Source organism: Myotis nattereri (genome assembly GCF_964212035.1).
Source record: "Myotis nattereri genome assembly, chromosome: 5".
Lineage (NCBI taxonomy): Eukaryota > Metazoa > Chordata > Mammalia > Chiroptera > Vespertilionidae > Myotis > Myotis nattereri.
The window spans coordinates 15855722-16109971 of NC_138080.1; the positions used below are offsets into that span (position 1 = coordinate 15855722).

Genomic DNA, 254250 nt, shown 5'->3' on the forward strand with positions numbered 1-254250 from the left:
AGTCCCCATACCAAAGTCCTCCCTCTGATCTTCCAATCAAACCTTCACCCCTTCACCCACTTCGATGCCCAGTTCCCGGTCTGCTTCCCCTGGAATGCTTTGTCAAGTCAACCAAGACCAAATGACTGTACCCTTCTCCTCGGCCTCCACTACCCTTGCTCCTGCTAGAGTTCAGCCATCGTGTCTCCATTCCTTAGTGTCCTCAGCCTGGTCCTTGATAGTCAGCTCACTGCCTACTCATTTCCTGTTGACCTTTGCTATGTGTTTGGTCTCTCGCTGAACTGTCATATCTCAGGCGCTGGAGGGGGCAGTCATGTCAGATATCGATGAGCTCGCCTGTGCAGGGGAGCACTTAGGGCTTTGGTGGAGGATGGAGCAGCCTTTCCTCCTTGCTGGCTATCCTCTCAGGCTCTGGAGTATGTTTCTGCCTTTCCATCCACCGTCACCATCACACAGCCCCGAAGGGGAGGTGGCAGCTGGGAGCCTGCTGGACCAGGACCTGCTCTTATGGCCCAGGTTGGGAAGGACAGTGTGTGTGTCATTGCTCTATCTCCTCCAATCCTATATGCCCCCCATTTGAACCTTCACTCCCATGACTTTGCTCAGCCTGGCATCACCCGTCCCTCTCACCCGGACCTGGTGGCTCATAAAGAACAAGTAAATTTGGGGACCCAATGCAACCTTTTAATTCCAAGCAGAGTTCCCCTCCCCCAGTATCATCTCACACATACACACAGTGGAAAGGGATGCCAGGGTCTGGGCAGGAACAAAACCCATACCTGGGCAAAAAATATATATATATAATTATATACACATATGTATTTGTAGAGAAGAAAAGCTGGGAATGTGATTAGGTAGGGCAGAGAGTTGGGTGAGGAAGCAGCTGGGGTGCCCCAATAAATTACATTCTTTAGAGAGCATGGTGGGGGATGCATGGGTATGGGTGGGACCTGGTGGCCTGGCCTCTTGTTCCCATCCGAGGGAGCCTGAAGGCCTGGTCCTGCCTAGGATCCTGGTGTCGGAAGGTAGGAGTCTAGCTCACTGTGCCTGGAGGCTGATGGGGGCCTGGGGTTCGGTATAGGCGACATCTCCACTCTAAGCCAAGGCTTCTGGGGAAGCCACAGAGCTGAGCATGAGGCTTCAAAGCATAGGATGTGCAAGGAGGTCAGAGGGTAAACTGGAGGACAGGGCGGCCTCCCTGCTGGAGTCAGAGGCGGGAGGCCCAGGTGCAGGGGGAGCCTCCCGGTGAGGCGAGGAGGAGTGCTGGGCAGATGGGGTCCTGGAGCTGTGCCTGCTGCCTGCTGCTTCCTGCCTCACCTCCTCCGCAGGCTGAGGGCTCTACCCGCCCACTGATCCAGGCATCAACCGCCTGCACCACGTGCCATGTCCAGGTCGCCTCCCTCCCTCTTCTGGGACCTCTCTCCATGGGGTGGGGGCAGGGAGAGGGTGCAGACATTAACTCTGAGTGCTCGGGTCCAGCCTGGGTTTGCCCTGTGCAGTGAGGACTAGGGAGGAGGGGAGGCCCCTGGCTCATTATGGGAAGGTCCATGCCCCACAGCCCAGCACTGAGGGACGGCCGGGCTCCCCCTGACCTAGCGAATGCAGCCAACCCCACCTCTGCCCACCTCCGTGCCCCCCCCGAGAGATGATGCTTTAGGGTCCAGTGACCCAGCTCCAGAGAGCCGCAGGGGTGAGGGTCAGTCAGGAAGTGTGGGGCGGTCAGAAGAGGGAAGCCTTCTTCTTGAGCTCATTGCGCTTCCACAGAGCCAGCTTGCTAAACTCTTCCGGAGACATGGCGAACACCCTGGAGAAGTCCTCGGCTGACAGATGCCTCTGCAGGGGACAGACCAAGGTGGCTTAGGGAGAGGAGGGCGGGCTGGGCTGAGTGGCCAAGGGGGCAGGTCTTCCCCACCAGGAGGGGAGGCTGCCCGATAGAGCCCTGCACCCACCGGCGCCTCTCCCCTGCATACCTCCAGCCTCATCCGATCCACACCTGGAGGCAGCTTGGTTCGCCCCTTATTGGTCACCACCAGCATTTCGTAGGGATAGATCTGGGGGGCAGGGCAGGGGGCAGTCTTAGGCTCATAGTGTTCCCTGTTGCTGTCAACCCTCCACTCCCCAGGCCCCCTTATCAGCCTGCAGGGCCATTGGGTTCATGCCATGTTGCCATCCAGCGCCCCCAGCTTCCCCGTCAGCAACTCCAGGAGGATCCCATAGCGCATTCACTTGCCTGGCTTCTCCCCAAGCTGGCCACCCCACTGTAGAGGCTTCTGTCCCCTGCCCACCCCCCTGGCTCTGCCGCTGCCCCTCACCTTCTGCTCCAGCACACAGGGCAGGGAGTTCCCCCGGTCCATCCTCCCCCTCTGGCCCTCTCCGTTCTGGGGAGACCAAAGCCGCAGTGAGCCAGAGTGGGGCAGGGAGACCTCCCAGCCTGACCCGGGGCTTCTCATGTGCTCACCAGGCAACTGGGTGGCCCAACACCCCCTCCCCCAACACTGCCAGTTGCCTGTCCCAGGCTTCTGTGCTCCACGTCCTCCTCACCTGCAGGCCTGGGGAGAGAAGAGTCATTGTTCAGACCAGCCAGCTTAGCCTCCCAGCCCTGCAGCCACACAGCCCTGCCCGCATCCCAGATACAGCTGCCCCAGGGCCTGCTTAAGCCCTTTCTCCGCTGGCCTGACCCTGCCTCTCACCTGGGCTTCCAGCCTCACTCCCGGTTGGGCTGAAGTCTGTGGACTGCAGCTAGAAAGGACAGAAAGGATCAGAAGGAAGCTGAGTGTTCCTCATCAGTCCCTTCCCTTGAAGGTCTTCCCTTCCCCAAGTAGCTCAGCCCCTCAGAGGACCCCACGTGCACACTCCTCCCCTGCGGTCTGGGACCTGTGGTCAGGGACCTTACCCGGCTCAGGGTGGTCCTGCCGTAGGCCGGGAGGGAAGATGACTTTGATGTTCCACCGTGCAAGGCTAGGAGAGAGAGAGAGAGAGAGAGAGAGAGAGAGAGAGAGAGAGAGAGAGACCCCGTTCAGTCCCTCTGGCTTGACAGTCATTTTGAGCAGGATCCCTCTCTGGACCCCCAACCAGGGGCAGGGCAGTGAAGGGTAGACCTGGGGGAACCTGTGGTCTCTGTTGGCTTCCAGCTCCTGCCCATGACCTCCAGCGAGTGGCATCGTGCTGGTGCCTCTGAACTCTCTCGAATGCCTTCCCTCTAACAGAAGGGCATCAAACACTCATTTGGGCCAAATGGCCGAGTTAAAATCCAGAGTTAGCGAGCGATTGTCAGATGATGAAGCTCACCAGTGTAAAATGAACTTCTGGGGTAAAAAAAGGAATCTGACATCTCATAAAAAGAATCAAATTGTTACAATTATATTATTAGCAAGTTTAGTAACCACGTTTTAAACATTTGACCCTATAATACAGAAACAATACTGTCTTCAGCTCTGTCAGCTGCTAGATTGCACCCGCAGCCAAAACGTGGATTGCACGATTAGGTGTCACCTTAAACTTACACATTTAATAATATCACTAAGCTTTTAAGCACTGAGATTATAATTCAAGAAAATTGGTTTTCAGCAATAGGTTTTCCTAGGAAATCTTTGTACCTAAGATCTTTAGTTTGGGCAGATCTCAAAACTCCTTCATCTCCAGTTACTAGAAGTTGTTAGCATTCTATAGCAATCATCTTGACCAGACTTATTGTTTAAATGTTTAGCCTTGACAGACTCAAAACTATAAGGAACTGTCTTCTTAAAACATTCTTATAAAATCTATTACTTGGAAGTTTAATTGATGAGAACAAAATGTGTTGGGGGGGACCTTGGTTGTTTTTTTCCGTAATACTTAGTTTTAAAACCACTTACACACTTATTTTTGTGTAGAAAATCATCTGCTGTTGCGATATCATTCATTACTTATGTTTGAAAGTGACTATTCGATGTTACCATTAAGTCAGAATGACATGCCTATACATAATTTTAAATGTTTTTTGGTTAGTCCTCACTTGAGGATATTTTTTCCATTGATTTTTTAGAGATAGTGAAAAAAAAGGGGGGGGGAGAAATATTGATGTGAGAGAGACACATCGATTGGTTGCCTCCCGCACAAGTCCCGACGAGGGCTGGGCATCTAACCTGCAGCCCATGCCCTTGACTGGGAATCACACCCTTGACCCTGTGGTGCACAGGCCAATGCTCTAACCACAGAGCACACCAGCTAGGGCTACCTATAATTTTGGAATCGTTAAGGTTGATTAGCTGCGACTGTAACCCAGTGGTCAGCAAACTGTGGCCCCTTGAGTGTGGCTCTTCCACAAAATACCACGTGCGGGCGCGCACGTACAGTGCGATTGAAACTTCGTGGCCACACTCAAGGGGCCAAAGAGCCGCATGTGGCTCGCGAGCCGTAGTTTGCCAACCACTGCTGTAACCCATGCAATCCTATGATCTTTGATCACGTGCAAGTTCAGGGGTGCCAAAATGATGATGATGGAGACATTTTGCTATTCAGCTTTGCAAGGCCAAATGGAAGTTAAAGAGCTCATTTGGACTGAAAGCAAGTTCCAGTGGGACACGGAGACTGGATTCAACCTTCAGAGCATCTCTCTGTCTCATTCTCAGGCCTTAACTACTTAGTCCACATTCTCTGAAACTCTTCCCACCCCTTCTGAAATATCATCCTGGCCTTTTGGTGACCCTGTGGATGTCCTAGCCAGAGACCTACCTTAGGGTTCCTGAACCCCACCCCCCACCCCAGGGCCTTCATCTCCACGGCACAGCAGGCAGCCCCTGCAATGGTCGCCCCCGGACCTCGCTATCCACACTGCTTCACCCTGGCACTTGAAGCCCGGGGCCCCACTTTGTGACCACAGCGCCCTTCTTTGTTTGCAGCTTCCTTCAGCCTGGTTCCCAGCACACCTGTCAGTCAATCTCATGGGGACCTCTGGTGACCCGACCCACACTCCCTGTCCTTCAACCTGTGTTGGGTACAAAACTGCTTTCACCAGTACTAAGCAGCTCACCTGGCCCCACATCCCACAGACCTGCCTCAAAAAACTCTGCCTGGATCAGCCTTGGGCCCCGGCTCGCCTGCAGGCTGTGGAGGTGACGACCACGCCATGTAGATGGTCATTGCCGCAGATGGATGGCCTGGGCAGCTCCCTTCCCTGAGGTAGCTGTTCCAAACCTTCCCAAATCTCCACTTCTAATTGGCTGTCCCAGATCAAGTCCCCACCTTCAGAGAGAGAGGCCCCTGAGGCCAGCCCCACATCCTGACCAACCCTGAGCCAACCCTCAGCTGGATCTGAAGGTGTGTGCTCTCCAGGGTACAGCCTGCCCCCGTCCCTGCCCTCTCCTCTCTCTGCACAATCCCATCTTTCTTACAGCCTTACTACTACCTAAACCCTGAAGACGCTCCCTGAGGCCTGCCTTGCCCCTCAAGCTCCCGACTCAGTCAAACTCGCACTTCAAACCCAACATGCCCCAAACCAGTCTCTTCATCTTTCTCCCAACCCTGCCTCTTTCACGATCTCAGTTCTAGGCTTCTCATCACCAGCACCCAAGGCAAACCCCCACCTCGCCTGCCCCTCTCCTCCCACGGAGTCAGTTGCTTCAGTCTCCTAAGTATTTCTCAAACCCATGCATGCCCTCTGCTCTGCACTGTCTATGTTAGGCCTCACCCAAACCGCTGGGAAGTGTGGGAGGTTGTCTCGTGGCCCGAAACACCGTCTCCCAGCGCCTAAGTGCCATTCCTGTGTCAGGAAATGGAATCTCCCCCTTTCCGGAGTCTGGGCTGCTCTGACCAATAGGATGCAGTGGCCGTGAGGCTGTGTGGCTTCCGGGCTTTTAGAGGCCTGTAACTCCCAGTTCTGGGCACTCAGATCTCCCCTCTCCTCTCCAGCTGCCATGCTCTAAGGAAGTCCCGGCCAAACTCGTGGGATTGGAGGCATGGTGTCCAAAGCACTGGCTACCCCAGCTCTCTGGTGTCAATCCTGCCACCACATGGCACTCTCTGGGCACTGATTCCAGGCTCCTAGAGGCCCTCTCCACTGGCCAGGAGGCTCCTGTTCCTGCCTTTGCTTCCACCGTCCCCCGTCTCTGCGATGCCCTTCTTTCCCACTCAATTTGTCTCATTCTTCAAGACCCAGTGAGCACCCCCTGGCCCTCGGACTACAGGCCCTGTCACTGTGCACAGCTCATCCCAGTACCTGCTACACTGCACTGAAACCTGTTACCACGGCAATTTCCCCAGTGATTGGAAGCTACTGAAGGTCAGGACTGCATTTTTTCACTCTTTATAAGCCCCAGTGCCTCCCACATGGTAGACACTCAATAAATGTTTATTCAATTAAGCACAATTAGCTAATTCTGCTTTAGCTGATACTATTGTTTATCATCTCGTCTTGTTCCATGACTGGAATTCTTGCCCTACGGACAACGTGAGCGCCTTGAGCCAGTGAGCGAATGTTCCATCTCGTACACTCGCATAGCACAGTGCCGGGTACATGACAAACAGACTCAACAGCTGTTCAGCTCTGGCCTCAGGGTCTGGCCAGGCCTTCCAGCCCCCTTGGTGGCACTCACAGGCATGAAAGGGTGTCCGGTCGGGCAGGGAGCGGGTTTTCCTCCGGATCGGCAGTGACTTTTCCATCTCTTCTTTCAAGATCATCTTTCCCAAGTTGGAAGTGACCTGGGGACAAAGGGGATGGGTCCAAGACTATGATACTTGTTTCTCATCTCCAGAAGGTGCAGAGCTGGGCATGTTGCAGGCAGGAACGGGATGGATCTCCCCAGTGGCTGGGCCGGGAACCCCGGAAGCCTGGCACCCTGGTCTGAGGCCCTGCCATATGGGGGTGCATTCTCTCTTCCCACGACCAGCGCAGAGAGAGAGAACGTGGAGTTTGATGAATCTTGATTAGAACGCAACGAGGGTTAAGGAAAAATGAAAAAACACAAGACTGAGACAAAACTAGAGGGAAAGCTGGGCCTGGGTGTGGCGTCTGCCCTCTGATGGAGGGACAGACACAGAGAGCGTCAGCACCGCAAGCAGATTTAATAAATACTCAAATAACAGGGAGTTACATCACATCTGGGTGGGCCTTGAGTTCCTGGCGACATCATGAGATCCACCCCCTTAACACTGGGCAGGAATGTCAAACTGAGTGGCATCCCGGTCTGTTGACCAGGTCGGCCCCCAGGGCGTGGCTCTGCCTTCGCTCTGAGTTTCAGCCGACATATTTAAAGATGCTCGAGTGTTTTGCCAATGGCCCTCGACACTGCCACACTGGGTTTGGCCGCCCCCAAGAGCAAGGAGTCAGCGCCGCTCAGTGTGACTCTACCCCAGTGGCCTCCTAGCCCAGGTCACCAGGCCCAGAGCACAAGCCATGTCACCATCAGTGCCCTTTGCACGACTCCCAACACCCTCTCTCATCCTCTGGAGACCAGCAGCCTGCTCTCCCGCTTCTCCTCTTCCCAAGAGCTGCTCAGCCTGCTCAGCCTGGCACTGACGGGACCACCTTTCTGTGCCTTTGACCCTAATTTAACCAGTGTTTCCCCAAAGCAGCACGAAGTCCTGGGGTCCCTGCCAAAGCAGCAACTGAAATCCTGGGAAAGAAGAGGAAGTCCTCACATGCTCTGACCAGGGTGTGCTCCAGGCGTGAACCCTTTAGAATGAACAGCTCTGGAACCAGAGCGTCTGTCCCCAAGGAGACCCAGGAGGGGGAGCGGGGGCAGCGAGATGCTACCTTACTGAGTTCCTCTCTCTGGCGCTCCCTGAGGGCCTTCATCTCCTCCCCGGAGTCATCGTCGTCCTCCTCCTCCTCCTCCTCTGCGCCTCTCCGGGATGCTTTCCGCTTCCTCCATTCTGTTTCTGGGAAACACAGGCGGAAGCCCGCGTGTCAGCCATTGGCTCAACAAGCATTTATCAGGTGCGGCTGTGGGCATCACACCGCGCTGCACATTAAAGTGAGCGCTACAGCTGAAACTGGTTTGGCTCAGTGGATAGAGCGTCGGCCTGCGGACTGAAGGGTCCCAGGTTCGATTCCGGTCAAGGGCATGTACCTGGGTTGTGGGTACATCCCCAGTGGGGGGTGTGCAGGAGTGCCGGGAGCCGGTCCATCCTCGCTATTTCAAGGGAACTGGCATATATGGCATACTGTTCTTAATATGTTTGCTCACCTTCTCGGCACTATGTGTTTTAACCAAGGTCACCTCTCTGAGAAAGGTTGTTTCCCCAGGTAGGGATTTTCCCCTGAAGTTAGGGAGGGAATAAAACCCCTTAACTAAGTGCCAGGCAGGTAATTAATCACTTTAACTATGAACAATCATGCTTAAGCCACATAATCTTTACTCCCTGGAATGGAGATAAGAAACACCCTAACCTTTGGAATAGAGATTGATAGGATTGGAATCAACTGGTATAAATACAGATGTAACAAGACAACAGGACACAGAACCTAGACACAGAACTTACACAGAACCTAGAGACAGAAGAACTTCGCTGGAGAGAACATGGCAAAAGATCCTGGACAGAAACTGGAAACAGAACCTAGAGACAGAACCTAAAGACAGAACCTAGAGACAGAACATGGCAAAAGATCCTGGACAGAAACTGGCAACAGAACCTAGAGACAGAACCTAGCAAGAGAACCTAGCAAGAGAACCTGGCTGAAGAACCTAGAGACGGAACCTGGCTACAGAACCTGGATAGAACATGGCAAGAGAACCTGACTAGAACCTGGTGACTGAACCTGGCTGGAGAACCTGGACAGAACCTGGCTGGAGAACCTAGCGAGGGAACATGGCTACAGAACCTGGCTGGAGAACCTGGAGAACCTGGAGAACCTTGCAAGAGAACATGGACACAGAACCTGGCTGGAGATCCTGAACAGAACTTGGCTGGAGATCCAGACCAGAACTTGGCTGGAGATCCTGGCTAGGCTGCTGATCAACTGAACACTGTCTCCGTGTCATTCCTTCTTCGCCGACTCCGTCTACACTTTTGGGAACCCCTGGACCTGCTGGGGTTGGACCCCAGCACAGGAGGCAGCTGATCGATGTTTCTAACTCTCTATCTCTCTCCCTTCCTCTCTGTAAAAAATCAATAAAATATATTTTTTTAAAAAATAAAGTGAGCACTACAATTTTTTTTTATTTTATTTTTTTATTTTTTATTTTTTTTACAGAGAGGAAGAGTAGAGGGATAGAGTTAGAAACATCGATGAGAGAGAAACATCGAACAGCTGCCTCCTGCACACCCACTACTGGGGATGTGCCCACAACCAAGGTACATGCCCTTGACTGGAATCGAACCTGGGACCCTTCAGTCCGCAGGCTGATGCTCTATCCACTGAGCCAAACCGGTTAGGGCTAAATTTTTTTTTTAAAGAAAAGAAAAATAACAATTGCCTTACAGTGAGGCTGGGTGGACAATATACACTCACATAACTCAAATTCACTGGGACCAAGACTTGTCTCATTTCTCTTTCCCAGAGTTTCTACTACAGAGCCTGGGATGCGTAGAAGTGTGGCAAATGTCTGCTGAGTGGTCCAATAAATGAATGGGAAGTGACAAATGATTAACCAATAAGCTGTTGATACCAAAGCTCTAGGAGTGGGTGAGTGAAGAGCCTACAGGATTCACCAGAGGACACGGGGTGGGGTGGGGTGAGGGTGGGCCCATGGGGCATCCACAGGGACGATGGGCAGTGTCCTGCCTCCCTTCTCCCCTCAACAGTTTCTCTTACCCACAACAGCCAGCGATGGGGGGCATGGCCAGTAGTCAGTCTCGATCTTGGCTGGCTGGTTAGGGTCAGGGGGCTGGGCTGCAGGGAACTTCGATGACTCAATGATGAGGTCCTCAATCTGGTGCTTGCTCTGAGGGCTGCCTCCCATGGACTCTGCGGGTGGAGGTCAGGGTCAGCCTGTGCACACCCCAGCCCCGCACCTGCCCCCTTCACACCTGTGAGGTCGTGGGTGTCAAAACAGCGCATAAGGAAGCACAGGGCACGGTTGTGTGCTGATATGGACACTTACTCTCCTGCCCCCTCCCAGCCTTGGGCACAGCCTCCCAGCATGGGGATCAGGTGAGTCAGGAGCCTCACCTCTCTGCTTGTAGATGGGTGGCTTCTTGTAGATGTTGGAATCTGGGCGGGTGGTCTCTGTACAGAGCAAAGTGGAGGAGAAGGATGTGTTGATGATAGGGAGGCCAGGTCAGGGATGAGAAAAGAGACAAGGGGAGTAGGAGAAGGTAGGAAATTCATGGGCTTCTGTCAAGAGCCAAGACAGAACCAGAGTTCCTGGAACTGTCCCTGAGGGGTCTGGGACAGGGTCTACCATCGTTGGGAGCTCTGCCCGGGGTTCTGGCTTCGGGGGTCTGGCCAGTTCTGTGGGGAGCAGATACCCCAGCAAGGGGCTTGGGTTCCTGAAGGAGAAAAGAGGTCCTAGGAAAAGGGTGCAAGCAGACTGGCAGGGAAACCTACCAGGATGGTGGAAATGGGGCAGGCTGGTTCGGGGGGTCCCAGTGGTTCTTGGGGCTGAAGCCTGAGAGATGGTTCCAGGGGTCCGGCTATCCGCCCACACCTGCAGAGCACAAGTGAGGTTCACTGCGGCTCCCGGGTCCCCCTGCCCGGCCCCTCCAACCCATGTAGACGCAGCTGCACCTTACTCCACCATCTCTGTCTCCCACCCTCGCAGCCCCCAAGCTAGACAGACAGATGGACAGAGCTGGCCGGTGACAAAGGAGGGCCAGGGATCCCGGCATCCCTGGGGGCCGGGAGTTGGGCCTGTGGGAGCAGGGCTGGGCGACACTCACCTCTGGGGACGGTGGGGGGGATGTGGATTTGGGTGACAGCGAGCGCTGCGAAGGAGAGGAGCTGGTCAGAGCCACAGGGTAGGGTGAAACCCTCGTTCCTAGAGCCCCAGAGGGGCCACTTCATCCCTCACCCAAGTCTGCATCCTTACCTGGCCAACGTCTGGGCTATCTCTTCTCTCTTAACCCTCCCAGTTCCCAGCGCTGGCCCTCCCGCCTCCCTCCCAGTGCTCTCCTGGGCAGACTCCTAGGCCTGTCCCCAGGGTGCACCAGGAAGCCACCGGCCCTGGAGCAGTGTGCTTGTGCTCGGAGGGCCAGCTGAGGATGGCTGTGGCACCGTCCTCAGGGCCAGACCCACAGCATCGAGGATGGAGTCTGGGCTCTTGGCGGGTATTTAAGTCTCCCTCCAGCCTGGCCCCATCTCGCTGCTCAGCCATGACACTACCCCTTTCTCAAATACCATTTACAAAGCCCCTGGCATGCGTGCTTTATCTCGTGCACTTGACTCCCTGGTGAGATGGATGGGCAGAGGTGCCACCTCCATGTCACAGGAGGGGAAACTGGACCACACAGACACACAGGCACTCAGCTAGGACTTTCAGCCTCTGAGGTCAGTGTTTCTGGGTGCTTTCTACAAATCTGCTGTCTTTCTGCCTACTCCCCCTCCCCCACCCTCCTCCTCCTCCTCCCTGACCCCTAGGGGTCGCTGCCATTCAGACACAGCCTCCCCTGCTCTCCCACGGAGCCCTCCAGCCCGTCTCCCCTGCTCTCCACAGCACGCGATTATCACTGGGTGAGTCCTGTGCACAGTTCTCTCTCTCGTTTTGGAGTCTGGCCTCCAGGAAAGAAGGCAGGACAGGGATCCTGCCACCCACTCAGTGTGGCCTGGGGGAGACCTTCCCCCCAAGTCCTGCCCAAGGGGAAGCGTCCCCCCACTCACCTCCCGGCTTCTGGGCAGCTCCACGTGATCCAGGAGAGAATAGGTGAAGTGGGGCTCGTAGATCATGAGGTCAGGCCGCTCGATGTCCAGGATGGCCTTGTCCTTGGGGAGGGCAGCCAAGTCTTTGTAGCCCAGCACCTGGTTGTCCATCTTGGCCTGAAGGGAAATGGTGCCGATGGAACAGACATGCTCAAAAGCTCACCTGGGATCCTGGCCTTACAAGCGAAATTTGCAACTCAGTAGGAAGAAAATGGACAGCCGTTTTAGAGGTCAGCTCCACGCTAAGTTCCGTTATTCAGTTTTAAGGGTTTTAGGGAGTCGCCTTAAAAAACGTAGTCCTTCACCTAGCACTCTGGGTACAAGACAGGACCAGACCAGGAGGAGGACAGCGGGGGCACCTTCTCAGGCTTCTGGGGTTCTCTCTGTCCACCAGCCCTGGCAGAACACCATCAGGGAGGCGGAGCGAAGCGGCCCAGCGGGGAGTGGGTCCCGGCCCTGCTCCCTCCCAGCCGGAGGGTGCTGGCGGCCAAGAGGTACTCACCACAATGCTGGAGGGAGAGCCGGGAACACTGGAGTCTCGGGAGGAGCTGACGCTCCCGGGGGAGGTAAGTGGTTGCTGGGGAGAGTGAGAAGGCGGCGTGGGAATGTGCGTGTGGGCGAGGGCCAGGGCCAGGGCCAGGGCCAGGGCGGTCCAAAGGGTGGGCCAGGGCCGAGAGGGAGTCCTAGGCCGCTGGGACCCCAGGGTGCGGCGCTGCGGGCAACCACCAGGTGGCACCATCGACCCCGACCTGACCCTCTGCTGGAAGCCTGGCCGCACCCACCCGGAGCCCCAGGCCCTCACCGCCCCGCGTACCTTCTGCAGCCGCTCCATGCAGCCGGGAGGAGGTGGTCGGGCCACTCGCAGATCCCTGGGCGCGAGGGGAGGCGACGGGGCGTCAAGCTCGGCCCGGCTCCTGGGCGCTGTGCGCTTGGGGCCGCGCGGGCGGAAAGGGCGTCCCACTGGGCGGTAGCGTCCTCATCCCTCGGTGACTGTCCAGGCTGCTGGCCGATGCGGGGCCTGGAAGGGGAGGGAGACCGTGCCAGCCAGGCCGTGGGGCCGGGATCTCAGCGGGCCTGGGCTGGGGCTGGGCTCCGAGCGCCGGGCGGAAGGCGCCGGGCTCCGGCTTTCCATTCGCTCCGCCTGGGGAAGCCCGCCGTGGAGCGGGAGCGGGAAAGTGGAGGGCTGCCCTTGTTTTTGAGCCATTGTTCTCCGGCTAGAAAGGAAATGACGGCAGGGGTCAGCCATCCCTGGGCGGCCCTACATCCTTGCTTCGTCACACCTGCCCTGCCTGGGGCTGCGGCCAGTTTCGGACCCAGGTTCCCACGCCTCGCCTCGGTCTCTAGGGTGCCTCTTTCCCCGGCTCTGCGCTGGCCCCTCGCCCCACTCCACCTCCATCCCCTGTCCACTGTGCCAGCCAGCTCTCACCCCAGGAGGGCCGCAAGGGGTGAACACGCAGGGAGGAGAGGACTTGGGGTGAAGTGGTCAGGTCAGGGGCTGGGGGTGCCACTCTGACCCGGACTCTGCCCTGGTTTCAACCCCTGTGAAGAAGGGAGAGGCGGGTGGAGGCAGCCCACATCCCCGTGCAACTGCCTCTGTACAGCGGTCAAATTCACCTGCAGAGTGAAGCACCCTCTGGGCCAAGGCCCCATCCAGTGCCCACAGCCTTCTCTTGCCTGTGCTGAGGCTGCCCCTCAAGTGCTGCTTCCCTGCAGGGAGGCGGGGGTGGGGGTGGGGGGGCACTGCTCTCCCTTTGTTCCTAGGGGGTTAGGCCCCATCTTCTGCTGTAGCTTATGAGTTCCCTGCAGCCAGTCTTCTCCTTTAGTGACTCCCGTAGCCATGCTCCCATCCCCCACCCCCCACACACCGGCACTGGACTTACAATAACCATTCAGTGAATGCCTGGCTGAGTTTCCAGTGTGATGGTGGAGTGGGAGTGTCTTCCTATCTGCAGGCAATAAGCCAGAGTGAAGAGAACTGGTGGCTACAGAGGTTCAGGGAAGAGGCAGCATAATGTAGTGTTAAGAGCATGGACTCTGGACCCGAGAGAGCCTGGGGATGAGTATAAGACTCTGCTGCTTAGAAGCTGTGTGGCCTTGGGCAAGTTACTTACCCTCTCTGTGCCTCACATTTCTCATCTGTAGAATGGAGGATAATGTCATAGGGTTGCTCTGAGTATCAGATAAATTATGTGTGAAATGCTCAAAGCACTATAAATTCTAGGTAGTGTTAGCTAATATTATTTTTCTCTCCACAAGGGCTAATGGACTTCCATGGTTTTTCTGTAGCCCTTCTTTGCGACAGAGGGTCATGAAAGATTGCAGTCACTGGTGCTCCCAATCTTATCACCTATTACTTTGTATCAGGTCATTCTGCTCGCTGTCTCTCCACCACTAAAACCACCCGCTTGCTGCAAAGCAGCCTCACTCCCACTTCCCCGCTTTTGCACACGCCCTTTCGCTTTGTCTTTCAGATCCCACCTGTCCTTTGAGGTCAGTCCTCAACCCTCCTCCTGGGAGGCCTTCCCTACTATTCTAGTCCCCACCCATCTCTGAATTCCAGCGAGACTTGAAAAAAGAATTATGGCTTCGTCCTTGATTAAATGTTGCCTGATATGGAAACATGTTTTGTTTTTTGCCAACTAGAATGGCTGCTACCTTCTGGAGGGCACACAGCAATAATAATAGCTATCATGTTTTGCATGCTCATGCTGGGCACTTTGATAAGCACTCTACAAAGGTTATTTGGTCTATCCCCTCAGCAACCCTATGAGGTAGACCCATCTGGCACGCGAGGAAACGGAGGCTCAGAGAGGCTAAGGACTTGTCCAGAGCCGGGGAGCTGAGAGTGGCCGTGTCTCAGGCAATGGCCCGAGTCAGAGCGCCTACCTAGTACTGCTCAGGTGCATCGTGAACAGAGACCCGTATCGGCCACATTTCTCAAGTCTTTTTGGAATTCTGGAGCCAAGGCCGCAGAGCCACACGAGGTACTGGTGCCCATGGAAAGACCCCATTCCGCAGTTCCATCCTTTTCCTGACTTCTTAGCACTCACTTCGTAATGCTTTCAACTAGGGGTCTGAGGACCAGAATAAACTCTGGTACCTATTAAAGGAACTGTTAGCTCCCTCTCACTCCTCTCTAATCTTTACTTTATTAACAGCCATTGTCAAACTAGTGATATACTTTGCTTAGTCCTAGAGGCATACACTTATTCATCCATCAGCCCATCTATCTACCCACCCATCCATCCACCCATCCATCCATCCACCATCCATTCACCTATCCATCCATCCACCCATCCATCCATTCACCTATCCACCCATCCATCGTCCATCCATCCATCCATCCACCCATCCACCCATCCATCCATCAATCCGTCCATCCATCCATCCATCCATCCATCCACCCACCCATCCACCCATCCACCCATCCATCCATCCAGCATCCATTCACCTATCCATCCATCCACCCACCATCCATTCACCTATCCACCCATCCATCCATCTACCCACCCATCCATCTACCCATCCATCCATCCACCATCCATTCACCTATCCACCCATCCATCCATCCATCCATCAATCTGTCCATCCATCCATCCATCCATCCACCATCCATTCACCTATCCACCCACCCATCCATCCATCCATCCATCCATCCACCATCCATTCACCTATCCACCCACCCATCCATCAATCAGTCCATCCATCCATCCATCCATCCACCCACCCACCCATGCACCCATCCACCCATTCATCAGCCCACCTGCCCAGTCATGTATTGTTTTCTCCATCCATTCACCACGTACTCTCTCAGCACCTATTCTGCAAATGACCAGACAGCAGCACTCTGTGATGTCTTCTGGAGAACACAAAGATGAGTCAAAGGAGCTGGCTGTCCCTCCAGAAGTGAGGCATCTATATAGATAACTCCCATGCAAAGCAGAAAATTACACGTGTCAGATAAGATAGTCTAAGCGGCTGTGAGAGGTCCCAGGAGAGGATCACTCCTGCTGGGGCAGTGGTCGGCAAACTCATTAGTCAACAGGGCCAAATATCAACAGTACGATTGAAATTTCTTTTGAGAGCCAAATTTTTAAAACTTAAACTATATAGGCAGGTACATTGTGATTAACTTAATTAGGGTACGCCTAAGGCTTAGGAAGAGCCACACTCAGGGGGCCAAAGAGCTGCATGTGGCTCTCGAACCGCAGTTTGCCGACCACTGTGCTGGGGCATCAAGAGGGGGGAAATAAAGGTTTCTTACTGGAGGAGATAAGGGAGGTGGGCCTTGAAGGATGCCCACTTTGAAATCATGCAAACATTGGAAAAGGGATTCTTGAAAGAGGAAGCAGCATGAGTGGAAGTGGGCCCGGGAAGCCCTGGTCGGTCTGCGGAGCAGCACGCACGACCGAGCCGCAGGGCTCAGGAGGTGGGGGCATGCTTGGGCCAGGGGTTGGGGGCAAGATTGCGGAGGCCTTTGAACCAGACCAGTGGGTGTTAGATTGTATTCTGTGGGCAACTGGGGCCATGGAATGCTTAGAAACTTGTGTGAAAGAAAAAAGTGACAGATCCAAGCAGTGCTTTGGGAAAAGGAATCTGGCTGCCGCCTGGGAGATGGATTGGACAGAAACAGAGAGACAAGCCAGGAAGCCATGGCAGCAGTTGGGGGGAGGGGAGAGGCAGGACTGTGAGGGTCTAGGCTTGGGCATGGGGCCAAAGATGGAAAGGGGCAAATGGGAGATATCCTAGAGGCAGAATGTGCGAAACGACTTGCTCAGAGAGCCCCAGGGGAGAGGCAGCTGGCACGGCCGGGAGACAGGAGACGGGGAGCCATGAGGTCACTTTTGCCAGGTTGAGGGTGAGGTGGGTGTAGCAGGTGAACAGGTGGGAATGCCCAAGGAGAATACGTGGTTGAGGGTGGAGCAGGCTAGAAACAGCGATTTGGGAGCCATGTGAGCTAGCGGTGGTGGTCTGCACAGGAGGTTGCCAAGGGAGAAGGAAGGTCAAAAACAGTCCAGAGACAGCATGAAAGGGAGGAGGAAAATTCCATGGCCAGCTCCTAGAAGGCGGGGGGGAGAAGGGGGAAAGGGGTGTGTGCCTAGTGATACTTTTTTTTCTGCAAAGGGCCTGACAGGTAGTAAGTGTGCAGTACAAACTGAGAGAAAGGATGGGAGCGGGGAGGGAGGAGGGGCTGAGAAAGAATGTCAGGAAGCCGAGAGTCCATCACCCAGAGAAGGCCAGAGTGCTGAAGGGAGTGACAGCCCGTCCGGTGGGTGCCAAGGCCTGGTGGCCTCTGAGGGCACCTTCAGCGGAATAGTGAGGCCTCCTTGTTAGGGATCACAGGGCGGGAGGCCTGGCCGGGACCCCTGTAGGGGGTGCTTCCAGGACGTGCCCCAGAAGGGCAGGGCGGGGCTAGGAGGAGTAACTTTGGAGGAAGACTGGCTGGAGGCTTCTCAGGACAGGGGAGACTGGGCCCTGCCTGCAGGCAGAGGGAGCCAGTTCCAGCAGGTGGAGGGCTGGTCCACGCCCGGGTGGAGGGCCAGCTTTGGAAACGCTTGTTTCCCTGAAAGGAGAGGACGGGGTAAGAAGCAAGGTGACCACCCAGAGGGGCATTGAGAGGGGCCGATCCCAGTTCGGAGGCTTTTGTTAAAAGAGAGATAAGGTCCTATACGACTGTCCCAGGCCGCTAGGCAGAGGATACAGAGAGCAGAGGAGGTTTGCAAGGGTCACAGTGGGGAGTGTGGGTGGCCGGGCAGGTTGGGGAGGACAGAGAGCTTGTCTCCTGGAGGCGGAGGCTGCACCTGGGTGGCCCTGGCACCTCCCTTTGAACAGCTGTCTGAGGGGACACAGGAGGGGAATGGCTGTCTATCAGCGGTAGCTGCCCAGGGGGAGGGGAAGGGTCGGAGGGGGGCTGTGTCACAGCTGTGCATGGCCTTGCCGAGACCCACACTCACACACGCACACGTCCTACGGGCACGGCCCTTCAGAAACGGGGTTCCACAGAATGAGGTCTCTGCTCTGTGCACACCATGCCATCCCCGGGGCGGGCCGCCCTCTGCCTCTGGGTCTCCTCCCGCTGGTGCCCACCGGGATGTCAGAGAGCACGCTGGTAGCTGGTAACGTGTTAATGTCCTGCCCTTCCCGGGGCATTACTTGTCAATGTGGGCTAGTCTCACGGGGTGACATTTTAAGCCAGGAGGGAGAGTGTTTTGGAGTGGAGGAGTGAGGGTGGGGGTGGGGGTGGAGTTTTCTTGGCTTCTGTCAAATCATATTGCAAAGCAACTGCTTACTCCACCCACACATGCCCCCCTCCCCCAAAGCTACTTTCCTCCAAGTCCACACCCCCTCTCACTCAGCCGCCTCCGGCCCCCACCCTCCAGCACCTGCGCTGCACACCTCCTGCTCTGCACTGACTCCCTGGACGGGGCCACAGGGCAGGCTGCAGCAGGAAGGTAGGGCGGGATGGGAGGAAGGCAGGCCCAGGTGGCGGAAGGGACACTTCAGCTGCCCCAGCTCCGATCAGACACCGGCGGCTCCTCCTCCTTCCCCGTGCACCCCGCCCTCCCCAGCTGTGCTGCCCGCCTTATCTGAGCCGCCAGCCAGCCCCACCTCACACTGCCCACCCGCATCTCCAGGACAACCAGAGCCTCAGGCTCCGGGATGGGGCGATAAGACCCACCCACCCAACAGGCTGGCTCTTGCTCCAGGTAGGGGCTGACCTGACTGTGGCTGGTAGAAATAAAGGCTCACCCGGGCCCTAGCTGGTTTGCTCAGTGGATAGAGCGTCGGCCTGTGGACTGAAGGGTCCTGGGTTGGATTCCCATCAAGGGCACATGCCCGGGTTGTGGGCTCGACCCCCAGTAGGGGGCGTTCAGGAGGCAGCCGACCTAGAGATGAGGAACGAGTGGCCAGGAATTAACTTGCCAAAGGCCGCCCGGATAGAAGCCAGGCTAGAACCCCTACCCAGGCTACTAGAATCCTTCCTCAGGTCAAAGTCAAGGAATACTCTTTTCAGCGGGTCCCCAACGATCCCACTTAATCCGAACTTGGAACTGGGTCCTGTGTGCTTCCCTCACTGGCCCAGCCTGGGGACAGTAGCGGGAGGCTGGGGGTTGGGCTCTGGCCGCCAGGCAGGGCCAGCGAGGTGCTGACAGTAAAGGAGTTATGTGTGAGGCGAGCTGTCCAAGTGGGCCGGGGTCAGCGGGGCCAGGGACTGGTCTCCCCTTTCTCTCCAGTCTCGTCCGTGTGACTGACGTCCTTGCTCCCGCCTCCCTCTGCTTTCCTTTCCCTTTTTCTTTACTTTCTTCATCCTTCTCCGTTTGTTTCCCTTTCACCCTCTCCCACTCCCAGCCCCACCCCCGCAGTTACTGTGGCAACAACTCAATGCCAGGAATAAAGGCGGGATCCAGCTAGGTCACCAGTTCCCAAAACAGCATCCCAGCGCGGGAGGGGTAGGGCCTGCGGGCCCAGGCCTGCTCTGGGGGTGGGCTCTGTGGGGAGGGGCACCCACGCTCCCCCAAAAAGGACACTGCGTGAGCAGGCGAGCCTCCCTGCTCTGGGCCAGTTGCTCATCCGAGTATCCCTCACCTCCACCACGCCTGAGGCCGCGGCCTTTTCGAAGACTGGTGAAGCCCTCACTCTCTCCTCTCCTCTCATATTCTCCTTCATCGCATGCCCATGTTAACGCCCTGTTCCCTTTGCTGGGACTAGGATCGGGGTTCCTCTAGTGCCAACACTACAGCACCCTCTCACACTCTGAGAAGCATCCGGCAGGAGCAGGCGGGCCCCTATCCTCCCCCGCCTTTGCTCCTGATGACATCAGGACTGGGCCCCCCTTCCTCCCTCCTACCCCACAAACATGCATCTGCTCATCTGGGTTCGCTGAGATCTCTCACTCGGGTTTCTGTGTCCTCTCTCTCTATCCCGCTCTGAGGAGCCCCTCTTCCTGTGTCCCTCAGCCCCTCAGGCTTGCTTGGTCCCCAGCGTGTTCCTGCTCTGGCCTCTATTTATAGTGGGTCCTGTGGGTGGACTGTGATGTCACCTGTACAAGCTGGATCGACAGGGCTGGGGGTGATGCAAGGGTCTTGCATCCCAAATTCAGCTTTCTGAATGATGGGCCATCCCTATGCTTGCCTTCACACACACATGAGCTCCGAGGGAGGAACTGGTACAGACCTGCACCCCCAGGTGGACAGCCTGCCCCAGGTGACCACACCTGGCCATGGAGAGGCTGGCACGGCTGAGGCGAGACTCACGCGTGCGCACAGGCAGGAGAGCCCACGCTGAAACATCGTTACAGAACGCACCCACCTGCTTGCAAGATCACACACCCACTTCCCAGAGAGGGCCCCACACACTGACACACGGTGCCACGGACACCCACTGCCCCCCCCACCGACCCGCCCCTTCACAGTCAAGCACGCCACGTGCCGACACCCCCTCTCCAAGCTGAGCACGTGTGCAGCCACACACCCAGAGCCCCCACCTCTACCCTTCGAGCCACCCCTTCCCACAGCACCACTACCCCCATCTCCTAGACCCGCCCTCGCTCCCCCGACTCTGGCACCCTGGCGACACGGTCCCCTGGGAGGGAAACACCAGGTGCACCTCCCCAGGAAAGGGCGCCTCTGGTCCTGGGGGGCCTGCATGTCTGCTCAGCCCCAGCCCCTTCAAGCACATCAACAGCCAGCACCGGAGAGAGCTGGGGTCAGGCTGCCGCCACACCCTGCCGCCCAACCTCATCCTGCACTTGGCCCTCACCCAGCCTGGCCAGCCAAGGGCTAGCAGGGGCCTCCCAGACCCCTTGCCCCAGGAGCACACCCCACACCAACAACATGCGGCCTCTGTGTGAACTGCTCCCCCCAGAATACCTGTGGTGTGGTGGGAGGGAGGCTGCCACCCCTTTCTCTCCCTTCTCTGTCATTCAGCAGAGGGAACAGCCCCCCTGCTCTCCCTGGCCCCATCCCATCACAACTAGGTGAGGGGGGCGCTGGGGTGCCAGCATGGAACCCCCCAGGCCCTCTTCCTCAGATCCGAAGGCGGTCGGATCAGATCAAACCCAGCCAGTCTCAGGTCTGGCCACAGGGCCCATCTCCTACTGAACAACAACAGGCCACAGCTGGCCCTCCTAGGGGCTCCCTGCCACCCCCCAGAGCCTCACTCCCAGGCTGGTGTTGTGGCCCAAAGTGCCCACAGAGGGGAAGAGAGTGGGAGACCCTGCCACCTACCTGCTCCCAGACAGCGTGGCCCCGACACTAGGCCCCAAGGCCGGCAGGGACCGGCGCAGGCCAGGTCCCCGGCTGCCGCTTTCCTCTGAGCCTAGGTAGCCGGCATCTCTTCCCGCAGCTCAGATAACAGGAAAAGAGCTGGCTGGGGTGTGGTGGGAGCTGGAGGAAGAGACCTACCCTCCTGCCCCCACCTCCCTGGCTCCCACCCTGCTCCTCCACAAGCCTGGAGCTCGGATCCCAGCTGAGCTGGGGCGTCTGCGTGTGGCAGGCGTGGGCCACTGGCTCCCCGCACCCGCACCCTCCCCACCTCCACTGATAGCGTGTGGCCGGCCCAGGGTGTGTTTGTACGCGTCTGCTCTTCCACCTCGCTCGCTCGCTCGCTCGCTCATTCACTCGCTGTAGCTCAATCCATTTCAAACAAGAGGAGCATTAAGCCGACATCATGACGAAGCAGAATCGGAAGCAGACTGGGCCAGCCACCGGGCCGTTTTCCCCTTTCCCACACCCCTGCCCTGCGACACTCGCACATTCACTCAGCTCTAGAGCGTCCTCACCAACAGCCAGACCTTCGCAGCGGGACGGGGCCCTGCTGATAACCCAGGGGGACAACATCTGGTTCCTCCAAGCACCTGTATCTGCTGCCCGGCAGCTAACAGCAGCCACAGGGGCCTCTGGGGCCCTGGCCTCCCTGGGTGATAAAGGGCATGGAGCCGAGAGCGAGGGGTGTGGGCACAGCTGCCAGAACTGATCACCCCAGGATCAACCCGCTCCTGGGAGGACTGGGAAAAGCAGGTCTTCAGCCCAGGAGACTGGCTAGCCCTTCAGGAGCCCGAGTCCCCTCGGAAATGCACAGGGCACAGCGGTGGTGCTGGAGGGAGAGGAGCCCCATTTCCTGCCAGGGCGACTTCATCAACAGGGAACTTCCTGCCAGGTGGGGCCCAGGTCCCAGCACAGCGTTTCAGGATGTTCCCCCGCCTCTGGGAGGACCTCCAGGACCCTGTACCGCCTTTGGTTTGCTGTGGGCTCAGAGCAGAGCCCGGTTCACTTGTGACCCCAGGAGGCAGGCAGGGGAGGCAGCCCCGCCAGCTGACCCTGGCCCTGGCCCTGGCTCCTCTCTCCACCTCCGCCTGGAAGACCTGCCTACCTAGGCAGCTCTTGCCGTTGCCCTGGTAACCACTGCCCACAGCCGGTCAGCTGATGTATCAGCTGTCATTGGGGACATTGAGAGACTGGGGAGGGGGCCCTGGGATACCTGAATAGAAAAGTCACAGGGAAGGGTCTTGAAGGGGGCAAGTGAGAATGTTTCCTGGGACCTTCTTCCCTAAAAGAAGAGGACAGGAGGGGACAGGAGGGGACAGGTAGGGACAGGAAGGGAGGAGGTCTGTGTCTGGGTTACTGGAAGGCAGGAGAATGAAATCTGGAGGCTGGGCTCAGGAAAGCAAGGAGAAATGAAGGCAGGTTGCTGAGCGGCGAGGAGGAGTAGATACAGTCCAGCTGCTGTGTGTGGGGTGGGGAGAGGGCCTTGGAAAGAGATGAGAAAGCCAGGCGTGGGGGAGGGAACACAGGGCCCATCTGACAGTGGAGAACACAGGGAGGTGGGGGGGGGGGTGTACCTTAGATGTCACAGGAGGGGCCACATCCTTGAAGAGAGGGGCCAGGCTTCTCTGGGTACCCAGCCTGGCCACCGGGCCTCTCTGCTCTCTCCCTCCACCCGCCCCCCTTACTGCCCTGGCCCCACCCCAGGCCCGCACAGCCTCCCTCCACCCTCCCGAAGAGCAAGGGCTGGTGCTTTTCCGCCTCAGCCTTCAGCACCGCTGATCTTCCCTTCCCCTCGGGTCCCCCCTGCTCTCACTGCCCCTCACCAGACCCACCCAGGAGGCTTGTCTTCCCGTGCAGGGGTCCCAGAGGTAAGGCTGGAGCGAGCTGCTGCCGGCTCGGAAGCTGTGGGCAGGGGCCTGGAGCGAGGTAGCTCGTGAGGAATGGGTAACTGTCTCCGGCTGGGAGGAAGGGAGCATTCCCCTCAGGAAAACAGGCATGTTGAAGGGGGGGGGGTCAAGGGGAAGGATGGGGGGAGTAGGGAGGGTAATCGGTACCTTCAAGGGCCTGGGGCGTGAGGCAGGAGCACGGCAGCTTCCTCGGTGACATACACCTCCATCCCTGGGCGCATCTCCTCTCCGCCTCCCGTTGCCAAGACAACCTGCCGGCTGAGCCGAGGAGGAGGCGGCAGGGAGGGGGGAGGAGGTGGCTGTGGCTCCTACTGCTTGTTCTTCAGTGATGGAGGGAGGAGGCCAGAGGTGGGTCTCTCTGCTGGGGGTGGAAGCTTCAGGAGCCAGGGCGCCCACCCAGCCTGGCCACTCTCCCCTCCCCCTTCCACAAGGCTCTGGGATTGGCTCCTGGGGTGGCCTCAGGGGGACCCTAATTCAGGCCCAGAGAGCAGGCCCGCCTCGGAGAAGGAGGCAGTCAGCGCTGGGCAGCAGCCCCCATTCAGAAAGCTCAGCGTGGAGTTGGGAGAGCGCGATAGGTACGAGGGAGGGACAGGCTATACGGAAGGGTTAGAGGGTGGCTTCCAGCCAGAACGAGAGGGTCCGGGCAAGGCTGGGGCAGGCGCGTGGCTGTGGGCCCAGAAGCCTGACCCCATCTGACCTCTGCTTTCCCTGACGGCCGCCTCCTAGGCCCCACCCCTCTCCTTCCCCTGGACCCACAGGAGTCAGAGCCTGGGACACTGCTCTTCCAGGGCCACAAGGCCCAGCCCCGCCGCCCAGCTCCAGGGCCACGTCCCTTCCCCGGGCAGAGCCACCTGGGGCGGGAGCCTGTTCAGCCAGCCAGCCCTAAACCATGGGGACTGCAGAGTTAGGGCTCCCTCTGTCGACCCGAAGCGTGTAGCTGTCAAGGTCATTTCTTGCTGAGAGTGATCCTGGCATGTGTGGCGTTGGCTGGGGGTCCAGAGGCCACAGAGGGACGGAGAGCCTTCTCTAGCCCTGCTCCACCTTCACCTCACCTCTGGCCTCATCCCACAGAGAGCCTGCTCTGCTCCTGCCCCTCCTCCTCCTGGGAAGCCCCAGACGCCCCAAGGCCAGCTGCTCGGTCCCCCCCTCCCCCCAATTGCTTGCCTGCCTCCTCATCAGGGAGGGAGGAGAGATGAAGGAAACACCTCCCCCAGAAGCAGGCAACACTGAAGACCAGGTGCCTGTTAGCCCGGCCCCAGGGCGGGTTCCGGGCACCGCGTGGCCATCCCCCAAGGGCTGGTCGCAGCACTAGCGTACCTTTAAGCCCAGGAGTGCGTGAGGCCTTGAGGACGGGCGCTGGGGTTCACCACAGGGGTGCCCGGACAGGAGGTGCCAGGCCCAGCACACCCAGTTCTCGACTTCTTCCCCAGCAAGGTCACGGGTGCCACATGTCCCGGCTGAACAGGCCTCCCGGGGCCTGTAAAATAGGCCCGCTGTCCTGCCCGTCTCACTCCAGTGCCCCTTGCCCCGCCCCAAGCACGAGCCTGCCAGGGAGGGGGAGCACCAGGGATGCCCCCCTGTGCCTCTGCCGCCTAAACATTAACTCCTAAAGGCTGACTAGGGCCCCTCGGCCCAAGGAGAAGAGAACTGCGCCGAGGAATAGAGGGAGGATGAGGGCCTCGAAGACACTTTATCACCATGAGCCTGGAAACCTGTCCCCCTATATCCAGTCACCAGACCCTCTGTCTCCTGGGCCCTAGAGTTCCAGCCCCCAGCATGCTGCCTCAAATCTCAGCCCTGACCGCACAATTGCACCTGCTCACTCCCCTTCCTGCCAAAGCTCAAAGACCAAACTCCAAAATGTGACCACATCACTTCCTGCTGATGCTCTCTGCAAACTCACTTCTGGCCACACTGCTCACCTCCCCCTGAGCACACCCAGACCCACACTCACCTCCCCCTGAGCACACCTGACCCACACTCACCTCCCCCTGAGCACACCCAGACCCACACTCACCTCCCCCTGAGCACACCCAGACCCACACTCACCTCCCCCTGAGCACACTCAGATCCCCTGCTCACCTCCCCCTGAGTACACTCAGACCCACACTCACATTCCCCTGAGCACACTCAGATAGATACCCTACTCACCTCCCCCTGAGCACACCCAGACCCACACTCACCTCCCCCTGAGCTCACCCAGACCCACACTCACCTCCCCCTGAGCACACCTGACCCACACTCACCTCCCCCTGAGCACACCCAGACCCACACTCACCTCCCCCTGAGCACACCTGACCCACACTCACCTCCCCCTGAGCACACCTGACCCACACTCACCTCCCCCTGAGCACACCCAGACCCACACTCACCTCCCCCTGAGCACACCTGACCCACACTCACCTCCCCCTGAGCACACCCAGACCCACACTCACCTCCCCCTGAGCATACCCAGACCCACACTCACCTCCCCCTGAGCACACCCAGACCCACACTCACCTCCCCCTGAGCACACCTGACCCACACTCGCCTCCCCCTGAGCACACCCAGACCCACACTCACCTCCCCCTGAGCATACCCAGACCCACACTCACCTCCCCCTGAGCACACCTGACCCACACTCACCTTCCCCTGAGCACACTCAGATCACTGCTCACCTCCCCCTGAGCACACTCAGATCCCCTGCTCACCTCCCCCTGAGTACACTCAGACCCACACTCACATTCCCCTGAGCACACTCAGATAGATACCCTGCTCACCTCCCCCTGAACACACTCAGATCACTGCTCACCTTCCCCTGAGCACACTCAGATCACTGCTCACCTTCCCCTAAGCACACCCAGACCCACACTCACGTTCCCCTGAGCACACTCAGACCCACACTCACATTCCCCTGGGCACACTCAGATCACTGCTCACCTTCCCCTGAGCACACTCATATCACTGCTCACCCTCCCCTGAGCACACTCAGATCCACTCCCACCCCCCCCCAGCACACTCAGATACAATCTCACCTCCCCCTGAGCACACTCAGATCCACTCTCACCTCCCCCTGAGCACACTCAGATCCACTCTCACCTTCCCCTGAGCACACTCAGATCCACTCCCACCTTCCCCTGAGCACACTCAGATCCACTCCCACCTCCCGCTGAGCACACTCAGATCCACTCTCACCTCCCCCTGAGCAAACTCAGACCCACTCCCACCTTCCCCTGAGCACACTCAGATCCACTCTCACCTCCCCCTGAGCACACTCAGACCCACTCCCACCTTCCCCTGAGCACACTCAGATCCACTCTCACCTCCCGCTGAGCACACTCAGACCCACTCCCACTTTCCCCTGAGCACACTCAGATCCACTCTCACCTCCCGCTGAGCACACTCAGACCCACTCCCACCTTCCCCTGAGCACACTCAGATCCACTCTCACCTCCCGCTGAGCACACTCAGATCCACTCTCACCTCCCACTGAGCACACTCAGACCCACTCCCACCTTCCCCTGAGCACACTCAGATCCACTCTCACCTCCCGCTGAGCACACTCAGACCCACTCCCACCTTCCCCTGAGCACACTCAGACCCACTCCCACCTCCCGCTGAGCACACTCAGACCCACTCTCACCTCCCGCTGAGCACACTCAGATCCACTCTCACCTCCCGCTGAGCACACTCAGACCCACTCCCACCTTCCCCTGAGCACACTCAGACCCACTCTCACCTCCCGCTGAGCACACTCAGACCCACTCTCACCTCCCGCTGAGCACACTCAGATCCACTCCCACCTCCCGCTGAGCACACTCAGACCCACTCCCACCTTCCCCTGAGCACACTCAGACCCACTCTCACCTCCCGCTGAGCACACTCAGATCCACTCTCACCTCCCGCTGAGCACACTCAGACCCACTCCCACCTTCCCCTGAGCACACTCAGATCCACTCTCACCTCCCGCTGAGCACACCTCATATTTTCCCGCCTCAAGGCCGTCTTCTCATGCTGTTTTCGCTCAGTTTTCCCCGTGTGTGCCTTCTCTGCTGGCTGAAATCCTGCTTGTTCTGAAAGATCACGGCAAACCCCAGCACTTCCCACCTGCCTCACCCCATGCACTCTCCCCCTAAGAACCCATCGTGTGTGGGTGGGGAGTGGAGAACCTCCCAGTGAGCATACTCCTGCTCAGGGCAGGAGGATCTAGATGGTAGGGCTCACTGGCTGTGACCGTGGCTGATCTCACATGTCTGCGTTTTGCGCGTGCTCACTCATGACACGGGAATAATCTTATCCCCTAAAGCAGGGGCTCCATGGGAGCCAGCCTTGCATGCTGCCTGGCCATCGCCAGAGCACTGCACATCAGTGTCCTCACTTCCCACAGCTCCCATCTCCTCCTTCACTCTTTGGGGAGGTGCCAGATGCTGCTTTGCTATCTTAGCTGTAAGAGAGAGAGTTCCAGAAGCCCCAGGGGAGAACTGCCTCTTCACGGGTTTACCCCCCACCCCAACTGCTTGACTGGGGACGATGCAATCTTGTCCATCTTTTTAATTAACCGAGGGGCTAGCACAGTGCTTGTACAGTATAGGGAATGGATAAATCCTTGGATGAACTGCTTAGGGCCCGTCCCCACCCAACTACACCTAAGGGTGGAGGGTAAAGGCTGGATTCTGGCTTCTCATCCTGCCCCACTGTGAGGGACTACACTATGACGGACGCCTTTCGGCCTTCTGATGGTTTATTGCCTCAATAAATCCTTATTCTGCATCATGTCCTGTGCTGAGGACGGGGGAGGGGGCACAGACAGGCTATTTCCACATCTGCGGCACTTGCTATCCAGCAGATCCATGGCACAAGCATCAACAGTACAGTCTGGACCAGCTGTGAAATGTGCCAGAGGGCAAGGGCGGTGCGGCCGAGGAGGCCAGCACAGTGGACACTGCTGCTTCCCCCGGAGAGCGGGGAAGCCACGGGGCAGGCAAGGCGACTACGGTCCGGAGGGCACGCTAGGCCGCGGGAACCTCACGAACAGAGACGGACACGCGTGCTTGCTGAATGGCCAGGGCCGCAGTTTGCCAGCGTCTTGAAGAGAGCTATAGGGCTGGGGCTGGGAAGGGCCTTCTCAGGACTGAGCAGGAGCCTGGAAAGCCATGTGCTTGCTAGCGACCGACCGTGTGACAGGACCTGGGTGTGTGGTAGGGTGAGGCAGGCTGAAGAAACGCACATGGTGGAGCAGGGGTGGGTGGTGCGTCAGGAGGCAGAGAGACCGTTTAAAAGCTGTGCAGCGGTTGAGGCACCCGGTGAGGGCTGGCAATGGTGTTCCCGAGGAAGCAGTCGTGGCGAGGGGCTGAGAGTTGAGACCAGACGGCTCAGAGGGACAGCAGGAAGAGCAGGAGAGGATGCCCCTATGAAGAGGAGGCAGGAACGAGAAGGTCGGAGCAGGGGAGGCGGAGAGGGTGAAGGCAGGACAGCGCTGGCAGGCTGAGCGAGGAAAGAGCGTCACAAAGGGTGGTCCTCGCGGCGGCGGGCCCTTGAGGCTGAGGACACCGGGGTCCGAGGCAGGCTTTTTGGCTTGGTGACTGGGAAGCTGCCGCCATGGGGGTCCCAGGGACGGGGGCGGAACGGAATGACATGAGTAGAAGCCAGTTTGCAACCACTAACAAGCGTGGACTCCCCCTCTGACTTCCTGCTTCGGCCCCCCTCTGCCTCATCTGGCCTTTTGGAGGACAGGACAGGGAGGAGAGATCAATATAGAAGCTATTCTTAGCTCGAGTCTTGGTAATCCCAAACAGGCACAGGACCTGAGGCACGCCGCTGCCACCTCCCTCCGCCTGTCACCTCCTCCCTGACACGGACAGGTTCTTCTTGCCCTAAGTCCCCCCTCCCCCCATCCGCACACTTGCTGAGAATCTTCGGGCACACAGACGCAAGCAGGGTGCTGGAGCCAGCAGCGGGCTGGCTGAGGCCAGGGGAAGCCTCCCTCCTACCACACGTTCATGCTTTACACCCCTCACCCCTCCGAGGGCCCTTGATTAGAGACCCACTCTTCCCACCTCTTCCTGTGAGCACCTTGGAAATGGCCAGCTCAGCGGGAATGAGCTGAACAGACACCCCCCACCCCCACCCCCGCCGCCCCGTATGCAGAGGCACCCGGGAAAGAGCCGGTCTCTGCAGAGGCACTAAATGGCGCGGTGAGCCAGGGACCCAAGGCCACACGCAGGCCTGAGACCTGTCAGGCTTGGGCTTGGGGTGGGGCACGGGCACCCTGAGGTGGCACAAGCCTCCAAGCTGCCGTGCTCCCTCACCGTCCCCCAGTCTGTCCCTCTCGGCCAGGTCTCACCTCAAAAAGCAAGCAAGGAAACAGTGAGGGCTTTCTGGAGCGGGCCCCCAGAGGCCTGTCTGTGCTGGGGAGGTCAGAGAGGGAGGGAGGGAGGGCCGAGAAAGGCAGAGAAGAAAGCAGAGGCCAGACAAAGGGCCCGTCCACCTTTGAAGCCGTCTCTAACCCAAGCCAGGGAAGGTGGGGGTGGGTCTGGGAGCCTGGCAGGGGGAGGCGGTCTAGAGTTTTAAAGAATGTCTCAAATTCCTTCGGAAATCAGAGGGATTGTAAGACCTGCCCCTCCCCAACACACTTCCTTCCCAGGCCCCCCAAGTCCAGTCCTCCACACCTGGGGGCACCAACCCTTTGTCCTCAGGTAATTGCTGGGCGTTGCCCCCGAGTTTAAAATCCCATTGATCTTGCCAGTTATCAGCTGTGGCTCCAGACCACCCTCCCCTCACCCCCTCCCCACCCCCCGCTCACCCCCGCCTGAAAGTGCCCCCCGCCCCCCCAGTCTTCACCGGGATTAAGGCTCTTTGTGACTGGGGAGGTGGGGGAGAGGAAAAAAAAGCGACCTGGTACAAAGCAATTATGACAAACTGGAGGGAGAATGTCCTGGGGCCTGGGAACCTCCCTCTGGTCTCAACTGCCCAGAGTTGGGGGTGTGGGGCTCCAGTCCGCACGGAGAGGGGGGTGACCCCTCCCACCGCATCCGCTCACACTCCCCTCTGCTCCCAGTTGGGCTAAACCAGGCCCCTCCACTCCCCCACTGTCCGATGTTTAGGCCCTTCGGAGAAGCGGCGTCTTTCATCTTTTCCTTCTCTTTCCATACCCCGCTCCCCGATGTCTTCTCGGAAAGAGGAAACTGAGGCCGGGGTCCCCGCGCAGCGGAAGGACTGGGAGGGTGTTGCCCTCAGCGCGGACTGGGGCTGGGAGAGACCTGCAGGGGAGGGCCTCCGCCTGGACAAGACTAAAAGCCAGGGCGGAGGGGGCCAGAGCGGCTTTCATGGCCTCCGAGCTCCATCCCGAGGGCGCACCTGGGGCGTCGGGGAAAGCCCCCCCGGGCGCGGGGTCGGGAGGGCCGCCTCTCCCCTCCCCCTGGCCGGCGGCCCCTGGGTGTGCTCCCGCCCTCCGCCGCGGACCTGGGCGGCGAGGGGACACGTTCTGGTCCTCACTCCCCCTTCCGCCCGCCCGCCCGCCCGCGCCCTCCTCCCCCACCCGACCCTCCTCACCGGAAAAAAGCAATCCTGCTCGGCGGGCGGCTGCTGCGCCGGGGCGGGCCTGCTGCCCGGCTGGCCGCCCGCCCGGCCCCAGGCTCGGCCCCAGGGTGTGGGTTCCCTGCGCCCCAACAGGTAGCACGGGACGCGTCAGAAGAGCCAGGAAACCAGAGCCCGTGGCGGGAGGGGTGCCCTGGGCCCCCCCGCGGCGGAGGTCCGCGGGCCTCCGGGCCACCCAGGCCTGCGTGCGCCCCAGGACGCCCCGCCCCGCCCCGCCCCGCCCCGCGCCGCCTGCACCTGCCCGGCCTGGGCGCCGCGCGTCCCCGCGCCTGGGAGCGGCCCGCCGGTCACCAGTGCGGTTTGGGGGTTGGATCCGTCCACCCCTCGCCCCCTCAGATGAGCCGTTTGCAGGAAAATGGTTTTATTCTGGGGCTGGGAGCTGGGGCTAGGGGTGCAGGCCTGGGTAGTGGAATGTGAAGAACGGTCAGCCCTCTTTTTTCTCCCTTTTTCTTTTTTTCCTGAAACAAAAACGAAAGTCCCTTCCCAGGGGCTGGCCAGGAGGAGCTTGGAGGCGGGGGCGGACTGACACCCGGGAGCGGAGTTGAGAGGAGCCACCTCCCCACCGTCTGCCAGGCCTTGAACCTGCTGCCCGCCCCCTCGGCGCAGTGAGTCTGTGTCGTCGGGGCGGGGGTGGGGGACACTACAGCGCCTCTCCTGGGGCCCGCCACACCCCCGGGGCCCATGCCAGCGGCCCCGGAGCGGTCCAGGAGGCGGCCCGAGGCCCGTCCGGCTTGGGCAGCCTGGGCGCGGATGCTTGTTGGTCCTCGGGACCTCCTGGGGGCTCCGGCCGCCCTCCCTCCACCCCAGCCCCGTCTTTGGATCGGGAAGGGGAGGGGACGGGAAGGCTGAGGAGGGACAGCTGCCACCCCGGGGTCCCTGACTACGTCCGGGGCGGAGGCCTCCGCGTGCGCTTGGTCCGGCGGGTGGGGGCCGAGCCCACGAACTCGAACTGCTTCTGCCTCTCGACCTGGTTGGGGAAGGGCAGCTGGCCCTCGTACAGGCGCTTGATGAAGTGGGCCTCCCGCTGGTTCTGGCGGCTGCGGGAGGCCTGGCGCGGCCGGCCCTGCCGCGTGAAGGCCATGAACCAGCCCTCGCGCCGCGCGTTCTGGAAGGCGGTGTAGTTGTTCTCCAGCACGATCTCCGTGAACACGCAGTCTTTGCTTTTCCCGCTGGGCTGCCAGGGCAAGAAGGAGAGGGGGAAGTTTGTCCACCCACCCTTCCCGGCGGCTCTGCCTCCCGGGCCTCTTTTAAGGCCGCGGGGGGCGGGGCGCCCCAGGGTTTCTGCCTGGTGAGGTGGTGCCCTGGCTGGGGCGCTGCGCCGGGGGAGGGGCAGGCTGTGCTTGGAGTCAGACCTGCCCTTAAAGGCAGGCTTGTCGTTTGGAAGTTGTGCACCCGGAGCCAGGCATTCAGCCGGCGGAGCTTCAGTTTACCAGGATGAGACGTAAAGACCTAGGGCAGTGGTTCCCGACCTTCCTAATGCCGCGACCCTTTAATACAGTTCCTCATGTTGTGGTGACCCCCAATGTCATTGTTACAAATTGAACATAATGAAAGCATAGTGATTCATCACAAAAACAATATGTAATTATATATGTGTTTTCCGATGGTCTTAGGCGACCCCTGTGAAAGGGTCGTTCGACCCCCAAAGGGGTCGAGACCCACAGGTTGAGAACCGCTGATTTAGGGGATTGTGTGGTTTCCTGCTTAACCAGTGGGCACTCCTACACAAGAGCGGCCCTCGGTGGGGGGATGGCGTTGCTGGGTGGAGGGGAAGGAGGCACCATGCTCTGATGAAAAGAAGGGGCAAACATTTATGGACACCAACTGTGTTAGAGCCGTACAGGCAGCCCTTAGACCAGTGGTTCTCAACCTTGGCTGCACATTAGAATCACCTGGGAATCTTTAAAATCCCGATTTCTGGGCCTCATCCCCCGGAAATTCTGTTTCTTTGTTATGGGGTGGGGCCACATTAGTAACAAAGAAACAGAATTTCCGGAGGATGAGGCCCAGAAATCAGGATTTTAAAAAGATTCCCAGGTGATTCTAATGTACAGCCAAGGTTGAGAACCACTGCCTTAGACTTTACAGATAACCCTGATGCTATGCCCATTTTTATAGATGATAGCCCGAGGCTTGACAAAAATAAGTAAATATTTGGTGAGAACAGCCAAAACCAGAAGCCAGGATTGACCAATGCTAAAGAAATGGAGTTCTGCTCAACAGTGCTGGACCCACCACCGCGGCGTAGGTTATACTCGCACGCGGTCCCACTAGGTGCACGGTTACGCTAGCAGGTGGTCAGTGTGCATCTCGCTGGCTGGGTCCGTGGAGCCCACTGACCGTGGGGAGCTTCTGACCCTGTCTGAATGCACACTTTCTACCCCAGTTAGCCCTTAACCCGCAACACAGGGGCTGTAACATCATGTAGGTGCTGAAATTCTTACTCACTGAGCTGGGAAATGGCCCCAGGGATCTGAGCAAGGGCCCTGTGGCCCAGGCAGTGTTCTGAGTGCTTGTCAACCCAGCGGGACTCACTGACACGGAGAACAGAGTGACAGTGGTGGGTGAGAGCAGGAGAGTCATGTCCCCCGTCACCCTGCAATGGGGATGCTGCTGGCCCGGGGTTCCCCGCCCCAGGAGGATCCAGTCAAGGGTCTGCTCTCTCCTCCGGCCTCACCTTTCCGATGAGCTTGCCCCTCTTGTTCATGCAGATGTATTTCTCGCTCTCAGCCCCCTTGATGCGCACCCGGCTCCCAAAGGTGTCCGTCTCCACTATGAGCTTGGCTGTCATGAGGGAGAGACTTCTGTCTATGAGGGTTGCAAGCTGAGGGGGTGGAAGCCCCCCCCCCACAACCCACCTGACCTCCGACCTCAGGTGGGGAACACGGGGAGGCCCTGACACAAGACCCTGGACGAACCAGGGGAAGCCGGCCAGGGGTACGGGTGGCCTCAGGTGAGGGCTGGGCCTCACCGAACTTGTTGCCGTCTTCAGCGGTGGCGGAGATGCGACGCCCGGTCACCTGCACGTGCTTGCCGCTGGTCCGGCTGTAGAGCTGGTACTCACGGATCTGCCGCCGGCTCAGCTGGTCGGTCATGGCGCCCTGGTCCCTCACGTACTGGTTAAAATTAGGAGACGGGTGATTCTCCCCCTTTGCGGTTACCAAGGGAAAAATAGTGTCAATTTGCTTTGGGTGACACCACCGCTGGTCCATCCAGGGGTGAGGGGTACAGAGGTGAGTGTGGCAGGGTGGTCCATCCAGGGGTGAGGGGTACAGAGGTGAGTGTGGCAGGGCAGGCCATTTGTCCTGGGAGGTCGCGGTGCAGGGTGAAGGGGGCATATAGCCATGACTTTCTCCGGCCAGTGGGTGAGCCAATCATGGCCTTTCGGCTCCCTGTCCAGCCTGCAGCAGAGAAGTGCTGGCTGAGCAGGCTTGAGGACTCCTGGTGACAGAGTGCAGACTTGGAGTCGTGACTCTGGGAGCTGGAGGGAGCCTGCAGTTCTGTATCTGATCCCCGTATTCTATGGAGGAGGCGCACAGGCCACACGGCTAATTAGAGACAGAACCCTGTCCTGCCTCTTGCGTGGAGCTTGTCACCCCTCCAGAACTCCGGGTGTTGGCTCTGTTAGCCAGGACAGCCAGCTTTCCTCCATCCTCCCCGCTAGCCTTGAAGGACCCACCCCAGCACATGTGCACACACGCACACGCACACGCACACGCAGCGGCCGGTCTGTTCGGGTCACTGGCCAGCATTGCGGGGCTGTAAGACTCTTGTCTCTAGCTCTGCGGGCCCCTGGAAGCATTTCTTAGTAGCCTGTGGGGTCCTGAGCTGTGCCTGCTCCCCTGCCTCTCCCCTGGGTGCTCGGGGGCCCTCAGAGAAGCAGACCCCCTTCCAGTGTTCCTCCCTCCTGCCTGGGTGCGGCACCTCCTTAGTGGAGGGAGGCCAAGGAGTTTCGAAGGTGCTGTCAGCAGTGGTCCAAGGGCTGCTCCCGTGAGGCCATCTGCCTGTGGCACAATGTAACAGAGGCTGGTGGGCATTGTGGCAAGCCATGCTGCCACCCACCTGCTCCTCCAGGCGGGGGGAGGGGCTCTTCCGCCCACACCGCCTGCAAACAAAGGCAGGAGGGTACCTGGCTCTCCTGAGCCGAGGGACCCCTTCCCGCCTCTGCAGCCAGGTGCAGCCTGACTGCCTCCCAGCTGCTGCCACCGCCTCAGCCGGCACCGAAATGCTTCTCTCCAGCTGGACCCCTGGCCTTGCTGGGACAGCCTTTCCCGGGCCCAGTCCCTAAGGCCAACCCTCTGGGCAGAGCTAGACCTGGACGGGCATCTGTTAGGGCCCCGCTCTCCTGGAGGGAAAGGTGGGAGTGTTGGCTTTGAGGAAGGGGAGGCGAGGGAGCAGCCTGAGGCTGACAGTGTGACCTGCCGGGGGTTAACCCTTCGTGCGGCACTGCTCATTTCCAACCAGAGATGTCCGCAGGCCAGGACCCAGCCTAGGAGACCCCAGCCCGCCCCACGCGCCTCCCTCCAAACCCGAGGCCTGAGTCTGGGGCGGGAGACCTGCCTCCCTGCCAGGAGGAGGGGTCTGGCTGGCCCGGGACCCTCGGTGGGGTCCGCCTGCCCCCAGCCCCAGCCGCCTGGCCCAGGTTCAGGCCCTCCGCCCCTCTTGGCGGGCAGCCGCCTCCTGGCCGTCTGTTCCAGGTCAGGAGCAGAGAGGCCCCCCCAGAGCCCCCTCCTCTCCTCATCCCCCTTCAAGCCCTGCACAAAGGCAGCCCCACGCCCCCCCACAGCCCACAGCCCACAAGTCGCTCTCCCCGCGGGACCTTGCCTGTCCCTTTCATGTTCCCGCTGTGGGGAAACTCCCCTTCCAGTGCCGCAGACAGCTGCTTGTCAGCCGGCCCCTCAAGCATGGCTGTGGTCCGGCCTGCGGGGCCCCCTCCAGGGGGGTGCGGGGGCACTTCAAGGGGGAAAGGACAGCTTTGCCACCTTCCCCGAATCCTGAATGGGGCCTCAGCCAGGCCATAAACGCCAGGCCAGGCGCACCATTGTGCTAATTCCCCTTCCAGAACAGGTTGGGCCCACCCCCGCCCCCGCCCGGCCGGCTGGGGGCTTTCTTCTGGCTCTCCCTGGATGTGTGAAGCAAAAGGCCTGGAACGGGGGCTTGAGCAAAAGTGGGAAGGAAAAGGGGGGTGTCTCTCTCTCCCACCCCCCCACTGCTTCAAAGGCAGCCTCTTTCCCTCGCAGAGAAAAGGCCTTACCTTCAAAAAAAGTCCCCACTGGATACGAAGAGAAGCGGCCCCTGGCCTGGGAAAGCCAAGCCGTGTCCCCAGCGCGTTCTGGACCAGTGCATTTTAATAGCTGCACTTTTATGGAGGATCACAAAAAGGGACCAGCCTCGAGCTGCAGCTGGGCAGGGGGAGGTGGGCATGGGGGGCAGGCTTGGGTGGGGGAGCCTGGAGAAACGGACCCTGAATCTCGTCTCAGACAACCCCTTTTGGGTTTGACCCCATTGTGTCTGGAGTCACCTGCCCTGGCTGGGCACTCTGCTCCCATAACCCCCCAGGACAGCACCCCCAGGACACCTGTGTTGGTGGGAGTGCGGTCAGGAATGGAATACACAGGTGGTTTTGCATGGAAACCTGTCCTCTCACGTACAAGCCTCACTTGAGCCATCACCTCCACCCTCTTCCAGCCACTCCCGGCTCCATCCCTCAAGTCTGTGTGGCCTCTGCACCTCGCCTTGGGGTGACCCAGTGTGGAGGGATGCAGAGCGAGGCAGAGACCCCAGGGGGAGCAGGGAGGGTCATGGGAAAGAACACAGATAAAAACCTCAGCCGATCCCCAAATCTGCCGTAGCCCCTTTTCCTGCTCCCCTTCAGAGCTGGCCCCCCTCACACCCCAGAGAGAGGCCAGAACCGGCCTCTGTCCAAAGAAAGGAGGCTGCCCCTCCCCCTTCGGTGGGTGGGAGACATGGGGAGAAGCTGGAAGCTCCCGGGGCAGGTTGCCTACCTGAGTTTGACAGCAGAGAATCAGTAGCTGCAGGCACCTGTGTGGGGACAGGAGGCAGACCCAGATGTGGGTGCCAGCAGCCAGCCCAGGGCGCACCGGGCGCCGCCCCCGCCCCACCCGCCAGTCCGTGTGGGAGTCCCGGTGAGATTAGGGCTGCTGCAGGCTGGAGGTGGCAACAGAACTCCCGTTTGTCTGTCGTTTGTCGGTCAGAAAGGCCGGCACTTACAGAGTGAAGTTGGGCAGCAGGCGGGCGGCTTCCATCGCCGGAGGTTCCTTGGGGCAGTGACACCCCTGCCCCCAGAGTCGGGAGAAGATGTGGGCAGTCCCCAGGGTAGAGTCCCAGAGAAGCCAAGGTCTCTTCAAGGCACAGGTTTTCAGGGGGGAGAGGAGGAGAGTCAGGGGAAGAGGAGGAGAGAGAGAGGGAGGAGGAGGGGGAGGAGGGGGAGGAGGGCGTAATTGGGAGACTGAGGTGTGATGTGTCCACCTTCCTGGCCAGTGAGACTGCAAAGCGGCCACCGGCGGGGCTGCCAACCTCTCGGGGGCTCCCAGCGCAGGGGCTGGGCTGCCGGAGCCTTCTCAATAGGAGGCTGGCCTGTGGGCTCCGACCCCAGCGGGAGTGCCCCTCCTCCCCTCTGGGGGCCAGCTTCTCCCACCCGGGTTTGGTGCCCACTCCCCACGGGTGAGCAGCAGGTATCTGCCTGAGGTGGTGGGATGGGAATTCCCAGAAGCAGCCTCAGAAGGAGGAGCCTCCCTGCAGGGGAGGGGTGGGCTTGGCCAGGACTGCACCGCCACTGCCTGGCTCCCCTACCTGCTCTCTGGCCACTGGGAATGAGGGGGTGACTGTCCTGACTGACAGCCAACAGTGGGTGCCACAGCTTGGGACCAGGGGTGGGAGGAAGGGGCAGCGGGGGCTGGAAGACCCCCATGGAGTGCCGAGAGCTGGCCTGGGGCGGGGACAGAAGAGCTGGCTGCGGGCTGTGGCAGTTCCTCTGAGAGAAGGGGACAGTGGTGCCGGGTGTTGGAGGACCCACGCAGATCACTGGTGGGCGTCGGGGGGCCCATCACTCCTATCCTTCAGGGCAGCAGCCAGTCCTGGAGCCTCTGGGACCTGGGAGAGTGCCCGGCAGCCATGTCTCTGACCAGGGCCCCATCAGTGGGCCCCTATTGCCCCATCCTGCAGATGAGGAAACAGGCACGCTGTTGGTCACCAGCTCAGGGCGACCCAGACCCAGCCAGTGGATGGTGGAACCAGGTTCCCACAGTCCGCACGGGCTGTGTCTGCGTCTCTGCTCAGGGCCCGCCCAGCCCAGCGCGTCCCAACAGCCAGGTCTCCCCTGCTCCTTCCCCACGGAAGGTGGTGATGGCGGCTTCGGAGGGGGCTGGTCCTGGGGGACCTCTGAGGGAAACCCCTCCTTCACTCACACTCAGCTTGGCTCCCGGGGGTCCCCGTGCCCCGAGATGGGAAGAGGGGGAAAGGCTGGGTGTGGATTTATTTACCTGAGAGATGAGTGGGAGGGCAGAGCTCTCCCCTCCAGGCCTTCTCACCTTCCTGAGCCACATCAATCCACAAAGTCGTCTGCCATCCCTGCCCCCACAGACAAGGGGACCCTCCGCCCTGTCCCCCTCAGCACCTGGCTCCCGCCTGGCCCAGGGAGCCCACAGGCCTGAGCTGGCCTGGGGAGGGTGGTGGGAGCCCCACCCCTGCACAGCTGGGGAGTCCAGGCTTGGAATCAAATGGGAAGATGTCAAAACTAGAAAGGCTCTTAGAGCTTCCCCATTCACTGATGCGGCCTCACAGCCAGTCAGTGGTGCGCCGGCGGGGGTGGGGGGGCCAAGGGGGGGCGGCAGAGATGGGGGTGAGTATGGGTGTCCAGACTCAGAACACACCCAGCCTGCCCCCACTCTGCGTTCGCCCAGGCCCAGCCCCCTGAGCATTTCCATTTTCCACATTCCTCCCACCATTTGGGGCCCCATTTAAACTCTGTCTCTTCCATAGACACTTCCCCCATCGACCGCTCCACTTGGACTTGGTGCTGGCTCTGCCCTCGGGGTGCCAGTGCCCTGATGCCCACTCCCCACCAGCCCCAGCTCCCAGGTAGGGTATGAAATGCGCCCTCCTCCTACCTTCCTCCTGAGGAGAGACACAGGGGTTTGGTGTGGGGGGTCAGCAGGGGCACAGAAGTACATAAGGAAGGTGGGTGTGGGGCATCCCACCCAACACTATCTGGGCACAAGGCCTCTGAGCCTGAGCCCCGATTCCTATCAGTGGGGGAAGAGCCTGCTGTCACTGGCCAGCCCCTAGCCCAGCCCGGGTCCCCATGGTAACAGGGGCCAGCAGTCCAGCTTGGCCTTGGGGTTCAGCCAGGGCACTGGTGCCAGGGGGCTCTGGGGCATGGCTTGCTTCACGCTGTGACATCTTCTGCTCCTTGTCCCTTCCCATCCCACACCTGCAGGCTTGGCTTTTACGCAGCTTGCTCCTTTACCGCCACGGAGAGGCCAGTGGTGGCCCCAGCGGGGAGGCAGCATGGAGAGTGGTCCAGGCCTGGCCGCTCTAGGCTGTGGCTGTGTGACCTGTGGCCCGTCCTTCACTCCTCTGGCCTCAGCTTCCCAGTTTATAAAAAGGAAACAACTGCTATGGATGCTGTCAAATTGTCAGCTGGGATGAAGGACATCCCCTGGGAAGCATCAAATATCCTCACAAGAATGGGGGAGGGGAAGGAGACCCTCTTATGTGGTCCAGACTCAGTTTACCTAAATGTTGCCTGACTTTCTCCCTTGACCAGAGGGAGCTGGGAGGAGGGGAGAAGGGCAGGGTTCATTAACATTTATTGGGGGGGGCAGCAGGAGGTGATAGGGGAAGTGAGAAGTAGCCTGGGCTGCACAGTGGTTAATCCTCACTCCCGAGTGACAAGTTCGATCCCCCCAGCTGGGATGTCTCACACCTGTTTGTCCTAACAGCCCAGCTGGTGCAGACACAGCCCACCTGCCGACCTGCCCCTTGCCCTGCTGCTTTGCCCCCACCCACACTTTTCCTGTTGAGACCCAGAGGCGCTGGGGCTGAGGGTGGGGCCGGGGGAAGGGCCCTCAGCAGTGCAGGTAGACCCCATCTTTGCTCTGTGACCCCCACTGCCTGCCCCACAGGGAAGCCAAGCTGGCAACAGGGTAGCTGTTGAGTGCCTTTGTGCCCAGACCCACGGCTGAGCCGAGGACTGGGGAGAAGCCCTGCGAGACTGTGTGCTGCGCCTCCTAGGGCTGCAGTGTCGCAGGCATTTGGGCTCAGTTCTGGCTCCAGCGCCCAGTTTATGAAGCTTTCGAGCGCCGGGTGCTGCCTGCCCCTGCCTCGCACCCACAGGGTGGCTAAAAGCAAGGGCTCTGGGGCCAGACCACCTGGGAGTGGATTCTGGCTCCTCTGCCAGCTGTGTGACTCTCTACACCTGAGAAACAGGGCTAATTACACCCACCTCCAGGCACGGCTGCGAGGGTTACAGGAGCGAGTCCTGTAGGACAGAGCGGTGCCCAGCTCTCAGGGTCATCACTGCAATCGGATCAGTCTTCTTTCTGCCCGAACCTCCAAGCTCGTTCTGCCGCAGGCCCTTTGCACACTCTGTTCCTGCTCCTAGGACTGTCTGCCAGCTCCTCACTTGGCCGGCTGTGTCCTCACTGTCAACCGCTCCCTCTGAGAAACCTCAGATCTCCTTACGAAGTGCTCCTCCACCCTGGAAAGCAGCCCGTTTTACTTCCTCCAACGCACTTGAAAGTAATTGAAATTATGTTGTTGGCTTTTTTTAAATTTAAATTCTTTAAAGTATTACGTAAGTCTCCTTTCCCCCCAGTGACCTCTCCCCGGCCGTTCCCACCCCAGCACATGCCCTTACGGCCCTGCTGTCTGTGTCCATTGGTTATGCTCTGTTGTTGGCTTTCCTTTCCACTGGGCTGTAGGGTACTTGAAGGTGAGGACATTGTCTTGTCCGCCCTGCATCACTGGGGCAGGGAGCCATGGTCAACGCCAGCTGCCCGCCTGGAGCCGGACCTGAACTGTTGTGCCTTTTCATTGATTAATGTGAGGTCAGCGGCCCCGTTCTCATGTGTGGGCCCGTGCTCCCTTCATCCCGTGGGGTGTAGCATACAAGCAGCGGGAAGGCCAGCCCGCCCTCTGCCACCTCAAGAGAATGGCAGAGCCGAGTGGGAGGCCCAGGCCGGGTCGCTGACCTTCGGTGCGGGTGTCCATAGCCCTCCTCTGGGACCCAGATCTGCGGGTCCTGGGAGATGGCAGGGCCAGCTCCCCATCAGCTCACTGCAGGTCTGGCCAGCAGAGGTGCTGGGAGGGGCAGGGGGCAGCCCAGCAGCGGCCCTACAAGTATAACCCGAGTCGGGGGCCATCTGCCTGTCACCATGGATGAACTGGCTCCAAGGAGGCTCTGCAGGCCTGGGAGAGGGCAGGAGGCCAGAGCATGCAGGGCCATCACCCCTTTCCCATCCTCCGTCGGTCTCAGCTCCGAGAGCTGCCCGGGGAGCCTAGCATCGGAGCTGAAAGTGCTCACCTGTCCACCTCCCCTAGGAGACACTAAGCACCCTGGAGCCCAGTGGCTCTACCGGGGAGGGTTTCCGCGAAGGTGCAGGCCTCTGGGCTCCTGCCCAGCACAGACCTTCCCACAAGTGAGCAGGAGCTCGCCCTGAGCAGGACACACGCGTGGGAGAACAGCACTAGCTTGTGCCCGAGGCTCCCACAGATGCACCCCCTCCGGCCGGTCCCACAGGCTGGCCCTTCCTGAGCCGCCTCATGCCAGGAGCCGCGGGCAGTTCTGTCCCTAGAAAACAGGGCCTGCCCGAAGGGAGTGTGGGCGCAGGAGGACCCACAGCAGCACTGGCTCCCTCCCTCAGGCCAGGGGCAGAGGTCAGAGCTGGGTAAGGGGCTGCGACACTTGGTTCTTCCCCCAAAGACAGGCGGTGAGAGGTGCCAGGACTAGAGGGAGATGACCGAGCAGAGCTGGCAGGGCCTGGCGCCCAGGGCGGATGTGGTGGCACACGTCGCCCTCTGCTGGGCACAAGGGCTCACTGCAGCCGGCAACAAGTAGGGCTCCTTGGAAGAGATGCAGACACAGGTCTTGGCAAAGCAAACTTTATTGTGTCCCTGAGGTTGGGGTTCTTCCCTCCAGGTCCTGCTGAATCCAGTGAGTTGGGGTGAGGGGCTCTTGTGTTGCCCCCCAACAGCTCCATCACCTTCAGACTCAGGTTGAGGGCCGGGGGGGATATTCCCTGGGCCCACGGTGCATCCCAGGAAGGCCCGCGGTGCATGGTGGCCAGGCAGGCCCTCCCCCATCATGGAGGCCATGCACTCCTGGCTTCTCATTTCTTGGGTACCGGCTTCCTTACTTTGGGGGTGTATCTGGCCTACGGAGGGAAGGCAGGGCTCCAGGTCCTGGCACCTTCCCAGAGGCCACCACATCCCCGGGAGGACCAGCCCCTCATGCACTCACCTTGTTCACAGGGCTCTTGCCTTTGAGACTGGGTCTGAAATAGGGGTGGTGGGTGAGGAGCAGGAGGCGGGTGAGAGGGAGAGAGCGCTCAGCCGGGTGCCGCAGCCCGGCCCTCCCAGTGTCCACACTGCAGAGCAGGAAGCAGGGCTGTGCCCTGGAGTTCTCTCCACCTGTCACCCGCCAGGGGCCACTCTGATCCCCCCCGCTTTTTTTTTTTTTAAACAAAGATGCTTTTTCTTAGGCTTCCATCTGCTCTCTTTCTGTTACTTACCACAAACATGTCCCTTTCATTATAAAAGTAATGGCAACCATATTGCACAAAATAGCAAATAAAGAACAGAATAAACTACCTATGTTGTTTACCTCCCACCAACATTAACATTTTGGTGTATTTCCTCTCGGGGTTTTTTTTTTCTTCCTCCTAAACATATTAGTATGTGAAGTAAAATGAAAGCGACTTAATGTCCTGCCCTTGTGAATTCTATCAACACATCCCAGGCCGCTATCTTCCTCACAGGCACGTGCAGCCGCCGCTGGGAAAGGCTCCGCAGGGGAACCTGTGCTGTGGCAGCATTCAGAACGCTCCGCTCCCACTCGTGGTTCAATCACCAGCGAGGGGTTTCTCAGCGCACACAGTGCCCCCCTTATTCTGGACGGAGTCCTCGGAAAGGGATTGCCAAAAGGGGAATTAGGTCAGATGATAAGCACGGTTTCATGCTTCTCAAAAAGGTTGTGCCAACCTACTGCGGCAAGACGCCGTGTGCCCTCGTACTTATACAGACGCACACGTGTGCGCACACCGGGCACCAATGCCCTTTCTAGCACTGTATACTTCGCCCAAAGAGTTCGGCCAAGTTAAGAGATGGAAAGAATTACCTTGCCGCCTCCTCTTCTTTTTCCACTTTTTTTTTCTGGGAACCAAACACAGGCGTCATTGGGTGGTTAGGGTGAGGGCCTGAGCAGACCCCGCTGGGCCCCCACCTCCTGCACACTCAGCCCGGGGGCCTGGCCAGGGTCCCTTCCCTCACCTTGGCCACGCTCGTCTGCTTCTGGGACGCCAGCCTCTTGCCTTTTTTGACAGGGGTCTCCTCTAGGGACACCTCTTCATCATCATCGTCGTCATCGTCATCATCTTCTTCCTCTGACTGCTGCTCCTCCTCCTCCTCTTCCTCCCAGGAGAGGTCTGGAATTTCTGCGCAGGGGAGAGGAGAGGTGCCTGGGAGAGTCCCCGCAGGAGTGCAAGTGTCTGCCTGCCTCCCTGGGAAGCCCTCCTGGCCTCCCTGAGGAGGGAAGCGGCCTTGACAGCTCAGAGGGCCTGGCTGAGGGTGGTAGAAGGAGGCGGGGAGGGGCGAGCTGGGCTCTGCCTGGGGCAGGAGGGGCGGGGGGAGGACTCACCAGGGAAGGAGTGTGTGAGGGGAGGAAGGGGACGGTGGGGAGGAACTGGAGTAGCAGCTTAGGACTTCAGGCCTTATCCGCAGGGAAGTGGACGCTGCCGGGGTTTGGGGGCAGGAGAGCACCCCAAGGACAGAGGCCCAGCCGGACAGAGAAGAGGCCAGCGAGAGGATACGGAAGAGTCAGCAGCACAGCGACTGGCTGGGCCATGCGACTGCTACAGCTACGCACTTCGCTTTAAGTTAACGCTTAAAAAATATATATATTGTTATTGATTTCAGAGAAGAAGGGAGAGGGAGAGAGAGATTGAAACATCAACAATAAGAGAGAATCATTGATGGGCTGCCTCCTACACACCCCGCACTGGGGATCGACACCAACCTGGAATCGTGGGAATCTAATAGTGACCTCCTGGCAATAGGCTGACACTCCAACACTGAGCCACACTGGCCAGGCTAAGCTAACACGTTAAGTGCGTGCTTGTACTGGGTACCATGCGAACTGCTTTTCCTGAACATCCCATTTATTCCTCACAGCTAGTCTTTGAAGATGAAACCAAGTGCACCCCTACCCTCGTGTTCCAGGTGAGGGGCTGCGGCACAGGCCCGGTGCAGGGAGGTGAGGTGCAGAGAGGTGAGGTGCAGGGAGGTGAGGTGCAGGGAGGTGAGGTGCAGGGAGGTGAGGTGCAGGGAGGTGAAGGGGAACTGGGGGTAGAGCTGTGCCTGTGGCCTTCCAGCCCAGGCTACTGGCAACCGTGCTGCCTTTGGGATTTTCTCTAATCACTCAGGAGCCCTCCTCTGTTGGGGTGTTTATTATGTCCCAGGCCCTGTGCACCCTCAGACCTTCCCCAGGTCCAAGCTCAGACTTACCATAACGTTCCTGGCCACTGAGGAACACGGGTCCCCAGCCAGCCCGCAGCTGAAAAGTGACTGGAGGAGAGAGCTCCAGGCTCATCGTGACCTGCAGGCGGAGGGATGTGGGGGCAAGAGCAGAGAAGACAGGTTCGCTCGGGCACCCCCAGGCTGGGGGCCGGCCTCCTGCAGAAACACTCAGAGTTTACCCCCCAAGCCCCAGCTGCGGAGTCACTGCGCTCGGCCCCTCCCCCTTTCTACCGAGATGGACTCTGGCAGAGAAGATGCGAATCTGACCAACTCATTCTTGCTAAGATCTCAGGTGAGCTTCCAACCTCAGGGGCAGCTGTTAGTAGAGAACTCTCACTGCTACAGACTGAACTGTGTCCCAAAGTCTTACGTTGAAGCCCTAACCCTAATGTGGTGGCATCTGGAGATGAGGCCTTTGGGAGGTGATTAGGGTGAGATGAGGTCATGAGGGTCATCATGGGACTAGTGTTCCTTTAAGATAAGACTAGAGAGCCCCCTCCTGCCTCACACCCCCCTCCCCCCATGTGGGACAGAGGAGGCACCCTGTAGAAGCTGGGAAGAGGGCCCTTCCTAGGACCTGACCATGCTGGCACCCTGGTTCCACACAGACTACGCACGAATCAGATGAGCAAAGCAGATGCAAATCTGCATGTGCAGGGGGACTTCTGTCTTATAAGTTACATGGGAATATGCATATGAATAAAGGTTGGGAAAGATGAAGTGCTAACCATAATTTTCAGTGGGTAGTACAGAATTTTTAAAAAAAATATTTTCCCAGACATTCCACACGAAGCATTTTACCTGCTTTATCTCATTTACTCCACACCCATGGAGAAGGTGCCATTACTTTACAGAGGAAAATGAGGCTGAGAGGGATTCACTTAGAGTTTCTGGTTCAGACAGGGAGCAAATAAGCAAAAACAAACTCCGCAGCCCAAACACCTAGAAAGGCTGGATGAAATGTAACCCAATGGCTGAATAGTAAGAAGAAAGGAGAGTCCCCAGGCATCAGACGTGAGGCAGCCTGTGCGAGAGCCGCTCTGCAGCAGCTGAAGGAAATGCACTCGAGATAACACGCGTGCATGGACGGGGCCTTGTACGGAGGCCGGCACCCTTGAAGGGCTGCACCTCAGTAAAAAGCCCCAGCCTGAGGCTCGAGGGGAGGGGACTAAAGAACCCCAAACCAACAGGTAGGAGCTACACACCACCAGAAAAAGGTGAGGGGATTAAGGAGCACAAATTGGTTGTCACAAAATAGTGTGGGGATGTAAAGTACAGCACAGGGAATACAGTCAATAATCCTAAATAATAAAAGGCTAATATGCAAATTTACCAAATGGCAGAATGACCGGTTGCTATCACACGCACCGACCACCAGGACCCAGACGCTCAACGCAGGAGCTGCCCCCTGGTGGTTAGTACACTCCCACAGGGGAAACGCGGCTGAGCCAGAAGCCAGGCTCACAGCTGGTGAGCGCAGAGCGGTGGCCGGAGCCTCTCCTGCCTTCGCAGTAGCGCTAAGGATGTCCGACTGCCAGCAGTCAGACATCCCCTGAGGGCTCCCAGCCTGCGAGAGGGCGCAGGCCAGGCTGAGGGCCCCCCAAGTACACGAATTTTGTGCACCAGGCCTCCAGTGATGTAATAACTATGTATGGAATGTCAAGGGGACCACTTTGTAAAGTACATGATTGTCTAACCACTACACTATATAAATTGAAATGAAAAGAAAATATTAAATGTCAACTATAATTAAAAAATAAAACTTAAATTTGAAAAACGGTGTGGCTTGGGCCATTTTGGAGAGTTACTCAATTTTTCTGGGTCTCTCCCAGGTATGCAGGAGATATGCATGTTATTAAACTTCAGTTGTTAAAAAAAAAAAAAAAAAAAGAAAGAAACTACACACCACCACAGAAAGGCAACAAGGAAATGCTGGCTGGGATAGAGCTAACACCCCAGGAGGCACCTGTCGCTTGTCTGCAGTCTGGATTTGCCTGGTGCGGACAGCCAAGCTGAGAAACCCACCTCAAATCCAGGGCTTGTGATGTTCCCGGGGCAAAGGGCAGATGCAAACACAAAACCACTTTCCATTCTTTTTACATAAAATTTTTTTAGAGAAAACAAAACCCTGAAGACAATTTGCCGTTAAAATTACCAAACAGCCCTGGCCAGTCTGGCTCAGGTGGTTGAGCATCGTTCGCCCTCCTGAGCACCAAAACGTCTGTGGTTGGATTTCGGGTCAGGGCACAGGCCCGGGTTGCGGGTGGATCCCCAGTAGGGGGTGTGCAGGAAGCGGACTAGCAATGCTTCTCTTTCTCTCCGTCTCCATTCCTCACGAAAAAAAAAAAAATTAGTAAAACAAAACCCCTTTCTTTAAAAAAGTAAAATTGCAAGCCATACAAGAAGCAATCCTGCATCAGCAGAAGGAAACAAAATGAGTGTGCACAGGGGCCTGTGGTTGGAGAATAACAATCCGGACTTCCAGGAAGTAAGGCTGATGAAAACCAAATAAATATAAAAACAGGAATCAGAAACCTAAGGACAATATGTTGTGAAAAATAAAAAAAGAACCAAATGCAGTTTCTATACACGAATAAATATAAGTGTTGAAACAAACTAACAAATGTTTAAAAAGCAGAATAAACCAGCTGAAGCAAGAAGGTAGACTGGGAAACAGCTGTGAAGAAATTACCCAGAATGCATCACAGAGAGACAGACTAACAAAGTCTGAAAGAGAAGCCGGACGCGGAGGGCAGGATGAGAAGACCCAACCTGCATCTGATCAGACTAAAGGGCTGGAGAGAACGGAGTCAATATTTAAAGTGAAAACCACCAAGCCTGGCGGTGTGGCTCAGTGGATAGAGCGTCGGCCTGCGGACTGAAGGGTTCCGATTCTGGTTCAAGGACACATGCCTGGGTTGGGGGCTCGATCCCCAGTGTGGGGCGTGCAGGAGGCAGCCGATCAATTATTCTCTCATCATTGATGTTTTTGTCTCTCTCTCCCTCTCCCTTCCTCTCTGAAATCAATAAAAATATTTTTTTAAAATTTAAATAAAGGCCGAGACCGGTTTGGCTCAGTGGATAGAGCGTCGGCCTGCGGACTGAGGGGTCCCGGGTTCGATTCCGGTCAAGGGCATGTGCCTGGGTTGCGGGCATATCCCCGGTGGGGGATGTGCAGGAGGCAGCTGGTCGATGTTTCTCTCTCATCGATGTTTCTAGCTCTCTATCTCTCTCCCTTCCTCTCTGTAAAAAATCAATAAAATATATTAAAAAAAAAATTTAAATAAAGTGAAAACCATCAGGAGTTTTCCAGAAATGATCAAAGATACAGATCCTCTTATCCGGAGACCTAACAGCCAAGGACTTCAACATTAAAAGCCAAGAGAACAGAATAACATCTCTAAAGTTTTGAGGGAAACTACCTCTCTATCTAGAATTATACAGAGAATATCTGTCATGAAGAGATGAGAGGAAAATAAAGATATTTCCAGGCAAAGCCCAAGTAAGTTGACTACTCCCAGGACTACTAAAGATTGTTTCTAGAATATGGAAATTAGCCCTAGCCAGTGTTGCTCAGTGGATAGAGTGCCGGCCTGTGGACCGAAGGGTCCTGGGTTCAATTACTGGTCAAGGGCACATGCCTGGGGTGTGGGCTCGATCCCCAGTGGGAGGCGTGCAGGAGGCAGTTGATCCATGATTCTCTCTCATCACTGATGTTTCTCTCTCTGTCTCTCTCCCTCTCCCTTCCTCTCTGGAATCAATTTAAATAAATAAATAAAAATTTTAAAAAAAGAATATGGCAGTTAAATTGAGAAGGAAGAAATGGCTACAACAAGCAGTGGTGAGCGAGCTAATTGGTAAACAAAGAAAAAAATGTAAGTGAGCATTACCGTAAAATAAGTTAGTACTGGTAATGATCAGTGTTGAGTGGGTTTAAAACAAGTTGAAGCTAAAACACTACATGACAACAACATGTAAATGAAGAAGAAAGTAATGAGAAAAGCTTCCTGGATAGTTTGAGAGGAATAAAAACATAAATTTTATACTTTGATCATGCATGATTGCTAAAAAATTAAGGACAACCAATAAAAATCAGAATGGGTTCTGTAGTTTCCAAACCAGTAGAAAGAAAAATGGGAAAAGAAACTGTAGTCAGAGAAACCAAGATGGCGGCATAGGTTAACGCCGGAGATTGCTGCCTCGAACAACCACTTCAGAGATATAACTAAAGGACAGAACAGACATCATCCAGAACCACAGGAAGGCTGGCTGAGTGGAAATTCTACAACTAGGAGGAAAGAGAATATCATACCCAGACTCAGAGGAGACGCAGTGCTGAAGTGAAATACTCAGGTGCGGAGTGCGCGCGTGGAGCAGGCTGGCGGCGGAGGGCGCGGTTGTTGTTTTCAATCAGGAGGGAGTTTCAGACTCTGAGCTCCAGATCCCGGCGAGTCTCTAGGGACCCAGACTCAAACGGGAGAAGCGGGACTGTCTGGCTTTGGTCAGAACTCGAAAGCAGCTTTCTCTCCGAGGTTTGCAGCAGTTGCTGGAATTCTGAGAGGCAGAGACCCTAGGGACGGAACTGAGAGCAGCCATAACTGCTCACTCTGGCCCGCCCTGTAGATCCCCGGGGACCCGCCCCGCCCAAGCCCTGCGCAGCGCCATTTGCCCGATAGCCTCAGGCAAAGGCTAGATTAGCACCGCCCTAGAGATCTAGCACAGAAGCTCTCCCACTGCAGACACAGCGGACTCTCATAGCCAGTTAGCCTGGAGGTCAAATCACCCCTGGTATTACCGACAACAATCAAGGCTTAACTACAAGACTGCGCACAAAGACCACTAGGGGGTGCACCAAGAAAAGATAAAAAAATGCGGAGACAAAGAAACAGGACGCAAATGTCAGAAATGGAAGATATAGAGCTCAAAACCACACTTTTAAGGTCTCTCAAGAACTGTCTAGAAGCTGCCGATAAACTTAGTAAGGCCCTCGAAAAGACTGGTGAGACCGCCGATAAATGTAGTGAGAACCTCAAGAAATCTAATGAGACCCTCGATGTTATGATAAAGAACCAACTAGAAATTAAGCATACACTGACTGAAATAAAGAATATTATACAGACACCCAACAGCAGACCAGAGGAGCGCAAGAATCAAGTCAAAGATTCAAAACACAAAGAAGCAAAAAACACCCAACTGGAAAAGCAAAATGAAAAAAGAATCCGAAAATACGAAGATAGTGTAAGGAGCCTCTGGGACAGCTTCAAGCGTACCAACATCAGAATTATAGGGGTTCCAGAAGATGAGAGAGAGCAAGATATTGAAAACCTATTTGAAGAAATAATGACAGAAAACTTCCCCTACCTGGTGAAAGAAATAGACTTACAGGTCCAGGAAGCGCAGAGAACCCCAAACAAAAGGAATCCAAAGAGGACCACACCAAGACACATCATAATTAAAATGCCAAGAGCAAAAGACAAAGAGAGAATCTTAAAAGCAGCAAGAGAAAGAAACCCAGTTACCTACAAGGGAATACCCATACGACTGTCAGCTGATTTCTCAACAGAAACTTTGCAGGCCAGAAGGGAGTGGCAAGAAATATTCAAAGTGATGAATACCAAGAACCTACAACCAAGATTACTTTATCCAGCAAAGCTATCATTCAGAACGGAAGGTCAGATAAAGAGCTTCACAGATAAGGAAAAGCTAAAGGAGTTCATCACCACCAAACCAGTATTATATGAAATGCTGAAAGGTATCCTTTAAGAACAGGAAGAAGAAGAAAAAGGTAAAGATACAAATTATGAACAACAAATATGCATCTATCAACAAGTGAATCTAAGAATCAAGTGAATAAATAATCTGGTGATCATAATAGAATCAGGGACATAGAAAGGGAATGGACTGACTATTCTTGGGGGGGAAAGGGGTGTGGGAGATGCGGAAAGAGACTGGACAAAAATCGTGCACCTATGGAAGAGGACAGTGGGTGGGGAGTGAGGGCGGAGGGTGGGGTGGGAACTGGGAGGAGGGGAGTTATGGGGGGAAAGAAGAGGAACAAATGTAATAATCTGAACAATAAAGATTTAATTAAAAAAAAGAAAGAAACTGTAGTCAATCTAATAAAAGACAGAAAAAGGAGAAAAAATAAAATATGTAAGAGCAAGGAAAGTAGAAGCACAAAGTATGTTTTACAAATAAATCCAAGCATATTAGCAAACACAGTAAATATAAACAGATTCTACCAGCCAGATAGACTAAAACAAAATCTAGCCACATACTGATTGTAGGATATACACCTAAAACATAAGGTCAGAAATGTTAAAGCAAAGAGACGGAAGCATATATTTAGATGTGGGGGAGATTTTCACTTGCTTATCCAATATCCATTCTTCCTTTCTTGCATAACAACAATGCCCTGTTATTATTCAAATATTGTACCCAGCCGAAGACTGCATCCCCCAGCTTCCTCTGCAGCTATGAACGTGCTACTAATTTCTGGACCAGTGAGTTGTAAGCAGAATTTCATGGGTGGTACTTGTGCAAAGACTCCTTAAAAGTTGGACAGAGAACTGAGAAAGCCCCTTGGCCTTCCCTTGCTTCTCCTTTCCTATGACCTTAAATGCAGAGAAGTGAGGGCTGGAGCTATGGCAGCCTTCCTGGACTGTCAGGCGATCTTGAGGATGGGAACTCTGCACTAAGGATAGAAGAGAGATAAGAGGAGACTTGAGCTTTGGTGACCACGGAGCCATCTCACCAGCCCTAGACTGCCCATCTCTGGACTTCTATGCAAGACAGAAATAAATCTCAAATTTGTTTAAGCCCCCATGGTTGGGTCTTTGTTATCGCAGCCATACCTACTGAAAATGAAGCTAGTTGTACCACCTGGTGAGTGATATGGATAATGGGGGAGGCTATATATATGTAAGGAGTAGGTGATACAGGAGAAATCTTTGTACCTTCCTCTCAATCCTATCTAGTAAGAGAGAAACATGGTAATTAGCGTACGTCTGCTACCCTTCCCATTGGCTAATCAGGGCGATATGCAAATTAACTGCCAGCCAAGATGGCGGCCAGCAGCCAGGCAGCTTGAAGCGAACATGAGGCTGCTTGCTTCAGTGACAGAGGAAACCAATGTTCCCTGCCTGCCTTGCCGGCCTCTGAGCTTGCAGTCTGAAACATAGTTACAAATATAGAAGCTAAACAAAACCCCAGAAACCTGCTTTCAGCGAGCCGAGATCTCAGAGCTGGAGTTGATACAGTGTTTTGATTATAGAACACAAACAAACCAGATACCTGCTTTCAGCAGCAGAGGCCTCAGAGCTGGAGCCAGAGCTAAAGCTGGCCCAGAATAAAAAAGAAAAAAAAAAAAGGAGCAGTTGGGAGCTTCAGTCACCTGCCAGCCTGAAAACAGCCCTCAGCCCCTCACTCAGACTGGCCAGGCACCCCAGTGGGGACCCCCACCCTGAAGGGTGTGTGACCAGCTGCAAACAGCCATCATCCCCTCACCCAGGCTGGCCAGGCACCCCAGTGGGGACTCCCACCCTGATCCAGGACACCCTTCAGGGCAAACCAGCTGGCCCCCACTTGTGCACCAGGCCTCTATCCTATATAGTAAAAGGGTAATATGCCTCCCAGCACCGGGATCAGCGGAGCTGCGAGGCCTCCCGGCACCGGGATCAGCGTGACAGGGGGCAGCGCCCAAACCCCCTGATCACCCTGCGGCTCTGTGTGTGATAGGGGGCGGGGCCACAACCTCCCTATCCGCCCTGCTCTGTTCGTGTTCCCCAACCCCCTGATCAGCCCTGCTCTGTGCCTGACAGGGGGGAGCTCCCCAACCCCCTGATCGCCCTGCAGCTCTGTGTGTGACAGGGTGTGGCGCCCCAACCCCCTGATTGGCACTGCTCTGTGTGTGACAGGGTGCGGTGTCCCAACCCCCCTTCCACGGGCCCTGCTCTGTGTGTGACAGGGTAGAGCCATAACCTCCCCATCGGCCCTGCCCTGAGTGTGACAGTGGTGGCGCCCCAACCCCCTGATCGGCCCTGCTCTGTGGGTGATAGAGGATGGCGCCCCAACCCCCCCCTCCACAGGCCTTGCTCTGTGTGTGATGGGGTAGAGCCATAACCTCCCCATCGGCCCTGCCCTGAGTGTGATAGGGTGCGGCGCCCCAACCCCCCTGATGGGCCCTGCTCTGTGCGTGACAGGGGGCAGCGCCCCAACCCCCTGATTGGCCCTGCTCTGAGCCCGACCAGGGGCTGCACCTAGGGATTGGGCCTGCCCTCTGCCACCCGGAAGCAGGCCTAAGCCAGCAGGTCGTTATCTCCTGAGGGGTCCCAGACTGCGAGAGGGCACAGGCCAGGCTGAGGGGAACCCCCCCTCCCCCTGAGTACACAAATTTTTGTGCACCGGGCCTCTAGTTTTATTATAAAGCTGAAACTGCTCTAAAAATAAAAAATAAAGTGCTTTAAAATTGAGCTAGTTGTAGTTGTTAGCATTAGATTTGGTATCAAGTGACAGAAAACTCAATAACAGTAGCTTACACAACTAGAAGCTTGTTTCTTTGACATGTAAACTAAGTCCAGATATAAGCAGCTGTGGGCTTACTACTCCTCAATCACCAGGGACCCAGGCTCTCTGTACTGTGTAGCTTCACCAACCTCAACACGTGGCTTCTACCTCCTGGCCTAGATGGCTGCTCAGATTCTGGCCATCACGTCCCCATTCCGGCCGGCAGGAAGGAGAAAGAGACAAAAAACAGTCACATGATCTCTGTTTGAGGACACGGCAGATGCAGGAGATACCACTTCTGCTTACATTCCACTGGCCAGAACTTCATTGCCATGCCAAACTCAAATGCAATATAGTGTTTATTCTCAGTAGCCTTATGGCCAGCTAAAAGTCATGAATTCCACTACTAAAGAAAAGGGAGAGTGGATATTGAGGGACGACTGGGAAACAAATTAATATCATATGATTTAAGCTTTAATTCAATAAGTACTTTAGAGATAAAGAAGGTTACCACATATTGATTGATAAAATAAATAAATAAATAAATAAATAAATAAATAAATAAATATGCAAATTGTGCCCTCAGGAGTTCAACCAGGAGACCAGGAGTTCAATCACTCGTTATGAAGTGCTCTGACCACCAGGGGGCGGCGCGGAACATGGCGGGTGTCAGCGACACTGCGCTGGCAGTGGGCGGCAGTGGAGGCACTGCTGCCACGATGGGCCCCGATGAGAGCGGGACCATGGCGGGATGGTGGAGCAGGTGAGCAGGTGGCACCAGGCCAAGGCGGGGTGCCAGGTGGGGCTATGGGGCTGGGGGCGCGAGCCGGGGCTGCAAGGCTGGGGACATGAGCTGGGGCTGCTGTGGCAAGATGGGGCCAGACATGCCCTGAAGCCCTTCTGTGGTCCATTCCAGGCAGGCCAATCTCCCATGGTCCCACCCCGGCTGGCCAGCTGGCCCCAATTTTACCTCTGCAGCCAAAAGAAGCTGGCATCGTCAACAGAATATGTCTGAAAAACTGTCATAACAAGTACTCCCAATACCGGTAGGAACTGCCTTCACAGCAAAAACGAAGTAAATGAGGATGCAGTTATTGAACATAGCTGTGGTGGAATGACTGTTACATGTCAATTTTGCCTATCACTAAATTTCTCTGATGAAAAACCATCTGATGGAAAATTTACTCGATGTTGCAGCAAAGGTAAAGTTTGTCCAAATGATATAAATTTTCCAGAATACCTGGCATATTTAAAAAAATTAACGATAAGTGAAGATTCTGACAGTAAAAATTTTATGGAAAATATCTGTTCCATAAATAGTTCTTTTGCTTTTGCTTCAATGGGTGCAAATATTGCATCACCATCAGGATATGGGCCATACTGTTTTAGAATAAACGGTCAAGTTTATCACTGTACTGGAACTTTACATCCTTCAGATAGTGTTTCTCGGAAGTTTGCTCAACTCTACATTTTAGACACAGCTGAAGCGACGAGTAAAAGATTAGCAATGCCAGAAAACCAAGGTTGCTCAGAAAGACGCATGATCAACATCAACAACATCATGCATGAAAAAAACGAATTAACAAAATCATACAAGATGCTACATGAGGCAGAAAAGGAAGCCCAATCTGAAGCAGCAGCGAAAGGCATTGCTCCCACGGAAGTAACAATGGCAATCCTATATAATAAAAGGCTAAAATGCAAATCGACTGAATGACGAACAACCGGTCTCTATGACACGCACTGACCACCAGGGGGCAGACGTTCAATGCAGGAGCTTCCCCCTGGTATTCAGTGTGCTCCCACAGGGGAAGCACCGCTCAACCAGGAGCCAGGTTCACGGCTGCCAAGTGCAGTGGTGGTGGTGGGAGCCTCTCCCACCTCTGCAGCATCAGTTGGACCTCCCCTGAGGGCTCCCGGATTGCAAGAGGGTGCAGGCTGGGCTGAGGGTCCCCCCCGCCCTGAGGGCACAAATTTTGTGCACCAGGCCTCTAGTCTATCTATAATAATAAAAGCATAATATGCTAATTAGACTGGATAGCTGAACGACCTTCTGGACGTCATTCCAACAAAAGCCACGGCAGCGGGGGCCAAGGCAGAGGCGGTTAGGGGCGATCAGGCAGGCAGGCAGAGTGGTTACGGGAGATCAGGCAGGCAGGCAGAGGCAGTTTCTGCCAATTATACAAGCTATGTTTGGAGAAATCTAGCAATGTTTTTCAGGTGTTGAAAGCAAAAACACCCAACCTAGAGTTTTTTACCCAGTAAAAATACCTTTCAAAAGTCAAGTGAAGCCCTGGCTGGTTTGGCTCAGTGGATAGAGCATCGGCCTGCGGACTGAAGGGTCTTGGGTTCGATTCCAGTCAAGGGCACATGCCTGGGTTGTGGGCTCGATCCCCAGTAGGGGGCATGTAGGAGGCAGCCGATCAATGATTCTCTCTCATCATTGATGTTTCTATCTCTCTTTCCCTCTCCCTTCCTCTCTGAAATCAACAAAAATAAAATTCAACTGAGAGTTTAAAAAAAAAAAGGTAAAGTGAAATAAGGACTTTTCAGATATACAAAAGCTGAAAGAATTCATCACAAGCAGGCGTGCATTACAAGAGATGTTTAAGTCCTTCAAGCAGAAGAAAAATGATATCAAATGGAAACTTGAATTTACACAAAGGAACGAAGAATACCAGAAATGGTAAATATGTAAATGTTTTATTCTAATTCCTACTCACTTTAAAATATAGACTGTTTAAAGCAAAGATAATACATTATAATGAGGGATTTATAGCATATGTAGAATCAAGAGTTATTACAGCCCTGGCTAGTTTGGCTAAGTGGATAGAGCGTCGGCCTATGGATTGAAGGGTCCTGGGTTCGATTTCGGCCAACGGCACATGCCTGGGTTGTGGGCTCTATCCCCAGTGGGGCGCGTGCAGGAGGCAGCCAATCAATGATTCTCTCTCATCATTGATGTTTCTATCTCTCTTTCCCTCTCCCTTCCTCTCTAAAATCAATTTTTAAAAAAAGTTATTACAATAGTACAAAGAAAGAGAAGTGAGAAATAAAGTATGCTGTAGTAAGAGACTCATCATACATGAAGTGGTACAATAGTATTTTAATTAAGTAAAAAATGTATATTGTAAACTCTAAAGCAACCACTAAAAAATAACAAAGCAATGAGGTATAAGCCAATAGAAGAAATTAAAATGTAATAATAAAAAACAGCTAATCCAAAAGAAGGCCAGAAAAGAGGAAAAATGGAGCACAGGTGGAACAAATAGAAAAACAAATAGCAAGATGATAGATTTAAACCGAATCTTGTTGATAATTACAGTATATATTAATCATTTAAATACTCAAATTAAAAGGCAGAGTTATCAGTTTGGATAAAAAAGAATTACATGGTATCTAGAAGAAATCCATTTTATACATAAAGATACAGAGGTTAAAAGTAAAATGATAACAAAATAATAAAACAGGAAAAAAAGCCCTGGCCAGTGTGACTCAGTTGGTGAGTGTTGTCCCATGCACCAAAAGGTTGCTTGTTCAATCCCAGTCAGGATTCATGCCTGGGTTGTAGGCTCGATCCCCAGTAGGGGGTGTGCAAGAGGCAGCCGATCAGGTTGATTTTTTTCCCCTCCCTCTCCTTTCCCCTCTCTTTAAAATCAATAAAAACATACTTTTTTAAAAAACAGGAAAAAACACAGAAACATGAATGAAGAGAGAGCTAGATTGACTATATTAACCAGATTAAGTGGATGTCACAATATCTACTAGGGATAAAGAGGGGCATTTCATAATGATGAAGGTATCAATTAACCAAGAGGATAGAGCAACCTTAGAAGTGTATGTGCCTAATAAGAGCTTTAAAATACTTGAAGTAAAAACTAGTAACTGAAAGGAGGAATAGACAAACCACAATTATTGTTGAAGACTTCAGCATTCTCCTCTCAGTAATTAATAGATCAACTAGACAGATAATGAGACTATAGAAGACTCCAACAAAACAACCAACCAACTTGATATAATTGACATTTATAGAGCAACACACCCAACAAAATGAGAACACACCTTCTTCAAGTGTAAATGAAATATTCACCAAGATAACACATTCTGGGTCATAAAACAAGTCACAACACAGTTTAGACTGAATAGAGCATGTTCTCAGGCCATGATGGAATTAAACTAGAAATCAATTAAAGAGTCTTAGAAAATCCCTATTATTCAGAAAATTTAAAATATACATACTTCTAAATACTCTAGGGGCTGAAGAAGGAAAACTTTACAATAATTTCAACTGAATAAAAATGAAAACCATACTTGACAAAACTTGTGGGATGAATAAAGACTTGAATAGATAGTTCTCCAAAAAAGATAAACAAATGACCAATAAGCACATGAAGAGATGCGCAACATCATTAGTCATCAGGGAAATGCAAATTAAAACCATACCGACCTACCAGATCACACCCACTACGATGACTAATCAAAATTACAGACAATAACAAGTGCTGGGGAGGATGCTGGAGTCCTCCTCGTACATTGTTGGTAGGATTGTAAACAGTGTGACTACTTTGGGAAACAATCTGGTAGTTCCTCAAAATGTTATATACAAAACTACCACACAGGACCCAGCAATCGCATTCCAGGTAGATGCTCAAGAAATGAAAGCATGTGCTCCCTAACAACTCTGCACATGAATGTTCATAACAGCGTTCATAACAGCCAAAGGGTCGAAACAATCCAAGTGTCCCTCACCTGCTGGAAGGGTAAGTGAAAGGTGCCATATCCAGGCAATGAATATTCTTTGACAATAAAAAGAAGTGAAGCACAGATACATGCTACAACGTGGATGAGCCTTAAAAACAGTATGCCAGGTGAAAAGAGCTGGTCATAAAAGACCATACACATTATAATTTCATTTATATGAACTGTCCAGAACAGGCAGATCTATAGAGACACAAAGTAGATTAGTGTTTGGCTAGTGCTGCATGTGATTTTTAAAAGAAGTCCTATTCTGAAATTTATATGGAAATGCTAAGCACCTATAATTGTCAACACAATTTTGGAAAAGAATAAGAAAGTTGGAAGATTAATATAGTCAATTTACCTCATTTTAAGACTTACTATAAAACTACAATAAATTAAATCAGTCTATTATTGAAAACAGGGTAAACATATAAAACAATGAAACAGAACAGAGTATAGAAATATATGCAATCATATGTAGTCAATTGATTTTTGACAAAAATGCTAAAAATAATCTTTTCAAAATGGTGCTAGTGCACTGGATATCATTTTTTGGGGAAAAGTTCCTTTATCCTTACTTCATACTGTACAAAAAAAAATGATCTTGAAATGGATCATCGACTTAGATATAAGAGCTAAAACAATAGCACTTCTAGAGGAAAACATTTGTGACTTTAGGTAATGATTTCTTAGGACACCAAAAGGATGAACCGTAAGAGAAAAAAAAAAAAGTTAGATTGGACTATCAAAATTAAAAACGTGTGCTTTTCAAAATACACTATTATAGCCCAGCCAGTGTGGCTCAGTGGTTGAGCATCAACCTATGAACCAGGAGGTCATGGTTCGATTCCCAGTCAGGGCACATGCCCAGGGTTGCAGGCTCGATCCCCAGTGTGGGAGGCAGCCAATCAATTCTCTCTCATTATTGATGTTTCTATCTCTATCTCCCTCTCCCTTCCTCTCTGAAATCAATAAAAATATATTTAAAAAGCAAAACCAAAAACACTATTACAAAAATGAAAAGGCAAGCCATGCACTAGGAGAAAATATTTAAATAAATATTTTTGATAAATCAATGTCTCCAAAATACATAAAGAACTCCTACAACTCAAGAATAACTCAATTTAAACAGTGGCGAAACAATCAACAATTGAATCTAAAAATCAAAATAAATGAACAAGGAATCTAATGAACAAAATAAACTGATCAATAAAATAGAACCAGAGGCATGGGAACATGGAACAGACTGAAGAATCTCAGAGGGAAGCAGGCAAAGGGGGGCAGGAAGAGATTAACCAAAGAACTTATAAGCATACTAGAGGCATGGTGCACGAATTTCATGCATTTGGTGGGGTGGGAGGTCCCTCAGCCCGGCCTGCGCCCTCTTGCAGTCCGGGACCCCTTGGAGGATGTCTGACTGATGGCTTAGGCCCATGGCGGCATCAGTCAGACATCCTTAGTGCTGCTATGGAGGTGGGAGAGGCTGCCACCACTGCCGCTGCACTCGCCAGCTGTGAGCCCAGCTTCTGGTTGAGTGGTGCTCACCCGGTGGGAGTGCACTGACCACCAGGGGGCAGCTTCTGCATTGAGCACCTGTCCCCTGGTGGTCAGTACACATCACAGCGACTGGTTGTTCCGCCACCAGGCTGAAACTGACTCTCCGACATCCCCGAAGGGGGTCCTAGATTGCGAGAGGGTGCAGACCAGGCTGAGGGACCCCACTGGTGCATGAGCAGGGCTGGGGAGGGATGTGAGAGGTTGGCCAGCCTGGGAGGGACCACAGGAGGACTCCAGGGCGTGACCAGCCTTTCTTGCTCAGTCCCAATCTGCCAGACACCAGCAGCAAGCTAACCTACCAGTTGGAGCGTTTGCCTCCTGGTGGTCAGTGCACGTCATAGCGAGCAGTTGAGCGACCTTAGCATATCATTAGCATATTATGCTTTGATTTGTTAAACAGTCAACTGGATGACCAGACACTTAGCATATTAGGCTTTTATTATATAGGATATGCATTACCTATGGACACAACAATAGGGTGGTGAAGGCCTGGGGTGGGGCAGGAACTGGTGAAGGGGATAATGGGGAGGAGGGAAGGGGTGGACATCTGTAATAACCCTAACAATAAAGATTTTTTTAAAAAGAAAAAACAAAAATTGGCAAAACATCTAAACAGGCATTTGGAAAAAAGAAGATATACAAATGACCAAACAACAGATTTAAAAAATGATCAATATTGCCCTGGCTGCATGGCTCAGTTGGTTGGCCATCATACTGTGCACTGAAAGGTGGCTGGCTCGATTCCCAGTCAGGGCACAAACCCAGGTTGCAGGTTTCATCCCCAGCTGGTGTATGTGTGGGAGGCAGCCGATCAGTGTTTCTCTCTCACATCTCTCTCTTTCTCTCTCTCCCCTTTCCTCCCCCGCCCCCCGCCCCCCAAAAAAGAAAACACATTTTAAAAAATGATCAACATCACCAGTTATTAAGAAAATGTAAATCAAAATCACAATGAGATGCCACTATCTAGGTATTGAGTAGCTAACATTAAGGTTGACAGTGCATTGGTGGGGATGTAGAGCAACTGTAATTCTCCTACATTGCTGGTAGGGATGCAATTTGGAAAACAGTTTGGCACTTTTGTACAAAGTTTAACACACATTTGCTACACGATACAGCAATTCCACTCCTAGGTATTTACTCAAGAATGAAAAAATATGTCCATACAAATACCTACACTTAAATTCATAATAGTATAAAATTGAAAACTACCCAAATGTGCATTAATAAGTGAATGAATAAACAATTTATGTGTATATATGCATATTTTCATAGGATGGAATATTACTCAGATATAAAAAAGGAGCACACTGACCAACATGGGTAAATCTCAAAAGCATTATGTTAGGTGGGAAAAGCTGGGCACAAGAGACTATGTATCGCAAGCTTCCGTTTAAATGAAATTCTAGAAAAGGTAAAACTGTAGTGACAGAAAGTAGATCAATGGTTGCAGAGGCAGGTGGAAGGGATTGACTGCAAAGAGGCTTAAATGCGGTGGTGGTTACACAAGTATAAACATTTGTCAAACGCATCAAGCTGTACATTTACCATTGGTGAGTCTTGTTCTAAATCACATCTCAATAAAACTGGTAAAAAACGGACTCAAAGAAGTAACCCGGCTGATGTGGCTCAGAGGCTGAATGTTGACCTATGATCCAGGAGGTCACAGTTCAATTCCTGGTCAGGACACATGCCCGGATGGTAGGCTCAGTCCCCAGTAGGCATGCAGGAGGCAGCCAATCAATGTTTCTCTCTCATCACTGATGTTTCTATCTCTCTCGCCCTCTCTGAAATCAATAAAAATATATTAAAAATAAGAAATATGCCAAAACCGGTTTGGCTCAGTGGATGGAGCATCGGCTTGCGGACTGGGGGGTCCCGGGTTCGATTCCGGTCAAGGGCATGTACCTGGGTTGCAGGCACATCCCCAGTGGGAGATGTGCAGGAGGCAGCTGATCGATGTTTCTCTCTCATTGATGTTTCTAGCTCTCTGTCTCTCTCCCTTCCTCTCTGTAAAAAATCAATAAAATATATATATTAAAAAAATAAAGAAATAGAAACATTTGAGATCATAAACCTACATAAATCACAGTAACTTAAAAACAATCCAGTCCCACATAGTTCATTTACTTATTCACTCACTCCTTCACTACAGATCGAGTTCCTACAGTTTACCAGGCCCTGTTAGACAGACGTGTGGGTAAGGCAGCGGACAGAACAGGCCAAGTCCTTGCTCTCTTGGAGGTTATGGTTGTGAGGAGGCCCTAACAATGGTTAGGGAGGAAGAAGACACACACGATGCCAGTGGTGGGTCCTATGGGGGAAAGGGGAGCATGGGCTGGGGAGCTGAGGGGATGCTGCTGTGGTTACATTCGAAGAAAGACCAGATGGAAGTGGAGGACAGGCCTGTCCCGGGAACAATAAATGCAAGGACTCTGAGGAGGGGTATTTGGGAGTTTTCAAGGTATAGTCAGTGAACCAGTGTGGTTTCAGCAGGAGCAGGGAGGGGAGAGCAGCGAAGTGGAGGCCAGAGCGCATGCTGAGGGCCAGAACATAAAGGATCCTGGATCCCATTCTCAGTGAAATGGAAGCCATGGACCTAAGCAGAGAAGCAACACAGCCTGACTTTGTTTAAAAGAATCTTGCTGTGGGGGTAAGAGAGGGGGAGGGGAGGGAAGAGGGGGAGGGGAGAGGAGGGGGAAGCCAGGAGGGGGAGGGGAGGGGTCAAAGGCATAAAAAGGGACACCTGTAATACTCTCAACAATAAAAACAAAGCTTTTAAAAAAATAAAAAATAAAAATAAAAGAATCTTGCTGGCAGCTGTGCATAGAAGGTTGGGAAACTTCCAGAAAGGGCTAGATGGTAAATATTTTAGTTTGTAAACCCTATGGTCTGTGGAGAATACTCAACCCTGCTGTTACTGCATGAAAACAGCCATGAATAATATGTAAATGAAGGAGGATTAGCTGTGTTTCAACAAAACTTTACAAAAACAGGCAGTGGGCTGGATTTCACCTTGTAATTTGTCAACCCTTATCAGCCGTGGGCAAACTACGGCCCGCGGGCGGATCCGGCCCCTTTGAAATAAATAAAACTAAAAAAAAAAAGACCATACCCTTTTATGTAATGATGTTTACTTTGAATTTATATTAGTTCACACAAACACTCCATCCATGCTTTTGTCCCGGCCCTCCGGTCCAGTTTAAGAACCCATTGTGGACCTCAAGTCAAAAAGTTTGCCCACCCCTGCCTTAGACTATAGGGGACAAAGGGTTAAGGCAGGTAGGCCAGTGAGGAGTCCCTGCAATAAAACTGAGCAAGAAGGGATGGTCCCCTGGATCCGGTGTAGCAGGGTAGCAGGCGGGTGGGATGTGGTCAGACTGGGGAAGGTGGAGCCAACAGGCTTTGCAGGTGGATCAGACTTGGGGGATCGCAGAAGGACTGCATAGTTCCTGACGGCTGAGGAACTGTGCCCTGGGAGAGGATCCGGTTGGGGTAGGGAAAGAGATGATAGGTAAAAATCAGGAATTTGGATTTAGATTTGTTATGTTTGGGATATCTCTTGGATATCTCCTGAATATATTCAGAGGTTGGGTTTATAAAAATAAATTTCAGAGTATTCATTTTGAACAGATGGTCTTTAAAACCATGGGGACGAATGAGATCTTGGGAGCTCTCAGAGGGAGGGAAAAAAACGGTGTGAGGGCAGGTTTACAAGGACAGTCTCCCAGATTGTCAAAGACAGATAATCCTAGTCTTATACTCACTGTCCCACCACACACACTCCACTCTCAGCTCATGAGGCCAGCAGGCTTGGTACCCAGATAAGGAATTCATAGGCCAACCTCACTTATGAATATATACATTTTTTTTAAAAAAGTCTTACAAAGTAGATCTAGCCGTTTATAATATGATCAAATTGTATTTATCTCAGGCATGCAAAATTGGCTGAATATTATTCTATTAATATAACTTACCACTTAGCAGATTAGAGAAGAAAAGAACCCAAGATCATTTGAATAGAAAAGTGTTTGATAACCACTCTTGATTAAAAAGAAGAAAACCTCATTTTAAATGCAGAGCGGGAAGGGATGGGGACTTCCTGAAGCTGACAAAGGGTGTCTACCGGACCTGTCAGACCTAACGGAGAAACTTTAGAAGCATTTGTTTAGGAAGAAACCAAGAATGAAACAAGGGTGTCTACCACTATCATTTGATCTGATATGGTGCTGGAGGTCCTAGCCAGTGTAGCAGGATTTGAAGAAGGGACACAAAAACTGCCATCATTCACAATGACGATTTGCATAGAAAACACAAGATAAGTGATCAGAAATGAGAGCATTTCTGGATACACAATCAATAGGTAAGTCATCAACAGAGTCCTGACACCATCAGCAAGCAGTTAAAATATGTGATTTAGAAGAGAAGCTATTTAGCGACCATCCGCAGCTAGTAAAGGTGGGCTGGGGTGGAAGCAGGATGAGTTCAGGCTTTTGGTCATGGGCGCACCCCCTCTCTAGCATGGCGACGCTGTGGCAGGACGCCCAGCCCAGTGAGCTGAGCAGCAGTGTCCCCGCGCCTGCCGGCGAGACTCACCGTGGGCAGCACAGCGGCCTGCAGCGAGGCGACGATGATGGGCTTCGACCTCTTGTCCTCCTGGCTTGCTGGCGGCAGGATCTCCACGAGGTTCATCTCCTCCTTGACTTTCTCCCCCAGGCAAATCTGAGCGGGTGGACAACAGGCGGGCACCTCGTCACCCGAGGGCAGAGGGGGGAAACCTTGTTGCCTCGGTAGGGATCCGACTCCCCGCTCCTCTCTGGTGGTTTGAGTCCCTCCTCCTCGCCTTGGGGTCGGGGAGGGGGCACCCACCGTATTGAGCAACACCTTACAGTCCTGCTCGCCCTCCTTCTGCGGCTTGAAGGTCCAGGTCCGCTTCTCCTGGTTTAACTCACAGCCTGGAAGGGAGAGGCAGGGAGTTGGGGGCCGTGTCCTCCAGGCCGTCCTCCCCCGGCGGACGCAACAGCAGCCCGTGCGCACTCACCCCAAAGCTTGGCTGTCCCGGCCTTGTCGGGGGTGCTGGTGCGGCTGCGGTTCATGGCGCCGGGGGAGCCGGCGGTGCGCTGCGGTGGGGCCTGGGGAGGAGAGGCCCGCGCAGGGCGGCCCAGAGCGCGGCGAGGACCCGCCACCCGCTGCCCGCCCCGCACGCAGGGGAAGTGCGCGTCGTGCGCTCCGGGGCCCTGTCACCCGGGCCGGCTGGCCTCCCTGTGGCTGCTTGGCGGGCGCGGGTCTCCCGGGTCGGTCCTCGGAGCACTCCCTTCGGGCTCTCACCGCCTAATCGCGCCGCGCCGGCTGCCCCGCAGCTGTTATGAGGCTGCGGAGGGCACGGGTGGTGTCCAATCAGCCCTAAAGGGAGGCCCTTCTCCCGCCCGCCTGCCGTCCTGTGCCCTGAGTCTCGGGGCACCTGGACGGCCCGTCAAAACGCACGTGCTGCCGCCGCCGGCTCCCCATTGAGCAGGCCGCCCGGGCCCAGGCGTTTGCACTTGTGAGCGTCCCCAGGTGAGGCGGGTGCTGCGCTCCGGGACGCGCGGGATCACCGCGCCCGCCGCCCCGCTCGGAGAGGCTTGGCCACCGGGGGAAGCCCTGGCGCTCTCTGTGCTCACCGCTTTCTTCTTGTCCCCCCTTCCCGTGTGGGTCCCCGGAGAGGAGAGCCCTGTTCCCAGAAGGATGGCTTGTCCCGCGGCCAGGAGAGGGGGTGGCAGCTGGTGAGGAATCCGGAGAGAGCCCGTCATTTAACAAACAGCCCGCGCACAGCGGCCGGAGCCCCCAGGGAACTCTCCGCGCATCCTCATCCGTCCCGCCCGCCCGGGCTCCGCACCCTCCTGTAAGTTTCGCTGATTTTCAGCGGAGGCGCCAGCAATTCAACCGGGAAGGGATAGTCTTTCCCGGAGCGGTGCTGGAGGGCGTAGCTGGATACATCTCTCTCTGGAACCCTGGATGGAGCTTCTGTGCGGGAACCAGCTTTTTTCTTTTTTAAAATGTCAATTTTATTGAAAAAATAACTTACAGCCTAACCGGTTTGGATCAGTGGATAGAGCATCGGCCTGCGGACTGAAGGGTCCCGGGTTCGATTCCGGTCAAGGGCACGTACCTTGGTTGCGGGCACATCCCCAGTAGGTGGCGTGCAGGAGGCAGCTGATCGATGGATGTTTCTCTCTCATCGATGTTTCTAACTCTCTATCCCTCTCCCTTCCTCTCTGTAAAAAATCAATAAACTGTATTTAAAAAAAAATGAAGACAAGGTTGAGAAAAAGAAAAAATAACTTACATACAAAAATGTACTCATCTAAGGTGTCTGATTAGATGAATTTTAACAAATGTACTCACCTGTGTAGTCCTCACCGCAGCCCTCACTCCCATCACTCCCCCAGATTTTCTTGTTTCCCTTGCAGTCAGTCGCCTCCCCTTCATGCCTAATGGGTATTAGGCAAATGCCTGCTTTCTGACACTACAGATTAGCATCGACTCTTCTGGAATTTCATGCGTAAATAGAATCATAGGAACTGTTTGCCCTCTTTCGCTGAACAAAACGTGTTTGGGATTTACTTATCCACATGGCTGCTGGTATCAATAGTTGGTTTTTGTTGGGTAGTATTCAATCTGTATATCCAGTCACCTGCTGGTCAGCTGCCAACTTGGCGAGGCTACTGTATCCAGTTACTCAAGCAAACACTAATGTAGATGTGTCTGTAAAGGTGTTTTGTAGACATGCTTAACCTCTGCCATCAGTTGTCTTTACGTAAAGGTTACCCTCAGTAATGTGGGTGGGGGTGATTCAGTCAATTTAAAGGCCTTGAGGGCAGGACAGATTCCCCTGAAATTCTGTGGACTGCAGCGTCAGGTCCGCGAGAGCGCTCCAGCAGGCCCTGCCTGGAGACCCGCGCTCTGGGTGTCAGACGTGCCTAGTCAGCCCTCATAGTTGCCTAAACCAATTCCCTGTAATACATGCCTGACTGATACACCTGCTGATGGATATTTGTGTAGCCCAGGTTTAGGCTATTCTGAATACAAATGCTATGAACATTTGAGAGCAAGTCTTTGCTTGGACATATGTTTTTGTTTTCCTTGGATACATGCCTAGGAGTGGAATTGCTGGATCATTGGTAAGCATTTACCAGACTATGTAAAACTATAAAACTATTTTCTTGTACATTTTGCGTTCCTACCAGCAATGTATAAGAATTCCAGTTGCTCTACAACTCCGCCAACTCTTGGAATTGTCAGTCTTCCTAGTTGTAGCCATTGTAATGGATGTGTATAGTGACATTTCTTCTGGCTTTTATTTGTATTCATTTGATGATGAGTGATGTTGAGCATCTTTTCAAGTGTTTATTTGTCATTTGTGTATCATCTTTTGTAAAATACCTGTTCAGATATTTTGTCCATTTTTAACTTGGGTTATTCTTATTGAGTTGTAGGGGTTCTTTTATATATCTTGGATACCTGTTTTCTGTCAAATATATATGTATTCCATAGATTTTTTCACTCCTGTCTATAGCTTGTCTTTTCATTGTAAAAATTATATCTTTTAAAGAGCAAAATTTAAAAAAATTTTCTTTTATTATTTTTTTTGTCTTGTGCTTTTGATGTTTAAAGAAATCTTTGCTTAACCTAAGGTTGTGAGAGTTTTTTCTTAAGTTTTCTTTTAGAAGCCTTGTGGTTTTAGCTTTTACTTTTACATCAGTAATCCATTTGAAGTTAATTTTTGTGATGGTGTTAGGCGAGGGTCATGGTTATTCCCCCCACCCCCAAGTGGACATCCAGTTCTTCAAGCACCATTTTTAGAAAAAGACTACTCCCTCTTTACTGAATTACCTTGGCACTTTTGTAAAAAATCAACCATATATGTTAGTCTGTTCCTGGACTTTATACTGTTCCATTGATCTGTCTACCCTCATGTCAATACCACACTATCTTGATTACTGTAGCATTAGAGTAAATCTTGAAATCAGGTAGTTGAGTTCTCCTATTATTCTTTTAAAAAATGTTTTGGCTAGCCCTAGCCGGTTTGGGTTTGTGGATAGAGCGTCAGCCTGCGGACTGAACGGTCCCAGGTTCGATTCCGGTCAAGGGCATGTACCTTGGTTGCGGGAACATCCCCAGTACTGGGTGTGCAGGAGGTGACTGATAAATGTTTCTCTGTCATCGATGTTTCTAACTCTCTATCCCTCTCCCTTCCTCTCTGTAAGAAATCATAATGACGTCCAGAAGGTCGTTTGGTCTGATTAGATATTACACTTTTATTAGTATAGATATGGTGAACTGCATTTATTGATTTTTTGAATGTTAAACCAACCTTGAATTCCTAGGATCAAGCCCACTTTGTCATGATATCCTTGATACATATTTCTGAAAATGATTTGCCTGTATTTTATTAAGGAATTTTGCATATATGTTCATGAGGGATATTAATCGTTTTTTTTTTTTCTTTTAATGTCTTTCTCTATCAGTGTTTTGTTATCAGGGAAATATTTGTTTCATAAAATGTTTGGGAAAGTGTTTCCTCCTCTGTTATTGTCTGATTTTTGTGCAATTTCAGGTGCTCTGACCGCAAGAGCAGGGACGTCTCCTTGGTTCAGGGCACGCTGCCCTCGTCTCCTTACTGTCCCATAGGACTTGCTCTGCTCTCTCCTGGAACCTGGGAATCACACTAGAATCCTCTTCCCTTCACTCTCCACATCCAATTGGTCACCAAGTCCTGTTGACACCTTCTCCCCCAATATTTCCCAAACCCCCACAGCCCTTGTCTTGGTTCAAATCCTTTTACCCACTAGCTGATGGGCTAAACAAAGATTGGTCACTAGCCCGGCCATGGCTCAGTGGTTGAGCATCGACCTATGACCCAGGAGGTCAGGGTTCAATCCCCAGTCAGGGCACATGCCCAGGTTGTGGGCTGCACCCGTGTGGCGTGTGCAGGAGGCAGCTCATCAATGATTCTCTCTCATCATTGATGTTTCTCTCTCCCTCCCTCCTCTCTGAAATCAATAAAAAAAAATATAAAAAGATTGGTCACTAGACTGCTTCGCAAAGTGCCCTTGGTGGACATTTCTGGCTTTTAGGATGAAATCACAACTCTTGTACCCCGCCCCTCAGTCAGCGCTATTTCTGCGCCTCCTTGAAAGGCACCGCGTTTCATGCCGGGCTTCTGCCCTTCCCGGCCTCTGCCCACGGGCTCGTCTGGCGGGACTCAGCTGGGGGCTCCTCTTTCGCACCCGCAGAGCACGATGAGCCGCGCCATGACCACCCCTGCCGGCCGGCCGGTCCACTCCACTGGTTCGTCCCGGCCAGGGGCAAGTCCGGGAACAGCGCCCCAGGGAGCACCGCCGCGGGTCCGGCGTGAGGCCACGGTGCGGTGCGTGTGAAGGCGAACCTCTACCGCACAGGTTCGTGCGGTCCGACCTCGCAGGAGCCCAGGTCGGGTTTCCCCAAGAGCGCAGCCGTCCAGCTGTCAACCTCGCCCCCATCCCGGGCCGCCCCCCTCTGACCCCCCTAAGAAGCGACACTGCGGGGGCGGTCGGCGCCTCGAGGAGTCACAACTGCGCCTGCGCAGGGCGACGGCGGCGAGGCGAGCGGCGGCCGGAGGCAGACGCAGGTCGGAAGCGCGCCTGGATGCGCAGGGCCGCGGGGACGCTCGGACGCTGCGCGCAACCACTTCCGGGGCGTGGCGGCTGGAAGGGAAGTAGTGCCGGGGCGGGGATGGCCGCGTTCCCTCGGCCCTTCGCAGGGTCGGGGCCCGATGCCGGTGGTTGCTGCTCTTCCCTTTTGGTGGAGAGCTATGGCCACGGCGTGAGTTTAACGCGCCCAAGCCAGGCGGCCGGGGCTCCCTGCAAGGGCTGCCTCTAAATCAGATCCAGCCACTCTACCTTCCAGCTGCCATCTGCCGGCCCTGCCACCGTCCCAGACACACTTCCTTTCCATTCATCCTCATCCTATCCACCGCCCAGCTCGTAATGAGCGCGTGTTGACTGCAGAGACTGGAGAGGGAGTGGGGAAAGGGCTCCCTCAAATAGGCAGGGCGGCGAGGGAGGCTTCAGAGCGGGAAAGGGCAGGTGGGCAAAGGGCCTGCAGCTCTAGCCCGAGGAGGGTCTGCAGATGGTGACGGGCAGGGGCAGCTGTGTGGTTGGAGGGGAGAGCCCCAGACTGCAAGCTGCTGAAGGTGGGGAATCGGTGTTCTGAGAAATAGAAATGACAACAGCCTCTGTATTCTTAATTAAGAGGATGCTTTACCTCCATTGCACAGTATAATCAGTCCTTTAAGAGCCGAGGGGAGATGGCTTGGGTTTCCTCACTTCCGGACCCCTGGGTCAAATCCCTTGTCTGACTTATACTTCAGTGGGAATAGAGAACCCTTATTTTGGCAGAGCCAACAAAATAAATACAAACGTACACATACATGCTACAATAATCTTCAGTAAAGACTTCAGCTGTTTTGTCAAAGGTCTAATTGAGTAGGGAACAGTCGAAAGCACTTGACTTTATGACCATAGAGCCCAGGACAGCTTAGAAACGAACAAAGTAATGTTTAAAATTTTTTTAGATTAACCATTCTTTTTTCTTTTTGTTAATCCCCACGTGAGGATATTTTCCCATTGATGTTTTGAGGGTGGAAAGGAGGAGAGTCAGAGAAACACTGATGTGAGACATGATTAGTTGCCTCCCACACAAGCCCTGGCCAGGGCCGGGGATCGAGCCTGCAAACGAGGTACGTGCCCTTGACTGGAATCGAGCCTGTCCCTTCAGTCTGCAGGCCAACACTCTATCCACTGAGCCAAACCGGCTGGGGCCTAACTCGTGTTTTAACTGAATAGAACCTCCACATGATTTCTTGTGGGAATTAAAGTTTAAAGAGGTTGCTGGTTTGATTCCAAGTCAGGGCACATGCCTGGATTTCAGGCTTAATCCACAGTAAGGAGGCAACTAATCAATATTTCTCTTTCATTGATATTTCTTTCTCCCTCTCCCTCTAGAAAAATCAAAACATATTTTAAAAAAGAGAACTGGCTTTCACATTTATTAGGTTGAAAGAGGAAACTGCCTTCAGTCGTTTTGGACTTTACAAACCCTGGGTTTTTATATATTAGGATTATACCAGGCTTAGGGATAAACTTGACTATGATGAATTACTTCAATTTGTCTTCTAGCCATTAGGATACTCTTTTTTTTTTTTTTGCCTTTGAAATAACTTAGCACCAAGAAGTTACCCAGCAGACAGAGAGCAGACAATGGTACATCTGGATAAGGTGGACAAGAGCAGCACTCTAGAGTCTGTGATTTCTTGGATGTAAATCTGTATCAAGCATAATTCCTATCTGTACTTTAATGCTTTCCAATGTTCCGGCAATTATGTCCCCCTCAGACCGAGGTACTGCATCGTATGGGGACGAGAAGCGGTCCGTGTAACTACAGTGGCCTTCATTTGATAATTCTGGCCCAGGAGGTCTGCCAAGTATTTTAGGAGCTAACACTTCATCCTTGAACTTGTCAAGTCTAATCCACATTAGAGGAGATGTCACAACAGTCACAAACTGGGCTTTCTGAAATCATTTCTCTGCTGGTTGCCATGCTATCACCTGGAAACTAGTAAAGAGATAGAGTGGCTTCACTTTTATAGTTGTGGACAACAGCATGTATGTGTAAATATACACTTTTCCCTCACGCACATATGTAACCTCAGTCGCTTCAGCACTGGCACACCAGACTGGAAACATGTTTCAGTCACACTTTTTGTTTTTAACCTTGAGTCAATATAAACCGTGTTCAAAAAGTTATGAAAAAAATGTACATTCTTTACTGCAGATTGAATGGTATTATGTATGTATGTGTATGTGTGTGTATCAACCAAACCAATCATACTCTTAGAAGAAATTGAGTCAGACTTAGTGCAATGAGAAAGTAATTTCACAAAGTTGAGGGGTCCTGGCTTTTAAGAATGCAGGTTTCAAACCTCTTCATGTGTTGAGAGTGAGACGTTCCTGTAGAAACACTAGACTTGATTTCTGAAACCGGGTCAGTAGAAACCATTGAAGTTTATTGGCGGTCACAATGCTTACACTGTATGCAGCAAACACCCTTACAAGTCTATCCGCAACCTGATCACGCAAGAAAGGATTCACCAAACAGTCGCCAGAGGAGAAGGAAGAAAAAATTAATAGGTTTGTTTCTGGGGGTAGAGGAGAGAAATAAAAATAACACCTAATTGATGAGTGTCCCATGGGCAAGAGCTGAACTAGAGATGTGTACAACTAGCAGCAACAATTGTGGAAAAGTACAAGGCAAATAGCTTTCTCCATTCATTTCCTCTGTAGGTTAAATTTTTTTAAATATTCAAAACATTTATTATGGTTTTCATTTTATAAAAATGTATATTTTTAAGGGGATGGGAGAATGTTAAATACTTCATGCTAGACAGACCTTGTTATTAAGAACCCCTCCACGTAGTAACTCCCTCCAGTTCATACATTCACGAGTGCAGGGTACACATATAAATATCCACACGCACACACCCACACACACTGCCTCAAGGGCTGGGGAAGACCGAAAGTTGTTGGCCACACGCAGTTGGGTCTCTGGTGGACTCATCCAAATCGCGCCATAGGAGAGCAACCGGCTCAATCCCTTTTCTCCAGTCTCCGCCTTTACAGAGACCAAGAACCCTAATCATAGACTTATATCTGACTTATAGAAGCAAGAGGCATCTGTCCGAGGATGAGGGTAAGCAAAGTGGGAAACCGGATGAAGCTCAGAACACCAAACACTTTTAGCTGGAGTGGCAGCACTGCAAGAGACCGGGGACCTGGGGCAGCATCTGGGGTTGCGGGGGAGGGGTGGTGCTCCGCATGGCTTAGAGTTCCTAATAACAAGGGCGATACAGTAACAGGAAGTGATAATTGGGGGGGCAAGGAAAGGGCAATAAGAAAAAATATACATTTGGAATTTTTACCTTTTTTGCCTCTCTACACTGTGTCACTAAATATATCTCTGCATGTCCACACATCCTCTCAGTAAAGCTCCAGGCCACCAGAATACACATTTCCTCACTCGCATACACAACCCTCACATCAGCATTGGTGCACTAGACTCTGTAAAAATTTTTCAGTCACACTTTTTTTTTAAACTTGAGTCAATATAAACCTTGTTCAAAATGTTATGAAAAAATGTACATGTTTTTACAAGGCAGGTTGTGGCAGGACACTGGGGGTTCTTCGCCTTTGGGTGGCCCCAGGAGGGGGCTGGAGTCTCACATATTTGTGTCTCTATCTCCTCCCACCACCCTTCCCACCCCTTCCCCCAAGAACCAGCAGCGCCCTGCCCCCAGTGAGTGCACTCACACCCCTATTCCCTGGGGAAACAGCGAGCTGACCTTTGCCATTTTTCCCACACCCTTGGAGGAGGGAGCCGGGATCAGCCAGGCCCTCTCCCTTGTAATTGTTTGCCCCTTGGGGCCAGACCAAAAGGACGCTGCTCTGTGTAGGTAGAGTCCAAGGAAGTGTCAGCTCATCATATCATTGCTGTTCACGCCGTAAGTGGAATTCTTCATCGAGTCGTTCACTTCTCGACGGAATGCTGACAGGTTCTGGGTGAACCTAAGAGAGGATGCATGTTGGTGGGGGAGTAAGGTAAAAGGGAAAGGTCTTTGCCTAAAGGTTTCTAGCAGACAAGTGGCTACTGAGAGGCAGAGCGATGAACTGATGGGTTGTGTTTCTAAGGTCAGTAAATATCAGACTTAAGACTCAGGGAAAGGTGGGCTAGTTTGTGCCCCTTCTAATTGCAACTTCAGGGCAGGCCTCGAGATCTGCTCCTTACATGGGGCTGAGGGCCACCCTGGGTTCACGGTAGCCCAAAGGAACCTCCCTGACAGAGGCAGGGAGGATGAGGATGAAGCTATTTCATTTCTTAATGCCTAAGAGACCTATGGCATCAAGCTATGCTGTCCAATATGATAGTCACTAGCCACATGTGCCTGCTCAACACTTGCATTATGCCCAGGGCAACTGAGGACCTGATTCAAATGAAACGAAATGGAAATGCTATATTTTAAGTTAATTAAAGTAAAATAAACTTTAAAATTTAATTTAGAAAAATCTTCACTCAGTTATTGGGAGAATTTCTATATGCATTTGGAAAAACTTCAGTATGGGAAATCTATTTTGTCATCTGTAAATTTTATGAAATCTAAATCTAAATCTAAATCATATTTCTGATGAAAATTTAGCATCTGAATTGAGATGCCCTGATAAGTATAAAATACACAGGATCTTGAACTTAGTACAGTAAAAAGAATGTTAAAATTCTATTTTTAAATACTGATTACACCTTGACAACATTTTTGATACAATGGGTTAACTAAAGTATATTAAAATAAACTTTGTGTTTTTCTTTCTTTTTAATGTGGCTACTAGAAAATTTAAAACTACTTATGTGGGTCCAGCCAGTGTAGCTCAGTTGGTTGAGCGCTGACCCCATGCACTGAGAGGTCACCGGTTCAGTTCCCCGTTAGGGCACATGCCCTGGTTGTGGGCTCTCTTGTGGGCTCAATCCCAAGAGGGGGATTGCAGGAGGCAGCCGATCCATACTTCTCTCTGATTGATATTGCTCTCTCCGTTCCTTCCTGTCTCTCTAAAATCAGTACAAAGATACAAAAGAAACCCCAAAAAACAAACAAAATCCCCCCCAAAAAAACTACGCATGTGCCTTGCTTTCCTATTGGACAGCACTGTTTAAGTGGCCTGTAAAGACAAGGGATTTGAAACACAGTCGTCGAGGATTTCTTGGCAGGGCCCTCCACACTCAACTCACCTGTCTCTGTTTTTCGTTAGGAGGTTTCGCTCTATGCCTTCCATCAAGTTTTCGAAACACAGATGCATAGCCTGCTGCTTCTCTGGGGGCTGGCTGTTCACGATGCTGCTCCTCAGGTCAGAAAAATACTGGGGGCAGGAGTGGGACAGGGCAGGGTGAGGAGAGAAGATGGAAGAGCAGATCAGCCCTCCATCATCTGCAGGGTCGAAGGATGGAATAGCTACTAAAATTGGATACCTTTTTTTTTTTTTAATTTCAAGCACGCACTTGGAGGATAATATATCTTTATCTCACTTAATCGCCTGTTCCTTAATGGGACTCTTGACTTATGCTTGTTCATGGAAGAGCTGGTACTCTGATCTCCAAGTATGTTCTCCCCTTGTAACACTTGCTCATCCTTTACTTTTGTCTGACCTGCCACACGGGCTGACTTCAACCAGGTAGGTGATTATGTGTTGTTCAAAGCACGAGTTTCTCATTGTGGCATGTTTCTGTGCTGCTCACAGTGTCCTGAAAAATGTGCACCTACCCCTACCCCTGGCGCTGGGCGTCAGGGAGATGGCTCGCTTACCTTTTCATTAAGCAGTATCAAGCCAAGCAGGGGTCGGGACATAGACCACTGGTTCCTACAGTCTTCAAAGATGATGATGTTCAGCACCGTTGACAACATCTGGAAATGGAGAGTCTGAGGCAGTGACCTAGTGGTTGCTACCCAAACTAATTAGATTCCAAACAGAGGAGTTTATTAAGGTGGAAGCCTTTTCTGTCTAGGGCAGTGATGGCGAACCTTTTGAGCTCGGCGTGTCAGTATTTTGAAAAACCCTAACTTAACTCTGGTGCCGTGTCACATATAGAAATTTTTTGATATTTGCAACCATAGTAAAACAAAGACTTATATTTTTGATATTTATTTTATATATTTAAATGCCATTTAACAAAGAAAAATCAACCAAAAAAAATGAGTTTGCGTGTCACCTCTGACACGCGTGTCATAGGTTCGCCATCACTGGTCAAGGGTAAACCAGACAAATATTTTATGTAGCTTCATTTTAATCTTCTATTACAAGGTAAGTTTTTCTTCTAAGACATTTCCTTTCCTTTCCTGTCCTTTAAAGTGGTTTGCTAATTCATTTTAAAATGAACCTTCCCAGTTCACCCTGATTTGTGGAAAATGGGATCAGTCAAGAAAATGATTATGGTGCAAAATCACTTTGCACGATAGCTCCTTGCACTTATCTCAGAGGAGAACTTTATAACATTTTTGGAGATGTGATGGAATGTGCATTATTTTACTGCTTCCTTAGAGAATAATGTAGACAGAGACGAGGTATGGGAGAAAAAGGTATACAGGTGCATACTGCTAACTCATGCTCCATGCACAGTGACAGGGGGGGCAAGGCACTGTCATGGGACAGGCCCAAAGCACAGGGTTGTTGTGACACTAGAACTTCTATATCCAATGATTACTTTGCACACTCAAAACCCATCACAATTCTAAGATATAAACGTCACCGGGCAGCAGTAGTCTGGTGAGCTATCAGACTCATTATCTTGCTTGGCCTCCTGTCTTGAAGAGAGTTCTTCCCCTGTGGGACACCCCGCGCTGCCTGCGAACCCTCATGTCCTTACCTGCTGGATCATCTCTGGATGCTGCTGCATGATGTGCAGAAAGCGGTCACTCTCCTGGTTCAGGGGTGCTGTCCTCTTCTTGGTGCTACGCGACAGCTGCTTGAAGAGGTACGTCACAATGTGGTCCAGGCAGGAGCAGCAGCCTGTGCATACCATGGTGTCTAGAAGGAAGAGGGGCCAGGGTAGAATAGGGCAGGGATACTGAGCTGCTGATGGGACTTGGGCAAGCACAACTGCCCTTAGCTGAGACCCCAGGGGTATCCAGTCAGACCGGGAACTGTGACCCGTTCGGCCAAGACCATGGATTGGGATGCTTTTTGTTAACCTCTCATGCTTAACATAGGTCAAATTCTAAGTTTGAAAGTGAGTGTGTGATAATACTATAAATAAATATTATTGAAATTATTGGCTCAATGTAGTACAGATGCATGTTTTCTGCTTCATAAAAAATAAATGGTTCACACGTAGCAAGTACTTCTATTGTGCTAAGGACTCAATAGATAGTCTCTCTAATCAGTTCTCTTGAGAACTCCAGGAGATAGGCATTCTACTTGACAAATGAGTAAACGCAAGTTTGGAGATCACACTGCTAGTGATTAGAAGCCAAGAAGCTGGAGCTGTGAGCCCATACTCGGAGTGACCTGGGGGATGGCGTTAAACTCAGCTTAGCGCAGCCTATCAGCATCTGCAGTTTGCCAGTGGGCTGCAGACTCCGCTGTGCGTTTCACAAAGATGACACTGCAGCACAGCCTGTGGACCAAGCGCTGGCCTGGCTAGGATGAACCCTTACAAGAGCAAACCATTCTGTTTGTGTCTATGCAGAGGCCCCTCCATTTTTAAGACGCGATAAAGCAGCCTTCCAAAGCAGGGTGTGCTACCCTGGCTGGACTGCCCTAGCTATGGCTGTGCACCTGGCTGACAACCCAAAAGTCACTCTATGCACTTGCAATGTATCATGATTACTTTGCAGTTGATTTAATCTTCCATTTATTTGTGATCCCCAAGTGTGCCCCCGCCTGTCTCTCTCTGCAGCTTCATTCCTTTTCATTCTCTTCTGCACGGGTGTACAGACATCTGGACTTCTGGTTCTTTCTTGCCTCTACGTGCCAGTACTTGTGGTCCCTGCTGCTAGGAAGCCTCCCCCACTAACCTGGTAACACCTGTTTAGCTTTGAGGTTTATGCTTTGATACCAGTTCTTTGGTCAGCTTTCCTTGACCCCACTCCTGAACCCAGGAGTTCAGGGGTGCTTCCTGAGAGCTCCCATCGCGCTTCTACTTCCCGCTACTGTCCTGGGCAAGGGAATAGGTGGTTGTCTGTTTAATCCTCAGATAAACATCCCTAATGGACAGGGACCAAGTGTTATTAATCAATGTATCTGCAGTGCCTAGCAGGTGCCTGGTTCTTAGAAGGGGATCAGTAAGTATTTGCTGGATGAGAATGTACCCAGGAGTCATGTGCTCTGTTGATGGGCCAACTCCTGAAAGAGTAATCCTTTGGATACTGGGGCAAGATTCTCTCTTTCTGTTAAGCGGTAAAAACAAGACGACTACTCCAGGTGCTTACCAAGTGCAGTAAGTCCTTCAGATATGGAAGAGAGAATGTACATGATGACGTGAGGTTCCAGGCTTGCAATAAAGTTCATGTGGTCCTGCGTCAGGACTTCCAGTAGTGAGTAGTAAGACTGGCTGAGCTTGGGGTAATCCTGTGGAAGAAGAGGAAAACAAAAATCAGCCTAGGTGCTGTGCACAGCTCACGGGGAGCAAGATCTTAAATAAAAGGGCCCAGTCCCTTCAGATGGGAAAACGAAAGTTAGAGCTGGCTGAGAGTTCTGCAGAGAATGGTTCAATCATAGTCTGAGGCCAAGAGAAGACTGCCATGAGGGACTGGGCCTGCCTAGGAAGCTTAAGGCTTACCAGGAGATCACTGTGGGGAATGGAGAGGAGCAGCTTGATGAAGGTCTGGAGAGCATTGTCCAGAGCATCGTCTCCATAGAGACGAAAGACTCCAAAGTTGACATAACTCCCGCTGAGAGCAGCCTTCAGCATGGAGAAGCAGATGGAGATGCCCTTGAGCTTCAGTGCATAGACCTGGTCCTTTGGGACCTCTCCTAGCGTCAGGATGCGATTGCCTGAGTAGACATGTGATATATACTTATTTAACCACGTTACAACTGTAGTTTATATATCAACTCAATCCTCCTGCTCCAAAGGCCCCAGTGCCAGCTGGCACTGTGATACAAACACTGAGCGACACAGCTGCGTGGCAGTGCTGTCCTGGTTACGGCCAGAGCTGGCCCGAGACCCACAGGCAGCAGCTGGGCTGGGCTCCTCTAAAGCACGTACCATACATTGTGATCATCTTGCTAGTTTCTCTGAAGAGTAAGATGCCATTGGGGGAAGAGACATCAAACTGGAGCCGCTGGGATCTGGGCAGAGAACACAGAAGGAGAGACAGTCAGAGGTATGCTGCTGAAGGCTGGGTACCCCAGGCTCTCATCTGAGGACCTGGGGTGATTCTTTTCACACTGAGATGTGCAGATTCCCTATCCTTATGTGAAGTAACCAAGTTGCTAGTGATACAGCTTTTATCTTGAAGACCAACATGTTAGATTCAAGTTCTGCTGCTCAAATTGAAAACATTTAAAGGAAACAAAAAACGAGGCAGTAGATAAAATTACTCTTAAAATTGTTTTTTTTAAAAAATATATTTTATTGATTTTTTACAGAGAGGAAGGTAGAGGGATAGAGAGTTAGAAACATCGATCAGCTGCCTCCTGCACATCTCCTACTGGGGATGTGCCCGCAACCCAGGTACATGCCCTTGACCGGAATGGAACCTGGGACCCTTCAGTCCGCAGGCTGACGCTCTATCCACTGAGCCAAACCGGTTTCGGCAAAATTGTTTTGTTTGATGAAAGCAGAGCTTCTATCACCATCACTTCTTGGTTTTAGTACCTTATTTCTTTCCTAGCATTTCCACGGTCTGCAATGACTGTCCATGCTTGTTTTATTGTCTGTCTCCCCCCAGAATGTGTAACTCACAGCCTTTAGACATTAACCTATTTATCTTTACAGCTTTGGAGGAACTAAGGGAGGTCACACACATCGTTACACTTTTTAAGGAGAGAAATGCAAAGGGACTGGGACCGCTCTTACATAAATCAGGTAGGAAGGCAAACATTTAAAAAAAACCCTGAGCTTTGAGTTCCTGACTGTTCCCTAGACCAGAGCAACTCTTCACTGGTTTGCTCTACCTTTTAATGAGTTTCACTGACTCTAGTTGTGAGGTCTCACCCCCCAGGAGTTCTTCTTAATCCTTCTTCCCTCCCCTCCCACACTGATCCCATCAAGATCTCGCTCTACAATATGCCCTGAATCCTTCCACTTCTATGGCCCTCTACTGCCACTCTTGCCCGGACAGTTCATTCTTCATGTGGTAGTGAGAATGGAACCTTTGAGTAATGTAAACGAGATCACTTTAATTCCTTGCTTACAACTTCAGCAGCTTTCCACTGTAATGAGAATACATGCCCATTCTTCACTACTTCGGGACCAGGTCCTGTTAGATCAGCTTCTGCCCCTTGCTTGACTGTCTACCAGGGCTTCCCCATTCACATGCTCACTCCAGTGGCATTTTTCTGTCCAAGATCCGGCAAGCTTCCCCTTCTCAAGACTTCTGCAGTTATTTTCTGTTTCGAATGCTCTTGCCCCTCTCTGTGCAGGGCACCCAGAATTTTTCTTGTCATTTAGAACCCAACTTAAATATCACCTTCTCTGACCCCCTCTCCTTCCTTTGTTTTAGTACCTTATTTTTTCCCTAGCCCTTTCCACTGTTTGAAATGACTGTACATGCTTGTTTTACTGTCTGTCTCCCCCCCCAGAATGTAACACCTAAGGTTTGGCTGGCACAATAACTTAGGAAATTGCCTGACAAAGAGTAGATCCTCTCAAATATATAGTTTATAAGTGAATAACTCTTAACTATAAGCCCCATGGGAGGCGACATCCTCTTTGAATATTACAGGCTCCCTCACCAAGGAAGTTTTAAAAATTATTCTCTCAGGAGTGCTGCGAGAGGCAGATACACAGATCTGAAATTCTAGTTGAGTCAAAGTGCTGGATTTTTCTTTGTCTCTATCCCTAAATCATTGGGCAAATCTAACAATCTTGTATTTGGGAATTTGTTCTCACTTTCTTTTAAAGTAAATCTTTACTGATCTAGCTCTAATCTACCTAACAAATACCTTTCGTAAGAAAGTGTGTTCTGCATGGCTCAGTGGCTGAGTGCCGACCTATGAACCAGGAGGCAAGGATTTGATTCCTGGTCAGGGTACATGCCAGCGTTTCAGGCTCAATTCCCAGTAGGGGGCCTGTAGGAGATAGCTGATCAATGATTCTCTCTCATCATTGATATTTCTATCTCTCTCTCTCCCTCTGTGAAATCAATAAAAATATATACTTTTTTTTTTTTTTTTAAAGAAAGGATGTTCTAATGTGCACTGTATCATTCTTAACCGTTTCCATGAAACTTGATGGGCACGGCATCATTTCCAAATGTTAACTTGTATGTGTGGGCAGGGAAATGAGAATCCTGGTTGCCAAATTCACTTCTCATAAGAATGTGTACAGTGAGACTCTTTAAAGTGACTTATTTCCTGCAAGCAGCCATGGCTTTGTGTGGTTGGGACACCTTTCTTCTAAATAACAAAAACATATACCCATAAACTTTTAGAAGTTTTCAAATCCTAATAGCAGTGAACCATATCATCTTCCACAATCTGCTGAAAACACTAGAAAAAGCAAATTCTCTTAGGACTCTCCCAGATAAAAGGCAGTTGTGCCCTTTAAAAATCTTCTTCCTCCTTACCTGTTATGAACTAATTCAGCCATCAGCTTCAGCACAGGTGTGGTGCAGGCTGGATCATGGTACCACAGCTCAATTGCCCGCTGAAGGATTGGCATGTAGGAAGGGTATCTGTAAGTGAAAAGCTAAGGAAGAATTCCAAATTCAGAGAGGTACAGAATTTGAAATGATTTCTCAGCTCTGGCCAAGCATACACTGTCAGATTAAAGTTCTCTAACTTCCTGTCTCTTGCTGTGCTAATCTTCGTCTTTCTAAACAGAAGGTGCTAAAGTGAGTGTGTGTCCTTTAACTTGTAACAGGCATCTAATAATACACTGAAGTTTACATAATGCCTTTCTTCTGAAGAGCACAATGCATTTCATGTTGTTATTTATTCTCTTAGCACTTGTGGTATGATAGGGAATCAGCTGTTTCTGTTACATAACTTTGGAGAAACAGAGGCACTCAACTGAAATGATTTGTTCAAATTATCAAGTCAGCAAGATTAGGCTTTATCATCCCTAGTAAAGCTGTCCTTTTTTAGTAGATTGAAATGTCTCTCTTTCCTAAGTGTGGCAAAATTTATGCGCAAAAATTCCCCAGTGGGACAGTTCCACGGCCACTTATATCTGGGGCTTCGAGAAAGGCTGGGGAGCCGCCTCATTCATTTCCCGCCCTCAGTGACCAGAGCAGACAGTGTTCTGTCATAAACCACGCTGGGATGGCAGCTTGTAAGACAGCTACGGCAGGTCTTCTGGGCAACTCTTCACCTTCTTTGCCTCCTCACTCCTCCCCCCGCCTCCTTCCCCATAACCCCATCACTCCTTCAAACTTCAGTTAAGGCCCGCTGTGACACGAGTTAGGATACATCCATTCAAACAGCATCATGAAACTGGTCTTGGCATTGAAGGCAAAAGCTATCCCTCTCAGGTCTCTTACCAGGCCAACCAGAGTTCGCTGTAGAAGAAGGCAAAAATATGTTAAAAGCAATGAAAAAGCAAACCTATAACCACCTGATGGGGACTTCACATATCTGTAATCAAATTCTTCCTCCCATTTTTCAAAAATTACTCCTTCCCAGAAATCTTACCTTTTGTGACAGCATGGATGAACCTGGAGATTATGCTAAGTGAAGTAAGCCAGTCAGAGAAAGACATGATTTCACTCATACATGGAATCTAATGAACAAAAATAAACTGACAAACACAGAAACAGTGCATGGATACATGGAACAGAGTGACAGCTGTCAAGAGGGGAGGGGGATGGGGGACTGGATGAAAGAAGGTGAATGGATTAGCCAAGAGACATATATACATAAGGAAAGAGAGATGGAGGCTAGGTGGAGGTCAAAGGGGGGAAAATGGGGATGGAAAGCGACTTTGCTTGGGGTAGTGGGGGCACGATGTAGTGTGCAGATGATGCTTCACTGAGTTGTACACTTGAGACCTGTATGGTTTTGCGATCCAACATCACTCCAGTAAATTCAAACAAACAAACATACATTTCTTCCCAAATATTCGGAATCAATCTCTTCCATACTAAAATGGCATCCTTTCCCTGGGAAAGTTAGGTGTAGAACCTTGTTATATTATGAAAAAGGGATGGTCCCAGTCTCATCACAGCAAAATAGAGGCTGATGAAGTTTTAAGATATTAATGTGATCAATCATGTAAACACTGAAAAAGGAAAAACAGGCGGTAGAAGAGTCACATATCCTGAAGGTCTGGTACCACACCTAGTGACACAACAATGCCAGCAGTGCCTCTGCCCCTCAAATGCAGACCCTGCCAGGGGAAGACAAAGGAGGCCACACGGTTCCTGGAAATAAGACTCAGGTGTCAGGTCTTGGAGCCAAAAAGCACTACGCTGTGCTTTTTCTGAAAGAGACCGAGGCCCAGGGTCAAATAACTTGCCTGCAGCCACACTGCCATGTGGCAAGAGGGCCAGGATTAGGACTCATGGCACCAGACACCAAATCCAATGCTCCTTTCTCGATGGAGCCTTTACTGAACAGCAGTAAGACTGCTCTTACAAGCTAATCGTCACCAGCAGGCTCAAGGAGGTAGCACATTTGTGTATCCTGTCTCATTTGTTAAAAATGACGGTACTTCTGTTGACAGCTGCTTTCAGCAAGCAGTTCTATTCCTAAACTGATACTGTGAGCTCAATGTTCAAGTCTAAGACACGGACAATCTAAAAGACTTGTTACATTAGGCGTAACAACACTTATAGTTCAAGGCCAGATGGTTCTTTCATGAACTTTATTTGCTTTGTACAGAACTAGTGTGATGGGGAAAGGGCTGATGTTCCCTGATATCCCTCAGTTATATTTGGTGCTAGCAGGTTGTCGCTGTACATGACTACTATGTCCAACACTAACTTAGCTTTAAAAAAAATTTTTTTTTATTGATTTCAGAGAGGAAGGGAGAAGGAGAGAGTCAGAAACATCAATGATGAGAGAGAATCATTGATCAGCAGCCTCCTGCACACCCGCTTCTGGAGACGGAGCCTGCAACCCAGGCATGTGCCTTTGATCGGAATTGAACCCAGGACCCTTCAGTCTGCAGTTCGACGCTCTAGCCACTGAGCCAAACCGGCTGGGCTAACTTAGCTTTGAATGGTACCCATCTCAGGTCCTAAAACACTGACGTTCGAGAGATGGACCAAGTGGTGCTGCTCTGTGACATCCCTGCTGACTTGGAGATAGAAAATAAAGAGGCTTTCTAAAGATAAAAAGGAGAATTTTAGAATGTCAGGTAAAACCTGGCATTTTGGGGGGCAATACCCCTGGCCGTTTGGTAGCTCTAGAATTCAGCCTCAATGTCATGATGGACACTACAAAACGTCGTACACATATTAATAGCACAGTGTCTTCTGGTTTTGGTTCAGAAAGCTGTAAGTAAGGAGAGCTGATGTGCATGAAGTAAAAACACGAGGGAAGCAAAAATCTAAACATGACAATTTTGCCTTGGCTGGTGTGGTTCGGTTGGTTGGAGCGTTGTCCCATACACCAAAAGGTTTTGGGTTCAATCCCCGGTTGGGGTGTACTTCTCTCTCACATCATCGTTTTTCTCTCTCTCCCTTCCTTTCCTCTCTCTAAAAGTCAATGAACATATCCTTGGGTGAGGATTAAAAAAGAATACATTAAAAATAAATAAAAATGATAATTTTGAAAGCCAGGAATCAATAACTAAGGGTAACTTTAAAATTCCATATATATGGAAATTCATAAACCCTTCTAAATGACTCATGTACCAAAGAAATCTTAATGGGAATTAGAAAATACAAAAAACTTAACGATAATAAAAATGTTACATTTCGAAACTTGTGGATTCTGCAGACCTGTTTCACAATAGTATGAACATACTTAATACCACTGAAATTAATATGGTACACTTAAATATGGTTACACTGTAAATTTCATGTTATTATTTTTTTAAACAATTAAACAACTTCTGGCCCAGCTGGCGTGGCTCAGTAGTTGAGCATCGACCTATGAACCAGGAGGCCATGGTTTGATTCCTGGTCCGGGCACATGCCTGGGTTGTGGGCTTGATCCCAGTGTGAGATGTACAGGAGGCACAATGATTCTCTCTTATCATTGATATTTCTATCTCTCTCCCTCTCCCTTCCTCTCTGAAATCAATAAAAATATATTAAAAAAGCCCCCCAAAAACTTCTGGAGTAATATACCTAGAGGGGCACTTACAGTCTTAAATGGTTACATTATGAAAGAAGGGCTGAAAAGTTAAGAAGTTAGAATAGCATCACCCCAACAAAAATATACGAAAATAAAGATTAAAAGTAGAAATGAATGAAATACAAAACATGGGTAAAATAGAGCTAAAACAAAGTAAAAAAAAAAAAATACAAGGACTAATGAAACTAAGTTCTGGTAGGACTGATAGAAAAAAAGAGAAAGTACTAATTAGTATTAAAAATGAAAAAGAGACATAAACTAAAGATACAACAAAAATTAACAAGGCAATGCAAAAACAAAATAACTTCATGCGCATACATTGAAAAATTTAAGATAAAAAAACCCTAATTGCTGCTTAAGAACATGCTGTAATGTAAATATAGAGTTGATAAATCCATACTGGCTCTTCTATTTCAGGACCCCAGGAATTGAGGAGGTTAAATAAAAAGCTAACTCTGTGGAAAACTTATGGGTCAGCACTATTTTCTGTATTGCTAAGCCAGTGGTCGGCAAACTCATTAGTCAACAGATCCAAATATCCAACAGTACAACGATTGAAATTTCTTTTTTTTTTTTTAAATATATTTTATTGATTTTTTACAGAGAGGAAGGGAGAGGGATAGAGAGTTAGAAACATTGATGAGAGAGAAACATTGATCAGCTGCTTCCTGTACACCTCCCACTGGGGATGTGCTCACAACCAAGGTACATGCCCTTGACTGGAATCGAACCTGGGACCTTTCAGTCTGCAGGCCGACGCTCTAGCCACTGAGCCAAACCGGTTAGGTCTTGAAATTTCTTTTGAGAGCCAAATTTTTTAAACTTAAACTATATAGGTTAGTATACTGTTATTATCTTAATTAGGGTACTCCTAAGCTGGCCTTTGCTAAAAACGTCCTCAATCTGATTGAGGTACGTTCGCTGAGGTCGACCCCTTCCAACTCTCCCATCCACACTCGTCTTGTATACTTGTTTCGTCTATCTCCTTTCTGCGCATGGGCCATGAAGTTTCAATCGCACTGTACGTGCACGCCCGCCCGCATGTGGTATTTTGTGGAAGAGCCAAACTCAAGGGGCCAAAGAGCCGCATGTGGCTCTCGAGCTGTGGTTTGCCGACTACTGTGCTAAGCTAATTGAGTCTCTAACAGGGACTCCCTCAACCAGAAGCTGACCAGTCAGTGGGTGAAGGACTCACCTTTGCCTCTTGCTCATTGAAACTATTGGTGCTGAACATCTGGGCCACCGCCTCAAACGCTGCTGTGAGTGGCAGCATGAACTGCTCATACTGATCCTCATCCTCTCCTGTAAGGGAAACCAGCAGGATGTGACCCCAACATACACAACTCAAAGCTGGGTATGCATAGAGAATGAAAGACGAGCAGGTCCAAGGGAAATCAAGGGGCCCGTATTACCCTAATTAGTAGTAATTTCAGAATAAAATGTGAAATACACACACACACACACACACACACACAATTTTTAAGCTAGGAAATGGCTGAAATCATCCTGTCCAAATAGGTTCAACTTTTTTCCATACTGAGTTACAATATCAGAGATTCATATGTATGTGTATAAGGCACTCTGATATTTATCTGTTTTTCCTTAAGTGAGAACTATAGTCAGCTGAGAGAGAACTGAGTCTGGTGTGTGAGAACTAGACGAGACTCAAGCTTGAAACAGGTGTGTGTAGAGGCTTTATTCAGTTTTTTTTTTTTAGTAACCTGTCACAAACCTAAAAAAAATCTTTAATGTCATTGTAGTAGGATTAAATTTAAATAGCTCAAAATTATGATGATGCCATTCTGCTTTAGTTATTAGTTGATCCCAAACTGCTAATATCACAGCTAGAGCTAGAAAGGTGTGTAAGCCCTCTGGGTTCATATGTGCTAATGAATTGGGAAATAAAAGGTTTTGCTGCACCCCTATGTAGGGTGGATGGGGTTATATGACCCACAAGATGCATTTAGGAATCTCAATTCCCAATTCCTTATTTTACAGGCGAGAAATATGGACAGTACTTTAAAACCACTGCACATCAGCTGAAAATTTCAGACACATACTGCTACTCTTTCAGGTACAGGGGCCCGGCTAGTGCGATGTACTCTCAGACTGTTATTTCAGATAGTTTTGTTTCTGTTGAAACAACAGAAAAGACTGCCCCCACACCTAGTTTTCTATCCTCAAGTAAAAATCTAGAACAATGTCAGATTATTTTCATCAGTGTCTAAGATTTACTGCAGTACCTAAATCCACCATGAGGAGACGCCCAAGTGCTGTGTAGAAGGTAGTCCGACACCGCATGTCTGTCAGGTTGGACTGATTGTTAATGCCCAAAAATGAAAAGTGCTCGCTCTATTGAAAAAGAAAAAACAAGTTAAAATGATAAAAACATGGGTTAGAGGCAGAATGCAAGCCAGTAATTTTAGATCTACTGATCCCTTTCAAGCTAATGGCTACATCATCATTCCTTAAGGATATGACGGGTATTAAGAATTTATTTTTTGATTTGTTATTGTTACCTACAACTAATTTATCTTGGTATGAATAACAGCTGGCGATTTCACCATAACTCAGACCATCGGGAGCAAAGAGCAGCTGTGACGACAGTTCAGTGTAAGCTGGCAGTGTGCTGGGGGTCGGAAACAGTCTGGCAGGAGAGGAGCAGGAAAAGAGCCAAGACCACTCACCGTGTGATTGTTCAGCATGAACTGTACCGCGCTCAGCTTCACTAGTTTCCGTACACTACTGTATGTGCAGGCAAAAGAAGAAGGTCAAGGAAAGTGTGAGGCAAACCAAGAATCTTTAATGCAGAATGAAACTACTTTATCCTAAGTACAGTTCCATATCCAGATATTATTTTTCTTAGCCACTTGAGTATAACACTGTCAAAAGGGGAAAAAAATACGTACTCTTCTAAGCGGTGTTTAACTGAGCAATGAGAATACCCATACCAAACTCCTAACAGTAAGAAAATAGATAAAACCCAGCAGTTTCCCCCAAGAACCATGAACATCCTAGAGTAGCTTTTCTCCAGGAAGCTTAAGAGATAATTAAGCCCTCAGGCCCTGCCTAAGGGGTCCATTGTGTGTAGTGAATTACCTTTCTCTACTATGTGTTTAGGAGGGTACTAGCTACACATAATCTTTGGGAGAATTGAGAAAAGTCACTCAATATTTTTAAGGTTACTTTTCTTGCAGACTCCGGCTGTGAGAGGCTGTCTTAGAGCGGTTCCAACTTTGCAGCAGACCCAGACCAAGTGGAGAGGAAGCAGAGCCACTGCTTTACTGTGAAGCTTGTGATCAGGTTGCTTCTAGAGATAGCCAGGGAGAAAATCTGTAGTAAACTATCAGCTTGTGGGTTGCCTCATTTCTGGGGCCTGGAATTATTCCTGGATTCTGTGTGGGCACTGCTTTAGGCTCCTAGAATGGAAGACACTTAAATACCCATAAAGCTAAATTAAAGTGGAAACAGCAGGCAGCCATGATTTCCAAGACGGCGCACACCACAATTCCTGTGGTGCACAGACGCTGGCTTAGAAAAGGATATCCAATGGAGAGGTCATTGAGAAGCTGTAGTGTCTTGGAGGTGATTGGTTCACAGCGGCCCCAGTACTTGAGGTTGGTGATGCTGGAGGACAAACAGAAAAAACAACACAGGAGACATTTGGATTTGCCTGTTCTCCTGGAGGGCTGGGATTAGAAAGTCATCCGCCACGAATCACCACACATCTGCATCACCAATTCACAGACATCACAACCACAAAAAATGGGTATAAAATCTCCGTACTTACATTTGGTTGACTAGAAAAATTATCCTTCAGATAATCTTCACTACTTGGTTCCAAAGCTACACTGGCCCATACCCAGGCCCTTGGAATTCTGGGGCACTCCAGGGCTGATTTCTGCAGCAAGGGTAAGAGATTTCTGCGGCAGTGATAACATGCAGACGTATGCAATTCTGCACCTGCACCATCCACTGTCAGCTGCAGAATTCTAGTAGCCCTTGCTTCTGGATTCTTGGCTGGCAGAGTCCTGTAGACCCCCTTCGCCTTTTTCATCTTAAATTATCAACCAGCTCATGGATATGAGTGTTTAGGATTGGGATGGTTGGAAGGAGGCAAAATGGCACTTTGCACACAGCCCTGGGTAATTTGGCTCCAATGTGTGCTTTGAAAAATTAAGCTCCTAAAAAGGGGAAAATGCAAACAAAGGGCACAACTTAAAAAAACAACAACCACCAAAGGGCCAATTAGGAGCTTTCTTCCTTCCAACTTTGAAGACAAGTCAAACAATAGCACTAGATTTTGGAGATTCGAAACTCTCAAAGGGTGTGATGCTTGAGAGGAATAAGACTGTTTTAAAGTGGGGCTCTCCTCCCAGGGGGCCGCCTAGTGAAAATCAGCACCAGAAGGCGAGTGCCCACTCTGGGCACCCCTGGCAGCAGGGTGATGGAGTGAGAGGCTGAGCACCAATCACTGGGGAGGGAGGGCCATTTTGCTAATGCCACGACAGGGTTTGACCTGTGATTCCAGAGGCTTTGGATGAGATGCCACATGAACAAAATTAAATCCTTGCTTGTACAAGCCTGGAATGCTCTGGGGCCGGGCCATATCTCTAAGCACAGCTTGTCACACACTCAAAATGCACAGTTTTCTGACGCAAACCATCAATGCTGGAATACCAAGGCACTGGCAGCACAATGCCAAGATCACATTTTACAGTTGCAATAGGATTGCAAGGGACTCTTGCTGATGGCAAGCCAAAACACTTACATTTTTCCTATGAAGACGCTTAGGACCATGGTCTCATCATTCAAGCCCAGAACTTCTGAGAGGCGGCGGTACAGCTGGTGTTGTGTTGAGAAGAGAAAGTAACCAGAAAACATGGATTAGAAAAATCACACCTCAGTACTGTTATGTCCTCATTCAGGGGGTAAGATGTGGGAAGAAGAATGGACAACAATGTTGAAAAGGCCTTTACTGAAGTGAAAAGCTAGGCTCAAGTATTACTAAATACTGGGTGGGTGTTGGGCTCTTACAGTCCCTTCAAACGCGGAATTTACAAAAAGACCGTGAAACCTTCTGCTGTTCTAAACATCAATTCATGAACAGAGACAGAGCTGACAATTCTGGGAACACCAACAGGTATTTGTTAAGTATATGGAGCACTAGAGAAATGGGCCCATTCTTTGATGAGTCTCCCAAAATTCTATAAACTAAGAGGAGACAGTTGGACTATCCTGATACGTAAAACCTGGAGACTGTGGAACTGTTAGCAGCTGTTTCCTTCAACAGCAATTCCACAAACAGAAGGGAGAACCAATGGAGCCAACAGAGAGTCTGTTACCTTAGAGGATTTTTGCACCTGGTCCCCAATGTAGATCTTACGAAACTGTTCAAAAAAGCTCAGCATGGCCAGCTCTAGCTTCTCGTTGCCTGCCTGCGCCAAGCGAGAATCTGTCAGGTTCATCAGCTGGAGCACCCTAGGAGAAGAAGAGCAATGGTTCTCTCAACAGCAGGACATCTCAGTCACTCTGGAAAGAGTCGTACAAGTCTCCTCTCCTGCCCATACCATCTGAAAGGCACTCTCCGCAGGCTCTAAGTGCTGGGGAGGGACGAAGAAGTCTGCCCCACAGGAACCACAGCCAAGGAATAAATATGAATGACTAGTGAGATGTTTAAAAGTTCCAGTCTGCTGAGACTGTAGGTTGAGGCAGAACTTGTAATCAGCTTAACAACGGGGGGAAAAAGTCCATCTTGTACTACAGTAATGGTTTTCCTTGAAACTTCTGTGAGACCTTGAGTAAAGCAATTTATTTTGAGTCTCTGTTCCTCATTTATAAAAATGAGGGAGACTGGACAAAACCAATGGTTCTCAATCATTTTTCTCACAGAGCCAAGAAAAAAATGAAGACACATGAAGGACAATGGTCACAGGTGGCAACACTTCCAGGAACCAAAAGCAGAAATACTACCTGTGACTTCATCCCTTTTCCCTGGACCCATCCCCACCAAAGAAAGCATACTGGAATGCAATGCATGAATGTGAATGAATAAGAATAATGTTATTACAAGTGACTCATCTGACACTTTGATATTGTGAGAATAGGTAACAAACTATGTGTGACATTTCATGAGTGAATTAGATTCAGCCATTGTGCAGCAACACGCAACTAGAACTGGTATAGAAGAGACTGTATGAACTCAATTTACATTGTGGCACACACAGTATCACACCAGGCTGCAAACTCAAAGAGGTATTAGATGTCATCCTTAGTAAACCTTTGTTCGACTCATCAAAAAATGCCAGTGTGACAAGCTGTGATGTGGTCATCTGACAAACAAAATAGGGATAGAAAGAGACAAATGGGGATTTTCAGAATATGAATAAGGATTACAGATTAAAATATCTGGGGAGCAATAAATTCTAAGGCACCCTGTTAAAATGTATTTATCTCTAAGGAGACATCAGAAAGTTTAGAATTCTTTAGGGCAGCAGTTCTCTGAAAGGTCACAAAACCATTTTCATAAAAATACTACCACACTATTTGCCCTTTCACTCAAATTCTCATGGAAGGGTGCGGTGCGGTTTCCTAGGGGCTACAAGACCATGGGATCACAAGACTGAACGCCGAAGCAGGTCTGAGATTCCAGCTGACTTCTATGCCAGACATTAGAACAAAGCCACTCTTCTCATTAGTTTTTTTGGGAAAAAGTTATTAAAAATATTATTTATGTTGAGATGTAATTTGGCTTACTGCTACTTTAAAATGAATTATAAAATTTTTAGTTTTATTTCTAATACGATAAACACTGACAGATGTATCTCACATTAAACAAAGGATCTCTGAGGTCCTCAAGGTTTGAGAACCTCTGCTGTAGGGTATATTAAAATAGCCCACCATTTTATTTCTATGGTAAACTTTTAGAAATCACTAAATACTTATTTATTGGTTTTAGTAATATAAGAATCACACAGATACAAATAACTTGAAGTCCTGTAGGTGGAGAAGTATATGGTGAAGAGATCTGAAAGGCTGCAGAAACTATTTAATTCTATCTTTGGAGGATATTGGGAGAACCACAGTTCTCTATTAGACGTGCTCTGGTACGGCAAAAGCCGCCCACATTTTATTAACTTTCAGGGATTGTCCTTAAACAGAACTAAAAGCGACTCCTCAGTCTAATTTTCCTAATTCTGTATCCACCAATTCCTTGCCGAATTCAAGGAAGGTTGATAGTCAGAGTTCTTGCTATACGTATAAAAGGTTTGAAATTGGACCTGTAACAGTCCTTCATTCTCATGGGCAATCAGCTTCATGAGATTATATTCCATTAATAGGGAGAAAAGCATTAACAGAAGCATGTCAGGTTCCTGTGGTCTCAGAACCCAAAAGGGTTGCAGCCGTGAAACAGGAAGCCTCCGTGGAAGCACTTACCGACAGACAAGCTCACCATCCATAGCATCCTGCTCATCAGTGCTGGCAAAAGAGACCCGGCCACCAATCACTGCCCCAATGATGTAAACCAGCCATGTCAGCCTTCCTGCAACAGGAGAAAACCCATTAATGTCACCTCCAGTAATAATTTCATGAAGAAATCCCTCACTGGGAGGATCACTTCTTATCAGGAGCTTCCGTTATCTTAAGAACACCATGGAGAAGCCACAAAGCCTTACTTTGCTTATATATAGCTACTACTCTGCTCTGGTAAGGGTGATGGCAAGGGGAAAATTCATCAGATAACCAAGTTTCCCCTACCAGACAAGGTCATTATTTTTAGAGTGCAGAACTTACACATAACCACTGCAAATTATTTCAGTTACTCTCCCCTAGTCCCCTGTGGCATTTAACAAACGCTCTTTTGCATGCACAGAGGAAACTGATGATGGAAGAATCCTTCTGAAGGAAAGGGAGGATAGAGGTGGCAATGGGTGAAAGGGTACTGGCATCACCTCCGTACAGGCCTGGTCCACTGTCCACTCACCCTCCTGCACGGCAATGTCCATCGGGCTTGCGCTGGCACTCTGCAGCAGCTCCTGATAGGACTGGGCCGACTGGTCAAACAACTGCACCAGGAGCGCACACGTCTTCTCGTATTCACAGCGCCCAATTGTAGACAGCTGGTCCAATTGCTGCTGGACTAGACCTGTATCCTCCAGAGGATCTTCCAGTCCATCTCTACTCCCAAGGGAAGAAATATGCCTATTGATTTCCCCATCCGAGCAGCTCCTTCTTCATTTACCCACTGTTTCCAACAGTAGAGGCCCATATCTCAACACTACTTTTAATCAAGGAAGGGATATAAAAAAATTGGAAGGCAGACACCTTCAACCTAAGCACCAGTCTCTCTTAGGAATATTTTGCTTGTTGGTGTCCAATCTTTCAATCTGGATTTCCAGTTCTTAACATTGGTTGGCCCTGATCCTCTCATTCCTGTTTCTCCACCCCAGCCTCAGCCTCTCGTTTGTTCTCGACCATAGTCAACTTTGGGATGATAAGTATCCTGTCTCCTGAGTGAGGCCATTGTGACCAGATGTGTTTTGGAATTCAGAAATCTTGAGGTTTTAGGGAGACAATATGGTATTTCTGCCATGTAATATAAACCCTCAATGGGCTCTGTGGTGTGGCAAATACAATATTCCTATAACAGAATATTATGAATAGTCACACCAAGTAGAATTTAAAAAGACCATAAAGGGTCTTATATCAGTGCATGTCTCATTTTGCCACCAAATGAATTTTGGTGCCAAACTTATGAGAAAATTTAGTTTTCACATCTTGGATTTCAGAATTACAGATGGGGCTCTGTGGATTTATACCAGGTCTTACCTTCTCTACTAGTTCATAAATTTGAAAATCTTGTCATATTACAAGCTGTCTACTGTTACATCACAGAATGACAAGCCAGCAGCAGCACCACCACCACTACCACTAATAGCTGATAGTTGTGTGTTTACTGTGGTCCACACAGTGGGTCAGGAGACACAGTAAATTACTCCCTATAATAACCTCGCCCAAGAGTACACAGCCATTAACTAGCTCTCTGGGCCCAGGGCCCACCCATGTAACCACTCCCCGACATGGTCTCACTGACACCAGCTGACTCCTCAGAAACAGAAACTAAGCAGCTAATAAAATAACTTCTCCCTGTGGACTTCAAAAATAGTCAAATTCTGAAATGATTCAAAGTCATTAACAGTTAAGACAATGAACTGTTATGACAAGTAAATGCATTTGACTCTTAAGCAAATTAAAAATCCAACTTAAAAAACCCAGATCTTCAGAGTCCAAGTAAATTCTCCTGAGAAATAGCCAATGAAAGCCCTAGCTGGTTTGGCTCACTGGATAGGGCGTCGGCCTGAAGACTGAAGGGTCCCGGGTTCGATTCCAGCCAAGGGCACATGCCCAGGTTGCAGGCTCGATCCCCAGCAGGGGGTGGCAGCCAATCAATGATTCTCTCTCATCACTGATGTTTCTCTCTCTCTCTCTCCCTTTCCCTTCCTCTCTGAAATCAATAAACAATATATTTTAAAAAATTAAAAAATAAAAGATAGCCAATGAAAAAATATACAAGAATAGTCTTAAAAGTTCTCATCACAAGAAAAGAAAATGTTTTAACTATGTGATGGATGTTAACCAGACTTATTGTGATCATCTTGCAATATATACAAATACTGAAGCACTATGTTGTACACCTGAAAGTAACAGAATGCTTTATGTCAATTATACCTCCAAAAAAAATGGTTAAATGAGATCTTAAAGGTGGAAGTCTAGTCCAATAGGACTGGTGTCCTTATAACATACATATATGTGCGTGCACACGCACAGAAAAAACCCGGTGAAGACACAGAGAGAAGATGCTCATCTGCAGGCCAAGGAGAAAGGCATCACCAGAAACCAACCCTGCTGGCACCTGGATCTCAGACTTCTAGCCTCCAAAACTGTGAGGAAAAACAAACAGCAACCCAAACCACAAGCAAGAAAGGTACCTAAACCAAATAACTTAACTCCACACAGGTCATTTTTGCAGGGGTCTGACATTCCTTTAGCTATGTTTCTGGTACAGTTAACAGGGTAGACAGAAACCATGTGTTAATGTAATACAATCAGTGATCAGTTGCCTAGAATTCTTTTCTTCTAGTCAACTCTGAATTGTGTAATCCCTTTTATCTATTTAATATTTTAGGAGTTCACATTAAGCACCTATAACTTACACATTATAATTCTTATAATCTATAGTCTATAAATGTTTCTCTCCTATTTAAGGAAAATCAGTGGCAAGGACAAACATTATGTTTTGTATTCAAAGATATTGCTACCGATGGCAATAACAGGACACGAATAGGATGTTAAAGACTATTCTTTCAGATGTTATACTATTCTGCTGACATAAGAGAATGACCATTAACAGTATTAGCTCCAATAAGACTCCTATCAAATACTCCTATCAAAGACTCCTATCAAATTTTTTTGCCAATGGGGTGTCTGATCTCTGGCAAGTCTAACACCAGGCTACTGGGGAAGGTTGTGCCAATGTCCTTACCTCAGTATGATGTGCACAGACTCCAAACGGGATGTAATGTAGGCTTTGGTGACTTCAGGAGTATAAGTTTCCAGCATGTGGGGCTCTGTGGCTTTCACATATGGCACAGAGGCTGCCAGACGCTGCCATAGGCTCAGGAGATAGTGCACACTATTTGGAGCAAATTCCCAGTGCTAAGGAAAACCAAAAGAGCAGGAGGCATACTTCTTATTTTTGTACACAATACACTAGTCCCATGCCACTCGACACAAAGGATAAAGACTTATAAAAAAGATGAGAATCTTTTATGGGCTTTGTTCTGTGTATGGCAACTAGTCTAATATGTTTATGAGTATTTCAGAGACTATGCATCTAATGAGAAGAGCTGTTCTAGCTGGATGAGTAAACCTTGCCACAACAAAAACCTTGCATAAGTGGTTCTCAAACATTAGTATGCATGAGAATCACTTAGAGAGCATGTTAGAAATAGAGACACCAGGGCTCCACCCTGAACCTAGTGCACCTGCCTTTTTCATTAAGCTCCTCAGATGATTCTGATGCAAGCCATACCGTTTGAGAGCCAGAGCCCTATATTACATGAATAAGAAAGAGAGGGCATTGACTCACCCTTTACTCTTCTGTCTAGTTCCCTGTTCCACTCTTGCCTATTGGGTGTGTGCGTGTGTGATTCTGAGGGGTTCTCTTTGCCTTGCAATTCCCACATGTTCTTCTCCCAATACTCCTTGCACTTTTGTAATACACATGAGTAGACGACCACAGTAATTACTCTGCAAGGTTACCATACATGTATTTATAATTCACTTTTGCCAAGGGGAAAAAAAAGAATATTCTTAGAAGGCTAAACCCAGAGAGCAAGAGAAGCGGTTCCAATGTTTAGGAAGAAAGAGCCAAGCTACCAAAGACAAACCTGTAAGCTGGTCACCGTGAAGTTAGCTATCAATCTGATGACCTCAGGGTAGTTCTCCACCTTGACTAGTTCTCCCAGTTGATAGTTACTCTTCAGTCGGGCCAGCAGTCTGCAAAACTCGTGGTAGTTGTTCGGGTCTGACAAGCTCTGGGGGCAGCACAGGGGGAATAGAATGTGAAATGCGACTCACTCACTCTGAACGACAGGGATGGCTTCAGGGGAGGGGGAATCTACTTAAACTTGTAAGACGCGAGTCCTCATTCAGAAGGACATGTCTGTGTAATGTTCAAACATTCACCTGTGGCATTAGCCTCAACTGACAGAGTCTAAAACGGAAGCTGGAAGAATCCACTATAGCCCTAAGGTTGTAAAGCTGATAAATGGCAAAAAAGGGGGCGTGATCTAAGGTGTAACTAGTCTGCTTGCTTCTCATCAATTAAAAGAAAGATAAAAGGCCGAAACCGGTTTGGCTCAGTGGATAGAGCGTCGGCTTGCGGACTGAAAGGTCCCAGGTTCGATTCCGGTCAAGGGCATGCACCTGGGTTGTGGGCACATCCCCAGTGGGGAGTGTGCAGGAGGCAGCTGATCGATGTTTCTCTCTCATCGATGTTTCTAACTCTCTATCTCTCCCCTTTCCTCTCTGTAAAAAATCAATAAAATATATATATAAAAAAAGAAAGATAAAAGAAATTTTCATCCTCACATCTGTCAACTTTATCAAGTACAGTAAACCACAGCAGCAAAGTTATGCAAATATTTTATATATTTAAAGAGTTAATAATAAAAAATACATTTATCTATTCCTATGTTTATATAGTTTATACTTATATCAAACTTTTGATTTATTCGCATATAATACCAGCATATTTATTTTCCTTATATATGTCTTCCTCTATTGGCATAGGGGGACAGATCTTGTTTTGTTCACCACGGTATCCCTGGTACATGGTAGGTGTTTCATAAAATTTGTTGAATGAATGAACTATGAACTGACTTTATGGTATGTCCTAGTGTAGAGAAGTGATACTTTAAAAAAAATAGGTGTTTTCAAAATCTTTGGGACTGAAAAAGACAAAAAGGACTACTGAGTTATGGAACAAATATTTGAATGAGAAATCTCTCCCTTCCCACCTAAAAGCTATTCTATATCCTATATAATAAATGGTTAATATGTAAACCGACCAAACGTTGGAATGACCAGTCGCTGTGATGCGCACTGACCATCAGGGGGCAGACGCTCATTGCAGGAGCTGTCCCCTGGTGTGAAGATGGGTGCATGGCTGGTGAGCGCAGCTGCGGCAGCACTAAGGATGTCCAACCACCGGCTTAGGCCCGCTCCCCGTAGGCCTAAGTTGTCAGTAGGACATCCCCCAAGGGCTTCCTGATTGCGAGAGGGCACAGGCTAGGCTGAGGGACCACCCCCACTAAGTGCACGATTCTCATGCACCGGGCCTCTAGTAGTTAAATAAACAACATACATTCAAAAAAATGGAAACAAAAACAAATTTAAATTCTTAATTTCTTGGGGGGAGCCAAAACCGGTTTGGCTCAGTGGCTAGAGCGTCGGCCTGTGGACTGAAGTGTCCCGGGTTCGATTCCGGTCAAGGGCATGTATCTGGGTTGCGGGCACATCCACAGTGGGAGATGTGCAGGAGGCAGCTGATCGATGTTTCTCTCTCATCGATGTTTCTAACTCTCTATCTCTCTCCCTTCCTCTCTCTGTAAAAAGTCAATAAAATATATTAAAAATTCTTAATTTCTTGGGGGGAAATGACTCTAGCTCTAACCTTATTTTCCTGAGCAAAGGGATCCTTCTGACTTGTAACAGATAGGTGTGTGCACGCGTGCGCACGCACACACACACAGAATCATATATATCACATATACATATACAGATAGCAATCATATATTTATTCAAATAAAAACAAATCCTCAAATTTTACCTGTGGATTTTCCAGTATTCGTTTAACACCATCAACAAGGTGAGAGAGAAACTTGGCCCTCTCTGCATTGTTAAACAGGGATCTTCTAACGGAGGCGATCTGTACTAAGCAGGATAATACCTAAAAACAGGGCACAACCCAAACACAGCTCATATTAAAAAGATTGTCCAGCTATTTCATTATCTTTTCCACTCCTATAATATTCTTCTTTACATATGCCTCTAATTCTGTTCTTTCAACCCCTGCTACAATTATAATATAGAAAGATCAAAGAGGATACAGCTTACGATATCTAAAACAATTTTTTTAAAAGGAAAAAAAGAGCATTACATCCAATCTGATCATAACAACTACTTAAATTCACACTATGGAAATTCCTAAACTTAGGCATATTCTCTGACCACCCCAATGGCTTCCTTCATTCTTGTTAACATACATATTTAAGGCTTGAAAACACCAGGCAATTCATAGTTTAAATAAAGTTTTAGATTTCGTTTTTTCTGTTTTATTAAGACACTTTGGCTAATAAGGCTTTGTATGTAATGCTACAATGAAATATCTGGGCCATGAAAAAACCAGCGTTTATGCTGAAAGCATTTTACCCTTTCCCTACTGTGCGAGGTATTTTATACTCTCTGCCCAACCAGATCTATTTTCTACCCTTCACCACCCTGCTGTTCCCTGGGAGGCTGACCTCTGTGACTAACAGCAGCCCAGCTCCCTTGCCCTCTTGCTTCTAGTTGGCTTCAACCATTGGAAAGTACCAGCAAGGAGATCAGGGCAGGAGGAAATAAGTGCCACCTCCCGCTGGGCCATGGTTGGCAGTCTCAACCTCTGCTGTACAGCCTTGCCCTAGGCCACAGCTTCAGCTTCTCCTGAGCTCCTACCTTGGCCATGGAAGCTTCCCACAACTGCTCACCCCAGGGGGTACAGTCATCACCTCAGTCTTTTCATTAATTACCCTTATTGAGTATATTACCTTTTCCTAACTTGATACAAACAACACTGAATTCATATTTCGCTACAGCAAAGAAAGGTCTACATTAATTTGGAAAAGTACAATGACCAGGAAAGTAGTCCACTATAGAAACACTACACCAAACACCCATTACTATACTCTGTCTTCTTTATGTTTTGCACAATGGTATTTTACCCCAACCATCTGAAATACCAGGCCAACATCTTTTAGGACTTGAATGAGTTCTGTGATTTTTAGGACTTGAATGAATTCTGTGATTTGAGGAGTTTATTGTTTTAAAGGAGAAATGCATCATTCCCAAAAGCTTTCAAATGCTATTTAGAAATAAGTATGCAAATTTGCCTTCTTATGACAGTTTCTATTTATCACTTATGTTTGAGGGATTTTTAAAACTTCTCAGTCAGGACAACCTTCAGCTTGACAATTTGAGGTAAAAAGTCAAGATGAGACCCAAAGAGCTTGACATCTGCAGCAATTTGTCATTAAACAGGAATAATTTTAAAATAATTAAGACTTTATTGCAAGAACTTTTAAGCTATAAGCTTGACCTTGGCTAGATAACGAACCCTAGTATTTCCATGCGTTAGTTCTATGATTTTGTACAACAAAGTGAACATAAGGCTCATTCACCATTGCTATTTTCCAGAAATAGGTTTGCTTTAGAAACTGACTCACCAGAGGTGAAAATGAAGGAGGGATGGAATGATACAGGTCAAAAAACAGCTGCAGAGTTGAAGAATCTAAGAATGCTGAAAGAAAGACACAAAAGCACTTAACTGAGCGTCTGCACACTGCCACTGGCTGAGTGCTGGCACTACGTTTGGGAGCATATCTTCCCGCTTTCTTCACTTACATGGTGCTTATGTCCTTTGAAAGTGATAAGCTAATAAGGGCTTTTTGTTTTCCTTTTTAAGAAGTAGTTTTTAGCTCTTCTGAGAAATAGATTCATTCTTCTGATTCTCAGAAACTTAAGACAATAGGGCTCTGTTCATAGCAAGAATTTTTATCCTTAGGAACATACAAACATAAGCACATGTTCTTTTGCTTGATTTTGTTTTTAAAGCTAGACATTACCTCAAATGAATAACCTAACGGAAGTCTCTAGGTGGTTAATGTAAGAAGGTCAAAGTCACACTGGTCAGTAATTAAGAGTTCTTCCAGGCTGGGCGATCCATAAGGTCTCCAAGAACCTTCCCTCACTTTATAAAGACAGATGCTGAAATGATAAATGCTCTTGTACAATAAAAAGGGACTCCAGGGGTCCTGTAGACCATCCTACAGATACGGCGCAGAGCTGAGCAGCAGCCTGTTTCAGGTGGGGCGATGCTATTACCTGATCTCCAGCTGGTGGGAATCTGTACTGTGCACAGGTCATCTGAGGACTCATCAGTAGATGTGCCGATGAAATCAAAGTTTAGGCAGTTATGAGTGAGTTTGAGCAGTTGCATGAGCAAACCATGTTGACTTTCATCATTCAAGTTTAGATTCTTTCCAGAAGCCTGTAAAAATTACCATAATGAGCCCCAAGCAACCACTCCTCTTCCAAGCTTGCTACTAGACTCACAAGCAGGCTGTTGAGCCAGAAAGGGAGGACTACATTTCAACACAGAAAAGTGATGTTTCCCCTGCCACAAGATGCTGCACTTCTATTACCTTAATGCCACGATGAAAACCCTAGCTCCTCATTACTATTACAACACATTTACCATAAAACATGAAGCCGGTATTTAAAGAAATCCCCCCTTTGACACTTATTCTTTCCATGTAGACACGGTGGCCACAGGGAATCCTGAAGCAATATGTGTGGTTACTTCATTTGCATGTGAAATTCTAGCTATGTCTAGGCAGGGCTAGAATTAAATTCTGGGAGGGAGTTCTAGTAAGTTTTATATCCTGTCCTACCTTCCTTCCTCTTTTTAATATTACCATCATCAGAATCAACAAAATCTTTCAAACCAAACCTAAAACAAATCACCACTTAATTTTATTTATTCACTGACAGTTTACCTGCCTGTATGTAGCTCAATACTGGTCCACAGCTCCTGGGATTCTCATGTTCAAAGTTCATACCAGCTATGAATTTGGTGAGAGCTGGCTAATTGTTTTTATTTTTTTAATATATTTTTATTGATTTCAGAGAGGAAGGGAAAGGGAGAGAGACAGAAGCATCAATGATGAGAGAATCATTGATCGGCTGCCTCCTGCACGCCACACACTGGGGATCAAGCCTGCAATACAGGAATGTGCCCTGACTGGGAATTGAACCATGACCTCCTGGTTCACAGGTCCATGCTCAACCACTGAGCCACACTGGCAGGAAACTAGTTGTTTTTGATAGTATCAGTGAGGAGGATTCAAACCTTAGTTTTCTCAAAAGCTTTTCCCCTCCAGGGGTACAATAGTTTTTTCTGGGCAGCTCACTCAACCGGAGGACTGTCTGGGAATTCCGAGATAAGCGGTCAATTGAGGAAAAAGATGGACATCAAAACTTGGCCCTAGCCAGTTTGGCTCAGTGGATAGAGCATCAACCTGCAGACCAAAGGGTCCCGGGTTCAATTCCAGTTAATGGCACGTACCTCAGTTGCAGGCTCCTCCCTGGCCCGGGCCCTGGTTAGGGCTCGTGCAGGAAGCAACTAACCGATGTGTTTCTCTCACACTGATGTTTCTCTCTGTCTTTCCCTCTCTCTTCCATTCTCCCTAAAAATCAATCCTTGGGTGAGGATTAACAATAACAACAAATAATAATAAAACTAAAACTGGATGTACTGGAAAATGAGAATTAGAACAAAAAACCCCCAAGTCCCCCAAGTGAACAAAGAGCCAGAGACTAATCCCGTTTATCTTTCTAAAAGGTCAAAGCAGCCAAACATTGTTATAAATGTGTAGAACATGTAAGTTAACATTTCTTCGTTCAACTCTATCAATAAATGAATGGAAACACCAACTGTTCTATTTTAAAACAGGTAATTTCCTTATGTGATACTGTCTACCCCTTCAGGTTATGAAATCTAAATGGATGTTAAAATTCCAAAATCTGCTTTTCCGTACAGATGTTGCTTGTTTATTGGCTGCTTTTAGCTCAGCAGGGTACAGGGAGTCAGAGTTTCAGTGCGCTAACAATGTCGTCTGAGCCTGCTCTCTGAGCACTACAGTTAACATGCCTTTGCTCCACACAGGAAAATTTTATGTGGTATAAAAAGAACAAACAACAGAATCTCAAACTTTGTGGTAAACTTGATTCCTTTAAGATAGGAGCATAGGATAACATTCTCTCACTGCTCTTCCGTAGGGAATCATAATCCTTTCTCCAACACCAGTGCTCAGGCTAGCAAGTTTCTTCAGCATCTTGGAGAGGGGTATTATGAGAGAGGCGTTGATGGTGATTAAAGAGATGCATAAATGCTATGAGGTCACTCATCTGTCACCCTTTCAAAATAAACAGGGAAGCAGGATCCAGCCTACCATCTCACCTGTTTTAGTAAATTGCAGGAAAGCGTGAAGATGTCAAATAATGATGAATCTCGGAAAGAAGAGGCAATTTTTCTGTGCTTGGTTAAAGGATGGGTGGTGTCTGCCTGTGCAGAAAAATAAACAATGCAGGTTTTAGAATTAAATGGAAAGAAATTCTTTTTTCATGCAGACTTCAAATAAAGTAGAAAGATTTCCAATAAAAGCAACATAAATACAAAATACATTTTAAACACTTAAATTACTATAAAATCATATAAAGTGAGATGATGCAAAGGACAATAAGCTGCCAATAGCCAGAATATCATGTCTCCAAGGTTTACAGAGGGAAGACAGAAGGAGGAATGAATATCTCCACTGCAAAGTTTTAATTTCCTCTACAACTAGGTGAAATTTAACAAATTTTTGGCAGATACTGCTAAATATTACTATTATGTTATCCTGTGGTTTAGTTTCAAAAACACATAGTAGCATGGCTTGGGTTTTGGTAAACAACCCACTGAGCTGAAGTTACCGCAGAATTTCCAAACAGCCATTAACCAGCAGCCATGGACTTCAGATGAATGACAACAGCCTGCAAATACTTTCCTCCTTCTCTAACCTATTTGTTTCTACGTGGAGTCCAGATCACAAGAGTGAACGCTTTAATTAAATGGTTGTATTGTTCACTTATTCCTCTTTTTCATCTTTTCAGCCACATTTTAAAGGTTTTTGTGGTTAAGGATTAAATCTTTTACTTCTTTAGTATGTCCTCTATTCCTGCCGCTACTCAATAAGTAGATGGTACTCAATAAGAGAAATTAAAAAAATGTTAAGGTTGTCAGGGCATTTTTTCCACCAGAAAGCTTAAATCTTTCTATGCACTGACCAATTCATCCAAGAGGAAGCTCATTTTGCTTTTGGGACATGAAAGAATAATGAGGCAAGATTTCTGACAGACAGGCCAAGTTATGGGCCCTCCTGATTTTATTTCTAAGCTCAGATAGGAATGGTAACAGAAATACACTTCCTGATTTGAATCTGACAACCCCCTAACTAAAAAGCCCCACAGCAAATTAAGTTATATAGAGGTTCAAAATATTCCTCATTTCCAGCTCCAATGTCACTGTGTTAGTGTTAAGTGTCCTAGATAAATAAGCTACTGCTGGATTATACATTCTATAACACATATAACCTATTATGCTGATCCTAATACCAATAATAATTACATTAAGTATGTTACACACACTTCTATTGTTTTCTTAAGAAAGACAAGTAAAATTTAAGTGTTTTTTATACCAACACTGATGTATTTTGTGAGGCCAAGCTTCACAAGGAGAGAACACGAATCCCACAATCTCTGCACTTAATTAATGCTTGCTTTCCGACTACAAAGGTAACAGTAGTTAAACAAGTAGTTAGCCCTAGCTGGTTTGGCTCAGTGGATGGAGTGTTGACCTGCAGACTGAAGGGTCCCGCGTTCGATTCTGGTCAAGGGCACATGCCCAGGTTGTGGGCTCAGTCCCCAGTGGGGGGCGTGCAGGAGGCAGCCGATCAATGATACTCTCTTTCATCATTGATGTTTCTATCTCTCTCCCTTCCTCTCTGAAATCAATAAAAATACATATATTTTTAAAAGTTATTAAAGCACAGTCTTTGGAATAAGACTGTGGATTTGAATTCAGATACTGTTGCCTGCTAACTGTGTCACTTTAGACCAGCAGTTCTCAACCTGTGGGTAGCGACCTCTTTGGCGGTCGAAGGACCCTTTCACAGGGGTCGCCTAAGACCATCATGCATATCAGATATTTACATCACAATTCATAACAGTAGCAACATTACAGTTATGAAGTAGCAATGAAAATAATTTTATGGTTGGGTCACAACATGAGGAACTGTATTTAAAGGGCCAGAAGGTTGAGAACCACTGCCTTAGACAAATTATTTAGCCTCATTTTCCTTTTCTAGAAAATGGGATAACCACAGTACCTTTCTAGGACTAATGTGAGAATGAAATAAGTTAATACAAGTAAAGTGCTCAGAATAGTGCCTATCACACAGTAATCACTCAAAGGTATAAGCTATTATTATTTTGATAATTATCGACCACAATGAGGATTGTATGTGACAGAGAACACGTACAGCCTCCAGATTTTAATAGGCTAAGCAAGTGTATTTATAATAGTAACAATACAGTTAAAACTCTCATGTGTTAATAAAAATGTCTGTACAATTATGAGCAACAGCAAAAGTGATGCCAATGTAATTATTAGCTGACAACTGAAGGGTGAGATATTATAACTAATATTAATACTGGCCTGTTCAGTAATTATAAATTTTAGCTGGATACAAAAGTAAATGACTGAAAAGTAACAGCCAGAGCAAAAGAAGCCACTGGTGTTTCCTCTGTAATGATCTGTATCATCAATGACTGTTTAAAAGATTTGTTATTTAGTAGAATGTTTTATGAATTCTGAAAAGATTGCCAGTAAAATCTTTAATAATCGGACGTGGTAACTTATTTTTAAATGATTATAAACATGTATTAATGTATGCAGCAGAAGGGGCACACAAATGATGCTGGTTCCACTTTTGTGATTCCTTTTTTAAAACTCAGTCTTTTTCATTAATAAATAAACTATTTCTAAATAAATAAATAAATAAATAAATAAATAAATAAATAAATAATTTCATTAAGCTTTTGACTTAGGTAGGACCATTGCTCGTATCTCTAATAGTGAACATTAATACCAGTGAGGAAAGCTGAGATGGGGGTAAAATATTCTGGAAACAGAAGGGGACCACGACAAAAAGAGTGAGGTAGGTTGTACTTACAGAGGAAAACCCAATGCAATTATTTTGTTTCAAAAGGGCATTAATCACTTACCGCGAAAGCACACAACTGCCAAAACGATCATCCCACACAGAGCAGAAAACACCAATACTAAGAAAAATATGGCACTTACTTCAATGAGGAAGGCTGTAGCACTTACTTGATTAATTTCATTGGTTAGCTGAGATAAAATTGTGACGCCAATGATGCAGTATTCAACACTATCCTGGTTTTTTAAAAAAAAAAAAGAAGGAAGAGTTGGTGTGTGCAGCTTGATTTCAGCACTGGAAATGCAGTCATACTTTGGAAATGACAGAATCATGGGTTGCTATTAACATTGCCTAGACAAGGTAGCAAGGAACTGTAGTTCAAAACTGCTGCTTTGCAGGACATAAAACCTAACTGCCATAAGAAAGACTGCTGAATATGACTTCATCAAAATTGAAACCTTTCATAATTTAAAAATAACCGTAAGCATTATACCATGCTCATTATAAAGAGAAAGTGGCAAAGCACACTTAAGATAAATTACAAATGAATGTGTAACAATTTTCAAAGAAACTGTATACAACAAGAAAAAGGCAAAGAAGCCGACTTAAAAATGTACGTAAGATATAAGCAGGAAGTTCATAGAAAAACAAAAATTAAGCAGTAAATTAACCTATGAGAAATTGTTCTGTCCCATTCATAACTCAAATGCTGAGATACCAATTCTTTTTATCTATTAAGTTGGAAAAATACAATAGCTGAGCTCTCAGGGTGGAGGCACAGGGAAATAGGCACCTTCTAATTGTTGGAGGAAGAAACTATTTTGGGGGGCGATTTGGAAATATCTTTAAAAGCCAAAATACACATATCCTTTTGCTTGAATAATTCCAATAATCCCAATACACTTATTCAAAGTATGACAAGATAGATATATATGTAAATTGATCTACCTACCTACCTATTTGGATAGTCATTGAAGTGTTTATTTAACAGTCAAATATAGAAGCAAACTTAATGCCTACCCCTAAGAGATCAGTTAACTGAAGTATGGTATTTTAGATCAGAATAGCATGTAGGCATTAGAAAGAATGAAGGAGGGTTGGTTTGTGCTGATGTAAACATACAAAGCCAACACACATTAAAGGTAAAAAGACACAGACGGGAACATATCAAATAATTCTATTTTGTGTACTTTCTAGAGAGTAGAACTGTATATAAGTAAGTATATACATGTTGCTTCTCCCATTCTTATTACATTAAATATATACATCATACCTGTAAAAACCTTGTGACGTCTGTGATTGCATTTCTGAAGACATAGTCATCCTTCTGACAGTCAAACCAGCCCAGCTTTGTGATTCTGGCATACAACTGAATAAGTGCTTGTGTCACGAAAGTAGCCAACTTTGGCCGAGTGGCAAGGTAGTTGAGCACATAGTTCCCTATAAAGCAAAAACAATCCACATGACATAAGGCTCTGTCAGGGAAGGGCATACATCTTTAAATGTACTAAATGTGCAAGAAATGGCAAAATTATGCGATTTACTCTAAATTCCCTTACTTCTTCATGCTACTGAGAAATGGGACTTTGAGTGTAAGATGACAAGGCTTTCTAATTGAGAATGTTATACTTGTCAGAATGAAGAATCTGAAGTATGGCAGCCTTGAATCTACTCCTAGATGGTTAAATCACAGTCTGCACAGAATTCAAAATCCTTAACAACGATTTTCTTAGTTATTAGTGGCAGTAAAGATTGAATTAAAGAAACCTTCTGACAACAAAAGGGGTTACTTAGGCTTATTTAGAAATAATTATTCTGGGCCCTCTTCACTTTCATAAGCTCAAAATTCTGGGGGTGGGGGAAAACCTAGATTCCAGATATTCTGTATGCTTAGCAATTTCAGGACATTATCAAACAAGCAATATAAATTTAACTATTACCACCAGCACGTTACTAAGCAAACTAATTTAAGAGAGAATAGACAATTCTTTACTTACGAATATCTATTCGTTGCTCCAATGGCAGAGGGTTGTTTGTGCGTGATACAAGCTTTGTAAGGCATGTAGCTGCCAGTAACTGGGAGTACGATGACTGTGAAAAGAGGGGGGGCGGGAGGGGGTGGAGGGAAATGTAGAATTACATTTTATTGAGTTAGTCAGTCATAAGATTTTTTCATTTGGAGATATGTGCTCAGATTCAAGAAAAAATTGTTTTGCTATATTAAACCTTCTAGATTTTAGAGCATCTATCATTCTAAGAAAAAAAGGCCAATATAGCATGTGCTCAATTTGGCTGATTTCAGTCATGGGCAAGGGGCAAAATCAAGTAAATGGCCTGATCAAACTGAATCCAGTATTTCCATTACTTCAAGGGGGCACATGGGAGAAGGGATCTTTTCAGAAAGGTATTAAGGTTTTCAGAAGACAAATCTCTTTTCATTTAAACCAAGAACTCTCCTCCCATCAATAGCCTTGTTAAAGTGATGTCTCAAAAAGTTTCACCTCAACAATAGTCCAACGTCACCTCAAGATATTTATTTAGTATGGCAGAAAGAAAGACATAAGTAAATAAATAAATAAATAAAGAGAGAGAGAGAGAAGCAAGTAAAAGGCCCGATCAAACTGAATCCAGTATCTCCAATACTCCAATATCCATACTATGCTGTACGGTTAACCCCCAAATTACTAGTATGTCTTTTCACCAGCACAGCTATCAATCAGCTACAGCTTTGGAGAATATATGCTAGTTTTAAAATAAATTCATTACAATTATTTATGAGAAAGAGAAATTATGGCCACAGAAATGGAGTAGCATTATCATATTCTCAAGTGTGGATTTTAATGAATTTTAACCTTATACAGAATCAGAATTATTTATCTGATCATAATGTGCAAGAAGGAGCCATGTGCGAATTCCTCCATGTGACTATATTACCTAACGTCATAAACAGAGACAGACTCAGACCATTAAAATAATTTAATCAAGGATCAAGGAAAATTGTCTATAAAACTAAAAGTCCTTAAGACAGTAGGCTATCTACAGGCATTACATTATACCACCAGTTATAAAAAAAATTTAAACTTAAGGAAAAAATCTATAAAAGTGACTTTGACATGTGACTTTTATTCAACACCCCTGAACATGTTTTAAACTGATTAGAGTGGGTGTGTCAAATCACTAATAATGTAAGAGAGGCTACTGTAACATGGTGTATAACTATACACTACAAAACACGCAAATGGTCTCTATACATAATTCCAAAGTCACTAAGAAGTCAATATAGATGAACAGGGAAGAATCTACTATGAGGAAGTGTTTTTAGTACTGCAGAGGTCCTGTTCTACTGCAGCCTGCTCACTGTCAGTAGGAGCGTCTACAGTTAGCATAGTGTCAGAGAGGGAGTCAAGTGGAAAAGCTAGTTGTGCATCAGTACAAATCTAAGTGGGTCAATCCTAAGATCAAGTGACTGAAAGGAAATATATAAAACACTACATATGAAAACAGAACAGAGCACCATGCAATCTCTGACCATGAGTCTGTAACCTTCAGATACTTGCAAAAAGAGTTAGCTTCTCCAACTACTAAAGGATAATTTTTAGACTGTAATTTGTTCTGTTTACTGAATAATACTGTAACACTACTAATGAAAATGTAAAATGTTGTCACCCAGAATTCTACCTCTCAACAAATTAGTTTCTTTCATTCTCTTCACATTTCCTTCCGGTCTTAAGGATAGTACTAGCTGCTAAGTCTGGTTGGGATTCTGACTCTCTCAATGCCCTTTCATGATGGTTGGATTTTTACCCTTCCTCAAACCCCCTTCTTGCCAAAAATATTTATCAAACTATCTCATTAAAAGTATTATTTTGATCACTGCAATGCTATTTTTAGCTGGAAGAAGTTCTAATTCCATTTTTAAAACTATAACTTCCAATAATTTTCATTGTCAAGACCATTTCCCCTATATTTCTAAAGCAAGAAGCAGCAGCTATAGCACAGAGGAGGAAAACAAACTGGGGAACTTGTGAGGTGACATGGACTTTGTGGATAAGAAGTCATTTATATACAGTCCTTTCTTCTTTGCAAGGAGGTAGTACTTAAGAGTAAAAAACAGAAAAGGAGTCCCAAGAACTAGACAACATAAAAAATGACAGGACAAAATATATATGTTCAGTATGTTCAATGAAATTTTACTGAAGAGGCTAAATGGCCTTCCTTCTTTTTTTTTTTTTTTTTTAGCTAATCTGGCAGGTATGGTGCTTTTTAAAAGTAAAATTAAGGAGGCAAAGGCACCTAGAAGAATCCCAATCCACCCCTAAACAAGAATGTATTTTCTTAAACATGTTATCCTTTAGGATTTTTCAAATCTTACGTACACTTCCTCTTTCGAGGAGTAGCTGGCACTTGCTCAGGCAATCGGGGCTGTTGGTGAATTCAACCAAGGCTTTCTCTGCCTGGAGCCGAGTGGTTGTATCTGTGGTTTCATACAGCTGTTTGCACAGATTCTCTAACTGGGCCAGGCTCTGGAAAAGATCATCAAGAAAGAAATCAGTACAGCCTACTATATAAACAAGAAACCATACTTGAAATTGCTGGACAAAAAGAAATAATCAATGAAGAGAGACTTGCTTCTCAACTCTGAGGAGAAGCCAGGTGACCTTTATCTAATAATATATATATAATTTATAGCTCTTTATTTGATGCTTTAGAAGACAAAATGATAGAATGCCTAATCAATCTATATTTTTTTTCAGTTACTGTTAAAAATCAATCACAAATCGTACCTTTTTTCCTTGAAAATACCCATTCTCCTAAGCTTTACCTAAAAGCTTTCAAATAAAAATTTAGTATTTGTTTGCCAAAATTATGAATACTAGAGTCACTGCTGTGAAATGAGGCACATAAACACATACTCTAAATGTCACATATATCTTTACATAGTTTTACATTTTTCCCTTTGCCAAGTAGTTATTAGCTTACAGTTATGTGCATGCATACAGATACCAACCTCTCTAAGAAAACTTCAGAATGTATGTACATACGCACCTTCCTCCCTGGGTCCCTCATGGCTAAAGTTCCGCAGCCAGGAGTCTTTTCTGTTGTACTTTAAACTCTTGCTTTGGTTCCAAATTTAAATGGCAGGGTCAAAATAAATTCAACCCTCGCATATGCTCACACAGAGATAAGACAAGGGGAACGCCCCCAAATAAACCCTTCTCTCCAAATCTTGAACCAGTTCCAAACAAGCAGGAAGGGGATGGGCGTGTGCTTTGGTCAAACCCCAGAGGGACACAAATCTACTTCCACTTAATGCGGTGTTAAAAAGCAGAGGAAAGAACTAGTAAGAGTTGACTTAATATCACCCTGCCCTAACTAGAGAGAAGGCAAAAACATCTGTTAGTGTTTAAAGGAATGGTTTGGACTTTAAAAAGGAATCTATGCCTATTTTCTACAGTAGCAAGCAAGATGTGGTTTACACAGTTCGAAGAATTTCACTACTAGAATTGACAATTCTGATAAGAAAAAAAATATTTTAAAAAACCAACCTGGGTGAATAGCCTAAAATAATATTGCACAGCCACAGTCTGCCCAAGACTTATTACCACGTTATTTCACTAGGCTGTGACTATAAATCAGTTTTCCCACTAAGCAGGATACCTATTTTACTCAACATGATTAATAAATTTCAAACATTAACCTAAAGAAAACCAGAAAGACAAATACTGACACTCCAAGATCACCAGTTTCCCTTCAGAGTCCCCCGACCCCTAAGAACACAGCAAAACAATAAAACAAACCAATCACCCTTCACAACATCTCGGCTCTGACTAGGCCTGTGTTTAATTGGTTCCTCTCTAACTTACATTTAATACCTTTTTCAATTCAAAAGCACAGAGAAAAGTGTGCTTGCAAAGATCTCAAGGAATAAAGCTCTGTTAGTAGTATGTGGATTTTTTTCACATAGCTTATAAACACAAAGAATTGATTACAAATATTCCATAAAACACATATGAAAGGCAGTGATCTGCTTGCCAATATTGGTCCAAGACCCTACCGACAAATCAGTTTAATTATAAATTCCCACATCTAAGCAAGGGATTAAATCTCCCTTGCAAAGTTTTTGTTTCAACCTAGCAGACAAGCTTTTCCTCCCTCCACCTATAAAACGGTTCACTTAAAAGAAAGGAAACACATTATTTTAACTAAACGGGAAGAACTATTTTAACTAAATGGGAAGACAGCTGTAAAATCTGGTATTGGGTATTAGCAGCAGCCTCATAACCTCCACAGCCACCACACCCAGAGCAGATTCCCTGAACAGTCCTGCTGCTTAAGGTATAATGATATCCTTAAAGTCTGATCAATCAGTTCCTGGTAGCACCTCCAGTGCAACTCTTGTTTATGTTCATTACAACAAAGTTGTTCACACAATGGCTAAGCATCTGTCACCAGTAGTTCCTTACGGCTAACAACAGACATGCAGGTTATGGTGGGCATTTTGTTGTTGTTTTGCTTTAATTTAGCAGAGAAAAAACATACTGCAGGGTAAGTCTGGTAATGAGTTTTCAGCTCAGGAAACAAGAATGTTTAAAAAACAAAAGTAATTTGACTATTTACACAAACAGTTTGGAGAACTAGAGCTTTTACTTCTTTGTTTCCAGAAGTACAAATAGGGAACAATTTTGTTTTCCCAAACAATTAGTAGAAACATCTAAAATCCACAGGGTTGAGAGTCATTATATTTGCCCATACTCCCCATAGAAGGAGGGGCTGAGACATTTACATTATTTTGTTTTGGATCCTCATGTTCCCAAAGTAAACCCAATAGATTAATCTGAATCACCTTTTTCTGGTCACAGAATAAAATAATTTATCTTATTTGATTAGCTATTAAGACTAGTACCTTACATTTAGGGTAACAAGGATACAAACCCAGCATCTTCCCCTTTTGCTTGGTCACACCTGTATGAAACCTCCTCCCATTCACCATGTCTTATTAAGGATGGCTACCACATGATGCCAGTTCAGTCACACAGAAGCCCCCAGAGAAAAATGCCTATTTTCTATTCCTGAGATGGCCAAACCTATAATCCACAGAGAAGCTTCCATCTGGTCCCGCTGCAACAGAAAAGTCCGTTGGGTTGGGGTGAAATACTTCACAGAACTGGAAGGCAATCTTCAACTAACAAAGTATTGCTTTAGTAAAAAACGCAAGGCGATCAAACCCCTAAGCCTAGACCACACGATTCACCAGCAATAGTTACAATGAAGGTATTAAGAGAACATATCTTCTTGCCCTAGCTGGTTTGGCTCAGTGGATAGAGCATCAGCCTGTAGACTAAAGAGTCCCAGGTTCGATTCCAGTCAAGGGCACATGACTGGGTTGCAGGCTCAATCCCCAGTAGGGGGCTTTGCAGGAGGCAGCCAGTCAATGATTCTCTCTCATCATTGATGTTTCTATCTCTCTCTCTCCTTATTCCTTCCTCTCTGAAATAAATAAAAATATATTTTTTAAAAAAGAGAATATATCTTCCTCAATGTTTAGCAACATTATTTTTAATATAGTCTTTTAAACCCGGATAGAGAAAATGTAGCTCAATTATTCTCTTTTCAATATAAGGTGCTACCAGTTCAGACTATGAACCTCAGAATATAATGATTTATCTGAAGAGTTGCCTCTAGATTAGAAGAAAATGAAAATTTTGTTTGTACATTAGATGCTATATACTATCCCACAAAGTAGAATACCTTGGAATTTATTTTTATTAATTTGTAAAACATGCTTTCTAAAAAAGCCTAACAGTATATACTTTTAAATTAGTCTCACTGCTTTAAAAAATATCCACTTGGAGGTTTACAAGAGACGAGGCTACTTTCTTTGAAAAAGGATTTGATGACATTCCCACTAATGCCAACTACTGAACTAGAAAACAAGCACAACATAGCCATCATATGAAAGCTAAACATATGGATGGCTAGTGACTGTGCAGGTGCTCTGCAGGGCACATCTGCCGGAACCACCTGGAATGATCAGAAGCCACAAAATGTAAAGGCAGGCTCAACCCAGAGAAGTTTTCATGAAGAATATAGAGTAGAATTACCAACCTAACAGCTGAATTTTCATGATTAGGATGCCTTAAATATAAAAAGAATTGCTGGGAAATAAAATCAAGCCATTTTCAATCTGTTTATAAACTCCATCAATTTAGACCTTTAGTTGGAATTTTTCTGTGTTCTAGAGAACACTGTGTTAAACATATTAAAAGATGTATACTGAACCTGTCAGAAAACAAAGCATGTTAAAGATCTACAAGTAATGTTTAAAAGGTGATATACTAAAACTCCTAAAAATTCAGTAACAATAATTATTGAGAGGTTGAAAAAAAAGTGGCAAAACAGTATGTAGAGTATATCATGTGTGATATATGTTATCAAATTCATAGATGAAAATGTGGATGAATACAAACCAATTATCTCTGGAGGTGAGATTATGGGAGACTTAATTTCTATGTTATATATATTTCCGTAATTTCTTATCACAACCATATACTACTTATAAGCAGGAAAAAACACACCCAACAACTGTACAGATTGAGCAAATTTAAGTTACATTCTTCTTCTAAAGTAACTCTTCTAATTAGTAACATATTACCAATTAACAACTTATTCTGTTTCCAATCAGAATTCATAAAACCAAAAAGGCAAAAGGCTAAATTTTTAAAAAATATGTCTGTTTATTACCACTTTTATTTTGTTCTTTGTTACCATTAATAAATATTGACGGTTTAAAGGGCCTGAAAAGAACATTCCATGCAAAGTTTCCTCTTGTTTATCAAGTAATCTAGACAGCAATCTTGTAGGTCAAAGCTATTTTGGTTTTATACATATATTAGATCTCTAGGATGTCACTGCAGTGGGGCCAGTGGGAGAAAGTAGATGGCTCTCTGAATGAGAATGTTTACATATACAAACTGTTTATTTTTAAAAGTTAAAGAAAAAAGTTTACGAAGCCAGTGCACAAGATTTGAATCTCTACTTTGCAAGAGAATATCCGAATGGCCAACAACAAATGAAAGGTGCTTCAGCTCAACTATCATCATCAGGAAATGGAAACTCAAACCACAATGAGCTATCCATTAGAATGACTAAAATGAAAATGCCCAGATCAAGTGGCTAAGAAACTGGAACTCATACACTACTAGCGGAGTCTGAGTTGGTTCAAACACATTGGAAAACTGGCAGCCATCTATGAAACTAAACATATGGATACCCTATGACCTAACCATTCCACTCCCAGTTACACACCCGGTAGATGTATGTGCTAAATCCACCAAAAAAACATGTACAAGAATGTTCATGGCAGCACTAAATGTAATAGTTCCCAAACAGAAAGCCATCATAGTATTATGAATAAATATTTCATTTTTAAAAAATATATTTTTATTGATTTCAGAGAGGAAGGGAAAGGGAGAGAAATAGAAACATCAATGATGAGAGAGAATCATTGATCAGCTGCCTCCTGCACGCCTCCCCCCCTCGCCTCGTCCCCCAGAGATCCAGCCCATAACCCAGGCATGTGCCCTTGACCGAATTGAACCCAGGACCCTTCAGTCTCCAGGGTGATGCTCTATCCACTGAGCCAAACCAGCTAGGGCAATATTTCATTTCTTAATCTGCGTGCTGGTTTCACAATCCATTAATTGTACATTTATAATTAGTGTACTTTTCTGTATATTTTATTTCAATAAGAAGCTTTAAAAACAGATGGATGAATGAATGCCACCATTTTCCCCACATTCCCCAGGTATTTACTCTCATCTATTTCTTTCTGATACTTTGGAAAAGAAGTTCATCAATAACCAACAACTGCACTTTAGATTTAGAATGTTTAGAACCACAAGTCCCATTATTTTCTCAGTAAATAAATAAGGTAGGACTTTTGGATGCATTTAGGGACATTTTGTTTCTGAGAGTACTAAGAGGGTGAGTAAAACTTTTTGGTTGCAGATGCTGTGTAATGTGTATTGCTGTAAAACAAGATAAAACACATATTTTTGGCAAGTGATAATGCTATGCAAGGGCCTTGCATGCATTAGATAAGGATGGCAAGTCTGCGAACATATGAGACTGCAAAATTCACCTTTCAAACTACTAATCAATTCTAAGTTGTAATAAACACATGATTTTGCATTGTGGGTAATAGGCAACCAAGACACATGTAAACACATATATACTGCCAGACTAACTATGCCTGGCCACTTAGTGGTTTATTGACTTATAAATTTAATTCAACAGTTTCACTTAACATGTCCCTAGAAACTGGTTTTGGTCCCTTCTCATAGTCACTAGTGGTGCAGAGAAATACAAGCTGTAGTGAAAGCTGAATTTTCTGAAGCACTGGTGTCAAACTGGTGCCTCAAACTGGTCCATGTTTCTGTTTTTCATCTGGTTTAAAACTTTGGATTTAAAGTTTAACATAGTTACCAATATTTCATATTAATACCTGGTTTTCTAGCTTCCCATCAAAAATGAGAAGATCTTATAATACTGGACCTGCATGTTCGAGTGTCACTAATCAGATGACACTAAGGCAGTGCTCTGGGCAGGCTGCTCTAGGTCACCACAGTCCCTAAGCACCTGGACACTGCAGACATCTGAGTTTCTCGCTTGAATGGAATTTTATCTCAAACCAGTGGTTCACTCTGGGAAGTCAAAGTTAAACAGTGAGCATATGGCAGTACAACAGACTTTGGCTTAACTCTGGGTACTAACTTTGTGCCAAATGTGAACTTTCGAGTACAAGGGGCTACATAAAATTTAGGCAGAGAAAAGAATTAGATGGAGAATTAAGCAATTGGATACTGGTCTTAGTAATTAACTGGGTGACTTTGGGCAAGTTAATTTCCTTGAGCTTCAGTTCTATCATGTGTAAAATAAATGGGTATTATTATATTGTTTTTAAAAGACACCCCCAATTCTAAAATGCTGATTGCAATATACCGTTCTTCCTACTTTAATTGTATAAGTAAATCAGATTTAAAGACAAGCAAAATTAAAATAATCATGAAAACAATAGGGCAAATTTTTTAGAAGAGAGAATCACACTTAAAAAATAAATCAGGCAATGCTCACTGCAGCAGAGCAGCTTACTCACAGCTTTAGTGACCCAGCAGCAGGAACAGGAGTTCTTTGGAGTGGAGAGTCAGTACAGTGTCATAGTTAAGACCTCAGATGTCAGACAAGTCCCTACTCCTCTATTTACTAGCTGTGGAAATAGGATTACTCAAATCTTTCAACCTAGCATTAATTTCTTTTAAATAGAAATAACATCTACTTCACAAGGTTGGAAAAGTCAATGAGGCAACGTATGTAAAGTGTTAATTACTGACTTTATTACTGGCTGTTATCGATTACATTGGCTACTAAAAACTGGAGAACAACATAAATGCGTATAAGAATCCGCAGTTTCTTCTAGAGGGGTTATAAATGCCTTTCCCTGTAGGGCTAGAGGGTTGGGGATACAATATACAATTGATCCTTATTCTTCGAGAATTCCTTATCTGTAAATTTACCTACTTGCTAAAATTTATTTGTAACCCCAAAGTCAATACTTGCAGCAATATTGTGGTCATCTGTGGACATGCACAGAATGGTGAAAATCTTGAGGAGCCCGACACACACATTCCCAGCTGTGGTACAACAAGGCAAAGCTTTGCCTTTTCGTTTTAGGCCTCATACCATACTAGTCTAAGTATCCTTCTGTGTTTTATTTAATGCCATGCTTTTATGATTTTGTGCTTTTCGTTGCCAATTTCGCTGTTTAAAATGGCCTCCAACGTTGGCCTGTGGAATGAAGGGTCCCAGGTTCAATTCCGGTAAAGGGCACCTGCATGGGTTGTGGGCTCGATCCCCAGTAGGGGGCGTGCAGGAGGCAGCCAATCAATGATTCTCTCTCATCATTGATGTTTCTATCTTTCTCTCCCTCTCCTTTCCTCTCTGAAATCAATAAAAATATATATTAAATGGCCTCCAAGCATGGTGCTGAAGTGCTGTCTAGTGTTCCTAGAAACAAGAAGGCTGTGTGGAAATACATTAGATAAGCTTCATTCAGGAATATTAAATAAGGCAGGGCTGTAGTTTAGTTGATGAAAATGTTATGACCAGAGGTTGTCAGGAACCTAATCCTGTATAGCCTCTAGGCCAGCGGTTCTCAACCTGTGGGTCGTGGCCCCTTTGGCGGTCAAACGACCCTTTCACAGGGGTCGCCTAAGACCATCCTGCATATCAGATATTTACATTATGATTCACAACAGTAGCAACATTACAGTTATGAAGTAGCAACAAAAATAATTTTATGGTTGGGTCACAACATGAGGAACTGTATTTAAAGGGCCAGAAGGTTGAGAACTACTGCTCTAGGTAATGGTTCAGTATTTGCTAATTCAGTATTCCTTGACAACTTTATAGAACACAAACACCAAGAATAATGAGGATCAATTGTATTTCTGGCATCACTAGGTGGTATTTAGTACATATTTCCCCACAGAAATGGATTATATTGCCACTATTACAGGCATTGTTTAAACAGGTATTTGTTAACTTATATAATTTTCATATTAATGTCCATAATACTAAAATTCTTTGTTATTTTTGGTCAGTTCTTACCCAATAATATTATTTTCCATTGATTTTTTTTTTTTTTTTAGAAAGAAAGTGAAAGGGGGAGAGAGAGAGAGAGAGAGAGAGACAGAAACACAGATGTGAGAGACACATTGATCAGTTACCTCCCGCTCTTACCCCAACCAGGGCCAGAGACTGAACCTGCAACCCAGGTACCTGCCCCTGACCAGGAATCGAACGTTGACGCTCTAACCACTGAATTTATCAGTTAGGGCCATAATACTGGAATTCTTGCACAACTGACTCAAATGTCTGCTTAAATTGCCATTTATGTTGATTATGTATTTTGATTTTAGGTCGTAAGCACTAATGCACACATACATGTAAGGACAAAAGTGTGCTTTGGTGTCTGGCACACAGTAGGAGCTGCATTAAGATGTTTTGCAAAAATAGGTAAGTCTAAATAACTCTTAACAAGCTTCTAAAAGGACTTTGTGTTAAAATGACAAACTGACCACACATCTAATTTTGTTCCCTCCCAAACTTAACTGAGACAACACTAAAGGAATTTCTTTAAAAGTCATAAATCCACAAGGATTATGACAGGAGAGGGGTCAATAGCAACAAAATTTTAGAATCCAGAAAAATCAGTAGTAACTGACTTAACTGACTCAAGAAAGCCAAACCCCTTGTCAGTGGTGGGGAAAATCAACCTGACTTACACTCCATGCTCAGGTGTTAAGGTGAAGTGGGGTGACCAAAGCAAAGAAAAACAGGGTGAAAGTATTTTTGAGAAGCACATGCCCAGATATCTTCCCTTACTCTACGCCTCTGAATGGCTGTCCCACTTCCTCTGGCCTGGGATTCACCACAGCAGTCAAAAGCACACTTGAGGACGTGGACATCATATAAGCTAACAGGTTGATTAAGTGGCCACGTGAGCATCCCATATTGCCGAGTCTCTCCTTCCTCTGTTCCTTCCACCCAGAAATGCCCGGGTCTAGACTATTATCTAGACAGGAGTTTGGAAGATTTCCCCCTGAGAGTCTCATTAGTCATAAAGGAAACACCTAAAAAAGATGCACTAACATAGGGGTTACCCAATAGATGGCACAGTCCAATTACCCTACTTCTCTGCTTGATGCCTCAAACAGGCAAGCCTCACCCCCATACTTCAGAGTTTCCAATCAGCTCTGTAGTCTTTTAATCTTGATTTTAAGCAAATAATCAAGGATTACCAGGAATCTGAAGAAAGCCTTTAATATGCAAGATAGTGTTAAAAACAAGACAACAGACCCAAAATGAAATTGCCTATGCCAAGCCCCATGTCACCAAACTGAGACACTTAGTTTCAGCTCTCCCAGAAATGGAACCATAAACCAGTCAATCAGGAAAGTAACTTAACACTAACCAACCTTCCTTTTTGCCTAGTACAACTTCCTTGTTCCTGCTCTTCTGTCTGTCTTTCGTTTTACACAGCTCCGCAGAGCTTTCTATCTGCCAGACTGGATGCTGCCCAATTGAAATAGATATTTGCTAAAATAAACATCAAATTTTTTTTAATATGCTTCAGCTTATCTTTTAACAATCTGAATCTAAACAAACACACCAAAAGCAACCTACCAGGAGCAAAGAGAAACTGCAGGAAGAAGGAAACTTGAAAAAAATAAAAAAATAAACTGGGGGGAGGGGTAATATTAACCTCACCAAAAGATAAGAAAACATATTACAACAGTAGAATAACAAGAAACTCTGAAAAGAAAAAACAAAACAAAAAAGGAAACAACAATAACAACATACACATTTAAAAAACATAAAAGAGATCTCAGAAATTAAAAATACAATAGAGGAGACAAAATATCAGAAAGTTGTCTACCGAATGCTTTTAGCACAATAGATGAAAATCAAGTCACGCTCAGGCTCTTACTGTGAAACCTCAGAAACCTGAGGGACAAAAAGAAGATTCTATAAGCTGTACTGGGACAAAAATCAAAAATAAAATCCAAGCCAGGTAACACATAAATGATGAGAGATCAGATGGCTCTGGACAACACAAAAGCAACACTGAAAGTAAGCCAACATAACAATCAATGTCTGCAAGATTCTGAAGGAAAATGATCAACATAGAATGCTATACGCAGGCCAAGAACTAATCAAGCTATTTCAGGCATGGAAGGCCACAAGAATCTACACCCGTGCTTCACACCAAAATAGGAGCAATCTCATAAAAAGGTAAGCATGGGATGCAGGAAAGAACTACAAAACAGGAGAGGGACATCAGGGATCCCTGGGAGGGTGGTGAAGGGAGATGACAACTGTGTGCTATTCATCCAGAGGAGCCAGGCCCTGTCCAAGCAAAGTGGCCCTGAAAGGGCAAGGGCTATGCCCTCCATCTTGCCCTGGATCCTCCATTTTTTGGGCAGCAGCTATTAGCCATGTGCTCAGCAAGGAGCTTCTTCCCAGAAGCCCAAGCCTCTGCTAGCCACACCTAGGATTTCTTTAAACTAACCAATGACAATCAAGGGAAGTGCGCACCATAGACACAACCACATCCTGTGTAACAAGACCCAGACTTGCGCCTGGCCAATTGGGAGGGCCCACAGTCCTCTGTCCTCCCCTTACTCCAACCCGCTATAAAACCCCTCTTCCCACAGGGCTAGCTCTCTATGCCCCCAGCTGCTACATCGACGAGTGTGTGTGTGTGTGTGTGTGTGTGTGTGTGTGTGTGTGTGTGTGGAGCTCGAGCTAGCTCGAATAAAGACTCTTTTCGCTTTTGCATCGGACTCGGCTGGCTCCCTGGTGGTCTTTTGGGGATCCTGAAATCTGGGCATAACAGCCCGAGGGACAAGTCACGTGTGAAAGGCATCACCAAGATGCCTGATGCCATCCAGGGCAGAATACCTGGGTGAGAGTTCTTATGTTAAGAAGTTTTCACCTTAATCCATGTTGAAGTTCACAGAAAAGCTCTCAGCTAACTCACCTTAAACTTTGGAAAGTTTTTCTATAGATCTGCATAATTATTTAAAGCTAACATTCTAAAGATAAAGGCAGTTGTGCAACATTAAAGGATGACTTCGAAATTAATACTGCATTTAAAGGCTGTAATAAGCTTTAGGCATAACATTTTTGTACCCTATGGAGTTCCAACTAGAAAAAATAAAACAATAAAGTTGGTTTTTGTCACCTTTACTTTCTTGGTAAAAGAAGTTTGTCTCTGCAATGCCTTTTATGAAACTTGATTCTGTCATGCTGACAGTATTAAAAGACCAAGGCAAAATGGTAAGAGAGCAGTCCATGGAGGCCAAGCAGGAATTTTCATCTGTTTGTGTTAAGCATTCGGTAGACCCTTTCATTTTGACAACTGACGTTCTTTAGTTCTTAGGAACGGAAGCCAACACAGAGACACTTGGGAACACGAATTTGCAGTTTGAAACAATCATACGTGTAAATAAACTTCTCTGCTATATTACCATTGCCCTGAAACCTTGTTTTTAAAAGCACATCTGTACAATCCTATAATCGTTCAATACTCCTGTTAAAAGTGTTAAGCCACATCTCTAACAATTTAAATTGGAATATACTGTCTACTGCTATTCTCAGATTTTTTTCCTTACAAAGTTCATAATGATTTTAACCACACAGCAAGCATGATCAAACAATTGGCTTCTAAAGGTCAGAAAGTGATAGCCTATTGGTTAAGTATTAAAGGAGCCAAAATGTGCGAGTTGTATAAACTTTCACCTCATTTAGTCCTGGTTTCCAAGAACTATTTGCTTTTGAGTTATTATTAAAATAAAGTTACACTATAGAGAGATACTGTTGGGCCAGTATGTATTTATCAACTTAATTTTATGTTCTTAATATCAGTTTGGTACAAAATTCAAACTTTAGAGTATTGAGGGTATTTTGGGCAGAGTCATATTAAAATATTAAAAGTGACATTTGAAACTGATTTGTATATGAGAAAGCAAAGAAAGCTATCAAACACAATCACCAATTATCTGAGGCCAACAATCACTACACAAAGATCATATTGTGTTTTACAATGACTAAAAAAAGCACTTATACTTAGTTTTGTTAATAAGCTAGCCAAATAAGTGCAACTGGCCTGGTAAGTATTTAAGGAACTTTAGGAATCTTAGAGTTCCTCACCCCGCCTCATTATATGTTACTAGTTCTTAAAATTTTCACTGCTGATAGGAATTGCATGAACAAATAGAAACTAATTTTTTTAAAGAGACTATATGGACCAGCTACAGACTGGGAGAAAATCTTATAGAACATATATCTAAGAAAAGACTGGTATTCAAAATATACAAAGAACTCTTAAAACTTGACAACAACCCAATAAAAAAATTGGCAAAAGATCTGAACAGAAACCTCACCAAAGATGTACAGATGGCAGACAAGCATAAGGAAAGATGCCTAACAATATATATTATCAAAGAAATGCAAATTAAAACAATAGTAAGATATTATTACACACCTATTAGAATGGCTAAAACCCTAAACATTGAAAACACCAAATGCTGGCAAGGATGTGGAAAAACAGTAACTCTCATTCATTGCTGATGGGAATGCAAAATGGTACAGCCACTTTGGAAAACAGTTTGGCAGTTTCTTACAAAACTAAACATGCTCTTACTATATGATTCAGCAATTGTGTCCCTTGGTATTTACTCAAATGAGCTGAAAACACATCTACACAAAAGCCTGCATATGAGTGTTTACAGCAGGTTTACTCAGAATTGCCAACACTTGGAAGCAACCAAGGTGTCCTTCAGTAGGAGAATGGGTAAATAAACTATGGTACATACATTCAGACAATGGAATCTTGTTCAGTGATAAACAGAAATGAGCTACCAAGCCACAACAGACATAGAAGAACCTTAAATGCATATTACTAAGTGAAAAAAAAGTCAGTCTGAAAGGTTACATACTGTATGATTCCACCTACATGACATTCAGGAAAAGGCAAAACTACAGAAACCATAAAAACAGCAGTAGTTGTCAATTTTTGGGGGGTCGGGGTGGGAGTGGGAAGGAAGGGATGAAGAATAGGCTGAACCCAGGGGATGTTTAGGGCAGTGAAACTAGTCTGTATGATACTGTAATGATGGATACATGTCATTATACATTTGTCAAAACCCATACTGTAGACTGTATAACACTAACAGTGGACTTTAGTTAATATTTAATATTAATGTATCAATACTGCTCATCAATTGTAATATTACTACAATAATGCTAATAACAAATAATGCTAATAATATACTACAATAATGCTAATAACATGTTAATAACAAAGAAAACTGTGAACAAGGAGGTATGTGAGAACTCTACTTTCCACTCAATTTTTCTATAAACCCAAGACTGCTCTAAGAAGTATATTATAGCCCTGGCCCAGTGGCTCAATTGTTTGGAGTATCGTCCCGTACACCAAAAAGGTGTGGGTTTGATTTCCGGTCAGGACACATACCCTAGATTGTAGGTTCAATTTCCACTACGGGCACGTATGGGAGGCAACTGATTACTGTTTCTCTCTCACATCAATGTTCCTCTCTCTATATAAAATCAATTTTTAAAAAAGTATGTTAGAGATTAAAAATGGAGTGGAGTAAGTGGAAGCTACACTGACAGTCTCACAGGACCAAACTAGAAATACAACTAAAACACAGAAAAACCACTCTGAAGAATCAGCTGAAGACTAGCTGGAGAGAACCCTGATAATCAAGGACAGAAAGTGGAGATTGCACAGAGACTGGTAGGAAGTGCAGAGGTGTGCGAGGGGTGGCTGTGCTTGCACAGACAGTAGCTGAAGATCTGGGGATATCTCAGCTGTGGCGGGTTCCTACTGAGAACTCTGGGGTCTAAACCCCAAGTAGGGCTCCCCAGCCCAGAGCACCAGAACTGAGAAAGTTGCCCAGATAACACCTGGCTGTGAAAAGCAGCAGGGTTGCTGTCTGCCAGCCAGAGACTGCTGGAAATGCAGGCACCCTCTTAAAGAGCCAACACACAAAATTTCGTGTGCATCTTCACCTTGAGCTCTGGCAGAGGGAGGGCAGAATGGATTGGAGCTGTGTGAGGAGTGTCCAGGGTTGGAACTCAGAGGGCAGCCATCCCGGTTTCTTGTGCTGAGTCATTCCCTCATGCTGCGGAGGACATCTTTCTCTTATGGACCTTTGCCATTTAGGTGGTGTTGGCCTGGGGGGGAAGGCAGTTGCCCCACCCTGTGGTCACAGCCTGAGGCCAATCAGGATAATACCAATCACACTGCAGGCAAAGGTGATCTCTGGAGGCTTTGAGTCTTTGCCTGATCCATTTCTGGGCCCGGGGCTAGAAGAAGCAGACCCTCATGGACATCTTGGTCCTTTCTAACCATGCAGCCCCAGCAGAGAGAGGCAAAAGCTGTGGATTGCTGAGAGCCCCAGACAGGGTACTCAAGGTCAATCAGAAACAGCATCTGATATTGTCCTCCACTAGAGATTGGGAGTTGTAGTAGATCTACCTAATACATAGACACAAACCCAAACAGGCAGCCAAATTGGGGAGATAAAACAACAACCCCCAAATGAAAGAACAAGAGAATTCTCCAGAAGAAGAGATAAATAAAATAGAGATAAGAAACTTATCGGATATAGAGTTCAGAATAATGATGGCAAAGATGCTCAACAGCATGAGAAAAGATATAGTAACTATGAAAAATGAACAGTTGGAAATAAAGAATGACATAGCATTAATAAAGATGACACAGGAAGGAATACACAGCAGATTAGGGGAAGCTGAGGATCAGATCACTGAATAAAAGACAGGACAGTAAAAAAAAAAAAATTACTCAATCGGAGAACCAAAAAGAAAAAAACAATTAAAATACAAAAAGAGCCCTAACTGGTTTGGCTCAGTGGATAGAGCGTCGGCCGGCGGACTCAAGGGTCCCAGGTTCGATTCCGGTCAAGGGCATGTACCTTGGTTGCGGGCACATCTCTAGTTAGAGGGTGTGCAGGAGGCAGCTGGTCAATGTTTCTCTCTCATTGATGTTTCTAACTGTCTATCCCTCTCCCTTCCTCTCTGTAAAAAATCAATAAAATATATTTAAAAAAAAATACAAAAGGAAAGCTTAAGGGAGCTGTGGGACAACATGAAATGTAATAATATTCACAGAATTGAAGTACCAGGAGAAGAAAATGAGCAAGGGATAGAAGGTGTTTGAAGAAATAATGGCAGAAAACGTCCCTAACCTGGTGAAGGAAAAAGTCACACAAGTCCACAAGACAGAGTCCCAAGCAAGAAGAATCCAAACAGGCCCACACCCGGACACATCATAATGAAAATGCCAAAAATTAAAGACAAAGAGAGAATCTTAAAGGCAGTAAGAGAAAAGTAATTTGTTACCTACAAAGTAGCTCCCATAAGGCTGTCAGTTGATTTCTCATCAGAAACTCTGTAAGCCAGAAGGGAATGGCATGAAGTATTCAAGGTAATGAAAAACAAGGATCTGAAACCAAGATTACTATATCCAGCAAGGTATCATTGAAAATACATGGTGAAATTAAGAGCTTCCCAGACAAAAAAAAAAAAAAAAAAAAAAGGCTAAAGGAGTTTATCACCACCAAACCAGCACTGCAAGAAATTCTAAAGGGACTACTGTAATGAGAAGAAATAGAGAGAGAAACATAGGCATACAGAATTAAAATGATGATAAATAAGTACCTATCAATAATAACCTTAAATGTAAATGGACTAAATGCTCCAATTAAAAGCCACAGGGTATCTGAATGGATACAAAAACATGACCCAATTATATCCTGTCTACCCACCTCAGAACAAAAGACTCACACAGATCAGAGTGAAGGAATGGAACAATTCTTTCCAGGTAAATGGAAATGAAAAAAAAAAAAGAAGCAAAAAAAAGCTGGGATAGCAATACTCATATCTGACAAAATAGACTTCAAAAATGAAGGCAATCACAAGAGAAACAAAGGTCATTACATAATACTAAAGGCATCGATCCAACAAGAGGATATAACCCTGGTAAACATATATGCACCCAATATAGGAGCACCTAAGTATACATTAAAAAAACTTCTAGAGGACTTTAAGGGAGAGACAGATAGCAATAGTCAAAGTAGGGAACTGACTTCAATGGATAGATCTTCCAGACAAAAAATTAACAAGGAAACAATGACTCTAAATGACACACTGGATCAGATGGATTTAATTGACATTTATAGAACATTTCACCCCAAAGTTGTAGAATACACATTCTTCTCAAGTGCACATGGGTCATTCTCAAAGATAGCTCATATGTGAGCACACAAAATAGTCTCTACAAGTTCAAGAAGATTGAAATCATATCAAGCATCTTCTCAGGTCACAATGGAATGAAATCAGTAATCAACTACAGTAAAAACATTCAAATACATGGAGGCTAAATAGCATATTATTGAACAATGAATGGGTTACCAATGAGATTAAGAAATAAAAAACTTCCTGGAAAAAAATGAAAATGAACACACAACACAAAACCTCTGGGACAGAGTAAAAGAAGTCCTAAGAGTAAAGTTTATAGCACTACAGGCCTACCTAAAAAACAAGAAAAATGAACAATAAACTATTTAACCCTACAACTTAAAGAATTAGAAACTGAGAATAAGAAAAGCCCAGAATAAGTAGAAGTGAAGATTAGAGCAGGAAAAAAATGTATAGTATCCTAAGAAATTCGAAACACCTATCAGAAGAATGTATGCACCTCTATGTTAATAGCAGCACAATTTACAATAGCTAAGATCTGGAAACAGCCCATGTGCCTATCAGTAGCAGAATGAATAGAAAAGCTGTGGTACATTTACACCATGGAATACTAAGCAGCAGTAAAAAAGAAGGATCTCTTATCCTTTGAGACAGCATGGAGGGAACTGGAGAGTATTATGCTAAGCAAAAGAAGCCAGTCAGAGAAAGACAAGTATCACATGATCTCACTCATATGTGGATTCTAATGAACAAAATAAACTGATCAACAAAATAGATCCAGAGACATAGAAGTATAGAACAGACTGTGGAATCTCAGAGGGAAGGCGAGGGAGGATGCGTGGGTGGGAAGAGATGAACCAAAGAACTTGTATGCATATATGCATAACCCATGGACACAGACAATGGGGGGGTGAAGGCCTCGGGTGGGGGGGTGGAAGCGGGCTGGAAGGGGTCAATGGGGATAAAAGGTGGACATTTGTAATAATTTCAACAATTAAGATTTAATAAAAAAAAGTATATTACAAAGTCTATTAAAAGCAAATCTAATCTCCCATTTTAAAAAAGTCCTACTCTTCCTCTACAAATTTTATCTTACTGTTTTTTGATTTACTAACCAATGTTCTATAATAAAACATGACATTTTACATCCTAGTTTTCACGTCACTGGTCCACTTGGCAGAGCAATACAATGCTTAAAATTATCTAATTTAATACATAGACATTATAGTACTGTCATTCATATTCAATGATGAAAAATTTTCTTTGTTACCTTTTGAATTCCACTTTTCTCCCAAATATTAGTTACTACACATTCTAAATAAAATCCAAAGTTAGTCAATATTTAAAATCTCCCCTCTTGAATAATACAATGGCCTTAGAACATGAATATCATCAGTTACATGCTACTAGAGGCCCAGTGCACATTTGTGCACTGGGGGAAGGGGATACCCTCAGCCCGGCCTGCACCCTCACGCAGTCCAGGACCCCTTGGGGGTCCTTAGTGCTGCCACAGAAGCAGGAGAGGTTCCCGCCACCACAGCTGCACTCGCCAGCCGCGAGCCCGGCTTCTGGCTGAGTGGCGCTCCACCTGTGGGGAGCGCACTATCAGGGGGCAGCTCCTGCGTTGAGCATCTGCCCCCTGCTGGTCAGTGTGTGTCATAGCGACCGGTCATTCTGCCATTCGGTCGATTTGCATATTAGGGTTTTATTATATAGGATTATAGTCCATTATTTTGGTTTTGTCTTTTTAGGACTAAGAATTACACATTACTATTATTTCATACAATGTTTGTTTAGATTTACTTATGTTTAGCAATTTTATTGCTCACCTTTACTTCTCTCATAATCAAATCTTTTTAGAGTATTTTCCTTCTTCTTTAAGTATATCTTTTATAGAAGTTCTGTAAGTAAAAAACTGTTGGTGGTAAACTCAGTTTTTGTTGATTCTTAGCAGATTATTTTGTTGGGTACAAATTTTAAGTTGACATTCATTTCTATCTGTACTATCTTTTGGCTCCCAGATTGCTGCTGTCTCTATAAAACTGTTCTTTTTATTTGCAAGTGATATTTTTCTTTCTAATTTTAAGTCCTCTTTATCTTTCTAGTTTGTAGTTTTACTACAAAATATGTCAAGATGATTTTAAAAAATTTATCTCATTTTATAAATGTAGCCAACTTTAACTTACATTCACATTTTTTCAGTTCTAGAATATTCTTCAAATATTTGTCTCTCTTCCATTCTTTCTAAGTAACCTCCATGTCTCGATAACCTTTCATACTTTTCCTGTCCTTATCTCCCTGTGCTGTATTCTGAACAATAACTTCAGACCTTCTAGTACTCTCTCTTCCTCACTGTGTCCAATATGCTAATCTATTTATTGGGTTTAAAATCTCAATGATTATATTTTTAACATTCTATTTCATTTTTGCATATGTGATTTGTCATTTTTGACAATCACTTTTTGCATGTTCATTGTTTTCTTAAAAATTCATTATTTTGTTAAGTATTTCATACATAGTTTAATTAACTTTTTAATTCTGTTAGCCAACAATGTTCCTGTATCTGAAGTATTGTGTGTGTGTGGGGGGGGGGGGGGGCGGCGGGGGGGGTCTGAAGTAATTTATACCTGCTGCTTACATTTTCTGCTCAATCTCATTTATAGGTGCCTTTTTCTTTGTGGGATAATATAAACTCATAATTGGTTGGTATAAATCTATGGAAATTGGAATATCCATTTTCTGTTTCTGCTAAGAACTACAGGGTTGCCTGGCCAGTGTGGCTCAGTTGGTTGAGCGTCGTCTCATGCACCAAGAGGTCTCGGGTTCGATTACTGGTCAGGGCACATGCCCAGGTTGCTGGCTTGATCCCAGTAGGGGGTGTGCAGGAGGCAGCATATTGTTGTTTCTCTCTCTCTGTCCCATCCTCTCTCTGAAATCAATTAAAAAAACACTGCACATACTGGGGGAAAAGAGAACTACAGCGCTTTCCAGGATCTTGGGTTAATGTGAAGTTTCAGTTTCGGTTTCCTCGCTTTGCAGCACGAGTGTTCAGTTTTAGCACTTGACCCTAGAATGATTTTCGTTCACAATTCACTCCCCACACTCCAGTTTGAGAGGGTTCATTTATATTAATTAATGGGGGTGAGGACTTGGAAGGTTTCCCTCATTTCTTACAAGCTTCTCAATGCTTATTCACATTCTAACAGGATCTACCTATAGTGACAGGGCACTTCAGAAAAATAGTTTGCTATACAGTAGGAAAATGAACTTTATTTTCCTACTCACTTTTGCTCCTAAGAGATTTTCCTTACTTTTTTGGGGTAAGGTCAGCTATGTTTTAAAGGGAATTATTTTAACACTTTACTAAGCATTTCTGAGTGTTGTATAGAAGAAATTTCAAGTAGTGTATTCTGCCATACTGCTAGAAACGTTGTAAGTCTTCTTTTTTTTTCAAACGCTGCTGTTAAACTAGATCTCTCCCATCATATACCTCTGAAGTTTCTCTATACCTACAGGTGGGATCTGTGATATTTATCAGTATCATCTTTTATCTTGTCAGATTTAGAGAGCTATTCTAATCTATTAAGATCTTTTTAACTCCTATTATCAAACAACCCTCCCCTTGCCTTGTTTATGAGCAGCATATTGAATTTATATTTTAGCAGTTATTTGTTTATATAATTGTTTCTCTTATTATCCTTTGAAATTAAAGATAGGATATATCTTAGTTACTCTTGATTTTTGAGGCCATGTAGGAATATATAACTCATAGGAAGTATTGAATAAATGCATGCTAATTGAATGTCCTTATCTAAGTTGCTGATAAAAATACTGAATAGCATAATAAGCCAATTGCCAGAGCCCTGAGACCCATAATAGAGACCCTGCTCCTAGCCATCAATGACCCATGGATAGTACTCTTGGGGTATGACCATTCAACTATGCAATGATTCAACAAATAGCTGAGACTGTATGAAATCTTACATTTCAGCCAATTACCTATTGACTATGAGGAAATTCTAAGAAATTTTATCAAATGCTTTGCTGAAATCCAGATATATTCTGTCTACAGCATCTCCCTTTTTCTTCTAGCCTTACTGACTCACCTTAAATCCTTCCAAATCATATTGATCTCTTTAGCACAATTTTGAACTCAGCAACAGACATTTTTACACTTTACATGCTGCCTTACTGAATGAGTTCAACTTATCTTCTCATGATATTTAACATAGTGCTGAACATACAGTAAGCCATCAATAAATAACTACTTTATTATAGGAGAGTATCTTTTAAATGTGTGGTAACTGGGGAGAAAATGAGAACGCTCATCTCTAGTCCCACCCTCACTAGAAGGAAAGGGGAGAAGAAATAGGATTCTGTATTTTATTCCAAGGAAAGGGAATAAAGAATGCTGTGTTTGCCCGGCTGGATTGGCTCAGTGGTTGAGTGTCAACCTATGAACCAGGAGGTCACAGTTTGATTCCTGGTCAGGGCACTCCAGTAGGGGGCATGCAGGATCAATGATTCTCTTTCATCATTGATGTTTCTATTTCTCCCTTTCCCTTCTTCTCTGAAATCAATAAAAAATATATTTTAAAAAAAGAATGTTGTGTTTAATAAAATTACCCTTTAATACTACCAAAATCTGCTTTCATTTTGTTAAATGTCATTTTTTTCAAATACTTGTGAGAGTAATGTATTCAGTTACCAATCCAAAGAGGAAAGGGACCTGTACATTTCTCAGATGATGTGAAATAGAATATTTTAAAACATACTATCAATCACCGTAGATACTAACGATACAGCCCTAAATATTTTAATTGATGACATTCAAAAGGAGCTTCCATATAATCCATCAAGTTCTAACTCATTTTTAATTTTATTTTAGAGAGGGAGAGAGGGAAACACACACACAAATACTGTACACACACCCATCAATCAATCAGCCACCTCCTGTACCCCCCAACTGGGGATCGAAACTGCAACCCACGTACGTGCCATGACCGGGGAATGAAACCCAAGACTTTCTGTTGCATGGAACAATGCTCCAACCAACCAGGCCAGGACAAGTTCTAATTCATGACAAGCCTGGGAAAACCACATTGTGCGGCAATTCCTTAAAAACCCAAGAAATTATTTACATATCTTTCTAAAAAAGGAACCAAGATAAGTGCTGAATATAACAGCCAGTGAGACTCCACAGAGTTCTCTAGTTCAATGGTTGTCAAAGTGTGGCCCACGGACCCCTGGGGGTGACTGAGACTCATGCAGGAGGTCTATAAAATCCAAGCTATGTTCATAATAATACGACGACATTACTTACCCTTTTCACTGTATTGACATTTGCATAAAAGGTGCACCAGTGGCACAAATGCAATGGTGGATAAAACTGCTGGCGCCTTAGCACAACCCAGTGGCATCAAGAGTGTAATAGCAGTCATTGTATTTTTCACTGCCACACACTTATTTAAAAAAAGAAACAGAAAAAAAAATCTAGTTTCATTTAAGAATGTCTTTGATGAAAGAATTGAAAAATTATTATCCTTAAACCTCAATCTTGAGGACACATCTTTTTAATATTCAATGTGACAAAGGGAAAGTATACATAAAACGTTTCTGCTGCATACCAATGGGTTTTCATGTAGCAGAATAAAAAGTTCAGATGTGGTTTCAGATTTTATGTTGCAACTAGCCTTCACAAAACTATTACTTGCCAAAGAAGTATTGAAGAAGAATATCCACAATTACTTGAAAAGGCTATTAAAATATTACCGTTTTTCCAATTATATATCTGTGTGCCGATGAATTTTATTCATACATTTCAATCAGAATAACACATGGTAATGGATTGAATACAGAAGTATAGCCCAGCCCCCAAATCCTCGGGTTTTGAATTAGCAGATTCAACCAACCAATTCAACCAACCATGGACTGAAAATATTCAGAAAAATATGTTACATTGTTACTAACACATACTATGTAGTAAGGCTTACAATGGCTGTCTCTATACTGAACATATACAGACTTTTTACTTATCATTATTCCCTAAAGAATACAGTATAACAACTGTTATTTAGCATTTACATTGCACTAGGTATCATAAGTAATCTAGAGATCAGAAAGTATACAGTAGGATGTGCACAGATTATATACAAACACTATGTATGCCATTTTATATAGGGACTTGAGCATCTGCTGATTTTAGTATGCATGGGGGTGGAGGATGTGTACTATAACCAATCCCCCATGGATACTGAGGGGCAACTGTATGAGAATCCAGCAGTACTCCAGGAAGCCAGATATTAGAGATGTACCCCCCAAAATGCTACTTCAGTAAATTTTTGTTTTGTCTTGGAATGTTTTTTAATAAAAAATGTTTATAATGTTTAAAATGTTTATAATGACTTATTTTAAATGAATTTAAACACATTCTAAAAATTATACTTTAATTTCTTTTAAAAAGTTTTCATTGATTTTTAATTAATTAATTAATTAATTTCAGAAAGAAAGAAAGAGGGAGAGAGATAGAAACATCAATGCTGAGAGAGAATCATTAATAGACTGCCTCCTGCATGCCCCCTACCGGGGATAGAGCCTGAAAGCCGTGCACGTGCCCTTGACGGGAATTGAACCCAGGACCCTTCAGTCCGCAGGCCCAACACTCTATCCACTGAGCCAAACCGGGTAGGGCTGCTTTAATTTCTAAAAAGTAAATACTGTGGCTAAAATTACATAAATAAAAACTCTTTGGGGTCCTCAATAATATTAAAGAGTATAGAGGGGTCCTGAGACCAAAAGTGTGAAAACTGCTGCTGTGGCTGATGAAAAACATCACTGGGGAGTCCTGTTCCACCTCACACACAGCAGGAACAAACTACCTAATTTACCTTATCTAGCAAGAAATACTTCGGGCTACTACTTGCCATCTGTACATCTCCAATACTGCAATGTAAGACCTAATACATCACTATAAGGTGAGCAGCAGTCACTCCCAGAAACAACTTTGCCAACCACCTCAGAAACCCTATCTCTGTGCCCCACCCCAAACATGACACCTTCCTTCCTTCTCTTTCAGTAAATAACCATTACCTTGGCTTTATAGTAATCCCTTCTTTGTCATTTTCTTTTTATGGTGTGCTTCCCTAGAGACAGCAGTTTAGTTTTGCCTACTAAAAATGTTTTTGGTGTCTTTAGGTTTCTTTTTATACATAGGATTCTCCAGCATCCTTTTCATTTCCATATAATTTATCTATTGAAGAAACCCAGGCTGTGGGTTCTATAAGAGTTCCCCAGGTTTGAGTTTTGCTGACTGTATCTTCTTAGCACAGTTCAGCATGTTCCTGTTTTTGGTATTTCCTAAAAATTGACAGATGGATCCAGATTGAATTAGATTTAGGTTCTTTCCCCACTACTTTGGCAAGATTATAGGAGACACATAATGTCTGATTGTTTCTTTTTGTGATCTTAGGAGCCACTGATACTCTATACCAGTGGTCGGCAAACCGCGGCTCATGAGCCACATGCGGCTCTTTGGCCCCTTGAGTGTGGCTCTTCCACAAAATACCACATGCAGGCGCGCACGTACAGTGCGATTGAAACTTCGTGGCCCATGCGCAGAAGTCGGTTTTCGGAAAGGAGATAGACGAAACATGTATACAAGACGAGTGTGGATGGGACAGTTGGAAGGGGTCGACCTCAGCGAACGTACCTCAATAAGATTGAGGACGTTTTTAGCAAAGGCCAATTTAGGAGTACCCTAATTAAGTTAATAACAATGTACCTACCTATATAGTTTAAGTTTAAAAAATTTGGCTCTCGCCGAAACCGGTTTGGCTCAGTGGATAGAGCGTCGGCCTGCGGACTGAAAGGTCCCAGGTTCGATTCCGGTCAAGGGCATGTACCTGGGTTGCGGGCACATCCCCAGTGGGACATGTGCAGGAGGCAGCTGATCGATGTTTCTCTCTCATCGATGTTTCTAACTTTCTATCTCTCTCCATTCCTCTCTGTGAAAAATCAATAAAATATATTTAAAAAAAAAAATTTGGCTCTTAAAAGAAATTTCAATCACTGTACTGTTGGATATTTGGCTCTGTTGACTAATGAGTTTGCCGACCACTGCTCTATACGGATGACCATATCTGTTCAGTCAGTGAGGACTGTAAAATGGTGATGCTTTAATTCTATAATACTTTTTCACTTACTTGTCGGAATATATTTATAAATTCTGCCCCTCATCTACTATTTCGTTATGTATTGGTTCAGTACATAGAAAAGACACAGGAAATAATTGATTCTTTTCCTTTACCAGTTTTTAAGATAATGAATTGGTTTCCTGCCATCATCTGAAGGTGACCAGGCATTCTTATTTTTAAAATATAATTAAGAGTTAATTAATTTAAACATAGTTGATAAACCTCTCTGCCCAATTTTCAAACAGCACAAAACTACATTAGATTTAGTTGTGTAACAATCTGTTTTATATGCCTGTAAAGGTACATCTCCATAGTAAAGGCATTTTTAGTTACAGAAAAGGTTGATAACTATTTAGTTCTTAAAAATATGACAAAATATTTTAAAAATATGATTTTCTTAACACTTATGCTGAGATAAATTCAGATAAAATATTTTAAAAAGTTGTCTGCTTTGGTGATGCTGTTTTTCTGATCCAATATTAAGAAATTATCCATAAAAACCTAGAGACAGTTCATGCTACAATTATTTTATAAGAGTCTGATTCAATTAACGTTTGCTTAAAAAAAAAACACACAAAAAAAACATGACTCGCCCTGGCCAGTATGGCTCAGTTGGTTAGTCAATCCCATGCACTGAGAGGTTGCAGGTTCAATTCCTGGTCAGGGCACATGCTCCGGTTGAGGACTAGGTCTCCAGTAGGGGGCATGCAGGTGGCAACCGATCCATGTTTCTCTCCCTCTGTTCCTCTCTCTCTAAAATCAATAAAAACATACATATATTTTTAAAAAATGACTCAATTGTTGAAACTAATTACTCTAAAGTAACTTTAAAAATAAAAAAGTTATCACTTGAAAATCATGGGCACATTCTATAGGCACTGCCTACATCCATCTATTTTTAAGTTACAAAGAATATATAACAAAATAAAAATAAAAGGGCTAAAAATAAAATCATCTCATTTTATTATCAACTTTTAAGTTTCCAAAACAAAAGTGTTTTTCATGTTCCCAGTCACAAAAGTTATGTAGATAAAATTCTTGTTTTTACGAAATGAGATAGGAATAAGACTTTACCAAAAGATATTTTCCATACTGGAAAGCAATTACCATAAAAATTTTTAAGTATAATAAGAGATTTAAATGCTCATGCTCCTCATTCTCACTAAATACACACAAGACCTCAACCAGTATAGAGAACAATGTTTTGAATATGGGATCCTCAGATATAGTCTCAGTGTTCCATGAGCTCTCTGAGAATTTCATAATGATGCTTTCATTTTAATGACTGTATAAAAAATAATACAATCATATTTTAGATTATCTGGCTGATCATCTTAATATCAACTACTGCCTCATGATTTTAGTGCTCACATATGTGTTCAGGGATATACTGGCACCAAATATGCTTTAATAACTGAGGTCTAATAAAAAGGACTTGGCTTCCCAGTTCCTTGAATGCAGAAAAAGGGTGGGAGAACTGGGTCGTCGCATGGCACACAGCACTACTAGCATGCTGAACTCAATAAAGAACTTACAGAAATGTCTTAATAGGTACAGGGGTTCTTATTGGGGTGATGAAAGCCACTGAGTTATTTACTTTAAAAGTGCTGAATTTTATGTTATGTGAATTTTATCAATAAAAAAAGAACTTGGACCATAGCAGTCACTATTATAGATAGCATATTAAATGTATGTTGCCAATATGAGTATAATTAGTTTTGTGGTTTGTTTTAAATTTGTAGCTTCATTTATAGTTGCATAAGAGTGACAACCCTGTGGAAATTATGCCTAGTTTTATGTTTGTTAATATTTGTTCCATTAGAACCAAAATAATTTAAATCAATACTGGGGATCTGTGAGACACCATTTTCAACTTTAAAATGGGCTACTGATTAAGAAAGTTTGAGAAAAACTGATATGAAAGACTCATAAACACTATCCGCATCTTATTTCTCTGAAACTATAGTAATAAAAAATGGGAACATATTAGAAATTTTATATCTTCTTTATAAATTACTCCAAGACCTTTGAAGGTTCTTATTTACCCATATAATATTTCTACTTGTAAAAACTGAATTACCACCCGGCCAGCATGGCTCAGTGGTTGAGTGTCGAGCTATGAACCAGGAGGTCATGGTTCGATTCCTGATCAGGGCACATGCCTGCGTTGTGGGCTCAATCCCCAGTGTGGGGTGTGCAGGAGGCAGCCGATCAATGATTCTCTCTCATCATTGATGTTTATCTCTATCTCTCTCTCTCTGAAATCAATAAAAATATATTTAAAAAAACCAAATAAAGCCCTTCCCCCCAAACACACACACCTGAATTACCAATTTAAACATAGCAGCTGCTCAACAAATATACACTGCTTTAAAAAATGAACAAAGGTACCAAGAATCAGGTACTGAGAAACAGAAATGCAGGTTTCCGCATTGGTCCCAGGATACTTCAGTTTCTGCTTGATCCTCTACAATTAAACATAGTTACTAGTAACTTCTAGTGGTTCTATGAGCATTTTAGTAATTAATAAACTCAAAAAAGGAATACCCTCCCTGATCTGACAATTGGTAACCTGTACTGGATAGGGATAGTGCAGTGACAGGAACAGTGATGGGATTAGGAAGGAACTATCTAAGAGCTAGAATCCTAAGGAACTAGATAAGCATAGTTTGAAAAGTATACTAGCTCAGCTCCTGTAGGGTCGGCCAGCAAAACATCAGTTGCAAATCTTCCCTGTTATATTTCAGTACTAAGAAGTTTAATCTTCTTGGTAGTAGAGAAACCAAGTGTTTCTGTCTGAGACATATAAAAAAATGTTTTAAAAAGCAAAAAAATGTACAAAGTAAAAATAAAAAAAAAGCCAATAGTTTAAGGCCAATTCAATCATGTTTTGGAAATACATTTAATAAATCCAAATAAGATTCATTCATTCAAACAATATAAATTTGTGTACACTTTATGGTGGTGGATTTTATAATCTACTAGTGATTATGTAAATTACAGATGTTACAGTAACATTTTTCTCCCATGTTGAAAATTCCAGGAGAAATGCAAGTGTGAAATTTTTTGAGCTCTTATTGTGCTAGGCATTTAAGAATATAGTAAAATTTTGGAACTCATAGATTTGACTAGTCAAAGTCTGAGTCTGTCAAGGTTGATGACAGAGTAAGTTACTATTTTGCTGAGGCTGATATGTAGTAACAAGGCACTTATGTAGGTCGTGCGTAGTCTAGTTAAGCACTCAACATTTACCTCGAAACTCCCATTTCACCCTCAAAACCATCCAATGTAAAGTAGATATTACTCCCTCTTTTCAGATGAAAAAACAGAAAATTCTATCTATAGAGCAGTGAGTTTTTCATATCGACTACTTATGGAATCATGAATAAAAGACATGCCAATTTGGGAACTGCCAAGTTAAACAAAGCAAAAATCATTTTTAAACTGAAGAATTTCTAAAAGTCCTTCAATATCCTAATGCACACCAGGAATTTTTGACAGAGATACAATATGTAGTTTCCCAACTTCTAAGACCAAACAATCCTTTTGTGAGTGGGGAACAGGTGATAGATCAATGAGTTATGAAATACTTAGGAAATAATGCCATTGTGGTCTCACAAAACTTGAAGATTCATTAAAGTTTGGGAATTAATTTTCATTACAGTCCGTTGGTTAGGACAGGCATCATACATAATCATTCTTTATAGGCAGGAATCTAGTGATTTGGATTTTATAAAGGATTGTAGATTCAAGATTCAACAGCCTTTATGAAACAAAAGGTCAAAATTGTTCTGTTGATTGTATCTTCCAGACATAAAGAGAAGTCACGGTGGAAGAAATAATTACCAACAATCCCTAAATGACTGCTAATCAGAATCACTTGGGGATGCTCTTAAAAAAATCAAATTGCTATAGCCAAATAGGAAAAAAAAAAATCAAATTGCCACAATCAAGATTCTGATTCATTAGGTTGAGGTGGGTCCCGGTGATTCTAACAGAGGTAGGGTTAGGAGACAGAGGGAAGAGACTAGAGCCGTGGTTGGCAAACTGCGGCTCATGAGCCACATGCAGCTCTTAGGCCCCTTGAGTGTGGCTCTTCCTAAGCCTCAGGAGTATCCTAATTAAGTTAATAACAATGTACCTACCTATATAGTTTAAGTGTAAAAAATTTGGCTCTCAAAAGAAATTTCAATCGTTGTACTGTTGATATTTGGCTCTGTTGACTAACGAGTTTGCCGACCACTGGACTAGAGCAGTGGTTCTCAACCTTGGCTGCACATTAGAATCACCTGGGAATCTTTTTAAAATCCTGATTTCTGGGCTTCATCCTCCAGAAATTCTGTTTCTTTGTTACTAATGTTGTGGCCCCACCCCATAACAAAGAAACAGAATTTCCGGAGGATGAGGCCCAGAAATCAGGATTTTAAAAAGATTCCCAGGTGATTCTATGTGCAGCCAAGGTTGAGAACCACTGGACTAGAGAGCTTGGCTTTCAAGAGGATTGGACAGAAAGGCAAATGCCTCCAGCTGCCATCTCAGAATGGAGTCAAGAAACAGTAAGGCCCTGACTGGTTTGGCTCAGTGGATAGAGCATCAGCCTGTGGACTGAAAGGTCCCAGGTTCGATTCCGGTCAAAGACATGTACCTTGGTTGCGGGCACATCCCCGGGGGGGCGGTGGGTGTGTGCAGGAGGCAGCTGATCGATGTTTCTCTCTCATCGATGTTACTGTCTATCTCTCTCCCTTCCTTCTGTAAAAAATCAATAAAATATATTTTTTTAAAAAAAGAAAAGAAACAGTAAGCCATGGACCATAACCATGAGAACTGGGTAACCTTTGTATTTGTAGTATATATTGCAGGATTGTATGATTGGAATAGATGAGATTTAGGCTTTAATTCCTACTCCATAACTTACTATTTGTGTGAAATTGGGCAAGTTATTTAATCTCTCTGTGCCTCAGTTTTCTTACCTATAATATGAAGTACTTAGCAAAGTGTCTGATATGTGTTAAGAGCTCAATATACACTGTCATTATTATTCCTGGTCAGTCTTCCAGTAGTGATTAGGAGTAAAACTGTTAGGGGGAGGGAGAGCCTTATGATACTATTTTAGGAGGAACCAGTACATAAAAATGTTTTGGAAGCCTGGCTGGCGTGGCTCAGTGGCTGAGCATCGACCTATGAACCAGGAAATCACGGTTCAATTCCAAGTCAGGGCACATGCCTGGGTTGTGGGCTTGATCCCCAGTGTGGGGCATGCAGGAGGCAGCTGATCAGTAGTTCTCTCTCATCACTGATGTTTCTATCTCTCTCTCCCTTTCCCTTCCTCTCTGAAATTAATAAAATATATGAAACAAAACAAAAAAGAAAAATATATATTAAAAAAATGTTTTGGAAAAGAAAACCCCAGGGTACAGAATGAGATGGGGCAAGTAACAAAAGTGAGGAAAGAAGACTGAGCCCCTGGTATTTGTAGAAATTGGACAGAGAAAGAGAAAGAAAGATCCTGCCCATAATACTCCCTACAGGGACTCTGCATGAGCATGAGAGAAGCCATGATTTAATTAGGAGGAAGTTCCAATGTCCCAAACAATCCCAATACCCCAGACAACATTTTATATACGAAATCTAAAGTTCTGATGGTTAAAGTTATTTGCCCAATGTTACACTGATATTAAATTAATTAAAATTTAGATACTGCTTCAAATCCAATGCACCTTCCACTGAACCATACTGTCTGAAAAAAATTCTTCGTTAAGTCCTATCTCTGAGAAAGAAGAGGCCAAGTTATTTGGTGAAAATAAATACATACCAACAAATACATAGTTAGGTCTATTTAGTGGAAAAGAGGGAATATTGGCAAGAAACCTGTTTAACAGTTTAATACTAGAATTTTAATCCTGGCACTCACTGATTGTGTGACTTTAGGCAAAAAACTTAATTTTCCAATTAGATTGCTTGCCTGGGAGAAGCTTGCACCTTGAAATAAAAACCAAAATAATGTATTTGATAATAACGTATTTTGAACCTATTTATAAACTAGGTTTAGATTTCTGGTTCCAGCAATATGGCAAAGTAGTTAGCTTCAAAACCCCTGACATAAACATCTAATTATTCCAGAGAAGGAAGGAAGGAAAGAGGAAAGGAAGGGAGGAAGAGGGAGAGGGAGGGAGGGAGGGACAGGAAAGCTCCTTACTTGAGTCTGAGGCTAGTATAATCTTATACCAAAAACAGACAAGGGAAGAGCATAGAATGACAAAGGACTATTACAAGACAATTTTTATGAACAGTTAAAAAAATTCCAAATAAAATATTAGCAATCCAAATCCAAAAAAATAAATTCAACAAGCTGATCCTAAAATGTACATGGAAGAGAAAAAGGACCAAGAATAATAAAGACCATTTTGAAGAAGAACAAGTTTGGGAGCACTTGCCTTACAAGAGACCAAAATGATTATAAAGCTACATTAATTAAGACGGTATGATATAGTGAGTGTAGTGATAGAGAAATAGACCAATGAAACAGAGCACCCAAAAGAAAGCTTCTTATATCACAGACTAGAGGCCCACTGCATGAAATTCGTGCACAGGTAGGGTCCCTAGGCCTGGCAGGCAATCAGGGATGCTCGGGGCCTTCCTTACCTGGCTGCTGGCCAGGGCCTTCCTTTGTTCCGTGCGGCCCCCTGGTGATCAACGCACATTATAGCGAGTGGTTGAACTCCCGGTCGGTCGAACTCCCGAACAGACAATTTACACATTAGCCTTTATTATATAGAAGGATATGGCAATACAGATGAGTGAAGAAAACTGAGTGAACTATACAATAAACATGGTTGGGAGAATCCATTGGGAAAAAGTGAAATTAGACCTCTACCCCAAACTGAATTTCAGTAGGTAACATTGAAAGTATGATAAAAATGTAAGTTTTTACTTTCCCCATAAATAGAATGATTTAACCAAAGGGCATTAAATGTTCTTCTAGAAAACAATTTGATTCTCTATAAATACTAGAATAAATGTTCCAGCTAACTGAAACTAAAATGACAAGATTCTATATTATAACACAGTAAGACATATATAAACACACACACATATGCACTACATACCAAGTACAAGCTAAATGCACATACAAATAGTATAGTCCTTATCGATTACAAATTACCATGGGAAAAAGGGTATTTTTATTAATTCAAATGCCCCTATTTTAGTCATATCAATTTTCATGACATAATTCCAACAAACAGCCAAACTGAAAAGTAGGAAGAAATAAAAAGTACATGTATAATCATGATCTACTTTATGGTGCATTTCCACCTTTTTGCTATCACATCTCTGTCCCTGCAACTGAAAATTAGAATCAAGATGCTCCACAGTTTTATTCCTTGTTTTTTCCATTTAAATTGTGAGACGATAATTTTCATAAATCATCAAACCTCTGACCATCTGTTTTGAACGCCTGCCTAGCCATCCATCACATTCTAGTACATGCTAATCTCTAGCCTCATCTCCTCCCTTGGTTCACTAAGCTTCGGTCAGGATGGTCTCTTCCAGTCTGTGAGGAGAGGTCTTCCTCACCATAGAGTGGTTACACAAGCCATTTCTTTTTGTCTGGTACACTGTCCCTTTCTTCTCCCTACATCCCCACCTAATAATAAAAATAAGAAATCAGCACTCTGAAAATCCTATATAATAAAAGCCTAATATGCAAATCAACCAAACGGCAGAAGGACCCGTCGCTATGACGTGCACTGACCATCAGGGGGCAGATGCTCAATGCAGGAGCTGCACCCAGCCTGCAGGCCCCAGGCCAGCCAAGGCGGGTGCCAGCGGGGTCCCCCTGATCGCCCTGCAGAGGGAGGCGACTGGTGGCGGCAGGGGTGGGGCCAGTGAGCGGGGGGGCGTCAGGCCAGCCAAGGTAGTTGTCAGTGGGGGCCTCCTGATCACCCTGTCGGTTGCCCCACAGATCGACCCTGATCGCCGGCCAGGCTAGGGACCCTACCAGTGCACGAATTTTGTCCACCGGGCCTCTAGTGTTATAATATACCCCCTTTTCTTCATATCATTTATCACAATTTTTAGACATGTATTTATTGGTATAATTTGTTAAGTATCTGTAAGCAAGGATCATGCCTATTTTGTTCTCTGCCTCATCTCTAGTATTTAGCACAGAATCTGTTCCATATAAGTGAAATATATAATTACAAAAACCATTTTCTTATTTAAATCTACTGTTGTCTAAACCTTCCTTAAGCATGTTTACTTGTATATTTTCTTTAACTGTGCTAACTGTATAATAAAATTATGATTTTAATAGTAGGAAAAGTTAAATTTCTTATCTCTAAAAAACAATATACAGCTAGTTATCCTCCAAAACTATTGATATGAAGGCATACCAATATTTTAAATTGTATCATCACACTCTAAAATTCTTACTATCTTAAAAAATTATGTGATTCTAATTCCATTTCATTAACCTGATAACAGTATTATTTTGATTACCATGGACACGTAATATAATTGTTGCATTCATAAATAAAACATTCTAAATATTCAATTGTGGATAAACAAAAACAATGCATTTGGTGGAGAAATGTTAATTGGCTTTAAAATGCTTTCTTAATACACCCACATAAATAAAAATGTAACATTAAACAGGAAGTTACTGTTGTACATTATTAGAATAGCTGTCTGTTTAAAAACAGGAGTCCGGACAATATTCCAATTTTAAACAAACCTATATTTGTGATTGAAAAATAATGATTTCTATACCCCACAGCCTTGAATTAGAGGAGTTTGCAGACTACAGCACATCACTACTAAATAATAGTAACAACGATAACATAATATCCAGCCAAAGGAGGAAGATATTTCAATAGTTTTCTAAAACCACAGAATGTGAAGTGCAACTATATTTCTGACAGTGACGTGTTATAGTATATACCACAGGCCAATTAATACTTTCTTGCCCTATTGGAATGCATCCTTGATTCTCTAAGTCAAGGTATATATTAAATACACATTACAGCCAACTTTCTTTGAATGACCCCATTTTGTGTGTTATTTCTTTATACCTGTACTATATGCCTGTATATCACAGGTATAAAAAATGAACAACCTATAGTTTCTGAGTCTAGCTCAAACTAAATATTCTGATATGTTAAGTGAGCATATCCTCTTGGCCTGACAGTCTAACTATCTACACTAATAAGAGAAAAATGGTAATTGGCGTACGGCGATACCGTTTTCATTGGCTAATCAGGGCTATATGCAAATTAACTGCCAACTAAGATTGGCAGTTAACTGCCAACAAGATGGCGGCTAATTTGCATATGTAGGCACAATGCAGGGAGGCGAAAGGGAAAGCAGGAAGAAGCCCCCTGCCACTGACAGTGATCGGAAACCCAGGGGGGAGCTAAGAGCTGGGGGGCAGGGCAAAGGCGGCCCTGGGGCCGCCTTTGCCCTGCCCCCCAGCCATGATCGGAGAATCAGGCGCCTTTGCCGCCCTGGCCAGTGATAGCAGGAAGTAGGGGTGGAGCCAGCGATGGGAGCTGGGCACGGTCGAAGCTGGCAGTCCCAGGAGCTAGGGGTCCCTTGTCTGGGCCTAAAGCGAAGCCCACAATCGCGGCGCCCCCCGCTGCCACTGCAGGTCCCCACTGCCTGGGCTGGACGCCTAGGCCAGAGGCGTTAGGCCTGGGCAGGGGCGGAGCCTGCAACCGCGGGGAGCTGGGGGTCCCCTGCCCAGGCCTGATGCCTCTGCTGGAGGCCTCAGGCCTGGTCAAGGGGCCGATCCGGTGATTGGTGATCCGAGGGTGATGAGGGTCAACTCCTCTGGCTGAGGCATCAGGCCTGGGTGGGGGGCAGAGCCGGGGATTGGGGGGATATGATGGTCCCCTTGCCCAGGCCTGAAACCTGGGTCAGAGGCGTCAGGATTGGGCGGGGGGTGGAGCAAGCGATCAGAGGGAGATGGGGGTCCCCTGCCCAGGCAAGATTCCTGGGCCAGAGGCCTCAGGCCTGGGCGGGGGCCAGAGCCAGTGATCGGGGGGAGATGGGGGTCCCCTGTCCAAGCCTGACACCTCTGGCGGAGGCGTCAGGCCTGGGCAAGGGGCCGATCAGGCGATTGGAGGGTGATGGGGGTCAACGCCTGAGGGCTCCCAGTATGTGAGAGGGGGCAGGCTGGGCTGAGGGCCACTCCCCCCGCCCCCCCCCAACCCAGTGCACGAATTTCGTGCACCGGGCCCCTAGTTGATAATAAATGTTTAAAAATTTGCTAGTAAGAATGAAAGAAATTTTAAGAAATAAAGGTATAAAGAGGACAGTGAGTTTTTACTCATGTAAAAATTTATTAAAGATTTTTAAAAATTGATTTTGAGAGAGAGGAAGGGAGAGGGAGAAAGAGAAATGATCAATATTTCAGTTGGCTGCCACTTGCATGTGCCCTGATTGGGAATTGAACCTGAAACACCCAACCAACTGAGCCACACAGGTCAGGGCAAGCCTAAAAATTTAGAAGAAAGCTCCTCAGCTCTCCTTATCTCTTTTCTCATGAGAAAACCCCCCAAACACTGTATGTACTCCTTTAGAAGACTCAACAAAAAAAAAACATAAGAAACTCAAAACAGAACATTAAAAGAAAAAGGATAAAAACAATCACGAATACTTAATCTTGGAACCTTGAACTTTGATTCAGAGAAGGAAAGAATTCAGACTTCCATATTTACCTCTGACAAAACAAGTAAAAAAGAGTATTAAGTAAATGTTTTTTAAGAAGTTTTGAGATACATGTCCCATACATGCTGGTTTTCTGATTCTCTGGAATTCTAAAAAATTTTTTCCTTAACAGTTTCATAAAATACCAATTTGTCTTTGAAGTTTATACTTCTATATAACCTATGAAAAATGCTTTCCAGGAACTCATCAAGTCAACAAATAAGGAGAATCAAGCAAGTTGTGAAATTCAAGATTTAGAAGAATCTTCTAATAGAATGGGAGGTTTAAAAAAAGAAATATTTTCTGGATACCCCTCAAACACTAGCTATGAAGGGACAAAGAAAAACTAATCTGGTTTTCCAAAAGTTAAAGATGGGACTGGGAGACAAAACAGACGAAGTGCAAATTAAGTAGATTTAATTTCAATTGCCTAACAATAAAGACAAAAGCATTTTACTCCTATTGCTAACAGAATCTGAGGCTCTTCCAGCAAACAGGCTAAAATAAAATATTGGATTTTCACTCAAGTTTTACAGTTTCTAAGTCTTAATAATAAATAATGTAGGTGTATATGAGCAACTAACATTTTACATATTTACAACATCTGATGGCTACTGAAATGGGCTTTCACTATGAAAATGTGAGTTCTAACCAAGGTCAGGAACAGGTAAACAGTTGCCTACCAGACATCTCCACTCAAATGTATACAAGCACCTCACAATCTGTATATTGGAGACTGACCTTACTATCTTTTTTTTTCAACATCCTGGTCATTCATTCACTCTCCTTAGCTGCCCAGAAATGTGAGAGCCTGCCTTCTCACTTTGCACATTCAACTGTCATCCAAATCCCACCAAGTGTAACTTCTTTAACAGCCATGTCCTGTTCTCCATCTTCACAGTTATTAACCTTGGCTCCAGTCCCAGTTAATTCTTGTCTGGACTACCGCTTCATCTCTTACTTTGTCCACATTCAATCGATTTTCTACACTATTGCCATCATAATGTGATTATTCTGTCATGCTACTTAAAAAACCTTCAACTACACATCTACAATACAAATTTTTTAGCAGGATATAAATTCTTCATGTTCTGGTCCCTTTCTATCATTACAATCTCATGTCTTGCTCCTCTATTTCCAATACAGCAACAATATTTATTTATTTATTTATTTATTTATTTATTTATCCATCCATTCTCATCCAAGGATATGTTTAGTGATTTTTAGAGAGAGAGAAAGAAAAACATCAATATGAGAGAGGAAACATCAGTAAGTTGTCTGTCTAATGCTTCCCAACTGGATACCAAATCTGCAACCTAGGTATGTGCCCTGACCAGTAATTGAACCCACAACCTTTTGGTGTATGGAACGACGCTCCAACCAACTGAGCCACCTGGCCAAGGCACACAGCAGCAATATTTAATTGCTTTAACTTTCCTGGAATGTTCCAAGGACATATACAATTTTGCTTATGTGTTCTTTCTGCCTGGTATGCTGATTATCAACCTAGAGAATATTACCACATCAGTTAAGATCTGGCTTAGTCATTCAGCACTTTAAGAAGTATTTCCTGGCTCTCCAAAGGAGGACTGACATTTGTGTCTCATTATGTTCTATGCATACATGTGTCATATCACCTATATCACTCTATATCCCTTATTGGTATACATTTCTAGCTAATGAAATCCTTGAGCACAAATGCTGTGCCTGTTCACTGTTATATTTCCACTGCCTAGCAACCTGGCACACAGTACACAATGGAAAACTATCAACCAGATGAAGAAATGTCTACTGATAAGTATATTTGTTGTGAGTTCTTCTACCTCACTAAACCAAGAGGCTGATACTATTATAAATAATACCATTCTGTCAAAGCAGCAAGTAGTTGACACATTTAGGGTGCATATGAGAGATATCAGGTCAATTTGATAATGTGACAAAAATTGTTTCAAACCAGAAATAATAGTTGTTTAAAAATGTACCTTTCACTGGCCCTGGCCGGTGTGGCTCAGTTGCTTGGAGTGTAATCCCGTACACCAAAAGGTGGCCGGTTTGATCACCAGTTGGGACGTGTGTGGGAGGCAACCGAATGATGTCTCTCTCTCTCGCTCTCGCTCTCTCTCTCTCTCTCTCAAAAAAAAAAAAAAGTACCTTTCTGGAAGTCTCTGAAATACCCCTTCATTATACATTTCCTTATTCTCAGTGTTAACTGGTATGTTTATTTTTTTATTTTATTTTAAATTTATTGTTGAAGGTATTACAGATGCCCTACATTTCCCACCCCTTTGCCCCATGCGACCCAGCTCCTATGCCACCCCAGGTCTTCCCCACACTAGTGTCTGTGTCCTTGGGCTACGCATATATGTTCTTTGGTTAATATCTTCCCACCCTCTCCACCCCCCACCCCTCTGAGATCTGTCATTATGTTCCATGCATCCATGTCTCTGGACCTATATTATTCGTTAGTCTCCAGGTACATCCATGCTTTTGCAAAGGGTAAGAGCTCCTTTTTTTTAAATCCTTACCCAAGGATATTTTTCCCCACTGATTTTCAGAGAGACAGTGGGAGGGAGGGAGGGAGGGAGGGGAGGGGGGTGGGGTGGGGGAAGAACAGTGTGAGAGATACATCAATTGGTTGAGGAAACTCCAGTTTTCCATAGTGGCTACACCAGTCTGCATTTCCACCAGGAGTGTACTAGGGTTTCCTTTTCTCCACATCCTCACCAGCACTTGTCTGACGATAGCCGTTCTGTCAGGTGTGAGGTGATAACTCATCGTTTTTATTTGCATCTCTCTGATGGTTAGTGAAGCTGAGCATTTTTTCATGTCTATTGGCCATCTGTATGTCTTCTTTGGAGAAGTGTCTATTCAGGTCTTTGCCCATTTTTTAAATTGGATTGTTTGTCTCCCTGGTGTTGAATGAGTTCTTTGTATACTAGGTATACCAGTTAATAATGCGATTTTTTTCAATAGATGGAGTTACACATATGCCGATATATATGCGATTTGATATGTATGCTATTTTGTTGTATTGACAGCAAGCTTCAAAACTTCATATGTCAAATTTGCTGAAGGTGTTAACATCATAGATATTTTTACGCTTAAAAATGTCAAATTTTGTGCCAAAAAAAGAGCATTTGCAGGAAGTTTTAATCCATTATTTTGAAGAAAAAGTTATCGTATACTTTGGGAAGCTTATGGTGAACATGCTCCATCTCAAGATACTTGTGAGCGCTGGTTTAAACGCTTTAAAAGTGATGCTTTCCATGTGAAAGACAAAGAACGTCCTGGTCAACCGAAAAAGTTTGAAGACCAACAATTACAAGCGTTATTGGATGAAGATGCGTGTCAAACTCAAAAACAGCTTGCAGAAAGAGTAAACGTTGCTCAGCAAACAATTTCCGATCCTTTACAAGCAATGGGAAAGATTTTAAAGGAAGGAAAATGGGTGCCACATCAACTGAACGAGAGACAAATGGAAAACTGAAAAGTCATCAGTAAAATGTTGCTTCAACCACACGAAAGAAAATCTTTTTTGTGCCAAAGCCGGTTTGGCTCAGTGGATGGAGCGTCGGCCTGCGGACTGAAGGGTCGCAGGTTCGATTCCGGTCAAGGGCGTGTACCTGGGTTGCGGGCACATCCCCAGTGGGGGATGTGCAGGAGGCAGCTGATTGATGTTTCTCTCTCATCGATGTTTCTAACTCTCTATCTCTCTCCCTTCCTCTCTGTAGAAAATCAATAAAATATATTAAAAAAAAAAAAAGAAAATCTTTTTTGTATCGCATTGTGACTGGCGATGAAAAGTGGATGTATTTTGAGACTCCCAAATGCACAAAATCATGGGTTGATCTAGGTCAGTGGTCGGCAAACCGCGGCTTGCGGGCCACATGCGGCTCTTTGGCCCCTTGAGTGTGGCTCTTCCACAAAATACCACATGCAGGCGCGCATGTACAGTGCGATTGAAACTTTGTAGCCCATGCGCAGAAGTCAGTTTTCAGAAAGGAGATAGTCGAAACAAGTATATAAGACGAGTGTGGATGGGAGAATTGGAAGGGGTCGACCTCAGCGAACGTACCTCAATCAGATTGAGGACGTTTTTAGCAAAGGCCAGCTTAGGAGTACCCTAATTAAGTTAATAACAATGTACCTACCTATATAGTTTAAGTTTAAAAATTTGGCTCTCAAAAGAAATTTCAATCATTGTACTGTTGGATATTTGGCTCTGTTGACTAATGAATTTGCCAACCACTGATCTAGGTCAACCATCAACATCAACTGCAAAGCCAAATCGCTTTGGAAAGAAGACAATGCTCTGCGTTTGGTGGGATCAGGAAGGTGTGGTGTATTATGAGCTTCTAAAACCAGGTGAAAACATTAATACTGATCATTACCAACAACAAATAATCAATTTGAACCACACTTTGATCATGAAATGACCAGAATGTGCCAGAAGACATGGCAAAGTAATTTTGCTTCATGATGACGCACCATCACACACCTCTAAACCAGTTAAAGACATGTTAAAAGATCTTGCCTGGGAAGTATTAACTCACCCGCTATATTCACCAGACCTTACTCCTTCAGATTACCACATGTTCCGATTGCTGGCACACACGCTTTCTGAGCAGCACTTCAAAACATACGGAGAAGTGGAAAGTTGGGTCTCTGAATGGTTTGCCTCAAAACAAGAAAAGTTCTATTGGGATAGTATCCACAAATTACCTGAAAGATGGGGGAAATGTGTAGCTAGCAATGGACATTATTTTGCATAAAGCACTTCTGATGTTGCTCTTGAAATTATTGTGTTTTATTTGATTACAAAATCTGTCATTATTAACCAGTACACCTAGTATTGTAAAAATTAACCCCTTATCAGATATATCACTGGTGAATATGTTCTCCCATACAGTGGATTCTTTTTCATTGTACATTTTCATATATGGTATAGCCCAGTGGTTGCCAACCGGTGGTCTGAAAGGTTGGCAACTGCTGGTATAGCCTATTGCTCTTGGGCTAGGAACCTGCAAAACATGTTACTGTATTAAATACTGTAGGCAACTGTAACACAATAGTAAGTATTTGTGTATCTAAACATAGAAAAGGTGCAGTAAAAATCCTATATAATAAAAGGGTAATATGCAAATCAACCATACAGTGGAACAACTGGTCGCTATGATGCACACTGACCACCAGGGGTCAGACGCTCAATGCAGGAGCTGCCCTCTGTTGGTCAGTGCTCTTCAGGGGGAGCACTGCTCAGTCAGAAGCCCAGAAGCTCAGAAGCTGGTCTCACGGATGGCAAGTGCAGTAGTGGTGGTGGGAGCCTCTCTTGCCTACACGGCAGTGCTAAGGATGTCCAAGGGATGGCTTAGGCCCATTCCTGACCTGCTCCCTGTGGGGAGCAGGCCTAAGCCGTCCATTGGACATCTCCCGAGGGCTCTCGGACTGTGAAAGGGCTCAGGCCGGGCTGAGGGGACCCCCCCACCCCCACCCCCCAGTGCACGAATCTTGTGCACTGGGCCTCTAGTAAAAGTGATAAAAAATGGTTTACCCATATAGGGCACTTAACATGAATGGAGCTTGCAGGACTAGAAGCTGCTCTGGCTGAGTCAGTGAGTGAGTGGTGAGCAAATGTGAAGGCCCAGGACATTACTGTGCACTACTGTAGACTTTATAAACACTGTAACCTTAAGTTACACTAAATAATTAAAAATATTTTTCTTCAAGAACAGTGGAAGGGAGGGAGAAAGGGAGTGCAGGAGGGGGAAAAGAGAGAACAATGTGAGAAAGACATCAGTTGGTTGAGGAAACTCCATACTGTTTTCCACAGCGGCTATACCAGTCTGCATTCCCACCAGGAGTGTACTAGGGTTTCCTTTTCTTTAGCTTATGGTAACTTTTTTACTTTATAAGCTTTCTAATTTTTTAAAACCTTTTGACTCTTTATAGTAACACTTAGCTTAAAACACAACCACACTGTATAGCTGTCTAAAAATATTTTCTTAGTTCATATCCTTATTACTAGTATGGAAGCATTTTTTCATTTTTAAATTTTTTCTTTTAAAACTTTTTTGTTAAAAACTAAAACAAACACACACTGTAGCTTGGGCATAAACAGGGTAATGATCATCAATATCACTGTCTTCTACTTCCACATCTCAGCCCACTGGAGGGTGTTTAGTGGCAACATACACGGCTGTCCTTTCTTATGATAACAATGGCTTCTTCTGGAAAACCTCCAGAAGGATCTGCCTGAGGCTCTTCTTGAGAAGGTAATCACTCTTTTCAGAAATTTTTCTCATCATAGATTTGCTTATAGGCAGATGATATACCATCAATATCTCTCTCTATTAATGAAACCTTTCCATGTTAGTGTCCATTTTCAAACTTTGTAAGGAGCTTATTGAGGTCTGCAAAAGCTTCTGCTAAACCCTTCATTGTAAATTTTTATGGGGGGTGGTCTTCTTTTTCTTCTCCTAGTTTTTTATGTTGCCTCTTCTTAAGTTACACATTCCTTTTCCAATTCCAATGACTCCTCATTAGCCAGTTCCTCAGGAATCACCCCCAGAAGCTCTTAAATGTCATCCTTAGGTTAAAGTTGTTTGCCATCTCAACCAGTCTGATTACTGTAGTCTCCTCTTCTTTGGCAAATCCTCTCAAGTCATGGATGGACCTCTTGAGTGCCCTATCTATACATTCCTTAGTGACATCACCCCAAGCCCAAGCAAGGTTCTTTTTTTTTTTTTTTTTAAATGGACATGGGAGCGTCCCTAATACCATTTTCTTTATATATATATATATATATATATATATATATATATATATATATTTTTGTTGATTTTTTACAGAGAGGGAGAGGGAAAGAGAGTTAGAAACATCGATGAGAGAGAAACATCGACCAGCTACCTCCTGCACTCCCCCCACTGGGGATGTGCCCACAACCAAGGTACATGCCCTTGACCGAAATCGAACCTGGGACTCTTGAGTCCGCAGGCCGACGCTCTATCCACTGAGTCAAACTGGCTGGGGCCCAAGCAAGGTTCTTGATGCAGTCATAGATACTGTAAACCTTTTAGAATTACATTAGCTTCTTCTCAGGGTTTTCCTCTGTTGCAGCGATAGCCTGTGCGAAGGCCCTCCTCAGACAGTAGGCCTTAAAAGCTGCTATAACTCCTTGACCTATTAGTTGGGTCTGGAGGGAGAAACACCACTTTGATGTTGGGATGAAGATCACCATCAAAAGGAGGATGTCCAGGAGTATTATCAACAACCAGAGGCCCAGAGCATGGATTCATGCATGGGTGGGGTACCTCAGCCTGCCTTCGCCCTCTCGCCCCGCTGCCAGCCATGAGCCTGGCTTCTGGCTGAGCGGCGCTCCCACTATGGGAGCACACTGACCACCGGGATCTGCCCCCTGGTGCTCAGTGTGCATCATAGCAACCGGTCATTCTGGTTGTAAGGGTTGCTTAGGCTTTTATATATATAGATAAGCAAAATCTTGAAAAGTATGCTATTCTCCAAACTGTACTTGTCCATTTCCTTGATACAGCAATTCAGGAGAGCATCTTAGAAAGGGAACTGGGTCATCCACGACTTCTTACTGCTCCTGTAGTACAATGGCTGCCTGTGCTTACTGATAAGCTTGAAGGCCCTGGTGTTCTCACTGTGCCAGATTCACAATTTGCAGCCTGCAACACTGCCCCCAAGCAAGACTGTCATCCTGTCCTTAAAACCTTAAAACCTGTCATTGACTTGGCCTCCTATGGATAGGAGTCCTTTCAGGCATCCATTTTTAAAATAAAGAGGTTTCATCTATATTAAATACTAGAGGCTCAGTGCACAAAAATTTGTGCACTGGTGGGGGAGGAGAGGTGGGGGTGGGTGTCCCTCAGCCCCACTTGTGCCCTCTCACAGTCTGGAACCCCTCGGGAGATAACCGCCTGCTGGCTTAGGCCCGCTCCCTGGGTTGTAGATGGCAGGCCTCATCCCTCGGTGCCTGCCCCGCCTCCCCGGGTCGCGCAACACGGCAGGGCCAATCCAGGGATTGAGGCGCTGCCCCAGGTCGTGCACACGGCAGGGCTGATCCGGGGGTTGGGGCGCCGCCCCGGGTCGGGTCTCACACGGACGCCTGCCGCCCTGGGTTGCAGATAGCAGGCCCGGGTGGTGGCAGGGCAGGCGGGATGGCGCTGTCCTGCCCCACCGCCCTGGGTCGCAAATAGCAGGCCCAGATGGCAGCGGGGCAGGCGGGATGGAACTGTCCTGCCCTGCCTGCAGTATGCAAATTAGCCATCTTTGTTGGTGGTTAATTTGCATATCATGCTGATTAGCCAATGGGAGGCATAGCAAAGGCACGGTCAATTACCATGTTTATCTATTATTAGATAGGATTTGCTCTAGCAAGTAATTTTCCTCCATAATCAGCTTATCCAGAGTTTCAAAAAATTCTTCACCTGCCTTCATCTGCACTCAGACTCACCACTTACTTTCATAAGATACTAGTATCCTATATAAAAGCCTAATATGCAAATTGACCGAATGGCACAATGACAGGTTGCTATGACATGCACTGGCCACCAGGGGGCAGACGCTCAATGCAGGAGCTGCCCTCAGCCCACAGGCCCTAGGCCAGCCAACATGGGTGCCAGCAGGGGCGATCCACAGAGGGAGGCGACCATTGGTGGTGGCGGGGGGCAGGGCCAGGCCAGCCAAGGTGGGTGCCAGTGGGAGCCCCCTGATCGCCCCGCTGGTCGCCCCACAGATTGGCCCTGATCACCAGAGACTCTACCAGTGCACGAATTTCGTGCACTGGGCCTCTAGTCATAAACACTGAGTGACCAGATCATTATAAATGTCTGAATAGCACAACATACCTAAGTATTGTTGCTGATCAAGTTCATCTTATCATGTTGATGGCATATCTCAATGGAGATGGCTTCTTCCAAAAAGACAATGCGCCATGCCACACTGCTCGTATTGTGCAGGAGTGGTTTCAAGAACATGAGGGAGACTTTACCTTGCTTAGGTAGCCCCCACAATCACCAGATCTCAATCCAATTGAGCATTTGTGGGACGAAATTAAAAGAGCCATCAGGCAGCTGGTTCCACAACCATCAAATCTCACAGAACTGCCGAAACCGGTTTGGCTCAGTGGATAGAGCGTCGGCCTGCGGACTGAGGGGTCCCAGGTTCGATTCCGGTCAAGGGCATGTGCCTGGGTTGCGCGCACATCCCCAGTGGGAGATGTGCAGGAGGCAGCTGATCGATGTTTCTCTCTCATCAGTGTTTCTAACTCTCTATCTCTCTCCCTTTCTCTCTGTAAAGAATCAATAAAATATATTAAAAAAAAAATAAAAAAAAAAATCTCACAGAACTGGACAGTACTATTCATCAGGCATATGATGGTGTCAGATTCTTCGCACCACCTTTCAACATCTCGTGGAGTCAATGCCAAGAAGAAACGCCACAGTATTGAAGGCAAAAGGTGGCCCAATGAAGTACTGATGTGGAGGTCATAATAATCTGGCCAGTCATAATAATCTGGCCACTCAGTGTATAATAAAAGCCTAATATGCAAATTGTCCCTTCGACCGCTCGCTATGATGTGTGCTGACCACCAGGGGGCGGTGAGGCGCTGGCAGTAGGCGGCAGTGGAGGCACTGCCGGTCCCAATGGGAGCAGGACCTCGAAGGGATGGTGGAGTAGATCAGCAGACTGTGCCAGGCCAAGGCGGGTGCAAGTGGGGCCCAATAGCCCTGCTGATCACCCCACAGACGGTGACCAGCGCCAGTAGGGGGTGGGGGGGCCTCTGCCCAGCTCCCAGGCACTGAGGGAGCCGGCAGGACCCAATGACTCAGGTGGAGGTGGGGGTGCTGCCCAGGGCCCAGAGGTCAGCTGGGACCTGCCCTTCCACATCAGACGCTCGCGCTTCAATCGCCGGCCAGGCCTAGGGACCACACCCATGCACGATTATCGTGCACCAGGCCTCTAGTAATGAATGACAACTCTTAAATCATTTAAAACACCCAGAGCTAGTGGTAAATTCAACACTGTAGTTGGGTCGAACCTTTTTCTTTCAACATTGCAAACAAACTTTTTTGCTTTGGCTGTGATCATCATGGTGCTGAGAGGGACATGCTTCAATGTCTGGTCTTCAATCCAGGTCACTAGAAGTTTCTCTATGCCTGAGACCTAGGCCCTTCTCGAATTTTTGTTTGTCCATTGCCTTCAATAAAACTGACCCTTTAACAGCTTTTGCCATTTTGTTCTTGTTCTTCAAGACTGTAGATTGTGGTGAAATGGGACATGCCTGACTGGTGAGCAATAACTATCACTGATTTTCCACCTTCATAGTCTGTAATCCCTTTTAATTTTGTTTCCAAGTCAATTAATGTACATGGCTTCTTACTGGCAATATTAGCAGTGGATTCTGTATACTTAGGGGCCATGATACTTAAAACTGTAAGAGCAATAGTATTTAAAAATTAGTAGATGAAGAGAACTTGGCTTGCTAATGTATCAAACAAACAAAACAACATGAGATTAAATCAAGTACAAGAGAAAATGGTGCAATCCAGAGATGCAGCAAACATGGATGTATGAGACTGCTGCCAGTGTAACATGCCATACTGTTTTACAGCAAACCCTTTCTTTATAAACCCTTACACTCAAAATTATGATAAATGGTATAATAAATACATAAACCAGCAACGTAAATGTTTATTACTATGTACCATACATAATTGTATATGCTACACTTCTATAGAACTGGCAGTGCAGTGGGTTTGTTTATACCAGGGCATCACCACAAACAAGTGAATAATGCACTGTGCTACAAAGGTACAATAGCTATGATGTCACTAAGTGACAGGGATTTTTCAGCTTCATTTATTATCTTATAGGAAGAATATAATCTCAGTGTCGTATATGGGGTCTGTCATTAACAGAAATGTATTTAGAAACAATTATGCCTGCCCCTAAGAGTAGAATCACACAAAACAGTTTCCAGAGACATGAAGATTTAAATTCAATCTTAAAATAAGCCATCTTAGTCATTTTAACTTAGAATATTTCTGGGTTATTTTCAAAACTAATGCTATCATTATGAAAAACTTTAAGAGCAACAATATTTAAAAATTAGTAGCTTAAGGGAACTCAGCTTGCTAATGTATCAAGAGTTAGCACTTAAGTGATTTCATGGTTTTAATACCTCCCTTAATAGTCCAATCTTATCTGTAAAATGGTTACAAATATATGGGAATTTTATAAAAGTTGTTTTTGCAAACTGCTGTGGGGAAAAATACATTTAGGACATTTTTTTAAGTCCTTAAAACACTACTACCTCTCACTCACCAGGCTAAGAAGACAGAACATACTATAGGCTCATGGTGTGAACAGTCAATAATCTTAAATCCTTTAATACAGTCGTTTGCTTTCACCTCTGGGAGAATGAGGATCTAGCTTATTTTATTGGCACACAGGAAAGCAATTCCAGAGCCAACTGGTAAGTTCCACTTCTGCTTCCAATCCCTTTGGTTCAGCGGCAAGTTTTTCTTATTCTAGAGTAGCACTGGCCAATAGAAATTTCCATGATAATGGGAATATTTATATTTTCACTGTGCAATATGGTAATCACTAGCCACATGCTGCTACTGAGCACTTGAATGTGGTAGGCGTGACTGAAGAACTTAATTTTTAACTTAATCTAAATTAAATTTAAGTAGCAGCATGTGGCTAATGGTTACCATTTTGAGCAGTGCAATAGAGATCCCAGAATGCCACAGTCAACAAAATATATCAAGTCTGATCTGGTTCCTGTCAAACTGGGCTTGAGTTAGAACCTTACGGACCTAGCCCCTTCCCCACCCAACAGCCAGGCAATAGATAGGGACATACAGCCAAGAATCTGCAAACTTTTTATGTGAAGGGTCAGACAGTAAACATTTTAGGCTTTGTAGTCAATAAGCCAAAAGGTCCCTGTTGTAACTATTTAACCCTGCCATTGTAGCAAACGTAGCCACAGACAATCTGTAAAGGAACTTGTGTGGCGGTGTTCCAATAAAACTTTTATTTACAAACACTGAAATTAGAATTTCATATAATTATCATGTATCATAAAATATTACTCTCTTTTAGATTTTTTTTAACAGCTTAAAAATGTAAAAACTATTCTTAGTTCTCAGGCCATACAAAAACAGACTGGTTTGCAAACTTCTCTCAGAGAGCACATTTAGATACTCAACACTATTAGTCATCAAGCAAGTATAACCTAAAACCGCAATTAGGTCCCACAAGAATGACAATATCAAAGGTTGGTGAAGATACGGAGCACCCAGAACTCTCATACAGTGCTAGTGAGAAAGTAAAATGGTCCAATCACTTTGGAAAATTGACAGTTTCTTTAAAAAGTTAAACATACCATAGAACTCAGCCATTCTACTTCTACTTAACTCAAGAAGTTAAAATTTATGTCCAAAGACTTGCATATGAATATTTACAGTCCCTTTATTCAGTGACTAAAAATTAGAATTGTTTCAAATATCCTCCAAGGGTGAATAGACATATAAAATGTGGTACATTCATACAGTGGAATACTACTACTCAGCAATAAAAAAATAACCAACTACTGATACTATGCAACAAACTGAATGATTCCCAAAATCACTGCATTGAGTAAAAGTATTAAAAAATAAGAATACACAGTAAATCCATTCTATAAAACTCCAAGAAACGCAAACTAATTTACAGTAACAGAAAGCATACTGGGGTTGCCTGGAGCTGAGAGAGGGGCAGAATGCATTCAGGAGAAAATGTTCTGTATTTTGATAGTTGGGAAGGAGTCACAGGTGTAGATCTGTCCAACTGTATGCTTTAAATAGACGCAGTTTACTGTACACACAAAGATAACTCTGCTGGCATCCGTTACCCAACAATCCCTATGAATTTACTTTTAAATGTGAGGAGCTGGGTAAGAGGGGATAAACTGGAAGCTGACTTGAAGTCTCACACTCTCACTGCTGATGGAAGTGTGCCTCTGGGACTTCTGGCACACAGTGACAGAAATCAAATCAAAGAGCTCAGAATAGACAGGCTCGCCGAAACCGGTTTGGCTCAGTGGATAGAGCGTTGGCCTGCGGACTGAGAGGTCCCAGGTTCGGTTCCGGTCAAGGGCATGTACCTGGGTTGCGGGCATATCCCCAGTGAGAGATGTGCAGGAGGCAGCTGATCGATGATTCTCTCTCATCGATGTTTCTAACTCTCTATCCCTCTCCCTTCCTCTCTGTGAAAAATCAATAAAATATATTAAAAAAAAAAAAAAAAAAGAATAGACAGGCTCTACAAACTCTGTAGACTGAAATCTTTCCTGTTCACAACATTGTGATCTCTGCATTTGGAATGTAGATTTTAAGTTAGACTACAATGTAGAATTCCAAGAATAAATAATCCTTTACATTACAGTAAGTTATCATTTGTAACACCTTTGGGATAGTGTCCTTATTTTAAATACACCCTGCTGCTCTTCAATTTGTTTAATAACTTTTTGTTATAGGTCTTATGAAGGCTTGATGAAACTTGCTCAGTTGTGGAACAAGAGTAGAGAAAACAAGGTTCCATTTTCCAATAAGTTTTAATTATTCCTCTTAATTCTTGGATATGCACTAGACTAGTTTTTGATAAAACTCTACAGGATTGCTCAGGGTCGCTGATAATAAAATAAAAAAAATAATCTACGAACACAAAACAAATAATATTCTTTTTTATAATATAACAAATAATATTCTAAATAATTTGTGGCTACACATTGGGAAAAATGGAAATAAAATTTTTTTTTTCCCACCAAGAAGAGATATGTGAACTGCATGCCTGGCTTCCCAGATTCTTCCTTTTTTTTGATCATCACACAAGGATATGTTTATCGATTTTTAGGGGGAGGGGAGACATGGCAGGGTGAGAGAGAAACATCAATGTGAGAGAAACATCAACTGGTCACCTCCCATTCATGCCCCAACCAGGTATCAAAGCTGGGATTGAACCCACAACTTAGGTGTGTACCCTGACCGGAAATCAAACCCACAATCTTTTTGGTGTATTGGAGGATGCTCTAACCAACTGAGCCACCGGCCAGAGACTCAAATTCTTTTCAGAGCAAACTATATGTTACAGGTTCCTATAGCCAAATTAAATTTCACGCATGACTTTAGACAATGTCTTTTTGGAAGACAGAAAGAACACACCAAAACTCAGGAGTCAGTGGAGGTGAGTAACGTTAAAAAACTGAGCTTTGAAATTATTTTTGCCAAATTTATGGCACATACTTTTGAAACTTTGCAAGCAATTCTAAATAGAATTGGACAAAAATCTGAAAAAAACAAAGAAAAAAACCCCCTGCCTTTCTTTTCTTAGTCTTGAATACACCCCTTAACCATGCAATTGACTTAAACTTTAGGGCAAATGTCTAGCATAACTTGATTCTTTCCGAGACTACACACTTTAAATGTAATTTATCATACAAATTACAGATGAAATCAGCATTTGTGACCAACACAAGTTTGAACATTTAAAAAATTAGAAGGCCACTAGAGCTATAAGATCACAACTTCCTGAAGCAGTACAAGGGATATTTCATGAAGTTAGTTGTCTTCAGAGGTATGTAAAGGAATGAATTTTGACTGTTTCCCTGGGATTTTTAAAAATATATATATTTTATTGATTTTTTACAGAGAGGAAGGGTGAGGGATAGAGAGAACATCGATGAGAGAGAAACATCGATCAGCTGCCTCCTGCACACTCCCCACTGGGGATGTACCTGCAACCAAGGTACATGCCCTTGACAGGAATCGAACCCGGGACCCTTCAGTCCGCAGGCCGACGCTCTATCCACTGAGCCAAACTGGTTAGGGCTTCCCTGGGATTTTTAAGTGAGAATCATTTTTCAGTATACTAGCATCAATATCTGACTAATGTCAATTTCTTGTTCCATAAGAAAAGTCTTTCACTGTTTATAGGTGGGGTAGAGGAAGACATATTTAAGAGATGAAATAAAAATATTAGCATGAACATAAATATTTTAGAAACATTTACAAAAGGTACATATGGATTGAGAACCCAGTGGTTTATCTGGGAGAATGGTAAAGGTAACAACTGGAAATCCCAACCAGAATGTTGGAATATAAAGTATTTACCAGGTCACCTAATCCAGGCTCAAAGACTAAATGAATTATCCAATTAAATAGCATAACACATATGAAAGGGTTTTAGCACATAACACATATTAAAGGGTGCCTGGCTAACACGTGCTCAGTAACTGTTGCTTATGTCATTTTCCCTTCCCCCAACCAAGTCCCAAGCCAGGGACTGTACAATAACCACCACCACAATCATCACCTAAATCTTCCAACAGTTCTCCAGTCTTCCAGAGACACGAGGTCCTTTCATCAGCCTACTTCAAGGAAAATTTCATTACTATTATCTCAGTAACACCAGCCTTCTAGAGTTGCTATGAGCATTAATGTGGTGAACAACTAAAAGTCCAATAAATGCTAGCATGAAGTTTCCAACTCTGCCTTCTCTCAAACACATCCTTTCCATTTATGGTAGAGTGAGTGAGTGAGTGTGTGTGTACATGCATGACTGCGTACAAAGGGTAAAAGAGCCAGGGATACAAATATCGGACATTGGACCCAGTTTTTTATAATTGCCCTCCTTTCCCCAAGATTTTGATATGCCCCTTGGATACCAATCTCATTCCACTGAGAATTCCCTGCTATAGTGAGTCACTACAAATGTGAGGCATGAGCTCAGATGTATTGGAATGGGGGGGGGGGGGGGAGAGGAAGGTAATGGGAGTAATAGTCTCCTCATACGGGAACATGTTGACAAAACCATAATCTCATGTAAATCCACAACTCAATAACCCAGGCTTATTATTATCTTCCCAATTAAAAGGCAAAGCTCCTGAAAATAGGACATCACATCTTATACTTCCTTCAATGTATCAGCATAACACTAAGAATAGGACATTGGTAGATGCTTAATAGTCACTATTTATCATCACCAAGAATTCAATTTTTAAAAATTCAGCCTGGGGCGGGTACAGGTGTGTGTGTGTGTGTGGGGGGGGGGGTGTCAATGGGAAAATAAAAGGGACATATGTAATACTTTCAATAATAAAGATAAAGATAAATTTTTAAAAAATCAGTCTACATATAACTGTCCCAGAATACATATTGTGACCCTCAACTAGCCTTTCATATAGGTCAAAAGAGAAACACTTGTAAATCAGTTTCCAAATAAAATGTAGTGAGCATTTTTATCTAAAAAGGAGTATATCTTTAAACTCTAGTTCTAAAGTCCATGAATGGCCTGAAATTGTAGGCAAATGTTTTTGTAGGTACACTTTTCCTCCCTGGAGAGCACACAGCTTCCATCACATTCTAAACAAACACCCTGCCAAACTTCCCCAATACAGGTAGTTGAAGAATCACTGCCCTATATTGCTTCTTCCCTGGCTTTGACGTTCAAGCTCTCATGTTCAAGTTCAAGCATTACTCAGCTTGACTTCTAGCATACTAAAAATCAAATGACAGGATAGTAGTTAGCCTTAGGAGAGTGTACAATTAATTGTTGAGGGGGACTTGTGAGGCACTGATAATATTGTGGATTTGGTTATAAAAGAGTTTTCAGCCCAGCCAGTGTGGCTCAATGGTTGAGCATCGACCCATGAACCAGTAGGTCAGGGCACATTCCCAGATTGTGGGCTTGAGCCCCAGTAGGGGGTGTGCAGGAAGCAGCCGATCAATTATCTCTCATCACTGATTTCTCTATCCCTTTCTTCCTCTCCTTTCCTCTCTTTGAAATTAATTAGAAAACATTAGCACTTAAAAAAAAAAGGTGTTCACTTTGTAAAAATTCATCAAGCTGAACACTTAAAATTTTTGTATTTGAAGGTACAGTTTAATAAGAGATTTAAAAAAACCCACTACAGTAGCAAAGACAGGCTACCATACAAAGCAGACATCAACGTGTAATGCAAAAAAGAAGTCCTTAAAAATTAAAGCCCACATGGTGAAGACCTGTAACATCTGGGCAACAGCCAGTGAGGCACTGAGGCCCTTAGTCCAAAAGCCTGCAAGTGACGGAGGCCTGCCAATGACCCCGTGAGCAGGCGTGAAGCAGATTCTCCATCCTGTCAGGCCTTGAGGGTGACTGCAGCGCCAGCGGAGAGCCCGACTACAAATGCAACACCATGAACTAGAACCCTCAAGATAAGCCACTCGCAGATTGCTGACTGAATATCTGAGATAACATATGCTTGGTGTTAAAAAAAATAAAAAAGATGTAAACACTATCCTCTTTAACATATATCGAAGCGGCCTTATTAGTTGTACCTACAAAGACAGCAGCTTATTAGTTTAAATTGGCAACTTTCGCTTCTTGAAAGGCTGTGGTGCATTGCTGCTTTCAAAACCCAACAGAGAAAAAAGAAAATACAGCTGGATATTCTGAACATTAATTTCTGGATCAAATGGAAGTTAATTTCTATATAAGATATAGAACAGGGAGCTTCTCAATGCATCTTTCTCTTACCTCCATCTAAATTAGAGATTCTGTTAGAATGGTTTGTGTTTTACTGCGTAAGTGTTTGACTACTATATGCAATACACATCCCTTAACTTTTCCAAAGTCTTTTCTCACAAGAGGAAATATACTAAAGTCAGAGTTATCAAGTAAATGTAAGCATATTATTTGTATAAATCCACAGAAGAGGTAACGGGTTCAGTGAGGGAATGTAGCGACTCCAAAATCATACAACACAAATGTGGACGTTTTGAAATCACTGTATTAGTTCTTTTATCTGTCTGTCTTCTGAACCTGCTCAAACACAGCACAGAACTGACGCTTCAGCAGTCTGGCTCGTGCCTTTTCTCAGTTCTGAGTCCTCTGCAGTGGCCAGCACAGCAAAGGGCCTTGTAGACACATAGAGCATCATGGTATTAGTTTAACTCAGCAGTTCTCAGCCTGTGGGTCGCCAGCCCTTTGGGGGTCGAACGACCCTTTCACAGGGGTCGCCTAAGACCATCGGAGAACACATATATAATTATATATTGTTTTTGTGATTAATCACTTTAATTATGTTCAATTTGTAACAAATTGGGGGTCACCATAACACGAAGAACTGTATTAAAGGGTCGCGGCATTAGGAAGGTTGAGAACCACTGGTTTAATTGGTGGTGGTGGGGGCGAGGGGAATCACAAAAGTTACCGTTTTTTTCAATTTAAGATTCTCAAAAGTTGTACAGAACCCCCTTCTCAAAATGGACTACCACAGCTGCTATCATTTCCTTGCATATTTTTATAAGCTGAAAAAACAACTATCAATTTTGCTCCAATCAGGCTAAATTTTTGACTCTGTTAAATTTTAACCTGCCAGTTGTAACGATTCTTCGTGGCTCTCTAGAATTACACTGGTGGTCAATGTTTAATTACTTCACATTAAATTTAAAACAAAGTATGATTATTTGAAAATAGTATTTTCTGTTATTACATAGTCATAATGCAGAGCCTGGTAAATAATACTTTAAGATTCTGTGTAAGGCCTGGCAATAACAACAAAATAAACCCAACAAAACCCCCGAATTATCCTCTATTTATATTATTTATTTTACAATTAGTATATATTTAATATACATTAAATAATGTACTTGACATACAGTAATGATAATGCCACACATTCTTCCTTTTCCTCAAGATCCTGATCACCAGCTGGCACTATTAAAGCTTTTTTATCTTTCTTAATCTTTTTCATTACCACTGTATCCTGAGAGTTATCTTCATCTTTTTGCAATAACTAGCCAGCAAAGACATCGAATCTTCATTACCTTCATCTACCTTTAGATATAAATTTTTTTAAAAAGGAAGGAGGGGCATTTGTTTTATGAAGATAAATACAAATGAGGTTTGTTTGCTGTTGTTTTTCCAGTCAGTGGTCCGTAACTTCTGTCTCCTTGGTGGGTGATAGATATAATCCAAGACCAAGAATAAAAAAACCGTGCCCTGCCCAGCTGGCATGGCTCAGGGGTTGAGCTCGACCTATATGAACCAGGTCACGGTTCAATTCCCGGTCAGGTCACATGCAGGGTTGTGGGCTCAATCCCCAATAGAGAGCATGCAAGAGGCAGCTGATCAAGGATTCTCTGTCATCCTGGATGTTTTTATCTCTCTCACCTCCCTTCCCCTCTGAAATCAATAAAAATATATTAAAAAGACAAAACCAAAACACTGCGCCCTGGCTGGTGTGCTCAGTGGTTAGAGTGCTGGCCTACATACCGTAGGGTCTTGGGCTTGATTCCCGGTCAAGGGCACCTACTTGGGTTGCAGGTTTGATCCCTGGCCCAGGTCAGGCTTGTGCAAGCGACAACCCTGTGCAGGAGGCAACCAATAGGTGTGTTTCTCTCACACTGATGTTTCTCTACCCCACCCCACCCCACCCCACCCTTCTACTCTCTCTAAAAATCAATGGAAAAATATCCTCAGGTGAGGATTAACAAAAAACAAACAAAAGGATTTAAAAAAAAAAAAACATTACAGGGAGGGAATGAGGACACATTTGTAATTCCTTAACTAATAAAGAATTTAAAGATAAAAAACACATACACAAAAAACCCATTACAATAAGGAGTTGCTTACAGCCACTCTAAAGAAGTTTGACTGTGACACTGACAAAACTAAAGACAAATCAAATATTACTTTTTCATTATTAACGTTTTGGGACACTTAAATCTTCCATAAAACACATATCCAAGAGATGCTCAGGACTTCAGCCCGAAAACCCAAAACCAAAAGACTGCTCACCCTGGTGGTTCAGAAAAGTAGTAGATAATAATGACTCAACCACTTGGTCCTATATACTGAACTTTCAAATAATCACTGTCTTGAATTTATAACAGACACCCTTTTATTACTGTTTGAACAGTGTTTTTTGAGAAAAGTATTTCCCTCACTGCACTTCTTATTTGTCTCTAGTCCTTCCATGTATTTACTCATTCCATACAGGGAAAGTGTTATCTTTTTCTTGAGGTTTTCTGCTACAGCCTTAAAGTACCATGTTAAAGTCTGTGAGTATCCAATACTAACGTTTAGTGATCTAACAAAGAAAAGCAATATGCCCATTTTCTTTAAAAAGAAAAAAAATTCTCTCATGAACTTATATTATTGATAAAGAATCACTCACTTAAGGAGTAACGTACTACAGCTCTTAAAAGTAAAATAAAGCCCTAGCCAGTGGTTAGAGCATCAACCCGAGGACTGAAGGGTCTTGGGTTCAATTTCGGTCAAGGGCACTGGTCAAGGGCACATACCTGGTTGCAAGGCTCAATCCCTACCCTGGTCTGGGTGTGTGTGGGAGGCAACCAATCCTTTCTCTCTCCCATTGAGATTTCTTTCTTTTTTTCCTCCCCCCTCCTTTCCACTCACTTTAAAAAGATCAATGGAGAAAATAAACCTCGGGTGAGGATTAACAACAACAAAAGTACAATAAAACACTGACTGGCACACTCCTCTTTCTTTTGAAAGTAAGTTCTTACTTTGGTAGGTTTTTATTTTGGGGTGGGTGGAAGAATAACATCATATTACTGAAAATAAGGTAGATCCTCCTTTGAGGCAAAAAAGCTAGGAAAACTGGGCCCTAGCCGCTGTGGCTCAGTTGTTTAGAGCGCCAACCATCCCTTAAAATTAAAGGTGGTGGGTTCAATTCCCCGTCGGGGCACCAACCCAGGTTTCAGGCTTGGTCCCCTGGGGATGGGTGTAGGAGGCAACAGATGGATGTTTCTCTCTCCCTTCCTCTCTCTAAATATCAGTTAAAAAATAATAATACCAGGAAGATTGCTTTGATGCACCTTGACTTTCCTCCGGTGAGGAATGACCACCTTTTTGGTTCAAAACGTGGGAGAGATCACCTCAAGATACTGCTTTACAGGTGTATATTCACAAACCTGCACGGACTTCCTGAGTTCCCCTCTGGACAGTCTCACCCCGAAAGGCTACCTAATTCAAAGCCTGTCCTGAAAAGCTCAAGGACACCATTCCCACCCGCCACCCGCCCACCCCCTGTAGATAAGGGCACCAGCCCCAAAGTCGGGGGCCTCTGGGGCCCTCCGCCTTCCCTTAAGGAAATCTCCTGTCAGCTCCGCGCTTTGGCCTGTTCCTCCAGAACGACAGAAGCAATTCGAGCTTACCTCCTCTTTCAGGACGGCAGGATCTTTAAAAAACCACCTAAAATCTCTCACGCTTCTCAGAAACGGCTGCTATAGAACCCAAGGTTCTACACATGATTAGCATCACTTTGTATCGTCTTACTGCTGCTTCTTAATGAGGACTGGCTTTCAAACACAAACCTCGTGGTCTCCCATCTGCACAATTTTTGATGTACTTCTGTCCTAAACACTGGTCCCTCGCACCCCGAAGATCTGCTCTAGCGATCACTGGATTCAGTCCCTCTCTCCCAACCAAAGACACTGGTGTACGCCACGCCGCTCCAGCTTCCTAGAGACACGGCACCAGAGGAAGACTGGTCCTTCCACTTGAGGAATCCTCTCCATAAAATGCACAGTAACTCTGCGCTGCTGATGCTCTCCGCTTCGCAACACACAAACCCGTGTGGTTGGTTACCTAGGAAATCTCTGAGGGTTTCTGATAATAGGTTGGTGTCAATCGCTGCCCTAAAAATACCAGACCTAAGGCACAGATTGGAAAAACTTTGCGGAGTTTGCAAGCAATAACCCCGAACCCCTGCGGGTCTGGCCCGGGCTGTCCTTCCCTAGGGCCTGTGCCCTGTCTGTGCAGAGTGGCCTGGGCCCAAGGCGATGCCCCTGGCAGCTCCCGAACCGGACCCGGACCCTCCACAGCAACCTCGGCACCCAGCACAGCACCTCTCCAGGCTGACACACCCCCTCCACCCCGCGTTTCACAGGAGGTGTGGGCACTCGGCTCCCTCGCTGTGCACAGGGGCGCCGGAGGGCGCGCGGGCCTGCCCGGAGCACCCATTTTGGAGGACCGGGGCGCTCGGCCTGGTAGCTGTGCGGTTAGGCGTGTGGGAGTGCAGGGCGCATCCGTGGGAGGGAGGCCGGAAGGGGGTCTCGTGTATTCGGGGGCCAGAGGAGGAGGGCGGCGGGAAGACGGGGGAGAGCGAGGGTCTCTTTTTGTGAATTCGCTTCGGGCCGGCGGGTGCGACGGGGAAGTCCCCGCAGGGCAGAGGCGGCAGGGGGTCTCCCTCCGTCCCGCGTCCTGGGGGCGCCGAGGACTCGCGGGAGGCCTCCCTCGGCGGGAAGACCGTGGCGGCGGAGCGCGATCGGCGGTGCACGCCGGGGCGCCGGTTCCCGCACCCCCCGGCCCCGAGCCCAAGGCGTGGGACCGGGTGGGAGGGGATGGAGGAGGCCCCCCGGCCCGGAGGCGGGAAAGGCCCGGGGCCCGGCCGGGCGGCGGCTCAGGGCCGGACGGCGACGGCGCGGGCCCAGGGAGCCCCCAGCCAGGCGAGCCGCGGGGGCCGCGTGCGCCCTCTCCCCACGCTGCGCGGCCGCCCCCTCCCCCGCCGCTCCTCTCACCTGCACATGATCCGCCATTTTGCTCCATTCATGCTCCTCTCCGGCCCCCTCCCCCTCAGCGCGCACCTCGGCCGGGCCGCCGCCGCTGCCGCCGCCGTCGCCGCTGCGCCTGCGCGCTGGGGCCCGTCGCTACGCTGGCGGCGTAGTGCGGCCGGGCTGCGCAGGCCCCGGCGGCCGGCCGGCGGTTGGAGAATGCGCAGCGCCGCTGGGACGCCGTAAAGGCGGGGGCAACGTCAGCGGCCCGAGCCGGCGGGGGCGGGGGCTGGGGGGGCGTTGCGGGCCGGGGCGCGCGGAGGGAGGGGGCCGGGAACAAAGCTTTGTTTACATGGGTTTAAAGGGGCCGCGCGCTCGGGTCGGCGGGCACCGGAGCGGGAGCTGGCGCTGCCTGAGCTCGGCGGGAGCCCTCGGAGCGGCAGGGACCTGTCCCCGCCCCGACCCCGCACCTGGCGGACTCCTCTCGTCCAGAGCGTCCTCCTCTGGTCTTGCCCCTGGACGCTCCCGGCCCCGCCTGTGACCCTGCATCCCCGGGGGGTCGGCATCCGCGCCCACCGCGCATGACCCCACGTAGGCTGCCGGCGTTCTCCCTGACTTCCCAAGCCCGCGGCCGAGTTTATGGTTGCGTCTTCCGTTGCTCTCTGATCCTGGGTTTTACCGACAACCCAAATAGTGATCTTGTTTTCATTTCTGTCCTGTTCTCTCCATAAACATCCATGGAAATAGCCGCCAAATAGTGGCGATGATAGAAACATGCAGCAGGCACGGTTCCAATCTTCCCAAGTCGATTGTTATCTTAATCAATACCCTAGGCTGCCTCCCGAGAGGGGTCAGATGCTGGGAAGTGGGGTTGGAGGGAGATGAAGAGGTTTTTGGGACCTCCGGGCTCAGCCTGAGTGGGGAAGCCATCCCGCTGGGTCAAATCAGGTCAGTCTCTGCCGGCTGAGGCCAATTCCAGTCTTTCCCACTAGGAATTATCCGGTTAGATAATGTTAGGTAATGCCGGCTCCTGTTTCCCATTGGATGCCACTCTGGCTTCCAATCAAGGGCCCCAGATTAGATTTTAGCTGCATTCTGAGAGTGTCGCCTGGTTGGAGAGTTCGTACTGCCTGGGGGCTGCCACGTGCGATGGAGACGATGATGGTAGTGAATATCACTTTCTGTTTGGGTAGAGTGGACTGGTTGGTGCTAAGCGTTCATTCCAATCTTCGTCCTCCTCGTGTGTCTTCCTGGTTTGCCGGGGGTGGGGCTGAGCGGTGGGGCTAAAAACTACATTACCCAGACTTCCTTGCCGCTGTGGTTCTGTATGCAAGATAGGCTCTGCCAATTAGATTCACTCAGATAAGGTTATGCCCGCAGAGCTTTTTTACTGTTGCCCCTGAGATGTAGTTTGTTCGTTTTCCAGCGACTTTACAGTGTTGGGAGCTCCCTGAGTGTAGAGAGCAGGGGTGGTGGGACAGATGCTTCCTGACCTTGGCTTCACAGCTATCGTGATATGTTCTTGGAGTCACAGTTTCAATAGGAATCTTGCAATACTCTACCTGCCTGACTGGGTAGAAGTCACAGCTCCCCGTGGGCCAGGCCCAAATCCATCTCCCACCACACCCTTCCCGCACAGTTGTTTCCCTTAACTTCCCCATCTCAGTAACTGGAACCAACATCCACCCAGCTGCTCAAACTAAAAACCCAGGAGTCATCTTGATTGCTAGTGTCTCAGCAGTCCTGTTGAATCTTTATCTAGTATGTACTCCAATCTGGCTACTTCTCTCACCTCCACCGCTAACACCTTGTCTAGGCCACCATCACATTTCTCCTGGGCTCTGGGAATAGATTCCAAACTAGTTTTTCTGCCTCCTATCTGACCTCCGAATAAGCCACTTTCCATGTAGCTGCAGAACATTCGTTTAAAATCATACATCAGACCATTTACTCTCCTGCTTAAAAATCCTTAAGTGGCCTCCCAGTGCATTTAGAATACATTCCAAATCTTGGCTGTAGGCCAAGATGCCATGTGATCTAACCTCATCTCTACCTTGCCACCTCTTGTTTGCAATGCTCTGGTCATTCAGGCCTTCTTAAGATCCTCACATCTAGGTGTTCCTGCGTCAGGGCCTTTGCACTTGAAATAACTTCTGCTGCCTGAAATATTTTTTTCTCAGATCTTTAAGTGGCTGCTTCCCTTATGCCATTGACTTTTTTTGCAAGAGAAAATATTTAATACGTACATATGTATTCGAACCCCACATACATGAGAGAGTCAGAGATCCCACATGCAGGAGAGTTTCAGAGATAGAAAGGGAACATGGGGCCCTGGCCAGTGTGCTCAGTGGTTAGATCATCAACCCATGCACCCAAAGGTCGCAGGTTCCCTGTCAAGGGCACATACCTGGGTTGCGGATTCAATCCCCAGTCAGGGTGCAGCCAGGGCACATGGGGGAGGCGACCAATCCTGGGGTAGAAGTAATAGCTTCCTGTGGGCCAGAAATATATCTCTCACATTGATATTTCTCTTCCTCTCTCCCTCGATCTCTCTCCCTCTCCCCTTCCCTCCCATCCACTCTCTCTAAAAATCAGTGGGGGAAAAAATATGCTCAGACAGGCTTTTCTCATCACTCTATTGAAAGTTGTCCTCAGACCCCATCACTATCATACTTATAACATTGTCACTGTCTGTCCAAGACTATTTGCTTACATATTTACACTTCATTGTCAGGGTCTCAATGAAAAGGTAACCACAATAGCCCTAACCGGTTTGGCTCAATGGATAGAGCGCAGGCCTGCGGACTCAAGTGTCCCAGGTTCGATTCTGGTCAAGGGCATGTACCTTGGTTGCAGGCACATACCCAGTAAGGAGTATGCAGGAGGCAGCTGATCGATGTTTCTAACTCTCTATCCCTCTCCTTTCTTCTCTGTAAAAAAAAAATCAATAAAATATATTTTAAAAAGTAACCACAGTAAAAACAAAGATTCTATCTGTCCTGTTTATGTTGTGTCCCTAGTACCTCTGTACAGAGTAGATGCTTAATAAGTACATTTTCAGTTAATTAACTTCTTTGTAGCTCAGTCTTATTCTAGGGGAGTTTGGAGCTCATAGGAGAACATAAAGAATTTGAAGTGTTATGTCAATATTAAGTAGCATAATTATTATGTTATAAGCCCTTCCTCTCAGAGTTTCTAGCACTGTTCTCCCTCTCTCTCCTCTCTCTCCTCTTCCTCCTCTCACTCTCAACTGGGTTCTCTTTTTACTTAGTAGTGAGAGCCACTTCCAAACCATCTTTAAAGGCTATTTTGATAAAGCATACCACATGATATATTTAATGGAGAAAGAGCGAGGGTTATAACCATGAAACTCAAGACTGGTATTGTCTTCCCTCCCCCACCGTCAGGAACCAATAGGGTGAGGAGGTGAGGGGTGTCCCATCCTAGACTACAAAGCAAAAAGAGAAGCCAGGGGCACCCCGCACCGCACCCGTGCCTCTGGATAAACACCGGGCCCTTTCCTGTACAATGGTTTCTCTTTTCGTCACTGGTACCTGGGTTCACCTATGGCTGGGGCAGAAGGTATTGGGGTTAGTACTTCTACTGCAAGGCACTGGGAAGTGCCCGGAGGAGTGTTGCTCTTAGGACACTCCTGCTGCCCTATCTTCTGCAGACAACAGCCACAGGAAGCGAATTTCTCCAGCTGCCGCGGGCAAGGAAGGGCATGGGGGTGTCTGGAATACCTAGGGCTCCTGGCTTAAATAGCTTTCCAGTCGTCCGGTGAGCTCGGGTGCCCCCCTGTGGTTCCAAGTGGAAAGTGCCCGTTTACCTTAGGGGAAGGCATCAGCGGGGTGGGGGGAACATCTATTGTCTTGCTACTCCAAGTGAGGTCTGGTCCACTCGCCAGCAGCATCAGCATCTCAGGTCTCACTCCAAACCTGTATCAGAATATGTACTTTTAACAAGATCTGCACATGAGTTTGAAAGGCACTGCTCTGTCGGCCCCTGGGATGGCCCTAAAAGCCCTCCTCTCTCTATAGGAGATGCTGATGTCGGCCAATGACCACACACCTCTCAGGTAATGTCTCTCCTTAGGGACTGGAGAGACGTCCCCAGGACCTTTCCCCACACCAGCATCCTTGGTTCTCCTCTGACCAAGGTCTCTGGGTCAACCTGTTGGAACCCAGGCAGCAGGCCTGAGTGCCATATGAGCTTTATGTGACTCATACCTCTCCTCCAAGAGCTCATAACAGCCAACTTTTAAAGCTGTTTTATTTATTTATTTTTAATCCTTACCTGAGGATATTTTTCCATTGACTTTTAGAAAGAATGGAGAGGACGGGGAGAGACAGAGAGAGAAATATGGATGTGAGAGAGACACATCGATTGGTTGCTTCCTGCATGAGCCCTGAGCTGGGGCTGGGGATCGAGCCTGCAACCAAGGTATGTGCCCTTGATGGAAATCGAACCCGGGACCCTTTAGTCCATGGGCTGATGCTCTGTCCACTGACACTGTATCCACCGGCCAGGGCTAACACTGTTTTGATAAAGCACACTGCGTGTAGGCAGAAGGCCTGGGGTGTGCACTGCTCTGCTCTCCTTCCCAAGGCAATTGAACCGCAGGTGGTAGAGGAAATGGCCCAGTTACAGAGCCCCCATTATGGGGTTACCCCAAGAATGCTGGTCTAATTCTCCCATTCCCCCAACATTTCTGCATCATGCCTCCATCCGATTGCTTCTTAAAACCTTCTGGCTCTGAGTTAAAAATACTCTGGGAACCTTAGATTTCCCTAAAAAATGTACCTACCTTCTTGCATGGAGTCGATGCCACGTAGGGGACAGCAGGAAAGGGACTGTTGAATTAAAGATCAGAAGCCCCAGAACTTCCTCCTCTGCCCCCATCAGCCCCGTGACCTCAGGAGCAGAGTTGCAAGCGGGTGTGTTCATACTGGCCCTTCCTTCCTCCAGAGCTAGGCAGTGTGGCAGGTAACAGTGTGTGTCTGGGAATTTTGGCAACTGTGAAGTATTTTTTTTTTTTTTAAATATAAGAGATTGCTATTGTAACTTCAAAAGATAATCTCTAGATGAAACTCGGTGTCTTTATAATGCTCACAAAGTCGGGAGAGATGGTAAGGCCACCAGTTTAGATGTGCCCTGGGAGCGCATTGTGCTTGGGGATGTGCATATGTCTGGAACCCCAAGGAGGCGATGTAAGGGTGTGTTGTCGTCGGGGGCAGGGAGTGCTCCTGTGGAGAGGAAGAGTGTGTGTGAAAGTGATGAGCTGTCAAGTGCCTGGTGGGCTGGTGGTGTGTGTGACTCAGCTCTCACGGAGTCGAGAGGCTTGGGTTCTGGTTTGGTGGCCTTGAACATGTCCCCCCCGACCTTCCTGAACCTGTCTCCTCATTTTTATTTATTTATTTAAAAATATTTTTATTGATTTCAGAGAAGAAGGAGAGGGAGAGAGAGAGAGAGAGAGAGAGAGAGAGAGAGAGAGAGAGAGAGAGAATATCAATGATGAGAGAGAATCATTGATTGGCTGCCTCCTGCACACCCCCTACTGGAGATCGAGCCTGCAACCCTGGCACCTGCCCTTGACTAGAATTGAACCCGGGACCCTTTAGTCGGTAGGGCGGATGATTCTATCCATTGAGCCAACCCGGGCAGGGCTCTCATTTTTAAACTAGGGGTTGGGCTGGTTGATTTCTAGGTTCTCTTCCAGCCTGCCATGTGGAACACCAGTTTGAGTGTGGGGCCTTTGCTATTGGCTTTACTGCCAGAGTTGGTTTCTGGGTCTCTTTGTTCCCCGGGGGTCAGCCACTCTCCAGTGGTGACTTTTCCACGCCAGCTTTTGGACCCGAGTGGTTGCTCCCCAGAGAGCTGGAATTGGGCTGTGTGGAAATTATCTCTCACTGACTGAAAATGCAGGAAGCTTGAGTGTGAAACTCACTCATCAAAAAGAAAACACACACACACACACAGAGCAAGAAACCACAGGGCTTATCAGCCTGTCGTCATCAAGCAGACTAGAATAGTGCAGAGAACTCTAGGCAGAGAGGAAATGAACTTGAGAGAAGGGGGAACACACAGGGCAGAGAGGAGAGAAAGAGGGCGGGAGTGGAAGGAGCGAGCTGCAGGGCAGGGCCCGCCATGGTGGGAGGATGGAAGACGTGGCGGTGAAGCAGGGCTTCCTGTACCTTCAGCAGCAGCAGACGTTTGGAAAGGTAGGAGGAGGAGGTGGGCTGGGCTGGGGGCTGCCAGAACTTCCTGGGGAGGAGAGGGGTGCGCCCAGTGTCCCCAAACCCTTTCAGGGGCGGGGGGACTGTACCATCCACCACATTAGACCCAGAGCTTGGCTTGGGAGGGCTCCTTCCTTAGCAGCTGCTCGCCTGGCCTCCCCAGGCAGGCCCCAAACTGTGCTCTTTGCTGATGCTGCTCCCTGGGCGGGGTGGTGGAGGGGGGGTGGGGTGGCGGGTAAAGGAAGGCTCTAGCTCCCTCTCTTGCCTCTCTTGCTCTGTGGTGGCTTCTCACGGGGACACCTTGGAAGGCAATGGAAGAAACAGCAGAGAGGATAAGGCAGGATTGCAGTGGGGGTTCCTTCTTCTCTGCCCCACTGGGGTAGGTTTGGCTGGTGCTAAGCTTGAGCGGAGCCCCAGTGTGTGCAACCTCCTTCTTCTTCTTTGGCCTCCTTAAATGAGGAAGTCCCCTTCCCTCAGCTGATCCACACAGGGCTCTCCTCTCCCCTCTTCTCCTCTCCTCTCCTCTCCTCTCCTCTCCTCTCCTCTCCTCTCCTCTCCTCTCCTCTCCTCTCCTCTCCTCTCCTGTTCCCTCCTTCCCCTTCTCTCTCTCTCCTGCCCTCCCTTTCTGTCCATCCTGGCAAGAGATGAGGTGGGAAGATTCGGAGGGCCGCCTGACGTTCCTGGAGCGAAGGCCTTCTACAGAGCGAGATGCTGGTCTGCAGTCTGGGCCCTGGCGCTGTCCTCCTCCCTCCTGGGCACCGGCGACTCACCAGCTTTCCCCTCTCCCATGTGGATCTCCTGGGTCGGCCCGCCTGGCTGCCTCGAAGTCCACCTTCACTGTGCTTTTCCTGCCTCCGGCTCTCTCTCTGCTGTCATCTCCGGCGTCTTCCTGGCGGCTTGTGTGGATCTCCAGCTCCAATGCTTTCTAATTCCTCAGGCCCCGGCTTGCTTCCTGGGGTCTCCTGGGCCCCAAGTTGCTGCCCCAACCCCTTCCCATAGATCCTCCACTCCCCTTTGGTCACCATCTCTCCATCTCTGGTTGGCTCCATCTCGGCACCTCCCTGCCATGCATCTGGGCTCAGAAATGGCGCCGGTTCGGGGCTGTGCTGTACGGACAGTCGGGCTGCGCCCTGGCCCGGCTGGAGCTCCAGGAGGGCCCGGAGAAGCCGCGCCGGGGAGAGGCTGCCCGGAGGGTGATCCGCCTCAGTGACTGTCTGCGGGTGGCGGAGGCCAGCGGGGAGGCCAGCGGCCCCAGGGACACCAGCACCTTCTTCCTGGAGACCAAGGAGCGCCTGTACCTGCTGGCGGCACCCACTGCCGAGCGTAGCAACTGGATGCAGGCCATCTGCCTCCTAGCCTTCCCGGTGAGCTGTCCAGGGGTGCAGAAGGTGCGGGGGGGGGGGGGCAGGAGGTGTAAGAGCCAAGGCCAGGATGTTGGGGGCAGGGCCTTGGTGGGGTGACCCCAATCCAGAATGCAGACGGGGCAGCAGGCTGAGCGTGTCCTGAAAGAAACCCTGGGCCAGAGGTGGGGCTTGGGCTTGGTGACATGGTGAGACCCGCCTGTTCCCCAGGGCCAGCGGAAGGAGCTGCCGGGGCCGGAGGGGAAGGGCAGCGGGCCCTGCATGGAGGAGAATGAGCTGTACAGCAGCACGACCACAGGTGAGGGGGCTGCCCGCCCTCCCAGGGCGTGGTGGGAGGAGGTGTGGGCCAGCAGGCGCGTCTTCCTGCTTGTGGTTGTCCCCAGCCCGGCCAGCCCCCTTATCGGCCTCTCCGCATCGCTTCCGGGCCTGGCCAAGGTGGAGGAGCCTGGCTGCCTAGACTGCCAGCCCTTCCCCGCGGGTTCCCTCCCGCTTGCCCAGGCCCTGCTGGTGGGAGAGGGCAGGGCTGAGGTGTCCACAGAAGGTGCTGCTCTAGAACCCTCTGTCGTTAGGACCTGAGCAAGTTCTGGAAAACAAGAAAGGCTTTCTTTCTGTGGCTTGAAGGTGTCCTGTGGGAGGCTTCTGCTGACAAGGCACCCCTCCCCCTCTTGCAATCTGTCGGGTCCTCTGGGTGGGGGGTGTGGGCGGGAGGAGCAGGATACAGGGCATCCCGTCTCCACCCCGCAGAGGGCACGGTGGCATGGGCAGTGGGTGAGGAGGCTGAGAGCGGGGAGGGCAGGGCCAGGTGCACCTGCCGCTGAGACAGTAGGGATGGGGGTGGCTGGGTCGGGGGGAGAGAGATGAGACAGAAAAGACAAGGCTGTGGCTCTGGCAACAGGTCGGAAGGATGTGGGCGCGAGGTTGGGGTGCATGTGGCTGGGGCAGGGTGCCTGCTGGGGTCGGGGGCGGTACCTGGCATTTGGGGGAGTGTGACCTGGCACAGAGCAGGTCATGGGGAGGGAATGCCACTCTTCTATGACCGCTGGCTGCTCCCTGAGAGCCGGGCAGGCTGAGGCCGGCAGTGCCCCCCTTTAACACTTCTCTCCCCTCCTCCCCAGGGGCCTCCTGCAAGGAGTTTGCTGTGATCATGAGACCCACGGAGGCCAGTGAGAGGTGCCGGCTCCGGGGGACCTACACCCTCCGGATTGGAAAGGGTGCCCTGGAGCTGTGGGGGGGCCCTGAGCCGCGGGCCCTTTTGTACGACTGGCCCTACAGGTTCCTGCGGCGCTTTGGGCGCGACAAGGTGAGCAGTGGGGGTGGGGGGCGTGGGGGGGCTGCAGCAGGTGTGGAGGGGAAGGGTGAGGGTGGGGGAGATGGTCAGGGAGACGCCAGGGGCCCTGTGAGGACGCATGGGAGGAGGAGGGAAAGGGGAGAAAGGCCCGAAGGAGGAGACGAAGGGAACCAGAGGAGGCGGAGTGAAAGCGAAGAAGAGGCACAGATGTGAGAAGGGGAGAGCGCAGGTGGAGGGTGGCGGAGCAGGAAAGGAGGCCGGGAGAGGGAGCAGTCCGAGGGGCAGGCGTTACTGAGGTGAAGCATGTGCCCAGCTCCATACGTGGATGGAGGAGGGAGGATGAAGGGAGAGGAGAGAGAGGGCTTTGTCTGAAGGAGAAACACGGAGGAAGGGAGCAGAAACAGCTGGGTCGGCTGGACGTGATGGGTTGGAGTCTCGGAGCTCGGACCAGGGGAAGCAGCCCTGACCTAGCCAATCGTCTCCCCTCCCCCCGCCACCCAGGTAACCTTTTCCTTCGAGGCAGGGCGGCGGTGCGTCTCTGGAGAGGGTAACTTTGAGTTCGAAACCCGGCAGGGCAATGAGATCTTTTTGGCCCTGGAAGAGGCCATCTCCGCCCAGAAGAGTGTGCCCCCGCCTGGGCCGCAAACCCAGCCAGCCCCAGCCCCAGCCCCAGCCCCAGCCACAGCCACAGCCACAGCCACAGCTCCAGCAGTGCTGCCCCGGCCTGAGAGCCCGTACGCCCGGCCCCACGACTCACTGCCACCACCGTCACCCGGCGCCCCTGCACCCACCTCCCGGCCGCGCCCGGAGGGGGAATACGCAGTGCCCTTCGATGCTGTGGCCCGAAACCTGGGGAAGAGCTTGAGGGGCATCCTGGTGGTCCCTCCCCAGCCCCGGGCTGACCCTCTGTATGACAGCATTGAGGAGCACCCGCCTTCACGATCCGACCACATATATGATGAGCCCGAAGGCGTGGCGGTCCTGTCCCTGTACGACAGCCCACAGGAACCCCGGGGCGAGGCCTGGAGGAGGCAGGCCACAGCCGACGGAGACCCCAGCGACCCCCAGCACAGCTACCCAGTGGGGCAGGTCTTCGCTGCCTCCGGCCTGCCCCGGGAAACCGAGTATGACAACGTCATACTTAAGAAAGGCCCGAAGTGATGGTGGGCAGGGCGTCTGGACCCCATTGAATGCCAGCACTGAGGCGGGTGTACCAGGCAGGGGCTGGAGGCTGGTGAGAAGGAGTGGGAGGGGGAAGGCAGGCCTCCCTTCTAGCTGCTGCCCATGACTTCCTCCACCTCGTCCCAGGAGCCTCCCTCCGCTCCTTGCACAACCCGAGGACCGGGGCCTGCTGGGTCTGCTGCGTGAGTCACGATCCCGAAGCAGGAAGAATGCCCTGGAGAGACCCACCCTCCTCCCACCCTTTCCCACTTCCTCTTGTCCTTTCCGGAGCCTAAGGGAATCTCAGGCATTCAGGACAGCAGAGAGAAGGGTGTCCCGGCTTGCGCAGGCCTCCAGGCTCGTGGGTGTCGGACTTCTCTGTGGCATTAAACCTTCCTGAAGTGTTTTTGTGTGGCGAGTGCTGTGGGCGGGGATGGGACGGCCGCAGCCTCGTGGGGAAGGAGCACTTCTATTGGCGACCCAGACCCCTCTCCCAGCGGCAGTGTCCCCTCCGGTCCCAAGCCTCCGAGTCCGCATCTGCAGAAGCCAGGCCACCCCGGGAGAGATGTTCAGGCATCTCTAACCCTTTGCCGGGTGTAGGGTCAACACCCAAAAATGCTGGGGAGTGGGTGTCTGTGCGAAGAGCTAGACTGGAGGACAGGAGCCAGTTGGCAGTTTTGAGCCCCTCCTGCATGAGAAAGGGGGGGATCCCACTCCACCCCTCGCCCGCCCTCATGGACACCTGCTCTCTTTGTAGCAGGAGGGGGTCCCGCCACATGGGCTTGAGCACCCATCCTGCCCTGTCATTCTCCACAGGCCTGGGTCCCACTCGCCCGCAGGTCGGGGTGTGCACTCTCTTAATCAAAACCAGCCAACCAGCCAGCATCACAGAGCACTGTTCGTAGGCTCCGGACTGCCCTGGTCCTGAGAGGCTTACAGGCCAGGGGGGGTGGCGACAAAGGACATGGACGTCTGTCATGAGAGGAGGACTTATGTACCCTAGGGTGGCTCAGGGCCGTGGGGTCAGAGGAGATACCTCTGGGTTCACTGGGGGACCCAGAAAGGCTTCCTATGGAAGGTGGCATTTGAGGTGGACCTTCATGAGGGAGGGACTGGGTGAAGATGAAGGACGTGAAGAGAGCATCCTGGGTAGAAAAGCCAGCACGAGTGGAGGTCAGGGAAGGTGCAGACGGACTCAGCAAAGAGCTCGCCATTCATGTGGAGGGAGCAGGCGGCCCTCTGGTTGGGAAGGGGCTCCAGCCTCGGGGTGGAGGAATCTGTAGGTGATTAGAGGGAGGGGGAGTGACAGGGCTTCTCAGTAGAGTCCCATAAGAGCTGCACATGGGGGCAAAAACCCCGTGGAAATGGGCCGGGCACAGCGTGGGCCGGGGCCGAACTGTAAGAGGAACTCAGAAAAGACCGTGGATTCAAAAGACGCTGTAGAGACAGGGCCTGCGGATCTGAGTATGTTGGATGTTGAACGCAGAGAAATTGGTTTTCTAGAGAGATCCAGGTTTTGGAAAGAAGGAGAGCGTGGTTTCTGATGTGTTTAGGGTAAGCTGGCTTCACTCTCTCCAGCCAGAGGAGCGCTCGAAGCAGGTGGAAAGGGGCTCTCGGGTGGGAGGGGGATGAGCTGGAAACCTAAGCATGGCCGCAGCCTCCCAGGGGCGCTGTGATGGAAGCTGTGTCTCTCAGTGCCTTTGCTCGCAGGAGAGCAGGCTGGAGACGGGAAGGCCCGGCTCTTTTGTCTGTGCCAAAGGGCCGTCCCTGCTGCCACCACCTGGGCTACCCCCAGAATACACTGGCCCTAGGGCTTTCAGTCCTCCCCCGGCCCAGGCCAGGGGTGGTGCTTGGCGGGGCTGTGAGGCAAAGATGCTTCGTTTCTCGTTTGTCAGTAGCACCTGAGGTGGACGTTCCAGCTCAGCCCAGCAGGGGGCAGTGTTAGCCTGTGGAAAAGGCTGCTGGGGTCCTATCTGCTGTCACGCCTTCTGGCTGGACCCTGAAGGAGGGAACGTCAATGTTTTTTTTATGACCCTAATGGAGGAGGACTTGAGGAATCTGCATTTCAGAGCTTCTCCTTCAGATCCTCAGCACCCTACGTGTGGACCCTGCCTCCCGGGAGTGTGAGACCCTGAGCTGAAACTTGCCCTTCTCCCCCCTCCTCCACCTCAAGACCCCGGGACTTTCTGAATGCTTTGTTCTGATGCTGGCTTTGCTGGGAAGGGGAAGTGGGAGATTGGCGCTGCAGGGAAAGGTGGGCGAGGGCGGCTGGTTCGGGGAAGTGGAGCATTTGGGGAACTTGGGAAGGGTGATGAAAGCCTTGAGACAGTTGTCGAGGACGCTGACCACACTGCAGGGGCCCTCTCAGAAGACATGACCGGGTGGGTGGGTCATCCTGCAGACCTCTGTGTCAGCACCAGCGCAGTCACCCTTAACCGCACCATCGCTGTGACACCCACATCACTTCTTGTTCATTCCTCCTAGGAGCCCCGCCCAGAGCTGAGGACCCTGGGGGTGGGAAGTGGGGTGGGAAGGGGAGAGGTGAGGGGGTAGGGTGGAGGTGGGGAAGACCCATCGTTACCCTGTGGAGCCCACATGCAAAGCTCGTCTGCAGAGATGGTTGCTGGGTGGATTCTTAAAGGCGTGAGCCTTAGGGATCCATCTCCTCCAACAAGCACAGAGGAAAAGCCCTCCTTGGCTGTCGAGGGGCAAATTCATAAGTAAGGAGACAGACTGGTTTCAAAAGCCATGGGGCAAAGTAAGACCAAGGACGAAGAAAGGGTCTCAGCTCCAGGATCTGTCTGCTACCCAGCTGCTGTCGATACCAGGAGCAGCCTTGCTGTGGCCAGGACACTGTTTTCATTTGCTAATTACTATGCAGAGGTTGCGTCAGGGCAGGTAAGGCCTGCCGGGTGACTGCGCCCGTGATAGAGCTATGTACCCAGATTCACATAACTGCGGCCGTGCACATGTGAGCATACCTTATCGTGCTTCTGCTTCTTTCCTTCGCTCTCTTTTGCCTCCTCTTGTATTTTCTTTTTCCAGAGCATGGGCATGGTGTGTGTGTGTGTGTGTGTGTGTGTGTGTGTGTGTGTGTGTGTTGGCCTGTGGTCCCCCCCGAGCCTGCTCCCAGGCCAGGCCCTCTGGCGGGGTCCCACCTTGGAGCTTCGGGATAGACCCAGGCCCAGATTGCCTGGGCCTCTCTGCTCTCTCAGACTCCTCCCTGATGGCTGCACTCAAGCTGTTGCTGCCACCACCTTTCAGCTGTGATGCTAACCAGCCGCCTGCCTCCTGCCTCGTGGGCGCTGACTCAATTAGCCAAGGTGCCCACCTCCTGCCAGGGCCATTTATAAAATCAACTGGGGCAGCTGGGGAACGCAGGGAGGGCCGGGCTGGGAAGCAGTGGGAGGGCGGTGAGCTGGGTAGGGGAGGTGGAAGAACGGGGGCCTGGTCGGGGAACCTGATTTGATTAGCTATCAGGCTGGCTTCCCTGAGCAGGTGGCTGTACATCACTGCCCGGCTCCAACCCTCAGCTCCTAGGCCAGATGCCGGCCAGCACAGAGCCGGGTCCATCCGTCTCCAGGCTCCTTCTTGCTTCCCTCCCACTCTGCAGCCCTGGGTTCCTGGGCCGGAGGTGGCGGGCGGGTTTGGGAGAAGGAGTGGAGAGGAAAGCAGGGGGTCTGAGGGATTTGTGGGGAAGCTGGAGTCCCAGGGCTGCGCTGAGTAATTCTGGGACCTGCACCCCAGGGCAGGGTCAGCCTTGTGCTTTCAGGAGTCTGATCAGCGAGGGCTGACTGGGGGGTGGACTGAAGGAAGGCCTGGGGCAAAAGCGTTTGGGAAAAGATTGTTCTTGAGTTCGTACAGCATTTTTTTCCAGTACCGACTGCTCAGGGCCTGACTACCTGTGTCCAAGCTCTGGCCCTGCCGCTCCTTAGCTGTGTGTCTCCGCGCATCTGTTTCCACATCTGTAAGGCGGAGATAATGATATGTTTTTAGAGGCTTGCTGTGAAGACAGTGAGTGAATACAAGCGTATCACCTAGAGCGGTGCCTGGCACAGAGAGCTGCAGCGTTGCCCATCGTCTCCCCTCCCCTCCCCTCCCAGTGGCTCCACAAGGCCAGCAGGGCAAGGTGTCCCTGTTTCGCAAGCAAGAAACGGAGATGTGGACAAGCAGAGTGAACTTGTGGGGTGCAGGAGGTGGAGGGGGGACTTAGGGTTTGTGGAAGTGGGAGGACTTGGGAAGGAGAAGTAGGATTTTGATAGGAAGGAAGAAAAGTGGGAAAGCATTCCAGGAGAGGCGAGGGTGGGTGGCTCCTGGCGGGGGCCTCTGCACACCTGGGCAGAGCAGGCTTGCCCCCCACCCCCTATTTTGCCCAGAAACGGGAGAGCTTGGAAGGAGAGCTGCTTTCTAGCCTGGAAGGCCTTTGGCTGGAAGCAGGCTGGAGAACCAAAGCCACAGGGCAGATTTTTCCTTTCATCTGAGCTGCTGCATCTGCGCATGGCCCGCAGCTGGCATGCCGGGGCACGGGGCAGGCGCCTTGCTGGGCAGGAGCTCCTGGTGGTCCGGTTGGTCTGGCCCACCCACTGGTGCGGTCAGTGCACAGCCTGGGCCATTGCTCTGCCGCTGGGGAACCCACCTCCAAGCCTGGGGGAGGAGGCCAGGAGGACGGGGCAGATGGAGTGGAGAACACGCTGAAGGAGGTTTGCCTTCTCTCCCACTAGACTGCAGATGTCCTATGGGCGGCGTTCATTCTTTATCTAATTTATCACTGTACCCCCGGCACCTAATGCAATGCCTGGCACCAGGTAGGTACAGACAACTCCTTTTTAAAAATATGTGTTCATTGATTTTGAGAGAGAGAGAGGAAGGGAGAGGGATAGAGAGAGAGAAACATCCATGAGAGAGAAACATCATCAATCACTTGCCTCCTGCATGCCCCCTACTGGAGACTGAGCCCACAACCTGCAACCCGGGCATGCGCCCCTGACCAGGAATCAACTGGTGACCTCTTAGTCCCTGGGTCAACACTCAACCACTGAGCAGCGCCGGCCGTGTCAGGTAACTCTTGCTTGATGGAAAGAATAAATGAAGCCCACTTTATTTGGAATGGGGGAGGGGGGGAAACACAGGTGCTCCCCAGCACGTAATGATTTTTGGAGCCCTAGGAAGACTCCCTGTCCAGAATCATTTCCCCCACTGACTCCAGGAATCTCTCCCTTAGCTTTTGGAGCCTCATAATGAGCAATTAGTAACCCTTGGGAGACCAGTAGGGTGAAAGGAGCTGGCCTGGCCTTGCTGGGGCAGGAGGGCCCTGTGGTGGCAGGAAGGAGGCGCTGAAGGTGAGAGTGGCCCTGACCTGGGTGTGGAGTAAGGAGCTTGGCTGGGGCTGCACCTCCGATGTGTCCTAAAGCCTGGCAGCCAGGCCTGTAGGTGCAGAAGGCACACAGGGCCCGCGGCTCAGGGCACACTTCGTAGCTGGCCCAATGCTGAATAGAACTGGGAATTGGTAAGTTGCCCTGGTGGATGCCCATCATCTCCTGTGCCCATCTCCAACCCTCAGCCCCACTCCCCCGTGGGCCAGATGCCCCGGAGGCTGAGAAACCCCTCTCCCCTGAAATTTCAAGGAGCAGAAAGTCTGAGCCCAAAGGGGCCTCAGCATCCCTTGTGCCTGAGTCCTTATCCTCCACTTAAGGAAACTGAGGCCGAGTTAGTTTTTAATCCCTCTCCGATGCATTTATATTTTCTGAGAATTTGTTTACAGTTGTGCTGAATGCAAAGCAACAACTCACTAATGTTGAGACTTGGGATGCCCGCCGGGAGATCACTTGCGACCTTTCATGTGGATGGGGAGGGATGAAGGGGAGGGTCCTACCATCTCTCAGCAAGGCTTTCTTCCTTTCCCCAAAGTCATGTGGGCTAAAAATATTAATCCTTTCCCTCCCACCTTCTAAGTTCCTCGGGACTGGGCCAACAGCCCAATTAACTGAGACAGACTAACAGGAGGAAAATCAAAGTTTAGTACGTGCGCATGGGAAATTCACGTAGACATGATACAGCCACGAAAAGTCCAACATTGGGTATGCCGGGCATTTTGGACAAAGGAGAAAAGGGAGAGAATGGGGTATTAGATTTCAGAAGTGGCGATTCACAGGTAGTTGAGGAAGATCGGAACCCACGTGGCAGGACAATTCTTGCTGGCTGACTCAGAAACAATGGGCACGGGGGCTACCGAGCTGACAGGCACCTGCCTGAACCCTCCTGTTGACCATGCGTCATTAGGCTAAGGCAGCATCCTAAGACCTCCTTCCGGAAGCAGGCTTCTCGGTCTGAATCTCTTGGGCAGGAGAGGGGGTGGGGAGGGTCAAAGGCTGTTTCTTAGTCTTTTGTTTCTTAATAAACAGCTTAAAATCAATATCCGAAAAAGCAGCTTCAGGATGGCTTTTGATTCCTTCCATCACCACGCAAGTCCCCGAGCAAATGCCCAGGGGTGTGAGCCAGAGGCCCAGGTTAATCAAGGGCAGCTTACACACGCGAGCTGTTCATTTTCTGCTGGTGGCTCGCTGGTCCATGCGGGAAGGGAGGTCTGCAGTCCTATTCCCTTTTCATTTTCCTCCAGTCACTACCCCCACCCAGCCCCTTGCCCACTTTACCCTTGACCCCGGGGCTGCTGTGCTCAGCAGGCAACTCCAAAGCAGGGGCCGCAGCCAGACCTGGCTCCAGGGTCCTGCTTCCACCTACAGACACGCACAACTCCATCCATGCATGTGTGCGAGGCGAGGGCAGGCGAGGGGCTGGTGGACAGAGGCGGATTGTGGAGAGGAGAATGGGGTGGATCTGGACAAGAAGATGTGAATGAACGAAGGGACAAACAGAGATGGTGACTGGATGAGGAGCCAGAGGCTCTAGTGGGGTGGGGTAGTTATCTAGGGATCTGGGGCGGGGGGGGGGGGGGGAAGGTGGGAGCAGCTGGGATGAGACCCCCTGCCTGGTCACAGAGGAAGGAGACACCTCCAGGGGTTGTGGCTTGAGAGAAGCAGAGTGGTTATGGAAGCCAGGACCCAGGGCTGCCAGGTGGCCTGGGAGGTGGGTTTTTCTAAACCTGGGTTTATGCTTGAGAACCAGTGAGAAAAATCCTGCTTTTCTCCAGAACAGTTGGCTGAGAGGGAGTGGGGACCTGGCTGGGTCTGGAGGGTGGGAGGTGGTGCGGGTGAAGGAGTGGAGAGGTCAGGGAAACATGGCCAGCCGGGGTGGGCTCAGCTGGGCCGGCTGGGTGTGGCGCGCAGGCATAGAGCACGGGCATGGAGCACTCAGCCAGGGACCCAATGTCGGAGGCCTACAGGGCCAGTTGGGCCTCATGGACTGGCCGAACCCAGCCTGAACCTAAGGCAGAGATGGCTCTGTCAGATTCTGCCAGCCGACCTGCACTCTCTTGTCCCTGCCTTCTTGCTCAGCGGGCCTAACTCAGGGTCCTGCTTCCTAGTAGACGAAATACAGCTGCTCCCGCCTCCCACAAAAAAAAAAAAAGGCCTTTGGATTCCTTTGATGGCCAAGGCAGCAAGGCCAGCAGCAGGGCATAGGGCATGGAGATTGAGCTCTGTGCCCTTAACCTCCGTGTGTCCATGAGGAGAGAAAGTATGGGCCACCAGTCCGAGCCCTGGGCTGGGAGTTGTACTCCCTGCCTGGCCACTGACTGGCTGTGGCGTGTTGGGCAAGTCTCTCAGGGCCTTATTTTTCCATCTGCAAAATCAGAGAGCTGGATTCTAGGTTAGAAGACCTTCAAAGTTCCCATGAACTCTACAGGCCCTTGTGTGGGCCTAGTAACACCTCCCTGACATGCCAGGGGCCTCTGGAGCGGTGGCCTGGGCCCCCCAGCCCTGGCTGGGAACTGTTGCCCTAGAGAGCCCTGCTCCCCTGTGCTCCACCTCCAGACCTACAGGCTGGACACAGACAGAATGAGGCCTCCTGTGGGGAGCTGTGTGGGGAAGGGAGGGGTCAGATAATGGTGCAGCTTCCCCAGGAACCAGGGACTGAGAACTGGACTTCAGAGGGGGCTGCGGCCGGTGGCTGCGTGATTTGGGGTTTTGACTCTCCTCTAGGTATTTATCTGCTTTGAGGCACCCTGAGTGGGGCAGAGGGGGCCCCAAAATATCTCCCCCATGTAATTCATCCATTATCGCTTCACTCCATTTGCTAATGAAAGATCTGATCATTTCTAAAGGCCTCGCCTATAAAATGCAGATACCTCTCTATAAAGTGCTGATGCCTTAAGCTCATCACCAGCTAACAGTCAATTATTATCATTTTTAACAGGAAATAGATGAGCCAGGAATTAGGCCCGGATGGAGGTATCAGTGTTGTGATGTTTGTGTTTGGGTTGAGGATGGAGATGTATCTTTCCCTTCATCCAACAAATATTGACCAAGCACCGATGAAGTGCCAAACAGTGTTCTTGGATCTGGGGTTGCAGAGTATAAAAAAGAGACAAAAATCTTGGCCCCTGTGGCATTTACATGGGGGGGGGAGGGGAGGGAGGAGGGACAATAAGACAACAAATAAACACACAAACAAACAAAAAGCCAAATGCAGGTTATGTATGTCAGTTGGCAGTCCTTGCTGTGGAGAAGGGTAAAGCAGGGGAGGGGACAGGATTTTGGTTGGAGGAGTGGCAGTCCTCTTGGTGGGGGAGTGTATATGAGGGAAGAACTAGCCTCTCAGCCTCTGCAAGCCCTGGGACTAGAAGGAGTTGCTTTAAAATAAAAAAAAAAAATTAAAAAATATATTTGTTATTGATTTCAGAGGGGAAGGGAGAGAGATAGAAACATTAATGATGAGAATCATTGATTGGCTGCCTCTTGCATGCCCTCTACTGGAGATTGAGCCCCAAATCCCAGGGAATGTGCCCTGACCCGGGATTGAACCGTGACCTCCTGATTCATAGGTCAACGCTTAACTACTGAGCCACACTGGCTGAATGAGGGTCTTATTTTGAGGGGTGTGCCCTGGGACCTTCCCTATGCTTTTGCCGCCTCCTCCTCCATCCAACACCCCAAGAGCCACAGAGCCCTTGGGTCCAGCAAAGGGGCGTGTGGGGAGACCCCCTGGCAGACGGCCATCTGGAAATGTTCCCTGGGTTACAGAGGAGGAGTGGGTGGAGCCAGCAAGCTCTGGACCAGCCAGAATTCGTGAGAAACCGTGCTTCTTCACCTCTTACGGCTCATTACCCAGCCCTAATCTGGGCCATTTCTCTCTTTTTCACACCAAGGTTTAGAGCAGTGGTTCCCAACCTTCCTCATGCCGGGGCCCTTTAATACAGTTCCTCATGTTGTGGTGACCCCCAATTTCATTGTTACAAATTGAACATAATTAAAGCATAGTGATTAACCACAAAAACAATATGTAATTATATATGTGTTTTCCGATGGCCTTAGGCGACCCCTGTGAAAGGGCCGTTCGACCCCCAGGTTGGGAACCGCTGGTCTGGAGGGAGCAGTGTAGCCATGTGGGATGCCAGGGGCCACTGCAGCAGAGTCAAGGCTTGCGATGATGTTGTGGTGAGAGGGGAGGAGGGGGGCGTGGGAGGAGGTGGTAAGGGTGTATGGGGAGAGGGGAGGGTGTGTGGCGTGGGGAGGGCATAGGATAGGTGGCCATGGGCCTGTTTCAGAAGGTGCCTGGTCTCCCTGGCTCTGTTTATTTCTCCATCTCCTTTTCTCTCCCTCCCTTCCTCATTCCACCACAGCGCCCCCCTCTGGCCAGGTAAGGGGGTAGAGAAGCAAAGGAAATTTCTTGCCTCATGGAGCCTAGTGGACAGAGAGCAGATGCTCCAGGCTGGGTGTGTTTAGTGCTCAGAGGGCTGCAGACACAGTATGGCATGCGGGTGCCCAGCTTTAAAAAGGAGGCCTGACTCTAACTGGGCCTGAAGGAAGGGGCCCAGGGCAGGAGATGCAGGACAGCCCCCTACACTCGGGGAGCAGAAAGGGTGCTCTGGGCAGAGGGACAGCGTGTGGTCCCTCTGGATGGAATGTACCATGAATGTGTTGAGTGAAGGCAGGAAGGGCTGGTCACAACCTGTAGCACCGCCCCTGGCAGGGCAGGGCAGGGCAGGACGGGGAGGAGGCCTGCAGCGGACATTCCCGAGGGCTGTCCTCATCACTGGCAGACCCCAGTAGGGTCAAGGGACACTGCCACTAGAGCAGGGGAGGCTGAGGGATCCTAGTGATTATGGGTCCAATCCTCTCTTTTATGGTTACAGAAATAAGCTCGAGGGCTGAGAGAGCTACTCAAGGTTTCGTAGCTACACACAGGGCGGGGCCCCTCCCCCATGCTGCTCCAGCATGCTGGCCCTGAGCTGTAGTGAAAGAAGACCAGCAGCCATCCTCACTGAACCCTTCACGAAGCCAGGCCTTGAGGTCTTTCTACGGACTAACTCCTCTGTCTTCATAGACCCCTTAGAGGCAGGTGCCTGGTTATGACTTCCCTTAAGGCAGAGCGGGGAAGCAACTTACCCAGCTTACAGCTGGTGTGTGGAGAGCAGGGCTCTGAACCCCATAGTGTGCTCCCAGGTCCATGCTCTTACCCCTGGAAGTGATGTGGAATGTGGGGTCCTGACTCTTACTGATCAAGGCTGCCGGTGTGGGCACGGTGCTGTCTCAGTTTCCGCAGCCTCCTGGGAAGTCTTCTTGATTCCCAGGCTCCCCATTGCTTATGGTTTTTGCAGATACTACCAAGCAAAGACATAGTGATAGAACCTGAGCAACCTGCCCTGGAGATAGAAGATGGGATGCTCTCATTTGTAGCACTTGCCGCTTTCCATGGTATAAACATTCCCGCTCTCAACTGATGGCCCTTGGTGACAATTCAAGGCCAACAAGAGCCCGCAATCTGGGTGCATGCAGTGAAGGGGGGACTTTACTAAGTGCAAAACAGCTCAGTGATGATACAGCACGTTGCAGAGCAGCTCTGGGGCCAGGACCCTCTCTGCCTGGGCCGCGTGATGCTCTTCGATGGTCTGCTCTGCTCCTGCTGATCTGCCTTGCACTGCGCTGGTCTGCCTCCCCTGGCTTTACTCTGCTTTGGCAGACCAGCTCCCGGAAAGGTAGTCTTCATTCTCCAGTGGAAGGGAAAATGCCCTCTCAGAGAGCCAGCGGGGAGCTGGCTTATATGACAGGAGTCCCTGTCCCTGAGGTCCTTGATTGGTTCCTCCTCATGCAAATGAGGACTCCAAATTCTCACAGTTTGATTGGGCCCAACGGCACTGTCCTGATTGGTCAGAATAGAGCTGCTCTGATTGGCCAGAGCTGCACAGTTCTGATTGGATGGGGAAAACCTCAGTCCTATTGGTTGAAATAGGACTTCAGGCTCTCCTTTATAAGGGCTGGCTCAGATGGCAGAAAAACAGCGCAATTCTAGTGCAGAGGCAGGCGGTTCAGGTTTCTCCGTGCAGTGCAGTTTGTGTGAGAGATTCTTGTGCAGAAATGGCTGCTAGGCTCTACTAGTATTTTATTTCATTTTAAAAATTCGAGCCCAGTTAGCCACCAGGAGCCCTTCTTAGTAGGTGTCTTCTTCTCAGCCCTGTTCACATTACTAGGCCTGCTTTCAAGTTTTCAGACACCAGTTGGCTTCTGAAACCCCTGAAAAATCTCACCATCGACTCTCAGTGTGGGCCAACTCCAGTGCACCTGGCCACAGGTCCCCATCCTTTCCCACACTTCACAAAGCCTCCCTCTCCCTTCCCCTGCCACCTCTCTCACCGCCTCTGAGGAGACTAGGTTCACATAAAAAGGATGTGATTTGAAAGTTCTCAACTGGGGAGGTTTGAAAACTGTTTTATTTCCTCTGCTGAAAAAGAAATAATAATAAAAGATAATAAAAGATTCATGGAGTGCTTCCTACTATGGTATAATCATTCTCTGGACGGGTCCTTTGTGATTTATTGGAATCTTGGTTTTGCAGATAGGCAAAGTCCGCCCTGAGGGTGGAGAGCCTGGCCTGAAGGCACAGCCAATAACTCAGGAGCTGGTCTCAGGCCTCCTGGCCCCTGGATTTATTCCTGCTGCATCTCAGCTCTGTTTCAGGTTCAGTGGGGTGGATGCAGGCAGACAAGAGAAGAAGGCATGATGGAGTTTGGCTTTGCCATACACCAGCCAGTGGCTTTGAGCCAGTGTGTTAGATGCCTTGAGTCTTAGCTTCATCACTTTAAAATGCAGACCTTATTAATACTTGCCTTTTGTATCTCATGGGGGGTGTTGCGAAGACCAAAAGAGATAAATGGGTAGTAAAGTACATACAAGGGAAGGAAACACAAATGGCTCTTAAATATGTATGACGAGCCGGGCCCGTGTGGCTCCAGGGTTGAACGTCACCTATAAACCAAGAGGTCATGGTTTGATTCCCAATCAGGGCACAAGCCTAGGTTTTGGGCTTGGTCCCCGGTGGGAGCATGTAGGAGACAGCTGATCAGTGATTCCCTTTCATCATTGATGTTTCTCCCTTCCTCTTTGAAATCAATAAAAATATATAAAAAATGTGTATGATGATGTTCAATCTCATTCAAAATAAGAGAAATCTAAATTAAAATTACACTGAAAAATAATTTTTTCACCTATCAGATTGGCAAGATTCCAGAATTTGATCACCCACTCTAATGGGGAAGTTGTGAGGACACGGGCACTTTTATATTTCTCATTGGAAAATAAATGTGTGTAGCCTCCACGGAGGGCAATTTGGCAATAGCTATCAAAGACATAAATACTCATATCTTCTGACCCAGCAATTCCACTTCTGGGAATTTACCCTACAAATATGTTTGCATAAGTGCAAGGGTTTGTATTTATGGCTATTTGTTGCAGTTGTTTTAGATGGGAAACGATTTGAAACAATGTGAATGTCCATCAAGAGGGGCCTGTAGGTGACCATGGGCCAACCACACCATGGAGGATTATGCAGCTGCAAGGAGAAAAGAGAAAGCTTTGTACTGACTAAAAGACACATTGTCAAGTGAAGAAAAGCAAGGTATGAATGCCGTGTACAGTATGTACATTTGTGTTTAAAAAAGGAGGAAATGGGAATATTTGCCATGATTGTGTAGTGAAACTCTAGAAGGCTCTGACAGTGGTTAGCTGTGGGGGATGAGGCGAGGATCTTGAAGGATAAGAGATGAGAGTAACAGGGAGAGTCTCCAGGGTTTGCCCTTTTTAAAAAATATATTTTTATTGATTTCAGAGAGGAAGGGAGAGGGAGAGAGAGATAGAAACATCAATGATGAGAGAGAGTCATTGATTGGCGGCCTCCTGCACGCTCCCCACTGGGGATCGAGCCTGCAACCCGGGCATGTGCCCCAACTGGAAATCAAACCGTGACCTCCTGGTTCATGGGTTGGTGCTCAACCACTGAGCCACCCCGGCCAGGCAGGGTTTGCCTTTGAATATGCATATTTTATTTTTGAGCCTTGTGAGTGTATTAACAATTCAAAAGTATAAATTAAAAATGGTTTTGCACACTGTAAAGTACCGTGGAGATGCTAGTTCCCTGGGCTATTATAAAAATGAGCTAAATTGCGTGAGTAGGACCAGCATCTGTGGGGTGAAGGCTGGGGGTGGGGGTGGGAGAGGAGAATGCCTGGGGTTCTGGACAGGGCAGGAGCAGTTGAAGTGGGGAGTCTTGAAGGGAAAGGGTTCTCCCTGTTTTATTGGAAAGCGGCTGTCAGCGGGACGTGGAGGGTCGGGTTGGTGGTGGGGACTGAGTTCTTGCCCAGATCCATCCGAATGGTGGTCGCCCCCTGGTTGGTAATTGCACCAAGGCTCCCCCTTTGCTCAGGAGCTCTGGCTCCAAGGCCCCTGCAGGGAGAGGTGTGCTGGGCTCCTGCTGGTTGAGTTCTCACCCTGGGGCAGGTGTGGGCGTGAATGCTCCACCAGTAACCGCCCATTTAACCCTCTTACCATGCACAGGTAGCATATGATTGTTTCCATTGTACAGATGATGTAACAGGCCCAGAAAGATCAAGCACTTTATTCAAGGTGCAGCCGGGAGAGGGTTGGTTGGGCTATGATTCCAGTCAGTCTGGCTCTGGAGCCGTCCTCCCACCCATCATGGCAGCCTGATCTTGGGGGAAGGCCCTTGGCTCCCTGCCGCCCCCTGGTGCTGTCCCTCCACTGCTCCTAGACTAGAGCACCAGCACTGGGTCAGAAAGGAGCCCTCGACTTCCTGTTAGGTGGGGGCAAGCATCAGTTGTTGGGAGACCCCTTTGTCTCTCCTGGACGTCATATGGGCAGGCACGGTGGGGGCAGCATCCAGGTGGCTGCTCAGCCCATGTCCTGCTGCTTCTGTGTCACCACCACTCTCCCATCCTTATCCCGCCCCAACCCCGCCCCGCCCTGCCCTGCCCCTGGCATCTCTGACATCCCAGAAACCAATTCTAACCGACAAAGGCCTCTCGTCAATGAGAGCAAGGCAAGGGCCTCGCTATCTATGGGGGGATCTGGGGGGAGGTGGGGCTGCCCAGCAAAGTTCCAGCATCATGTCTCCAATTAAAGTTGTGAGGATCCATCTTCTAACTCAGCCCCCCACAGAAATTGACATTTATTAGGTTGTCAAAACTGATTTTTCTTCTTGGCCCTTTTCTGCCCCCAAATCAGTGTGTGTGTGTGTGTGTGTGTGTGTGTGTGTGTGTGTGTGTGCGCGCGCGCCTGCACATGTATGAACATGCTTTTTGAAGATTAAAGATGTGACATTCAGCCCTGCCGGAGATCTGGCTTCTTGATTCCTGGTAATGTGGAAGGAAGCGACCTGGGAACAGAGGTCTGAGGTGATGGTCACCTGCCACCTGGGGATGAAGCCAGCCTCCTGCAGAGGCAGAGGTGGCCTGTGTGTGGTTTTAGAAGTGCCCCACCCCCCACTTTGAAAATATTTCTCCTCCATGTGCCACTGAACCTGGAATATCTCCACCAGGGACTCATTCCTATGAATTTATTCATCTTTTTCCTGGGGTCTCTTTTAAAGTGAAATATGAGTTCCTAAGAGGGAAATGCATTAAGTCACTAACATCCCAGAAGCATAGAATTCAGAGCTGGAAGAGATCCTGCAGATAGTCTTATCTTCTCTTGTAGAGAGGGAACTGAAGTCTGGGGAGAGAAGGGATTTGCCCAGGGTCATCCATCACATCAGTGACAGTGATGTGGCTGTCACCCAGATCCTCCGACTCCAAGCTCAGTGGGATCTGGTTATCAGCTCAGTTTTATTTGGTGACAAGAGGGAGCCTGGCCATATGTAGGCCCTGGCCCCCAAACTGAGGGAAGGCTGACAAGGGAGTGGGGAGGGGGTGGGATGGAGAAAATGGGTAGAAAAGCAAGACTGATGTGAAGATAATTTTGCCTATGTCCTGTTTTACCTGCTTGTATGTGTTGTCATTTCATTTTATCGTTTGCATTTTATGATTCAAGACATCAAAGATAGCGCTATACTGGCTGGCTGGCCTTGGCTTTTCTTTAGATGATATATGCCAAATTTCAGTCTTCATCCCTACCTTTGCTATTTTTGCCATATCTTATGCCACTCTTATTAATATGATATAACATTTAAAAACTCATTTTAACTTAATTTATTTAAAAACTAAACTTTGTTTTATTATTGTGTGAGGGAAACCAGTTATCACTTGTCAGAAATAGATGGCAATCATAAAATAATTATAATGAGATCAAAACACAGTTATTAAAATATTGTTAGGTGCCGTTGCTGCCAAAGGCTTTTAGCCTGCAGTCGGTTTCTCCTCTGTGAAAAGGAAAATTAGCAAGTGTTGGAAAGGCATTAAAAATCTGCAGTGCCCTCCTCCCCACCAGGGAGACTTTCCTGAGGTATCAGGATCTGTGTTAGTTTCTTGGGGTTGCTGCAAACTGGATGGCTCAGCACAACAGAAATGTGTTGTCTCACAGCTCTGGAGGCCGAAAGGCAGAAACCAAGGTGTCAGCAGGGCCACATTCTCTCTGAAAACTGTAGAGGAGAACCCTTCCTTGCCTCTTAAAATTTTTTTTTTTTAATTTCTCAATTACAGCTGACATTCAATATATTAGTTTCAGGTGTACAGCAGCATGGTTAGACATTTATGTAATACTGGGGGCCCAGTGCATGAATTCGTGCACCTTGAAAGGAATTGTGGGCCTCAAGGCTGCAGTGGGCACAGGGCGGGTCTTGGCCCACCCTCTGCACCCTTGCCTGGCCCCTCCCACCGTGGCCCCCAGTCCCCTGTCTGCCAGCAGCCCTTCTCCTGCCACCTTCCCTCCCAAGCGGTGATGGCACGGAGCGATTGGGGCTGGTGCCAGCAGTGAGTGTGAGCGGGGGGCCGGCACCATCAGAGGGTGCGAGCAGCAGTTGCTGCCCTGATCGTCCCTCTGGAGCAGGGGGAGGTGGAGAAACCCTGAGGGGTGATCAGGGCCAGCAGCTGCCACTTGCACCCACTGATGGCGCTGAGCGACTGGGGCCAGCACTGGGCTCCAGCAGCAGGTGTGAGCGGCAGCTCCAGTGCCAGCAGCAGGTGCAAGTGCCCGGCAGGACCCCGGTGTGCAGGAGCAAAGAATTTTCAGTAATTACCAGAGGCTCTCCCTGATGACAGCGACTGGAGCCCTGCCTTGGTCTGGCGCCCCCACTCACCTGCTCTACCATCCCGCCGTGGCCAATACTCACTATGTGCCGCCTGCTGCCAACTCCTGCCGTGTTCTGAGCACACCCCCTGGTGGTCAGCGCACATCATAGCGACCTGTTATTCAGTTGTTCTGCTGTTTGGTCTATTTGCATATTAGGGTTTTATATATATATATATAGATACGAATTGATTCCCAGGTAATTCTAGCACCCATCTGGCACCATAGATAGCAATTACAACATCACTGACTATATTCCCTATGAGGCACTTTACATTCATTCTGTGGCTATTCTATAACTACCCATGTGTACTTCTTCTTCTTTTTTTTTTTAAATATATCTTTATTGATTTCAGAGAGGAAGGGAGAGGGAAAGAGAGACAGAAACATCAATGATGAGAGAGAATCATTGATCGGCCGCCTCCTGCACATCCCCCACTGGGGATAAAGCCCCCAACCTAGGCAAGTGCCCTTGGCTGGAATCGAACCTGGGACCCTTCAGTCCGCAGGCTGATGCTCTATCCACTGAGCCAAACCAGCCAGGGCTCATGTGTACTTCTTAATCCCTTCACCCTTTCACCCAAACCCCCAACCTCCCTCCCATCAGGCAACCATCAGTTTGTTCTCTGTATCTATAAATCTGTTTCTGTTTGGCGGGTTTATTTATTTTGTTCTTTAGATTTCACATATAAGTGAAATCATGGTATGAGTCTCTTTCTATCTGACTTATTTCATTGAGCATAATACCCTCTCATCCCATCTATAATGTCAAAGTGGTAAGATTTCATTTTTTATGGCCGAGTAATATTCCATCGTTTATATGCACCACTTTTTTTTCATCCATTATCTCTGGATGGACACTTGGATGGCTTCCGCATTGTGGCTATTGTAAGTAGTGCTGCAATGAACATAGGGGTGCATATATCTTCTTGAATTCGTGTTTTGGATTTCTTCCAATAAATATCCAGGAGTGGAATTGCTCTGTCAGAAGGTTCTGTTTTTAATTTTTTGAGGACCCTCCATAATGTTTTCCACAGTGGCTGCACCAATCTGCATTCCCACCGACAGTGCACGAGGGTTTGCTTTTCTCCACATCCTCGCCAACACTTGTTGATTGGCTTATTGATGCCGGTCATTCCAACAGGTGTGAGGTGACATCTCATTGTGGTCTTCCTTGCCTCTTACTTAGAGCTTCTGGTTGGCTGGTGATCCTTGTTGTTCCTTGTGTTACCGGAGGAAATAGGTCCTTCAGCAGTGTCCCAGGGAAAGAATGTCAGGGACACTCATGTAGGTGGAGTTTTAAGGGATAGTGACAAGATTTATTAGAGCAAAAAGCAATCGTACACTCTTGGAGAGGCACAGAGTGGGCCAGCTAGAGGACAGTGGCTGTGTGGACTCAGGAAAGGAAGTAACAGAGGCCAAAGGAGAGTCCTCTGCCACTGCTTGCTGCTCCCCTGGTTGCAAGTCTGGTGGCCCCATAGCGTTTAAGACAGCGGTTCTCAACCTGTGGGTCGAGACCCCTTTGAGGGCCGAAAGACCCTTTCACAGGGGTCGCCTAAGACCATCGGGAAACACATATATAATTGCATATTGTTTTTGTGATTAATCACTATGCTTTAATTATGTTCAATTTGTAACAATGAAAATACATCCTGCATGTCAGATATTTACATTACGATTCATAACAGCAGCAAAATTACAGTTTGAAGTAGCAACGAAAATAATTTTATCATTGGGGGCCACCACAAGATGAGGAACTGTATTAAAGGGTCTTGGCATTAGGAAGGTTGAGAATCACTGGTTTAGGAGAAAAGGCAAGAAGTACGTGCGTAGGAGAGGGAGGGCACGCCTGGGTTCTTTGTCTAGCTTCCATGTATTTCCTTGGGTTGAGGAAAGAGCAGGCTTTCTTCCGAACGACCTAATCTCTTTCCTGGCCTTTCCTGGGCTCATGCTTGTTCCCTCCCCCAGCCAAGCTCCTTCCTGGATTCTCCAGGCTGTGTCCTTCCCCAACCTGATCCTTCTCCCACACTTTCCCAGGCCAGTGCCCTCCCCTTGCATGGTGCTGGTTTGGCTTGTAATGTGCATGTGCTTTGTAAGAGGGCTTCCCTCTAGTGATTTTCTCCCTTCCCCTTTAATCCTACAGGCACCCCACCCCCCTCCCGTGGCTGTAAAGCCATCTTTCAGTCACTAGGCAGGATGTTTGGTCTGGTTAGTGGAAAGATGCCAGTTACCCTCTGGATGGATGCTCTAGTGGCTCCCTCCTCTTTTGTTAATACCTAACCAACTGCCTACTCTAACGCTTGGTTTATGGCTGCAGCACTCCAATCTCTGCCTTCATTGTCACATGGCCTTCTCCTAGTGTCTTGTCTCACATGGCCATCTATATATATAAAAGGCTAATATGCTAAGTGTCCCTCCACCCATCTGACCAGTTGCTGTGATGTGCACTGACCACGAGGGGGCAGATGCTCAACGTAGGAGCTGCCAAGCTGCAGTGACCTGGCAGCAGCGGTTCTTGGGTGGCACATCCCGAAACCAGACAGGAGGGGCCGGATTGCTCACGGGGCAGTGCGCTTCCACCTTTGGCCGTGGGTTGTGCTGTTGCTGGGGCACTGTCGGCCCCGAATCTGGTTTACTGTACACTCATGTTTGTGTTCCACATCCTGTACAACAGAAGCTTTGCAGAGTGCCCTCTTGTACTCCGGGACCCCTCAGGGGATGTCAGAGAGCCAGTCTCAGCCTGATCCCCGCAGGCCAGACCGAGGGACCCCACCTGCTGGAGGAACCCCGCTCACTCTGCAGACACCCTTTGAGCCGCAGCATCGCCCCAGGTGCAGCCAGCGGGGGAGGGACCATGGGAGGTTGGCTCCAGGGTGTGTCCGGCCCTTCTCGCTCAGTCCCACCCTGCTGGCCACCTTCTAATTAATTTCCTTTCAACGTGCACAAATCCGTGCACCAGGTCACTAGTGTTCTTATAAGGACAACAGTCCTATTGGATCAGGAGCCCGTCCTACTCCAGCATGACCTCATCTTAACTAACTACATCTGCAACAACTCTATTTCCAAATAAGCTCACGTTCTGAGGTGTTAAGAGTTAGGATTTCTGCATGCCTTTTAAAGGGGGAGGGGGGCAATTTTTCCATAGCAGGGTCTTTGAAAGAGAATGAAAAGAGAGCCTTTTCATTGTGTGGTCAATGCTATTGAATGCCTGTCCCAGGTCCAGCAGCAGGACGTAGGTGGACTTCAGGGGCTGTGAAGGCTGCGAGGCTCCCTCACCTCTCCTACTGGGCCGAGGAGCGTGGAGGGCCTCACAGCTCTCAGGAGCAGGTGGGCCTTTGGTAAGTCAGCTCTGGGGCCAGTAGGCTCCCCCAGGGTCAGGGTGTGTGTGGGCATCAAGGACACTCAGCCCCACTTGGACCACAAAATGAGCAGCTTAGAGACCTCGTGGCAAGCGGCCAGCCTTTCCTGAGATCCTCTGGGGGGCAAAGCCCTGCAGTTCCCGGATGTCGCTTCCGAGTGTCTGATTTTCGTGGGCACACATGGCAGCGCCAGGCAGAAGGGTAAGTGGAAAGGGCCAGAGGTGGGTGAGGTGGGCAGACAGTGGGGAGGAGGGGAGACGCTGTGGCTTCTAGGACGGCGGGGGCGGGGGGGGGCAGCTGCAGCTTCAGGAAGGGTCTCTTAGGAGGACTCCATTGAGCACTGCTGGGCAGGGAGTGGAGATAGCACCGATCTCCTGAACCTCTGCTGGGGTGGGGGAGGGGGAGGCAGAGAGCGGATGGCCGGGGTGAGAGGAGTAAGGAGAAAGGAAAGTGTGCGGGGGACAGGGAAGCGTGTTCCTGGCAGAGGGGGCAGCAGCACAGCAGTGGGAGCGGGAGTGGGACAGCAGTGGGGCCGGAGCGGAGTGAGTGGGAAGAGGCGGGACAGGAGGTAGAGAGGCAGTGGGGGCCAGGTCTTGGGAGGGCCTGGGGCTGCCACGTGGGTAAGGGTGTGGTATTTTATTTTAAGTGCCAATGCAGGGTTTTGAGCAGAGATGTCAGTAAAGTGACTTACTTTTAAACAGATCACCCCACTGTTGAGAATATACTCTGAGAGGCAAGAGGTGCGGCAGAGAGAGGCTCCTGCCATAATGCGACAAGGTGATGGTGGCTGAGACCAGGGCGATGGTAGTGACTGGATTCTGGATGTTCTGGGAAAGCAGGTCCAGGGACAGTTCCTCATTGGATGAGTGTGAGAGGGGGACATTAAGGGCAAGGCTTTCTGAGCAGCTGGAGGGATGGAGTTGCCATTTGTGGAGACGGTGAAGGCTGCAGGAGGTGCAGGTCTGGAGGGAGATCAAGGGCTCCCTGGGGTGTAGGTTAAGGTGAAGATGTGCCTTTCAAGTGACGATGGTGGGTGGGCAGTTACTCACAGAGCCTGGAACTTGGGGGAGAGTATGGGCTAGAGACTGAACGTTACGGGTTAGTTTTAGAGTTTAGATGGTGTATGAAAGCCCTGAGACAGAATGAGCTCACTTTGAAAGTGAGTGCTTGTAAAAAAAGATAAGAAATCAAAGGATTGATCCCTGGGGCACCGCAATCAGTAAGGCTGAGGAGAGATCAGCACAGACAACAGAGAGGAGGCGGCCAGTGAAGCCGAGAAGAACCAGGAGAGAGAGAGCGCGGCTGCCCTGAAGCCGCTGGAAGAAAGGGTTTTGAGGGGCAGGGAGGGTGACCCACCTGTTCGCTAAATGTTGCTGGTAGGTCACTGTCTTAGAGGAAGGCAGGGGCAGGATACCGGATGCAGTGGTGGGAGCCTGTGGTCTCTGGTTGCTTCTTTTCTCAGTGAAGTAAGAATCATGGGCTGAGGGGGGCAGGGGAGGAGGTGCTGGAAGCTTGAAGAGAGGAGAAAAGGGGACTCAGGAAGTGTGGCCACAGCTGAGCAGCACTTAGGGCCATTTGACGACTCCGGAATTTCTGTGCTTGAAGGACTTAGAGATGCAGGTCTGGCCTGAAGGGGAGCTTGACAATGAACCTGCATAAGGCCCACATGGGGCTGAAGAACTTCAGTCATTCATATTGAAGAAAAGAGGAGCTGAAAGGGAAGAAAAATAAGCCCAAACCCTTAGGGCCCTCCCCTCCCCTTCTTCCAGGGTAGGTCTCACAGAAGTAGGGGGGAGGGAGAGGCTTCTAAGGGAGGTAAGCCATGCAGCTGAGAACCAAGCCATCCCTCTGTGTGCAGTCCCCAGAAATGCAGCCAGTGGGATGACAAGGGAGACTAGAGAGGAGGGCACCAGCTGAACTAGTGGCCACGCCCCGTCAGGGGTCAGGAAAGGACACTCCAGTGACACCTCTCCTTGCTCCCTCCCTCTCCCAAATACCAGGTGAGACATTTAGACAGATCTTTGCAACGATATATAAGCTACATCTCTACAGCGCCTTGGCTAATTAAACACACACACACACGCACGCACGCACGCACACACATGCACACATGTGCACACACACTTGTCATCTTGCACCATGAACTTATTGCAGAGATGTTGCCATGGCATAAAATACTCCCAGAACTCCTTTTCTGGGGAATCCAGCTGAGCATGGGACACACGCTGCCTGTTCTCTGTGGAGTCGCTCTTTGTACTTCAAGGGTAGGTTTGATTTCTGGAAAGAGCCCAAAGTCATTTAGAGCCAAGTGTGATGACCAAAATTGGGGATCAAGAGTTTTCGTGGCCACGATGAGGTTTGATACAGATAGAATAAAACCAGCTTTGTCTTGTTTAAAAGGGGATAATATTTCTTTTACAGGATTTAATAAGGTATACTATGCACAGCTTGGCGTAGTTTTTTGATCCACAGCAGGCAGTTCATAATTGGTAATGATTAATATTCCTAAAACAGAGATTCTGCAATGAATAGAAGCATCATTGACAGAAGCGATTCATCCCCCAAGGTGATGGCTTTGAAGGGACAGACTTTATCCAGACTGATACATTGTGCTAAGTCTGTTAAAAAAGCAGATTCCTAACTTTATGATTTTATCTGTTAATCTCTTTATCAGCCTTGCACATAGGAAGATGGAAGGGTCCATATCAGAGAAAAGAGCAGTTGGAGGAGATCATGGGGAGAAGAAAATGGCAAGGCCTCCGTCACCCCTAGGACCACCAAGGTCACCGGTGGTGCATGGTCACCCAGCTCTAGACATAGTGGGTCGCCAGGTACCCAGGAGGCCGACTGCGTTCTCCCTCCCCCACTGTCGCCCTCAGTGCTTCGCTGCAGATTTGCTGACGCCAGGGAGAAAGTCCAGGATGAGAAATGCTTGTCTTTGGCTTAAATTTTCAATCCTTCATTCAATACGAGAGCAAATAACCAGGAAGAAGATAGCACGAGCGTAACTCACACCTGTGTGTGGAGAAGGATACTAGCTCGTTTCCTGAGACCAGGCCTGGGTAGTGAGAGTAGAGACAGCAGAAAGGCCACGGGTGTTCCTGCCAAAGGGGTGGGGAGGAGCAGGCATCACTGGAAACCAGAGGGGCACGGCAATGACCTCATGCTCCACTCTGTGCAGAGCCAGACCTGCTCCGTGCTTCCCTCCCCACGGGGCACGCGAGGGAGCGTCCCAGCCCAGGGCTGTGCCCCATGAAGGCTCTGGTGCCACCTTGCTGCCCAGCAGCCGCAGGGAGACCTGGTCCTGGCCCCTGGACTCCGCTAGCCAGGCTGGCACCTTTGGTGGCTCCCTCTCTGGGCCTCAGTTTCCCGTGAAAGAAGATGGTGCCGGGGGCTGTATCCGTGTTTCCTAGGCTTTCTGTTTTTTAACTGTGATCTGCAATAAGAAATACATTTTACGCTGAGACCCAGTAAATGTCTTCATATTGCGTGTGTGTATATGTGATGGATATATATACCTCGGTGTTGATTTTATGTGTCACCTGGACTGGCCATGGGGTGCCCAGATTAGCATGATTTCTGGGTGTCTGTGGGGTGTTTCTGGAGGAGATTAGTGTTTGAATCAGTGAACTCAGTGCAGTAGGTGGCCCTCCCCATTGTGGGCACCTCCGGTCCACCGAGAGCCTGAACAGAACAGGAGGCAGAGGGAAGAGGAATTCCCCCTTTTCTCCTTCCGGTGGAGCCGGGATCTCAGCTCCTCTGCTCCTGCTTCGGACTGTCCTCTGCACCGTCCGCCCCCCTGGCTCCCCTGCCTTTACACCAGAACTGAACCATACCACCAGCTCTCCTGCGGCTCTAGCCTGCAGGCGGCGGGTCTGGGGGCTTTGCAGCCCTCGTTACTGTGTGAGCCAATCCCTCATTCTCTGACTCTGTGTCTCTGTGTCTGTCTGTCTGCCTGTCTGTCTCTCTCTGTGTATACACACACAGGGTGGAGCAAAAGTAGGTAGGTTTACAGTTGTTCGTATGGAAAATAATACAATAATTAATAAATAGTAACACAAGAATAAACTGTGTTTTGTGTACTCACAGCTGTAGACCTACTTTTGCCTCAACCTGTGTGTGTGTCTGTGTGTATCTCCTATTGTTCTGTTTCTCTGGAGAACCCTGACTAATACACACACACACATTTGTGTGTATATATTTGCGGGCACTTTCATCTCTATCATCTCTCTGTCATCTATCTATGGAACTGGACAACATTGCAAGACTCGCAGCTTGAGAAACACTGTGACGAGGTTGTCGACAATGCCCTTTCCGATTCTGCTGTTTCAAGCTTGTTTCTAAGCCCGTCCTTGGCTGATTGGTTGGACATGCAGGTAAAGGTTATGGATACGTCCACGTGGAGCCCCTCGCACAGGGCGCCGCCCCTGGAGATGTCCTCTGACGGCCAGTTGTTGCTTTGCTCTCTTGCCTGGATTGGCCTCAGCCCCTGGAGCCCCCTTCGCATCTCCCCGCTGGCTTTTCCCTTCAGGTGCTTCTCATTTCTTGTCCTGCAATTTTTTATTGTGAGACTTCCCCCCCAGCTTATTGAGGTATAATTTACAAATAGGATGATAATGCATTTGAAGTGTACAACATGATGGTCTGATGTACATGTACACACTGAAATGATTCCTATAATCAGGTTAATAACACACCCTCACCTCACACAGTCACTGTGTGTGTGTGTGTGTGTGTATGTGTGTGTGTGTGAGAGAATGCTTAAGGAGGAACTGTCTCTTAGCAAATTTCCAGTATAGAATGCAGGATACTGTAGTCACCACACTATATGTAAGCTGCCCAGACCTTATTCATCTTATTTTAAAAATTATTTATTGATTGATTATAGAGAGAGAGGAAGGAAGAGAGAGAGAAACATGGGTTTGTTGTTCCACTTATTTATGCACTCACTGTGTCCTGTGTCACTTTGAGCTGATAGCCCAACCTCTGGAGCCCTCTCTGTAGAGTGGGGGCAGTATATGTACCACCCATAGGACCTCTGGAAGATTACATGTGCTTGAGTACTTAGCATGGTCCTTGGCACAGAGTAAGTGTTCAATAAATGTTGGCTGTTACTGTTTTACTTCTTGTCTCCCTCGGGTCCCTGTGGCCCTGGTTTTCCCACCTTCTGAACAGGCCGCCATCTCGGCACTGGGTGCCTGGGGACCCGGGTCACTGACTAGCTCTGTGAATTGGGGCATGTCACTCCATTTCACTGCGCTCTCACACGTAAACATTTTCCTCAGCTGTGAAACGAGAGGGTGGACTAAGTGATCTCTAAAGATCTTCTCACCCTCACAGTCTGTGAGGCTCATAAGACTGGTGTGAAAAGCAAAATACACTCCTCAAAACACGGCATTTGTCCAGGCAGCCCTCAGCATGCGAACAGACCGTGCCCCAGAGCTGATCTGTAAAAGTTGGATCTTTGGAATCGGGCTCTTATTTTTCTGTCAGCGTAGTTTTTACGTGCTGGTTAGCGTCCAGGGCCAGCTCACAAAACACAGCTGATTAATCCCCAGTGAAGCAGAAACACTGCCCATTTGCACTGAAAATGGCAGAAAACAATACTGCCACCACACTGGTAATTAAACAAAACAAAAGCAATTCCATTGAATGAGGACTCGTTTTTTATTTAGCTAGGAGCCTGGTGCTCGAGGGAAGCGCCTTAATTCAGAAGAACTATGGAGATGTGTGTTGGGGTTGGTGGAGGGAGGGGATCTGCGCTGGCTCCCCTGGGCTCTCTCAGCGGATTCCCACTGAGGCTGATGGCACAAGTTCTTTTTTTAAAAAAATATATTTTATTGATTTTTTACAGAGAGGAAGGGAGAGAGATAGAGAGTTAGAAACATCGATGAGAGAGAAACATCGATCAGCTGCCTCCTGCACATCTCCCACTGGGGATATGCCCGCAACCCAGGCACATGCCCTTGACCAGAATCGAACCTGCGACCTTTCAGTCCGCAGGCCAACGCTCTATCCACTGAGCCAAACCAGTTTCGGCGCACAAGTTCTTTAAATGTCTGATTTTGGTTAAAAATGCAGGGATTTCTCTATGTCACTTTATCTCTTCCTTGAGATAGCATTGACCTAAGTCCTCACATTCAACAGGCATTGCAATTTTTTGGGCTTAGCAACGAAAAGTGGAGAGGGAGAGGGAAGAAAGTGAAACAGGAAAGAGGCAATCATTATCCCAGCATTACTCATAGGCCTGTGTTGTTGGGCCTGAGTCATGTGGGCCAACATAATTATTTTTATAATTAAAATGTTTAAAATTTTATTTTTTGATCTTCACTGAGGTATAATTGACAAAAATGGTATATATTTCAAGTGTATGGCTTGATGTGTTGATGTAGTATACATTGTAAAATAATCATGGCAATCGAACTAATTAACATGGACATAGTCCTCACTTTGTATGGTTGCCTTTTTCTTTGGTAGTCAGAACACTTAAGATCTATCCTCTTAGGAAATTTCAAGCGTACCACATAGCATTTCAAAGCTGTAAAAGTTATCTTCCAGAATATTAAAATGTCATTAAAATATTCAGATTCCTGGCTATGGAAATCCCTAGCAACCCAGGCCTCTGGCACTAAACTTCCACAGGTGACAATAGGCTGGTGCTTACCTGTCTAGGTCCTTTTCATTCAATAAAAATGTTTTCCAATTGGCCTCTGTAGGCATTTAAGTTTGGAAACCCCAAGTGACATAATTTAACAAGGGGGTTAAAAAGAATGTGAATGTGATTGCATGAAAGAGATGACCTGAGAGGGAATCAACTGGAAGAAGTAATCTATATATATAAAAGCCTAAGCGACAGTTATGACTGGCCGACTGGCCAGTAGCTATGATGCACACTGACCACCAGGGGGCAGATGCTCAACTCAGGAGCTGGACCCTGGTGGTTAATGCGCTCCCACAGCCAACCTCCCGCGCCGCTCCCCCCCCGCCCCCCCCCCAGCCAGCCGGGTGGTCAGTGTGCTCCCACAGCCAACCTCCCGTGGTCCCTGGCCAGCCTGCCTGATCAGCCCCGATGGGAACTGAGTGAGATGGCCCAGATTGGCCCCGATCGCGGCCAGGCTGAGGGACCCCACCCATGCACGAATTTGTGCACTGGGCCTCTAGTAAAAGAGAAAAAGAGAAAAAGGAGCTTAGTAGTGTATATCACTGAAAGGATGAGGGCAGGGGGGTCAGGGGTCAGTTCAGACAGTTCCTCCTGTGGCCACCAGGTGGCCTCTCAATCCTAGAGCAGCTTCAGTGCTGTTTGAGGGGACTTCTGGATGGCTGGGAGAGGCAATGTGCCAATATTCTTTGTACTTCTATGTACATGAGATTTCCAAGTTAAGAATCAGGATTCTCTGTGCCAAATCCTGGGGTTCCCAAAGAAAAGGATGTGCCTATATATTAGATATATGGGCAATCTGGCATTCTCTTGATCACCAGGGAGGACTTGGTGACCTGGAAGAATGGGTGGGCTCTCTGTTCCATGTGAGACTGTCCATAAGCTCCATGCTGGTTACAGGTCGGGGGCTGCTTCCCTCTGCCCACGTCACCATTCCATGCTGTCTCTCCCTGTCCCTAATGCTTGGTAGTTTCTGAGTAGCTACAACAGACCAGACTCCTCTGGGGTATCATTCTCAAGTTTTGGAGTGCACTCGTACCTCTTGGGGAGCTAAGTAACATGTCGGGGTCCATCTCGGGTATTATAAAACAGACCCTCGGGCTGTGGGGCTTAGGAATCTGCCTAAAACAAGCAGCCCATAGGTGCTCTGATGGGGGGGTCCTTAGCTCTGGAGACTGGCTGGAAGAAGTTGGGATTGTGTGTTCATGGAAGCCAGTAGCACATGCTTGGGGACCAGTTATAGCTTGAGCAAGTCCCTTTTCTTGGTTCCCTTCTCTGCAAAATGAGGGATTTGGAGGGGCTGGGCTTTAGATTCTCTTCTCAATCTGCAAGCTGGAATTCCACAGCTCTGCCTGTTTAGAGGATTCCCTGGTTGTGGATGTCCACTTCTCCTCTGCTCTGGCCCACTTCTCAGAAGGCTGTGCAACTGTAACTGGTTACCAATGGGTTCAGGGGGTACTTCCTGCTGCTCCTGGACCACACATTCCTCCGGCCCCATCTCCAGATGCTGGGGAAGGGTCAAGAGAGAAGGCTCCTGGGTACCAGGGAGAGTCTGCGTTTTAGCCTTCCTGCATTCTGACAGGATTGGTAGTTTCCTACTCAGAATCCTCCTCTAGGATTATGTGCTACCGGCCTCTGGTACAGAAGGAAGCTGGGCTCCAGATGTGCCGTAACCAAGGCCCTGCAGGGCTGCTCCTAGGTCGGTGTGACATGCAGCTCTTTACAAGTTTCTACATTCCTATGCTCAGAGCTGGCCTCCAGCTTATGGCCTGGAAGTGTTATGGACTGATGATGTCTCCCCCAAATTAATATGGAAGCCCTAGCCCCTAGTGGGACTATTTGGAGACGGGGCTTTTAGAGAGGCAATTAAGGGTAAATACTAGTACGTCATGAGGGTGAGGCCCTAGTCTGATAGAACTGGTGTGCTTATTGGAAGAGGACGAGACATCAGAACTCTCTTTCTCTGCATGATCGATCATAGAGGGAAGGCCAGGTGAAGACACAGTGAGAAGGTAGTGGTCTTCAGGCCAGGAAGAGAGCCCTCACCAGAAGCCAACCCTGCTGACACCTTGATCTCAGGTTTCTAGCCTCCAGCCCTAGGTGTCTGTTGTTTAATCCACCCGAGTCTCTGGCTTTTTGCTATAGTAACCTGATCAGACGAATACCTGAGGGAACATTCATTCCACTCAAGCAGGTAGTACATTTATAGATAACAAATTACCTAAAAGGAACTTTCAAATTAGTCTGAGCTTTGGGAGATCACAAAAGGTCATTGTGGGTCGAGTTTTTCCCATCTCGGCCCCCAGAAGTTTCACATCCAGCCAAGCATGTCAGGGCACAGGATGCAGTACTCCAAACCCATTTTGGCCCTTTAACTGCTCCCCCACAAATTGCTGCTCTTGGCATCAAAAGATAAAAGCCCAAGAGGTAAGGTGCCATCCTGGGGTGTTGCTTGGGTCTGCACATGTGCGGGCTTGCGTGTGGGGACACAGTGTTGTGTTTGGGTAAGTAGAGCGGTCACATGTGGATCTGCTAAATGAGGCTGAGGCCAGGAGTTTGAGTATCACACACACTTGTTTACATGGAAAAGACTAGATTTGGAGTCTAAAACCCTGGGTTGAAATAAGCTTTTGCTTATCAGTTATGCTACCTTCAGCAAGATACTTCATTTCTTAGGGCCTCAGGATCTTCCTCTGTGAAAGCAAGAGAATGGAAATGTTTCTCAGAGATGGGGCAGTGGGAGTGGAATCCCCTGCTAGCGGCACAGCTGCCCACAGGTGTGCGGAGTCCGGAGGCTCTTCTACCCTCCCCAAGGCTTGTTGATTCTGGCCCCCAGGGAGGAGGGGGGACCACAGGTGGGGTGACCTCTCCAGGCTCTATGTCCTTCCCAGGCCCGGGCTCCCAGAAGTGCTGTTTTCCGTTTTCTCCTTTTTATCCCATGTGTCTGACCCTGGCCTGCACTGGGTACTTAAGAATTAATTTTGAACACGTAAGTGAATGAATGGCACATTGTAGACACTCAATAGCCGAGTACTGAATGGAACAAGGTGTCTTGTGGGTCCGTTTAAGCATTCTACCTGGGTTTTGTCAACTGCAATGGATAAAGATAAAACTAACATTTCTCCAGTAGCTCTCTGCTGAGAATAATGCTAATCTACCCCATAGTTTGGGGAGCAGAGGCAGGGAAGGGAAGCTCTCCAAGGATGCATGAGAGGCTGCTAGAGCGCCCAGTGCAGTCAGCTCTCTGCTACATGCTCCTTAATGGCTCCTGTTTATTGAACAACTACTATGTGCCAGGCACCATGCTGGGTGCTGGGGGTAAAAGCATGACCCAAACAGACCATTCATTATCTCACAAGACAGCGTTATTATCTCATTTAATCTTTAGAACAGCTTTGCTAGGACCAGATGAAATATTGCACAGGAAAAGAGTTTATAAACTGTAGAGTGCTATAAAACGTCAGGGGCTGTTATAAAGATGATTAGTACCCCCTCCCCGCACCTCTGCAGCTTGCCCAGCAGCCTCCAGGTGCAGCGCTGGCACCTACCTTGCCTGTCTCCATCCTGGCTAATTGGGGAGGCTCTCCAGGCCTGATTTATGCGGACATTCACACACTCTCCCACTGAACATTATTCTAATCAGACACCTCATTATTGGAAGCCTGCCTCCTCGGGCTGGCTGGCCAGGGTTATTACAGGATATTATACAGACCATTTGCATGGCCACCTTTAGGTCATTTCCATCACTTTAAGCTACTTACAGGCCCATTTTCTTCCCCATAATATTTGCCTAATTCGATTACTCCGTGGCCTCAGCTGGTTCAAAATGAAATCAGAATTTACACCTGGGAGCAAAGTCAACTGGATCCTGACACACCCTCAGTCCCCTGGGGCCTGCCTGGGGCCTGCCTGGTCCCCGGGGACTGCCACCACAACTCACAACCTCGTTTCCAGATCCGAGGCGGGACTTCTGAGCCTGGTGGGTGGGGAGAGGGCGGCTTGTTGGATGGGCCGGTGTTTGGTATTTTATAGTTTGAGATGACACAAAGGAGCCGTTTCTAGCCCCGAGTTCATGTTTTGTAAATTCATGCAGAGCCCTCTGTACTTTTCCATCATCACCCGGAACACACTTTATTGTCATCAATTGTGTAATTGTATCTGTTTTCCTGCTGGAGAGCAAGCTGTGTGAGGGCAAGGCCCCTGCTTATCTTCTTGTTCTTTGTGTTCCCAACATGTAGCACAGTGCCCAGTGGACAGATGAATCTCTCTATATAAAAGGTTAAGCGACCGGCTGACCCTCCGACCAGTAGCTATGATACGCACTGACCACCAGGGGGCAGACGCTCAATGTAGGAGCTGCTGAACTGCGGTGACTTGGCAGCTGCGGTCCTCGAGTGACGCACCCTGGAACCAGAGAGGAGGGAGCCCAATTCTGGGGTGCATCACTGGAGAACCACCCTCTTGCAATCTGGGATACCTCGGGGGATGTTGGAGAGCCAGTTTCTGTCTGATCCCCGCAGGCCAGGCTGAGGGACCCCATCTGCTGGAGGAATCCCCGCTCACTCCACAGACACCCTTTGAGCCACGATGTCACCCCAGGTGCGGCCAGCCGGGGAGGGACCATGGGAGGTTGGCTCCAGGGTGTGTGGGCCCACTGACCACCTTCTAATTAATTTCCTTTCAATGAGCATGAATCCGGCACTGGGGCACTAGTAAATACATATTTGTTGATTGGCTGGTTGAATGACTAATTGCTGTAACCACCTCTGCTAAGACTGTGTATCTGCGACTGCTCAGATGTCAGTCCTGACGTGGGGTCAGAGCCCCCATTCCTCCTTATCCCCCAGTGGCGGTTCTGGAGGGCCCAGACCGACACTGAGGGAGGAGAAGTTGGGGAGTAGGGCTCCAGAGCAGGGCTCCCAGGAGGCGTTCAGCAATTTCTGGGGACATTTTTGTTTGTCATGACTCGGGGGATACTTCTGGCATCCAGTGGCAGGTCCGGGATGCTGCCTACCAGCCTCCAGTGCCCAGGATAGCCCCACAGCAAAGATGATTTCATCCAAAACCCTGATAGTGCCAAGGCTGAGAAACCTTGCCTAGGGTCAGGCCAACACGGTTATCAGAGGAGGAGCAGCAGGTTCCCGGGCCAGCTGGACTCTTGCGGCATCTGAGGGGATCTTTGTATGGTACCTTCTCTTTTCTGTGCAAATTCCGAATCATGAATCGGGTGGAGGCAGGTGAAAATGCCTCCTTATTACTGAGAAAGCGGTTGGCGAATAGGGCATTGGTCTGCATCTGAGGAGATTGCTAATTTGACATGTCCGCATTGCATTTATTCATGCCCCTTGGACACACAGGGCTCTGTATGGAGCCTGGCACAGCAGAGGGAAGAGGGCTCTCCCTGCTTCGAGCCACGCATGCATGGTCCCTGCCCTCACCCCCGCCCCCCGCCCCCAATGAACTCTTCTTTGCCTAAAATGGCAGCCAGTGCAGCCCAGACCCAGTTGAGATGAAAGTGGAGGTCAGAAGGATCTTTGAATTTTACTTCCCGAATCTATAAAATAAGGAAGACGACAGATATTGTTCAGTTTTGTGGTAAAATCAGAAGAATCATGATTTACAAAGTGTTTGATTATAGGATGGGACGGGGCACGCCAAGCTCTACAGTGACCCCAGAGTTGGGTGGGCGCTGCCTGAGGGCCTAGGGCGGCGATGGCACGTGGTCTAACAAAGTCATGCACGTATACTAAGCCAGCCCAGATCGGGGGAGTGGAGGCAAGTCCACTCCCACGGCCTCAGAGCAGGAAAGGCTCAGACATTCAGCGGCGGGGGAGCAGCCCGTGGGGAAAATGGCTTTGGATCTGGGCCCAGAAGAATGGTAGAGCTTTTAAACGTGATTAACTTATTCTTTTTAAAATGCAAAAGCAATACATGCTCATTTTAGAAAACTGGAGGATGTACATAAATCAAACAAAGAAAGCACCAGCTCTTATCATCCTGAGATGGTCACTGGTAACATTTTCCAGTTTGGGGTAAGAACGCGGTCGCGTCCACCTGCCCCTTGTGTTAGTGAACCCAGCGCCTCCACCCTGGGCCTCGCCCTCCTCAGGCCCTGGGAGTTTACTCGGTCTAAAGGAGTCAGTCAACCTGACCCAAAAGCCGAGTGACCCAGAACTGCAAGGCTGCAGCATGGCCCTTGCCTGGACTCCAGGGCTGCAGCTCTTAGCGCAGACATTCACTTCGCTGTGGGGTTGGTCTGCTCACGCTGCCGTAATAACAAAACACCACACACTGGGCTTAAACATCAGGCATTTATTGTCTCACAGTTCTGGAGGCCGGCAGTCCAAGACCCAAGTGGTGGCAGCGTTGGTTTCTCCTGAGGCTGCAGATGGCCGCCATCTGCAATGTCCTCAAATGGTTCTTTCTCTGTGCGTGCACTTCCCTGGTGTCTCTTCCTCTCCTTGTCAGGACACCACTCCTATTGGATGAAGGCCCATCCATATGACTAATTTAACTTTAACTACCTTTTTTAAAAAAAGGTTTTTAAATCCTCACTTGAAGATATGTTTTTATTGATTTTAGAGAGATAGGAAGGGAGAGGGAAAGAGAGAAACATCATCGCCCCCCTACTGGAGATAGAGCCCGTAACCCAGTTGTGTGCCCTGACTGGGAATCGAATCGTGACTTCCTGGTTCAAAGGTCCACGCTCAACCACTGAGCAACACCGGCCAGGCTTAATTTCCTCTTTAAAAGCCCTCTCTCCAAATACAGTCCCACCAGGCATTAGGGCTTCAACATGTGTATTTTGGGGATACACAGTTCAGTCCATAATCGCTGTGCTCCCCCAAATTCAACAAGAGACAGGGTTGGCATCCAAAGGGGCTCCTATCCCTGTCTCATACTGTTTTGGAAGCAGATGATGTCGCAGAGGCTGGGGGGAGGGGCACTCAACCCTGGAGGCAGCTTCCTGCAGTGGGGCTGGGGTGGCAGGTCACTGTGGGTCCCAGAGACCTGCATAGACTCACCCTGGGCCTGGGAGGTGGCTGAAGCCCACTCTCATAAGGTGCTTCTAGATCCCAGGAGACAGAGCTAAGCCGCATGACCTTGGGAGCCCTTTCTAAGTCTGGCATGGAGGGCGTGGAGCCCAAGTTCTTCCAACCTGTCCCTGCGCTGACTGTCTCCCAGTCTGCTCCGCTGCTTGGGGTGGGGGAGGGGTCCTTTCCCTTTGGAGGAGTAGGTCTTTTTCCTCATGTCTGTCTGTAGCACATCCTGTCAGCTGCATCCTTACCATGTCTCATCTCCACCTCCACTTTTGTGGGCGTCTGTCCCCTCTCTAGGTGGCTTTGAGGGGCAGTTTTCTGGAACCTGGCACAGTAGATGGTTCAGCAGTCAGCACGTGGAAGTGTATCTCCAGGCTGGGAGATAAGCTTATCGTCATAAACGCTGAGCAGAGCCTCTAATTTCAGGGATGCATACATTGTGGCATAATTAAGAGGGAAGGCTTGTCCTTGGAGAAGATTTGCAGAAAGGGTTTATAATTGCAAGGACATAGAATTAGTTTTAAGGCTCCTTGACTTTTGTGTTAATCTCCAGGGCTTCTTTATCAATTTGTGCCCAGATGATGTTGCTCTCAAGTCATAAGCAATTGGCTTATCAGTTCTCTCTGGCCTCTGGTGGCTTAGCAGAGGCCAGAGAGAACTGCACCCGGGTGGGGTTAGGTAAAGCGTCAAAAATGGTGGATTATGCTTATTAAAACACCCTGGTGCAGACTTAGAGGCCCATAATTGCCTCCTGCACACACACCAATGGGGGCCAAGGATGGAGCCTGCAACTGAGGTTCGCCCTCTTGACCCCTCAGTCCCCAGGCCGATGCTCTATCCAGTGAGCCAAACAGGCTAGGGCCTCCTGGTGTTCTAAATGCATGGGGAAGTTCTAGGCCAGCACATATCCACATTTTAAGGTGCTTCAGATGTTCCTCAGTGAGTGACAATTATTTATTTCTGTGGATTCCCTCTTGGCGGGCTTGGGCGAGGTCCACCAAGAGGGAGCTCGCTCCCTGCTGGGCTGGTGTGCACATGTCCTGCTAGAGTAAATACCTCTATAGAGTAAATGCCTCGATTGCAGGCTCTCCACAGTCGTACCAAGCAGTAGGCACTAGTGGCAACAATATTCACCAAGTCCATGAAATGATTCCAGATCACCTGATATAACCATATCCCATGCTTTGTCTTTTCAAAGACAGTTTAACATTCTGTATCCATATTTATGTATCCATCAGACATGGTGCTAGTGCTGGGGATACAGCAAAGACATGCCAGTCATGGTCCCTCTCTCCTGCAGCTTACAGTCGAGTGGTGGCGACACACAGGCCACATAAAGCACAATGAGGCTGTGGAAAGGAGGGAAGGCGAGCAATGGGTGCCTGTTGCAAATTAGCCTTGGTTTGACTTTCCTCACACAGGCTCTCGGAGACTCTTTGAGGAAATCTGTTAGCACCAGCCTCTGGGTGGGTTGTTCTAATGCAGTGGTTCCCAACTTTGGCTGCACTTAGAACCACCCGGGAATTTTTTTAAAATCCTGATGAGGATGAGGCCCAGAAATCAGGATTTTAAAAAAGATTCCCAGGTGATTCTAATGTGCAGCCAGGGTTGAGAACCACTGTTCTAATGCAAACCTAGACCTCCGATTTCTTTTCAAGAAGTTTGGCCACTTGGCTTCTCCCAGAGGGGGTTATACTGTGGCCTCTGAAGTTGCTGCGCCAATGGATGCACCTTCATCACTGCAGTTTGGAATGAGCACCCTGGCCCTCCATGGCTGTGTCCAGGGCGGTGGGGAGAGCTGGGGAGGGCGTGCTCACTGATTCTTGAGGGGTCCTGAGCCCAGCTGATGGCCACCTGGGAGAAGCACAACTGGAAATTCTGCATAAGCTTCGCACGTGCACAGCTCTTGGCTCCCTGACATATGGTGGAGGCCACACCTGGAATGTCTGTGGGATGGGGCTGTCTATGAAGAAAGCACATTTATTGAGGATTTTTTACGTGCTGGGCATGGTGCCAAAGCTTTATGTCCCAGGTCATGTCATCTAATCCTCAAGTCCTTCGGTGTGGGTGCCTCTAGTTCCTTCCATTTTAGAGAGGAGGACCTTGAGGCGCAGAGGATAAGTTACTGCTGTAGGTAAAACAGCCCGCACACGTCTGAGCAGGACTGACGTAGGCTCGTGGGAGCCCGAAGCCCTGATCTTTCTGTCCATGTTCTGCCGCACCCTGCTGTCTCTCCGACCGGAGGATTTCCGTGGACCTCGTCACGTCAGGCTTGGTTTAGTTAAGAAGTGACCCTGGCGGACCTCATTGTGCATTCCACATCCAAGGGGGATGGGCGATTTATCCGCCAGGGAACCTCCCAGGCCTTGTGGGAGACAAGTGGCATGGCTCGCAGAGGGAGGCGCTGCTGTCAGAGGCAGGCCAGGCTCTCCCCGTCCTGCAGGATCCAGCTGCTCGGTCAGTGGCACCAAGGACATCGTGGTTCCTCCACTGCCACCAACTGTGTCCGCAGTGAGTCCCTGGTGTCTCAGGTGCCCGTGAGCTCTTGCCTGCCTCCAAGCTCTGCTGGGCAGAGCCAGTCCAGCAGCCAGGCCACAGCAGCTCTGCTCCTCGGTGGGATGGAGCCTGGCTGAATCTTGGTCTTGCTGGGTGGAGCTCTGTCTCTCTGGATAGCTGTTGGCAGTTCCTATAGAAGCCAGGATGTTTTCTGTAGCTCCACGCACTTGCTAGGGCTCTGTGTAAACCCAGGCGGACCCTCTGAACTCAATCAGGACTCCTGCTGGGAGGACACACCCACGTGGACAATAGCAATAGCTTGATTGGACTCAAACAGGGCTCTGTGATGGGGCCCAGGAGAGGGTGGGGCCAGCTCTACCTCCGAGCCCCTTCCCTCAGGTCCTAAATTGTCCTCTTCCTTGCTGGCCCACTGATAAGATGCTAACATGTCTTGCATTTGAAGCTCATGGATTCTACCAGTGAATTTCACCATGAGGTCCACACTTCTATGTCGTGAGTGATGGCACTCAGGATAGGCATAATATAATCATATCTCAAACATTTGTTAAATGTCCTGGTCTTTGATAAGGTGGGTGTGGGAGGGCCATGGGAGAGAAAACCTGGAACAGCAAATGCCTTGGCCTTTCTGGGGGTCCGGAGTATGGCCTGCTTCTTTTCTGGACGCTGTCGTCTCTGAGGCTTTAAGGCAGTGCTTCTAAACTGGGTGAGATTTTGCTTCCCGGGAAGATTTAGTGATGTCTGGGGATACTTTTGGTATCACAGGAGGGGACTTGCTATTGGCAACTAGTGGGTAGAGGCTAGGGATGCTGCTAAATATCCCACAATGCACAGGACAGCGCCCTACAATGAATTATCCCACCCAAAATGTCGATAGTGCTGAGGGGAAGAAATGCTTCTTTTTTAAATCCTCACCTGAGGGTATATTTTTTCCATTGATTTTTTTTATTTTATAGAGAGTGGGAGGGAGGAATGGAAGCGGAAGGGGGGAGAGAGAGAGAGAGAGAGAGAGAGAGAGAGAGAGAGAGAGAGAGATGTGAAAGAGACACATTGATTGGTTGCCTCCCGCACTCGCCCTGACTGGAGTCGGGGATCTAATCTGCAACTGAGGTATGTGCCCTTGACTTGGAATTGAACCCACAACTCTTTGTTGCATGGGCCAATGCTCTAACTACTGAACATACCAGCCTGGGCAAGACATGCTTCTTAAAATGATGGGGGACTGTGCGTGCCTGAGTCCAGGGGCTAGTGTGCATTCCAGTCACGTGTGTGCCCTCTTGCTCTGGTTTGTGGAATCTTGTTCTCAATCACCTTTGACTGCCGTTCCCCCACCCCTTCAGCAGCTGCCCCACCCCAGATGATGCACCGGCCCACAGACGTGCTCCCCGTCTGGATGTGCGGGGACCATGTCTCATTCGCCTTCGTGCCTTAACCTGGAGTAAATATGTTTGTTGGACAGTCAAACAGAACTTAGCAAAGGTCTCTCCTTTGGGAGAGCGATATTCTATTTTGTATGCATAAAGATAAAATGAAAGCTTACCAACTATACCGGCTTGAATGATGTCTCCTCCCCCCTTCCCCACCCCCAACTTCATGTCTGCCTAGAACTTGTGATTGTGACCTTACTTGTTGGAAATAGGAATTTTTTTTCAATTCTCACCCAAAGACATGTTTTCATTAAGGGGGGGGGGGGTGGGGGGGGTGGGGGGGGGCGGGAGAGAGAGAGAGAGAAACATCCATTGGTTGCCTCCTGCACACACCCTGACCAGGAATTGAACCCATAACCCTTCAGTGCATGGGACGATGCTCCAACCAACTGAGCCACACCGGCCAGGGCCGGAATAGGATCTTTGCAGATGTAATCAAATTAAGAAGAGATCATACTGGATTAGGGTGGGCCCTAACTTCAATGACCGGTGTCCTAATACGAAGAGGGAATTTTGGACACGGAGACACACACACAAAGGGAAGCTAGCCATGTGAAGAGGGAGGCAGAAGTTGGAGCGATGCGTCCACAGCCAAAGAATGCTCAGGATGGGCGGAAATCACCAGGGGCCTGAAGAGGCCAGGAAGGAGTCCCCCTTTGTTCCAGCAGCTCCGGGAAACGAATGCTCAGATGTATGAGTCCCAGGAAGTTGGCCGGCAGACATAAAAACCTTCCTCATGCCTCAATGCCATCATCTTAGGCAGCGGGTCTTCTCCGCTTCCTGGGTGAAGGTCACGGGTTCCAGGGTGGGCTTATCGGGTCTGCTGTCATCTGCCTTTGAAAAGCGCCCACGTTTGTTTCTTCATCATGTTGAACCTGGATTGTGGTAACCAGGCAAAGTTCACCTCAAACCCTTGTCGGAACAAGGTAAAGGGATACAGATGAATGTGTAGGGTGAGGTGTCGTCCCCCTGTCTACAGCTCAAGGAGCCCTAATATGTCTGAGTCTGGCCCTACCTTCCGATTAGGGCAGTGGTTCTCAACCTTCCTAGTGCCGCGACCCTTTAATACAGTTCCTCAAGTTGTGGTGACCCCCAACCATAAAATTATTTTCGTTGCTACTTCATAACTGTAATTTTGCTACTGTTAGGAATCGTAATGTAAATATCTAATATGCAGGATGTATTTTCATTGTCACAAATTGATCATAATTAAAGCATAGTGATTAATCACAAAAACAATAAGTAATTATATATGTGTTTTCTGATGGTCTTAGGCGACCCCTGTGAAAGGGCCGTTTGACTCCCAAAGGGGTCGCGACCCACAGGTTGAGAACCACTGGATTAGGGAGCCTGCCCTTTCCTGGCCTCCTGGGCTTCCCGTGGCCCCTGCACTCCTGGATATCCAGCGTGTCCCTGAGCAGGGAACAGAGACTTCCTGGGCAAGGTGTGTGGTTACAGGCCGGACAGGCGCCTGCTCCCCCGGGGCTGCAGCTGGTCTGTGCCCTCTGCTCCCACATGCACCAGGGGGCGTGCACGCAGGTCCTGGGGGCTCGCAGGCTCAGCGTTTCCTGGGCCACAGGCCCGTTCTAGAGCCCTTTTGGGGATGGGACCCGCAGTCTACACCCTGGCCACAGCCCCTTCTCCCAGTTCCTACCCCGCCCACCTGCCTTTAGGCCCACCCCACAAGTGTCTGCACCCTCCAGTTTCCCAGGGGAGAGCAGACGGGAAGGACCCTGCCCTCCAGTCACCGAGAAAGGCCTCCTGACCCACTCCCCAGGCCGGGAGAGGCCGCCTCTGAGAAGCAGAAAGGCCCATCCTTCCCTCTTTGAGGGAGAAGTGAAAGCGTTTGGCCCCTCCATGTGATGCTGAGAAGCGCTTCTTGCTCCAGAAGCAAAAATGAAACCAAACACAAATTGAGTTCTCCTGGGTCACCCATCAGCCAAAGGGTCAGCGGTTCTCTGCTCTGCACGGGCAGCAGGCTTCGTGCTGTGCCCCAGAGGCCATCCGGCCCAGGGACCGCATTCCGCACGTGGGAAGCTCAGGCCCAGAGGGAGGAAGTGACTCACCCAAGGCCACCCAGGTGACTGGGGTCGGAGGCCAGACCAGCAGCCAAGTCTCCTGACCTCAAGGCCACCTGGGCTAACCCAGGGCTGTCGGGGCTCAAGAGGCAGGATCCTTAGGAAGGTCTCCCGCCCTGCCCCGCACGCCTGTTGCTTCCACTGGTGAGGAAGACCCTTATCTTTTGGCCCGACTCCCTGGCTGACTGCTGGGTCAGGAATTATGACGCCAGCTCCATTTGCATAGCACGTTATCAAGCCTTCTCACAGCCATTATCTCACGTGATCCTTGGCCACTCTGTGAAGTAGGCGGGGCTGGGAGCACTGGTTCCCACTTTACAGACAAAGTTCAAGAGGTTAAGTGACTTACTCAAGGCCACACATCTACTGCAGAAGGGGAATTGGAACCACACTTTGTGGGGACCCTGCTCTGCAAGGGAGCCAGTTGGCAGCTGCTTCTCTCCCCTCTGCTGCTCTGCTCTCCTGGGAATGCCAGGCAGACGCTGCTCCAGGCCCCACCTTCTGATGCCTGCCTTCTTCCTTCTCCTCTTCCATATTCATGACGTTCTTCCCTCCCCCAGCTTCTCCCTGGTTCCTCTTCCTGGTCCTTTATCCTTCAGGCCCCATCCTCCTGGGTCTGATGCAGGCCTGGCTCCTTCGAGAGGAAGATATTAGTCCAAGGGAGTAATAGATAGGGATTTTAACATAGATAGGGATTCATGTATGCTGGGTCATTTGCACACATGAATCTGTACACTGGGGCTTAGGATGCAAGCAGATTCCTGGGGTCGTGGGGTGGGGGAGGGCCTCTTGGATGGGGCTCTAGGTGCCCCCCTGAATTTGGGCATTTAGTTGCTTCTCCACTGCCCACTTGGACACTCTCCATGGGTGGGTCTCATTTTTCCCTTTTAAAGAATGGAGAGGGCTGCTCTCTGCCCCCTTAGCTTGGGGACTAATTCTACCAAAAAGGGGTTAAAAACTATAGCTGAGCTTAATCCAGATAGAGGCCTGGCCTGCTCATTTGCATATAAGCATCTCCTCCACCCTCAGCCTGGCAATTTGCATCTCATTATCCAGGTGTATCCTTGGTGATTTCCCCCTAGACTGGTCCTATCCTGGTTCAGCTCTATCTCCTCTTTTGCCCTAAGCCTTACTCCTTCCCTTCTGACCCCAGGGGTGTCTGAGCCTCCACCTGCCTCTGCAATCCCAGCTGCAGGCTGTTTCCCGGGCACTGGCCTTCCCCTCTGCAGAGCAGCCTCCAGGACGCAGCTGGGAAATGGGGAGCCTGAACTAGGCTAGTGTGTGTGTGTTTAGTGGGAGCATGCTGGGATGGGGGAGCAGGTGGCTCTACCTGCCCATGTGAACATACAAGGTCCACAGTGTATTTATGCACACACTTACATACACACTCATGCACACACATACTCACTCATCTGTGCGCGTGTGCACACACACACACACACTCATGCACACATACATACTTGGCATGTGTTTTACATATTCCCCTTGACCCCCCTGTTCCTTTGCTCCCATCCCACATCATCCTTATGCAACTTCTATTTTGCTTTAAAAGAGCTTGAGTGCTGGCCAGGTGGCTCAGTTGGTAAGAATGTCAACCTGTGTACTAAAAGGTTGTGGGTCCGAATCCCAGTCGGGGCATATATGGGAGGCAACTGATCAATGTTTCTCTCTCACATCAATGTTTCCCTCTCTCTCTTCCTTCCTCTCTCCCTAAAATCAATTAAAAATTAAAAGCCTGGGCCAGTGTGGCTCAGTTGGTTGGGCATCATCCCATGCACTGAGGGTTGCCAGTGCAATTCCCGTCAGGGCACATGCCCGGGATGCGGGCTCTGTCCCCTGTAGGGAGCACGCAGGAGGCAGCCAATCAATGTTTCACTCTTACACTGATGCTTCTCTCTCTTCCTTTTCCTTCCTCTCTAAAAATCAATAACAAATTTTTTTAATTTTTTATAAAGAGCTTGAGCCCTAGCTAGTTTGGCTCAGTGGGTAGAGCGTTGGCCTGTGGACTGAAGGGTCCCGGGTTTGATTCCGGTCATGGGCACATGCCAGGGTTGAGGGCTTGATCCCCAGTAGGGGGTATGCAGGAGGCAGCCGATCAATGATTCTCTCTCATCATTGATGTTTCTATCTCTCTCTCCATCTCTTTCCCTCTCTGAAATCAATAAAAATATATATTAAAAAAAGAAAATAAAACAGGTTGATATGCACTTTATGTGATGTCACCCAGATAAAAGGTTGCGGGAGGGTGGGAGGGCAGGGACAGGTGTTGTGTTTATGCCTCAGCCCTGGTCCCCAGTGTAGCCTGCCCCTCCGAGCACTGGTGTCTCCCTGGGAAAGCCAGTCCTACAGCTTGCCCTTCAGCCCTAACCCTGAAAGCCTGGGCAGTAGTCCTGGGGCCAACCACAGAGATGAACAGAGGACCGACCCTAGGGAATGCGCGACTGCCTAGACAGGGGAGGGGAAGACCCCTTGCGGAAGATCATCAGGGACTTGCCTGGGGCCAAAGTGGCTGGGCCCCACTCCCTCTGCTCCATGGTATCACCTGACTGGCTGCATCAGAGAAGGCTCTGCCACGGTGCAGAGTTGAGGAGAGGACCGATGAGCAGACGGGGAAGAGCTCATGCTCACTGATCGCAGAAAAGCAGCAGCATTGGGTGGCTGGGCAGCGACATCTCGTTTCACTCATTCACCCCGCGACGGCTTATAGAGCTCTACCCGAGGGCCTCGTGCTGTGTTCATCCGTGGATACAGCCACGAATAAGACAGACACGTGGTCTCGGCAGGGAGCACGCAGCCTGGTGGCCACCCAGACAAGTAAACGTGGCAGGGTCATCTACAGAGGGGAGGGAGCCGTGCTACCCTCGGGGTGGTTAATTCTGTGTCAACCTGAGGAGGTCGGGTACCCAGATGTTGATCTAACACCAGCCTAGATTTCACTGTGAAGGTAGTTTTAGACGAGATTAACATTTAAATCAGTGGACTTTGAGTAAAGCAGATTACTCTCTTCATGGTATGGTGGGCCTCAATAAATCAGTGGAAGGCCTTAAGAGAAAACAGACGGAGGTCCCTTGGAGAAGAGGGAATTCTGCCAGTAGGTAGCCTCCAGATTCAAGCTGCAATAGCAACTCTCCCCTGGGTCTCCCTCTGGCTTACCGTGCAGACTTTGACTTGCCAGCCTCCACAATCGCACGAGCCAATCCTCTTTCTCTGGAGAATACGGGCTAATACAGGGTCCTATGGGAGAACACAGGAAGTGATTGGGGGCTTGGAAAGCTTCCTGGAGAAGGTGGCTGGGCCGTGACATGTGTTCAGTTAAGGAAGAGGAGGGAAGGATGTCTGAGGCAAGAGCACCGGGAGGGAAGGAATGGTGACTTGAATCATGTCAGTGGGCCACGGTGGCTGAATGTAGCATGTGTGCTGTTACTAACTAACTCAGTGGCCTTGGGAAAGGCCTTGACTTCTCTGAAGTTCCATGACCTCCGCTGTGCAATGGTAATGATAACCCCAACGACCTCCTTCAAAGCGCTTTGGAAGGATGTAAATGAGATGCTGGAGGTGGCCAGCAGGGTGGATGGTGAGGATCTGGGGGGTGTGCAGTCCTTTGAGGCTTTGGCAGGGCAGGGAGATGGTGGTTTGTGCAGGCGGAGGGCCTGGAACATGCTGCGCAGCAAAGCCTGCCTGAGACTCCTCCCTCACTTGCTGCAGGGACCCTCCAGGCCACAGTGTTTCCATCTGTTAAATGGGGTAAAGAACCCCTTAGCCTTTGTATTGAGGATAAAATAAGAAAATGTGCTGACTGCATACAGGTTGAAAATGAATAAAGTGCTAGAATGCAACATGTGGTTACTGTCGGTGGTTAGGAGCAGAAGGGAAGGGAACAGGACGGGCCAGGGCTGGGCCAAGCAAGCGAGGCCCCGAGGGTGCAACATTCTAGGCGGCTTTGACCCTGCAGTGCACCTGGGGGAAGGGCCCTCTTGGGTGTCGCTCTGGGAGGGCCTTGCTCACCTCTTCCTAAGGCGGGCCCTGGAGGTGAGAACTGGCATCACTTCACGCAGGAGAGGTGGGTGGCTAGCTGGATTTTTTTTTTTAAAAAAATCGATTTTATTGATTTTTTACAGAGAGGAGGGGAGAGGGATAGAGTTAGAAACATCGATCAGCTGCCTCCTGCACGCCCCCTACTAGGGATGTGCCCGCAACCAAGGTACATGCCCTTGACCTGAATCGAACCTGGGACTCGATTCTGCTGGCCGACGCTCTATCCGCTGAGCCAAACCGGTTAGGGCGCCAGCTGGATTTTAATGCTCTTTGAAAGGCTTGAACTTTTCTGCAGGTGACAACGCCACACTGACTGGGTGGCGAGTTCCCTCCTGCAGCGGTTCTCAGGGTGGGATCCGGGACTCGCAGCATCAGAACCACCTGGGAACTTGCTAGAAATGCAAATTCTTGGCCTCACCTTGACCCCAGCCCCCCCCCCCCCAGAAATGGGGGTGGGGCCAGAAAGCTGCATTTTAACCAGCCTTCCTTCCAGAGGGTTCCGAGGCCACCAGCGAGTGAGGACCACCATGCTGCAGCCTGAGCAAGGGCGGGAGGGGAGGAGCCTTGGTGAGTCGACTGAGGGCATTCACCTGCACAGAAAACAACCTCCTCCCCCACCACATTCCCCTCTGTCTCCCTCTCTCCCCTCCATCCTCCCCCCCCCCCATGAAATCAACTTCCACCAGAGGTGGCACCAAAGAGTCTCAGGTTGCCCAGTCGACATAGCTCAGTGGTTGAGTGTTGACCTATGAACCAGGAAGTCACGGTTCGATTCTGGTCAGGGTACATGCCCAGGTTTCAGGCTCAATCCCCAGTGTGGGGTGTGCGGGAGGCAGCCGATCAATGATTCTCTCTCATCATTGATGTTTCTATCTCCCTCTCCCTATTAAAAAAAAAAAAAAGAGTCTCTGGTTCTTTGGCTTACCTTGGGGAATGGAAGCACATTTTTAACACTAAAACACACACACCAAACGAATAACAAGCATCTGAAGAGAAGTTCAAAGGCTATGAATGAGAGAAATGTAAATTTAAACGATTTACTCTCATCTGAATGTCAAAATCAGGAAGCTGGATCAAACCGAATCAGTAAGGACGTGTGTGTGTGTGTGTGTGTGTGTGTGTGTGTGTGTGTGTGTGTGTGGTGTGCAGGTGAGACCTCCCTTGAATCTCAGGTAGACACGGAAACTGTGAGCTTATTTTGGAAAGCAATCTGGAAAATTTAGTGGTATTTATTTTCTTTAATTATTTTTATTGAACACACCTCACATACTGCTTACTATGTTTATTTAGGATATTTTTTCCTTGCTTTTTTGTTAATCCCCACCTGAGGATATATTTTTTCCCCATTGGTATTTAAAGAGAGAGTGAAAGGGAGGGAGGGAAGGAGAGAGAGAAAGAGAGAGAGACATCAATGTGCAAGAGACACATCGATTGGTTGCCTTCTGCATGCGCCCCAACTGGGTTGGGGCAGAGGATCAAACCTGCAACCCAGGTACTTGCCCTTGACCAGGAATCGAACCTGAGAACCGTCGGTGCCCAGGCTCATGCTCTAACCTTTGAGCCACATAGGCCAGGGCCTTACTGTGTTTAGACACTGTTTGAGGCAACTCACAAACACCAACTCAAATCGTGACTAACTTATTTGACTGAGTATGTGTTTGTCTTACGACCTACTGACTCCACTGCCAGGGTGGGACCCACAGTTGGTAAAAGGGACACAGACAGAGTGTATTGTTTGTGGCAGAGGGGAACTGGGGGCCCCTTGTTGTCTGTCAGTGGGGGATGGACAAGAGGACTGTGATGGGTGATTGCTACGGGTCCTACAAATTGTTGTAATCATCCAACCAGATACTTACAGCAGCAGGATACATCTCATAAAAGCAGTGTTAGCTGAAAAAAGTAAAATGCAGAATAACATTCATAACACAATACCATTAATGAAAATTCAAAACACATGCTCACAACAATGCTCTATAATTTACAGGAACATACGCTATTTAAGGACCTGCAGCAAACACATGGAAGCAGGCGCCAGGAGGAGGGTTTGGCGTGGGCCCTGGGATGGAGGGGAAGGGAAAACCGGACACTGTCTTCATAATGATCTGTGCCCGTGAGGAGTGAGGGGCCCGGCTGGCGGGACCTGTGCTCACAACAGAGAAGGATAAAGCCGCCGTGAAAGCCAGAGGAGAACAGGCCTCAGGGCAGTGGGTGAGTGTGCAGCGCAGGGGGTGGAGTTTGGCCAGAATTTGACTCTAAAATCAGTCACTTAATCTCTGTAAACTGGGAATGGTGATAACAATCTTTATATATAAAAGGCTAATATGCAAGTGTCCCTGAGGGAATTTGACCAGGAGACTGGGAGTTTCCTCGCTTGCTATGATGTGCACTGACCACCAGGGGGTGGGGCGGGATGAAGGGAGGCCCCAGCCAGCAGCTGGAAGGCCCCGATCGGCCCTGATTGCTGGCCAGGCCTAGGGACCCTACCCATGCACGAATTTCATGCACTGGGCCTGTAGTAATAATAATAAAGGTAGTTATGACAATCATATCACATGTTCTAAAGTGACTGGCCCATAAGAGGTACCCAACAGTGACCTGCTTTCACACACATACAGAAAGAGAGAGAGTGGTATAATGAACCCCTCATCCAGGTTCATTAATTGCCAACATGTGACCAATTGGGGGATTTACTGATAGAAGGGACCATAGATAAGAATAACAGTGATGTCCTACATTTGTATAGAATATTACGTCCTATACACCAACATCTTTTACATACAGTATTTCATACAGTTTTGACAACAACCCATGAAGTAGATATTGTTATTCCCGTTTTCGAGATGAAAAGACTGAGGCTTAGTGCAGTAAAGTGACTTGTCTGAGACTGTCTGCCAGGTACGGGCCCTGGGTGTCTGGCTTCCAGTCTAGCCTCTCTTTCTGCCCCATGCACTGTGACAGAACAGCGATAGTCAGTCCCACCCTGACCTCTCAGTTAGTGGGGTGGTCTTGGATGAGTCCCCCCACTGCTGAGCCTTGCCCCTAGCTGATCCTCGAGAGGCCCCTCCTTGGCCTGGGGAATTACCGTGCATCCGCCTGGCCCCTCTCGGAGCTCAGTGCCATCCCTCCCGGGTGTGTCCTACTTAAGGGGAAGTGGAGCAGTTCAGAAACAACCCAGAAAGCAGACACGCAGCCCACGCCACCCTGCAGTCCCCACTCCAGGGCCAGGTCTGGCTCCGGGCCACTGGCTGGAGAAGGGAGCCCCAGGAGGTGGCAGTGGTGGTGGGTGGGCTAAGAGAGAGGCCCCCAGACCCGGTGGGTCCTGCCTAGAGCTGTGTGGCAGCTGGGACAGGAGGCCTGGGCTCACGGAGGCCGGGCAGAAACCAAGGAGGGTTCTGCAGCTCGCTCAGGGTACACACAGTCCCAGTCAGCGCCGAGACCAGCTTCCAGAAACAGAGTCTCTCTTTTTTTAACCACTTTTCCCCCAATGGTGACCCACTTTTGTAGCGGAGGCCCCACGGCACTCCGGCCATCTCTGAGTCTTTTTTCTGAAGGACGGTCTCCCTAGCTGCTCCTCGCTCTCACGTTGTGGTTGGGAGGCCTGAGTCAGGGACACCCCACGTCTTCCCGGGTGGCGAGGCCCTCCCTGGGGGGTAGGGTCATGGAATAAGTGCCCCTGGCTCCTGGAGCCACCATTCTCTCCCTGCGGCCGGAGGCCTGGCTCGGTTTCAGAGACACAATGGGAACGTCTGCTCCTGCGTCTCAGCCACTGGGCATGGGCCTCCCGTAGGTGCCCACGATGGAGAGGGAGCAATGGACAAGGAGATGGTGGCGGCAGAGAGAGTCACTGTCCAAGGGACATTCAGCATCTAAGCACTGACCACTCCCTCAACACCAGCTTTGAGCACGCGGGGGTGCTTGGGGAGCTTTTGGGGGAGCAGGGGCTCTTTGGGGGGAGTTGGGAGTGTGCCCTTGGGAGCAGATGTAGAGAACCCCTGTTTTGTGACTGGTATGGACAGGGAATACTGACACATAGCAGGAGCGGGGCCATGGCGCTGCCCTCGGGGACTTACACTTCAGTTGTATACACAGATGCTAATGCACTGCACACACAGACATGCCCACACACCCACACAGATCACACACACATACACACACACACACACACAGCCCGAGGCCATGAAGGACCCCTGAGCACTGGGTGCTGTAGATGGCAGTGAGCTGTTCTGAGGAGAGTAGTCCAGTTGGCACGAATGAAGCAGGTTTACGGCGGGAGTAGCGTTTGTGTTTGTGCTCGGCGCATAGGGACATGCAGGGCCGCATCCGGGCAGGAGCAGCCTGATGAAGGGTGGGGACTCCCATGAGCCTTGTTTGCTCAGAGGACCCCGCAGGACACCCACCCTCGTGGGTGGCAGCATCCACCGTAGTCCTCTCGAGGTGGCTGCAGAGTGCCCGGCTGTGGGGGGGTGAGGTGGGGTGGGGGGAAGCAGGCAGAACGACTGTTCCAGACCAGGGAGCCTGGGAGACCCTGGGCTGTGGCTGTGGTCACACTGTGGCTAGTCTGCGTACGGGGGATGGTTCTGAACGATCTAGTCCAGCCCACGGGTGGGAGGGAGACCTGGGCCCTGTGGAGGCTTCTGTGGGACCAGCAGGGCCTCAGTCCCCTGGGTGGCGTGACCCCAAGCGCCTCCCCCAGCTTCTGCCCTTCCCCATGCTTTTGGCTCCTTGGCCTTTTCCTCTGAAGGGAGACAGCGATGCTGCATCTCTTATGGTTGTTGTGGAGATTAAAGATTAAACAAGGAGGGCACCTCCCTTCCTAACATGGGGCCGGCTCTCCGCGGGCATCTGGTGGTGAGAGCTCTTCCGTTACAGCTCCTTCCTTTGTCGTCCGGCTAATGCCTGTACTCCCCTGACGTTCAGACTGGGGCCTCTGGGCTCCGGCCCGCCCTGGGCACATCTGTGACATGGCCTCAAGGAGATGCGCCACCCGCACAAGGTCTCCCCACAGGAGCAGGGCCTGTGGCTTATTTGTTGTCTTATCCCCAGCACCTTGCGGGAGAGGCTCACGGATGTTTCTGAATGAATGAATGGAAATGTGGAAGTGCTTTGTAAATTGGTCAGAACTTACAAAAGTTACTTACATGCTTCTCCAGAGAGTAAGCCTCGGGCAAACACAGATGAAGTAACAGCCTGATTCAAGGCCAAGACCAGACGGGAGCCTGGCCTGCAGGATGACTGGGGTGGGGTCGGGTGGGGCCACACCTGCCAGCACCCTCTCCTCTGCAGCCCCTCGGCCAGCCCACTGCCAGGGCCCCTGGCACCACAGGAGACAGCCCTGAGCAGTACCACCATCCTCTTTTCACAGGAAATTTCCATTTCCTCCCGATGATAAAACCAATCATTGTAAAGCACTCAAACTTCAAACAGGAAGGAGATATTTAACACCAGAGGCCCAGTGCACGATTAAATCATGTGCGTGTAGGGTCTCGTAGGCCTAGCCTGCCATCAGGGCCATGGCTGCTGCCCCACGACGCCTCGCACCACGCCCCCTCCGCGGAGGCTGCCAGCACGGGAGCCGCTGCAACAGCGTCACGACCACAGGCCTTTTATGATATAGATATTTAACCCAAAAAGTAAAAAAAAAACAACAACCCTTCTATCCATCCCCGTGCCCGGTGAGATAGCTGGGGGTGTCCTTACAGATGCTTTTCTGGTTCATCCACTGCCTTTATTTATGTTAGAAAAGCAGGATCCTACTAAGCATAGTCCTGCAACTTCCTGTCTTACCTATCAACACACTGCGGACATGGTGGGGTGTTCTTTAAGCTGCACCGCATTCTTTTTTAATGGCCATGTAATATTCTGTGATATGCAGGAGGCACCACACATTTACCCACCCGCCCCCCCCCCCCCCCCCCCGCCCTCCCAGATGGGCCTCTGACTGCTCTAAATGGAAATTGCATTTTGAAGGCGGCCTGAGTGGTGAGGCCCATGGTCCACTGAGGAAGGCATGATGCTTTTCTTCCTTCCTCCATCTCTTTCTCCTGGTGTTGCCTGATGAGGTGGCAAAACCACCTCTTCCCCCCTCTCCATCCTGTCCCCTGCTGCTCTCCCAGAGGGTGCCCCTGCAGCCCCTAGCACTCCCACTCACCTCTCTTGCTTTCTCAGCCTGGGGCTGGCTGTCTTCCCTCACCTGGGTCTGGCACCCACCTGTTTGCTTAGCTTGGGGTTCAGCAGTGGAGGGTCTTGGTATTCACCTGGGGCCTGGGGGGCAGGTTGCTGGGTCAGGGCGAACAGTGAGCTCTCCAGGGTGAGAGGAAGTGAGGGAGGTGGTCAGTTTGCAGGAGTGATGGCCACTAGATGGGCAGGTCATTTTCTCCCCAGAGAGGGGCAGTCAGGGAGGACAGAAGCTGCTGTTGGTTGTGGCTTTCTGCGATGTTGGACGATGCAAATGAGTCCTTTGGTGACTATGAATATTCATCAGGAGCTCTCCTTTCTGAACTGTGGAAATTCCTCCAGGCTTGCTAATGAGCAGGCAAAGAGTGGGGTGCAGGTCCTTCTTCACCCTGCCTTTCCCCTCCCCAGCCTCCTCTCGCCCCTCCTCACCCGGGGAGTATGGCAGAGGCAGAGCCAGGGAACAAGGCTCCAGGCTCTATGTTTCATTCCCAGTTTTGGGGGGTTTGGTCTGACCTGTCTGGGCTTTGAATTTCTCCCTGTTCTCTTTTTCTCCTATCAAAACTGTGAGCAAGGGCACCTCTAACCAAGGCCCCCTCTAGGAAGGAGGGGGCAGAAGCACTGGAGACTCACAGGGAGCTGGGTGGAGTCCCAGGCACTGCTTAACCAGATGGGGAAACGGAGGCTAAAACCGTAAATGGCTTGCCCAGGTCATAATGGCACTTAAGTGACAGAATCAGGGTTAAACCCAGGCATTGTGGCTTGGAGTCTTGACATCTTACCTCCTCACTCAGCCCTGAGGCCAGATGGGTCCATTTGCTGAGCCCCACAGCCAGTGAATCCCATCTTGGAATCTTTATGTATCTGGGTCTCATCCACTTCTCCCAGGAAGGCTGCCTGGTGTCCTGCAGCCCAGGGCACCTCTGCTTCCTGAGCCCCTTACCACCCTTCATGGCTAAACATTGGGTGGGGCCATGTATTATACACCCAGAGGTGCAGGGGGACCTACATTCTGAATCAAACCAGGGCATGAGCCCTGGTTACTATGGCCATCTTGTAGGGACCATTGGAAAGAATGGGTGAAATCAGGACTGTCCTGGAGAGCGTAGCCAACAGAAAACACGTGGGCATGGATTCTGTCCCAGAATGAGCCAGAGGGGAATTGCAGAGGTCATCTCTAGGCCAACGGATTTAAGCCCCTCCCCCCTTTTTTACAGCAACCAAAACTTTTTTTCAAGTAAATCGTACTCGAAGCCTTTTAAATAAAAGAGACAAAAGCAAGGTTGCCCAGGTGCAGGATGAGAGGAGAGGCCCAAGTGCTACTGCTAACTCCCTCTCTGGTCTCCTGAGCTCTCTCATTACACAAACAAAGAAACGGAGGCCACGAGAGGGACAGGATTTGCTGGGAGTCACATGGCTCAGCAGCAGCGGAAACAGAATGAGAAGTCATGTTTCAGGTGCCTCTGGGGGGCCCTCTGCTGTCCACGCTGAGCATCTCTGCTTCCCACCCTGCGCCTTCCCAGTTTGGGGCCCTTCCCTGTTGTCCTCCTTTCTTCCAGGGTTTCCGGGGGAATTCCATTTGAAGCTCCTTCATGGGGCCCTTGAGCGCTCGGGATGAACATGAGTAAATAGGAGGATGTGCAACTGGCACAAAAGAAGGAAGGACACATGTCTCCCAGGGAGGACCTGCAGCTCCTCGCTGCCTCTGGGCTTGGCTGAGCCACGGAGGGCAGGCGGGATTGGTCAGCTGGGACTGAGGGGAGCTGCGGAGGGCAGGCGGGATTGGTCAGCTGGGACCGAGGGGAGCTGCGGAGGGCAGGCGGGATTGGTCAGCTGGGACCGAGGGGAGCTGCGGAGGGCAGGCGGGATTGGTCAGCTGGGACTGTGGGGAGCTGTGGAGGGCAGGTGGGATTGGTCAGGTGGGACCGAGGCGTTCTGGTGCCTCCATCTCCTGGCTTACCTGGGCGAATGAGCAGTGTCACTCAGTGCCTTGGCTTCCTCACCAGGAGCACAGGTGGTATTCTCAGCTTTCTTTCCTGCCTTGCGAAGGTGTTGGGAGGTGAGTTGTCATTTGTAGTCATATCATGGGGGTCCAAACAGAGCACAACAAATGTGTCTGGACCTATTGCCTGCACCTCCTGAAGTAAAGGGCAGAGCACAACACAACGTGAGAGGGGGTTGTCCCCACCCCTGGAGGAGTTGCCGAGACAGGACCTGGGGCTGCCCAGAGAAGTGGACAGCCTGTGGTTGCATAAGCTGAACATGGAGGCAGGTGGAGTAGATCAAAAGTCCTTCCCAAGCTGCCCTGACATGGGGCCACACGTGTAGCCTAAGTGGGCAGTACTGCCAAGCCTCCCTCAGCAAAGGGGGTGCAGCCCTTTCAGTGCCCTGGGGCTTGGTGGTGAGTAGCCCAGTGACCTTCTCACAGTCCAGCTTCCCACGGCCCTCACAGAGTGCCTCCAAGCAGAGGCTCCTGTGCAGCAAGACACAGCATTAAATATCATCGAATGCATTTAACGGACTGCACCCCTACACAAAGTCATTTGTTTCTATAGAAACTGAGTGTCTGGACTCACCCAGCTGTGTGACATTGCCTGTCATTGTCTCTCCCTGAACCTCAGTTTATTCATCTGTAAAATGGGAGGGTAGGAGTGATGCGAGGTGGGGTCTCATTATCTCTAAGGATATCCCAGTTCAAAGCCAATGTTTCAAGGCTGATAATCCTTGCCACTTGCTGAAGTGCCCCTGCTGCTCTGGTGGTGCAGCAGCTCTCCACACTCTAGATTCCAAGGCAGCTCCACCTTTACCTTTTTCCTAAGACTCTGCTGAGATGTTGCTGGTGGCTGGTGCTGAAGTGGTGCCCAAACCCCAGTCTACAGTTCTGCATGGCCTTTCGAAGTCACTTCTTCCCTCTCAGGTGGAGATGTCCTACTCTTTCATTATCCATCCATCCTTCCATCCATCCATCCATCCATCCATCCATCCATCCATCCACTCATACATCCATCCACTCATCCATCCATCCATCCATCCATCCACCCATCCATCTATCCACCCATTTATCCTCCATTTATCCATTCATCCATTTATCCTCCATTTATCCATCCATCCATCCATCCATCCATCCATCCATCCATCTAACCATCCATCCTACCCATCATCCATACATCCATCCATACATCCATCCATTATCCATCCACCCACCCGCCCATCCTAAAAGTGATGATTTGGAGTGCCCATTATGGACCAAGTACTCTTCCAGGTGCTAGACATACAGGAATGAGCATGCATAGCTCCTGCATCCAGACACTTGCTGCACAGCAAATGGTAATATATAGAAACTATAATACAACAGGGCAGGGTTTTGGAGTTAGCCTTAGACTTGATTTCTGCCTCCACCACTCACTTAATAGTTGGCTGTGTAATTTTGGGTGAGTTACTTAACTTTTCTGAATCTATTTCATCATTTGTAAAGTAGAGATAATAAAACTGGGAATATTGAAGGTAGGGCCTGATCTCAATAAATAATATTCTTCTCGCTCCATAAAAGAGGTACAAAAATGTGGCCTACAATACAGGACAGGGAGAGCTCCCTGAAGCCTGACAGCCTCAAGGAAGGCCTCTCACAATAACTGACATTTGAGCCTGGCCAGCGTGGCTCCGTGGTTGAGAGTTGACCTATGAACTAGGACAATGATGGCGAACCTTTTGAGCTTAGCGTGTCAGCATTTTGAAAAACCCTACCTTAACTCTGGTGCCGTGTCACATATAGAAATTTTTTGATATTTGCAACCATAGTAAAACAAAGATGTATATTTTTGATATTTATTTTATATATTTAAATGCCATTTAACAAAGACAAATCAACCAAAAAAATGAGTTCACGCGTCACCTCTGACACACGTGTCATAGGTTCGCCATCACTGAACTAGGAGGTCAGGGTTTGATTCCTGCTCAGGGCACATGCCCAGGTTGCTGGCGTGATCCTCAGTGTGGGGCGTGCAGGAGGCAGCCAATCAATGATTCTCTCTCATCATTGATGTTTCTCTCTCTTTCTCACTCTCCTTCCCTCTCTGAAATCAATAAAAAAATATATAAAAAGAATAACCGACATCTGAGAGAAGCGCCAAAGCGAAGGAGATTGCCGTTTGATCCTAGAAGAGAGTGCAGGGAATGTGCAGGGTGTCACCACACAGCGAGGAGTAAGCTTGACCAGGGACTGTGGTGAGCACGGTGGGAGGAAAGTGGAGAGGATGCTGGAGCCGGTGCGGGAGGCATTGGCTGCAGGCCCCGAGGGAACCTTGGTTCTGGAGCCCATGGAGGGTTTTGATGCAGAAGAGGAGACATGGCTCCTTGGTACCCAGGGCAGAGCTCGGCCCCTGGCCCCTTGGTGACTAAGCCATGAGCTTCCTCTTGGATCCACAATCAGGATCTGATGATGAGATGGCCCTGGGAGGCTGCCATCCAGTGTTGGACTAGCTGAGTGACCTTGGGTGAGTCCCTTATGGGTAAAGGCAGGGGCTTGGATAGAGCCATTCCTCCAGCATTGAGCTCCTTCATTAGCAGCTTTTCTCCAGTCTCTTTCCTGCCTGTGTCTTTGGACCTTTGCTCCTGCCCTCTGCCTCCCTCCCTGCCTTCTCTGCAGCTGACATGCTCCCTGCCCTGCTGCACCAAAGCGGAGGGGACGGAGGGGGTCACACCTCCTTCCTGGCGCTGTTCGTCCCAGCTTTGCGGTTTGGAAACTACTGACCGTGAAGGTGACCCAGCTTTGCCGCTGTCTGTGAGCTGAAATGGCACAGCCTCTCTCTTCCCTCTGGGGCTGGGAAGGCACTGGGTGGGACAGGGGCCCCTCCCCAAGCCCCCATCGCCATCTGGTCAGGTCAGAGACTGCCCAGCAACTAGGAGCTAGGGGGGTTGCACTGGCCCACAGGCCCTCTAGACCCTGACAGGGCAGCCAGGGAGGACAGAGGAGCCCTTTCCCCGAGTGGGAGCAGTTGGTTGGTGGCTCCCATAGGAAGCAAAGCCCTGCTCCCGGGTGAGGGTGGGTGGGTTCGGCAGGCAAAGCCTTCTCAGCCGGAGCCTCCCACGGCTGGGGGTGGGGGTGGGAGACGAGGGATGTGTGTCCCCATATCTTTTCTCCCCATCTGGACAGAGCAGGTCAGACAGACTAGCTTGCTGTATGGGACTGGCCACGATGGGTTATTAAAGGTTACACGGAGCACTTCCCGCCCCCAATGTCTCTCCTATTGCAGCCCGAGCCCCCCACTAACATTAACTACTCCTGGCAGAGGCCAACCATAACACGACATCAGTCCACACTTTTGTGGAGAGCCGGCTGCGAGTTTCGGAGGTCTCAGGAGAAGGGAACAGGGACCAGACAGCCTCCTGACCACGCTCCATGCCCGCAGCCACCAGGAGGTCCTCTGCATCCGGCCAGCCTGGGAGGCAACAGACGGGGGAGTGGATTCACCTGGGGCTGAACCCAGGCGAGGCCCCAACAGTGTGGGAGTGAGGGGCCACGGAGCCAGGCCAGACCTGGGGTCATGCCGGCTCCCTTTCTTTCTAGGCAGGTTTAGGCAGGTCACCTCCCCTCTCCAACCCCAGTTCCTTCATCTGTAAGGTGGAGGGTTGTGAGGAATAAAGGCGAGAACCTGGAGCATTTAGGATAGTGACCGCCACACCGTGAATACACAGAGGAACAAGGAATCTTGTACCAACCACAGGGGAGGCCCCAGCCCCATGTCGCACAAAGCTCCTATCTTCCCGTCTGCTTGTTCCTTCTGACCGCCCATCAGCCCATCCTTCTTACTAAGCTTCTTTTTATCGACGCCTGTTCTTTTGCTCCATCGCTCAGCTCATCTCTCTATCTCTGACGGCTGTCATGTCAGCCTATCTTGTTCTAATCTCCTGATCTCTGCCTGTCTCCCTCCCTCCCTGGGCCCTCCATTTCCATCCTCCCTCCTGGATCTGGCTACCTCCTTGCCATCTGTTTGGCAGTCCTGGCAAACACTCGGTGTCTCCCGCCCCTGCCCTCACTATCCCCCCTCTCCTTAGCCCTCCCCTGGGACCTCCCTGGCTGAGCATCCCTGACCCCATCTCCCTCCTTCCCTCCAGAAGTCTCTTCCCGGCACTGGGCTCCCCCACCCGGGTAGGGTAGGGGACAGAGTGGAGCAATGCAGGCAGATGAGGGCAGAACACAGTCTCCCAGGCGAGGGCCAGCCCGCTAATTCCTCCGCTCAGGGTGGAGGATATGGAGGCCTCATTCAATTATGTCACATCCACTCAGCCGCTCCACCCCGATGATGCAGAGCAGGCCCCTGGCCCCTCCCCGCTAGGACCTAATGGAGAGAGATCTCCTCGGGCCTGGCTAACCACAGAGTCCTCCTGAACCGGGGATGGGCCCGGCCTGTCTGGCCTGGGGGCTCTCGGCCTGCTGTGATTCGCTGTTCAACCTAATTACACCCAACAGTTGGCCTCTGGAGTTTGTTTCTCTCACCTTAATGGTTGTGGAATTGGATCTCAGTGCCTCTCATTCCATTACTGTCCCTCCCTAATCCCCCACCCTCACCCCCCTCCACTTGGGCCGCTGCCTGCAGAAGCCAGGCCAGCCCTGCCTCTCCCGTGAGGTGTGAGGCCCTGGGGGGAGTAGACCAGGGAGGTGACAGCCAGTCACAGGGTCTGGGATCCAGGCCAGGCTGCTTCTCTAGTCTGAAGTAGGACAGATGGGTGTTGCTGTGGGGTCTATTCCAGGCATCTGGCCTTTACCGACTAGGGCTACCCCAGGTGCTGTGAGAGACCCCCCAAAAGCCCCAATCCTGTCCCTTTCCTCATGAAGCTTAACCCGAGGACACGAGGCAACAGAATGAAATAATTAAGGGCAGTGCCGACCATAAATAGAATTGGATTCAGAGAAGGGAAGATCAAATAACCAGAGAACAAACATTTATTGGGAATTTACTGGGTGGCAGATTCTTTCATGTGCGCTGTGCCATTTTCTTCTCACCAGTCGGAATGGAAGCATCTGTCTCCATGTTCAGGTGGGGAAATTGAGGCCCAGAGACACTGTGAGGCTTGTCTGACCTCCAGCCGCTGGTAAGTGAGCCAGGGCTCAGGGCCTTGGGGCCAAATCCTTCCTTTCCCACAGGCTCTCCGGAGCTGGGGTGGTTGGGGAAGGCTCTGAGGCAGGACCCAGTGGGCCGAGGGAAGGGGGGGTCACTTCGGTGGGGGGACAGCTTGAGCAGAGTTCAGTAACGTGACTGAGGACACTGAGAGGGGAAAGTGAGAGGACTGCTGTGGTGAGGAACTTGGGAAATGGGCCCGTAAGTAAGATGGGGGACCTTGAAGAACTCACAGGAGAGCCTGGACTTCAAAGTTTGGTAGAGGGGGTCACCTTCAAGAAAAAGACCAGCCTTGGCCAGTGTGGCTCAGTTGGTTGGGTGTCGTCCCATGCACCAGAGGTTGCTGGTTCGATTCCTAGGCAGGGCACATGCAGGGGTTGTGGGCTCAATCCCTGGTAGGGGGCATGCAGGAGCAGCCAACCAATGTTTAGCTCTTTTACATCGATGTCCAAGTCCCACATCCCCTTCCCATATCTGGGCATGTGACCTTATTTAGAAATAGGTCTTTGCAGATGCAACGAAGGATCTCAAAATAAGATCATCCTGGATATAGGATGGGCCCTAAATCCAATGATTGGTGTCCTTATACGAGAAAGACACAGAGATGAGACACAAGGGAAGTCCATGTGAAGACAGAGGTAGAGATTGGGGTGATGCTGCCACAAGCTAAGAAATGCTGGGGGTCCCAGAAGCTGGGGAGGCAAGGAAGGATTCTCCATTAAAGACTCTGAGGGGAGCGTGGCCTTGCTGACACCTTCATCTTGGACTTCTGGCCCCAGAAGTGTGAGGGAATGAATTTCCTTTGTCTTCTCCCACCAGGTTTGATGTAATTTGTTAGAGCAGCCGTAGAAAACTAATGCAGCCAGGAATTCATCTGAGCAGCGCAATGACAGTGACAAGCCACGAAGGCTGCTGGGAGCTGCTTCCCCCAGGGCAGTTCGGACCCCACGGGAGACCCCTGGATCCTATGGGGTCCCCGCCACACGGCTCAGGGCAGCAGGACTGACCAGAGATTTTGGTCTCTTGCTCCTCACCTTTGTCCGGAGGATGTGCTGAGGGGCCCCAGGGAGCCTTCGGGGGGGCAGTTTTAGAGCAAACAGGGAGCAGGCCCTGCTGTGCCAGGGTGGTAAGTGCACGGAGCCCCGCCCCCTGAGAGGGACCGGCTGGAAATGTAAGCAGGCCCCTGAGACTTCACTCACTTGGGGGGTGATGGCTCCATGAGGTGATATTAGAGGAAAGAGTATGTTCAGGATGACAGTGAAGGGAAACGACCACCCCCAACATACTCCCCCGACCAGAAGTCATCCCTCCAGGCATGCCTGCGTCGGACCAGCAGGCTTCACCTCAGACGGCAAGTTCTCAGACCAGATACAGTAGTAAGTCCAAAGCAGTTGTTTTGTAAGAACTGTTTTCAAATTTTTTTATTTTTTATTTTCCACCTCCAACTCCCCCTGGGCCCGGACTGGTGCACAGGACTCCTGTCTGCAAAACTGGTCTCCCCCGGGGCTGCTGGATTCCACTCCACGGAGCTTAGATTCAACAAGACAGGCTTGGGTTTCGCTTCCAGAGAGGTTTGTGATGAACGGAGACATCTCCGTGGGGATCACTGCAGAGAGCGAGGCCTGGAGGATGTCTGAGAGTTAAGGGAGCATATCTTCAGATACTATTTTTTAATATAGGAATTATATTAGATAAGAATGCCGAGATCTAGGGCTGGAGCTACCCCCGAGGGTGCCTCCTTTCGGAGGTTGGCAAATGGACACACACCAAGGAGGGCGAGGAGTGAGGCTGCCGGGCCATTTATTTGACCACAGGCCTCAGTGCCCAGAATGTTCTGCTCTTTGCTCTCAGCTGATGGCAGCACTGTGTGGTTGTGGCTTTTTCCTCTGTAAGGGGTGAGGTCTTTTCCAGCCCGCCCTCCACCTGAGTCACCCCCTCCCTGACCCTCCCTGCCACTCAGTTGAAGTGAGACCTAGACTGCCGTCAGCATCCGAGGCCTCTGACCTGCTTCTAGTTTATCTTTTAAGAGGATGCTCGTACTGAGGGCCGCCTCAGTTTCTCTGTCTATAAAATGGGGAAAGCGATAGCGCTTTGTGTGGGGCCGAGCAGAAAGGGTCTCCCTGGCTCTCTGTCACTTCCCTCTCTGGAGCTCCATCCACTTGAGGCTCCTCCTCTTTCCTCCTCAGCAGGAAGGCACATTCCAGGCGGTGCACACCATCCACGCATGCATGCATGTGTGTGTGTGTGCATCATGCTAAGCACACACTCTGTCTGCTGGTGTCCCCTTGGCAAGGCCCTGTCCTTTCTCCTTGCAGACACCCTTATCAGGCTCCCGGAGCAAACAAGCCACAGTGAGGGTTTCTGGGCTGCGTCCAGCCAGCACTCGCTGTTGCTCCCAGCCCTCCCCCACATCTATCAGTCCCAGTAAGGCCCACACGGGGCCTCTCCCAGAACATTACTGCTGGGAGGGCCTGGCCCAGCCCTGGGGTTTCAGACTGGACAGCCGAGGTTGATAGGGACGCAGCTGTCCAAGGTCACAGAGAGAGTGCTTGGCGGAGCTGGAGCCAGGGCCTGGACCTGTACGTACCTGCGCCCATCTTCCTATGGGGCCCCTCAGACAGGCTTTCTGAAACGTGCCCCAATTTTCAGGGTGGTGGTGGTGGTGGTGGAATTGATGCCCCAGAGGAGCACTGTGGGGTTCCTGCCCAAGCCCTGTCCATTTCAGTGGAAGTGGTGACCCAGTTAGTGAAGAAGCCGTGTGCAGAGACTGAAGTTACGGGGCACCATTTTACTTCTTTATCTCACTGGTGTTCTGTGTCCTTTACAGAGTCCTGCCCAGCTGACCTGCCCCGTAATGCAGCCTGCTGGCAGGAGAGCCCCAGGTTCCTGACTCGCCTCTCCCACAGTGCTCCTTCTGTAAGCCCAGCGTCTCACTTAGGGCACCGGACACTATGCCCTAGGGATCCCGTCTCCGGGAGCTGTCACGTGACCCTGTGCCCTCTCCAAGCTCCCCTCCTAGTCCCTGTTACCCACCTTTCCTCTTCTTGCTGCTTCTCTTCGATTCCTCCTCTCTCTTCTGACACCTACCTCTTAGAGCTCTCTAGCCTAGAATCTTCCGCCTCCACCCCCATTGTAATCTCTAAGGCTCATTCCCCAGACCTACCCATTCCCCAGGAGAGGACAGCTACATCCCATAGTCCCAGCTGCATTTCCTGATTGGTGTGCATGATGATCTGAAAGTCTCTCATGAGAGACACATGTCTTTGGCTTCAATGCAAATGCCCTTGGGAGTGGCCACACATGGAGCCATGGCCAATGTTGGTGCCTTGAAGGATAGGAAGGGCTTATCCATGAAAGGAGAGGGCATCTAGTTTCACTCGGAACTCAGGTCCAGTAACAAGAAAATGAGCACAGTGTTGGGGAACCTGTAGCACGGTGTTGGGGAATCTGTAACACGGTGTTGGGGAACCTGTAGCACAGTGTTGGGGAATCTGTAACACGGTGTTGGGGAATCTGTAACACGGTGTTGGGGAATCTGTAGCACGGTGTTGGGGAATCTGTAGCACGGTGTTGGGGAACCTGTAACACGGTGTTGGGGAATCTGTAACACGGTGTTGGGGAACCTGTAACATGGTGTTGGGGAATCTGTAACATGGTGTTGGGGAACCTGTAGCACGGTGTTGGGGAATCTGTAACATGGTGTTGGGGAACCTGTAACACAGTGTTGGGGAACCTGTAGCACGGTGTTGGGGAATCTGTAACACAGTGTTGGGGAACCTGTAGCACGGTGTTGGGGAATCTGTAACATGGTGTTGGGGAATCTGTAACACAGTGTTGGGGAACCTGTAGCACGGTGTTGGGGAATCTGTAACACAGTGTTGGGGAACCTGTAGCATGGTGTTGGGGAATCTGTAGCATGGTGTTGGGGAATCTGTAACACGGTGTTGGGGAACCTGTAGCACGGTGTTGGGGAACCTGTAGCACGGTGTTGGGGAATCTGTAACACGGTGTTGGGGAACCTGTAACACGGTGTTGGGGAACCTGGAGCATGCTGTTGGGGAATCTGTAACACGGTGTTGGGGAACCTGTAGCAAGGTGTTGGGGGAATATGAAGCACAGTATTGGGGAGCCTGTGATCATCCAGCACAGGGTTTAAGGCATTTTCTATGAAGGGCTGGAGAGCAAATAGTCTGCAGATGGTGGAAGTCTGTCTATGATAGTGGTTGTGGGCATGTGGCTCTGTGACAGCTGCAGCACAGGTAACATGGCTGAATTGTGACCCTGAATCCATATGTTGAAGCTCTAACCCTATGGACTCAGAATGGGACTGGATTTGGAGATGGGATCATTAAGGAGGTTATTAAGGTGAAATGAGGTCACCAGGTCGGGATCTACTCTAATACGACTGGTGTCCTCACAAGAAGAAGAGATTAGGACACAGACACACATGTGAGGACACAGGGAGACCTCCCTCCACATCAAGGGAGAGGCCTCAGGAGAAACCACACTGCTGACACCTTAACCGTGGGCTCCCAGCCCCCAGACTGAGACAATAAATGACTGTGTTTAAGCCCCCAGCCTGTGAGACTTTGCCCTGGCAGCCCTAGGAAACTGATTCAGGCAGCTTGTAAACAAATGAATGTGTCTGGGCGCCAATACAATTTTTTTTTAATGAACATTGAAATTTGAATTTGTATGCTGTTCACATCACAAAATAGTATTCTTTTGATTTTCTCCCCTCATCATTTAAAAATGTGAAAAACATTCTTAAGTTGTACAAAAACAGGTGGTGAGTCCTGGCTGGTGCAGCTCAACGGTTAGAGCGCCAATCCATGCACCAAAGGGTCACAGGTTCAATTCCCGGTCAAGGGCATGTACCTGGGTTGCAGGTTTGATCGCCAGCCCAGTTGGGGTGTGTGAGGGAGGCCACCAGTTGATGTGTCTCTCTCACATTGATGTTTCTCTCTCTGTCATTGTCTCTCTCCCCCCATCCCTTCCACTCTCTCTATAAAAAAAATCAATGGAAAAAAGATACCCTTGGGTGAGGGTTAACAACAATAAAATACAGGTGGTGAGGTGTGTTGGCCTGCGGGCCGCAGCTGGCTGACCCCTGGCTCACACCTGATGTGGCAGGGGAGGAGAGGCTGGGGGCATAAGCCAGGCCCCCGCTGACAGGCTGGGCACAGTGACAGGGAGCCAGGAACGTGTGAAAGCTGGGTGGTGACGTGCCTCAAATGGCTTTTCAGAGCAGAGATCGTTGTCCTTGATGTGGAAGAATGTAGGCGCTTACGAATTCTGCTTTCCTGCTGAAGCCAGAGCTGCTGGTGCAGCCAAGATAGTCACTGTGTTCTCCAGATTTCTCTCTCCTCTCCCCGCTGGCATATTTAGCCATCACACAGGGAGAACTTTGTCTCCAGGAATTGCTGCCCACCTCTTGCTAGTCATCTTCCCCTTAGGGCCTCTGGTCTCAGGACAGTGGGCACCTTTTCTCTGCCTGTCTGGAAATTAGGCTTCTCAAAGTCTCCACACACCCCTCTCACCACTGTTCTCCTTCTGGGCTGCTCTGAGCCCTGGGATGACACGGTCACTTTCTTCAGAGCTCCTGTCCCTTCTGTGCCTGGTTTCTGTCATTTCCAGGGCTCAGTAATTTCCTCCTCCTGGATCAGAATTAAGCTGCTGCCTTTGTCACCTTCGAAAGCTCCAGGGCTGACACTGAACAAGGTGGTTCCAGAGGCTATGCAATGCTCTGTTTTGAGCAGAGGGAGATTATGAGTGTTTGTGTCATTGCTAATGTGTCTGGATCCTGTGCTGGGCCTGTGATCTGTGTTTGGGAAGCATCCTTTGTCCCGATATCTCAAAACTATAGAAGAAGAGAGCAAGATCCAGGGCCCAGGGACACTCCCTGTACCCAAACCTGGCTGGTGGTACCATTGGGTGTTGATCTGGTTCTGAAAGACAAGCTGGCGGAAGCAGGCATGTGGAGACCCTCCGCATGTCACAGAGGGAAGAAAATCTGGCTCAGAGATGAGGCAGCTGCCCGAGGCTGCGCAGCCAGTCCTGGCAAAGGCGGAAAGCGACAGGATCTGAGTCTGCTGAGATCCATACTCGCCAGCCCCTCGCGCCCCTGCAGCGTCTGCAGGATTCTAGATTCTGAGGAAGTCCAGCTCCAGCTTGTATTAATAGGCATCGCCCACCCAGCTCCCTGCCCCATGTCCTGACCCTCCTCTCTGGGCAGAAAGGTGTGCTCACCGTGTGTTTTCCTCCTGTGTCTGGACCTGTGCATATGGTTGCAATCATTTCCTTTTCCTCCAGCTGATTAGGTCATGTCAGCATGTGAGGCCCAGCCCAGCCCGGTCCTCCATGGAGCTCTCCCTGTCCACCTGTCTCCCTCCCTCCAAGGCGGCTTTTGTCTGCAGCCCTCGCTCGTGCGAACTCCACGTCATCTCCTTATGTCTAGACACTCAGCATTTCATAGTTCCCTTGTTTCCACCCAAAGATCAAGGGCAGGGGTTGAGTCTTACAGGTCTTTGCATCCCCGTCACATTCAGAGCAGCCTGGAACGTGGAGGCTGCTCAGTGCATCTGGGGGCAGCCAGGGAAGAAGGAAGGAGGGAGGGAGGGATGGAGGGAGAGAGGGAAGGAGGGAGAAAGAGAAGAAAAGAGGGGGAGAAGGGAGAATGCTCAGGGCTAAAAACCCTCATGTCTCTGGGCAGGCCAAAGTGCTGTCCCTAGGAAAGGGAATGAGTGGGGAATTGGGGGTGGGGGTGGGGGCTGGGTGGCAGCCAGGAGGGACGTTGGCTCTAGATGGCATGGGACCAGGAAAGACCAGCTCCATCTGGCAGTGTGCGGGGTGAGGGGAGGGCAGGAGAGGAGGCCCTTTCCTCCAATCACTGCCTCTATGGTATTTCTCCGGGTGGTGGTGGAGCTGGGCTGGGGTGCAGGGGGTGGTGGAGGGGTGGGTGTTGATGCCTTTGGTGACAGGAGATAAATGAATCCACCCTAAAGGACGTCTCCTTTTCTAGAAATGTAGCAGCTCAGCTCTTGACTCCACTGCCTTGGGGTTTTAATTAAATGTCAAATATAATTTAGGACCGGAGTGCTGATGGGTGTATGAACATGAGGTCCAAAGCCTCATCTTTATGGGTCTCCTTGGTACACACCTAATTTGGGGGTTAATTGATCACTCTTTATTTGAATGCCACAGGAGAAACCATCTGATTTCCCTTCTCCCCTTGTTCTTGAAATAAGAGTTGGAAGAGTAAAACAAAACAAAAAACCCTTGCGTCCATGTTACACAGAGAGAAAGAACCAGATTGGACCTGGGTAATTTGAGACCTACAGATCAGCATTTTCTTTCCCAAACTAGGCTTGGGGCGAGCACTTCCCTGCTCAGTGCTTGGTGCCCCGGGGCCTTGTGAAGCTGGCCCCCCAACTTCCCTGCCCGTTTCTTGGGAGGAAAGAGGAAGAAGCCCAACACCTGTCCTGGTCGCTCCCTGCGGTGAGTCAGTTCCCAGAATGAGTGTAGGAAGTGACACTGATGTACACACTGTCCTGTGCAGATGAGGATGCTGAGGCCCACAGAGGGAAGAGGCGTGGCCACAAACCTCGGTGGCAGAGCCAGAAACACACCCAGACCTTTCCAAATCGCTTCAGCCATTGATCAAAGCTGTGTGCGTGTGTGTGTGTGTGTGTGTGTGTGTGTGTGTGTGTGTGACCTGAAAATACTTGGGGTAACTCCATTTCAATTCGACAAGTGTTAAATGGCGACTGTACTAGAGGCTACAGATTATACAAAATCGTACTGGACACAACTTACAGATCATCTATGTGATAGGACTTTCTTTATATGATCCAGGCAATTATTTCCTAAAACAGGAATACGATCATCTCCCTCCCTCATTTGAGTTCTGTTAGCTCTCTTTTGACCTCCTCTGCTTGGCAAAGAGGGCCTTTTATAATCTGTTCCTACCTCCCCTGGCAGCCTCTTCACCCCAGTCTCTAGTGCGCACTCCATCCTGCAGACGCTGAGCCTCTCACAGCTCCGGCACGACTCGCTGCACAAGGGTGCCTCAGCCCGAAATCGCCCACTTGGCTGCTTGTGAGGGCGTTGGGCTGCAAGCAGCGGATATTGGAGTAAATGGGGCTAACGTCTGTGGACCTTCTATTTCTCATATGGCAAGAAGACAAACAGTTTCCAGACACTCTGCCATCTTTAGCTCGTTGGCCTTTGTCGTCCTGCTCACACTGATGGTCGAAGGAAGGCCATAGTGGCTTCAGGCATCACGGTTGCAAGAGGAAAGGGAGGGACAGTAACACACCCATCTGTTCTCTTGCTCAGGACAGTAAATGCTGCTCCAGAGCCCTCCCTAAGCAGAACTCCCTTCCCTCTCACTGGCCAGAGCCAAGCCACGTGACCACTGCTCCCCGCGAGAGAGGCTGGAGACCAAGCATCTGGCCAGGGGGTGGCGATTCATGCCTGGCTTGTGGAATGGGTTGGTAACTCCCTCGGTTCCTCAGGGTCTGCTCCCAGGGTGAGCCGCTGTCTTAGTCATCTCTGCATTTCCAGAGATCGGCAGGGACTTACTTTAGAGCAGACCCCAGAGCTGTGTGGAATGAATGACCGGGCAGCCGGGGAGGAGAGGTTTACACCCAGAGTCAAGACAGTTAAGGAAAGAGGCACCGTGGCTCCTGCCTGTGGTGGTAGGGTCAGTCACTGCTCCCCAGTTTTGTGTGCTTCTCTGTACCTTCCATCCCTTTGGCAGTCAGGTGGGGACCATGTGACAAGGCGTGGCCGATGGCTGGGAGGGAAGAGACACATGTCACATGGGCAGGCCTCTGACGCTCTTTCCTGCCACGATTACCTGGAATCCTGTGTTGCTACAAGTAGGCAGAGTGACACGGCCCAGGTTTCTGAGCTCCTGTATGGAGCTGACCCAGAGGGGGCTTTGCATGAGTGGGAAAGAAGCCGCGTTGGGCCATGAAGATGCCCTTTTTTGTTGTCCCAGAGTAATCTAACCTACCCTGTGCATCCACTCACCAGCACTTTTGAACGCCTGTGATCCGACTCTACATCCTGGGGAGGAGGTAAGTGAAGAGCCAGGTTCCTGCTCGAGAGCTTCCATCTCCTCACTCGCCAGGTGTGGGCTGGTGTGACTGTGCTTGCCAGGTCATGCTTCCTGTTTCAGGCAGGAGTGGCTCCATCCTGGCCCCCCACCCTTTCTCCACGACCTCACTCCTGGTGGGGTCTTCTCTTGGAGAAGTTGGGTAGATTGTACATTCGTGGTCCTATTGAGGGTGGAAGGCACCGATATCCAATATTTAAAATTAGTTTGGACTGAAACTCACAGTGAGAAATGTATTTTACATGCATCAGTATGCAGTACACATATATGTGCATGCGCAGGGTACGCCGGGATCCACATTGTCCACACTGGCAATGCATTCTGATACTGGTAGTCCATTCAGTCTTGTTAAAGACTACTCATTGTGACCCACCGAATCGGTTTCCATGACCTTCTAATGATACACAACCTGCAGTTTGAAAAAAATCAGTCTACACAATAGAGACTTTGGGGAGCTAGGAAATGGTGGTAAACACGATGGCTGCAGATGGTCCCAGAGGGCTTCCTGTAAGAAGGGGCCCTTGACCAGGGTCCTGGAGGACCAGGAGGGAAAGTCATTCTGGGAGACAAGACTGAGCAAGGCCTTGGAGGGTAAGCCTAGATGTTTGGGGAATGGTGGCACCTACCTGAAGGGGAGTAGGCACAGGTGATGGGGATTGTGAGTAGGGATGATATTCAAAATAGCTAATATGTGGAACAGCTCTAACATCTGGAAGAACTTGGGTGTGACCAACCAGAATAGGCATGAGCTATGACAACCCCCCTCACCCCACCACAGACCACTTGTACCAGTGTAAGCCTGAGTGTCTTTCTGGGAGCAGGACAGGCAAGGAAAGGGGTTAGCTTGGAATAGGGGTGCAGTGTGGGTGAAGCTGGGAAAGGGAGGGTTGGATCCCAGAAGCCCTGGCAGGTTGGAAAAACATCTCTGCATTGTGCTCCTTTTAGCAGAGCAGGCTTATCATCTTGACACTAGAGGCCCAGTGCACAAAAATTTGTGCATTCGGGGGGGTCCCTTAGCCCGGCCTGTGCCCTCTTGCTGTCTGGGACCCCTCGGGGGATGACCACCTGCTGGCTTAGGCCCGCTCCCTGGGGGGTTGGGCCTAAGCTGGCAGTCAGACATCCCTCTGGCAGCCTGGCAACTCTCGGGGGATGTCCACTTGCCAGTGGGGAGCAGGCCTAAGCTGCAGTCGGACATTCTTAGTGCTGCTGAGGAGGCAGGAGAGGCTCCCACCACCACCACTGTGCTGGGATCCATCTGCCTGGCTTGTGGCTGAGCAGACTCCCCCTGTGGGAGCGCATTGACTACCAGGGGGCATCTCCTGCATTGAGTGTCTGCCCCCTGGTGGTCAGTGTGTGTCTTAGTGACCAGTCATTCCCAGTAGTTCTGCTGTTAGGGTCAATTTGCATATTGCCCTTTTATTATATAGGATAAGCTTCCAAACTTCTCAAAATTCTGAACATCTTGTTTCCAGGTGATGATCCTATTGGCTGAAGCCTGGGAGAGATGCAGGACTCAGGGCAGGTCACAAGTGGGGACCCCGTGTGTGCTGGGCAGACAGGCAGGCAGCCTGCACAGCTGCCCGAGCTCAGTGCTGCTGGGCTGAGGGCTGAGAGAGGCATTGGGAACCTGGCCATAGATCCAGCCAACACACGGCCTTTACCTCGAGTTTCAGGACCTAATAAAAAGTATAACAACTTGTGCTGCGCTGACCTCGGAATTATTCTGTGCGCTTATGACGAGGAGCAGCTAGAAATCACCTTGAAATGAAAAAGTGTTTTATGAGCTCAAGCACCACTTTGGGGTGGAAGAGAAAGCACTTTCCTCCCAACTTGCCCGAGAAGGAAAATTTTTTGTTTAAATAACACAAATGTAATAGAACTGTCCAAAGTACATGATTTTGGCAATGAAATTTGTGGGACCCAACTCGTGGTTCTCACGGTTTTATAACACTGTAAAAATAATGCATTTTTCATCAAGATAGAAATAAAAACAATAATAAAAATCTAACAGTTATTGTGTGCTGATGATGTGCCAGCAGGTACTTTGCATCTCATTTAATTCTCACAACCAACCCATGTGGCACATACTCTCATCCTCCCCATTTTGCAAGGAAAAACGACGAGAAGGTTGGTATAACTCACCTGAGGGTGACGTGGCGATTGTTCTACCTCAGGGAGAGACTAAGAGAGCAGTGTCCGGCCTCCGCGAACATTTCAGCCGTGCTGCACCCACGTCCACCAAGGCCTGGGCCAGTGGAGTAAACCAGGAGCCAGGAGAGCCGAGTCATTGTCCGTGTTCTTGTGACTGATGAACTTGAAGAAGTGACTTCTTTCTTCAGAGCCTCGGTTCCCTCGTCTGTGGAGTTAGCAGGCCCGGGTAGCACTTGAGGTCTCTCCCAGTTCCGAGAGTGCCTCTGACCGGGTCCCCAGACCCTCCAAGGCCTGGACGAAGCAGCCCAGTGGGACTCAGCTGGCTCCCAAGAGCTGCCTTTTGAAGGTGACCTGCTCGACCTCTCATTTGCGATGGAGGAAAGTTGGGCCTTGGCTGTCTGGGGCCTGGCTTGGAGAGGACAGAGGGGCAGGAAGGAAAGAGGGAGGGCCCGTGGGAGGGGGACAGAGTGAACTTGGAGCTGAAGCCCTGTTGTCAGCCCAGGTTAAGGGGGGCGAGGGGGGAAGGCTTTCTGGCATGCTGCTCTTCTAGACTTTAATTGCTATAATTCTGAGAAGACTCCAGTCTAAGCCTTAGAATTTCTCCATGGAAAACTGTCTTTGCAGCATCCGCGGACAAGGACATTAGCGAACTGGCAGTCAACACAGGGAGGGCCACGCTGACAGATGGAGGTGTGTTTGCGGCAGGGGTCACAGCCTGCGGGGCACCTTACTGCGCCTGTCTCCCCTTTCCCTGGGACCACATGGTGACTCAGCCACAGTCACAAGTACAGAGCTAGGAAGACGGCTGCTGCCTCCGGTGCAGGGGCGGGTGGTGGAGAAAAAGGATAGAGCGATTCTGAAGGAGGCAAAAGGAAGAAAAATGGGGAAGAAGCAGAGATGTTGGCTTTGGTTGTTTTGTGTTTTGTGCTGGATGGTATGTCCATGTTGGAGGGGCTGCAGGGTCTCTGAGTATAGTCTGGGTGTGCCCTCTGTGTATGTGCATGTATGCATGTGTGTGTGTGTGTACATGCGTGCATGTGCGTGTGCATGCATGCGATCATGATAGTGAGCGAGAGGGGCGGGAACAGCTGGCCGGGCTTGGAGAAGTCTGGCTTCCACTTAAGGGTCCTACTCATTCCTCAGCCCCAGGTAACCTAGCACCTCTCCTGGTTCTAGAAATGATGATCCAGTCATTTCAGGGTTGACTCTTGGCAAAGTTCCAGAACAGATGACTGAAACGGATGATTTGTGAGTTCTTAGAAAAGAAGGTGATTGCTAGGAGCCAGCATGAGTTTGCTTTGAACAGAGCTGATCAGCCGCCTCCCGTCCCCTTTGTGACAGCTGGGAGACTGACACCCAGTGCGGCCTGGGGCTTCTGCTCCGCGGGGAGGTGGGGAGGGTGGGCGAGGAGTTGCCCTCCTCCCAGTATTGCCCATGCACACATGGGATTTGGGAGTTGTGGGGTGGCCTTGTGGCCCATCCTGGTCTGTACACAGGAACAGAAGGACCCCCATAGATACTGGGAATGGACCCCCATGCCCACACTGATGCATCGGTGGCTGCAGCCAAGGCGCGCAGCAGGAGAACAGCATGGCTCCACAGACGGAAACCAGTAGAGAAGGAGTGTCAGGCCTCTGGGACCCTCAGTGACAGCTCTCAAGTGGCCCCGGTCTGAATGAGGACCCTGGTGGGCCTGGGGAGAAGCTGCACCCATTACAGGTGCACCACGTGGGTCCTGGGCAGGTGTCGTGTGCTTCCTCCCACCTCGGAGGGCCATGATGGCCCTGCAGATCAGGCCGAGGTGTCTGGCCAGGTCAGTGAGCAGAGCTGGCCTCTGAGTCCCACTTTCTTTGCAGGTCACAGCCAGGCAGCCTGGGGGAGGGCTGACTTTCAGAGAAGTGTATACAACCTGGGAATATGTAGTTGGGAATTGGATCCTGGGGTAAGTGGCTGGGACTCAAAGCCATTTGAATGTGGGTATGAAAGGAAACCTTTTTATACGTAGAGGCTGGTGAGACCCAGCTACCTGGCTTGGTCAGTTCTTGAGCCGGCAGTGCAACCCCTCACAGCGGCCTTTGAATAAATGAAAAAACAAATGAACAAACAAAACTGAAGTCCAGTGAGAGTGCACTTGGGTGGGCGCACAGCTGCTGAACAATTGTCCCAAAGAGGATTGTTGCTCAAACCTCAACTCTCAATTTAGAAGGGGGGTGGGGGGGTATCCTCGTATTATGCCATAGGATTTGGTACTAAATCATATTCTCAACAATTTCATCTATGACGTGGATGAGGACACAGAGACCAAGATTATTAAATTTTTGGATGACAGTTAGGAGGGATAATTGCGGTCCGGAGAGATAGCTGAGGGTTTGAAAACATCCTGATAAGCTGAAATGATGCCTGAAACAAACCAGATGAAATTTAACAGGGGCACATAGTGAGCTCTATATTTAGGTAATAAAAATGAATTATGTAGGTACAGTACAGGAAGCATGACTTGGGAGAATTTCAAATCAAAATTCTGTGGCCCTCGGGGAACGTTGAGCAGCAGACTGCCTGATGGGGGCAGCAGAGAGCAGCTGCTTCGCGGAGCTCGCCAGGGGCGTGAAGCACTCAGGCGAGGGACCCTGCCCAGGGCTGCTAGAGGCGTGGAGGCAGCATGGGGCAGGAGTGATCAGGCAGGCCCAACATGGGCAGGTGGAGACTGGTTTGTGGCACACAGGCTCCAGGTATGTGGGTTGTCTGAATCCAAGGGAGGCTGGGCTTTTTATGCCTTGGGCCACCTCTGTCCCAGGCCTGCCTGCTCTTCTCAGCGGGGGTCCGCCCAGTCTCTGGGGTGATTTTGAATGACCACCAGCTCAGTGCAGGGAGAGACTGGAAACGACACACTTATAGAGATGGAAACAGAGTAATGATCGGCTGGGGGTGGGGAGGGATGGGAGGGCAGAGGTTTGAGGCCGAGGAGTAGGACGAGGGAGGTGGGTGGCAAAGGAGAGGGTCTGTATTTTGATTGCGGAGGCAGTTACACCTGTGAGAAAATGGCACGGAACTGCATATGCACATTGCGCCTTGTCAGTTTCCTGGCTTTGCTGTTGTAGTATGGTTATGTAAATTGTGGCTGTGAGAAAATGGCCCAGAACTATAGACGTGCTCTTGTGCCTTGTCAGTTTCCTGGGTTTGGATCTTGGAGTACAGTTAGGCCAATTGTAACCATTTGGGGAAACCACATGAAGGGTCTATGAGACCAATCCAGATTATTTTTTACAACTTCCTGTGAATCTGTAATTTTTTTTTTTTAAATTTAAGAAAACCAAACCAAACCAAGCCAAACAAAACAAAACAAAGCTAGAGTTTGCGATGCGTGCCCTAGGAGTGGGTGGGGCCTTCCATTCATTTCTGGAGGAAACTACTGTTAGGACAGTGGGTGGGGCCTACTCTGCTCCTGCTCCCCTGGGGCCCCTCCCTTTCATGCCCTCCGCGTGCCAAGGCGCTGGCACCACGTGGCCATAGATTTTGATCAATGTCTTTAGCAAACGCCCAGGAAGGAATCATCTGGGGAGTGGAAGGACTTGAGAAGAGTGGAAACATCAGTATGGGAAAAAAAAGCAACTATAAGGCTCCAGACCAATTAGGGGAGGGGAGAGAGAGGGAGGCTGACCACACCCCAGTTGGAGACAGACAAACCCGGGAAGGAGGGAGGAGAAAGACTGTCTGTCTTGGGCTATTTGTACTCCCAGAGTCCAGGGTTATGGACAACAGCAGGGGCCTGTTTGGGTATTCATCAGAGAAGAAAGCCTGCAGGGCGGTGGCAATGGTGCTGGTTGGAGGGGTTGTGTCAGCTGCCATTTGGCCTTTATGGAACCTGTGGGGCTCACAAGCTCTCCTGGTTGAGCTGAGCTCAGGAGAGACCACGGCTTTTAATTCTGTGTCTATTTCACAGCAGGTGATGGAGGGAGGATAAACATGTGGTCCACTTGCACCCAGAACTGTCGGAGAAGCAGCATCTCGGGTTCAAGGCACCAGATCCCTACATCCACTGCAGGGTCTATCTGACCTTGGCAGGGTCACGTTGCTGGGTGAGGGGGGTGAGCAGTTGGCATTTGATGTCCTCCCACTCTCCTTCCTGAGCCCCATCTCCTACCTAAAGATCTCGCCCTGTAGGCTGCTGTTCACAGACCAAATGGCATTGCAAGCTCAAAAATTTCTAGCATCCATATGGCAACATAAACACCGCGGGGTGACGGTGACGGTTGGATGGACAACTGAGGCAGGAGGGTGTGGCAGGGCCTGTGGAGAACTCTACGCTCAACTGAAATCATTCAGATACCAATTGTTCAAAAAGTGTGTGTTTGCCAGAGAAGGAAAATCTGCAGATAGAACCTGACAACTGCTGATGCAGACCGAGTTCTTTCCCTCCTGCCCACCGAAGGGACCTTCCCTGGGGCAGTGCCTCAGGTTCCTCCCACGCCAACCCAGTGACTCGCAGGAAGGGCGTGGGTGTGAGTCAAAGCCAGGTCATCAACCTGCTTCTTGTATGACTTAGGGCAAATACTTGAACTCTCTCTGCCTTGCTTTACTCATCTGCCAAATGGGTGTAATATCCTTATCCACCTTATCCTTGTTCTGAGGGTGAAATTTTAAAACCCCCCACCCTGCTCCAATCCACAGTGGATTTGAGGCAGCTTCTAAAGATACCTGCAGTATAAAGGGGTAAAAATAAACAATATGTGAAATCATCTTGCACTTGTGCTGTAAACACATTTTCCTTGTCGTCATGAGGAGTAGTGAGAAAGTGATAATAGATGTATTATTTCCCAGACTCATTTTCTTTTTTTTAAAAAAATATATTTTACGGATTATTTACAGAGAGGAGGGAGAGGGATAGAGTTAGGAACATTGATGAGAGAGAAACATCGATCAGCTGCCTCCCACACACTCCCCACCAGGGATGTGCCCGCAACCAAGGCACATGCCCTTGACCAGAATCGAACCCGGGACCCTTGAATCCGCAGGCCGACGCTCTATCCGCTGAGCCAAACCGGCCAGGGCCAGACTCATTTTCAACGTAATCTTGGCCTTCAGGGCTCTGACTGAAAAGCGGGCGGGCAGGAGAACCTCAGACACTGACGCTGGCCAGCCGGCCCGTCTACTTGACTCTTGGACTGGTTTTGCCTCAGGACACTTGGGCTTGGGGGCTGGGAGTCGTCAGTTCTGAGTCTCCAACCTCCTGCTGCTCTGGTCAAGGCTCTACGGACAGCTCTCTCACCGTTAACGCCGAATCTCCCCGAGCATCCCTTCCACGCCTGGCCCAGGGCTGGGTGCTCAGACACAGAAAAGAAAATGGCCCAGCTCTGTCCTATGGGGGCGCGCCAGGAAGGGACTTGGGCATCAAAGCCACCCACTTGGCTCAGCTTGATGCGGGAAAGTCGGTTCATTCCTTATTTCGATTCTTTATCCATGAGATGGACATGGAGATCCTCCTCTTCCTCCCTCTCAGCAGTGCTGGAAGTTTAGGCCAAGAATGTGCTCTGATAAGGAAAATTGCTATGCAAATGCAAAAGTCATCATCTCTATTCAGGGCTGCTCTACAGCGATTTCAAAAACAGCAGAGCTATTAGGATTTAGGAGCCGACATGACCGAGAAGGTTTGCCTTAAACTCTCTCCCTGGAAAGTTTCAGGGATCAGTGCAGGACTGAGCCTAACCCAAACCCTAACCCATGCCACACAGATGAGCCCTTCCGCAGGAGCAAACGGACGCCTGCCAACGCTGGAGCACACACTGAATATGTAATAGGTGCCCAGCGCTGAGGTGGGCATGGTGCGGTGAGAGGTCGTCATGGGCTAAATGGTGTCCTCCTGCCCCAATTCTTATGTTGAAGCCCTAACCCCAGCCCCTCAAAACGTGACTGCATTTGGAGACAAGGTCTTTAAAGGGGTGGTCCAGATCCAGTCTTGCTGGATGTCTTTATAAGAAAAGGCATTTGGACACACAGAGAGACACCAGACATGCACACACAGAGGGAAGCCTATGCAAGGACACAGAGAGGACACTGCCATCTGCCAGCCAGGGAGAGAGGCCTCAGGAGAAACCAACCTTGCCGGCACCTTGACCTTGAACCTCCAACCTCTAGAACCGTGAGGAAGTAAGCTTCTGTTGTGGAAGTCCCCAGATCTGTGGTCTTCTGTGCTGGCAGCCAAGCGGACACATGCAGATCTACACAGAAAGTGTAAATCTTTAATACCCACTTCTTGAGCTGGGCACTCGGTGGTGTGGCAATACAAGGATGAATAAGGAAGATGTGGCTTCTGGGCTCAGGAAGCTCACAGTCCAGCTGGGAGGCTGACGTTCCCTTCAAGAAGGGGAGAGGAGACCGGCACGTGGAGTAAAGACGGCGGCATACATTTATCTGTGTATACGTGCAGTTGAAAGTGAGTCGTGTTGACTGAGTGGTGGACGCTCAGTGAAAATAAAAGGAAAGTGGATGGGAAGATTTTGTGGGGAGGAGGCTTGAAGGACTGGGTGGTGACAAGCCGGCTGCCATGGGCATCTGTGCAGAACTTATAGGTCCAGCACCAGGTGGTCCCTCAGTGCGGTCGTACCTGGGAGGTGTCCCTCCCTGGGGACTCCTCAGGGACTGGCCGAGACAGGCTTCTCCCCGGGGAGCCATGCCGCCTCCCTCTCAGCTGAAGGCGCCTGCTCTCCAGCAGCTGGGCCTCGGCTGGCCCTTCTGCAGTTATTTGCTGCCATGCCTCCAGGCAGATGGGGACTGCTGGCTGTTCATCAAGTTAGCAATTAACACGTAATTCATTAGACGCCTAATGAACACGTTATTAACCTGGCCAGCCATGTCCAGCCTCTGACTGAAGGGAGAAGTGGCTATTACTAAGGGCTTAGGGTGGCCGCTGCGGGTTAGTGGCGGAGGCGTGGCTGGGGGACAGAAGACGGGTTCTGGACACTTAAGCCAAATCGCTTTCCTTCTCTAGGGCTTGGTTTGGCTGCTTAGGGGGTGGGAGTGATAAAACCTTATTAGTGGGCAAATTAAATGTCAGAGACAGTGTGTGTAAATGCAAAGCATTGGGTTATATAAACTCCAAGGCCCCTTCCTTCCAACTTCCTATGATTTCACCTCCCCAGGCCCATGTAGGGGACACCAGGCCTGTCTCTGGAACCCTGTAATCGGTCAGCTCGCTGACAACTTAGTCTGTGCCCGGAGCCCTAATATCACAGAGGACGAGGCATGGCAGGGAGGTCGTGTGCGTATCTGCTCTCATGGTGCATGCAGTGTGGTTGTGGATATCAGATGTTCACACACAGCAGACTCACTGTAGAGAACAAAGCAGCCTGCGATAGGCCATGAGCTATAGTATTTCAGGGAAGAAAGACAGCTATAAGCTGGGGTGTGGGGCCTTGCCAGAGGGCAGGGACTTAAAGCATGACTTCATTGTGTTTTTCTGATTATAAAAATAACGTGTGCTTATCCCCCCAAATCTCCAAATAGAGGAAATTGGAAAGAAGGAGAGAATCTGTAATCTCATCGGCCAGCGGTAACTGCTGTTGACATTTTTGTGTGTATCTGGGAGGATTTTGACAGGCAGAGGTGGTGGGAGGATATTCTAGGTGGAAGACATGTGAGTGAAAGCTCTGGGTTGGGGAAAGGTAGGACCCGTGGTGGGTTCCATGGGGTTGGACCCAGTCCTGGGTCCTGGAGCAGAATGGAATTGGAGGCTGGAGGACAGGAAAATGGCTGGAGAGGGCAGAGAGGGTGTGTGTGTGTGTGTGTGTGTGTGTGTGTGTGTGTGAGAGAGAGAGAGAGAGAGAGAGAGAGAGAGAGAGAGAGCCTTGTGCATCCGACCAGAAGCCCCAGCCAACAAACCCTGCTCTTCAATCACACGAGTGACGCAATGGAACTTATTGATATAGCTGTCCCACTTAGAAGAAATACTGCACAAACCTCTGCAGGAGAAATAAATGAATATAAAGCTATGGCACAGGTGCCAAAGGGAGTGTGGGACCAGAGGAAGAGGCGGGGAAGGCTCCATCTAGTCGTAGCTGGTGGGCCTTTTCCCATGTGTCACCTGGACTCCTCGGGGGATAAGGGACCTGTCCCGCTCTGCCCGCCAACCAGTGGGTCCTCATTTCAGGCCCATGCCTCGTCCCTGGGGGACGTCCAATCCATTTTTTTTTGTCATGAAACAGCAGAAAGGTTTGTAGGTGACGAAACTCTTTTCTATAAGATAATAATGAGATAATGGTTTGATGCTTTCAACCATCCTGTGGGATAGGTATTTCTGTTCCATAGTGTGAGGAAGTGGAGGTTCAGAGAGGTGAAGTGACTTAGCCAAGGCCATATAGCTGATGACAGAACCAGGCTGAGAATTGAGATCTTGGGACTGCAGATGCGTGTGTGTGTGTGTGTGTGTGTGTGTGTGTGTGTGTGTGTGTAATTAGTTCTAGTTTGGGAGATAGTATAGCTTGATGGGAAAGTGAATGGTTTTTGGAGACACGATAGTTCTGCGTTCAATTTTCTGCTCTGTAATTTTTCTCACTGAAGAGTATGAAGAACTTTGGACTTTTTATCTTCATAGATCAACTGGGGCTAACAAAACGATTTATCTCCCTGGGTCATTGCAAGGCTTAAATGCAGCAATACAGGCAATATAGACTTAGCATATAGCAAGTACTCAATACATGTTAACTATAATTATTATGGTTTTAACTCTGAGTTCATCTGAGTCACAGAAATAAGCTGAATCTTGTGGTTGTTCCTCGGTTCTCGCCACGAACAGTCACTTCGGAGTTAGGAAGGATTCGGGTTCAGT

The 254250-nt window shown here is 48.6% G+C and overlaps 5 protein-coding genes across 14 annotated transcripts; 1 reads left to right on the top strand and 4 right to left on the bottom strand.

The window, feature by feature from the left end:
* Positions 1-662: 662 nt before the first annotated feature.
* DMTN (dematin actin binding protein) lies at positions 663-23181 on the bottom strand. Of its 6 annotated transcripts, XM_081091142.1 has the most exons (16): positions 23097-23181; positions 12591-12794; positions 12279-12353; positions 11738-11893; positions 10801-10845; positions 10469-10568; positions 10091-10147; positions 9734-9886; positions 7733-7857; positions 6573-6678; positions 2894-2958; positions 2691-2739; positions 2542-2549; positions 2313-2378; positions 1971-2051; positions 802-1833 (listed from the first exon to the last, which is right to left on the bottom strand). In XM_081091142.1, exons 2-16 carry the CDS (start codon positions 12606-12608, stop codon positions 1720-1722), a joined length of 1218 nt encoding a protein of 405 aa, XP_080947268.1. In that variant the 5' UTR covers positions 12609-12794; positions 23097-23181; the 3' UTR covers positions 802-1719. The 6 variants fall into 6 exon arrangements, 1 of the variants encoding a protein (XP_080947268.1); XR_013995985.1 differs by lacking the exon at positions 2542-2549 and having other exon boundaries at positions 663-1833; positions 2684-2739; XR_013995987.1 differs by lacking the exons at positions 2542-2549; positions 23097-23181 and adding an exon at positions 21004-21266 and having other exon boundaries at positions 663-1833; positions 2684-2739.
* A 7764-nt stretch (positions 23182-30945) lies between these two features.
* Positions 30946-36790, bottom strand: FGF17 (fibroblast growth factor 17; the record flags this gene model as incomplete). Of its 2 annotated transcripts, none has more annotated exons than XM_081093193.1 (5): positions 30946-31698; positions 33202-33308; positions 33496-33640; positions 36530-36566; positions 36756-36790. In XM_081093193.1, 5 exons carry the CDS (start codon positions 36788-36790, stop codon positions 31405-31407), a joined length of 618 nt encoding a protein of 205 aa, XP_080949319.1. In that variant the 3' UTR covers positions 30946-31404. The 2 variants fall into 2 exon arrangements, with proteins under 2 accessions (XP_080949319.1, XP_080949318.1); XM_081093192.1 differs by having other exon boundaries at positions 33496-33673.
* Positions 36791-42878: 6088 nt separating this feature from the next.
* On the bottom strand, positions 42879-64174 carry NPM2 (nucleophosmin/nucleoplasmin 2; the record flags this gene model as incomplete). The annotated part of the gene is made up of 6 exons (XM_081093467.1): positions 42879-42917; positions 43035-43198; positions 44268-44358; positions 63675-63800; positions 63948-64033; positions 64120-64174. 6 exons carry the CDS (start codon positions 64172-64174, stop codon positions 42879-42881), a joined length of 561 nt encoding a protein of 186 aa, XP_080949593.1.
* A 6968-nt stretch (positions 64175-71142) lies between these two features.
* Positions 71143-167181, bottom strand: XPO7 (exportin 7). 2 transcript variants are annotated; one of them, XM_081091797.1, is made up of 28 exons: positions 167111-167181; positions 109122-109268; positions 106743-106836; positions 106019-106185; positions 104916-104981; positions 101946-102050; positions 99809-99974; positions 99151-99224; positions 97497-97616; positions 95554-95700; positions 94647-94819; positions 92088-92281; positions 91541-91646; positions 89449-89584; positions 88875-88948; positions 87650-87730; positions 86791-86854; positions 86347-86455; positions 85299-85405; positions 81272-81360; positions 80428-80535; positions 77904-77986; positions 77475-77689; positions 77125-77263; positions 75561-75721; positions 74503-74601; positions 73932-74059; positions 71143-72718 (listed from the first exon to the last, which is right to left on the bottom strand). In XM_081091797.1, the coding sequence occupies exons 1-28, from the start codon at positions 167126-167128 to the stop codon at positions 72625-72627; spliced, it is 3264 nt and encodes a 1087-aa protein (XP_080947923.1). In that variant the 5' UTR covers positions 167129-167181; the 3' UTR covers positions 71143-72624. The 2 variants fall into 2 exon arrangements, with proteins under 2 accessions (XP_080947923.1, XP_080947922.1); XM_081091796.1 differs by having other exon boundaries at positions 104889-104981.
* Positions 167182-172760: 5579 nt separating this feature from the next.
* On the top strand, positions 172761-177535 carry DOK2 (docking protein 2). Of its 3 annotated transcripts, none has more exons than XM_081092817.1 (5): positions 172761-173304; positions 174402-174683; positions 174891-174978; positions 175796-175980; positions 176470-177535. In XM_081092817.1, exons 1-5 carry the CDS (start codon positions 173242-173244, stop codon positions 177127-177129), a joined length of 1278 nt encoding a protein of 425 aa, XP_080948943.1. In that variant the 5' UTR covers positions 172761-173241; the 3' UTR covers positions 177130-177535. The 3 variants fall into 3 exon arrangements, with proteins under 3 accessions (XP_080948943.1, XP_080948944.1, XP_080948945.1); XM_081092818.1 differs by having other exon boundaries at positions 173156-173304; positions 176542-177535; XM_081092819.1 differs by lacking the exon at positions 174891-174978 and having other exon boundaries at positions 173165-173304; positions 176470-177529.
* Positions 177536-254250: the final 76715 nt, after the last annotated feature.

Excerpts from the sequence above, each read along its gene's own strand:
- DMTN (XM_081091142.1), bottom strand. Across the intron at positions 10,569-10,800 it reads CCCCCCCACCGTCCCCAGAG|GTGTGGGCGGATAGCCGGAC; the intron begins GTGAGTGTCGCC and ends TGTGCTCTGCAG. Across the intron at positions 9,887-10,090 it reads ACCCATCTACAAGCAGAGAG|AGTCCATGGGAGGCAGCCCT; the intron begins GTGAGGCTCCTG and ends CTCCACCCGCAG.
- DOK2 (XM_081092817.1), top strand. The coding sequence starts at position 173,242 with ATGGAAGACGTGGCGGTGAAGCAGGGCTTCCTGTACCTTCAGCAGCAG. Across the intron at positions 174,684-174,890 it reads TCTGCCTCCTAGCCTTCCCG|GGCCAGCGGAAGGAGCTGCC; the intron begins GTGAGCTGTCCA and ends CCTGTTCCCCAG. Across the intron at positions 174,979-175,795 it reads GTACAGCAGCACGACCACAG|GGGCCTCCTGCAAGGAGTTT; the intron begins GTGAGGGGGCTG and ends CCTCCTCCCCAG.
- XPO7 (XM_081091796.1), bottom strand. Across the intron at positions 99,975-101,945 it reads CCTGCAATTTACTAAAACAG|GCTTCTGGAAAGAATCTAAA; the intron begins GTGAGATGGTAG and ends TAATTTTTACAG. Across the intron at positions 94,820-95,553 it reads TCACGGTGACCAGCTTACAG|CACTGGGAATTTGCTCCAAA; the intron begins GTTTGTCTTTGG and ends GGTTTTCCTTAG.